Consider the following 288,358-nt stretch of genomic DNA (forward strand, 5'->3'; position numbering starts at 1 on the left):
TTCAAAAAACATAGAGCTTAGGCTCTTAAGGGTATAGCAGTGATTAAAGCTTTCATAGTCATTTCTAAAAAGCAACACTTCATAGTTTTCTCTCTCCAATGGTTCTCTAATATACTTGTAGAAGGAAGGCAATGGAAAACCGAGAATAAAAATAGCTGAGCTCTCCACAATTGAGCTTCCTGCTTACTTTCCCTGTTCAAAGGACAGAGGAGACACCATCTTGCAATAGAGTCTTCATAGACAACTGGGCTTCTCCAGTGACAGTTGGCATTTGATGTCTACAATAGAGACGTCAAAGGCGGGCAACTGTGGGAGGAAGTAGGGGTGGGCTGAAGGTGTGGCAGCCTTTCCTGCTGCATCGATAATTGTTTTGAGAAGCAGACAGTTGCTTGCAAGTTGCCTGCAGGAATGGTCTCCTTTTCATGAAGTCTGCACTTGAGCTGCTGGTGGGTGCTCCCAATGCCAGCTCACTGCTTTGCTGCCTTGGCTCTTCCCACCCCCTCCTCACTCCCCCCTCCCCGCAACCCGTCCCTCCTACACGCCCCACCCCCTCACCCCCCTAAGACCCCTCCCCTGAGGCAGGGCTCACAGCTTCCCAGTTCAGCACTGTGTCCTCTCATCCCAACTCCAGGCCCAGCAAACAGCTGTGCAGGCTCTCCATAAATATTTGTGGAAAGGGCAAAAGTATGCTCAGAAGTATAATTCTACAGTTTGCAAAGGCAACTTCTCAGGGGAAAAATGGCGTTTATGAGCAGAGCTTTCCAGCAAATTGTATTCAGCCATAATACTACAAGCATGCATATAATTATCTCTGTATTTCTTGTTTTTGCATGATACTAATTATTTCTGCAAGATCTGAGAGTTTGCACCAATGTACAAAAATGAGCACTCTTAAACACAACAGTAGATGGCTCCTGTTTAAAAGTTCTGACAGTTACGTTCTAGAATTTAAGGACTTGATTTGGGAACTTCTGTTTTAGAAACAACATATTGTGGAAAGTGAAAAGACATATTTTACTTCCCAAAAATGGAGAATATGAGCATTTTCTAAGCATAAATTCAATGAACACTGTGTTTGGTCTATACATGATAACATTTACAAATAATTTCAAGACAAGTTAAGAAACTGATTTAAAAAGGAAATAGGTAGGTAGACTTAGGGCAAAGTGCCTTTCCTGGCTATAGAATATACGTTTCCCTAAAATACTCATAATTTGTAACTGTAGATGATTTTACTTCAGAAAAGTATATTTTTAAGACAGTGCGTCTGGAATATTACATCCAGTGCATCAACACTGGTTTCTCTTGCTGTGTATTCTGTATTTTTATGATATCAAACATTCTCACGTGGGGAGGCAATAAAGGCATTTTTCTTGCCAAGCTACAGGTCAAGGGTAATGTAAACAAAACTGTCAGCTTTTATATAAGAGGCTTCCTGAAGTTTGCAGAGTTTAAAGTTCCAAGACAAATCCCATGGTGTCTAGGTGAGGGCTTTTGATACAGATAGAAATCTCTAGGAAGACATTATGGAATCCCTCAATTATAATGATTGACCCACCACCACCGCCCAGCTAAGAAGTTGCAAAATGCAATAAAGTTATTCCAGATTATCTCAGCCAGCAATCAGGACTTTCACCTGCATTTAGTGAGACCTTGGAAGACTAGTGGGGCAAGTCTCAACATGGAGGAGGTATGGGCTTGGGTGCTTGAGAATTTTATATAGACGGATTTGCATAGAAACCATCACTAGCAGGGGAGTTTACCTGGAAGTCCAATGGTTAAGACTCTGCGCTGTCAATGCAGGGGGCACGGGTTCGATCCCTGGTCAGGGAACTAAGATCTCCCATTCCATGTGGTGTAGCCAAAAGACTAAAAAAGAAGAAGAAAGAAAGGACAGGAAAGAAATCATCACGAGCAGGACACCTGGGAGAGACCTGGAGGCTGATGGCTGCTTCATTCTTCAGAAAATGGGCACAGGCAGCGAGCCAGCAATATAACCTCCATTCCTCCATGTAAATGTTAATCACACCCCTCAGTCTTGCACTTTATTATTAAAGTCTGACACATACATTCCATACATGTGTCAGACATTTTAGATTTTATATAGACCAAAAGTTTTGCTTTGGGAAGGATTTTTACAAGGTGGGGTACATTTAGTAAATGTGTACTTTAATTTTGACCAAAGTACTCATTTCATACCTCAGGATGGGTTTAAATGTGCCAACAGGATCATTTTTGCTTGGTGCGAGAGGTGGCGTGTTTCTTTGACGTGCCAACCCTGAATTTGTCACCACTTTGTGAGCTGTGAAATGAAGTCAGTCGCTGATGAAAGGAACAAGAGAAGCCAGTTGGAGTCTTGAAAGAAAATCAAGTTTTATCTGCTTGTATCAATCTAAAAGTCCAGTGTCTCATTTCTGAGCTCTTCAGAGCAAGGAGACATTTGGATTTGAAGAATAAAAGGCCCAAAAGAGAGAAAAGGAGGAGGTGGTGACATCAGGGCTGCTTTAACGTCAAGAGAGGAAATCTTAGATCTGTATGGCAGGGCCAGTGGGCCAGGGAGAACACTTGGAATGGAATTGTCTTTGTTTTCTTTGACATGCAATATTATATTAGTTTCAGCTGTACAACATAATGATTGGACGTTTGTAAATATTGCACAAGCGATCACCCCAAAAAGTCTAGTTAACATCTGTCACCGTATATACTTATAAATTTTTTTTTCTTATGATATGTTCCAATCAGACCTCAAATGACGAGTCTACAATCTCAGTCATAACTTCTTGACTTCTTGGGTGTTGTCTTAGAGCCAGGCTACCTCTCTTGGAACCTGCCTCTGCCCTGTTCTCCCTGGTTCCTGCTTCATGTGTGTCCTTCTGCAGCTCATTGGAATTGTCTCACCGAGGGCAGTGTATTGCCAAAGTCTGAAGGTAGGCTTGCAATAAGGAAAATGACTTTGACTTTCATTCAAAGTAAATGAAAAAGTGGAGACAGAGGAACCAAGACCTTGTAGCATTTACTCTGATGAAGCCATTAGGGTGAAGAATCCACCTGTCAATGCAGGAGACACAAGGGATGCAGGTTCGATCCCTGGGTCAGGAAGATCCCCTGGAGGAGGAAGTAATAACCTGCTGCAGTGTTCTTACCTGGAAAATCCCACGGACAGAGGAACCTGATGGGCTACAGTCCATGGGGTCACAAAGAGTTGGGCACAACTGAGTGACTGAGCACACACAGCACTCTAAATAAAACTCATGACTATTTCCTTTTTTATTCTCCATTGTGGGACTGATATCTATATAACAGCATTTATTAGCAAAGGAATGGAAGTGGGTTATTCAGGGTGCAAGAGAGTAAAGGTGGAAATAATCTTCAAAGGTTAAGAAATGGTTTGTAATATTGCCACCTGAACGTCTAGCAGTCCCTATTTAATATTTAATCTACAGCCATTAACCAGTGGAATGGAATGAAAAGTAAATATGCTCACAGTTCAATTGAAAGGCATAAGAGAGCAATGCAAACATTTAGACCATTTTATCACAGGTAATATTTTTAGATTGAAGGCAATCTAAGCAAGGTAAGATTCTGTATTTCTAAAATGGGATGTTTCTTTTGAGTGGTAGTATCTTCATCTGTAGTTTGTGAATTGTGTCTTTTCCCAGGATGATAAGTGAGGGAGAGACCAAAGAAAGAAAAGCAGATGTGTGTTTCAGTTGAGAGTATGCCAAATACAGTGATTCACGGCGTCCTAATCAGACAGGCAAGACATCTCACTAAAAAAAAAAGGTTTACTCCACCCATCCTGGAAACTGTTCTTTGCCCAAGCTCAGCATACTGACAACCACTTTCTAGACATGTCACCATGTTGTTCTGGATTGGCAAGGAAATTATATGAAAATGCTGACCAAGTCAGCTTAAATCATTATATGACTTTACTGCTGGCTCTTGTGATAGATTCAGCTCTGAGTATTGAGTATGGATTTTTTTTTTTAATTCAACAACTAATCTCATTTATGTATGGCTTTTTGATTTGCTCTACATTTTTTTCTACAATTTTATATGACTGGTACACTTTTGAAAAAATTGTAATAAACGCTTCTACTTGCATTTCTTTTTAATGTCTAATTCTGTGGGATTACATAGGTTAAGAAAATTTATGACTTAAAGGTTTAAGAATCACGTCATCTATACCTCTCATTTTATAGATGAGCAAAATAGAGGCCATATTTACTGTTACACAGGATTATCTCCTCTGCTAATACTCTGATTTTTAAGAACAGCATTCTTTTGTGAGTTATATAAAATGAATCCTATTGCAAATTATTACTAATGAAATCTGCAGAAAGATTAGTCATTTGAGTTTACATTTATGGTTTCCCCAAGATGGCAGTGCTTCTGAATCACCTGAGAAATCAGAAAAATAAAGCAAGAAAATAAACAGCTAAAGGATCCAACACAGACCAACTGACTCAGGTTGGTAAGGTTGGACCCAGGCGCTAGTATATGATGAGAAAACTCTCCGGGTGTTGCTAAAGTGATGAATATGGATCCACTGTTTGAGAAATAGAGGATGTTGAATAGGTAACACTTTGCTTTCCAAGGTGGTTCAGCAGAAGGTTGGATAAAACAACTAAAGTATCTGGCTACTTAAGAAATACAGCTGTAAGATTTTAGTCTGGTGAAACTCCAATAATTTTCAGTTTCAGGCTGATTCTTTCCAGGATCCTTGTCACTGTGTCATTTCTAGCTTCGGTAAGAGAACCTCTGAGCTTAATGAATAGGCATGTCCACTTAATTTTCACTGAGGCATTTGCAACTGACTCTATCACCAAAATACATCTTGGAATATTTTAAACTGAGAACTCAGTGTTTGGACTAAATTCTGAATAAATAACCCAATAGGAATTAATGAATGGTGCATTTTTAAAAATAGTAGTATAAGGATGTCTATGGTTGATTGGTGTCTAAGAATAACATTAAAAAAAAAACAAAAAACAGAAACCACAGCATCTTAGGCCAAATAATTGACTTAATGACATTAGGCAAAATCACAGACCAAGCTTGATGTGTAGAACAGTGGTCCCTAACCTTTTTGGTACCAAGAACTGGTTTTGTGGAAGACAATTTTTCCATGGACTGGTTTGGGTTGGGGGTGGGGGTGGGGGGAAATGGTTTCTGGGTGATTCAAGTGCATCACAGTTATTTGTGCACTTTATTTCTATTAATATTACATTGTGATATATAATGAAATAATCATGCAACTCACCATATTACAGAATCAGTGGGAGCCCTTAGCTTGTTTTCCTGCAACTAGATGGTCCCATCCAGGCATAATGGGAGATGGTGACAGTAGGTTTTGTGCTCCTATGAGAATCTCATGCCACCCTTGATCTGACAGGAGAGGGAGCTTAGGTAGTAATGTGAGTGATGGGGAGCAGCTGTAAATACAGACGAAACTTCACTTGCTGGCAGCTGCTCACCTCCTGTTGTGCAACCTGGTTCCTAAAAGTCCATGGATCAACTGGTACCGGTCCATGCCCCGGGGGATAGGGACTGCTAGTGTAGGGGATATATTTCACATAGGATTTTATAAACCCCAGTTTTCTAAGGTCTTTCCCATTTACTTCCTAATTGTGCCCCTGCTCATCACTTCAATGAGCTACATAATTTAAAGACCAAAAAAGATGTTTCTAATGGTGTCACATTTTGATGATTCAAATAGGCTTTCAAAGACAGTCATTAGTTATAGGGGACAACTATAGCCTTCTCCCCTTAACACTTTTCCACTTTCCTGGGAGCAACACTTCTGTTCTTCCAAAAATTCATCTTCCTTTCCTTTTAAGCTATGCGTTCAGAGGATGGTATTAATCATAATATTCTTCTCACTAAGACACAGGGGTTGACACATGGCTTAAGAATATCTGCACAGGGTCTCCTTGGGATTGATTAAAATGGGAGTTAAGAGAAGAAAGCCTTCTCACCTCTGCTGGTGAAGGCACAGGATCATCTTCTGTGGAAGAAAGTGAAGGCAAAGGGAGGGACTGGAAATAGGGTAAGAGGGTTGGCAGGGCTGGAGTCCTTGTCCCGTCATCCCATGAGTCTCCTACCCAGCCTGTCCACCCTGTTCCTTTGTTTTGGTGAATCAATATGTTTTTATTTTTGGTTTCAAAACCAGTTTGGACTCCATGTGTGTAATTCGCAGCCAAAAGAGTTTTAAAACAATAAAAATTCAGAACACCCTTAGGATTTAGGGAAAATTCACCTTATTTGACTTTCTCATAGAATGCACTTGTTGAGAGGATGGCAGAGGCAAATATAGTGGTGGCTGTTCTCACAGAAGTTTTCACTGCTGGCTATTTTCTAGAAAAATAAGAAGCTCAAAACAGCAACAACAAAAGCCAAGAGAGGAACAGTACATATGAGAGTAGATTTCAACAGTTATTACTAAATAATACTTTGTATTTGGCATAAGTGCACTGACATACTTCAATTTCCTATAGACTAAATTTAATGCCATATTGTGTACTATTATTTTTAAAAAATAGTTGGCCATACCTGCAGCATGTGGGATCTTAGTTCCCTGACCAGGAATTGAACCTGCACCCCCTACATTGGAAGTGGGAGCCTTAACTTCTGGGCCAACAGGGAAGTCCCCCCTCCCTTTTTAAGAATTTTTGGTGTATTTTAATTTCAAAATACCAGTGATTTGGGGAAAAGCTTCCCAATTAAATTAAATTTATTATTCATATAGTTATAAATTCCAATAGAATGTTAGGTGTGCTTTTTTTCAATTCAAACGTATTTTATCTATTGGTTAATTATAATATGGATTTCCCTGGTGGTTCATGCTAAATAATCTTCTTGCCGATGAAGGAGACACAGATTTAATCCCTGGTCCGGGAAGATTCCCTGGAGAAGAAAATGGCAACCACACCAATATTCTTGCCTGGAGAACCCCATGAACAGAGGAGCATGCTACAGTCCATGTTGTCACAAAGAGTTGGACATGACTTAGCAACTGACCAACAAAATAATATAGTAATAAATAATATTTTATAAAAATCTTCTAAGTGATTTGAAATGATCCATGTTCTTGCCAGAGTCTGTCACTTTCATCACATTTTTAGCTATAATCTCAGTTCTGACCTCTGTTTGACCTAACATATGAAATATTTTCAGACTTTTTCAAGCAACAAAGTAGCCCAAGATGTCTAATGTTCTGAACAATAATTATAATAGTTTTTAATGCTGTTTTTTATTAGCTTATCAAGCTCCACTTGTCATATTTTCTGTCATGTTTATGTATTTTGTGTTTTTATTCACCATTGCCCTGTTGACCCAGAATTGTAGTCTCTAGAATCAAGAATTTGAGTCATAATCAAAGGTCCAAAGCATTTTTAGAGTTTGCCTAATGCCATGTGTCTTGCCTCATGGGAAGACAGGAAAGATGCTGTAAAGCAGGTGATGCGGACTGCAGTGTCAATGTGTAGTAGAACAGGCGTGGGAAAATCTTGATTGTGGCTGCGTTTCTAGTCAGTAAAATGCCTGCTGAATATTTGAGAGTGCTCAGCATTTGCGATCACAACTGTGGGAGAGTCAAAATGTGTGTCGGGCATGGTCCTTTTGAATAACAACACCCCAAAACAAGACTAAATTGTACTTTTCACTGAAAGGTCAGAAAAGGAAAAATACAGGATAAAACAGTTTGTTGGAAAACACAGGGACTGTACCGTTCCAAAATGTGTAAGAACAGAAAAAAAAAGAAACGGGCCTTCTTAGTACTGAGCTAAGCCCTCTCTGAAGTGGAAGCCTGAATAATACCCCAATCAAATGATTAACCCACCCATATTTGTCCTCAGTGATGGCAAGGAACTCAGTAGCTTGTGGGGACACTCATTCCCTCCTGAATAATGTACCGTAAGTCCCCTACATACAAATGAGTTTCTTTCCGCGAGAGTGCTCATTCCAAGTCCAGCAATGTTAGCCTACATACCCAACTAACACAGTCAGTTATATAGTGCTGTGCTGTAATAGGTTTATAACTACAAATAAAACATTTTTAATCTTGCAGTACCATACCTTGAAAAGTACAGTAATACGGTATAACAGATGGCATACAGGGGCTGGCATTGAGTTAACAGGCAAGAAATAAAAATATTGTGCTGCTGTATTCTATATGACTTCACTTTCACTTTTCACTCTCATGCATTGGAGAAGGAGATGGCAACCCACTCCAGTGTTCTTGTCTGGAGAATCCCAGGGATGGAAGAGCCTGGTGGGCTGCCATCTATGGGGTCTCACAGAGTCTGGACACGACTGATGCGACTTAGCAGCAGCAGCAGCATTCTATACGGTACCGTACAGTTAACAAAAGCACATGCACTCATGTGACAGGGTACACCAGACGTGTGACCTAACTTACATGATTGAACATGCAAACATACATTTGCATCTTTGAAAGTTCGCAACTTGAAGGTTCATATGTAGAAGACTTACTGTAGTTAGAAGGCTCTTTCTTATATTTAATTGAGATTGATCTGAAGTTTTGGCCCCATTGGTAGTTGGGCCCCTGCCCTCTGCAGGCAGATATATCTGAAGCCTTGCTAAGAGTTACTAAGCTCCTGTCTTCTCATCTTTAGTTCAGTTCAGTGGCTCAGTCGTATCCGGCTCTTTGCCACCCCATGGACTGCAGCACGCCAGGCCTCCCTGTCCATCACCAACTCCTGGAGTTTACCCAAACTCATGTCCATTGAGTCAGCGATGCCATCCAACCATCTCATCCTCTGTTGTCCCCTTCTTCTCCCACCTTCTCCTCCCACCTGATAACTTGCCCAGTATCAGGGTCTTTTCCAATGCGTCATTTCATCGCATCAGGTGGCCAAAGTATTGGAGTTTCAGCTTAAGCATCAGTCCTTCCAATGAATATTCAGGACTGATTTCCTTTCGGATGGACTGGTTGGATCTCCTTGCAGTCCAATGTTCCTCCAAAACAGGAGAGTTAGGGACCTTGAGACTTCTTGGAATTGTCAGAAAATCCCTGTGCCACTGAGGACTTGATAAGGTGAAGAAGATGCTTCAACTCTTCAACATTTCTTTAGAATAGAATGGTTCTTAGAAGTTTCTTTTGGTGTGATAAAGGGAAAAGGGAAATGAATAAACTGAGATTAGACCTTCTTGAGATATGCCCGGCGCTTCGCGGAGGGTGTGTAGAGGCGGGGGGGAAGGAGGCACTTTACTTGTATTACTGCATTTAAGCCTCATAACAACACTGTAAAGTAGATGACATTACTCATATTCCTTATGAGAAACTTAAGGCTTAGAAAGGATAAGCAGAGCTGAACATTCTCTCTTTATTCATTGAGGCTGTCTATTTCCTTTCTTCTAAAGTAGGATCTTTACACGTAGAACTATGCACTGAGGTTGAAGTGGTCTTTGTGATCATATATGTTCTTACCTAATCCAGAACACTTTTGAAGTTGATGGAAATTAATGTTATTATGTTGCAATAATGGGTAGAGACTAGGACTGTCTGGGGGTTCTGGAACTTGGGGTCACCATAACATAAACTCACATCTAAGCCACCAAGAAGTCCTAGCCAGGGGCACGGTAGGTTAGGGACTTGATCATAGTAATTTCATCTTTCTTTTCTAACTTTCATGGGACCATCTCCATGCACATTATGAGAAAATATCTTCTTATATCAGCATCCACTCAAGAAGTTAAATGTTTTAATTTGTCCAAGGGATACATTTTCACCTAAATCTGCTTGAGTTGCCAACAAAATTCCAAACAAAAGAGAGCTTCTCTAACTCTCCCCGGACAGTGGTTGGGATGGAACTCAGTTCTGCCTGTCATGGTGCCAGCCCACTTTTGGTTTCTCTTTCACTGGGCTTCCCAAGGGTTGAACACGTTGGAGCCGTTTCCTAGCCCTTTTCTCTCTCCTGTACAATTGCTATCAGTACACATCTCAGGAAAAGGTGAAATTAGTATTTATAGAATCCATTTGAGATTCCTGATGAAAGGTGATTTGTAAGATATTATTATCATCAACCGACCCTGGGATTGTATCTTTAGGGTTATTTGTGACACTCTCTCAACGTGAACACCATCTGAAGCAATGAACCTCAAATATCCACTTGGTGTATCTTCTAATGACTTTCATTATTTTGCATTAGCAAATGCTTAGTCAATTCATAATGACAAATGCTCTGTGTGATCGTTACTTAACAAGAAACTAAAACTTGTTCTGCATGCACAGATAGATTGAATCATATTTTGAATTGGGATAAGCACTAAGAATACAAGTAGAAACTTGTTCAATTATATGGCTTGGAAGACCCAACTCTCAAACAGAAGTAGACTCTGAAGTTGTCAGCATTATCCCAAATGATTCAAGATTGGATAAGCCAAATTAATAGAATCTTGTCCAGTTTTACTTCATGTCTGTGTGTGTGAATGCTAAGTTGCTTCAGTTGGTCCAACTTTGTGCGACCCTATGGACTGTCTGTCTTTCAAAAACTTAACAAGTCTCACAGGGAGCTCAAACCCAGTGCTCTGTGATAACCTAGGGGGTGGGGTGGGGTGGAAGGTGGAAGGGAGGTTCAAGAGAGGGGAGACATATATATGCCTATGGATGATTCATATTGATATATGGCAGAAGCTAACAGTATTGTAAAGCAATCATCCTCCAATTAAAAATAAATAAAATATTTTAAAAGTACATCATAAAAGGAATACTGTCACTTTATGTTAAACTAAGGAATAAGTTGAAAATGATTATAGTCTATCTAGTTATTATGCAAATTAAAGATATAAAATTATAAAATTCAATGTGGAAAAATGATTTGACTATTCAGTTGATCTCTTCCTTAGTTTCCATCAATGTGCAGATTTGGAGTAGCATTCTTTGGCTCAGTTATATTTAGGATGATCTGAAGTGTCCGGGTACTAGATTAAATGGTAGAATTATAATACGGTGCTTAGTGTAGCAACAGACATTTATGTTTATGGACATTTTTTCTTGCTTGGTGTGTGAAAATACATTCTAATCCACAAAATCAACATCAAAATACTTGATCCCAAGGATGTACTGTGAGACACTTAACACAATCATTTCGTACATAAGTGACAAAAGATGCTTTAGAGCACCTAAGTGAGTGTGGTGTGCTCAGACGTGTCCAACTCTTTGTGACCCGATGGACTGTAGCCCGCCAGGCTCCTCTGTCCATGGGATTTCCCAGGCAAGAATACTGGAGTGGATTGCCATTTCCTTCTCCGTTAGAGCAACTACAAATACTAGTAAAAGATATTACAATGGATTTTTTATTTTGTAAAGTTATTTACCTATAGATTTATTAAGGTTAGTTTAGTTATACTAATCTTTTTGAGGTATACCTTTGACTCTCTTTCATAGGAAAAGAGATTTTTTGCAGTTTCCAATCCGTTTATTTGCTACGTCAAAGGAACACTTGAGCCCTAAGGTGAAGAAGCTCATCATTTACATTGGGGTTCTGTACCCAGGAGGGCTTCCCTTAGTGGCTCAGTGGTAAAGAACTCACCTGCCAATGTGAGATGTGGGTTTGATCCCTGGGCCGGAAGGATCCCCTGGAGAAGAGAATGGTACCCACTCCAGTATTCTTGCCTGGAGTATCCCATGGAGAGAGGAGCCTGGCCGGCTACAGTCCATGGGGTCACAAAGAGTTGAACACAACTGAAGTGACTTAGCACACAAGCGCCCAGGACTGTAGAATCTAGGTAAAGAGACCCCTTTGCAGTTATTTCAGTGCTTAGACACTCAGTTGTGTCCAACTCTTTGTGACCCTATGGACTATAGCCTGCCAGGCTCCCCTCTGTCCATGCGTATTCTCCAGGCAAGAATACTGGAGTGGGTTGCCAAGCCCTCCTCTAGGGGATCTTCCTAACTCAGGGATCACACCTAGGTCTCCTGCAATGCAGGCGGATTCTTTACCATCTGGACCACCAGGGAAGCCCCACTGCTAACCAACACGAGAAACTCACCCACAAAAAGCAGTCAAGCGGTGGTTTGCAACCTGTAGTTTGAAATACTGCCTGTGGTTCTTGCTCAAAGTGCATTTTCCTTGATCCCTCCCCTCCCCCACCCCAGGACACAGTCATCTGATCTGGAACCAGATCAGGAATATCAGGTTTACTGAGCACCTGGGTGTTTCCCAAGTTTGTAATCCAGATACCACTCCAGAACACACCTGCAGGTTATCAGTGACTAGAACAGCAGCTGGAAATGTAAGATAGGTGTGGCTAAGGTAGCAACAAAATGTTTCTCATAGCCTGGGCCAGCCAGGGTGGAGATCCACAGAGATAGAACCAAAACTGTAACATTTCATTTTCTGCCATCCCTTCCTTTTCTATCAGCTCCTCCCCCAAATCCACTCTCCACCCCATGGGCCCTTCAGATGAGATCCAATTTCTCTTCATTTTTCTAGGATGATAACTGCTAGGAATTTACAGTAAATCCCTTTCAAAGGAAGTGCTTTCACCATAAGAGGGTACTCCTGAAACATATTCCTCATCAACTGCTCCACTCTTTGTTAGAGAAGTTTTGTGTAACAGTTGGAAGCCAGGATTGCTGGCTTGTTGTTCAGTCGCTAAGTCGTGTCTGACTCTTTGCAGCCCCATGGACTGTAGCACGCCAGGCCTCCCTGTCCATCACCAACTCCTGGAGTTTGCTCAAACTCATGTCCATTGAATCAGTGATGCCATCCAACCATCTCATCCTCTGTCGTCCTCTTCTCCTGCCTTCAATCTTTCCCAGCACCAGGGTCTTTTCCAGTGAGTCAGTTCTTCGCATCAGGTAGCCAAAGTTTAAAATAGCACAGAGAAAATGTTAAAGTTGAATATGTTTTACTTATGATTTGTTATATTTAAGCCAGTGGGCCAGTTTTCTGGGCCTAAACAAGTGAGGCTTTGAGTCTTGGATTTAAGGAAAGAAGTCTTCTTTTTACTAATCTTCAGGAACCATTGGCTCCTCTCTATAAACATAAATAAATCCATACTTAGGCATAATAACCAACTTAAAGAAGGCAGGGGAGAACTGTGAAAATAAGTGAGATATCTGTGAATGAAGCTGAGTGTCTCCTATCAATGTGTAAAACAGTAAGAATTGTTTCAGAAGATACACAGAAAGCCATTTGACAGAATTTGGCAACTATTCCTAATAACCTTACTGTAATTTTTTAATTGAGGAAGATAAATACATTTCCTTAACTTTAGCTAAATCCTCCCAGCTTAACCTGTGAGCTCACATTTGTCTGCTGTATTGCGTCATCTGTGTCCCTACTGGTGGTTGACCATCGTTATGAGGGTATCTTGGCATCTGACACCAGACCTTTGCCTTAGAAGAAAAATGCCCTTGTTCAAGGATATACTTTGATAAGTTTGTTGACATGAAGTGAGGACTTGAAGCAAAGACTGGGAAGAGTTAAGGAAACAAACCCCCAAAATGGGTAAGCCATTCTACATTAGAAGTAAACCTGAATTTAGAGGGGACTAGAGAAGAGATCAGAGCAGAAAATAGAAAAGGAAAGACTAGAAAGCAGAGAAAAGAGAGGGAATTCAGGCATGACCACATGGGTTGGAGCCAAAGAATGACAAAAGCTATCAGGTATTTGAGTAAATCCCAGAATTTTAATAAGAAGCATTTTTAAATTTTGTAATGTTTTGTTTTCTTGTTTTTGCTTCTTAGCTTCTCCTACCCACTCCCTCATCTCTCCAAACCTCCAGCGAACCCTGGTGTGCCTGTGCATTTCTGTCAGGGGTGGCACTGTGGTCAGTAAAAGGCTGGGTCAATGGGGCTGACTGGACAGACTCACGGAAAGCGTGGCCAGGGAGCTCCACATGCTGAGAGCAGAAAAGCACTGGCAGCCTGTGAATCAGCAAGGGGTGTGGAGGCGCAGCTGCAGGGTCGCCCCGACTCGGGAGTGGGCAGTGCCTCCTTCTTCCTTCCCCATTTGATCAATTTTGTAGATCCATAATATTCCAACAAGTATAGTAAGATAATACTCCAACAAGTATAATAAGATCCAAAACAGAAAAAGAGATAGAAAGTTAGAAAAATTGGAAGGGAATAGAGAAAAATTATTGCTGTTTGCACATAACATTTTAATCAACATACTGGTGGTGGTGGTTTAGTCGCTAAGTTGTGTCTGACCCTTGCGATCCCGTGGACTGTAGCCTGCCAGGCTTCTCTGTCCATGGGCTTCTCCAGGCAAGAATACTGGAGTGGGTTGCCATTTTTTTCTCCAGGGGAACTTCCTGACCCAGGAATCAAACCCGGGTCTCCTGCACTGCAGGATCAACATATTACCGTGCGTGAAATTAGTAAACAACCAGTAGAGAGTTGTGTATTGATGCTTCATGGGAACCTCTGTGAAACACATCTTTATAATTTATTTTTTAGAAACATTTATAGTAGGCTGACTACAGTTCTGATATAGAATACAGATTTAGTCATTCTTATAAATTCTTTTGTCTTATTTATAGGGTTTAAGTTTAACCCTCAAGTTATTGTGAACTATAAATACAGGGTCTTGCTAAGTTGAAATGAATGCCCAGAAACTAAGCAACACCACCTAGTATTTCCATCTCAGTGGACAGTGGAAAAAATAATTAAAAATATACTTGTTAAAATGGATGATAAGGAAAAGGAATATGTAAATCAATATATTTTGGATATAAATGATGATTAAAATCTCTCTCTCTCACCCACACACACATATGCACACACACACATGGGGTCCAGGAGGTACCTGTGTGTGAAATAGACAAAGGAGCTCTTCCTTTTGGCAGATACAGCTTCACACCAGGGCACACAGTTGATGTGAGGAGACCACGGCCAGCTTCCACCTCCCGCTTGCCCTTCCCCTGGTCCCCCTACTCAGAGATCAACCCAAACAAACATATACAGCAGATGTGTGGAAAGAGAACTTATTAGTAACCATAAGAATAAAATATAATATGGTTAAGGATGACTTGAATGAGATATATGCATCATCCATATGAAAAAAATTCAAAACTTTACTGATACATATAAAATAATAAATTGAGAGTCATAGCTTGTAACTAAATTGGAAGATTAAAAATTTTAAACACATCAACTGTTCATGCAAATATTGACAGATTTTGGAAACTCCAACTAAAATACTGTGTTCTGCAGCAGAGGCTCTGCGGGATGTAAAGGGTGTTTTTTAGATTAGAAAACTCTTTTTAATTTTTTTTATTGATTTGTTTTTTAGTAGAGGATAATTGATTTTCAATATTCTTTTTTAATTTCTATTTTTATTTTTTTATTATGAGTGAATCTGAACTTTATTTATTAGTTTACTTTAAAATGATTTTCATTGGAGTATAGTTGATTTACAATGCTGTGTTTTAGGTATACAGCAAAGTGAGTCAATTATAAATATGCATATATCCACTGATTTTTAGATTCTTTTCCCATATAGGTTATTATGGAGTACTCAGTGGGCTTCCCTGATGGCTCAAGCGGGTAAAGAATCTGTCTGCAATGCAGGAGACACGGGTTCGATCCCTGGGTTGAGAAGATCCCCTAGAGGAGGAAATGGCAACCCATTCCAGTATTCTTGCCTGAAAAAAGCACATGGACAGGGTCACAAAGAGTCAGTCACGACTGAATGACTAAACAGAACAGACAGAGTACTACATAGAGTTCCCCGTGCTTTACAGTAGGTCCTTACTAATTATCTATTTTATTTTATTCACTATTGACCCTTTATTGACCACAACACAATCCCACAGAAATATTCATCCCCTTCAGCTCTCCAAGTCTCAATAACTGCCTTCGAAATGGAGAAATCTTATAAGCAGTAGGGAAAGGAGAAAAGAGGCTGAAAGGTTGAGTATTTATGACAAATAGATTGACGCTATTCAGATGGTAAGATGGAACAAATGCTAGCAGATGGGTCTAGATGTCATTGCTTACTTTTGCCGCTATTATCACTATTACCATCATCTTTCATTCTGAATTTCTCCAATCTTCTAATCTTGTTTTTGTGACCACGCTGACCAGTTAGCCTAGCCACTCATCCCTGCCCAGGAGTTCATGAATATCCCTAATTCAGGCTCCTCCTTCCTCTATACAAAGTGAAAAACCAGGTACACTGCTCTTGGCCTTGCCCTTTAGGAGGATTTCCCTTCACCAGCGCAGCCACCCCGAGTGGGGCTGTAATGTGGCCACAGTCCTCCTACAACTGGCTCTGACATAGAGTGCTGACTCAGCTGGGAGCCAGGAGCTTTTATTTCTAATCTTGTTTTTGTTTTTCCCCTGCTTCATCTGTGGATCATAATTGATGCCCATGAGGTTATCTGTGTTAATTGGGGAAGAGACAAGAATACAAAGGAAATAGGGGCCACAACAGTCAGGACCACCTAATCATATCATGTACTTGTGTTTTCTGAGCGTTCTTGGGATCCATCCCAAAATTTCAGTTTCCATCAGCTAATAAATTTTTCATGTTCTCACAAGTAAGACCAAGGTCTTATTTCTTGGTGGATTTTATAATACCTAGGTTATTGATGGAAAGACTCAATTGCAGGGTCCTTCCTCAAAGAGACCCAATTTACCCTTCAATGAATGGACTCTGGTTCTATAAGCTTTCTTACATCTGAAAACTGGATGAGGGACCATGAATTTTCTGTCCTGATGACTATCAGTCTTTTGCTCACCATGTTTTGATGAAGCAGTATTTTGACTGATTATCTCCTTCCACTCTGAGAATACCACAAACTGTGGTCCATCACCATAGATACCAGTTTCTCCAGACCTTAATAATTGTCATTCCAGCCTTGCCACTCATTGTAATAACTGTGTCATACTTACCTCTGGCCTCTGCCATTCTGGAATGTCATTACCATAGAGGTAATGGTGGCAGCATCTTTTACAGTAAACACCAGCCAATAGAGGACGAGCACTGTTAGTCTCAAAGATGCCAGTATCCTTGTACCAGTGTAGTCCTACTTCCTTGTTTAAGTAGTGCCATGTGGGCCTTGGGACTTCCCAGATGGCGCTAGTGGTAAAGAATCCACCTGCCAATGCAGGAGACATAAGAGATGCAGGTTTGATCCCTGGGTCAGGAAGATCCCCTGGAGGAGGTCATGGCAGCCCACTCTAGTATTCTTGCTGGAGAATCCTATGGACAGAGGAGCCTGGTGGGCTATAGTCCAAGGGTCTCAAAGAGTCGGACATGACTGAGCATGAGCACCATGTAGGCCTTCTCAAGGACATAATCAGAGAGTGGCTTCTATCATCTCATATAACACATTCATTAAAATATTCCTGCCTCCCAAACCTTCTAACCCTCGAACTTCAACATTGCCACTTCATTTACTGTAGGTCATTTCCATATCCAAATTCCAAGGAATATTTTCAGCAGCATATTAGGAATGGCTCCAACTGTTCTTGCAGACATTAAATCCTGAGCCACAAGGGAATATTCTCATATCAAATAATTCTTCCTTGAGTGAAGTAGCAAAAGTAGCAAAAGTGTTTGTTGCTCAGTCGTGTCTGACCCCATGGACTGTAGCCCACCAAGCTCCTCTGTCAAAGAAAATTTCCAGGCAGCAGTACTGGAGTGGGTAGCCATTCCCTTCTCCAGAGGATCTTCCTGACCCAGGGATTGAACCTTGGGTCTCCAGCATTGCAGGCAGATTCTTTACAGTCTGAGCCTTTCTTAACCAGCTTTATACGCTACCTTCTAAAGCCCAACATCTACTCCTACATGTGATCTCGAAGTTCCTACCTGTATAGATAGACAAGCTTTTTCAGTTCTTTTGGTGTGTAAGCTATTTCTCCCCACAGCAGAGATTGTATTTCTCCATAAAGCCCTGTGAGAACTGTAATACTCAATCTTACATGTCAACTTGGCTAGGCTATGGTGTCAGTTGTTTGGCCAAACACCAGTCTAGATGTTGTTGTGAAGGTATATTTTAGTTGTAAATTGTCAGTAGACTTGAAATAAAGCATATTACCTTCCACAATATGGGCAACCCTCATCCAATCCACTGAAGGATTTAAGGGTGAAGACAAAGTTTCCTTGAAATGAAAGGAATTCTCCTCAAGACTGCAACATAAAAATCCTCGCCTGAGTTTATAGTTTGTTCTTCAGCCAGTTTTGGACTCATGTTGAACACTTTCATAAATTTGCAGCTTGCTGGCCTGCTGTATAGATTTCCAAGTTGGCAGACCTCACAATCATCCAGACCAATTCCTTAAAATAGACCTCTTTTTCTCTTTCAATCTACACACACACACACACACACAGTGTTTGATATATATTTTTTCATTGGTTCTGATTGTTGGTTCTGTTGGTTCTGATTCTCTGAAATCTCTAACCCAAACCCAAACTTGATCATAGGTTTGAAAGCAATGAAAAGAGAATGGGTAGATTTGGAAAGAGAATGCTTATTCCCATGAAGGCCCACTCATCTTAAAGTTTTTTCTTCTAGGGATACTATATTGTCTATTGTCTTGGCTTGGGTTCTCCCAGAAGCGGAGCCTGAGGCAATGTAGACTCTTAAGTGCAAGTCATTTATTTGAGGAAGACAGAGTAAAGGATGGGAGAGAGAAAACTGGGGGAGGAGGAACCAACACACGGGGACATTACTGGGTTGATCACCACTGTAGGTGACAGGCCCTCAATCCCATGTCAGTTTCTGAGAGGCCCTATGAAATATCCCCTAAAACTTTTGAGAATAAAAGGGAGAACTACTTCTTCACCAGTTTGTGTCCTCTGTTGTTTAAGATTGTGCATATTTGGGCATCATGTGTATTTGCTTTTGTTGTTCCGTCACTAAGGCATATCCTAATCTCTGCAACCCCATCGACTGCAGCATGCCAGGCTTCCCTGTCCTTCACTATCTTCCAGAGTTTGCTCAAATTCATGCCCATTGAGTTGGTGATGCTATCTAACCATCTCATCCTCTGCCACCCTCTTCTCCTTTTACCCTCAATCTTTCCTAGCATCAGGGTATTTTACAATGAGTCCACTCTTCACATCAAGTGGCCAAAGTATTGGAGCTTCAGCTTTAGCATCAGTCCTTCCAATGAATATTCAGGGTTGATTTCCTTTAGGATTGACTGGTTTGATCTCCTTGTTGTCCCTGGGACTCTCAAGAGTCTTGTCCAATACCACAATTTGAAAGCATCAATTCTTTGGTGCTCAGCCTGCTCTGGTCCAACTCTCACATCTGTACATGACTACTGCAAAAACTATAGATTTGACTATACGGACCTTTGTCAGCAAAGTGATGTCGGCTTTTTAATTTGCCATGTTTGTCATGGCTTTCCTTCCAAGGAGCAAGTGTCTTTTAATTTTGTGTGTATTTACTAATCCCATAATGAACCTTGGAGCTGGTCACCCAGAGCCACTGGAGGGGTAAGATAGTAACCCAAACATTCTGTTCTCTGACTTTAACCAATCTTCTGGAATTCAATCCACTCTCTTTCTTACTTTTATTTGACCAGTTTTCCAACTTGTAATCTTTTTTCCCCCAATTTCTAATCCTTGATTCTTACAATTTGTCCATTCACAGGGCTCTACTGCTTCCAAGTAGGTTCAAATCTTATCTCCATGACTTGCTGGCTCTCTGACCTTAAACTCTCTAGGCCTTAGTTTTCTTGTCTATAAAAATGGGGTAATAACAGTACCAACTTTATAAAATTGTTATGAGCATGGTTTGAGATAATGCACATAGAGCATTTAGCAAGGTCTGATACATAGAAACTAGTCAATAAATGACAGCTAGTATGACTATGATGATAATTATAATAATGATGGTGGTATTTGTCCAGCTCAGGCACTACAGTTCATCACTTCATTTACTCTCTCACCTTTTGACCCTTGGGTTTCTGCTGGTCCCAACCAATAAATGTCAAATTTGAATTTATGGTCTCTTCATCTTAGTTGGACTTTTCAAGTATAATTACCAAAAAAGGAAGATTAAGGCTCATACTTACTCATCTTCTTAAGCTTTAGCTAGAGTAAGTCTACTTTTTCTATACAGTCATTGTGTGCCTGCTCAGTCATGTCCAACTCCTTGCGACCCCATGGACTGTAACCCACCAGGTTCCTCTGTCCATGGGATTTTCCAGGCAGAATACTGGAGTGGGTTGCCATTTCCTCCTCCAAGAGATCTTCCCAACCCAGGGATCAAACTTGCATCTTCTGCATTGCAGGCAGTTTCTTTACTGCTGAGCCGTCAAGGAAGACCTTTCTACACAGTGGTCACTGCAAAGGCTTGCCCTTTGCAGTTGACTTTCATTATCTCACCTTTTTTTTTGAGTGATGTTCTTACTTATTTTGAGCAGAAACTTGAATCAAGACAAGGACCTCAAAACCATCCTCCATGGCATCTTCATCCATTCTCCCCTCCTTTCCTTGAAGCTCAGAAGGCAGTCTGTATCATTATCTAAATCTAAGAGTTCAACATTTGCTCTTGCTTCCTTGATCAAGGCACCTGTTGCTACCTACACGTGCCAGTCAATGTATGAGACCCTGTCCCAAGAGCACTCTGTAACCCACTGACTGCTGGCTTTCCATTTCTGCTCTGCCACTTTCTACTAGTGTAACATTTGGGGAGTTATTTGGCTACTGGATTTCTCAGCTTAACCTCTATGAAAATGGAAAATAATAATAATCATCACATTGGGTGGTTGTGAGAAGAAGTTAATGTCTGTGAAGTGCTCAGAACAGGACCTAGAACATCATATGAGCTATATTAGCAATAGTTATTATTGGAGCCTCCCTAGCAGTCCAATGGTTAAGGCTTCATCCACACTCCCAATTCAGGGGATGCAGGTTCAATCCCCAGTTGGGCAATTAAGATCCCTCATGCCACACAGTGAGGCCAAAAATTGCAAGCTATTATTTTTCTTGATGCAGAGCATACATCTGTTGAGAGACTTCGTGAGAGGCAATGCAAAGGTGAGGGATCCCCTGTCCCTGCCTTCTGGCATGCGAGCTAGGAGTTTAGACTCCCTCTCCTGGGGATTTGATAGTTGAGCAAGGGAAACAGAGGCTGAGAAGATATTCCTGGCTGTATCAGAGGCTTTGAAAGCCTGTGAGGGTGACAGTGTTGTGTCCTGTCACACTGCGGGTGGCCATCCTAGGCAGAAGCATCTGTAATAGGGTCTTCAGTGCGCTTTCTCAGAGTGATGTCTCCCTGGCTCTTCCCAGTTTTCTGAACCTGGTTCATTAGCTTTTGTGCTGATTCTGTCATGTATGTCTTATTACTTCATCAAATTCCTTTTCTGTAATATTAACTGGTGTTCATTTCTCTTGTCTGAAGCCAGGAATCCTGACAGCTTACAGGGATCACTGCTGAATCTTAAAACTCTCTCTTTCCTTGGGAAGACAGCTCTCCTTTGTCATTGTTCATCACTCATTTGTGTCCGACTCTTTGCGACCTCATGGACTGAAGCACACCAGGCTTCTCTGTCCTTCACTGTCTCCCAGACTTTGCTCAAACTCATGTCCATTGAGTCGGTGATGCCATCCAACCATCTCATCCTCTGTCGTCCCCTTCTTCTCCTGCCCTCAATCTCTCCCAGCATCAGGGTCTTTTCCAATGAGTTGGCTCCTTACATCAAGTGGCCAAAGTATTGGAGTTTCAGCATCAGTCCTTCCAATGAATATTCAGCGTTGATTTCCTTTAGGACTGATAGGTTTGATCTCCTTGCTGTCCAAAGTACTCTCAAGAGTCTTCAGCCCCACAGTTTAAAAGCATCAGGTCTTTGAGAGCCTAAATTCATCTCTGAGAAATGAATGTAATGCATGGGACACATTGTATGTTCCACCCTTGATCTCTTAGCCTTGCCTTCTCTTGTTTCTCTCCCAGATCTGCATGTTTCCTGGCTGACTTAACACAGATATGAAGGGCATCTTGCCTCCTGATCATACAGAGTTTTTTCCCATGTCCCTTCCATATCCCCATCATACAGGTTTGGAGTGACTTTAAGTCCTGAATAAATTATTGCTCAGAAAACGTCATTTTAATTTTATAATATTTAAAACACACTGGCATGGGTTATAAGCAGAATTTAAACATGGATACCTCCATGTTGTACACGGAGGATAATTGGGAGTTTATATCTTATGTTGTTATATTATCTTTAATAGACTTCTAGTTTATAACAGTAGGAGTCATCTTTTTGAAGGAAATTCTCCCAAGAAGCCTAGCAGCTACTTTATTGGAATGATTTCATAAATAAGTTTCCTAAGAATATTGTTTGACTCTATTTATTAATGCAATTCCACTACGTTGCTAAGCTAAAACTAGAGTTTAATATTTAATATCCTCAATAAAATAAAATCAAATGTTTTTTATTAAAATGTTCTCTGTCATACAAATGAAGAGGTCAAAAATGAAAACAAAAACAGAAACTTTGCAACCTTATATCAAGATGCTGTGAAATGTACTTGCCTTTAGATTTATATATGAATATTTGAGGGACTCCCCTGGTGGTCCAGTGGTGAAGACTTTGCTTTCCAATGCAGGAGGTGGGGGCTTGATTCCTGGTCAGGGAGCTGAGATATCACATGCTTCCTGACTCACAAGCCAAATTATAAAAGAGAAACAGTGTTGTAACAAATTCAATATTTAATCCAGGTAACTGCAAGTTTCACCGATTAAGCAATTCATGTGCAGAGAAGTGTTTTAACTCAATGTACACAAGTGTAAGAGGCAAACCTACCCCTTAAATGACTAAATGGCTAAATGTCATTACCTATTATGCTGAATGGGGTTTTCCTGGTGGCTCAGACTGTAAAGAATCCACATGCAATTCAGGAGACTCAGGTTCGATCCCTGGGTCCAAAAGATCCCCTGGATGAGGGCATGGCAACCCACTGCGATATTCTTGCCTGGAGAATTCCAGGGACAGGGGAGTCCAACACGACTGAAATGACTTAGCATGAGCGAATTACGCTAAATGAGAGCGTTATTCCAGGAGCTCAGCCATGTTCCCTATGTCTCTTCTTCCTTTTTCTTCTATATTTATCTCTCTCCTTTTTATGCTTGAAAATAATGTATTTACTTATTTGGCTGTGCCTGCATGTGGGATCTTCAATCTTTGTTGCAGCAGGTGGGATCATTTGAACTCTTAGTTGCAGTGTGTGGGATCTAGTTCTCTGACCAGGGGTGGAACCTGGGCCCCCTGCACTGGGAGCACAGAGGGAACCACCAGGGAAGTCCGCTGCTTGAAAAGAATTTTTAGGACTCTGTAACAGATTTTTCGGCAAGGAATTCCAAACTCAGAATACAAAAGCCTGTTAATTTTTCCTAAAGAGACAAGAGAAATAGTCTATTCATCATATGCTTTTATCCCCCCTCCAGGGAAACCCCAGCACCAGGGGGAGGGACAAAATCTGTGTGCTGAATGCTGCTGGACTCTGTGGATACGATGATCAGCAAGGCTGCTGGGTCCTTGCCCTAATGGAGGGCACACTCTAATGGAGAAGATAGACAAAGAGGCGATAATAAATGAGATACAGTGTGCAATCGTAATAACTGCTAAGAAGGAAACAAAGAAGGGGTTGGCAGAGAAAGCCACTGGGATCTTGGGATCTGCTCTGTTAGTGGCCAGGAGAAGCTCTCTGAGAGGAAGATACAAGCTGATTCATGGCTTCCCAGGTAGTAAGGAATCCACCTGCAAAGCAGGAGACTTGAGTTGGATTCCTGGGTCAGAAGAATCCCCCAGAGAAGGAAATGGCAACACGCTCCAGTTTCTTGCCTGGGAAATCCTATAGACAGAGGAGCCTGGCGGGCTACAGTCCATGGGGTCACAAAAGAGTGCGACAAGATGAGTGACTAAATCACCACCACCATGGAAAGGGGGATGAACCAGGAGTGAACAGCTGCTGAGCAGGAATTACAGACAGAGGGATAGGGAGTGGCCAAGTCAAGGCAAGAACGATGACTTACCTGTGTGGTCTCATGGGGACCAATTAATTTCTCAACACCTTATCCTGTCATTTCTTTTTTATGCAACAAATATTTATTTGTTTCTATGTGGGAGGCATAATTCTAGTCAATGGGATTAAACAGTCCCTGAACAGAAAGAATTTATCGTTCAGGAAGGGAAACTTGTCAGTCAACTGGAAATGACTAATCAGAGTAAAAAGAAGCTTTATATGAGAAGCATGCCTACTACCAATTCACGTGGGGGTAATGAACCAGGAAAGGTTTGCCTACACAGGTAACGTCCAAGCAGGCACCTGGGCATAAGGGGAATTATATTTCATTAACAGGGCATGGAAACACAGGGGGTGTAATCGTCTCCTTTCATTGGACTGGAAGAGTTGAATAAATGGCTTCAACATCTCTATGGTTGAACTATGTTCCCCCCTTGTTCATATGGGCTTCCCCAGTGACTCAGCAGCCAAGAATCCACCTGCAATGCAGGAGCTGCAGGGAACATGGGTTGATCCCTTGGGTCAGGAAGATCCCCTGGAGGAGGACAAGGCAACCCACTCCAGTATTCTTACCTGGAGAATCCATGGACAGAGGAGCCTGGTGGGCTACAGTTCATAGGGTTGCAAAGAGTTGGACACAACAGAAGCGACTTAGCACGCACATGCATATTTATATGCTGAGGTCTGGTACCTCAGAATGTGACCTAATGTGGGACTAGGGTCGTAGCATATGCCCATTAGCTAAAATGAGGCTATTATTATGGGCCCTAATCCAATATGACTGGTATCTTATAAAAAAGGAACATTTGGACACAGGAACACGTAAAAAGGGAAGGTAATGTGAAGGGGCATGTGGAAAAGACAGTCATATCTAAGCCAGGGAGAGAGGACTGGAAGAGATCCTGTCCCCTGGAAAAAACACTTTGCTCACATCTTGCGAACAATGAGATAATAAATTTCTGTTGTTTAAGTCACCCAGTTTGTGATATTTTGTTACAGCAGCCCTACTAAGCTAATATAAACATAAACTAGAAAATACCTACATGACTGTCTTAAATGAAAGGATACAGAAAGTATATGTGTTATGTATAAGCACTCACTTATGTTCAACTCTTTTCAATCCCATGGACTGTAGCCCACCAGACTCCTCTGTCCATGGAATTTTTCAGGCAAGAATATTGGAGTAGGTTGCCTTTTACTTCTCAAGGGGATCTTCCTGACCAAGGAATTGAACCCAAGTCTCTTGAGTTTCCTGCATTGGCAGGCAAATTCTTTACCACTGCACTATCTGGGAAGCCACAGAATGTATATATATTCACCTGTAACTTGGTAATGTATCCTAAAAGTACACACACACAAACAAAAATATTACACCTTTGGGAGAAAATATTTGTGAAAGATGTATCTGATAAAAGACTGGTAGCCAAAAATATACAAAGAATGTTTCAAAATTCAGCAGTAAAAAAACAAGTCAACTAAAAAATGGGCCAAAGAATTCAAATATGATATGTGTGTGTGTGTGTGTGTGTGTGTGTGTGTGTGTACGCGCTAGTCATTCAGTCCTGTCCAACTCTTTGCAACCCCATGGACTGTAGCCCGCCAGACTCCTCTGTCCATGGGATTCTCCAGGCAAGAATACTGGAGTGGGTTGCCAGTTCCTTCTCCAGATGATATACAGATGGCAAATAAGCATATGAAAATATGCTTCACATCTTGCCATCAGGGAAATGCAAACTGAAACAACGAGATACCGCTGCACACCTATTAGAATGGCTAAAATCTGGAACACTGACACCACTAAATGCTGACAAGCGTGTGGAGTAAAAGGAAAACAAAATGATACAGCTGTGTTAAAGGCAGCTTGGCAGTTTCTTTCCCAGGTGGCTCAGCTGTAAAGAACCTGCCTGCCAAAGCAGGAGATACAGGTTTGATCCCTGTGTCAGGAAGATCCCCTGGAGAAGGAAATGGCAACCCGCTCCATTATTCTTGCCTGGAAAATCTCATGGACAGAGGAGCCTGGCAGGCTACAGTCCATAGGATCACACAGAGTCGGACACAACTGAAGTGACTCGGCAAGCATAAATGTTTTTGCCTGGAAAATCCCTTGGACAAAGGAGCCTGGTGGGCTACAGTCCATGGGTTGCAAAGAGTTGGACACGACTGAGTGACTTAAACAACAAGCGTACTCATATGATCCAACAATTGTTCTCTGTGTTTACCTAAGAGAACTGAAAACTTACGTCCACCCAAAAACCTGCACACAGATGTTTATAGCATTTTTATTCACCATTGCCAAAACTTAGAGGAAACCAAGATGTCCTTCAGCAGTCAAATGGATTCTTAGATTGCAATACATTCAGACAATGGAATATTCATTAGTCTAAAAAGAAGTGACCTATCAAGTCATGAAGACAATGAAGAAACTTAAATGTATATTACTAAATGAAAGAAGCCAATTTGAAAAGTTTCCACACTGTATAATTCCAACTATATGACATTCTGGAAAAGGCAAAATTGTGGAGACAGTAAATTGGTCAGTGGTCCGCAAAGGTTGAGGTGGGGAGGAAGGATGAATAGGTGGAACACAGCCTAATTTTAGGGTAGGTAAACTATTCTGTACAATACTATAATGGAGGCTACATTCACCAAACCCATACAGTATATACCACAGAATCAAACTCTACTGTGAACTCTGGACATTGGATAACAGTGATGTATCTGTGTGCCTATAATAAATGTTCCATTATGGTGGGGATATTGCAAATAGGGGAAGTTACAATGTGTGGGGGCAGGAGGCATGTGGGAACTCTCTGTACTTTCCTCTCAATGTTGTTGTGACCCTAAATCTGCTCTAAAAATAAGGTCAGGGCTTCCCTGGCAGTCCAGTGGTTAAGACTGCATGTTTCTAATTCACGGGGTGTAGGTTCAGGCCCTGACTGGGGAACTAGGACCCCACATTTCACACAACCAAAAAAGCTTTTTAAAAAAGATTTACTTTAAAAAATGCTGTATCTTATTTCTTAGAGCCCTTTAATTGGAATATACAAAGTATGCGAAAGCAAGCTTAATCTTCCTAATTTGGTAAATACGAAGCATGACATTTCTCTTGACTGTTCAAAGAAAACCTTTATAGGTAAATCTGCAGCTTTGTATCTTGTTCTTGGTAATTACATTAGTTTTATGTTTTATTGCATAAGTAACTCTTAGGATTCACAACCAGTCCCAGTCAAAACTGGAAATTTTAAAGAAACATAATTTTTTTAAAAGAAAGGTTTCTCCAATAATATTGATCTTAGCCATGAGCCACTTTTTATTTATTTTAATGTTCATTGGACCTTATTAAAATTAAAGAAGAAAATTTTCTCTACAAGACTTGGTAATGAGAATAAAAAGAAAATTCTTAAATAGCAAGCAGATATTTGTGTACATAGGGTAGCATGTGTGTGCGCGTGCACACTCAGTCATGTCTGACTCTGCAACCCCATAATCTGTAGCCTGCCCGTTTCCTCTGTCCATGGAATTTCCCAGACAAGAATACTGGAGTGAGTTGCTATGTATGCTCTGGTTTAAATCGTTTGGGGAAAGAGTGAGATGTCCTTAGAGATTTCAAATACTCAGAATATACATGGAAGTAAATCCACTTTTTTCCCCTCTCTACCTTCCATTTCTCTATTTAAAAATTAATACATGAAATGACAAGAGGAAGAAATAGACTCATTTCTTTGTAGTCATGAAAACACACAGAAGTGCCCCAAATTTGCTACCTTTTATTTTAAATTTCTAAAGATATCCTCAGGTTGGACAAAAGGCATTTCTTGTGAAAAGTTTATTAGTTCTTGTTAGAGGAGGATTCTCTTAGCTTATTTAGCTTGGCCAGTGGTCTTCACTCTTGGCACCACATTAAAATCACCTGGAAGGATATCTTTGGTTTCTTTGTTTATTTAAGTATCTGAGCTCAAATCCCAGAGATTTGGATTTAATTGGCCTGGGGTGGGGCCCAGACATCAATAATTTTTTTTTTTTTTAACTTTATAACTGGTTGAAGTTGAGAACCGCTGACCTAAGCAGTGTTTCTCCTCCTTGGCTAGTCATCAGAATCACCAGGGGCAACTGTTAAAAATGTAGCTTCCTTGGTCACTCCCTCAAGAATCTGATTCCTTAAGTCTGAAGTGGACCAAAGGAATCTGTGCTTTTAACAAGCACCCTGGATGTTTTGATAATGAGCCAAGTTTGAGAAACACAGGAGACGTCCAATAAAAATGCTAAACAAGCTCAACTGGTCTGTTTTTTGTTTGATGACAAAATTCCCTCCAATTCATCTTACTGCTGCCTCTCATTAAAAAAACAAAGTTTTTCTTTTAAAATTTTCTACCTTTTCCTTGCATATGTGTTTGTGCACGTGTATTTGGTTTAACTAACCATCCATCCCTTTCAGAGCATTCAAGGACCAATTCTCAATATTCATTTTATTCATACACAGTCACAGATGCCCATAACATAAAAAAAACTAAATAGTGGCAAAATATTTATGTATTTTTAATCACTCTAAATACTGGAAAGAAGTTTTTAAATGATATTTTTCTTTAGGGAAAATTGCTTTGCAATCAGATGCTACTTTCTTTACTGACTGAATCACCACGTTCTATCCACATGAATTTGGGATTCTTAAATGATGTTCTCAGAGTCTGACACTGAATATAGAATGCATGCGATCAAGCACTTTCCTTCAATTTCCTTCAAGTCCCCCCTGTCAGAACACCTGGTCCTCAACCTCATTTGGCAGGTAACACCTGGTGGCTCAGGTGGTAAAGAATCTGCCTGCAAAACAGGAAACCTGGATTCAGTCTCTGGATTGAGAAGATCCCCTGGAGAAGGGAATGGCAACCCACTCCAGTATTCTGGCCTGGAGAATTCCATGAACAGAGGAGCCTGGCAAGCTGCAGTCCATGGAATCACAAAGAAATCCAATGACTGAGCGACTAACACTTTCATAACTAACTGGGGTTGGGAAGGAAGCTCCATTCTGCTGACTAGACTTTTCAAGTGACTCTGCCCAGTGAGAGTCTGTAAAAGGTGTTTCTTGTTAGACAGGTGCCTTTCAGCCAGGACTCAAATTGCAGCTACCGAGTTTCTGGGGTGGGGTGAGAGGGAAGGAATTCCGTCTATATTTTCATAGTTTAAATGTTATAAGCAGCATTCTAATTTACAGTATCTATTAAGCACATTTGTACTTCTTAAATCAGCATGGAGTTCTAGAAGTATGCATTTCACATAGAAAGACTTCTTTGGAACTTGTATTCAGGAAATAAACCTCAAGTTGCTGCTTCAAGCATACTAGGATTTCCAGATGTAACAAACAAACAAAAATGAATAGAACAGCATCATCACCAAAGAAAATAATGACAAAATAAAGGGGCAAGGACCCACAGAGTTTCTTTCTCTATTTCCCTTTTTTGTTGTACTCTTTGCTTTTACCTGCGGCTGTTTTTCACTTGCATCTTCAGGCCCTCTGTAGTTAGATTTTTTACTTAGACCCCAACATGTTTATTTTGTTTTAATTCTTTACAAGAAAGTGAAACACATTGATATATTTTCTTTCATTTTTTCCCCCCTCACAATCAGAAATAGAGTAAGATTGTCCTAGTCTAAAAACAAAACAAATAGAATAAATAATCAATGTTATCCCTGTTGGTTGTTAAACAACCAATTCTCCAGAAAAAACTATTTTTGAAAATATGTTCTGATTTAAAGCCTATGATGTTTGCCATGGGGTAAATACTCCCACCATTGTTGATTTCAAGCTACCAATGTGATGTCTCTGAGAGCAGATTTTGGAAGAGATGTGCATAGTTGGGTGTAAAGAACCAGGACACGTGCCTTCAGTGCATCCCTGGTGGGAATGTTATGAGCATTTATTCATTTAATTTAATCCATTATAACCTAATAAAGTGGAAGAAGAAACTTAAAATCAATTAAGTTTGGGTTTTGGTCTAGCTACTTACTAGTCATATGAACTCAGGCAAGGAACTTCATTCTCTCTGATCCTGAGTCCTTCTGACTAATGTATTTAAATCTTTCTCTATAACCATCTCCTTTTGAATGTTATCTGCTTCTCAGCATGTTTCAAAACAAGTGTAAACTATGTCAGTTGCTAGCATGTACTTTGATATGATGTAATGAAAATGGCACTTTTGCTGCAATTTAATCATGGGAAAAATATCAGACAAATCCAGTAGGACACATGGTCTCTGACCAGTACTCTTTAAAACTGTCAAGGTAAAAAAAAATAATAACAAAATAAAATAAAACTGTCAAGGTCATTGAAAGCAAGGACAATGTAAGAGACTACTGCAGTCAAGAAGAACCTAAGAAGATGCACTTACTGAATGTTATATGATATCCCTGATAGGAGGCTGGAACAGAAAAAGGAAGCAAAATAAAAGCTAAAGAAAAATCTGAATAAAGTATGGACTTTAGTTAATAATAATGTATCAATCTTGGCTCACCAATTATAAGAAATGTACCACAATAACGTAAGATAATAGTAGGAGAAAGTGAGTGTAGAATGTCTAGGGACTCTGTACTCTTCTTGAAATTTTTCTAGAAGATTGAAACTGTTCTAAAACATAACAAGAACAGCAACAAAAAAATTCAAGTGTAAGATTTTCTCTATGGGATAAACATTTGGAAAAAACTATTATATCACCACTGAATCCTCTCTTCTATAGCATGGAAATTCTCAGTTTCTTTAATGATCCTTTATGTGTTACATCTTCAAGTTCCTCCATCCTGGGAGTTTCTCATCATTTCCTGAATAAGCCTTGTTCTTCACACTGTTTTTGGTTTTGGTTATAAACGTCTCTGAAGATTGTTCTTCCTTTGGATCCCTTGAGTTGCTTAACTTCACTTCATCTTTCAAGAGCCACTCAAACAGCACCTCCTCCTTTGTGACGCACCAAATCTAATACACCGCTTTCCTATCCACCGTGCCGAGTGACTCGCTTCTCTGTACTCTCATGACATTTGTCCATAGCTCCTATTACATCATTCAGTGTTATAATTTTTCTCAACAGACATGTAATCCTGGAAAACCTAGAAAAGCACCAGATACAAAGAAGGGGCATGCTGATTATCAGTTGATAAAGTTGGTCCTACCTGGACTAGCCGGTAATGCTAATCCATTTTGGTCAGTTCTCTGTTCAAATTTACAGTTGTCGCTGGTTATCCAAGGGAGGCTGGTTCCAGGACGCCCCACTCACACCACTGAGGATATGAAAATCTGTGGATGTTCAAGTCCCTTATATAAAATGACATAGGACAGTTAGGTCTTGAAATCCACAGGTTGGAATCCAAGGAGGTAACTGCAACCATGGGTGGGGACACTGTGTCCACGTGCCTCTTTTAGATCAGATGTTCTGCATCCTCTTTTTGCTTATCTAATTCCTATCTACCTTTCAAGTCTCCATTTACAAGATACACTTTCTTTCTGAACCTCCATTTCACTTACAGTTAGTGAGGCACCATTAGCTTGTTTATCCTTGTTTTAATACGCACTTACTTTGATTTCAGGACCATTTTCTTGGTCTATGCTTGAAGTCCTTGGTCTCGGCTTGAAGAACATGTTGGTGTCTATGCTTGGTCATCTAATACTGCCTAAGATGTTCTGATGATCTGGTTTTCTGATTATCCTGCTCTTCTGTGAATGTCCTTCCTCTGAATGCTGGAAAACTAAAATCCTGACCAATATTTAGCATGTGCTCATGTATTTCATGGGGCTTCCCTCGTGGCTCAGACAGTAAAGAATTTGCCTGCAGTGTGGGAGACCCAGGTTTGATCCCTGGGTTGGGAAGATCCCCTGGAGAAGAGAATGGGACCCCACTGCAGTATTCTTGCCTGGAGAATTCCATGAATAGAGAAGCTTCATGGGTTACAGTCCATGAGATTGCAAAGAGTCGAACATGACTGGGAACTAACACTTTCTTTTTTTCATATACTTCTTGGTCTGTTCTCTCTTTGAAACATAGGCATTTTGTCCACTTCACAACATTGTAAGCATTTTTTAGGGCATAAGTGTTTTCCCCTACAAATTTTGTTTTTCTCACATTCCCAGGCAGTGTGATAGACACATAGCAAATCCTTATGAATAAATAGGGGTCTTATTCTAATTCACACTGTCTGACGACCTGGCAAAATATTGGGCCCATTCCAATCTGAATCCAAACTCTGCGAGTTAAGTCTGGGAGTTCCTACAGTCAGCACTTTCTAGACTCACTTTCCCTAAATTATTCCACAGCTGGAGAATTCTATGTTACCAATTGATTGCAGAATCATCTACAATGCAATAATAAGTTGAGTCCAGTGGCTAATTGAGGCTATTTCATAAAGGGAGTATGCTTTAAAGGGTGTAGTTTCTTTTGTTTAATGTTAATCACTCTTAATCCATTTACATAAAGGAATGTGTTTACACAGTTAATACAAACGTAAAGTGTAGATGTGTATTTTTAATGTAACTTAGTCCACAGATATTCATGGGGCACTATCTTCCCTTTCTGCATCAATCACTATTTTATGCATTATGTATTATATGAGTTAAAAATTCTTATATATTCTATTAATGAAAGTAACACCATCAGGGCTTCAGCAAAACAGAGAGTAGAATTCTTTTCTTTCTGAATAAAGGTAAAATAGCAAAAGAGAGCACAATAGTTGAGGGCAAGTTGAGATAAAGCTGAGTTCTTTCACTGTACCTGAGACCTCTGATCAGTCTCAGGAGAAGCACAGTGGGCAGCCAGGTACATCTTTGAAACACAAACATTCTCAGAAACAGTCTAGTTCAAATGTGTATAGGGAAACTTTTACTAAAAGACAAAACACGTTAAAAAGTGTTTCTCTATTCACACAGGAGAACATATTTTGTTTGATCATGCACAGCAGTTTCTATTTCCCATTCTCATTTTTCTAATTATCTTCCTGAATATGACTCAGGATGTAAAGAATCCACCTGCCAATGCAGCAGAATTGGGTTTGATCCCTGGGTCAAGAAGATCCCTTAGAGAAGGAAATGGCAACCTGCCACTATATTCTTGCCTGAGAGATCCCACCGTAGACAGAGGAGCCTACTGAGCAACAATCCATGCAGTTGCGAAGAGTTAGACACTACTAAGCAACTAAACAACAACACTGCATATGAGAAATAGCAGCAGTTCATTGCAACCCTTGTAAGGACCAACAATTTAATCCCTCTTCTTTACTCTTTGAGCCTTAAGCAGCAGCAAGACCACTGATTTGATGATTTGACAGTCTGTTTGTTCAGTTAACCTTAGATAAGAACAAATTCTTAGGGGCATTTCATGAAACACTCTACAAAATCTGATCAATAGAGATTTATTTTTATGACATCCAAAACAAGCTACAAGAACCTTAGGGAATGGGTTTTACTTTTAGTTCAAGAATGAAAGAAATTAGAAATGGTTCCATTGAGTGTGAATCACACTTGCTATAGAAATGACAACACAAATTTCAATCTAGCCAAAAATCAATTTATAAAGCTCTCGGTGAAATTCATGGCTGTTACTTCAGAAAATATCAGTAGTTTCTCGGGGAAGATTAGTGTTTCAATGGACTTATAAGGCAGAAATACTTTTGCAGTCAATGTGTTCTCTTGACTCAATCACAAAGTTACAAAAGGCTAGAAATTAAGTGTAAAAACTTTCTTATCTCTAGAAGCTCCACTGAAGAAAGGCTTTTAATTATTAACTTGTTTGGTGTGTTCTAGAACTATAAGGAAACTGGTGTGCCAGCTGAAACTGGAGTTTCAGCTTCAGCATCAGTCCTTCCAATGAACACCCAGGACTGATCTCCTTTAGGATGGATCTCCTTGCAGTCCAAGGGACTCTCAAGAGTCTTCTCCAATACCACAGTTCAAAAGCATCAATTCTTCGGCTCTCAGCTTTGTTTATAGTCCAACCCTCACATCCATACATGACCACTGGAAAAACCATAGCCTTGACTGGACGGACATTTGTGGGCAAAGAAATGTCTCTGCTTTTTTAATATGCTATCTAGGTTGGTCATAACTTTCCTTTCAAGGAGTAAGCATCTTTTAATTTCATGGCTGCAGTCACCATCTGCAGTGATTTTGGAGCCCCAAAAAATAAAGTCTGACACTGCTTGCACTGTTTCCCCATCTATTTCCCATGAAGTGATGGGACCAGATGCCATGATCTTAGTTTTCTGAATGTTGAGCTTTAAGCCAACTTTTTCACTCTCCTCCCTCACTTTTATCAAGAGGCTTTTTAGTTCCTCTTCACTTTCTGCCATAAGGGTGGTGTCATCTGCATATCTGAGGTTATTGATATTTCTCCCGGCAATCTTGATTCCAGCTTGTGCTTCTTCCAGCCCAGTGTTTCTCATGATGTACTCTGCATATAAGTTAAATAAGCAGGGTGACAATATACAGCCTTGATGTACTCCTTTTCCTATTTGGAACCAATCTGTTGGTCCATGTCCAGTTCTAACTGTTGCTACCTGACCTGCATATAGGTTTCTCAAGAGGTGGGTCAAGTGGTCTGGTATTCCCATCTCTTGAAGAATTTTCCACAGTTTATTGTGATCCACACAGTCAAAGGCTTAAGCAGAAATAGATGTTTTTCTGGAACTCTCTTGCTTTTTCGATGATCCAGCGGATATTGGCAATTTGATCTCTGGTTCCTCTGCCTTTTCTAAAACCTGCTTGAACATCTGGAAGTTCACGGTTCACATATTGCTGAAGCCTGGCTTGGAGAATTTTGAGCTCATTATTAGAGAAATGCAAATCAAAACCACAATGAGGTATTATCTCATGCTGGTCAGAATGGCTGCCATCAAAAAGTCTACAAAAAATAAATGCTGGTGTGGAGAAACAGGAACCTTTTCGGTCTGTCGGTGGGAATGCAAACTGTATAGCCACTATGGAAAACAGTGTGGAGATTCCTTAAAAAACTGGAAATAGAACTGCCATACAACCCAGCAATCCCACTGCTGGGGGATTGCTCCTACACATAGAGGAAACTAGAATTGAAAGACACATGTACCCCAATGCTCATTGTAGCCCTGCTTACAACAGCTAGGACTTGGCAGCAACCTAGATGTCCATTGGCAGGTGAATGGATAAGGAAGCTGTGGCACACATACACAATGGAATATTACTAAGCTATAAAAAAAAAGAATGCATTTGAGTCAGTTCTAAAGAGGTGGATGAAACTGGAGCCTATTACACAGAGTGAAGTAAGTCAGAAAGAGAAACACTGATACAGTATATTAACTCACATGTATGGGATTTAGAAAGATGGTGTTGACTATCCTATATGCAAGGCAGCAGAAGAGACACAGATGTAAAGAACAGACTCTTGGACCCTGTGGGAGAAGGCAAGGGTGGGATGATTTGAGAGAATAGCATCGGAACATGTATATTACTATATGTAAAATAGATGACCAGTGCAAGTTCGATGCATGAAGCAGTGTTCTCAAAGCCGGTGCTCTGGGACAACCCGGACAGATGGGGTGGGGAGGGAGATGGGAAGGGAGTTCAGGATGGGGGACACATGTGCACCCATGGCCGATTCATATCGATGTGTGGCGAAAACCACCACAGTATTGTAAAGTAATTATCCTCCAATTAAAATTAATTAATTAATTAAAAAAAAGAAAATACCCAGGTTGACAAAATTAGAAAACAAAAAAAGAATATACATTGGCACTCTGCTTTTGTGACGCAAGTTGATTTAATATACCAAAAGCTATTAAGTCCCATGAAATATTTTTGACCTAGAACTTTTACTTGTAGGACTCTATCTTGAAAAGATGCTCCTAAGTCTAGAGAGAGCCTTCCCAGATAGTACAAGTGATAAAGAACCTGCTTGCCAATGCAGGAGACAAGAGATGGGCATTTGATCTCTGGGTTGGAAAGATCCCCTGGAGGAAGAAATGGCAATCCACGCCAGTATTCTTGCCTGGAGAATCCCATGAACAGAGAAGCCTGGTGGGATATAGTCCATAGCATTGTACAGAGTCAGACACAACTGAGACAACTTAGCAAACAAATCTAGAGAAGTGTTTATCTATCAAGATGGTCTTTATAACCATAAAAATAAAAAATTGAAAATGACTTAGATATCCAATATTAAGGAGTTGGGTAAATCAATCATAAATCATTTATTTGAAGAAGTTTAATACAGTCACTGGCAAATCTATGTAGGACTTGTGAAATAGGACAAATGTTTGTTTTATTTTAAGTGGACAAGGCATGCTATGTAATTATATTTATAGCACAGTGTAACAATGTTAAAAAATTCTATATACAGAAACTGGACTGGAGTATATACCCTGGGAGATTACCTTTAGATCATAGGTGAAGATTCCCTTCCTCATTTTCTATCTTAACAAAGTTTAGGTAGGGAATATATGTTTTTATGTTTAAAAATCAACATTTAAAAATATGATTTTTCATATGTAATATGAATAATTGACAGTAAAATTCCATCTGTCATTTAAAAATACTTTTTAAAAACTTAATTTTGAAAACCAGCACAGAAAATAATAATTGGAGGAAATATCAGAAAGAGAATAAAAGTCTAAAATATTCATTGTGTTTCTTTCACCAGGTTGAAGTACTTTAATTTTCGAAACTGATAGTTGACTGTAAGCTTCATGTGATGGATAATCCACTGACATTGTTGAAAATAGAATAAAGAAAAGGTCAGTTTACTGGGCATCATATAATTTGTTTTTCCAGACTCCTTTTTCTGTCAATAGCTGACAATTGTCTTGGAGCAAGATCCTCCTCACCACTTCTTGCCCACGTGGTCTGGCCTTCCCTTGAGTTTAGCCTTTGGGGCAAGATTCTCCAGTGGGACTGTGTTTACTCCAACTAGTAAAAGTGAGACATGCTCTTCCAGTTATGGATTACTGAACAACTAACTGTATTCTGAGAGTTTCTGGTTACCGTCTTTGGCTCTGCACGGAGAAAATGGAATGATGGTGAAACCAACAGAAAGTCAGAGCTAAGAGATGGAGAGAATCAATAGCTTTATTTTTTTCACTTATTTTTGGCTGTGCTGGGTCTTTGCTGTGGTGCACAGGCTTTTCACTGTGGTGGCTTCTCTTGTTGAAGAGCACAGACTTCAGGCCCATGGGCTTCAGCAGTTGTGATGTGCGGGCTCAGGTTTGGTAGTCATGACACAAGGCCTTAGTTGCTGTGAAGCACGTGGGATCTTCCTGGACCAGGGATCAAACTGGTGTCCCCTGCAGTGGCAGGCAGATTCTTAACCCCTGGGCCTCCAGGGAAGTCCGAGACAGCCAGTATCTTGGTGACATCATTTGATCACTTGACTTGAACTATGCTTGAATCTAGGACATCCCTGGACTTCACAATTACATGACCTAACAAATGCCTTTATCCTCAACAATTTTGTTTTGTTTTGTTTCTCTTAAGCCAATTTAAGTTGGGTGTGTGTGCTGAATAGAGAGAGTTCTAAATTATACAGATATTTATGCTGATGTTTCTTTTCATAAGTCTGCCAACAATTTTGATGATAATGGGAAGTGGTCATTTTTCATAAAATTAGTCAGTCCTCTATGCAAACAGTCTTAAGAAATCATTCCTTAGTAACTGTCAATAGCTATGAGTTACTTCTAATTTTTAATAACATTTTACCCAGATAAAAGTCCACGAGTTCACTGGAATTATAGGGACTTTCCACGGCACATGAATCTCTGAGAGCCAGATGTCTTCTACAGTTAACTTCTTTTTAACTTCTTTATACTTTTCTAATCTTCCACATGAGGTGCACACACTCTGTTTTACTCCTGTAGTTTCTGTTTTCTTCAGGCCTGTACACTTAACCTAAAAATGCTTTGTGAGGGCTTCATTAACATGTAAAGCATTCCTACTAGTCCACAGTCTTTCAGAACAAACTGGGTAACCTGACATAGATAATATTTTATGAACAAGAGGCTATCCTGAGGCCTAGATTTTATTCATAAGCAGCACTTTCTGCAAGTTAGCTGTGAATAAATATCTTTTATGAAATCTGTCACTGTGCTTCTATAAGAGACATTCTTTGAAATTCATAGGAAGGCATATATTCTTGACATCTCTTAAACTAAAAACTAAAGAACTGCAAAGCTCAGGTGGATCTTTAGACTTAAATCTTTCTCTGTGTGAGAAACAAATAAATCTAAATAAATAAATCTATGGTGGAAAACAAAATATACAATATATACATATTTTAAATTAATTATTTTCTTTTACAGGAGTTTCTCTGTTAAGCATGTAATCCTCATCTATTCTTAATTTCTCTCTAAATTGTTAAGATATTTAATATTTGTTAAAGGGCCTCTTTTTAACCTATGTGCTGTGCTGTGATTTTGAACTAAAAGAGAATACATTTGTGTTTTGCTCCACAAAGTATGCCTTTTTAAATAGTAAGATTTCATCTTCTTTTCTTTCTGTATATGGTGCTAATCGTCTAGCAGGGGTCAGAGCTCAGTATACAAACCTTTAAATATTTCTTCAATGAATCTATCTGCTTACATATCTTTAGATAGCGTTTTCAAGAGACCTTGGATTTGCAATAATTTAGTGTTTATTTCATTTAAAATTCAGTCTCTGATTTTTTATTACCCTCCTGGGCAATTAAATGGTATAAAACATTAGTACTTGCTATGAACCAGACAGTGTTCAAAGTGTTCTATGTAATATCATATTTACCCTCATAACTGCCTATAAATTAGCAGCTATTATTATCCCCATTTTACTATGAAGAGTTTGAGGCACAGAGCGTTAAGTGACTTACCTAATGGCATATTGTGAATAAGTAGTAAAGCCAGGAGTTGAAGCCAGAGACTAAGCTCTTAACCACAGTACAACACTACCAGTCAGTTATGTTGTTAATTCAGACACAGATTAAAAGAAACAAAATACAACAAATGTACACATAAAAATATAATAGAGCTCTTTTTGAAAAACCTGATGGCAGGAAACCCTTTCAGGATGCATTTTATTTTCATTTAACTTGATTTTAAGGTAATTAATTTATTATAATTTTATTTTATTATAAAAATAAATTGTTATCATATAAAGTGCTTAAATTTTTTAAGGAAAATTTTGTGCGTAAGTAGCAAATGCAGGGAAAATAGATGTGGTAAATTTGCAAACCAATGATTCAGAGTTAGCCTTTTTAAAAGTTTTTTAAATTACTTTCAAGAAATAGTTAATTGAAGGAAAAACAAAAACCATGTAGCAGGCCATCTAAAAGAAGTACAAATTAAAAAAAAAAAAAAAAGATTCCAGAACCATGGAGAATATTCTGGATTAACTTGAACTTAGTGATGAATGCCTTGCATCTCTTCTACAGGTCATACATACTAATTTTTTCAGTATCACCAATTTAATTTTTGCAATGCATTCTTCCCCATTTCAGTGGAGAATGTCATAATATAGGAAGATGCAACTGTGACTTCATTAATTGGAAAATATAACCCAACTTTCCAGGATTCAAGAGTTGAAGAACTTTAGTCTTTGAATTCAGGAATACACACACACACATCTATATATATATATATATATATATATATATATAAAGTTAAATATATGTTTATTATTTAAATCTATATTTAGATAATTATGCTTAAACATACACAGACAGAATTTCAGTTGAATTTACACATATACATTTAGGTAATTATTCTTGTTTCTACATTTTCATTCTTTTTTTCCAAAACATCAGATATAAAATTTTCCAATTGAAATGATTTTATTTTCTTGGTGAAAATCAATTGCAACACAGATTCAGAATATGTATTTATTGGTGAGTTTATCTTTGGCAATAACATACTACAAAATATCATTCAGTTCTTTTTCCAGGACCTTTTATTTTCTAGTTATATTATTATTTCCATCTCTACATATTCTGTCAGATTATCAAAAGAAAATCTTTCATTTTTCCTTTCTCTGAAGCATGGAGATTGAACTGTACCTTTTTAAAATCTTTTCAGTTAAACATGAGGTAGAAATGTAAATAACAAGAGCAAGAAGACTAGTTTCTAGTACATGTGCGTGTTAGTGGCTCAGTCATGTCCAACTTGTGATCCCACAGTCACGACCCCATGGACTGTAGCCCACCAGGCTCCTCTGTCCATGGGATTCTCCAGGCAAGAATACTGGAGTGGGTACCCATTCCCTTCTCCAGGGGATCCTCCCAAAACAGGGATTAAATCTGGGTCTCCTGCATTGCAGGCAGATGCTTTACCATCTGAGTCACCAGGGAAGCTCCATTTCAAGTATAAACATTTGTAAAGTAAGTAGTTGAATAGCCATTTTACTTTGCCTGTAGAAAGACCCTCACAAAAGAGGCGAGATGCCCATACTATTCTAGAATAATTGACTGCAATTAAGAGGTGTAGCATATAACTGCTTCTGAATACATTTCACTGGTTTCAAACTGGCTTATCGTTCAACAAGACAGAATTCTCACATTCTTGACCATCATTTTCTGCCCATTTTCAGTATATTGATATACATTTATTGTCAGAAGAGCATGAAAGAGCAAAAGGAGTTGCACTTTGGTGACAGTCAGACCTGAGTTCACATGTTTACTTCTCCATTTTCTCTGGGTTAATGGGCAGAGGTTGGTTACTTCCTTTCACAAGGTTTCCTTACCTAAAAGGAGCCCTCACTGGGCTGTTTGGGAGGATTTAGTGAAATGCCTGTCAGTGGTTTCTGATTCTTGCTGCTGCTGCTAAGTGGCTTCAGTCATGTCCGACTCTGTGTGACCCCATAGACGGCAGCCCACCAGGCTCCTCTGTCCCTGGGATTCTCCAGGCAAGAATACTGGAGTGGGCTGCCAGTTCCTTCTCCAATGCATGCATGCATGCTAAGTCACTTCAGTTGTGTCCGACTCTGTGCGACCCTATGGACAGCAGCCCACCAGACTCCTCTGTCCACAAGATTCTCTAGGTAAGAATACTGCAGTGGGTTGCCATTTCCTTCTCCCTCTGATTCTTAGTAGTGGCTAATTAAACATGAATTTAAGTTTCCTTTTGATGCTTCAAAGTAAACAATTACCATATGAAAATATTTACCCTCTTTTCTAACTTCCATTGCTGCTGTGGGTGTTCAATTGATATTGGTATTGAACTCATTGAGTTATGATGGGAGAAATGATGCTAAAGTTGCCATTGCAGGGGTCATTAGTGTTTAAAAAAACTAAGCTTGATGGGAAAATGTACTTTTAGGCAAGAATGTCCTGCATGTAATGTACAAGTAATTTGGATGAATGGAGTCATTTTTAAAAAGAGTTGGTCTTAGATTATAGGTGTTCTCAAATAAAGATATTCAAAGGACAACATCTCTACATGAGTAATAAAAAGAATGCAATCAGAGAATTGATATTTTATATTCCAATGGTATTTTTCACAGAAAGAGAAAAGCAGTCCTAAAATTTGTATGGAACCACATAAGGCCCCAAAGAGCCAAAGCAGTCTTGAGAAACAATAAAATTAGAGACTTTATGGGACCTGATTTCAAACTATCACAAAGCTATCATAATCAAAATAGTGTGGTATTGCACTCAGAGAGTGGCTGCAGGAGCGGAGTGGAGCAGTGGCAGCAACAGCTGAGCTAAAGACCCAGCATGTCTGGTCAGCTGGATCTGGATCCAGTGGGGCAGTGAGCAAGGCTTGGCATCTCGAGCAGGCAGGTCCATGTGCCCATGGAGTTGCTGATGAAGGGGGCATCTCCCCAGACCCACCTGCCAGGCTTGGAGAGGCCAGAGGCCCAGGCCCACAGGGGTGGGTGTCAGCCTCAGGGTTTCCTGAGTGAACCTTTAGGTAAGGGTGCCAAGGGAGGAGGATGTTGGTCAATGGGTGCGACCTCCTCAAGGAGGGAGAGGAGGACCCCGACCAGGATGCATTCTATAAGTACTGCCTAACATTATTTTTTAGAAAATAGTATGATATTGGCATGAAAACAGACAGATCAATAGAACAGAATAGAGAGCCCAGAAATAAACCTACAGTTAATGTGGTCAATTGATTTACAACAAAGGAGCTAAGCATATACAATGGGGAAAAGAGTTTCCTCAATAAATGGTGCTAGAAAAACTGGAGAGCCAAATGCAAAACAAAAAAAAGAAAAAAAAAAAAAATGAGACTGGACCACGATCTTCCAGCACACACAAAAACTCAGAGTGACTAAGACTTGAACATAAGACCTGGAAGCATAAAGCTCCTAAAAGAAAACAGAGGTGGTAAGCTCCTTGAACTAAATATTGGTCATGATTTTTTTAATCTAATTCAAAAGCAAAAGCAACAAAATCAAATACTAATACAAGCAAGTGGGACTATATAAACTAAAAAGCTTCTTCATGGCAAGGGAAACTATCAACAGAATGAAAAGACAATCTACTAAATGGGAGAAAATAATTGCAAATCATATATTTGATAATGGGCTAATATCAAAACATATAAAGAACTCATGAAACTCAATAGCAGAAAAGCAAACGATCCAATATAAAAATGGACAGAAGATCTGAATAGACATTTCTCCAGAGGAGACATAGAGATTGGTTGGTAGGTACATGCAGAGATGCTCAATATCCCTGATCAACAGGGAAATGCTAATCAAAACAACAATGAGATATCACCTCATTCCTGTTAGAGTGGCTATCATCAAAAAGATAAGAAATAACAAGTGTTAGTGTGGATGTGGAGAAAAGGAACACTTCTGCACTGCTGATGGGAATGTAAATTGGTACCACCACTATGAAAAGCAGTATGGAGGTTCCTCAGAAATTAAAAATAGAACTACCATATCCAGTAATTCCACTTCTGGGTATTTATCCAAGGAAAATGAAAACACTACTTTGAAAAGATATATGCACCCCCATGTTCTTTGAAGCATTGTTTACAATAGACAAGATATGGAATCAACCTGGATTCCATTGCTCAAGTCTCCATCAAGGAACGAGTGGATAAAGAAATTGTGGTGTGTATATATACAATGGAATATTATTCATGCGAACACATGAATGGACCTGGAAGGCATTAATGCGAAATGAAATAAATAGGACAGAGAAAGGCAAATGCCCATGATCTTACTCTCATGTGAAATCTAAGAAAAAAATAAATAGCTGGGAAGCTAAACTCATAGATACAGAGAACAGATTGGTAGTTTAGAAGGAGAAGCAGGAGGTGGGAAATGGTGGAAGAAATGGGTTAACTCAGGGCTTTTTGTTTTTGTTTTTTTTCCAGTTTAAATAAGTGGAATAAAAATAATTGAAGACTACAATAAGAAAATTATATCTCATTCACTTACTTTGATAACATCAATATACACTGTAGTAAATTCCTCTGACAGCTAGAGAATCAAACCAGCGTGCTGTCAATAATAAGGAGCAGACACAATGCCGTCTGCGAAGTTGCTACTGTGGACGGCGGCGCTCTATCTCCGGCAGAGCGGCTTTGCTGTGTGTGACAGACTACACCTAAATGCTTAGATGGGGAGATAACTCCTGATGCATGTGATCGCACATGCCTGTGTATCCCTGATTTGCCAAGGGCGGTTGAGGAGGCATCGCTTCTTTGCGTGGAGTTCGTGCACAATCTATGTTTGTGCCCAGGGGCAAGACAGGTTAATAAGGCCAGGAAGGAGGGGAGGACGTGGGAGTGGGTAATAACTGGGGAGGACTTCAGAGCATCCACCTGGGGGGAAGGGAGGAGAGCTGAGGATGGAGGGTGTTCCCTGTTGCTTCTGCCGATGTGTCAAGTGGCAGGAGAAATTTTGAAAGCTGTGAGGAGGAGCCAGTGGCTGCGTTTGGGGGTGTTTTGTACCCCACCCTTCCCATTTGTAGGTAAACCTCTTTCCATTCCGAGGTAATTGAACTGAAGGACGAAGACTGACCCGGGAATAGGAGGAAAGCAATTGTCCCGCTGCTCCCTCTCCTGTCATTTCACCCATTTGCCTCCTGACTTTTTCTCCAAACCAAGTTCATCCGCGCCAAGGTGGCAACAGGTTACCCTGCCCCGGTGCCAGCCGTGGGGAATCTGCCGAAGCCGCCCCGTGTATCCCAAGCTGCCCTGTTATCCAGTCACCATCCCTGAGCATCAGGACCACTTCTGATGGCTGTGGCCTCTGCCGCCCCAGGGAGCATCTTCTGGAAGCAGCTCCTATTCTCTCTCCTGGTGAGTAACAAGCAAAGGATTAGGGAGTCCAAGCATGCTGCCTTCCTTCAGGTTGGGCTTGAAAGAGAGGAGGGCGGGAGTGGAAGGCAGAGAAGGGAGACTGGAAGAACAGGAGCAGAGCTGAGTAAAATTCAAGGGAGCACAAAGAGACTTGTGACCCAGGACTGCCGGTGTTTGGTTTGCTTTTCAAGCTTCCACCACCAAGCTGTTCATTTTTCAAGGGAATCCCCTGTTCAATCTTGCTGGGGTGTTTTTCTAAGGAGCAATGGGATGAATTCACTCCTCAGGCATTTGGCCCAGAAGGTTCTGAGGTTTGCTTTTGCTACTAGTCACTAAATAAGCTGTACTTGTTTCACCTGTTTAGTTCCTCTGAGCTTCCAGAAGAGGAAAAGGAGTCTGGTTGAAGATGTGAAATATCTAAGACTCGCCTCATTTTAGCCAGAAAGGGCTGAGAGAAGGGTGTAACTCTTAGTTCAAGGAAGGCATTTAACTGGGAAAAAAATAATAATAAAGAAAAATGTGACATTCATTGATAAAATACATGAACTTGACTTCCACTTATGTTTTTTGTAACTGTGTATTTAGGTGCTAATTTTTTCTTTGGTGGTGGTTAGGAAGAGGGGAGTTGTTCCGTATCTATATCTGGCATTTCTGAGCACTGAATTTCTTTCTTGTTCTCATTTTAATAAAATATTTTAGCTTCAAATTATATTTTCAGTATTTAAAGATTTTATTGTATAAGGGTAAATATTTTCTCTGTATAAATAGTACACTAGGGGACTTCCCTGGTGGCCCAGTGGCTAAGGCTGGATGCTCCCAATGCAGGTCCCAGGTTCAAGTCCTATATCAGGGAACTAGATCCCACATGCCACAGCTAAGAGTTCTCATGCCTCAACTAAGATCCTGTGACTAAGATCCAGAGCAGCCATATAAATAAATTAAAAAAAATACACTAAGTGGGGTTGATGGTCATATACTCAACCTATAATTGTCTGGGGGTAGTGTGGGGGGAGAACAGAGATCTTTATTTAGTATTATTAGTTAGGTAAAATGAAGGGAAAGCTTTCCAAGATATTTACCCAGATTTCTTTAACTTTTGGTCTCTGCTCTGCCCAGTACCCTTTGGTTTGTCCACTGCCCATTCATTCCTTATGCCCATGATGCCTAAAAATGCCTCTGACCACAGCTTCCTCCAAATAACTAAGCTGCTTGTTTAACTTGAAGACTGGGATATAGTATGTCTTAGAGACCTGCACTGGCTCTGTCTGTGAGGCAGAACCAATGAAGTGGGGACCCTAGGGCAGGAAGGAAAAATGATGGAGGTATGAGAGGATATGTAAATGTATCCTCTGAGAATAATGTGTGACTATATAGTATAGATGTATAGATCTATGAATCTATGTATGTTTATGTGTGTATATACACATATCTATTTCTAATTACAAATGCTCTTCCATGTTATATACCTAGACCATTATTAATATAATTTTTTATATACAGAAAGCTCTTTAGGTATATTTTTGTATATTCCCTGACACTAGAAATGAAAATATTACAAAGTCAAGTAAGTAGTAAAAAGACCCATTTTTTAAAAAGAGGTTATTTAATTTAAAGCCAGAATACAAATACAACTTTTTAAATTCCAGTTTTTGGTGTTATCTAACAGAGTTACTGTAAAATTACAGACTATTTAAATGGACTTAAATGATATATCCAATAGACTTGGGTTGAGTTAGAAAAGAAATGTACATCCATAGTATAGCTGATGGTTTTCTTTCTTTCTCTCAAATAATGGGTCCCCTAACTCTAGAAGGCCTTCCCTTGTGGCTCAACTGGCAAAGAATCAGTATGCAATGCGGGAGATGTGGGTTTGATCCCTGGATTGGGAATATCCCCTGGAGAAGGGAAAGGCTACGCTCCAGTATTCTGGTCTGGAGAATTCCATGGACTGTATAGTCCATGTGGTTGCAAAGAGTTGGACACAACTGAGCAACTTTCACTTAACTCTAGAAATATGTCCTCAGAGAAATATTGGTTATAAAATTCACCTTCCTGTTAAAGCTCTACTTTATATTTAAGCAATAGCAAAACAGTCATTTTGAAAAACAGTAGAGGAAGCAAATAAACAGAAAATGCCCAGAAAAATAGGTTCTGAACTTACTACAGAGACTTTAAAACTGATAGTGCTTCTTTTATTTTTCAGATAGTCTCGGTTTTTTCTTGAGTTAGGTATATGGCTTTGTAAAGCAATATTTGTGTCTTGAATTGAACTAAAAATCTTTACCCTGTTGAAATCTACTCTCCATATTTTGAAATACATTTCTTTTTAGGCTAATTTTGTGAATGAGATTCAGACTTTGAAGTTTATGAACCAAGCCTTTCCGAGGAGTAATTTGAGATCAGGGAATACTGGTGGGTGTTGATCTTGAGGAAGTTAAAAACATCCTGAAGTATTTTTTGACTTAATCAACTATACTTCAGTTTGCTTGGGGCTGTGAAAATGATGATTTGTATACAAATACATAATTACTGAATTCCAAAGTTAAGTACTTTCTTCATGCTGAGAAATCAGAATGACGTTTACAAATGACCTTAGAGATGATAAACTCTACATGAAGTCAATAGTTTGTAACATATTTTCTTGAAATGATGCAATACAATTCAGGTTCTAAGAACTCTGTTCATTTAAATTTTTTCATTGCTACTAAATGACTGTTCATTTTAATTTTTTCTTTGCAACTAAATGACTGTTGTGTTCCTAAAGCCACTTTCTTTGCTGTTTGCTTTTAAAATGAATATGAAAAATATTGAAAGATTAGAAGATTAATTTGTTGTTGAAATTCACAATATTTTTATCAATAAGACAAAACTGTAATGTGAAAGCTTCTGATCAAATGTAACTCTTGATTTTTTTCTTTCTTTTGAGGTTTTAATATTATTTTGCGATGCTTGTCAGAAAATTTCCCTTCAAGTTCCTTCTCATCTTCGGGCTGAAGCACTTGTAGGCAAAGGTGAGAAAGGATGTTAAGAATTTCATAGTTTTAGCTGCTACATTTAGCTTTCAGCTGCTCAAGCCATACGGTAGTCATTTGGCGTTAAAATTCGACTTGAAAGATAAACAACTTGATTTTTGCTTGTGGTTAGAAACAATTAAAGAACCAAGTTAGTTGTGTACTTTTCTTGCCAGGAAAATTAGCAAACATCAAAAGGCTAAATTATCTTAGTTTAGTACAAACAAAGCACCAAAATGAAAAACATATTTTAATTTTCTATGACTAATCTGCTGCCAAAATCGCCAAACCAACATTCTTTAATTGATTAGATAGAAAATAGACACGTCAAAATTGAAATGCCCCAAAATAAAATTTATGCTGGAGGTTGATGACAAAGACCAGGTGCCCAGCAAGAATTTATGTGATCTATTTTACAGAAAAGCTTCTGAAAGTCAAATAAAATTTTAAGTAGTTTTACTGTCACAGCCAGGCTTCCCTGGTGGCTCAGTGGTAAAGAATCTGCCTGCCAATGCAGGAGACGCAAGAAACGTAGGTTCAGTCCCTGAATTGGGACGATCTCCTGGAGAAGGAAATGACAACCCATTCCAGCATTGTCGCCTGGGAAATCCCATGGACAGAGGAGCCTGGTGGGCTACAGTCCATGGGGTTGCAAAGAGTCAGACATACTGAATGACTGAGGATGCATACACACACTGTCACAGCTACACCTGAGGCATGAGTTGTTCTAAGTCCAGGAATGATATCCCTTTCATCAGTATTTTTCACTAACCTTAAGTTTACCACTAGAAAAACACATCTCATATACAGAAGTGGTATTCTTTCCAAGACAGACAATGTTTTGCCCAGTGTTTGGAGGTTTTAAATTAATCCCTTTTTCTTTCAAAAGTACTGAAAGGACTTTCAGTGGGACATGGCCTACACTCCAAAGACATATAGTAAATATGTTAAATATTGGGTTAGCCACACAGTTCATTGGGGTTTCTTCTGTAACATCCTATGGAAAAATCTGAATGAACTTTTTAGCCAATCCAATATGTTAAATATGAATCTGCAAAGGAAATATTTTGATTCAACCACTAAGCATTATTAAGCATGGAGTTTATTAAGCTTCCAAAAGATTTTATAGAAGTAGTACTTGCAATATTACTGAGAAATATTATTTAAGTATGGAACAATTTTCTAACTTTTTTGCAAGACAGTTTTATTAATAATTATCACAGATGATTACAAAGAAGTTCAAAATGTGACATCATGCAGTTAGTTATACTACATGTAAGAGAGAATGATGCATTTGTGCATAATAATGAGTTAGAGTGAAAACAATAAATCCAGTGACATCAAAAATATTTTATATCTATTCATAAATTAATTGCTAATGAAATCAGTGGAGACAGTGACTCCATCAATTTAATTATTTAATTTTTATGGCCTATAAGAATAGTATACTTACTATTAGAATAGTAAGTACTCCACACATCCCTAGCGCAACCTCCCTCTTTTTGCTTCTTGCACACCAACTAGAGGTTGTCATTCCTGTAAAACCTGTTCTATCCTTGTTTCACTTTACAAATTACTGTGAAATTTCTTCCCTGCAGTGAATCTGAAGGAGTGTCTCCAGTCGGCCAGCCTAATCCAGTCAAATGATCCTGACTTCAGGATTCTAGAAGATGGCTCCATTTACACAACACATGACCTTGTTTTGTCTTCTGAAAAGAAGAGTTTTTCCATTTTGCTCACAGACAGTCAGGGACAGGGGCAGAAGGAGATAGAAATCATACTGGAAGCAGGAGGAAAGAAGGTATATTAGACAAGACTTAAGCACAATAATCTGCTCACCAGAGCCCTTCATCTCATTTATTTTCATGCTTGCTAAAATTCTTGTTCTTGAATACTCACTTTTTTTCTATTCCATTTATAACAAACATATATAAAGACTAGATTGCTTTAATGAGTAATAGAGTGATTTATAAGTGGTGTAAAAATGAACAGCTCCGTAGCCAGGGAACGAAGGCAGAATATCAAAGGTTTCAAATAATGTTCTCAGGTGTGGCAACAAGAGTGATCTACCTGCAGAACAAGGCGGGGCAGGTCTAAGACTCACTGCAGATTGGTTCTGGCTGGAGAAGTGGCACTCCACCCTGCATGGCTTTCCCTCAAGTGACTGTGCGTTTGAGTCTCTCTTTAAAGAAAAGATGAGAAGGCCTCTGGTTTATCCCCATCTTAACAGAACGTTTTACAAGGTCCTTCTTTTCAGAGAATGCTGTATGGCCAGTCCACAGGATTGGTTCGAGTGTTCTGACTCTAAGCTAGTCTTCTGGCAGGGAGTGGTGATGCTTAGGAAGTGAGAAGGGAGAAGGTTCCTGGAATTCATATAAATCTCACTTTAAACAAATTGTGCACAGTGAATTTGGTCTTATAAGATAACTTATTCATAAGCAATTTGATTTATAAGGAAAATTTTCAGCTCAGTTCCTTTTGATTATAAGAATCTTCATCAAATTTAGAATATGCTTACATTTTACATATACTTTACATTTGTTTAAAATTTAGACTTAATGTTATATAATTACATAACATTAATGTAAGCCTTAATGTAACATAAGGCTATACAATATTATTTTATATCCAAATTGTAAAGAGTCTCCACATGAAATAAAATATGCTGACACTGTGTGTCTTTATATAGGTATACAAATGCTTTTAAGGTAGCTAATATTTTAGCAAATTTTGGTTGTACCACTCTTAGTGGAATAAAATCAATTCTTTATTAATGGGTTATTTCTTTTTAGTGACTCAGTATTTCTTCAGATAGTATCTTTCATCAAAACCCTAAAAGTTCTGGTTGGTTAGGTGATAAATGATTAAAACAGGAAATAGGTGAAACTGGTTCTTTGTGTGTGTGTGTTACTAACAAAAAAACAGAATTTGGGCATTATCCATAACATTGTTATGTGCAACTGTTACCTATTTTCTTCATGTTACTGTTTATGTGAAAAATCATTGTATCTAGAATGATAAACAATGCTGTATTTTCTCACTTCTCATCAAATGCAGATTCCTAAGAGACATATGAAAGACACAGTCCTCAGGCGAAGCAAGAGGCGATGGGCGCCTATTCCGTGCTCACTGATGGAGAACTCACTAGGGCCATTTCCACAGCACGTGCAGCAGGTCCATTTCCTCTCATTTGATGTTATATGTTAGCTTTGTTTCTTTGTTTTTGAAACTTTCCATTTGAGTTGAATCAGGGTTTTAACCTATTGGTACTAATAAGGACCATCTATTTATGAGAACTGGGGTCCTGTAGAAGAGAGCTTGAATTTTATCACTTTCCTCCAAAAGTCACATTTTAGCATTAGAAACAAGTGGAATATTTTGAGTGTCTGATTCTTTTAGGTCTGCACCCAGATTCTCCCAAATATCTTGCCAGAATTTAGCATTCACATACAGAGGACATGCCTACAGATTTTGCATAATTCAATTCTCCCTTTCATTAGCAATTACCCTCACAAAAAAAAGGCCAATATATTTGATTTCCAAAAAGTGGTGTTACTGCCACTTAACTGAATCTAAGCATAGGCCAATTTTCAGTTCAGTTCAGTTCAGTTGTTCAGTTTTGTCCAACTCTTTGTGACCCCATGGACTGCAGCATGCCAGGCTTCCCTGTCCATCACCAACTCCCAGAACTTGCTCAAATTCATGTCCATCGAGTCAGTGATGACATCCAACCATCTCATCCTCTGTCGTCCCCTTCTCCTGCTGCCTTCAATCTTTCCCAGCATCAGGGTCTTTTCCAATGAGTCAGTTCTTTGCATCCAGGTGGTCAAAGTATTGGAGCTTCAGCTTCATCATCAGTCCCTTCCAATGAAGATTCAGGACTGATTTCCTTTAGAATTGACTGGTTTGATCTCCTTGCCAGTCCAAGGATTTCTCAAGAGTCTTCTTCAACACCACAGTTCAAAGGCATCAATTCTTCGGCACTCAGCTTTCTTTATAGTCCAATTCTCACATCCGTACATGACTACTGGAAAAGCCATAGCTTTGACTAGATGGCAAAGTAATGTCTCTGCTTTTTAATATGCTGTCTAGGTTGGTCATAGCTTTTCTTCCAAGGAGCAAGTGTCTTTTCATTTCATGGCTGTAGTCACCATCTGTAGTGATTTGGAGCCCAAGAAAATCAAGTCTGTCACTAATTCCATTGTTTTCCCATCTATTTGCCATGAAGTGATAGGACCGGATGCCATGATCTTTGGTTGAAATTGTGCAATTCATGATGCATTAACTATGGGAGGAAAGTTGTGTTATTTCCAGTTTTTTAGTCACAAAAGTTTCCATTCCAAATAATTAAAAACCACTGATATCATGGCTGTATACAGGAATAAGAATAGAAAAAGAATATTGAATGCCATGATTTTTCCATACATATGCAGATAACTTCAAAGAGTTTAGTATCCAATAAGTGACAGAGTTTGTGGCTTCGCACAATGCAGGATATAATTGAGAATTTAAAAATATGGGAGACACTGGGAAAGAAAGGATAGATATGTGGGAAAGAGAGCAAGAAATCAAAAATAAGGGCTTCCCTTGTGGCTCAGTGGTAAAGAATCTGCTTGCCAGTGCAGGAGACCTGGGTTTAATCCCTGGGTTGGGAAGATCCTCTGGAGAAGGAAAAGACAACCCACTCCAGTATTCTTGCCTGAGAAATTCCATGGACAGGGAAGCCTGTCTGGCTACAGTCTATGGGGTCACACAAGAGTCAGACATGACTTAGTGACTAAACAACAACAATAAAAAATAAACTATCACAAGAGATTAGGTTGAAAGTATTTATCATGATATATTTGCTCTTTTCCTAAACTGTCAATTATTGTTACAGGTTCAATCTGATGCTGCACAAAACTACACCATCTTTTACTCCATAAGTGGACCAGGGGTCGACAAAGAGCCTTTCAATCTGTTCTTCATAGATAAAGATACAGGGGATATATTTTGTACAAGAAGCATAGACCGTGAGCAATATCAAGAGTTTCCGGTAAGATGATTGCATCATTCATTCAGATTTATGTTTTTTATTACTGGTTTGGTATTTTCCAGCTATTTATATATATCAGAAGAATCAATGATTTGTCTTAATATTTTAAATATTGTTCATGTGTCATACAAACTTTAAATTTCTATTGGTACGATTGATGAAAAAGGATGACTATTACAAGGGAAAAAAAGGGAGGGGGAAGGGAAAATATAACAACAATTTTAAAGGACAGGTTTTGATGTATATAATCCTGGGACAATAGCAGTGAATTTTATTGAATTTAAAGTTCTCTATAATAACTTAGCTCTGATCACATGATAATTTTTTACAAATGTGATGATTGGGCCAGTTCCCAGAAATTCTGATTTAATTGTTTCAGGATGAAAGTAAAAGTGTTAGCTGCTCAGTCTTGTCCGACTCTTTACAACACCATGGACTGTAGCCCACCAGGCTCCTCTGTCCATGGGATTCTTCAGGCAAGAATACTAGAGTGGGTTGCCATTCCCTCCCCCAGGGGATCTTCCCAACCCAGGGATAGAACTGAGTCTCCTGCAATGTAGGTCGATTCTTTACCGTCTGAGTCACCAGTTGAAAATTTGTAGTCGATTGTATAACATTTAAATAATAGTCTTCTAACTCAGCTAAAAATATGACTAATTATAAAATAAAATATTCTATTTATACTTAATGTAGCAATATTTAAATATATTTTTATTGCTTTCAATATAGCATAATGGGAACTAGCCTACAAAGTCATTAGTTTCATTGAGCTTTTTGAAACTGTTCTGTAGTAACTAATTATGAAAATATTTATAGTTTCTTTATTATAAGAAGTGAGCATAAGTGAATTATCCTAGGGATCCAGGCTATAGTTTAAAGTTAGCTGAATTTCCAGTTTAAATCATCTTTTTATTTATTTTGAGATGCTCAGCACGTGAATAGTAAAAAATAAAACTAGAACCAGAAACAAAATCACTACATCTGAAAAATCAGTGGAATGTGAAATAATGATATTTATTTTAAACATTGGGATGTATAGTTTTAAACTACAAGTGGTTCTACAGTAAGAAGTAGATGATCATTGCCGTTGAGGAGAAAAACTAGCTAAAACTAATGTAAATTACAGCAGGATAGACTTAGGTTAGATGGGGAGATGTTTTACTGCCAATGTGATGAGGTAAAGAAATTCATTACAAGTGATCCTGTAAGGCAGTTTTTATAGAGGGCAAACTTTTGGGGGTAGTTTGTTCTCCTAAAAAAGAAAGATGGATGGAATTACATGTAAAAAGCTATTTATTGAAGAATTATCCCATGTAAGGCACTATGTTAGGTGCTTTAGTCACACAAATATCCTTGGTCTCAGGCTTCAACTCTGAGAAAAATTGGAAACCAATAGGGACATAAAACAATTATAGAGTTTCCTCTAGCCAAAAGTTTCAAAATGACAGCAGTCTAAAGAGAGAAAAATTACATCAAATATGAGGGGAGAGGGAGGGTTTGATAGGAAGGCTGAAAGTGTGGTGGTGATAATACACTGCTGTATCCCTTAGTATGGAATTTATTAAGATACAGGGATCAGGCTGATGGAAACCGAAGTATAAGTTTTATTACTGAAAAAGCCCAGCTGGAGGTTGTTTGGGGAAAAATGTAAAAGGGAACAGAGGGAACATGCATGGTTATTTCAAAACCTTCCCTCCTAGAGATTAGAAGTGGAAATGTCTTCCCCATCAGGTTAGCATGTGAAGATGAAATATGGCCTTTCAACACAGCAATGAGGATTTTCTGTTACTTTGGTAGATAATGGTGAGATCACAGAAGAGCCTGATTCAGGAATATCATGATTAAAATTGTGCTTTATGGAAATGCGTCTGAATCCTGAGGGCTACATAGTTTGGAGAAGGTCAGTTAGAACAATTATAGGAAAGTTTGTCAGACGTTGGTTGGAAAATTGGTCGGCCAATACTTTGGCCACCTGATGCGAAGAACTAACTCCTTGGAAAAGACCCTGATGCTGGGAAAGATTGAAGGCAGGAGGAGAAGGGGACGACAGAGGATGAGATGGTTGGATGGCATCACCATCTCAATGGACATGAGTTTGAGCAAGCTCTGGGAGTTGGTGATGGACAGGGAAGCCTGGCGTGCTGCAGTCCATGGGGTTGCAAAGAGTCAGACACGACTGAGCGAATGAACTGAACTGGTCGGACATGTGTGTAGGATACAAGAGGAAAGTTGACAGGATGCATTTGGGGTCACATGAGGATGGTGGCTTTGGAAATAGAAAGATGAGATGACTAATAAATAGACACAGAAATGCTGTAATCTCAAGAACCTAGTGCACAGAAACTTCACTCTCTTGAGTCTGGCAATTGACTAATATAAGGCTAAAGAGGGAGGGGTTAGATACCTGGGATTTTAATCTTGGTTCATTCTAGAAAATGGTTACAGTAGGGAAATCAAGAAAGTTAGCTATGGTGAAGAACTGAATTCACACAGAGTTCACTCTGGGCAGCTTTAGCTGTTCCTGTCAGTGGAGAAAATCTGTTTAACTCAACAACCATTTACCAAAGACTCACTGTGCATATACCACATAAGAAGAATTCAAAAGTAATCTGATGGTATTTAAAGGAAAAGGGCATTAAATCATTGCATTTGGGGCCAAGATATATCCTTTTGAGATAGAGTTTGGAATGTATATATGATTTTGCTAACACTTTTACTACACAAGAAATACATCTTAAGGGTAGAAAAATGAGAAAATACAGGTAAATAGAGAAAAGAGCATAATTGAATCACCCAGAAATAGTTGATATATATTGTTTATTTCTTATGTCATTCAATCATATCCAACTCTTTGCAAACCTATGGACTATAGCCCACCAGTCTCCTCTGTCCATGTGATTTCCCAGGAAGAATCCTGGAGTGGATTGCTATTTCCTTCTTCATATATGTGTATCAGTTTAGTTCATTTGCTCAGTTGTGTCTGAATCTTTGCAACCCCATGGACTGCAGCATGCCAGGCTTCCCTGTCCATCACCAACTCCTGGAGCTTGCTCAGACTCACATCCATCGAGTTGGTGATACTGTCCAACCATCTCATCCTCTGTTGTCCATATACAAGTCTACAAATAACTAGAATCATATTTTGTATAAACTTTAGAAAAAAAACCAATAACTTGTCAGTAGCATGACCTAGGAAAGTCTAACAAGGAAAACAGTACACAGTTAATTCAGGGCCCAGAGAAGCCTCATTGAGCTGGAGTGTGTGGGCTTTGATGGGAAAACAATGAGAAAGGATCAAAGCTGGAGGGCAGGCATAGACTGTGCGGCTGTGTTGTCTCTCTGTTGCATACATTCTTAGATAGACCTTTGCCAATGATTTTTTTTAGTATTATGACTTTCCCCAACTGCTAAGTTCAATTTTGTGCCTAATTTGTTATTTAAGAATCAACTGATGGTGTTCATTTACCTTTCAGATCTATGCCTATGCGACCACTGCAGATGGTTATGCACCTGAGTACCCACTTCCCCTGGTATTCAAAGTTGAAGATGACAATGATAATGCCCCATATTTTGAAAGCAAAGTGACTGTCTTTACTGTGCCTGAGAATTGCCGAACTGGTAAGTCCATGTTTTAGGAAAACACGAGATTTTTTGCTTCAATTGAATTCTTTATTACTGTTTTAAGCATGGTTAGGCAAAATATTTTTAAATGTTTGACTTTCAAGGTATTTTACACATGGACTTCCCTGGCAGTCCAGTGGCTAAAACTACATGCTCCCACTGCAGGGGGTCCAGGTTCCATCCCTGATCAGGGAACTAGATCCCACATGCCACAACTAAAACCCAGTGCGGCCAAATGGATAAATATTTAAAAAAATATTCTACATAAAACTTTGTAATCTTATAAGATCATAGGCTCTTCAAAGTCTTTGTACTAATTTTCTAGGCACATGTAGAAGGCTGCTAACTGATCCACAAAGTTTCTAACTTTGTTAGATTAATCCACAATGACAGACAAATGCTGTTTATATTTTCTATTTTGATCATGTGCTAGGTATCCATGATGTATTTATAAAGCAATAGATCTTTTGAATCTTTACAAAGTCACAATAACCTTTTCAAGGACTCAAACATAGATTATGGTATGGAAATGCTGAGCAGGCTTATAACATATGTATTCCTTTACTTTGCTTATTTTCCAAACAAATTGAAAAAAAAATTTTTTTAAACTAGTCTGATGCTCTTAGCAGCCAAGATTGTGACCTCATCAAACCAAAGGGTGTAACAAGTCTAATTTATTCTTAAAAATCACAAGATATGTTCTTAGTGTCGAAGCCTTTTCCATTCTGTTGTCACTTTGTGTGCATATTTAATGTCACTCTCCGCAAGAAATGGTTTGTTAAGGTAACTTTACTAATACTCTGATTTCTGAGCCATAAAGCTTGCCCAAATGACACTCAGACTGTTGCATAATGTTTGTCTTGTATGTATTAGCAATTCAGCACATTTATTAAAGTATAAAAGCATGAAACCTTTGTTATCATATGCAAAGCTATTCTTTTCCTTTAACATTATCAAGCTGAATATAAAAGAAACAAGATATATAGAGAAGGTCTCATCAAAAAATGGTCATGGACTAGATTAGGAGGAAGAATTTGAGCACCCCTGTTCTCAAGGGTGGGGTGGATAGTCTCACCTATGTAGAATACAAATCATATTGTCAGTGGTAGCCACCTAATTGAAGTTTCCAGATAAGGGGAGCTTGAAGCTGTGGGAGAGCATTTAGACACTTCCCAGCTGGCTCAGTGATAAGAAAGATTCGCCTGTGTGCAAGAGCTGCAGGAGATGTGGGTTCAATCCCTGGGTTGGGAAGATCCCATGGAGGAAAAAATGGCAACCCACTCCAGTACTCCTGTCTGAGAAATGGACAGCGGAGCCTGGAGGGCTACAGCCCATGGGGTTGCAGAGTCGGACATGACTGAGCATGCATGCATGCTTCAGTTTAGTCACTCAGCCACGTCCAACTCTTTGTGACCCCATGGACTGCAGCATACCAGGCTTCCCTGTCCATCACCAACTCACGGAGCTTACTCAAACTCATGTCCATCAAGTTGGTGATGCCATCCAACCATCTCATCCTCTGTCGTCCCCTTCTCCTCCTACCTTCACTCTTTCCCAGCCTCAGGGTCTTTTCTAATGAGTCGGTTCTTCTCATCAGGTGGCATGCTTATTTATTGATAAATTAATCAACCTGGGGGTTTTAGGGGAGAAAATGCCACAGCAATGCCTTGATTTTATTTTTGTTTGTAATTCAATTAGATCACTACTTTAAGTTGTTGACAACATTGGATTTATCTAAACAGGAACTTCAGTGGGAAAAGTGACTGCAATAGACCTCGATGAACCTGACACTCTACATACTCGTCTGAGATACAAAATCTTGCAGCAAATTCCAAACAATCCAAGACATTTCACCGTACATCCAGACACAGGTGTCATCACCACAACTACACCTTTACTGGATAGAGAAGTAATGAATTGCTTAATTTCTCAGTCACTAAACTATATTTAAACTGATCATGATTTCCCAGAGAAGTTACAATAAGGTGCTTGGTGGCCACCTCTCCAAGAATGTTTCTGTATAGACTGTGTGTAAGTCTTCTCAGGTCTATTCCTTTGTCCCTACAGAAATAGTGGGAATATACAGGGTCTCAGAGATCGTTGACCTGGTTTGATGTGTGGATATTAAAATAGCTTTACTTTTTAAAATATTATATCAGAAACATCAGCTTTTCATTGTACTGACTGACATATCTTTTCTTTATTTGCATTTATGGTGGCTTCTTTTTTTTTAATCAAAAAAGAACGTTTGTGAAAGAATCAGAGTCTGAGAAATGGCTATGAGACGCACAAGTTATGAGAAATATGTGTTCATCATTTTCCTTTCTTTCAGAAATGTGATACGTACAAGTTAATAATGGAAGTTCGAGACATGGGGGGCCAACCTTTTGGTTTATTTAATACAGGAACAATTACTATTTCTCTTGAGGATGAAAATGATAATGCACCATATTTTACAGAAACTTCTGTGAGTATATATGTGTATTCATTTATCTAGGTTCATTTACTTCTTCAAAAAACAAATCTGGAGTCTGGTAGCTCCATGAGATTTTGGTTTTAATAGCTACCATTTACAAATAACATCCACAAAAAAATATGATTTCTGTAAAAATAATCACAGTGCTAGGATGCAAGGAAAATCAGGATACAAGGAATATAAGTACTCTTGGTCATCCACAAGTCTTTCAGCTCAGTTCATTCGCTCAGTTGTGTCCAATATTTGCGACCCCATGGACTGCAGCATGCCAGTCTTCCCTGTCCATCACCAGCTCCCAGAACTTGCTCAAATTCATGTCCATCGAGTCGGTGATGACATCCAACCATCTCATCCTCTGTCATCCCCTTCTCCTCCTGCCTTCAATCTTTCCCAGCATCAGGGTCTTTTCCAAGGAGTCAGTTCTTCGCATCAGGTGGCCAAAGTATTGGAGCTTCAGCTTCAGCATTAGTCCTTCCAATGAATATTCAGTACTGAGTTCCTTTAGGATGGACTGGTTGGATCTCCTTGCAGTCCAAGGGACTCTCAAGAGTCTTCTCCAGCACCACAGTTCAAAAGCATCAATTCTTCAGCACTCAGCTTTCTTTATAGTCCAACTCTCACATCCATACATGACCACTGGAAAAACCACAGCTTTGACTAGCCGGACCTTTGTTGGTCAGGAAGTTGAAAAGTTAAGGCATGAAGAATGGACATGATTTGAAACAGCATTATTAGTTTATTGAGGAAAGAAGTGAGTTTATGCATTAAATGTGTACATCCTTCCCACTGTGTTTGCACATTTCCATATCACTTTGCTTTCTTTTTCTTTAAATGTAACTTTGAGTAGAAAATTACATTAAAACTATGAATTTATAGTAACAATGAACAATTGTTTCAGTATACTGTAGAAGTAGAAGAAAACAGAATTGACGTTGAGATTTTACGAATGGCGGTACATGACCATGATTTGCCAAACACGCCTCACTCAAGGGCTGTGTACCAGATCCTACAGGGAAATGAAAACGGAACCTTCAAAATTAGTACAGACCCAAACACAAATGAAGCAGTCCTGTGTGTTGTCAAGGTAAAAAATATTTATATATATATATGTATGCATGTAGTAATTCCTGTATGTATATAACTAGAGTTGTTGCAATGCAATGCTGAAATGATTTACATTGTTTCGTGCATGAGCTTTATTATTATTACTTTATACTCATTTTCTCTTAGGTGAAAGACATGGTTGGTACAAAACTTATTGTTCTATATATGAGGAAAACCAAGGCAGAGAAATATTAAACTAATAAATAGATATTAACCTTAGAAGGTGTCTTGGACACCCACTTATCTAATTCCTTATGAATATAAGACAGAGAGAAATGGAAAAATCAATATTTGAAATTAACCTCTTGACTTTTCGATTCTCTTCACACTCACATTATAGTTTTACTGCTCTACAATATGTTTTATAAGACAGACTATTTACTAAACATTTAGCATCTATTCCCATTAATTCTCCTATATTTGAGGTAACAAGTGTGTTGGGATTGAGCATTTGCTGGCTCAGAGAATGTTCACTTTAACTGAACTTGGTTTCTTTCTGAGACCTTCTAACTGCAGTCTTCACTAACTTCTCACAACTTTCCATATTAATTTCTTAGAGACAGTGTATTTTCTTAGAAGGGATATGCATAAATTTTGCCTTCCTCATGAAATTTTTAGAAAATGTCCTTTAATTATAATATTACCAATTCTATCTTTTTTTTTTCTCTATTTCTTTCTTTTTAAAATTTTTGGACTTTTTTTCTAGGTTTAGTTCTCTCTTTTTGTTATTTTGGTAGATTTTAGTCTCTAATTGTTCATTGTTTGGAGATTCTTTCTAGTTATTCACTTCGGGAACAAACAAATCCAAATATATTGTACTTTGAAAAGGTGCTGCTAGATAATACGACTGTATCTTTTGATTTAGATACTCACAGTAACTGCTCCATTATAGCCAAATCTGATGTCCTAGTAGTCTCATTACGGAGCCAAACTTGGGTCCGCTCACTCCTGCATGGTAAAGGCAATCTACTGACACTCAGTTGTGGTGAAGTGCAGCTTTCTTGTAAAAGTTCCAATACAAGGAGAGTGACTGACTTGTGCTTGAAAACCCCAGACTCCCCTATCGTGTGTGTGTGTTGTGTTAGGTCCTCAGTCGTGTCCGACTCTTTGTGACCCCATGGCCTGTAGCCCACCACGCTCCTCTGTCCGTGGGATTCTCCAGGCAAGAATACTGGAGTGGGTTGCCATTCCCTTCTCCAGGGGATCTTCCCAACCCAGGGATCAAACCCCAGGTCTGCATTGCAGGCAGATTCTTTACTGTCTGAGGCACCAGGGAAGCCCCTAAGGGTTTCAACAAGCCATTTACAAAGGCAAGGTGAGGAAGGGACCTCCCAGGTATGTGGTCAGCTTGTACACAGTGCTCTGATTGGCTGATGGTGAGGGAGCAGGGTGGTGTCACGGGAGTTCACAGTATCCATCTTTAGGTCTGGGGGCTATGTGCTCATGGTCATCAAGGAGTTAACATCTTCCATTTGGTGGGTTGGGGGGCGAGGTTTCACATCTTTAAAAGTGTGCACCAGGTGCCATTATCTAGGTACTTCAGAAAGGAGCTAAAACAGAGGATATGTGGGACAAGGCTGCCCTGGGAAGGCCCCATAGGGTCCTGTTTGGTTACAGTCTGTCTAATTATTTTATATACTTAGCTTAGAGGGACTTTTGCTGATTTAGTTATCACTGCTACCCCATTTGATAAATAATAAAATAGTGAGAAATAGCCCATTGAAATTCATTCAAGTATTCTGTATTTCTATTCATATTCAAACTTGTAAAAAAAGAAAAAAAAAAATGGAGGCAGGAACTTCCCAAAGGAAAGCAAGAAGAAAAATTGGCTGAATCTTAAAAATAAACAATTTTGCACTTGGTAGTGTTTGTCGCTTATAGGAAGCTGATTATTCATTGTTAATACATGAGCTGCAACTTTTGGTAACATTTTATACATAAAAATGTTTCTCCCTTTGGTGCTAAAACTTAGAATCATACTTTTGTCTTCTGTATATGGTGTTAAATATTGACTCATTCAGGTATGTTTACTGAACAGCCACTGAACTATGAAGTCAATCGCCAAGTTGTTTTGAAAATTGGTGTACTAAACGAAGCACAATTCGCTAAAGCAGTAAACTCAAAAACTACTACAACTATGTGTACTACAACTGTCACTGTTAAAGTTATAAACATTCATGAGGGCCCTGAATGCCAGCCACCAGTGAAAGTTGTTCAGAGTGAAGATTGCCTCCCCTCGGGCACAGAACTCCTTGGATACAAAGCAGTGGACCCAGAAGGGGGCACTGGCGAGAACTTCAGGTAAGGTATTTTCAAATTTTTCCTCTTTTAATTGTGATGTTCATCTCTGTGCTCAGTTGCTCCGTAGTGTCTGATTCTTTGTGACCCCATTGACTGTGTAGAGTCTGACTCTTTGTGACCCCATGGACTGTAGCCCACTAGGCTCCTTTGTCCATGGAATTTTTCAGACAAGAGTACTGGATAAGGGTGCCATTTCCTCCTCCCTGGGATCTTCCCACCCAGGGATGGAACTCACTTCTCCTGCACTGGCAGGCAGATTCTTTACCATTGAGCCACCTGGGAAGCCCCAGTTATGATGATAATTGATTTCGAATTTGGGAACATTCTATGTGTTTTTCAGAATGACAGCTTTTGAGCTTATATCCACTCCTTGGTTTGAACTTTTACATTTGATTTCTGAAAACTAGGTATAAGAAGATAAGAGATGAAGATAACTGGTTTGAAATTAATGAATATACTGGTGACTTGAAAACCGTAAAAGTGCTAGATAGAGAATCAACATTTGTAAAAAACAACCAATACAATGTTTCTGTGATTGCATTCGATGCAGGTGAGTGCAAATTTCTAGAAATAAAATATAAACATAGGACATATTTTTAAGGAAATCTTGGAGTTAAATTTGTTTGTTTCCACATCAAAATTTAATGCAAACAATGATTGCTTAATTGCAAACAATGGTTGCATCATGATCCCTTAATTTCTTGGCAACCACCCAGTTGAGGTCTCAGTGTATGACTAATTCAAAACTTGGAGGTTTCAGTTTCAAGGTTCATATTATTTGAAGTCTGCCATGGACCTAGTGGCATCATCAAGGATCTCTATTGTTTTCAGGATTTTAGGTTTAGATTATTTGGATTTGAGCTTGCTGGAGGGGTTCAACTCCCTAAAACAGATGGGTTCAGATAGGTTTGTTCTGAGTCTTTCTTACTGGGGAATAAAACATTTATCCTATTTCCTAAATAAATGTCCGAACAATGGTTTTTGAAGTCTTTTTTACTAAGATTCGCAATCATTCTCCAAGGTTAATTCTAGAACCTATCTTGTGAAGAAATGTCCTAAAAATAGTGATTTCAAAACCCTTTGAACATACCCTCCAAGCAGTAAATCATTTTTTAATATGAACCTTTGCGGTGTATGCTCTGTCCATTGGTTTCTCTTTTTGCAATGCAAGTGCTTGACTTAAGCTTTGATTGCCATCTCAAATAAACACATTCTGAACCACAGAGCTAGATCCAAAATCATGTCAACCCCTATGCCATCTCCCCAAGCTCTTTTGTTTTGGAGATCTTGGTTGATTTCAATAACTCACTATTTGAGCTGCTTGTTTTTCTCTTCCTGTGCTTTAAATTCTTGCTCTTGTGTTTTAAATTCATCAATAAAGAGTGAGCCTGTGAAACCCAAGGCTCCAGCCTCCACCTCAATACAAACAGAATCTCAGGTGTCACTCCCCTTGTCCCACACCGCCCCCCCCCCAAACTTACTCTGGCTATGTGATGTATGATTTACAAGGCTGGTAAATAATAAATCTTCCCCAGCCCCCAAAGCTTCCTGATGGTTTTTACTTAGGGCATCTTGCAATCATTATGATCACAAGGGTCAGTTCAGCTGCAACCTTGATTATTGATAGGCTGAGACCTGCCAAACAACTACCCCAGTAAACTTATTGGTGTGTTTATTTATATACATATAATACTATGCTAACATCATAACATACTACTATGTATACATTATAAAAATAGACTTTAAGAGAAGATTATAAAAAAATAAGTAAAAGTTACAATATGGCATTTCATCTCATCAATTATACACTCACTCATTTGAGGTAAATTTCCATAAATGATAAAGAAGAATGAACTTGGGTTTTTATGATACAGCCTATGTTTTTGACTATCTGTTTAATCCAAGATGGTTGTCATGGTTTATACCTGGGTTGGAAAAGAATTTCCAGTCGTGAGGCAGAATGAGAGATAAATAAAGTTTATTAGAGTGGGAGAGGCTGTTAGAACAGTGGGCCAGCTCAAGGGAGAACCAACCCTTTTCTTGGACTGCTGCTGCTGCTGCTAAGTCACTTCAGTTGTGTCCGACTCTGTGCGACCCCATGGACAGCAGCCCACCAGGCTCCGCCACCCCTGGGATTCTCCAGGCAAGAGTACTGGAGTGGGTTTCTTGGGCTAGTAGCTGATTTTTATGGCCTCAAGACAGAGGAAATTCCTGCTGAAAATGGTGGCATTAGGTGATTGGTTAGGATGCTATAGGGTGGGTATTTTACCTAATATGGGGTCAAGGAACTGGCCAATTTAGGTCTAGAGGCTCATGGCAACAGTTGCTATGGGGCTTGGTCAGCTCCAGAGATGTTTGTCCTGTGACGTTGGTGTAGGGTTCCACACCTGTGATCTTGGTATAGAGCTCTACAATGGTGCTCACTATTTTTATGGTTAGCATATTTTTATACACTGGATGTTCAAAACAAGCTGGTACAGCAATGCTATGGTCTTTTTCCATAGAATCATTGAATTTCTTTAGTAGGAATGGGCAAGTGCATTAATAAACATGTCAAATCCCATGGAAATAAACAAAAGCTGAAATGGTCCAAAGTCATGAATTGACTTGTTCTTTTTATGAACAATGACTTGTTCATGCTTGTTCATTTTACCCGTTAATAGTTTGATAGTAAGAAAAGACAAATATTTTCTCACATATCATACTTCTACTTTTTTCTATAGCTTCACAATAAAAGCCACATCTACTTAGAAAAATAGATTCTCTGTTGAGAGACAAAGGTTAAACTAATAAAGATGCTGCTGCTTATGGTGTTCATGGTGAGGGCAAGCCAGTACATTAACATTTGTCCCATTTAGGTTTTTTCCTTACTTTCTCTCTCAGCCTTGGTGCATTCTTTTTGCCTGGGAATGGGAATGGTCTGTTGCACGTCATAATCAGTGAGTAAACCAAGCAGCCTGAAAAAAGCATGTCCATGAGCCAAAAATATTTCGGTTTCAAAGTCTGAAAGAGAACCACAGTTTGAATATTGTTGCCTAATCATGTGCATATGATCTTCCTGTAATCTTTTTTTTAAACTTTATTCACTTATTATTTATTTTTGGCTGTGTTGGGTCTTCATTGCTACATGGGCTCTTTTCTAGTTGCAGTGAGTGGGGGCTACTCTCTAATTAACAACATGTGAGGGCTTCTTAGGCGGGGGGCTTCTCTTGTTGCAGATCATGTGCTCTAGAGCTTGCAGGCTTCAGTAGTTGTGGCTCTGGGGGCTCTAGAGTGCAGGTTCAATAGTTGTGGTGTGTGGGGTTAACTGCATGTGAAATCTTCCCAGACCAGAGATCGAACCTGTGTCCCCAGCGCTGACAGGCAGATTCTTAACCACTGGACCACTAGAGAAGTCCTTCCTCTCCTCTTGGCACCTCTCACAGAATCTTTTATTATAATTCTTTCAGTATAAGTAGGAAAAGAAAATACCCTACTAAACAGTGGGGTGGGGGGGACATTAACTGAGAAATACAGTTAATACTGCCACTACTTTATAATCATGGAGATTTGCTGCTTATAAAAAAGCAAAGGTGAAATCTGATTGGTTCAGGAACACAAGTTTGATGAGAAACAAGGATTTATATTTACTCACTTATTACACTAATGCTGATTGTCTTTTAAGTCCTAAGTTCTAAGCCAAGAAAACTAGGATTCATAAGACGAAATCAAATTTTTCACATAATATCAATTGAAGGATGATTATATTCTCATAAAATATTCTCTGGTATAAAAACTTTCCCCATCAAAGAATGTATGACTATCATAAGAAGTGGAAAGCAGTTAAAATGTTAACCAAGCTGAAAGGATAAAGGGAGGTGATTTCACAGAAATGCAAAAGCTTGGTGATAAAAAAGGAAATACTCTTGGGGGATAAGAAAAATATGGAAAACAGAGGTGTAAGATGTTAACTTTGTCTTTTGGTGATAAAAGAATGTCTGTAAGTATAGTGATCATGGTACAAAGAAATGAAATGTCATATCTATGTCCCAAGCTCATGGATAACCTGGGTGTGCTCAAGAAGGAAAGATAGGGTGTTGGAAATTTTAATGGAAGATCATATGGTGAAGGATTTTGTTTATTTAAACTTTAATCCATTTTAATATATGCTTCCAAGGGTCAGATATATAAGTAATTACTTATATTTCTACATGAATATTTAGTTTTGATGCTCATATATAGTTCATGATGATGATCTAGGTATCCAATTAATATCCTTGTATTTTTTGTGTCAGTTCTTTTTTGTCAACCAGGTTGCTTCCCTGCTTTCAGTCTAAAAGCACTGTTTTGTACCCCCTCTACCTACAATGGCTCTTCGCTGGTGACTCAGACGGTAAAAGCGTCTGCCTACAATGCGGGAGACCCGGGTTCGATCCCTGGGTCAGGAAGATCCCCTGGAGAAGGAAATGGCAACCCACTCCAGTACTCTTGCCTGGAAAATCCCATGGACAGAGGAGCCTGATAGGCTACAGTCCACGGGGTCGCAAAGAGTTGGACACGACTGAGCGACTTCACTCACTCACTCACTCTGCCCACAATAAGACTGCCCCTTCTGTTTGAAATTCAGGTCCCTTTGCTTCTTCAAATGGATGGCAGTGATGACTTTTGTGATAACTCTCACTAATCTTTGTTTAGTTCCTCTCTGAATACCTTTTAAACCCTCCTTCCCTGGGAATAATACTGTAATTATCACAGAATAAGTATATATACTTATATATAATTAAGTATAAGACACATATGGGTGGTGTGTCTTCTCTATAAAATGGAGCTCTCATTGTTTCTCATGTATAGTCTTTCCCTCTAGCTAGGCTGACTATGAACTCATTTTCATATAAAGACCCTTATCTTTGTTAAATATCTGTTTACCAAGGATCTGGCAGAGATCTTGGCGTGTTTGCTTCGTGTAGGTACTGGTATTTCCCATTTCTCTGCTGTTCTGTGAGTCTCCAGGTCCAGGTTGTGAATTTTACTGCTTAAGATCTTTGCAAATTCAGGTGCATAACAGGCACTTGGAACACTTAGCTTTAATGTAGAAACTTGAGTTCCAAAGTTTACAAATGCTTTGATATACTTGAGTGTAAAAAGAATTTTCTTAAAATGAATATTTCAGGGTTGTCATGTGGAAGAGGTAAACTTTTTGTGTGTATAGTCCAAGAAAAGAAAAAATTAGAAATGATTAGGAGGTGTATTACAGCCTGGTAAGAAAGACTCTGAAAACTTTCCAATCATTCATTAAAGAATTCTGTATATGGAGTAGGCCGATTTATAACCCTGTGAACTTTCTTTTCCTAGAAACATTTAAATAACAGTGGGGAACTCTTGCTTTTCAGAGTTCTTATTGTTGTAAATTTAGATTTTAGTTAACCCAAGATGTACTTTTTAGCCTGGAGATTATGACATTCCTTACTCACTGATTCTCGGCATTTGCTTATGTGTTTAACTTAAAATAAGGTTTGCTCTTATTTAGTTCCTTAGTTGTGTCTGACTCTTTTGCGACCTCACAGACTGTTGCCTGCCAGACTCCTCTGTCCATGGGATTTCCCAAGAAAGAACTGAAATAGGTTGCCATTTCTTTCTTCAGGGGATCTTCCTGACCCAGGGACTGAACTAGTCTTCTGTACTGCAGGCAGATTCTTTACCACTGAGCCGCCTGGAAAGCCCAAAATAAGGTTTGGAAGCAGGCAAACATACATACTTAATTACCTTTTCACAGTTCTTCAACTATTATCAGGAATTACTTGAAAAACATTTTTTTTTGCTCTGTTTCCCAAAAGGAAAAAATCTGCAATCAGCCTTTTGTAGTTTTAGAAGACATCTAGGATTTTGTTTTCAACTGTGGCTTTGCCTACCATCCATTTTAACAGTTTTGAGTTTTTCTTTTTTAACAATATGCTTAAAACAGAGACTGTGATGGAAAATAATCATTTCTGTGATAAATGTTGGTTGAATATGGAATTAAATGAGTCTTTATTTGCTTCTGGATGGCTGCCCTATTTCTTTATTTCACTTTTTAAAGTGTGATTTCTATTGTACCTTAAAGAGAAATAGCTTTCTTCTTATATTTTAATAGTTAAAATCCTAACACACGTGTTGATTCACCTTAGTATCTGTAACTATTTTTTACATTAAAACAGCTTATTTTTCCAACTTCTCACTTCTTTTTTAGGTGTTGAAGTTGTCATTTGTATTCAAATTTATTTACAAATTTATGGCAATCTCAAAACGTTTATATGCTATTGTGAAAGTGAAATCTTTCAGTCGTGTCCGACTTTTTGTGACCCCATGGACTGTGGCCTACCAGGCTCTTCTGTCCATGGGATTTTCCAGGCAAGGGTACTGGAGTGGGTTGCCATTTCCTTCTCCAGGGGATCTTCCCAATTCAGGGATCAAACCCGAGTCTCCCACATTGCAGGAAGATGCTTTACCATCTGAATCACCAGGGAGATATCTATGCTATTATAGATTTTTTTTTTAAACAAAAGTGGTTATTTCTCTTTAATTTCTAGATGTTGTTAAATTTGTTTAGACTGAATAGTTTTTAAATAGGTATATACTGCTGTTACCTTGTAAGTAACTAATTTAAAAGTCACTTTGAATAAATTCTTATTCAACAGAAAAAAATTTCGCTGAAATACACTACTTGATATGGCTTAATTGTTATTTCAATCTAAAAAGAAAAAACATTAAATTTTCACATGATTTATGGTAGTCTAGATGATAAATTCAATGTTTATGCACCAAAATTTAGACCAGCATTCAAAGCAATAAAAGTGAGGAATTTCATCAGTTATTTTTCTGTTTATTTCAATTTTGAAATCTTACTATTTAGAGTAGTTTTATCACAAGCTTTAAAATTTGAACATGTTCTCTAAACTTCATTATCTCTTAAATACCAATAATGGGCATTATGCTAATTTAAGATATTTATTTAGATTTATGTGTTGAAGCATTAGGCCATTAATAGTGGAGTTCTGGAGGTAAGAGTTCTTATTCTCAAAAGCATATTAATTAGATTACAGTGGGGGGTGCAACTTTTTTTACAGTTTGTTCAATTGATTTTTTTTAAGTATAAAAATTAATGCTATGACAAACCTAGACAGCAAAAAGCAGAGACATCCCTTTGCCGACAAAGGTCTGAATAGTCAAAGCTGTGGTTTTTCCAGTAGTCATGTAAGGATGTGAGAGTTGAACCATAAAGAAGGCTAAGCACCAAAGAACTAATGCCTTCAAATTATGGACAGCAAGGAGATCAAACCAGTTGATTCTAAAGGAAATCAACCCCAAATATTCATTGGAAGGACTGATGCTGAAGCTGAAGTTCCCATAGTCTGGCCACATGATGTGAAGAGCTGACTCATTAGAAAAGACCCTGATGCTAGGAAAGATCAAAGGCAAAACGAGAAGAAGGTGGCAGAGGATGAGACGGCTGGATGGCATCACCAATTCAATGGACATGAGTTTGAGCAAACTCGGAAACAATGAAGGACAGGGAAGCCTGGAATGCTACAGTTCATGGCGTTGCAAAGAGTTCGAAAAAATTTAGCAACTGAACTACAAATGTTCAGTGTGTTAATATTAAGTTAGCCAGGAAATACTGGGCAGATCACTGGGCTGTCAAGATGAATACAAAGTAGCCCTTAGGATGAAAAGTTAAGTGTATGAGCTAAAGATGAAGGAGGGTTTTGAGAAACTGGAGGAGAATGTGCAAGCATTGTCCATAGAAGTCAAGGCAAGTTTCAGGCAGAGGTGACATTTGAATGGATGCTTAAAGGATAATGAGGCTTTATCAGCAAAGGAGAGGAGGAGTATTCCCAGCATGGCAATAGCACATGCCAAAGCTGCACGCAGGATGGAGCTCAGTTTCTGGGTTTGATAATCAGGTTTACAGAGTTTGGGCTTCCCTGGTGGCTCAGATGGTAAAGAATCCGCCTGCAATGCGGGAGACCTGGGTTTGATTCCCGGGTTGGGAAGATCCCCTGGAGGAGGGCATGGCAACCCACTCCAGTATTCTTGCCTGGAGAATCCCCATGGACAGAGGAGTCTGGCGGGCTACAGTCCATGGGGTCGCAAAGAGTCAGACATGACTGAGTGGCTAAGCACACATGAGACAAAGCTTGAACAATGAGTATATGAGGAAAAGGGTCAGGAGAGGAAGTCAGGAAGTGATTGTGACCTAATGTAAAGTCTTTATAGTTTAAGCATGAATGCACTTTCAAAAAAGGATGTAAGAATCAATTGTCTTCTAAATCGGTCATTCTGTAGTGGCATTACTCATAATCTGATACCTTTTAATTTTAAAAACCACTTCACGATGTCATCCAATACAGCTCCCAATCTCCAGGGAAGAGCAATGTCACTATTTTGTACTGATAGTAGTGGTATTTGTGGTTTGGAAAGTGTGTGGAATTCAAGTTCAGACAACTAGTAGAAAGCAGATGTCAACTGTACATCATAGAGATTGTTGAAAATAAGTGTTTAAGTGGAGAAACATCTTATTTTTTTTTATTATTCTTAGATGGCAGATCTTGCACCGGAACGTTAGTAGTTCTTTTGGAAGATAAAAATGACCACCCACCGCAGATAAAAGAAAAAGAACTGACAATTTGCCGGCATGATAAGGATTTTGCTGTTCTCGAACCTATAGATCAAGACGGACCTGACAATGGACCACCTTTTCAATTCATTCTCGATAATTCTGCCAGCAAACTTTGGACAGTAGAGACAAGGGATGGTGTGTAATTATGCTAAACCTTCTAATCAATAGGAACTTACAATGTTTGGTGGCCTAGACTGTTACCTTAGTTACTTACACTAAATAAATCTTAATTTTAGTAAATTATTTTATTGATCTCAGATAAAGGATAATACCTTGTTTCTTAAAACAATGAGTAATATGATTAGATTCTTATGCTGAATATCTTTAAGAAAACAGACAAATCCATTTAAATAAAATATTTGAATAACAGTAAATATAGAATAGTAAAGATAAGTATAAAGCAATATCAATTACTTTTCCTGTCTTTTCAAGAAATCAAGATCTCTTTTTTTTTTTTGCATAGGTAAAACTGCCATTCTTCGGGGGCAGCAAGATCTTGATTATAACTATTACACTGTTCCTATCCAAATAAAAGACAGACATGGAGCTTCTGCAACAGAAATGTTATCAGTGAGAGTATGTGATTGTACAATTCCATCTGAATGTAGAATGCCTACTAAACTTCCGAGAGATGCGACACTAGCAAATGTATTCCTTGGAAAATGGGCTATTCTTGCCATGGTGTTGGGTTCTGTATTGTTGTTATGTAAGTATAATTATACAGAATGTGTTAGCTGAAACGTTATCTAATATTTTCAAAAATATATGACAATTCTTTACATTAATGACATTGATAGCCTTTGAGAAATGTGTCCTTTTAAAATTCTTGTGCAAACTCTATGGCTTGGAGTTGTGAGTCACGGAAGAAAAGGAATTTTCAGAACTATGGCCTCAGTTCTTCCAATAATTAGCTGTGAGACACTGGATAAATCATTTCCTCTTCTTTAAGCTCTTTTTTTTTTTAATGGTGCAATGAAGAGTTTGGGTAAAATTAATATTAAGTTTCCCTCCCATACAAAGTATGATTATCTTTCAACCAGCCTCATTCATGGAGTGGATGCACAAAAAGAGTTAGTGAAAAGAGTAGTTTAAAAATTTACTTAGATGTTTGTGCTCAAAGATATTAATGAGTATTAATAACATCATTTAGCATACATCTTAATTAGACTCCAGAGTGTGAGGGAAATGGCCATATGAAGAGCTGCTGAGGAAAGCAATGGAAGATTTTGCATTCTGCAAACTGGTTTCTGGAGATGCAAAAGTGATGGAAATCTTTGCTCAGGCTTCTTCCCTCCCTTCCTCTCCCTTTATTCCTTCCTTTGCTTCTTTTCCCTTCCCTCCTTCCTTCTTTTTTTTTCAAAAATCTGTTTGACTACGCACGCAGTCTATTTGCATTTACAGACTTTTCCCATAGCCTTTACTGTGTCTGTGTTCAGTGATTTGTGTTTCACGTTAAACTGGATATTCCTCTTAGCACTTGATGGACGCTTTCAAAACTGAGCACTGGTTTTATGTAATGGCTTTTCCTGTTTGATTTATGTCTAATGTTCCTTGTTTTGTGATTCTAAGATCTTTGAGTTGTTCCGTATGACCTTTAATACCAATAATACTAGCTTAAAGTCCAATCAAATGAAGTTACTATATCAATGTGGAGAAAAGAAGGAAAACATTGAATTCTGAAACTGGAAGAGAGCTATTCACAAACTGTGTTCACTTCCTCTTTCTTTCTATTGATTTCTTATTTAGCCTAATAACATAACCTCACTAAGACAGAGATAGTCTACATATATTTGTTAATAATCTCTTTTAAATTGTATGACCCAAAGAAATTTCAATGTATGGAACCAATTTTTTTTTAAAGTTCTGTGAAGAAACTAAAAAAAAAATTGATTCAAATGATTTACTATATAATTCAAATGATTATAATCATTTACTATAAATCAAATGATTTGTACCAGCATGAAAAAAATGTGATTTTACTTATATAATTTTATTTTTTAGGTATTTTGTTCACATGTTTCTGTGTTACTGTTAAGAAAACAGTAAAGAAGTGTTTTCCAGAAGATGTAGCACAGCAAAATTTAATTGTATCAAATACTGAAGGACCTGGAGAAGAAGTGATGGTAAATCAGATTTCACCTTTTTTGGTATGGTAGTTCAATGAGGCTGTGATGTGCTTAGTCACTCAGTCTAGTCCGACTCTTTGCAACCCCATGGACTGTAGCCCCACAGGATCCTCTGTCCATGGGATTCTCCAGGCAAGAATACTGGAGTGGGTTGCTATTCTCTTCTCCGTCAAACCCAGGTCTCCCGCAATGCAGGCAGATTCTTTACCATCTAAGCCACCAGGGAAGCCCAAGTTCAGTGTTAATAGTTGATTATTATGTAAAATAGTAATAATGATACCCTGCGTGTGAGCTAAGTCACCTCAGTCATGTCCAACTCTGTGTGGCCCTATGGACTGCAGCCTGCCAGGCTCCTCTGTCCATGGGATTCTCCAGGCAAGAATACTAAAGTGGGTTGCCTGTCCTCCTCCAGGGGACTTTCCTGATCCAGGGATCAAACCTGAGTCTCTTAAACCCACCTGCCTTGGAAATGGGTTCTTTAGCACTGGCGCTACCTGAGAAGCCCAAATAATGATAACAGCTAATGCTCCTGAGAAATCTGTATGCAGGTCAAGAAGCAACAGTTAGAACTGGACATGGAACAATGGACTAGTTCTAAATTGGGAAAGGAGTACAAAAAGTCTGTATATTGTCACCCTGCTTATTTAGCTTATATGCAGAATACATCATGAGAAATGCCAGGCTGGATGAAGCACAAGCTGGAATCAGGATTGCCAGGAAAAATATAAATAACCTCAGATAGGCAGATGGTATCACTCTTATGGCAGAAAATGAAGAGGAACTAAAGAGTCTCTTGATAAAAATGAAAGAGAAGGTGAAAAGCTGACTTAAAACTCAACATTCAAAAAACTAAGATCATGGCATCTGGTCCCATCGCTTCATGGCAAATAGATGGAGAAACAATGGAAACTGTGACAAACTTTATTTTCTTGGGCTCCAAAATCACTGCAGATGGTGACTGCAGTCATGAAATTAAAAGATGCTTGCTTCTTGGAAGAAAAGCTATGACCAACTTAAGCAGCATATTAAAAAGCAGAGACATTACTTTGCCAACAAAGGTCCATCTAGTCAAGGCTATGGTTTTTCCAATAGTCATGTATGGATGTGAGAGTTGGACTATAAAGAAAGCTGAGCGCCAAAGAATTGATGCTTTTGAACTGTGGTGTTGGAGAAGACTCTTGAGAGTCCCTTGGACTGCAAGAAGATCCAATCAGTCCATCCTAAAGGAGATCAGTCCTGGATGTTCATTGGAAGGACTGATGTTGAAGCTGAAGCTCCAGTACTTTGGCCACCTGATGTGAAGAACTGACTTTTGGAAAAGACCCTGATGCTGGGAAAGATTGAAGGCAGGAGGAGAAGGGGATGACAGAGGATGAGATGATTGAATGGCATCACCAGCTTGATGGACATGAGTTTGAGCAAGCTCCAGGAGTTGGTGATGGACAGGAAAGCCTGGTGTGCTGCCGTCCATGCGGTAATAAAGAGTCGGACACAACTGAGTGACTAAAATGAACTGAATACTTATTGAGCACTTACTATGCCAAACAGGGGCTTCCCTGGTAGCTCTGCTGGTAAAGAATCCATCTGCAACGCGGGAGACCTGGGTTTGATGCCTGGGTTGGGAAGATCCCCTGGAGGAGGGCATGGCAACATGATAACAAAGCATGACGAACTGAATGTAACTGAACTGAAATTTGTCCCACAGTTCAGAAGGCTAGAAATGAGAGATTAGGTGTTAACAGAATCCTACTCCATCTGAAGGTGCTAGGATTCTATTACAATTCTCCCTCCCAGCTTTTGGTAATTCTTTGACTTATGACATCATTGATTGAGTCTTCATATCGCATTGTGTGTGTGTGTCTGAGTCCAACTTTCCACTTTTTGATTAGAGACCCATCTTACTTGGTTAGGACCTTGTCTTAATTTAACTAATTGCATCTAAAAATGACTCTATCTTCAAATAAGATCGTATTCTGAGGCACTTGAAGGTTAGGACTTTAACAATTGAATTGGGGTGGGGGATGTGATTTAACCTATAGCACCTATGATATGAGTATTATTATTATCCTGATTTTACATATGGGGAAATAGAGAGGCACAGCAGTTAAGTGATTTGCCCATGTGAAAGTGAAAGTTGCTCAGTCATGTCTGACTCTTTGTGACCCCATGAACTATGCAGTCCATGGGATGCTCCAGGCCAGAATACTGGAGTGGGTTGCCTTTCCCTTCTCCAGGGGATCTTCGCAACTCAAGGATCAAATCCAGGTCTCCCACATTACAGGTGGATTCTTTATCAGCTGAGCCACAAGGGAAGCCCAAGAATACTGAAGTGGGTAACCTACCCCTTCTTCAGGGATCTTCCCCACCCGGGAATTGAACTGGGGTCTCTTACACTGCAGGCAGATTCTTAACCAACTGAGCTTTCAGGGAAGCCCTCAGATTTGCCCTATCAGATATGCCCATGGTGGGAAATAAATGAAAGAAAATGGTTAGTTTCAATTTGATTTATTTATTTTAGGATGCAAATATTAGACTCGCCACACAGACATCCAACGTTTGTGACACAAACATGTCTGTTGGCACCCTTGGCGGCCAGGGAGTCAAAACACAGCAAAGTTTTGAGATGGTCAAAGGTGGTTACACTTTGGATGCCAACAAAGGAGGTGGACATCAGACCCTGGAATCTGTTAAGGGAGTGACGGACACTGGCAGATACACATACAGTGACTGGCACAACTTCACCCAACCTCGGCTTGGCGAAGTAAGTGCCAGTGTCTTCATGTTCACTTTATATGAAAGTTAAACTCTGTTTATAAATCAGGATTTTCCCAAAGTTTTACTCCTTATACATCTGAAGCTCATCACATTTTTCATGTTGAATTATAGATATATGAATATTAGATCCAAACCCAAAGAGAAAAATGACTTCGTAAAGTTCAGTTTTTAAAATAAGGTTTCCAAAACTTGACCTAGGAGTGGCATGTGTAGGCATTTCTATATTTTAGGAAGTATAAAAATACTCAGCTTCCTTCCTAAAAATTGCCAGGAAAATCACCTAGAGTGAAATGTTACAGGGTACTATGTGGATCACAAATTATAAATATTCTTAGTATGCTGAATCATCACATTTCATGTGATTATGAAATCTTAATGATCGCCATCAACTGGACAGATCATTAAGCTTTTATTTTGGGTTTTAGTTCCTCATTATATGATCAGATCAATGTAGATTAATATTATCCAGATAAATATATTATTATAAGTATGTAATAATGTATAAACATAAGGGTCATAACTTATATTAGTTTCCCCTAAATATGTAAAAAAGTTGTAGACATATTTCAATGATACAAATCTCATGTTTAAATGAGAGATTGTAAGCTAGTTGTGTGATGCATGTGGAGCTTCAGTTTTTATCAATGTGTTCAGTAGGAGCATTTATATATTTGCTATATTTTAAGAATGAATATAATACAGACCAATCATGTGCATTTTTTATATGTAGGAATCCATTAGAGGACACACTCTGGTTAAAAATTAAACAGTAAAAGGTAAATCAAAGCCATTATTTTTAAGCTAATACATTTAGGTGTTTTTTAAAAAAAATAATAAAATGTGCTCTTTCTCGACACAGAAGGTGTATCTGTGCGGACAAGAAGAGGAACACAAGCTCTGCGAAGACTACGTTCGCTCCTATAACTATGAAGGGAAAGGGTCTGTGGCCGGCTCCGTGGGCTGCTGCAGCGATCGGCAGGAAGAAGAGGGGCTTGACTTCCTAGATCATCTGGAACCCAAATTTAGGACGCTAGCGAAGACATGTGTAAAGAAATAAATGTGCCTTTTAATAGCATAACATCTACGAGCGCATATGTAGGAGGTTATTGAATGTAAAACAATAGCAGTATCTGGCAAAATACTTGTTTATGGAGGTAAACTTCCAGTCGTATATAGATACGGATCCTATGAACATGAAGCTACCTTAAATTCTCCTTGTCTGAGATAACTTTTGTCTTCTCTAGAAATCAGTGTTTCATTTGTTATTTTCCTTTTCTATGCATGTACATTTTCTTGCCCTTTCCAGGACTGCACTGTGCGCTTTCTTGCACCTTCTGTTTGAAAACTTATGTTACTTGGTATGCTCTGAAAGAGTATGTGAGGGAGTTAGGGATTGTGGAGATTAAAGAAAAATGCATTGTTATTTTAGATGAAAATGAAATATTCTCTTCAGAATCTTGGGGACAATTATGCTTTTAGAAGTATTGTCTTTGGTGCTGCAGAATTGCTTCCTTTATCTGAATGGCTCTGTGCTGAAGAATTTTTTAATGCATTCTCTGATGCAGTCTTCGATTTGGTGAATAAGAGCTCATCTTTCATTGTGTTTTCACCCTGTGGAGGTGCTCCCAGCTTGCTCCTGGGATCTCTGTTGATGTGGATGCATGATCAGGTTCCTACAGGTTCTAGAATTGTTGGAAAGATGTGGACCAGAAGAGGCTCACAGCAATTTGAGTCACTGAGATTTTTTAAAAATAGCATTTCCATGAAAGAATTGCAGCCTTAATGCCCATGGGTTGACTGAAAAACCCAAATCTGTTTTGTTAGTCCACCATGATGTATTATTACCTTTTAAAAATGTAAATACCTTGGTAAGGACATGTTCTTTCTAGTTTGACACCATCCCACTATCCTCAAGCATTTGAGTAACTAGACCAGTAGGCATTAGGCTTACAACCTTGATAGCCCTTTGAATATGCTAAACACTGAATGACTATCCATGCTGGAATGGATACTCAGGCTACATAGGTAATCACTTTCAGAAAATGTTAAATAAGAAAAAGTGTCTGGCATATATATGTTAAAAAACTGAAATGTGTTAACTCAATTCTTACCAAACATTTGTTGAGTGATGCTGGATAAAAGAATGAAAACATGAGTTAATGAGCTATTTTGAATACAGAGCATTTTAGTAAGATATTCTATTTTATTAATTTAGAAAAAACCCACATATTTAAATAATATTTTAATAGTTTTTTGTGCCAAATGCTGTAGATTCGTAAAACATTAACAGTATATATCACAAGGAAATTTTTCATTCAGACAAAAAAGTTTTTTTCATCTTTTAGCTACTTAACCTTCAAAAAAAATGAGTGACTAATTTTCTTAAATTTTGTGAATTCCTCTTCTTAGTCACAGGATCTAAATAAAGATGTTTCTTGAAATTGAACAATAGAGCAGAATAAATAAATAGCTTTAGTAAGTAAAATTTTTATTTTATAAGGTGTCCTCTATGTATTATTTTTATGGCCATTGTCAGTAAAATAATTTTGGAGAGTAATGCAGCTTCTGAATATCTGTTATCTGATGTACATGTTATTCTGACAATGATGCTAGTTTTGAAATTTTCTAATATTAAAATTTTGGAAATATATCATAATAATGTTCTAAGTCATATTTTTGAACATAGATGCAGAATGTTTGCTGAGCAATTAAAAATCATTAGTTGAACACTAGCTTACATGTTTGCTTATGTCTTTGTATTTCTTAAATTAAGTGTGAAAGAGAAAATTTGAATCTGAACATAAAGTACAAATAAAGGCCAAAGGCTGATTTCTCAAATCAACAAGAGAAGATACTTTACAACTATGACCAGAATTATTAGAAAGTATAGGAAATGAATTCGTATTAAGAAATTTTGACTATTTTAAGATGTTTCAAAATATCATTAAAATTTATCTCATAGAAGAACTATGATGTCTTTTGATTTACTTAGGAATTTCGAAGTCATTCTCTATTTACACTCAAAATTAAATGTTAATTGTATGATTAATGAAATTTATGAAACTCTGCTGGACTGTTTATGAATTTAGTTAATAGAATATTGTATATTATGAATTATATCATGTATGTTAATTTTCACTTAATTGTTGGTAAGTTAATCATTCTGAATTGTTTTCAATAATGAAATCTATAGTTATGGAAAACATACAATTAAAACTTTCCTATCTTATCAAGATCTCAAACTAGTTCAGGTGAAAAATTTGATGGAAACTCCAAGAGAGAAGAAAATTGAAATAATTGCTATAAATGAACTTTTGTTAAATACTTCCTTAACTTTGTTGAACTTTTAATTCCTCCTAGGTTTTTTAAAAATATTTTATAAAACTTGATATCTATGCATATGTTTATTTTTAGAGAATGGAATATGCTGTTATTTGGAAAATATTCACAATAGTTATTCTAGAGTTGAGGACTTTCATTATCATAGAGAAGAAAAGCTAACTTTTTTTGTTGTGTGCTAGTTATACAAGTCCTGTACTACTTGAAATTCCTCAATTAGATTAATGAAACAAACTGTATATTGCTGCATATTTTTGGTCTCTTTTATCTGCTTTTCTAATAAATCTGAAGGAACATTTTTCATTTGGCCAGATATTGCATTTGTCTTACTACATGGTTAGATTAAAGAAAAGAGGACTATTTATAGCAGCAGAAAGCATTACTAAGAATGGATAGAACTTTGCATACTTTATAGGGCCTAATAAAATTTTTTTTTTTTTTAGGGCCTAGTAAATTTGAGCGAGCATAGTTTAAAAAAAATTCTTTGAAGGGATAGTGTTGCATGAGAAGTAAAATCCACAGTTGATCTCATATCCTTGCCACTGCAAATGAAATGATAACCATTTTCTAATATATAAGTAGAATAATTCTTTAAGAAATGTTATGTGCCAAGTATATTTATAATATGCATTTCATGCAGGTAGATCAAATTATTTTAAAATCTTTACTTCTTAAAGTAAGTGTTTTGAACAATAGGAATAAAATGCATTCTATAAAATCAATCTGTAGAGAAGATGTTTATTTACTAACGTTAGAGAAAAAGCAATTAAAAAATAAGTGTGACCGTCCTCTGTATTTGGCCTGAGAATACATGAGATTTCAAAATGTTTAAAGTTTAGTTGTCAGAGTGCAACAGTGAATACCTATATTGGTGGAGTGTTTTTATTTGTTCGTATTTAGGGACCATTAAATTCTAAAACATGGAATTATTATTAAAAAGAAACTTCAATGCTTCCTTTGAGATACCTGAGTTTTTACCTAGAATTCATACCAAAAATTCAAATAGAATTATTTTCTGCCAGGTATAGTTCAAGGAAAACTAAAAGGAACCCTCTGATCCAGTGTGGAAATGAAAGAATTGTTTTGATTTTGTCTTTCTTAAAATATGTAGAAAACTTAGAAATTAAGAGTGAATGACATTTATATAATTCATTTACACAAAATTTAAAATCCAACTTCACAAAGACCTTTTGTCCATACTTGGCATTCCACAAGAGGGACTGTTGTGGAATTACTGTTCTACATTCACCATATTTCTCACCTCTTGGAGATCCATAATGAAATTCTAAACCGGTGGTTCTTGAAGTGTGATTCCTGAACTGGCAGCATCAGCATCGCCTGGGAATGTGCCAGAATTGCTAATTCTTGGGTTCCTCCTCAGATTCACTAAATAAAACTCTCAGGGGAGGCCCTCCACGTGTTTGCGGTATTCAAGCTCACCTCTGTACCGGGTCTTTGCTCCTGAGTGCTGTTCACAGCACCTGAGAGCAAGTGCAGAAAGTGGACTCAGGCCCCACCCCAGACCTATTGAATCAGAATCTGCACTTCAGCAAGATCCTCCAGGAAATCCCTCTGTACATGAAATTTTGACATGCTCTGTGTAGATGATCCCTTGATTGGAACCTGAAAAAACTAGTAGATGAACAACACGATTAGCCAGTTAAAGTGAGCGCACAGATAGTCTCAGACAGCAGGTCTGTGGCTGTCAAAGGGTAGGGGAATTTGTCCTGGCTCACCTCGCGACCCCAATTCAAGACCAGCTGTCTTCTGTCTTCTGTCCACTCGCACAGCAGAACCCCCACCCCATTCTGTGTTATTCTGTACTTGGATAATTGACTCTCTGTGAATTTTGTACCTTATGGTGCCATATGTCGGAGAATATACTATGGTAGACTTTGACATTATTTCTGATCATGTCTAGGCAACAGATTTACCAAATTATGTTTAAAAACCAACTTGAATAACTTGGATAGTTTAAGCAATGCATGCAGTGCCCTGAGATCATTTTAGCAAATAGATGTCTTGACATATTCTTTTCTTACTAAGCCAGCTCATCACTACATACCTTTTTAACCTTTTGTTTTTCTGGGTGTAGCTGACTTAGAGTATCATAGGTGTGGCTAGGAAGCTGTCAGAACCAGTTGTATTTTACTGAGTAAACATATTCTTTCATTATTATTTCTTTTAGTTTCAAACTGGAAAATCAAGCAGAAGAAAATGAAAACAAATTTTCAGTTATTTTCATTTTAATAATTTAATATTTATACATGATTAATTAATATTAAATATATAACAAATAGACTTCCTGGTGACTCAGAGGTAAGGAATCCATCTGCCAATGCAGGCGACACAGGTTTGATCCCTGGATTAGGAAGATCTTTTGGAGAAGGAAATGGCAACCCATTCCAGTATTAGTGCCTGGGAAGTCCTATGGACCAAGGAGCCTGGAGGGATACAGTCCATTGGGTTGCGAAGAGTCAGATATGACTTATCTACTAAACAACAACAAATATGACAAATACTTATTAAAACTTAAATGTTAATTTGGTACTGATGTTTTAATATTAAATGTATTTAAAGCTAAATATTAAGGACTTCCCTGGTGTCTAGTGGTTAAGACTTCACTCCCCAGTGCAGGGAGTGTGGGTTCGATCCTTGATCAGGGATCTAAGGCCCCACGTGCCTCACAGCCAAAGCACCAGAACTTAAACAACAGAAATAACATGGTAACAAATTCAATGAAGACTTCAAAAATGGTCCACATCAAAAAAAATCTTAAAGAAAATAAAGTTAAATGTTAAGAAGACGTTTGACACTGACAAACATATATCCCTTGATAGTTCATGCAAGTCCACTGGGGGACACTGCTGATTGTCTACCAGCTATCCCCTCACCTAGCTGTTTCTTACAGATGGAGCTTAATTTCATTCGAGATGGCTATCGGAGACCATTATGTCCCAATCCCTTGAACTAAATTCTGGTCAGTGAGAAGTAAGTGGATTGTTGTGTCTGAAATTTTTGAGTAGGTGTTTTAAAGGAGCTGATTTAGCTGAAAGATGTCTGTAGTTTTTGTGTTTGTTTTGTTTCCCTCAGTCGCATTTCATGATTGCTGGAACACAGATGTGATATCTGGTGCTCAAGCAGCTGTCTTATGACGCTGCAAATTGGAAACCAGGAGCCACTTGTTGAGAGTGGTAGAGCACAAAGACCGAAGAAGCCCAGATCCCTAGCGGCTTTGCGGGGCCTGGACTTCATGCCTCTAGATTGTCCATTTGAGTGAATAAAGCTTTCTGCGTTTAAGCAATGCAATTTTAGATTTTCTGTTAAAAGTAGCTAGTTTAATCTGATGTAGGGAGAATAGAGTTTGGATAGAAATAATTGTTTTACTTAAGTCATGATACAATAAAATTAAAATTAATCTGCTTTGGGAACTCATTTTCTTTAGGCTAAGATGTCAAAAATGGTTGATTTTGAAGATAGTTCAGTGTTCTCTGAACATTCCTGAGACAAAATAAAGTATTAATTATTTGTTGTTGTTTTGTTGCTTAATTGTGTCTGACTCTTTTGTGACTCCGTGAACTATAGCTTGCCAGAGTCCCCTATCACTGGGGTTTCCCAGGCAAGAATAATGGAGTGGGTTGCCATGTCCTTCTCCAGGGATCTTCCTGACCCAGGGATCAAACCTATATCTCCTGCTTGGCAGGTGGATTCTTTACCACTGAGCCTTACCTGGGAAGCTGGAAGTCCAGAAGGTGTACCTTTTCTGGGTTATTTGAACATACTCTTTTTTTTTTTTTTTTTTTTAACTCTTTCTAAAGTTGGAAGTCATGTTTCTAGCAGTAAAGGATCTGGATTATTCTATTAATCTGGTGTATGATCTTTAACAAGTCATCGAATCTCATTTACTTCAACTCCTCAACTATAAAAAGGATTTTACTGTTGATTTTATCAGCCAAACAGATGTGCTTCAATGCAAGGATGATGTTTCAGCCATCATTGTGTTCTCCCTTACACCTGTGCTTGACAAGAGTTTTTATTTGTTTGCTTGTGTGTATGTTTATAGTATACATACATGACATTTTAATATTTAATTGATGCATTGTTAAAATCTTTAAAGAAAATATCTTCCCTAATTTTAAAACACACTTTTAAAGATTTAGCATTCTATTTCTACTGCTTCAGTCTCTGTCCCTGTAAATTGTGTGATCAAATGGATGTGCTCCCTTAAGTCTGAGGGAGTCAATGGTTGCATTCTAATATCCCGAGGCATTGTTTTTTAGTTAATTACTATTGGTGTATGCTAAGTCGCTTCAGTCATGTCCAACTCTTTGTGACACCATGGACTGTAGCCTACCAGGCTCTTCTGTCCACAGGATTCACCAGGCAAGAATGCTGGAGTGGGTTGCCATACCTTCCTCCAGGGGATCTTCTTGACCCAGCGATCAAACCCGCATCTCTTATGTCTCCTGCATTGGCAAGTGGGTTCTTCACCATTAGTGTCACCGGGGAAGCCCCAGTTACTATACAGATAAATAAAAATAAATACAATTTATTTTCCTATTAATTAATACAACGAATTACATCACAATCTAAAATGCTTCTTTATGCCAACTCAACTAGACTTCGCAATGAGTAAAGGTGAGTTTAACATACACAGGAAGTTGAAGAGGTTTCAACAGGTGACAAAGAAGACAACTTTATGGTTTTGCTGTATGACAAATGGTGATTCCATATGCTGATTGACTTAGATGGAATTCTATTCTTTCATATTAGAGACTATACAAAAAGATATTTTTTTAAATGACCTCAGTGAATTAGCTAGGACTTGCATTAGACTACTTGATGACAGAGAAGTGGTTTATTTATTTATATTTAAGTCATGCACCATCTGATCCTGCCAGCTCAGGGCATAGTGTCTCCCAGTAGTCCAAGCCAGAACCATGGGCATCACCCTTGACTCCTTCCCCCACCCCAGTTTCCCACATAGAACTACAGGCAGTTCACTCTACCTCCTAATTATCTCTTAATCAATTACCTATAAAGTGGTTTAAGAAAATCAACAGGTAAAAGTTGATTTTCACTAACGTAAAACAAGTTTAGAGAGTCTTGGACTTGTATGAAGGCTTCTTAATGTCATCTGTGTTCCAGGAGCCTTCCGTTTTTCTGCTCAACCATCCTCTGTACAAATTGCTTCACAATCACAAAATGATTAATGCAATGCCAGCCATCACATCTGAGTCTGGAGTAGAAAAACAAGGAAGGAGGAAGACTTTCTTTTTAGGGAGCATTTCCAGAGACTTCCTCCAACAAATTCTGCCTACATATACTTTGTAGAACTTAATCACTTGTTTATCCCTGTCTGCAAGAGAGAGTGAGAAATGTGGTATTTCAGCTGACCAAAGTCAGGGCACTGTAACTAAGGAAGATGTCTAATAATGATAGGAGGTAATCTGTGGGTGAATACAATGGAAAAATATGGTTTCTTAGTCTTTTAAAAAAAAATCTAATTTTAATTTTTCTGGCTGTGCTGCACTGCATGTGGGACAGAACCTGCAACCCCTGCAGTGGAAACATGGAGCCCTAACCACTGGACTACCAGGGAAGCCCATGGTTTCTTATTCTTAACCAGTATTATCCTGCTCCAGGCAAATAAGGGGCTTCTCTGGTGGCTTAGACAGTGAAGAATATACTTGCAATGCAGGAGACCTGGAGTCGATCCCTGGGTTAGGAAGATCCCTTGGAGGAGAGCATGGCAACCCACTCCAGTGTTCTTGCCTGGAGAACCCCATGGACCGAGGAGTCTGGTGGGCTACAGTCCATGGGGTCGCAAAAAGTGGGACATGACTGAGCGACTAATACTTTCACTTTTTTTAAGCAAGTAAGATTCTTAGCAAAATATTTATCCCTTATTTGATAGTTAAGGGCCTACAGAGTAATTAGGCGGAAGGCTCATGCTCTTTCACTTGTCAAGTTTTAAAAAATATTGCAAAACAGAAGTTTTAAAAGTCAGGTAAATAAAACCTCATTTTTTTCAGAGATTAAAACCTGTTTGCATCCTTAAGCCAGATGTGACTTGCAAATTTTGTTGGGGGGTGGTGGGGAGGAGTTGAGGCTGAGGAGAAGAGAAGCTCTTTTTTTTTTTTTTTTTTTTTGATGTCTGATCTTATTTATTTGTTACTCTTAGAACATCTCATTTTTGACTGGACTCAGAAGTAGAAGCTCTCAGAGAGGACAGCCTCCGTCTCTTGGCAAACTGTTCCTGCCGTTTTTCTTTGACCTCCTTCATTCTCTTGGCCAAAAGTTTAGCATATTCTGCAGCCTCTTCTTTGTTTTTCTTAGTACGCTGTTTCTTCAGAGCAATACGCCGGCATTTGTGTTGCAGAACTCGTGGAGTCACGAGACGCTGAATCTTGGGTGCTTTAGTCCTAGGTTTCTTACCTTCTTTGTTTAGGGGCTTTCGCACAACATACTGGCGGACATCATCTTCTTTAGAGAGACTGAAAAGTTTGCGGATTCTGCTAGCTCTTTTGGGACCCAGGCGACGAGGCACTGTAGTATCAGTGAGTCCAGGAATATCCTTCTCCCCTTTTTTCACGATGACCAAGTTGAGAACACGCAGATTGGCATCCACAATGCAACCCCGTGCGCTTTCTCTCTCCAGTCCTCCTTGGTCTGTAACAGGAATGCCCCTTACTCAGTAGCAGGCAAACTCAGCCATGGGTCAAGACACCCAGCTTCATGCGGAAACCCTGCTTATCGTTCCCGCCACTGATTCGGACCACATAACCCTTCCATTCTTCACCCAGAGCGTCAGCAGCAACTTCTGTGGCCATACACTTCTCGTAGAAGGTACGAAGTTTTCGTTCATCGTCCACTTCAATGAGCTTCTGGCAGCCAGTGGCCGGGAAAGAGATGTTCAGCTTCATTCTGAAGTGGCCGACAGCCTCTGAGGCGCCACGAAAAAGAGCAGAAGAGAAGCTCTTACAGTGGAAAATATTACGAATAAACGGCTATGTTAAAAAATCAGGACATTTCACTCCACGTGCAAATTTGTGGCTTCCCTTGAAAAACTGGCAGGTGTGGCAACACTGAATCCATATTCCCAAAGGCCACCAATTGCTTAGAAGTGATAGGTGACTTCTTGAGGGCCCCTGCCAGCTCTAGTGCCCTCTGAGGCTTGCCATTTCTGTCTCAGATAAGAAGCCTGTCAACTGCCGTTTATCATGACACTTGTACTATTGTTCTCTCAAGGTAAATGTAGTGAAGAAAAGAGACATATTTTCTGTGCTTTTATCTTCTCAAAAGCAGAATAATGAAAAAGGACTACTTTTTTCAACCAACCTAATATGTTTATTTTAATTACTTCCCTGGACCCTACAGGTCTTAAAGGTTATGACTGCTTGCATTCCATGACTTTTCAATATAAAATAGATTATGTTGCCATTTGTTGTACAATGGAATTTGCTTCTTCATTATGGTCGTTGTTATTGTCTTCACTCCCATCTTCACATTTGAGTGGAAGCTCTATGAGGGCAGAGATCTTAGTGTCTAAAACAGTGCCTGAAACATGGAAGGAACTCAATAAATATTTGTTGAAGACATTTATTGAGCTCCTACTATGTGAAAGCATTATAGGATACATATACAAATGTTATCTCATTGAAAAAAACTATTAACACACTTCCAAGTTTAGATGTTTACTCTTCCTTTGACCAATAAGAAAACTGAGGCTGGGAGAGGTTAACTCACTTAAGATCAGACTGCTAGGCTTCCGTAGAGCAAAGATTTAAATCCAGGTCTGAGCAAAGATGACCCCGTGAGCATTGTTCCTGAAATGACCATCTCGGGTCCATAATACAGTGGGAAAAGCATTTTTAGCTTATCAATCCTGAAAGAAAATATGCTTCCTATGAATCTGTGTTAAATATTAATATTTTACATACTCACAACCTCCTATAATGTAAATTTTGATCTTCACCTGGGATGTTTCTGTGGTAAAGAGGAAGACACATAATCTTCCTCACTTCAGAGCCATTCTCTCCACCCCAGAATCAATTGGTTAAATAGATGGCTTCCATTTGGAGTTGCTCTTAACTCTTCATATCCTGATAGTAAGCAAATTTGCATTTCCTAAGCAGATGTCTCTTGAATTCCATATCCATACTGTTTATTCCAGGCTTCCCTGGTGACTCAGATGGTAAAGAATCCACCTGCCAATGCAGGCGGAGAAGCCAATGGCAACCCACTCCAGTACTCTGGCCTGAAAAATCCCATGGAGGGAGGAGCCTGGTAGGCTGCAGTCCATGGGGCCTGGAGGACCAGTGAAGATGGTCCAGATAAGAGATGAGGGGTTAAACACAGCAATGAATCTGGAGACTGATAGTATGTGAGGGTGTGAGGATGAGGCCCTAGTTACTTTCTTGAGTAAGTGGGAGGATCATGAAACCATTAACCGCAAGGAGAGAAGCAAAGCTGTTTTGTTAGTGGCTGCTATTTGGAATATTCTGAACTTGAGGTATTTATGGGAGTCTCGGGAAGGTACTTCCTGTCCAATGAACAGATTTGATGCTCTGCACCCCCACCTTCCATTCCTTATTACTTAATATCCATGTAATCCTTCTCCAAACACTGGATGCTAACTTAGGGCAGGGAGCACTTTTTATTAATATTTAGTTTTCTATCTAGTTGATAATAGTATAAATATTTTTTTCTGCATGAATATTCAAAGCATCTTTTCTTTCCTCTGCTGAGGACTGACTAGGCATTCCCCTTATTTTGTCCTGTCCTCTTTCATTCTCTGACCCCCAAAACTCCCCTACTCCTCATCCCCACTCTAAGCTAGAGGGTTTTGTTATGAAAATCAAGTTGTCAATGACATGTCAGTGAGGATTACTATTGGGTGAAGTAAAATCAATGTGAGAAAGGATGTGGATTATATCTGGATAAATCTTCTATCAAAAAATGAAAGAAAAGAGATGGAAAAAAAAACAAGAAGACCAGAGAGTGAGGAGGGGGTTCATTTTATTTATGTGGTGATGATTGTTATTGCTGAGGCTGAGAAAGGAAAAAGTAGAAAGAAAGTACATTTAAATTTTCAGGAACCAGCAGCAAACTGCACAAAGGGCACTCAGAAGGTTAGCCACGGGAAGAAAATATTTTTTTAAAAATATATTTATTTGGCTGTGTCAAGCCTTGGTTCCTGCTCACGGGAGCTTCGTTGCTTCATATGGGATCTTTCCTTGTGGCCCAAAGACTCTCCATTTGTGGAGCAAGGGCTCAGTTGCTTCTCAGCACATGGGATCTTAGTTCTACAACCAGGAATCAAATCCTGCACTGCAAGGCAGATTCTTAACCACTGGACTACCAGGAAAGTCCCCAAGAAGACAATTTAAAGGCGATTGCTGTGTATCGAGAATACCCCTGAAAAAGCTAGTTAGTGTCAGGGAGGAGGAAATTTCCCTTCTACCCTCTTGAGTTCTTGTGCCCAGACTAATAATAAAATCTACAGGAAATGGATTAATGGGAGAAAAATAAACATATTTTAATTTGCAAGCACAAAAGTGTCATAGAAATGAATCTAGAGTGGCAAAAGCAGGCAATTTTCATACTTTTTAGACAAAGGAACAAGAAGTTTGCCAGGAACTGACAGGACAAAGCAGCTTAGGTTTTCGTGCTTAATTGGTAAAGAATCTAAACAGAGTTTGGGCTTGGGGTAGTCAATTAAAGAAATAAAAGGTTTGTTTATACAGGTTTCTCAGCCCAAATTCCTTGTCTCCGTGATAAGGATGACCTTTTACCTCCATATTCAGGAGGGCATGGAGAGATTTATTTCCCACTTTCAGAGAGACGGAGAGGAGGGTCAGAGTGTCCTTCTTGCATTGGCCATTTCTTAAATAGCTTTAACTCAAAATAATCACTATGCCATGGAGGCATGTTTTGAGATGGCCCGCCCTGAGCCTTAGTAATAGAAAAGATTTGAAATACTTGAACAGCTTTTCAAAATTAAAAACAATTTTTAGATTAGTGACTATGACTCCTAGAAAACCCACTCTGCTGGGACTGAACTCTGTGTGGGGGTAGGCTAAAAATACTAATATGGTAGCTGGCCAGGTAAATGTTTGGAGACTGATTGGATTGTTTTTGTTTTCAACTTTATTGAGGTACAATAGACCAAATTGATATGCTTAAAGTATACAATGTGATGATTTCATATCTGTATACTTTATGACATGATTATTGGAATCAAGTTAACACATTCATCAACTCACATACTTTAAATTTTTTGTGTGTATCACAGAGTCAGACACGACTGAGAGACTGAACAATCGTAATTTATTAACTACAGTCATCATGCTGTACATTACATCCGCAGAGCTTATTCATCTTGTATTGAAGGCTTGTACCTATTTCCCTATTTCCCTACAACCCAAATATCTATTTATATATATATATAGCTCTAAGTATCTATTTACCGGTGTATCTCTCCATATTTTAAGCTGGCTTCCCCAAAACTGATCAGATGAAAAACATTTAACCTCAGTTTAGTAAATTAATCCCTCCTATCAGTTTCTTTGGAGGGAGTTACATAGAATTGTCTTTATGACAATTACATTTCTATGCTTGTAATTACAAATCAATGATGTAACTAGAAGTTCATTTTGTATATATATATACACTTGTGGGACATAGTGCATGCTAAGCCGCTTCAGTCGTGTCTGATTCTTTGTGATGCTATAGACTATAGCCCACCAAGCTTCTCTGTCCATGGGATTCTCCAGGCAAGAATCCTGGAGTGGGTTGCCATGACTTCCTCCAGGGGATCTTCCTGACCCAGGGATCAAACCCGCATCTCTTGGGTCTCCTGCATTGCAGGCGGGTTCTTTCACCACTAGTGCCATCTGGGAAGCCCAGGGGAGATAGAGATGGAATAAATTGAAGACACAGGAAAGAAGGAGAAGAATTGCTAGAGCAATATTCTTGAGTAGGTGGGCGGAGATGGGAATGGAATCCCAAGTGGAAAAGGTGACATTAGCCATGAACAGAGGCAGTTCCTCTATATATAGAAGAAAAGACCATGTATATGGTACAGATACGGACAGCTGGGTCAGTGTGGGGAAGCTTGATCGTTTTCCTTAATCATTTCTATTTTCTCTATGAAATAGAAAGCTAAGTCAGTAACAGAAACTGAGGGTGAAGGAGTGTCTTTGGTAAGCTTGAGCAGAAGTAAGGAAGTACAAAAATACTGCCAAGGAGAGTGAGGAAGTGAAAGGACTAGACATAGACTAAGACTGCTGGGCAGTTCTAAAGCCTGCTTAAGATACTGCTCATGACCTTAAAGTGAAACTCCTGAACTTGGATATGAGTTTATCTCTAACTGAGGTTAAGTAGAAAATTAGTTTTGTTTTTCTCTAATAATGAATCAGTTTTCCTAACACGAACACTAAATAATTTTCTTTTCCAGTGGCGTGTACTGTCCATACTTTCATCACATATAAGTTCCTGTTTCTGCACTGGTGTCTTTCTGAATTTTAATTTAAAGCTCTTTAGCCTATTTGTCTGTTTTTGTGCAAAAACCATGCTAGTAATTCTTGGTTGGCCCTGCTTACATTTTGCCAAATATACCAATACATGTCCATCATGTTTGAGATCAGATTAGGAATGCCCACCCTGCTGAATTTGACTCAAGACACGATTTATTTTAATAGGCCAATAAGCATTAAAATCAGGAAAACAAAGAGACTGTCAGGAACCATTCATTCATTTACTCACTCATTCAATAAATATTTATTAGGCATCTATTATGTGCCAGGACTCATGATGATTAATGCTGGTGAGATGGGCAGAATCAAAAAAAGTCAACTGCAGTCATGAAAATGTAGTCTTTGGTGACTGTGTGTGCGCGCTCAGTCACTCAGTTGTGTCCAACTCTTTGCAACTCTATGGACTATAACCTTCCAGGCTCCTCTGTCCATGGGATTTCCCAGGCAAGAATACTGGAGTGGGTTGCCATTTTCTTCTCCAGGGGATCTTCCCAACTCTGGGATGGAACCCACATCTCTGGTGTCTCCTGCAAATATTAATTAAAAAATGACTCGAATTTAACATTGTAATTGTGACAGGTGTTCTAAAGAAGAGGCAGCTGTTTGGTAAGAAAGATTTGACTCTATCAGAGAGGGTTTGACCTTGTGGGGAAGGAAATAAAAGTTGCTATTTATAGGATGAGTGGGAGGAGAGACAGGAGAGAGATAGAAGAGAGTTCCAGGGGAGGGAAGAGCAGATACAAAGCACCCAGCAGATGGTAGGAGCCGCCTGAGTCCAAAGATATGAAAAGATGCGGATGTGTTTGTGTGCAGTATTTAGAGATCGGACCGTGCAGAGGAAGCCAGGCAATGAGAGTGCATAGACACAGCCAGCAGAGAAAGAGGAAAACAGGAGACTTGGCTGTCAGAGAAGCCAAGAGCAAATACGTTCTAGGTGAAGTGATCTCACAAAACTGTGAGTTTCCTGTCCCTAGGTCCACTTCAGAAGAAGGTTGTTGTTTAGTTGCTAAGCCATGTCCGATTCTTTGCAACCCCATGGACTGTAGCACGCCAGATCTCTTCGTCCGTGGGATTTGTGTTGCCCTTTCCTTCTCCAAGGGATTTTCCTGACCAGGGATCAAACACGTGTCTCCTGCAATGGCAGGCAGATTCCTTACCACTGAGCAACCAGAAGGTCCTCAAAAGCTGGTAACAGTTTGCAATTCATGAGCAGATTTAACAAATGATTTTTTAAAAAGTAAATTCAATTGGAGGATAATTGCTTTACCATATTGTTGTGTTAGTTTCTGCCACACATCAACATGAATCAACCATAGGTATACACATGTCCCCTCCTTCATCCTCCGTCCCACCTTCCACCCCATCCCACCCCTCTAGGTTGTCACAGAGTACTGGGTTGAGCTCCCTGCAAATTACAGCAAATTCCCACTGGTTATCTATTTTTCAGGGCAGCAGTGGCGAGACATAGACATAGATAACAGACTTGTGGACACAATGGGGGAAGGAGAGGGAAGGACAAATTGAGAGATTAACATGGCAACAAATGATTTTTATGCAAGGTGGTTTTCCATCCTTATAGAATGCTGTTTATGTATCATTTTGCACTTAACTTGAGATTGGTCTTTTCTTTTATAAAAGCATCAGCATGAGATGAATTGCAGATGAAGACGGCTCCCTTAGGTGTTTGCCTGGAGCACAAGCCCTTTCTGTTTTAGGCACCACAGCAATCTCAGTGCTGGCAGCATGCCTGAGACAGAGTAGATACTGAGTAATACTTGTCAAAGTAGTCAATTAGTAAAGCAAATAATTCAAAATTCTGTGGTTCTAAGGATATATTTGTTCACAGCACTCCACGGTGGCACATGTCAATGGCATCTATTAAAGGTAAGAGCTGACAGGGTCAGGTTCACCACGACCGCCTGGGAATTCATTCATTGGCTTCTTTTTATTGCTGTGCTATGCTTAGTTGCTCAGTCATGTCCAACTCTTTGCAAACCCCCGGACCACAGCCCGCCAACCCTCTGTCCATGGGGGTTCTTCAGGCAAGAATACTAGAGTGGGTTGCCTTGCCCTCCTCCAGGGGATCTTCCCAACCCAGGGATCAAACCCAAGTCTCCCATATTGCAGGCGGATTCTTTACCGTCTGAGCTACCAGGGAAGCAAGTTCATAACAAAAATTGACTCATTGTTTGTTTCACTTATTTATTTTAAAAATACATTTTGAAAGGTAATCAAAATTGAAGGGTACACTCTCACTGAGCACAACTTGGAAGAAAACTTCAAAGAAATAAGGACAGCATTAAAAAAAATTATTTATTGGATAATGCAGCATTAGAAAGAAAAAAACAACTTTTTTTCCTGTCGTAAAAGGACTTGGATGGTCCTCGCCCTAAGAAGCTCACAGTGTAGTGGACAAACAGGAAAAATGAACAGAATTTCTATTGAATATGTCAATCACAATACTAGGAATGCATGCCAAGAGGGCTATGGAAATACATGGAAGACATTCAGTAAATGCTTGTTAAATGTTGAAAAAAATTGATCCAAATTTTCAGTAGGTAGGAACTAGCACAAGCTGTAGCATCTCATCTTAGGGTTGCATCGTTTAGTCCTTTTGAATCAGACAAGGTCTGAGGGTCTCGTCAACAGGAAGGAGGCTGAAGGATCTGGGATCGGTGAGTGCCTTGACACTGGGTTTCAGCCCTTGACCAGGACCTGAGGAGAGATACTGGAAAAGTCGGAACTAAGGAGCTGTCGCAGGGATGAGGTGGGTTGTAAAGGTACGGGGCTGTGGGGTAAAGAGGGATACCCATGTTAACCAACACTTACGGAGTTCTTAGAATGTGCTAGGTTTCATGAAGCTTATTTAATCCTGTAACAATTCTGAGAGGTATAAATAGTCTAATTGTGCTCTGTTTACCATGGCCATCAGATATTTTCCTCTCTACTCTCACCTGTGAATAACTAGACAATGTCCTTCAATCTTGATTTTGTCTTCTCCCTTCGGTCTGTTTCCTTTGCTTTGGGGTTCCATTCTGGTCATTGGCCATGCCAAGAGAGATGCACCCTAAACATCACGTGTCCACACAGACCCTTCTCTTCAGGCTCCAACAGTGGCCTTGTGCAGCTCAAAGAGAGCTGTTGCTGTGTGCACATCCGTGATGAAGTGGCATTTGTTGTTCTTGCCATTTATATTCAGTTTCCACTTTCTGAAATTAGAGAATTGTGAAGCTTGGTTGCAGAGATGTGCCCAAAGGGCCTGGGGTTGCTAATTGTTCATCTTTTTAAGAACAACTCTGGTTCTGACTTTCTCTTTGAAAAGGAACACCCATCTCCAGCCAACTTTCTCAAAAATCAGCCACAAGGAGTCTGAATAGTTTAATTTTAGATGTGGAAGCTGCCATAGACAGCATCCAGTATTATTTTAATTATCTTCCTTAATGAATGAGAGTGCTGAGGGCTGAGGTTACATGAGCAGCCCAAAACACAAAGGAACTTGGTCCTGACTGTTGGTCTGGTGCATCCTTTACTTATAGCCCAACGGAAAATTATTTCAAATCAGCAAAATCATGTTCACAGCCAAAAGACATTCTTAAAAAAAATTCCTTTTCTCACATTTCATTGTCTCTTTAAATTATATCTGCTATTTCAAGATTGTATTATACAAGAAACTATTTCAGAAACCATATAGTCTAATCTAAAACTATTAAATAAATCCGGTCCCTTGTTTAGAGTTTATATTTCATTTCTTTAAGAAATTCACACACACACACAAAAGAAATTCACGAAGAAACAAACAAACAAATTACCATCTTAATAGCTTCAGTCAGTTACCTAGTGTGAAAGATGAAAATAAGGATCTAAGGCAAGTTCTTTTCAAATTGCCCTCTTTCCTCTTCTGGAATGTGGGGAAACATGAGTCACCCTTAGGTGTTTCAGGTTAAAGGGTAAGCAAGAGTTTGAAAATGTTCTATTATCCAAGACCATACAGCCTGAGTACATTTGTCGAACATGAAACTGGCATGATATCATCATTAACAGGACGAGGAGTGTTAATGAAATCACTGCTGGAAAAACATGAGGGTTAAAAAATGTGGAAACAGAAGGAAGTCAACCAGAGTCTCATGCCGATGACCCAGGCTGCTTTTACAAGCAAAGTTTCAGTGATAACTTTATAAACATGGAGACAACAGAACAGCTCACTATGTGTCATTCAATAATAAAGTAGAGCATGGGACTAATGCTTAGAATGTAAGACAGGTACTGTTTGACAATACTCTTGAATTTAAGTATATGCTCAATATTATAATAATTTTGGCTGTATGTATAATGGTATTGGGACCACACATATTTTTAAGAGCTGAAATCTAAGTGTTTTGGCTGGTTTTTCAAATAGGTTTCTCCACACACCCCTGTGCAGACAAACCAAATGAAATGGGACAGGTTTCTTCTTTGTGGTCAGACTTCTCTCTTTAAGCCAGTAATTGAAAAGAGGTACAGCATAATGAGTCAGAATGCCCCGTCATTGCTTTCTGAAGAGCTGCAAGAATACCGCTTTTATATTTTAATCTTCCAGGTTAAGTACTCCTATAATTCACCTGGTTTAAGTATACTTCAAACCTAAACGTACATTTTATCTTATTATTTTTCTTTTCTTACCACGAACTCTGGTTTGGATGGTGGGAAAGGAAGAAATCTCAGTGAGACGTCCAGGAGTGCAACTTAGGAGATAAGTGAAGGTCAGTGGTTGGCTTTAATTGTGACCAAGGAGGGTCTTGGAGAAAATCAGGAGGCCACATTTAGCCAACGTCTAGGATCTCAGAGAGATTCCGTAGTTAACTCACCCCTGATGCCTGGATTCCCTTATTTTAATTAATTATTTTAATTTCCTTGTATCTTTTTATTCTGGCCATGACATTTATTTACAAAAAAAAAAAAAAAAAGACACCCCCGCCCCGGAAACCAACGATCAAACAAGATCCCAAGAAAGGTGTGCGTACTGGTCGTCCGCAGGAAATTAACTCCAGGAGAGTGTGGAAAACAGTATCCTTGGGTGCTTGATCGCTCAGGCGTGTCCGACTCTTTGTGGTCCCAGGGGCTGCAGCGCCCCAGGCTCCTCTGTCCATGAGGATTCTCCAGGCCAGAATACTGGAGTGGGTTGCCCTGCTCTCCTCCAGGGGAATCTCCCCAACCCAGGGATCGAACCCAAGTCTCCCGCATTGCAGGCGCATTCTTTACCGCCTGAGCCCACAGGGAAGCCCAGTCTCCCTGGGGCTAACCCTCTACTAGGTGGGCCTTAGGCAGCCGTGACACCAAAGTGCGACCTCTCCACCTCCCTCCCGGCCGGCCTTTGCGGGTCTGCAACTGACCACAGCGCGCGGGGCGGAGTCGGGCCGGGAGCGCGCCCGGGTCCTCGCCCCCTCCCGCGGCCGGGCGCGCTCGGGGAGTGAGTCTTTGTATAGTCAGGGCTTCTGCTGGGCAGGGCCAGCTGTTAATCCTCCAGGCGGACACCGGGGCGTGGGGGGGGAGATGGGGCATATAGGTGGCGTCCGCTGGTGAGAAACACCTAGCGCAGGTAAAAGGGTGGCGGCGAGAGGGAGTTCCCACCTGTTGCGTTCTTCCAGAAATGAAGACTTAAGAAAATACCTAGGAGGGGCCGATCGCTGTCTTTCGGACGCGCCTGGAAACCCCACCCTCGGTCAGAGGAAAAGCCCTTGGGCTGAGAGGCAGGAGCTTCAGAAAAACCGAGAAGAAAAGCAGCTCCTCCGCGCGCCGGGTCCTCGGCCTCGCACTCCTGCGCCCCGGCCGCGGCCCTTCGCCCCGCCGCGCCCTCCCTCCCCGGCCTCCGGGTGCCTCGGCCGGCGACCTGCCCCGGAGTCCTCCCATGGCGCCAGCCCGAGCCCCAGGCTCCCCGAGCGGGGCCCTCTGCCGGCAACTCCTGCTGACCCTCGCGGTGAGTGGCCGCCTGGACACCGGGCCCGGGAGGGCGCACGGACAGATGCGGGAGAGAGGGGCACCTTTGGGAGCAGAGATCTGTGGGTGGCGAGCCAGGCGGGGGCTCCTGGCGCCTGGGGCTGGCTGCAAAAGTGCAGTCGCTTGGGGTGGGGGAGGGCGGACAGAGGACGGCGACCTGGGCGCTGAGATCCCGCAAGGGGACGAGGAGGAGGGTGTCTCCGGTAGCGGCTGCAAACGCCCATGGAAATCCGTGGCCCCTGGGTACGAGCCGCCGAGCGCCGCCCGCCTGCGCACCTCGCGGGGGAGGGCAGTCCAGGCCGGCTCAGGGCCGGGTTCCGGCCGCGGACGGGGTGAGCCGCTGGGCGGGCACGACCAAACGCACCGATCCTGGGGTGAAAGAGAGGTCTAGGCGCCTTTTGGGGAATTGATCTTAGGCTGTGGGTGAAGGGGAGGGAAGCGCGGGGACCGGGCTGTCTGGACCCTCTGCACGTGAAAATGGTAGAGGGCTCCCAGATGGTCCTCCGTTAAGGTTTCCATTGTTGGTCCACACGTGAGGTTTCATTCCCTTTAAACTTTGGGGAAATGGTCGCCTCGGAGGCATCCGGATTCTTCCTCCCTCCGCCTGCCCCTCCCCGCCCTCCAGTTCCAGTTTCTTTTTCCGCTTTACGAAACACAATAGCTACCAGCCCACCTCCCCAAAGCTCTGAGAGAAAGTGGGGGTGGCCTTATTTGGAAAGGACAACGCCACCACCCTCACCCCACCACCCCCGGGCTGAAAAGCCCGGGATCTCTTTAGGGGAGGGGGCTGCAGGCACGGAATCTAGAGCGGCGGAGCAGCGCCTGAGAGACTGTGGGACCAGGGGCTCCCCAGACAGAGCTCCTGGGGTACCCTGGAAGAAGAATAGTCAGAGACGATGAGCGAGGGGGCTAAGCCCGTAGTGTCCTTTTCAAGCTGAGCCGCAGGCGTTAGGGCTCCGGGCAAACCTGAAGGACACGGGGACGAACCTGGAGAACAGACAGTTGGGGAATTCCTTCTGGGACTGGTGGAACTGGCGGCGTGAAATATCCAGTCAATTTCCCTTACTCTACCGCGCTCCTGTTTCACGGAATTCCTGAAATTTTTAATGAATGAAGTTGTAGTCGTCGATATCATTAGAATGGCTTTCCTTATGGACTTCAAACCTTAACTCATTTCTTGGGGCAAGTTAATAACATACAAAGGGCCAGGTGCACGGCAATTAACAGTTCACTGTCGAGGAAATCGAGAATGGAATATGTAAATAACGGTCATAAAATGTCTCTTGATTTTGATTAGATTCTCAGTAAAGTTGACCCCCCCCCCCCCCACCCCTTTTTGGACTCTTCTTTCTGAACCGTTGCCCTTGAAGGAAAAAAGCATGATTAGGCTCGGGTAATGAAATGCACAGGCCATAAATATTCCCAGGCGGCTCAGATGGTAAAGAATCTGCCTCCAATGCGGGAGACCCAGGTTTGATCCCTGGGTCGGGAAGATCCCCTGGAGAAGGGAATGGCAACCCACTCCAGTATTCATGCCGGAAGAATTCCATGGACCGAGGAGACTGGCAGGCTACATGTAGTCAACCTGGTCGCAAAGAGTAGGACACGACTGAGCAGCTAACACTGATACACTAACAGAAGTTTCTGTGTGTCTTCTCAGGCCCTTTTAGAAAAAGCAGATATGGGGAATAAACTAAAGTTGAATAATCCTCTTTCCTTGACCTTCCTTAGCTTCAAAGCTGCATCGGCCAGAAGTGGGGTGACTCCGGCTGCACCCCTCATCCTGCTGCATTTTTGCTGGTCGGGTTGGTGTGTCTTAAGCTCTTCTGAGGCTCCCGTGCACGTCTGCAGAGCCCTGCCAGCCTCAGATGGTTGTTGTGGTTGTGAGCCTCATGTGTGATAGACGTTTAGAGAAGAGAAGCATTACTGAATAAAAATGGCTTGTGGGACATAATCACCTCCTCCCCATGCACCCAAGTAATCCTTCATCATTCCATGAACCAGTTCCCAACTTCCTCGTCCTGCCTCACCTCACACATTTGCACTCTGCCTCCACCTCAGTGTACTTCCACTATGGCTCAGATGTAAAGAATCTGCCTGCAATGCAGGAGACCCAGGGTTGATCCCTGGGTGGAGAAGTTTCCCTGAAGGAGGGCATGACAACCCACTCCAGCATTCTTGCCTGGAGAATCCTCACGAACAGAGGAGCCTGGTGGGCTTCAGTCCAGGGGGTCTCAAAGAATCAGACATGACTGACTTCCTGCCTAAACACCTAATGAAGCTTCTGTCTCTAAGGTCCGTCAGGGATCTCCTTTGTTAAATTCAAATCATTCCTTATGCAATTTCATCTTGTGATTGGAGCCTTTATGAAAAATCTAATCTACCAATACATAAAGAATTCTTATAAATCAAGTCCAGCGTTAACATGAAAAACCATAAAGTAATAAAAATGTCTCTTAAAATATTTCAGCCTCACTCATAATAGGGAAAGGTGAATTTAAAACCACCTTGAAATGTCATTTCTCATTTGGCAAATGTCCAAAAGTTTGAGAGTAGGCTCTATAGGCAAGAATGTGGAGAAATAGAAGCTCTTAGATGGTTGGTGAGTGTAACAAAAAATTACAACCTTTATGATCTATATGGGTTGTAACAAATGCAAATAGAAACTTTTTTACTTCTTCCTTTCTAATTTGTATGCACTTCCTTCTGTTGATATACCAAATGCTGCATTGTTTTCATTACTGAGACTTCCTAAGACCTTTCACAGTCAGCTAAAGCTAATATCCTTTCACGGCTTTTCTTTTTCATAATTTTTCTATTTTTAATTGTTTGTTTTTTCCTTATGACCTCTTTAAAAACATATCAATTATCCCTTCATTTGTAAAAAACCTTTTTATTTTGTATTGGGGTATAACTGACTGACAGTGTTGTGATAGATTCAGGAGAACAGTAAAAGGACTTAGTGATACATATACCTGTATCCATTCTTCCCCAAACTCCCCTCCCATCCAGGCTACCACATAATATTGAACAGAGTTCCCTGTGCAATTTAGTAGGTCCTCAGTTATCCATCTTATTATTATTTTTTTAAGCCTGAATTCTTTTTTTGTTTTTTTTAAATTTATTTATTTTTGGCTGCACTGGGTCTTCCTGCTGTGCGTGGTGGGCTTTTTCTCTAGTTGTGGTGAGCAGGGACTGCTCTTCGTTGTTGTGAGTGGCTTTCTCATTGCAGTGGCTTCTCTTGTTGCTGGGCCGGGGTTTCGGTCGTTGCAGCATGGCATGTGGAATTTTCCTGATCAGGGATCGAACCAGTGTCCCCCCGAATTGGCAGCAGATTCTTATCTACTGTACCACCAGGGAAGTCTGGTTATCCATTTTAGATACAGCAGTGTGTACATGTCCATCCCAGACTCCCTAACTATCCTTCCCACCCAGTTTATGCAACCATAAGTTTGTTCTCTTAAGTCTGTGAGTCTATTTCTGTTTTCTGAGTAAGTTCATTTGTATCATTTCTTTTTAGATTCTGTGTATAAGGGATGTCTTATGTCTTATAGACACTCTTTCTCCTGTCTGACTTAAGTTTGTTTGCTCATTATGACAATCTTTGGGTTTCCTTATGCTCTTTTAAGTTAGCTTGTCTAGTTCTGGAAAAAGAGTACTGTTGGGATTTATTAGAGTCATAAACTTCATAATTTAACTTTGTGTAAATTGATATACTTACATTGTTGATTTTTTTTTCTATTCAAAATAATGATACATATTTATTTTTGTGCAAGTCTTCTTTTGTGTCCTTCGAAATATTTTCAGATTTTTCTCAGATAAGCTTAAGTTTACTTTTTGGTATTCTAACTTTTTTTCTTTTACCACTTTTGAAAATGATTTCTTTTTTTCCAATATATTGCTTAACTGACTTTATGTGGATGAAGACCAATGATTTGTGTATTTTAGCAGTTATTTCTGCACCCATAGTGAAATTCTCTTACTGTTTTATGGTTAATTTGCTTGGGTTTTCCAGATAAATAGTCGTATCAAATGCAAATAGTTATTTTTATTTTTACCTCCTTCTTTTCATTCATATATCTAATATACTTTAATGTAATGTTAACTATAGGTGATGACTCTTGGGAAGTCCATCTTGTTTCTAAGTTTAGTGAGGCTATCCTAGTGCTTTTCTATTGGTGATGTGATTATAATATAAAATAAAACTCATACTGAAATAGCACTTATCAAATCCTATTGGGGGCTCTTTTTTTTAAAGAAAAGTTTAAGAATGGTTATTGAATTTGGCCAAATGGTTTTCAGCAGCCATGGTGCGCATCACATGCTAGGTCTACTTACTTAGTGGCTTGAGTTTCCTGGAACATCCAAAAAACAAGAGTGTGGCTCACAAGTCCGTGTGAGGCTAGTTCACTTCTAACTCATACCCACAATGAAGGTTTTGCATTTGGGAATCCAGATTAACATGAGTGGCTCTTCTCTTAGGTCTTAGGCAGGTCCATGCTTTGATTTTACTCCCTTCAATTTGAGGACAAAAAAACGGAATCTAATCTTTTCAGATTAGAAGTTGTTTCTGGTTACTCCGGTGTTCCATCTTTATCAGTTTTTGCCTAGCGCTTCCTTGCAAGATGTTTTAGGATGGTTTAAAAACACGTATTCGGCATTTTTAGTTTTGGCCTGGGGATTTGACTGAACGCCCTGGGTCCCTTTTTGGCAAAGAAAATTGTTCCCTGAGTTCATTTGTCACACTGGTCAGAGTGACCTTATTCCAGTAGAAAGTTGCTTATGTCATTTGTGTGTGTGTGTGTGTGTGTGTGTGTGTGTGTGTGTGTGTGTGTGTGTGCGCGTGCGTGCTAAGTTACTTCAGTCTGGTCCAACTCTATGCAACCCTATGGACTGTAGCCCACCAGACTCCTCTGTCCATGAGATTCTCCAGGCAAGAATACTGGAGTGTGTTGCCTCGCCCTCCTCCAGGGGATCTTCCCGACCCAGGGCTTGAACCCACATCTCCCATGGTCCTGCTTTGCAGGCGAATTCTTTACAGCTGAGCTACCTGGAAAGCTTGCTTATGTCATTTATCTGCTTAAAACAAATCTTTGGTTTCTTATTATCTTTAAGAAAAAAAAGATCTATGTGTGTACTGTGTTAAGGCTGTTCAGACTCTCTCCCACACCTGCTTCTCTGAATCCATTTTCAGTTCCTCTCCCTCTTGTGCTATATACATCAACCATGGCAAATGGCGTTTAAGGTCTGTGGCCCCTCGGGGTCTGTGCGCATGCTGTTCCTGTGTTGGGAACATACAGTCTGCCTCCCCGGACATGACTAACATGTCTCCCCTCTTCACCTGTGCCTTAGAAGGGGCTGGCTCCCAGTGATCTCCCAAAGCACCCTGAACTTCCCTGTCATAGCTTTTATCCTCCTTTATTGAAATTGCAAATATCTTACCTTTGACTTGAATGTTTCATGAGAACCCTGTTTGCTGCTCATGTCTGGTACATAGTAGACATTTAATATATATTTGTTGAATGAATGAATGAGTGGATGTCCAGGACACTGTTATCTGAGATGCTGTCTTAATTTGGCCATCCTCACCTTTTCCATCATTTTTACCTTAGTCCAAGTCACCACCCCTCCTCTCTTAGATTCCTCCCAGTGGATCTCCTTGCTTCCACTCTGGTCCCCTATAGTATGTTCTCTGCTGGCTCAGAAGATAATCTGCCTTCAACGCAGGAGACCCGGGTTCGATCCCTGGGTTGGGAAGGTCCCCTGGAGAAGGGAATGGCTTCTCACTCCAGGATTCTTGCCTGGAGAATTCCATGGACAGAGGAGCCAGGCTACTGGTGAAGAATCAGATGGCAAAGAATGCTAAAAATCAGATGGGAAAGAATCCGCCTGCAACGCAGGAGATCCAGCTTTTATTCTTGGGTGGGACGATCCCCTGGAGGAGGAAATGGCAACCCACTCCAGTATTCTTGCCTGGAGAATTCCATGTACAGAGAAGCCTGGCAGGCTGCAGTCCATGGGGTCGCAAAGAGTCGGACACGACTGAGTGATGAACACTTTCACTTTTCAGTCTGTTTTCCTGTGGCCACCGGAATGAGTCTGTGTAAATGCTCACAACGTGATGCCATAGTCTCTAACCATACGGTTGCTTCTCTTTGCCCTCAGAATAAAACTGTACTCGTTCCTGTGGTCTTTTAGACCTTATCTAATATGCCCATGACTGTCTTTTCAATGTCATGTCCTGTCACTCTTCCCTCTCTGTTTAATGCTGTTGTGTTTGTTGATTTAGTTGCTCAGCTGTGTCCACCTCTGTGACCCCATGGACTTTCACCTGCCAAGCTTCTCTGCCCGTGGGATTTGTCAGGCAAGAATACTGGAGTGGGTAGCCGTTCCCTTCTCCAGGGGATCTTCCTGACCCAGGGATCAAGCCCATGTTTCCTGCTTGGCAGGCAGATTCTTTACCACCGAACCACCTGGGAACCCTGTGTTTACCGCTGCAAGCTCCTTTGTGTTCCTCTGACACACCAGGTGAAGTCGCCTCTCAGGGCCTTTGGTGCGGCTTTTGTTTCACTTGGAAGGCTCTCCCCTAGTTAATGAATTGGTTTGCTTCCTTGTTTCATTCTGTTCTTTTCCTTTATCCCCCTCTCTCCCTGTTTTACTTTTCTTATAACACTTAGTCATGGTGTTATGTGATCTTTGTGCATTTGTGTATTGACTTTTTGTCTCTTATTATAAGATAATCTCAGTGAAGTCAAGAAATTCTCTTTGTTCACTGTGGTAGTCTTTGAACACTGCCCGGCACCCAGGCAGCAACCAAGAAACGTGGGTTGAATTGAATCAGTGGGAGTGTGCTTTCTGTCCCCTTGAGCTGGGCTGTTCTCATGTCTGCCCCTGTTTGCTCTAGACTAGGCAACCAGTGAGAATTCTTCTCATCTTTTTATTTCCAATTCAAGTGTAGTCTCTTGGTTGTGTCCTTGCTTAGTTCCAAATGAAATGTAATCTCTGTCATGCTTAGTTCTTCATACACAATTTAAATTGGGTAATTAAAAGGGTCTTTAATGTGTTTTGGAGACAAAAATTTTCATCCCAATTTTGATGATTTTAATTTATGTTTATAGATTTTTAAATAACAATGTAAATACTGGTTAGCTATTTTGCTTTCAGTCAAAAACCTTTGCAAAAATATAGAAAAGATAAAAACAACCAGCAATCTTTCAGAAGCATCTGTTATACAGAATTTATTTTCAATGTGCTCAGATATGTATTGTATTGTAACTGGTTCACCATAAATCACGAAATCATTTACATTTTTAAGTGAAATATTTTTAACACTGACCTTAATTCTCATTAATGAGAAGTTCAAAATAAGTTCATATTTCAAAACCATGTGCTTGTATGCATGGGGTCACATGTAAATAATTTTTAAGTCACTCCATGGCAGTGAGTCAGGGATTGTCTTTAAAAGTGTTGGGCTTTTCTTGATTGGGATATTTTTGATTTGGTACCATGACTCATAGGCAGTTGACAGATAATTGAAACGATTTGCTGACTCATTAAATTGGTTTTTATTTTGTTCTTTTTACATATCTCTGCTGCCTTCCTAATAGTTTCCAGTATTTTCCCACAAAAGGGTGTTATTGGCTTCCCAATATACCCAGTAAGTTAGTGAAGTTATTATTAACTCCATTTTCAGACTAGGAAACAAAGTCCAAGAGGATAAGGAATTCTCTTGGTTCACATGCCTTGTGAGGGAGGGAACCATGGCTCTCTATTGGATTTGTTCTTCTCTTCTATGCAATTTTTTTCCTGAATTCTTAATCCCATTATATGCTTGGTATTATTTTGATAATTTTATAAACAGACTTATAATTATACAGATGTGTGCAAACTGTGTACACATGAAAAGGCTCTTTTTCATGCATAATATTGATTTATTTTTAGATCTTAACGTTTGCCTGTGATGCCTGCAAAACAGTGACACTACATGTTCCCTCTAAACTAGATGCTGAAAAATTAATTGGTAGAGGTAAGAAACTGCCAAAATATGTAATAAATCCTAATTTGCTGTGATCTTGTAAAATTAGTGTAATCCTTAGAAGGGTGACTGTATTGGAACTAATAGTTAAAACTAACACAGTACACCGTAATACAATATTTTTTAATATATATGGTGTCAATCCAATGAACAAAATATTGTTCTTTATTGAAAGATGTGATTATATAACATAAAATTGTTTTAATTTGATTAATGAAGTAATTACTAATATTTACATTAGATGTAGGCTATGGTATGTGTCAAAACATGTCTTTGAAATTGAGAAATAGTATTGAAACTATTTCTTGAGTTTAAGGGTGTTGTTTTTGGATTTTTATCCTAAACTATTTTGGCATCTTCCTGAGGTTTATTTCCACATTTTTTTTTTTTTTAATGGGCTTCTCTGGTGGGGAAGAATGGTAAAGATGATGAAGAATCATATGGCAAAGAATGGTAAAAATCAGATGGTAAAGAATTCACATGCAATACAGGAGATCTGGGGCTTGATTTTGGGTGGGAATGATCCCTTGGAGGAGGAAATGGCAACCCACTCCAGTATACTTGCCTGGAGAATTCCATGGACAGAGGAGCCTGGTGGGCTACAGTCCATGGGGTCACAAAGAGTCAGGCACGACTGAGCGACTAACACTTTCATTGCTTTTTTATCAATTAACTTTTTTCATTTAACTCAAATGTGTCACAAAAGATCAGATCAATGTAGAGACAGAATATGATGACTATTTAACAACAGATGCAAAGAGTTCAGTAATAATTCAATAACTTCCAGTTCTAATTTCTAGGTTCTCTTTAACTTACTTTATGTGTTTTCATGTGTTGCTCTGTGGCTGGTTTCAGTTAATAAAAACTTCTTTTGGTGTGAGTTTTATATTCAGACTGTGGAGTTTACATGTCTTTATTTCATAACAAATGTCTCTTTTTTTAAAAGGATGTGAAGTAGGTAAAAGCCGTGGTAGATATGTTTAATTAAGAACAACTTAATTAACCATGTAGTTTCATATGTCCTTTTAAAAAATGCAAAACTTAATTACAGTGTAATTAAAGTTTTTGATTGTACCACCTCAAATGCATAGCTTACGGTTAAAACTATATATTGCTTTGTTTACCTTACAAATGACTGCTCTGTGCATTTTCTACAGTTAACCTGAGGGAGTGCTTTAAATCTGCAACTCTCATTCACTCAAGTGACCCTGATTTCCAAATCTTAGAAGATGGTTCAGTCTATACAACACACGCCATTCTTTCGTCCTCAGAGAAGCGCTCTTTTACCATATTGCTTTCCAACACAGAGACCCAAGAAGAGAAGGAGATACCTGTCCTTTTAGAGCATCAAACAGAGGTATGCCCAAGTAAAAAAATGAAGTATAATGAATTGTTTTCTTCAGGTGTAACTCACATGACCAGAGAAGATGTGAATCAGAAGAGATAGAGGTTAGTTTAGCTTGAAGAAGGAAAACCATGACTCAGGTTAACAGTGTTGAAATGGAAAAGAGTGGTTCAACCTAGGTTATCCCAGGTTATAATTTCCTTTTATTTGGGACATAAAAGAAGTTGGCATATGGGACAGAATGAGAACTTGAGATTAGACATGGAGCAGCTTTTCTTGATCTTTACTGTGAAGTAGGTTTCCAAAACAATAAACATTATTGCTTAAGATTTTCGTATGTAATTTGGAGTATGTAGTTTTTAAAGATTCAGGAACTCGTAGGACATGTTAATGACTTACTGTGATGTCCTATTCAGGCAGCAGTACTAGGGTTTCATGTATCTTAGCATAATTTTTACTCTTAGAAAATGGAGGACTATTTTAGGGTACGATTTGGATCTCATGCACACATTTGACTTTGTGACACTCAAGATCAAAATGACTTCTGGTCAACCCCTGGCCATTATTCATGACAGCCGTTTGAGAGTTGTCACCATGTTTCTCTCCTCCTTCTGACACAGATCTCTCTGTTGGCCCCCTGGCTCTTCCTTAGTTGCTGGTGAGTGCAAGATGCTTATGCTGAATTTAGAAGGGCACCTATCCACTTAACGTTCTTTGCATATCTCTCCTCCTGTGTTTTTGCATGGCAGTGTGGCAACAGTAATTTTTTTTTCCAGTTTTGCTCCTAGGCTTCCGATTCCATCTCTCTCTCTCTTCCGTGTTCCCACCAAGTTATTTTCTCGAGAGGATTGCTGAGATAACAGTTAGGGCAGGGTTTTCTTCATTTTTTTTTTAATGGTATTGACATTTCGTTTGGTTTTCAAGCACTACCATGGTCCTACGCCTCCCCAGCTAATCCTCATGAGAACGAGAGAAGAAAGATGTATCAGTTTTCAAGTTTAAAAATAAAGTAGTAATTGACTTTATTGTTTTTTGTCGTTGTTTTCCAAATTGAGGTACTAAAGAAACAGCATTCTCAGGAGAAAGTTTTGAGACGTGCCAAAAGAAGATGGGCTCCTATTCCTTGCTCAGTGCCTGAGAATTCCTTGGGTCCATTCCCACTTTTTCTTCAACAGGTACAATTTACTTTCTTTTCACTGTGAGAGTCTATGGTTTCCATCTTTTTTAAAAATATGGACAATGAGTTTGCAATTATTTTTAAAAATGTGTATGTATGAATATATGAGTGAATGAGTGTGTCTATCATATGCTTAATATATGGTATAAATATATCTCTCTATACCTGTATATACTTTTTTGCAGTTGTAGTCATGCAAAAGCCATTTATAAAACAGTAAAGCCCGTCTAGCACTCTCAAACACATGCTTCTTCAATGGATTTTCATATCATCAAGTGTATCTCAGAGCCTGGATGTAGTCTAGAAAACCCCCAAACATCTTCCATAATAAAAGATGAAATTGTCGATAAAAAATCAAATGCCATGAAAGGGAAAGATGGTATACCTTTCCATGGTTTCTTTCCAAGTTCACTATTTAAATTGCACTGGGTCCACATATTCTCTCTCTCTTTTAACTTTCAGTGGAAACCTCAGCAAATTTTGTGCTTTTCTCCACTATCAGTGGTCACTACCATTCAGTCTATCTCTTAGGTTTCTTTCCCACCAATTCTTGAATTGGTGAGAGAGAAACATTGTTTAGAGCCCACCAATAAATTCAGTGCAACTGAGAGAAGAGCATTTTAAAGTTGAGAAAAATTTTTTTTGAAAATAATTGTGAGTCATCCTGATAGGTAGTCAAAGATCCTACTTAAGAGGATGAAAACACTTTGGAAAAAATTCTTTTTGATGTAGGATCTTAGTTCCCTGACCAGGGATCAAACACGTGCCCCCTGCATTGGAAGGCAAAGTCTTAATCTTTGGATTGCTGGGGAAATCCCAGAGAAAATTTTCCTTTTGAATCAAATATCAAAGTAGCACATTCACCAGGATATTCTGTCATTTCCATTTTCACTCTTTTTCATCCTCCTGTTGAACCCCTATGATAAAGACAATGCTGAGAAATAAAAACTAATTAAGGAAACCACTTTCCAAATGTTTGCCCTGCAGACAGTATACTTTAAATTCAGTGTCTCAAATATTGTTATATATAATAAAACTTCAGATGTTAAAAAAATTGACGAAAGGATAACTTTTCATACTCAGAATACTTTGTTTTCTAAGACAAGAAAAGTCCAAAATGCTTGATCCATATAAGTACATGTAGCCTTTGAAAGTATTTGTTAGTTATCCTGGAAAACTAACTTCGTTATTTTCCTCATGCCTTACTCTTGAATTTCTCAATTATTAGGCTTCCTTATTCTATTGCTGTCTTTTATTCATACATAATAGTAAGTTAAAGAGTGTAATTACTTATTGTAATAAAAATGTCAATGTGATTGCAAAATGTGTAGATGAGAGTTTTGCTGAAATACAAATTTGCCTTTTATGTATATACTGTCTACTTTCTAGATTCAATCTGATACAGCCCAAAACTACACTATTTACTATTCCATAAGTGGGCCTGGAGTTGACAAAGAACCTCGCAATTTATTTTATGTAGAGAGAGATACTGGAAACCTGTTTTGTACTCGTTCTATAGATCGTGAAACATATCCATCATTTGAGGTAAAGTCTAACGTTTACATATTGTATTAGTAAAATTAAGCTTGGCTATTTCGCTTCTCTTCCTCAATTCAGTTACTCTTTCTGTTTCCTGAGTTTTTCATCTGTGCTCTGATAGTGTTGTACAGACCTGATAGTTGCCTGGAAGCAAAAAGAATTTTATAAAATAAATAGCCTTCAATTTTATTAGATTGTTCCGGGAATTACAGTTTTACTATTTCTATTTTCAAAAGAAAAAGAGTACCACTTTTAAGGTAATTATTTATTTGGTGGAAAAGATCTGTGAACCTCTTTATTGTACTGAGAGTGATGCCATAGGAGATAAGTCAAGTTCAGAAGTTAAGCCTCAGAGCCTTTGCAATGAGAGAAAATTAATTTGTGAGCAAGTAAGGAGGAGATAAAATGGAATTTAAATTCATATTGTATAATCAAAAGAATAAATTGCATTCTAGACACAATTTATGGCCATTCACTTGGTCCATTTCTGACTCCTTTTTAAATTAAAAAATTCTTATGAAGACAGTTATCTAAATATAGCCATCAATATGACTAAAATTCTAATTAGAAAATAAAATAATATCTCAGTTGACTGCACCTGGGGAGTTTGGAATCCTAAGAATTCAGTTATAAAAGATCCAGAAAATTGTATTTAAAACACTTGCACTTGAAACTTGCAAGCAAAACAAAATAGTTCTCAGGACCCTTTCAAGAAAATAATAATAAAAACTGTTACATTCATGAACAACAATACAGCAATGATGAGGAAACCAAGTTTGTCTGTGTTACTATATTAGATATAAAATGCCATAGTACACAATGAAATTAGCCATCTCTTGTGGCATTAAGATTATGCTCACATTCAAAAGTAGTATCAAATGGTAAAACCCAAACTGTGATGCTCAACAGTCTCCAGTTGAAAGGCAAAGCATAAGCAAGTTTGAACCATATTTTATTTTCGCTTTTTTTTTTCAATGTTACTCTCTTCACAGCTAGTTGCCTTTGCAACAACTCCGGATGGATATACTCCAGAATATCCATTGACCCTGGTCATCAGAATTGAGGATGAAAATGATAACTACCCAATTTTTACAGAAACAAGTTACGTTTTTAAAGTTTTTGAAAACTGCAAAATTGGTGAGTCGCCACCTGGGCAATGTACGGCAGCGTAGTGTTGCAGTTCATTAGTTGAGTTTCATCCTGGCCACTGGGAGGTAGCACAGTCTGCTGCCGAGAGCAAGGGACTTGCCAGACAGCTGGCTGTGGGAGGCATTTTACTCTGCTTTTTGCTAGCTGTGTGCCGTGACCTTGGGTAAGTTTCCTAATCTTGACAAGCTTTGGTTTCTCCATCTGTAACATGAGATGCTAACATACAAAGTTAAATGAAGCGCAGTATGCCTTGAATGCCAAGCATAGTGCCTGAAAAATAGGAGTTACTCAATGTTATTTTGCCTTTCTGTGTGAGATAAAAGAAATACTTTTAAGAGACCATGTTTTCTAAATAATCCAAGAATATGTTTAGAATATTCTTTTTGGAAAAGAAGTTCTTGAGCAGTGGAAGTCTTAACCTTGAAGAGATCTGCTGATGTTCTGTAGTGATTAAATGACAGACTGTATTCTGGACATCGTTGGGCTTCTCAGGTGACCCTAGTGGTAAAGAACCTGCCTACCAAGGTAGGAGATGTAAGATATGTGGGTTCAATCCCTGAATCGGGAAGATCCCCTGGAGAAGGCCATGTCAACCCACTCCAGTATTCTTGCCTAGAGAATCCCGTGGACAGAGGAGCCTGGTGGGCTACAGCCCATAGGGTCGCAAAGAGTTGTACACGACTGATGTGACTTAGCACGCACACACACATGCATTCTGGGCATTGTTATAAAGGTCTTAGAGAATGATTTATTTTCTCAATCTCTTAAAAAATGGACCATTTCAACTAGGAGTTAGAATTAGATTTTTAGTCATCCTCTAGAAAGATCTAAGAAAGCTAAGAATTTTCAGAGCAAACTGACCCATATGATCAATTTAAGTGCAGGCTTATAAATAGAAAAAGCTTAAAGAATAATTGGAATTCTTTAGTTAAGAAATACAAAGGCCATGGGGGGATATTATCAACATTTATAAAATTATACAATAAATGTAGTAAATATGGATATGGTCACCAAATTTCAAAATGTTGGAATATTGGGATATTTGAAAGGAAGTGATACTTTATATGGAATCCTGAAAATGTACAAATGCTATTCCTGTTATTCGTCGTGCAAAACTTTTTTATGGTAGATAGAGAGGAGTCAAAGGGAAAGTTGGAACTGTAAAGGTTTTGGAAATTAAAGAGGATTTTTGTGTATGTAGGTACTACCGTGGGACAGGTTTGTGCAACAGACAAAGATGAGCCTGACACCCTGCACACGCGTCTAAGGTACTCCATCATCGAGCAGTTTCCAGCATCACCTACCCTCTTTTCTATGCATCCAACCACAGGCGTGATCACCACATCGTCATCTCAGCTAGACAGAGAGGTAACAAATGCTAACAAATAAAACCTGATTTGTTGTTGTTCAGTCACTTAGCCGTGTCTGACTCTTTGTGATCCCATGGACTGCAGCATGCCAATGCCAGGCTTCCCTGTCCACCACCTCCTGGAGCTTGCTCAGACTCATGTCCATTGAGTCAGTGATGCCATCCAACCGTCTCATCCTCTGTTGACCCCTTCTCCTCCTGCCCTCAATCTTTCTCAGCATCAGGGTCTTTTCTAATGAGTCGGCTCTTTTGGTAGTACCTATGTTTCTCTGTATGTTATCTGCAGATAAGCTTTTGAAAAGCATATTGTGAATCTAACAAAAATTATTTTAGGTAGGTTGGTGGAGGTCGTTAACCTTGCAGCATGCTGATTTTGAACTGCTAATTCATTCTCTCCTGGATTATATGATTTATAAAATCAAATTTCCTAATATAAACATATTTATAATTGGAAAAAAACAAGAAATGTAATTGTAAAGTAAAACTTGGAATTTGTGGAGTTTTCTTATCTACATATAACAGTGCTCCTCTTTCTATCTGTGTAACTTCATTAACAATCTCATCTACATTTTCCCCTTACATAGATTAAATGAAAGTTTATCTCTTGCTGATCTCTGATTCAATATTTTCAGTTGACTGACAGGAATCCTTATTTGAACATTTCACAGCTACCTAAGATGCAGTGCATCTAGAATTCTTCTTTCCTTCTGAACATGTTCTCTTTCCCATGCTTTTAGTTAAAATGACATTAGAGTATTCTTTTCCTTTAATGATTTTTCTATTTTCACCTTGGCTTTATGTTCTCAAGTGGAGAAGGAAATGGCAACCCACTCCAGTACTCTTGCCTGGAAAATCCTATGAACGAAGGGTGTAGGCTACATTCCATGGGGTTGCAGAGTCGGACACGACTTCACTTTCTTTTCACTTTTTGTTCTCAAAATTGTATTTGATGTGTCCTCTTGCAAGTCAAATTACTTTCCAAAGCAAGTTGATATTAACTCCACAATGATGTTACATTCATATCTATCCATTGTCCCTGCAGCTATCCTAGTTTAGTAATTATTCATTTTGTTATTCAACTGTTACTCAACAGTTAGCATTTATTTATCTGAATTCTTATAGTAGCTTATCTGACCTACTTCCTACTTTTATAATCCTTAATTTTAAAATATAGTAATATGTATTTGTCAGGTTTTCCCTTTGATTCCTAAAACTCGTATTAATTCATTTCCTCTCCCATGGATTAGGGAAGTGGTCTGCAAGTTTTCTGGTCTCAGGAGCCCTTTATAGTCTTAAATTTTATTGACAATTCCAGGCTTTTGTTTATGTGGGTTATATTTATCACTGTTTAATCCAAAAATGTTTAAAACTGATAGAAGTTAAAAAATATATATTTACTTAACCATTTAAGGTATTACATGTTAATATAAACAATATTTTTATAAAAATAACCACAGTTCCAAAACAAACAATTGAATGAGGATTAGCATTATTATACATTTTCCAAATCTGATTAATACCTGACTTAATGTAAGAGTGATTAGATTTCATATCTCCTGCGTTCAGTCTGTTATATAGTTTTAGTCAAGGTATATAAAGAAAATCCAAGATGACCTGAAGTTAGAATAGAGAGGAGTATTTTAATAGTAATTCCAAAAAAAAAAAAAATAGTAATTCCAGATATTGTGGATAGTCTTCTTTGATATACTACACCAAAGCTTGACAGGTGGTAGTTTGATAAATGCGTTTTACAGTGTGCACTCTTAAGAAGCCTTGTCTGTGAACTTTCATACTTTGTCATATCAAAATCCATTGTCTTGTACTATAAGCGACTAGTTTATTTACCATGTGTGGTTTTGTAACATCACGCACTAGTCATATGGGAAATACTGGTTCACTGAGTTATGCAGATCCCCCAAATATTGACACATTTAATTAAAGAATATTAAAACAATCCCCTACTCATCTCCATTAATACCACAATAGTTCATAAAAGTTTTCTAGAATCCTTATTTTTGCTTGAAAGCTCCAATCGATCATTTGCATCAGGTAGCCTTTTCTTTAAGTGACAGATTTGCCTTATGTATGCCAAAATGTCTTCCACATACCAAACTGAATAACCTTAGGTGTCTTTTATGTAAAAACAGTTTAGCTTCTAAATCAAACAATCCTGAAAGTACTTTTGCTTGGAAGAACATCATATTATATTATGCAGAAGGGCTTTATACATATCTCCCATTTCTTCACGTGGACTGAAGGTTGAGATTTAATAACAGTGGTTAAAGTTAATCATTTTTACTGCATTTACAAGGATATTCCTAAATAAAATTTCTATTTTTAAATTCAATTTTGTTACTTATAATTTATATATTCTTAAAATAAGTCCGTGCCAGTGAAGGGCTTCCTGGGTGGCTCAGGGGTGAAGAATCCACCTGTAATGCAGAGTGCGTTCAATCCCTGGGTCAGGAAGATTGCCTGGAGTAGGAACTGGCAACCCACTCCAGAGTTCTTGCCAGGAGAATCCCATGGACAGAGGAGCCTGGTGGGCTATGGTCCCTAGGGTCACAAAGAGTCAGACACGACTGAAGCGACTGAGCAAGCATGCATGCACGCACATGCCAGTGAAGAATGGGGTATCATTTGCTAAATGAATGGATTGCTGTCACAGGTCTACAGATTAGAGATTCTTCATGGAATTTGTATGCTCAGGAAGAGCAGGTTATAAACCAAGTTTTCTTTTATCGAGTCTTAAATAGATTCTTCTGATAAAACACTTGAGAACATTTGACTAATGAAGGAGTCTTGGAGTTCTTTTACCCAAGAAAGCTCTGGACTCACTTTCTGATCCCAGGTTTCTGATTTTTTTTCTGTTGGCCTTCCACACTTTAATCTCTTTAAGCATCAGAATTTTTCTTCCATCTGAAGATAATCATAGGTTGATATTTAAGTCCCAACCTTTATTTCTGTCTTTGTGTTATCTGCCAGTTGATCATTCCCAATAAGTCATAGTTTGCTACAAATAAAATGCATATTTCCTCCTAGAAGTATACTAGTCTGAGCTTTTAAAAATTTTGAATAAAATAAGACCATTAATTGTTTCAGCTCTACATATGTGATTGATTATGAGAGAGGAGTAAATCAGGAAAAATCAGGAGTGTAAAAAGTATAGCCATTGAGAGAAATAGTGTGAATAGTTTTATTTTAGGTAATATTGAGTCCAGTGCATGAGGACTAGAAAGTTTAAGAAGTCTAAGGGGAGGAAAGGACTTCCCTGATAGCTCAGTTGGTAAAGAATCTGCCTGCAATGCAGGAGACCCCGGTTCAATTTGGTTTTTTAAGAGAAGGGCAACTATTCTAGGTGGAAGGCTAGGAAGTATTTTATATATTTTTTGTCTCATGATAAAAGGTCAATTACTTAGCAGAGGTGTTATTATCATCATTTTATAGAAGAGGAAAACTAAGGAAAAAGACTTTTCCAACTGTCCAAGATTACATTTGCTATTTTTGAAGTTGGGAATAGAACCCAAGCTTCCTAATGTTCAGTCTAGGTGGCATTATTATTAGAGTTGCTGTTAATCCTTCCATATCTCAATACTTGTGACAGATGAGACCATTATGAGGGGAAACACACTTTCTTAAACTAGTGATGAGTCTGCAATCTCTGAAGAATAGAAAATCCTTAAAAAACAGACACTATTTTCCATGAGGAGAAAAAAAATGTTTACAAAGCTCCAGAACTTTCTTCTCATGCTAATTTAATCTTTTAATGTCAAGTAAATATTTAAAATCCACCACTTTTACAAAAGTATATGTTATTGCTTTATTATAAGACTGGTATAGAGTCACTGTTAATGTATTTTTGAATGTAAGAATGTACTTTGAATAGGAGATAAAGATTTTGATTAATTACTAGGCAATTTTAAGTATGTTATGACAGTATTTTTTCTTTCTGTTAAATACAAAAACCAAGTTGATTCTATGAGTAGCACTTTAAATTTGAGAAACTACTATATTTTCATAAATTAATTGAAAATTAGTATGAAGAAATTATTCCTCTGCAAGTATGTGATAATATAAAGTCTAATAGTGTACTTCTTAAATTTTCAATGCAAGGAAAATTATAGAATAAGTTATGATTTCATTTATAAAGTTGCTTTCACTTTGTAATTAAATTCTTACTTTCTTTTCAGCTAATTGATAAATACCAGCTGAAAATTAAAGTACAAGACATGGATGGTCAGTATTTTGGTTTGCAGACAACTGCAGCTTGCATCATTAATATTGAAGATGTGAATGACAACTTGCCAACATTCACCCGTTCTTCTGTAAGTGTGTGATTTTAATATGAGAAAATGTAAAAGGCAGAGTTAACTGCTAAATATGCACATCTCCCTTCATGCCCCGTGATTTCAAATGAAGTATTCCCAGCCATATGTCAGTAGTTTGGACTTGGGGTTTAAAATCATGTAAACATAGTTTTGGGCTTCCCTGATAGCTCAGTTGGTAAACAATTCACCTGCAGTGCAGGAGACCTTGGTTTGATTCCTGGGTCAGGAAGATCCCCTGGAGAAGGGATGGGCTACCCACTCCAGTATTCTTGGGTTTTCCTTGTGGCTCAGCTGGTAAAGAATCCGCTTGTAATGTGGGAGGCCTGGGTTTGATCCGTGGGTTGGGAAGATCCCCTGGAGAAGGGATAAGGCTACCCACTCCAAGTATTCTGGTCTAGAGAATTCCAGGCCAGGACTGTATATATAGTCCATGGGGTCTCAGAGTTGGACACGAGTGAGCAACTTTCACTTTTACTTTTTAAACATAATTTTTGGAAATTAGAAGAACCAGGCTTACTTTACATGATGTTCTGCTTTTGTGAGAATTACTAATTAAACTTCTTTTGTCATTTTTGTTATTTTAGTATGTGGCATCCGTGGAGGAGAATAGAATTGATGTGGAAATCTTACGTGTTGCTGTTCAGGATAAGGATTTAATTAATACTGCTAATTGGAGGGCTAATTATACCATTTTAAAGGGTAACGAAGATGGAAATTTTAAAATTGTAACAGATTCCAAAACCAATGAAGGAGTTCTATGTGTGGTTAAGGTAAGAATAAATCAGCAAATTAGTTATGTGCAGCTTATAATATGATAGATTAGTATACTAGAGCTTAATGAAAATAAAGGAATTCTAGTAAATGTAGATCTAAAATAGACAGTTAAGTAAATGTAAATACTGTGTTCTTCATGTATATAGTGGGATGATTGTACTCATTTTGGAGAACATTTTGTAAAGGTATGATAGTTTAGAATTATTATATATATGTATGTTCAATTAATATGATATAGTACCCACTTTGTAACGAATATCTCTGGGTTTTTTTTTTTTTTCCTTTTTTTGTTTTAACCAGTATCTCTTAACAATTAAAAAGCTAGCACAGCTTTGGCACCTGTGGGACACTGCCAGGCTTTCCTAGTCCATTCTTTCTATCACTGTGTCAAGGAGCTTCTCCTTCATTACTGAATTTCCCAAATAATGAGTTATTCTTGGTCAGACTCATAGGGAAGCTGTTTATAGATCTGTTCTTTTGAATACAGTGTACATTAGGTTCTTAACTTCCTGGTTCAGAACGGGAGTCCTCAATCATTCAAAGATGTAAATACTTCCAAAACCTCTTTCTAATAATCTCTAATTGTCTCAGGAGACATCACTGCTAATTCAGGTGGCAGAGTTAACCCATAAAGTCACCTGAGCTCTGGCTTTGGACAAAACCATAGAAGCCTATGGTTCTGCTGCCTCTTTTACTAAAACATAATTCTATCCTGGGTCTCTGTGGTTTCCGTTTTCTACATTCACAAAGAGAATGGATTAAAAATGATGATTGGGTTTTCTTACTGTGATGAAAATTAGCTGCAGTCTGTGGGTTAATATTTGCTTCAAACAGCAAAGGGATTGTCCCTTAAATCTTGTTTCTTTCTTCCTCCAACCCTGCCCTAATCCTTGGCATTATAGAAAGGAAATTTATCTCTGTGAGATCTTTGACATCACAGGGAGCCCAGCCTGGTATACTCTGTGATGACCTTGGGTGGGGTGGAGGGAGGGAAGGGAGGCTCAAGAGAGAGGGGATGTATGTATAGTTATGACTGATTCGAGTTGTAGTGCAGAAACCAACACAACATTGTAAAGCAATTTTCCTCCAATTAAAAGATAAAGGAAAAAAAATTCTGTCTTCTGGGAAATGGTTTCACCCATTTTCAATACAGCTACGAATCAGGCAACATAAAATTAACACCTTCCATTAAACTTGGTACTACCCACTTTTTAAAGAGTAATTGGGGTAAAAAAGGTAGAAAAGGAAAGTGCAAAGCCCATAATCTTTCTATTTTCTTGTCTCTTATCTTAAAAACATCTTATAAAATTTGACCCACCTTTTCTACCCTAAAGGAGGTACAGATATTTGTATTTATCTCAGGAGGATAGGATAGGATAGGATAGGATAGGAGGATGCCCAAATTGATGAAATAGTAAGTTACTGTTGATTAGAGCGTGAAGTCCCAAAAGTAATATTTCAAATAATAATAGTTCATTAAATACTATCTGAAATTGCTGTTAGAACCTGTGATGTTGTGTTAAATTTGCAGTTGAAGGATTTTTTTTTTGCTGGTTCTACCCAAATACTGTATCAGCACATTTGTGGGTATATGTTTAGTATTTTCATGACCCTTCTTGAGCCAGCACTTAGTACGTATTTCTGAAGCTAACTAGGTATACACTAGTTCACATGGCCAAGTACTGCCTCTTGATCTGATTTTCAACTTGCTTGCTTTTGTAGCCACTGAATTATGAAGAAAAACAGCAGGTGACCCTGCAAATTGGTGTAGTTAATGAAGCTCCATATACTGGTAGTAGTTCAAGATCAACCATGAACACAGCAACAATCACTGTTAATGTGCTAAATCAGGATGAGGGCCCTGAGTGTGACCCTCGGGTACAAACTGTTCTAATGAAAGAAAATGTACCAGTGGGAACAAAGAACATTGGCTATAAAGCATATGACCCGGAAACAAGAAGTAGCAGTGGCATAAGGTACTTGTAATTCTATTTTAGTGAACGTCAAGTTGACCATGTTTTTTTTTTCCTTATAAAAGGAAAAAAAAGTTTCTGTGTACACTGGGCTTCCCAGGTGGCTCAGCTGGTAAAGAATCCGCCTGCAATGTGGAAGACCTGGATTTGATCCCCGGGTTGGAAGATCCCCTGGAGAAGGGAAAGGCTACCCACTCCAGTATTCTGGCCTGGAGAAGTCCATGGACTGTATAGTCCATGGGGTCGCAAAGAGTTAGACACGCCTGAGTGACTTTCACTTTTTAAAATGTGTAATTTATTTTGATATTAGGATTGTTATTTGACTTATGATCTGTTTTGTTATTTTAACTCATCATTTTTCACAGATATATGAAGTCAAGTGATCCAGAAGGGTGGGTCGATGTGGATGAAAACTCAGGAGTAATCACCATTTTGAAAAGACTCGATAGAGAAGCCAGAAGTGGTGTATATAATATTTCAATCATTGCCTCAGACAAAGGTAAGGACTTTGTGTTTAAGCCAGCTATGTAGACTGTCAATCATGTACATCCTCCATTTTTAAATTAACAATGTATATTCAGAGTTTTTTCCTCCCCAGGTGACAAGTATTGAGGAGTTTGTTATTATTTATTAACTCAAGTTTGCTTTCCAGTAGCACCCTCAATTTTGTATGTAAGTATAAAATAATTTAGTCATGGAAAATATACGACTGTAATTTATTAAAATTAAATAATCATTCATTTTAGTTGAGAAAATTAGTAAAATCAGCTTCAATTTATTTATTCATATCTCTTAAAAAAGACTTCAGTAGGAAAATTCATTAGAGAGATAATATACTTAATTTCCTCATAGGCAGTCCTAAGAGGGCTTCCCCGGTGGTGCTAGTATTAGAGAACTCGCCTGCCAATGCCAGAGACATAAGAGATTCTGGTTCAGTCCTCGGGTCGGGAAGATCCCCTTGAGGAGGACATGGTAACCCTCTCCAGTATCTTGCCTGGAGAATCCCATGGACAGAGGGGCCTGGCAGGCTATAGTCCATGGTGTGCAAAGAGTCAGACATAACTGAAGCTACTTAGCACACACCATCCTAAAAACGTTGTATCTTTCTACAGGAAACTAGCAATATACTTGGGGGTTAGTATACTGATACCATAAAATTAGAAAAACAAATACTGTGAATCCACAAAATCATGTAAAATGTAAAATCATTTTCCATGAGCCCTGTAAAGTTGGAATGTGAGCACAATGATCAGGAATGGGATCCTCTTAGTACATAAAATATAATTTTTACTGTAACATACATTTGAACTTTGTGTCTCTGTAAAATAAATGTTAATTACAGTAAACATAAATTATTATACTGTAGCTTGCAAAATAAGATTTTAGAAGTGACCTTGGAGGATGTTTTAGCTACTTCAGCTTTTTCTAAATTAATGAGAAATGGCTCATATCCATTGATTGATTTGGTAAAGTTGAAATCATTGTTAATTTAACTTCATCCAATTAAAGACTACCCTTAAAGACCTCAGCTTCCTTTGTCCCTTTGTCAAGACATATTTTTTGGTCAAAGGCAAGTGAAAAGAGAAATAATATGAATATCAAGTCCATTATTTTTACATTTTATATTGCAGTTGGCAAATGGTTTGTTCATTGATGAGATAAAAATTAGTCTGGAATGAGAGATTTTGGATATGATTTTTATTCCACATTTTCCTCTGTTGCAGAGGAGATAAAAATAAGCGAGAGAGCAAATGTTTCATGGCATTTAGATGAGAGGCACTGTATCATCTTTGTGGTCGAAAATAAATGTGTAATGGGGCCTTTTCCATTCATTTCTTTTGAAGCTGGTCGGGGATAAGTAACTCGACGTATTTTGCTTTATATGAACTGAGATTGTACTAAAGTATGATTTTTATTTGTTTTTGTTCTTTACCTTTTAAAAGATCTATATCAACTCATTCCCTTTGGACCTTCCCCACCCTACCTGCTTCCATATGAGAAATGCTGTCTTCTGTGAGCATTGACCTCTGGGCTTACCTCTGGGCTAACCCTAACCCTAACCCTAACCCTAACCCTAACCCTAACCCTCTATGCTAAATTCCTCTCTCCGGCTTCCCTACATACAGCACTTACTTCCTCTTTTAAAAATTCTCCCTCAAGTCTTCACTGTCTCAGCTTTACCACACATTCCTCTCATATCTCTGTACTTTCTGGTTTTACTGCCTTCCCCTCTCCTAAACATAGGTCTTTTTTAAGCTTTGAGTTCAATTTTTCTTCTTGATCTAACCTCAGTTGGCAGTTTCACCCAGGTGTCTCCTCTGTGTAGTTGAGTTTTACGCTTCTTCTCTTGTAAGATTCAAACTTTTGGGAGGAGGAGTGTGCTTTCAGATTTGTAAAAACATTTAGCAGAAGAGTGTCAGGCATATAAATTGTGGACCACTTTCCAGGACTTTTTTGAAATTGAATTGGGAACTAGGACTTCCCAAGTGGCGCTAGTGGTGAAGAACCTGCCTGCCAATGCAGGAGACATAAGAGATGCGGGTTTGATCCCTGGGTTGGGAAAATCCCCTGGAGAAGGGCATGGCAATCCACTCCAGTATTCTTGCCTAGAGAATCGCACAGACGGAGGAGCTATAGTCCATAGGGTTTCAAAGCGTTGGACACAACTTAAGTGACTTAGCGTGCACACATGCATATAGAATTATATTAATATTAGAAGGTGAGCATTGCATGCATATAATCCAGTAAATAAAAGAATATGATTTATTACTAACACATGAGGAACAGAGCTGTGAAATACCGAGTTAGATGTCTAAAATCTTTGGTTGAAATATTCTATACCAATGCTGATCACAGTGTGCAAAAAAAATGTTTATTGAACAGCTCTACACATTTCGTGAAAAGGAAACTCAAGCATTTATTACAGTGGTAGAACAGCAAACACTGTAGAGGTCAATTTTTAAAGCCATTACAATTAATCAGATTCAGTCGGTAAGACATGTACTTGTAACTCTGTGTGGGCCCAAATAGAAAGAAATATTCAAGACATCCTGCAATCCTTATTTTCAGAGAGAGCAAGAAAACACTATGTAGCTTGAGAACCAGAAAAATCTGAAGGAAGAGAATATTCTGTCCTAATAGAAAAGTTTGTCAGGCAGGTAAAATACATGTTTGCATATATTTCTGCTACCTTTCTGTCTTTTTTTTTTTCAAGTTGTCCAAAGTGAGAGATAGTTCCCTTGTTTCTTGTATCTCATTTCTTCTCTTCTAGTTATCTTTTCTTCTTGCTGAACTACATCCTTTACTAGTTCTTTCAGTGGTGCGATGTGGGTGATAAACCCTGTCAGTTTTATTGTTCTGAAAAATATTCCAATATTGTCCTTATGTTTGATTTTGTCATTTGACTTAGTTTAAAATTTTGAGTTAACTCTCTTTCCCTCATTACCCTGCAAGTGGTACTCCATCATCCTTTGGCATTTCTTGCTTATTTTGCTGTCTATTTATTGTCTTTTTGTAGGTAATATATCCAGATAACTTTTGTAGTTCCCTAGGTTGTATTCAATATATAGTTTTAATTCAGTGTTTATGCTGAGAATTTAGCTTTATTCACCCAGCACTGCAGTCAGATCAGAACATTTAAAAAAAAAAAAAAATCCATGTTTTTCTTTAATTCTGGGATATTCTCAGCCAGTATTTCTTTAAGTATTGCTTCCCTCCCATTCTATTTATCCTTTTCTTCTAGAGTCCCTATTAGATGATTATTAGATTATTTCTACTGGAATTTCAGCTGTCATTTGCATTCTTATTTAAACAGTTAACTTTATGTTTTTGAAGATAGTAAATATACATGATTTGAAGCTATCTTGCATAGAGTGAGTTAATCTTCTGATGAGTGATTTTGTTGGCTTTCCTTTAAGCATTAACCTTGCTCATTCTGGAATTTTAATTTGCAGGATATTAAATAGGAGGTATTGACTTGCCTTCAACTTCAGACTTTTCCTCTCTTCCACTTTACCCCTGAGCAATTTTGTAGTTGCTTCCACCATGTCCTTCTCTGTGGCCCCCAGTTCAGAACCAGTTTCTTAACTTGATGGGCTGTGGCTCCTGGCCCATGATGACCCTTGAAATGCAACTGGTCCTGTTGTTGGGTTGAGGTGGTGGCTTCAGGGCTCTGCCTGGTCTCCTAGCTCTCCTTAGGAGAGCAGCTTCGTATAAGACACAGCCCCGGGTCGCAGATGGCACGAATTTTTTCATCCTTTTTTCCACCTATCATAACCATGGCCTCCTTATTAATAAGCAGAAAGAAAAGATAGTTTAGACACACAAGTCCTGGATTTATGTTTACTTTTAAGCTTCACAACTGTGTTACTCATTTGTAGCCAGGACCTGCCCACTTCATCTTCAGATCTCCCAGATTTTCCACTGCAGTGCTCTGTACAAAGTAATTACTCAGTAAGTTTATTGTCTGGGTTGATAGATGAATTCCTTAGGCTACCTCAGAGTGATTATTCAGGTTTGCAAGTGATTTTCCACTTCTGGGGTCTTTTGTGTGTTAAATGTTTCTGTGTACTAATTTTGTTCTAATGTTCCAAATGCATATCTTATGCCTTTTATCTTTTATTTTTCCTGCCCCCAAACCTTAAGTGCTTTCCACATGCCTTCCCTTTCATTATGTCCAGAACATTGGTCTGTGTATGTGTTTTCCCACCTCATTAAATCTCCTTGTGTTTTGTCTATACCAGAAATGCCCTTTTTGGTCCTCTCTTCCTTCCTCTTTTTAAAAATCTGTCAAAACTCACCTCTACAAAAATTCCATGTCTATGGCAGCTTTTTAGTGAATGGATGACAAAGCTAAAGAGCAGTTATTTTCTGTACAACATATTTGAAATGGATTTTGTCTTTCTTTTTTTTTTTTTTTGCCTTTCTTTTAATGTACCTTAATGATATAACCTAGGACTGTGCTTGTTCCTGTCATTTCTATTGTACAAGTGCCTAATAATGTGTAATTTTCAATGTGTAATTGCCTAATAGAAACTCAAAAATCAAGAAATTATATTTTCATATCCAATTTTCTAGATGGGAGAACATGTAATGGAGTACTGGGGATTATTCTTGAGGACAGGAATGATAACGGCCCAGTCATACCTCAGCGGACGGTGATAATCTGTAAACCTGTCATGTCGTCGGCCGAGATTGTTGCTACAGATCCAGATGAACCCATACACGGCCCACCCTTTGACTTCAGTCTGGAAGGTGCTTCTGATTCAGAGGTACTTAGAATGTGGAGACTGATGAAGGTTAACGGTATGTATTTCTAAATGTTACTCTGTCGTTTTCAGCATCAAAATGTCTAAAATATAGAAGAATAATTCACTGTGTGGTAACCACCACCAACAAATGAGCGCGAATTTCGCAGTGTTGGTGCCGTGGGAAGAGCCTGTTTCTGGTCAGTCCTGTGCCAAGATTCCCTACGGTTTGTGTGAATTCTCATTCCCGTGCTACACGCTATCCCCCCCGCCCCAACCCCACCAGACTAGGTCTGCTAGAACCACTGCCAGGCTTGTGTGCCTCCCACCCACATAGATTTTTCACACGACGGTGGTTTCCTTGGTCAGAAGGGAATCCCCATCCTTTGCAGGTGTGTTCCCAGGGAAGCGGGCGCTGAGATCGTGTTTCTAGGCTGAAAGTTTATCAAGGCGTTTCCTTGGCATCAGTAGACGTGAATGGAAAGGAAACTCAAGCTGCAGCTCAGGCCGAAGGACAGCCTTGACTAACGCATGAGTCATCCCCATTCCCGAGTGGCCATTCCGTTCTGTGCTCTTCCGTGACTCCGCCAGTGGGTTGGGCTGCCCGAGGGGGCATGACCTTTGGCAGGAAGGCCCAGTCCCTGGTGTTGCTGATAGCCTCCCAAGCAGCTAGGACAATACCTCCCTGATTGCGGGGGATCTGGGAGTGCATCACGGTGTCCACTGTATGATCCCTTCTCTGTGCTGCACTGACTTCTGACCGTTTCTTATCTAATGTTTTTCATGTGGGATTCTTCCCCCACTTGGTCCCAGTGTGTATTTCCGACTTTACCTTTGTTAAAATCTCTGGTGGCAAGAATGGCAAAAGCAAAAGGAGCTTCTCTCCATGCCCCCGTTGCCTCACTCCCTACATCAGCTCATAACTTTCCAGCACATTCTGTGTCTCCTGACTGCACAATCTGTGTATCATGTCCTGTCAGTCCAGCTTTCCCGACCCTAACGCTAACCTTCATCTACTGGAAACTGAATGGGAGTTGCCTTTAAAATGCCCTTGAATGGTTTTCATCCCCATGCTTTCAGTGAATCTTTCTTGATTCCCTATTATAAGTTGCTGTGTGAACTGACATAATTTTCAGTGTTTTTAATAGCATTCCAATGAGTCCCAGGTGGAGCTAGTGGTAAAGAGTGTGCCTGCCAATGCAGGAGACATAAGAACTACGGGTTTGATCCCTGGGGGAAGATCCCCTGAAGAAGGGAATGGCAACCCACTCCAGTGTTCTTGCCTGGAGAATCCCACAGACAGAGGAACTTGGAGGGCTATAGTCCATGGAGTCGCAAAAGTTGGACACAACTGAAGTGACTTAGCATACCAATGAGTGTGTATGTGAGAAGCAACCTTATATTTAGATGACCTTGCTACTTCTTTGATGTCATAATATCACATCTTTTTATATGTTAAAAGAGGCGGTAATTAAAAAAAAAATCCCTACTCAGTACAGTGAAATACTAACAGGATTATGTTGGTCAAAGCTGTATTAGTTTAAAGTTTTGCTGGGCTGTGAAATAGTCCAAAAGCCTGGGAAACACTAAGTTGAGAAGACTGTGTCTTAAAGAGGCTTTAGGTTTCATTATACTATTTATTCTTCTTGGGTATTCATTTATTCATGTGTAAAATGGGTTTATAGAGGGGAGTAAATAAGACAGACAATGCAATAGACCATGGTATGTTTTGAATCATGTATTTTGGTTTTGTTAGTCTTATTATTATTTCTTATGCATTCATGGACACTGAGTTAGTCATACTTTCTTTTAAAGTTGACTCAATTCAATGATTTATTTTTTTACCCAAGTATTGAAGTTTACATTTAGAGCGTCAAATACGAAATAATAAAAATGTCAAGCCGGGTCGGCTAACTGGGGAGGACTATTCTTGGGCATGGGCATGTGTAATCTATGTGTAAAGTAGTATATTTTTGGCTCTGTCCCCAAGACTGTTGGATTTTGATCTGGATATTTTCCACTCTTGACTTAAAGAAAAAAACATCAAAAGGAAAAAATAGAAGGTTGGTCCCAGTGTTTTATAGGATCATGAGAAGAAGTTCCAGCATCATGACTGATGCCTTGATAGTAAGTTCATGGTTTGGCATAATATATGAAAATAAAGTAAGGAGAAACATCCAGAATTCAGACTATGAAATTCTCTGATGAATCATGCATAAAAGAAGATACATGAAAATTAAAATTTTGGTCATATTAAAACTTTTAAAGATATGATAAAAGTCAATCTCTTAACAAATCTGTTATTTGTGATAAGAAGGGTTTGTGTATGGACAGATAAAATATATCACTACAAAAGCCAAAAGACCTTTATACAAAGAGGCAGCATAGACAACCTTGTATATGATCAGAAAGATTTCGTCCATGCACACTTGCAATCATGTAGCACTTGTGCCGTTCCCATTTGGAATATCCATTGTATGGAAATAATAGTGAATATCCTGTCACTAGTTATTTATGCCCAGGAGAAATCAATGACATTCTATAAGTCATGGTTTTATTTCCTTTCAGATATATCAGCACGTCTCTCCTATGTGAATGACCTCCAGTTTGGAAAATATACAGTCCCTGTCAGAGTTACAGATAGACTCGGCCTGTCACTTGTCACTCCCTTAAACGTGATATTATGTGACTGTGTTACCCCAAATGACTGCATCACTTACTCAGGTCTGAGTGGTGACACCGGAGAAGTGATACTTGGAAAGTGGGCCATCCTTGCAATATTGTTGGGCATAGCACTGCTATTTTGTAAGTCCTTTCATGAATTTAAACGATAACCTTTATAGTAACTTTCAGGACACATTCTTAGAATCAACACTGTTATCTATGGCTGCTCATTTGTATATAGCTACATTTCTATTTAATACACACATATTTAATTCTTATATTGAAACTGCATGTAGGTATCATATCAGCGCTGTCGTAATTGCTGCAGACATAAAATTCAACACAAATACAGCATTGAGTGTGTCCTTGTTTGTGGCATTATCCATTTAAGGCAGGCTTTTCTAATGGATGCTGCTTTGACTCAAGCAATAGTATTTATGTTTTCCAGAAAGTTGTTTTTGTATTTGTCATCATAAATTCATAACAGTCTTTTATGATAAACCAAAGTCATCCCTCTCATCCTGCAGGTGTCCTATTCACCTTGGTCTGTGGGGCTACTACTGGGGCAGCCAAAAAGCCAAAAGTATTTCCTGATGATTTAGCTCAGCAGAACCTCATCGTGTCAAACACTGAAGCTCCCGGCGATGACAAAGTGGTAAATTGTTTGTCTTTTCAAAACAGGTACAGACGATAGGAATTTCCCTGGTGGTCAGTGGTTAAGACTCTGCACTTCCACTGTAGGGGGCGCTGGTTCAGTCCTTGGTCAGGGAGTTAAGATCCCTCCTGCCACGTGGCTCAGCCAAATATTAGTATACATTCAAACAATAAATTTGCCTAAACAACTGTAGTGATCTTTTCTGGGAAAAGTTCTGTTGAAATCAGATAGCTTACAATATATAACATGTCATCAGTTGCAGGGGACAAATCAAATGACATTGATCCCATGGTGATATGTGGCATTTCAATTTGGCCATGTAATGTTACTTAATAGTAAAAATCCTTTGGCATATCGTTATTTTTTTTTTCCTATTTCAAATGTGTCACGGCTTCAACTTTAAATCCTGTCTTTTTTATATATTGAAGCTGCTGGTTGTGCTGTAAAAGGGTTTCATTTAGTTATTCACCGATCATCAGCATAATGGTTTTAATTTTTTTTCTGGCAGCAGCCATAAAATGGCTACAGGCTTTGATCATCGTGGGAAGAACTTTAATGGAGGCTTTCAGGCTCTACTATAGGTTAGAAAGGAGCCTGCGATCAAATATATGCAGCAATCATGCTAACAGGTGATTGCACTGCTTCAGCTTTGAGTTCCAGCCTAGTATGTGGATGAAGGAAAGAAGTGAAGTGAAAGTCGCTCAGGCGTGTCTGACTCTTCGCAACCCCAGGACCGTACAGTCCATGGAATTCTCCAGGCCAGAATGCTGGAGTGGGTAGCCTATCCCTTCTCTAGCGGATCTTTCTGACCCAGGAATCGAACCAGAGTCTCTTGTATTGCAGGCGGATTCTTCACCAACTGAGCTATGAAGGAAACTTTAGTTATGTGGATGAGGAACAAATAAATTCCCTACCAAAATGTAATTGATGATTAGAGCAGAAAGGATCTAGAAAACAAAAGGATGTTGGCATCTAGGAAGGTATTAGAAAAAATGAAACTTAGAGTTTCCTATAAAAACATAACATGGAAAGTTAGTGTCCAGAGCTTTGGTGTCCTTACTTTCTCTGCTGATTTGTTTTTATTTAATTAGATGACAAGTATTTAATATTGCTGCTTTTTACGGCAACTTGTTATTTCTATTAATTTTGTTTCAGTTGAAGGGAACTCAGTTAGTCACTGAATAAAAATACCGATTATTATTTCTGTTTCTGTTCTAGTCAGGTGAAGGGACTGAATTTAAGCAGTATCAATCTGTGTGAGACAGTGTGGAATCCTGAGATGTGAGATGCTGGAAGGATTTCACAAATGAAGTTGTACAGTAGTCTAAGAAGTTACTAAAGAAGGAGTACACATTAATTTTCTGACTTAACCCAAGGCTCAGACCACTTGACATCTTGCAGTTGGCTTCCTGTATTGGAAGCTACCTAGTGAAGTAGTAGAATTAAGGTAGTTAGGTACTCAGGGTTGCCAAGACAGATTGAATTCCAGCCCTTGGAATGCTTACCTCCTAGCACGAAAATTCATGGTTTGCTCTTTTTCTCATTTTTTTGGTTTTCTCTGTAATTCCCCATTGCCAACTGTTTTGTTTCAGTATTCCACAAATGGTTTCACAACCCATGCTGTGGGTGGCTCTGCTCAGGGAATTTGTGGCACCCTGGGATCAAGAGTGAAAAATGGAGGGCAAGAGACCATCGAGATGGTAAAAGGAGGGCACCAGACCATGGAGTCCTGCCAGGAAACTGGGCATCATCACACCCTGGAACGGTGTAAGGAAGGTGGACAGCACACTCTGGATTCCTGTAGAGGAGGACCAGTAGCAACCGACAACTGCAAATACACGTACTCCGAGTGGTACTCTTACACCCAGCCCCGTCTCGGTGAAGTGAGTTTCCCATAAATCTGCTTTGCTTTCTTTTCAACTTTCTAAATGATTATGATTTTGATTTTTCACCTAATGATTAATCTACTCATTAGAAATTTGATTTTCCTCAATTTTGATTGAATTGCAATCAGAGGTTAAATGGGTATTGACTTTTCTTCCTGTTTTGTTTGGCTGTTCATTCTTTCTGAAAGAATGAGATGATACTTAAATTCTTTTTCTCATGGCCTTGTGTTGCCATTTTCCATCAGACAAATCACCAACAGTGGAATCTGAGGGAATTCCAACCTGCAGTCACTGCCTATCTGGAAAGCTTTGAGCCACATGCATTCGGGTTCAGTTGTATGAATGCATTTCACATTAGCCATAATCTGGAAAGGGAAAGCAATGATAACTTAAAACAAACGCTTGCGTACTTGCTGCCACATGTGTGACTTTTAGAAACCTGCTATGTAGTGAATTAATTGATGGTGTGATTTATGATACAGACCAATCATGTGCATTTTTTATACATAGGAATCCATTAGAGGACACACTCTGGTTAAAAATTAAACAATGAAAGGTAAATCAAAGCAATTATTTTTATGCTAGTAAGTCTTGGTGTTTAAAATAATAATAATAAAGTATGTTGTGTTTTTCCTCTTGGCAGAAGGTCCTGCAGTGTGATCAGGATAACACCCATATGCAAGCTCAAGACTATGTCCTGACCTATAACTACGAAGGAAGAGGATCAGCAGCTGGATCTGTGGGCTGTTGCAGCGAACGACAAGAAGAAGATGGACTTGAGTTTTTGGATCATCTGGGACCCAAATTTAGGACACTTGCGGAAACATGCATGAAGAGATGAATGCCTTCTAAATGGTCTACAAAAGTCAATGGTTTATCGTTGTTGTTGTTTTTTTTTTATAAGCTAAGATTTTTTTAAAACATAGAAGATGCTATATTTGGGGCTTTTCCCCTTAATTTTGTTGGGATCTCTTTAGCCAAATGCACATTCACTGAGGGATGCTGTAAATAACTACACAGATTTCCTGGCTTTTTCATAGTGTTTAGTTACTTATCTTCCACCTAAGGACACCTGCAGATAGACAAGAAAGTCTGCGTTATTGTTTACATTTGGGTATAATGACAGCAGCCAATGTATAGTGCAATACAATGTAATGAATTCACGTGTATATCATAGATTACTTGAAGTAGAACCAAATGGAAAATTATAGAGACCTTGCTCTAATTTAATCTTCAGTTACCTAATTCATTGATCATTTGTATGGTACTTAAAGACTGCTGTTCTCCTAAACATTCTGAAGTGTTTATACTGCATTCTTGATGTTGTTTTAGTCTTGTAACATGACCTGTCTTCATAAAGCAAGTGTTGACTGTTATTATAATTCCATTTTGGTGGAGTTTAGTTTCTGCCTTGTATTCTTTGTGAAATCTGGCACTGAATTACACTTGCTCTGTTACTCACCTTCTCCGAACATTTACATTTTAAAAAATGTTGTAAGAGTGTATTTTTATTTCTGTGAGGTTTTGGTCTTTGGTCTCCTAGTCCCCGCTCTCCACCGCCCCCTCCGTCTCTGTCTCTCACCTTCTCTCTCCTCCCTTCGTCCCCTTCACTTCCTTCTCCCTCTCTCTCTCTCTGTCTCTATCTTGTTTGTGTTCTTAAAGTTTGTATTTGGGTTGGAGAACCTAAATATAGTTAAAAGCCATCTCTCTTTCCTCTCTTATAAAGTTCTGTGTTTCTGTTTTATATAAGCACCTGTATTCTTGGCTTTTCTTAAAAGTCAATGTAATGTTGATTTTATGGTTTGAACTATTTTGGTGCTTGCTTCATTATCTTCCCTACAGAGACCCTTTAATTTTGCCACTGAATTGTAGAAATATATCATGCTTTTATTAGATGCAGTGTTTTATGTTAACAAAAGGAATACTGTAATTAAAATTGGGATGTGGACATTTAGTATATAAGAGTATATTTGTTTGGTTCTCAGTTGCCCAGTGGTGTCTGACTCTTTGTGACTGCATGGACTGTAGATGCCAGGCTCCTCTGTCCTTGGGGTTTCCCAGGCAGGATTACTGGAGTGGGTAGCCATTCCCTTCTGCAGGGGATCTTCCCCACCCAGAGATCGATCCCATGTGTCCTGCATCTCTTGCGTTGGCAGGCGGATTCTTTACCACTGCACCACCTGGGAAGCCCAGTAGTATATTTATAGTTCACTATTGCAAAGATCCAGTTTATAAATGCGAAATAGTGATGGTTTTTGAAATAAGCTTTGAAATGCAGGGATCTTGAAAGCAGTCTAGGAATAACATAGCTTTTTAGATGAGATGGCTAGTTACATCTATGTGTTTGTAAAGTTTTTTTTTTTTTTTTTAATATTATAAGATTAAAGTTTTTAATGAATGTAGAAGTGGTCCAAACTATTTAAATTTTGAATTAAGAAGACAAAATGAAGCTTAATAGCCAACCAAATCCCAGGCTAGGTTTCACAGCTGATTTCAGTCAATGAATTTTCTATCTATACTAACCATTGGACATTTAAAAAGTATTTCTGATATTTAGAATTGTTAATGATATACCTGCTTTTGGATTCACAAGATTGGCTTATACCAATTATTTTTAAGAATTAACATTGGGTAGTTTATTGAATACTCTGTTTATCTTTTCAGTAGTTTTATTGCTGCTCAGTCAAAAATACAGTTTCTCAATGTTATTTATAAAATTCTTGTACATGACTAGTTATGATAAAGTAAATCAGGTAGTTTTAAAAATCAGTGTGTTTGTTAATCATGTGTCTGATATGAGCTTATGGGATGGTGCTTTTCTTACTTAAAGAAGTGAGGTTCTTTTAGAATCCTGTTCTACACATTTTAGACTTTTAGAGTTTGATTTGGAGAGGTCTTTGGTTGTTACCATCACATTTATCTAATTTTACTGTTCTAAAGACTGTGATGCTATGGAATGTTGGTTAAATTGTATAATTTTTCCATGTCTGATTTTCTTCATCTAAAATGGGGGATAATAATAGAACTCCTTTTCTAGGGTTCTCTTGGGTTGGCTGTAAGACATTTGAATAAAAAATGGTTTTTAAGCATGAAAGTCATGCAGAGTGGTCCACCCAAAAGGCACTCCTAATAAAACTAAACAATTTTAAATAAGTTGCATGAACAACCCATTTCATGTTAACAAAAATCAATAAGATAATGGAAAGATTGTCTTTGTTGTTGTTTTGTTTTTGACTTTTGAATATCTGTTAGTTGAACGTATGTTTCTTTGTAATGATCATCCAGTGACTGAGTCTTCTATTTCCAGTGTTTCAGAACATACATTGCAAAGATGGCTGAAGTATCTGCAAAGGATTGCTTTGTTGCAAGTAATATGAAACTACTTTGTTCAGATTGGATGGAAAGAACATCTACTTCTTAAAATGGGCACTAATTCTGGACCCCTATGAAAATTACATGTGCTTAAGATGATTCCTTCAAGCTTATTCTTAGCTGTTCTTCTAGCTTCTTCTGCTAAGGAATGGTTTTCCTCAGAGGCAAGCAATTGCTTGCCTGGGAGTTTAAGACTCTTTGGCATTCACCGTGGTGTAACCTAAATGCAACACTCCAGAGAGACCACCTTGATGCAAATGCCCAGCCCTGCCCTTATTGGCTGTGGGATTGGAGAAGTCAATCAGACTTTGAGTCTAGTTTCCTCACTTGTATGACCTGTACTGAGGGTGTTGGAAGAGTCTGCATGCATGCTAAGTTGCTTCAGTTGTGTCTGACTCTTTGCAACCCCATGGACTGTAGCCTGCCAGGCTCCTCTGTCTGTGGGATTCTCCAGGCAAGAACTCTGAAGTGGGTTGCCAGGCCCTCCCCTCCTCCAGGGACTAGAAGAATCTGCTTCATAACTGTCAGAATTAAAAGAGTTAATTCATGAAAGGACTTGGCACCGAGATAGCTCTCAATATATGTATTGGGCTTCCCTGGTGGCTCAGATGGTAAAGAATCCACCTGCAATACTGGAGACCTGAGTTTTGATTCCTGGGTTGGGAAGATCCCCTAGAGGAGGAAATGGCAACCGACTCCAGTATTCTTGCCTGGAGAATCCCCATAGACAGAGGAGCCTGGCGGGCTACAGTCCATGGGGTCTCAAAGAGTTGGACACGACTGAGTGACTAAGCACACATGTATGTTACCTGCCGCTGTTATCATAGGAAAGGAAGGTGCCATAGTTGGAAATAATCATAGATCCAGGCTCCACTTTCTCTTTAACTGACATCTTGCCACGATGTTCCCATTTATTTTCCCCAGAAGCTTGATCAGTGTTTTACCTGTGATAGTCTTTGAGAACTTCATGGCTAGTAATGTGTCCAGGTCTCTCATTCTTGGTAGTCAAGAAGCTAAATCATATCCATAGCCCACGAATCCATGTGATCAATTTTCAGACTTAAACGAAAAGCAGATAAAATTCCTCATAAGCCATACACTGGTGTGGGAAGCAAAAAAGGAAGCAAAATTTTAGAGATTTCCTTATAAAATACTGCTTCAACAGGGGAAACCTACAGGGAATTGCCATTAGTTCAGTGCAGTCTGCATTTGGGGGTCTCCGTGTAATCATTTTCTGCTTTTCGGGACCCCCCATTTTGATACTGGCTTTATCTTGGTTCGCCCCCCCCCCTTTTTTTTTAGTGGAAAATCTGACTTTGACAACAAGCTTTCCTTTAATCTCCATCTCCAGCCTTTTCCTGGGCTCCTGATGGAAATCTCAAGCCCAGATTTTGCCCTGGTCATCCCCTTAGGCAGTAATGTCCTGAGGACAAAACGCTTCCTTCTATGGACCTAGAACCATCATTTTTTTCTGCCTCCATGCATAACGAAGCTCTAAGAGGTTGCATGATATCTGTGTAGGTCTACACCTCTCATTCCCGTTCTTCTGTGAGACCCATGTTACTCTGGTAACTTTTAACTCATTATGAGTAAAGACAAACAGTATGTTACCACATCGAGTCAGGCCTTCCTGAGTGTCCTGTGTTGTCTCCTTGTAAATTACATGAAACTCGAGAATTCTCAGTTTCTCTTTTATGCCTGCATGGCACATCGTTTTGTTGCCCCAAACTGCCAAACTTTCTGTGAATTTTAATCACAGTTTCATTTGTTCATTTTTTTGGCATACAGTTATTTAATGTCTTCCCAGTACCGCCATGGAAGGCCTTCCTGATACAGACTGTGCTCACATGTCAGAAGGAGCAAGCTGAATCGGCTGTGCTCGGGGTCCACATTGGCACGGACCAAGGCATGGTCCCCTGTGCTCCTGCGGAAAATCTGTGCAAAGCTAAGAGGTTAGAGCTTTCGCGTTTCTGCTGGTTGCCTGCCTACTCTTAGTTACGTTAGAATGCAGGAATGAGGATGGAGCAAAATGCTGATTCTGTCACACTTGACAAAGAGTAGCAAATTTCAGCAAATTGCTGAAATATTTGCTGGCACTGTCTTTTAGAATGTGGGTTCATAGATCATTTGCTTTGGAATCACCCATGGTGTTTGTTAAAATAAAGATCTTGTATTGAATCAATCACAGGGTTGACAGGCTATTGAGAAGAAGCATGGAAGGCTGCGCTTTTTTATAAATTTCCTAGGTCACTTTTACAACCTCTAAAGTCTGAGAACCATGGAGAGGGATTGGTAACTGGATTTAAGTAATTATTTGGAAGCTTATGAAACAAGTATTTTAAGTTTGCGTCTTCAGATCAGCTGCTTTGTGCAAAATGCTGGAAATGTATCAAAGTTGACACACGTGAATTCATAAAATCCCATAATTTCGGTTAACTAGCCGTTTCTGAATGAATTTTCTACTCTGTGATTCCTGCCAACCACATGGAGGGGAACTAGAGGCAAAGTCTTATGGTAGGATCGTGGGATGAAGGTACTAAGTAAAAACACTCAATAACAATGAACTAATTTTGCTGCATAAATGCTGCTAGCCAATAAAATACATACAAATTATGTTGTATATATTCCCAGAACAAACCAGGGTTTTCAGATCTCCAGAGACAAATGGGATAAGGAGGTCAGCATCAGGTGCCACAGGTGACTCTGTCTATCAAGTGGCAGATACTTGGCTATCACGTGGACGCTGGGACAGGTAGGGTGACAAGCACTGATCACTGGATAACCATGATGGCTAGGAGCTTCAGAGGGCCTTATGAAATAGGACAGGAACTTGGGGAAGAGTTAAGACTTTGGCTTAAAGAATGTTTCCTGTGGGAAGTGGGCCAGCTGGAAAATAGCTGAGAACCAAGGACATGAGGTGAAGCTATGGGGAATGAGATGTGAAAGCTGGAGTTGAAAGGAGAGTGATGGGGTCAACCTACAGAACTTTGGTGCAGAATTACCAGTCAAAACAGGTAAAAAGAATTTATCCTGACAAGGTGAGATAATGGTGCAAAGACTCTACACACACGCAAGGATGTTTAGCTCACTGGCGTGAGATATGTGGATAATTGGAAGTAAGCTCAATGTCCCACGATGGGAAAATAAATGATTTGTAATACATTATTGTGATACAAGGTACTATAATTGAGGATAATGAATGTGGTGACCATGCATCCTAACTCTGTAGTCTGAAAGACATGAATCCAGATACCAACTTTGTTTTCACTAACTGAGGAACCTTGGTAAGTAATGGGAGCCTCAGAATTCTTATGTATAACATGGGGACAAAATAGGAAGAAATGAAGTAATACATGTAAAGATTTTTTCTTAGTGCTTGATTCATCAATGTATTAATAAATGTAGCTATTATAGTTGTGATGATGATAATGGAATAGAAGACTATAGTCCATGGAGTCGCCAAAGAGTTGAACATGACTTGGCAGCTAAACAGCAACAGCAAAATTTTATTTTGAAGGCTATTTAAATAAGAAAAGGTATAAAATATAGTTTTCATGAAAAAGTAGAACTATTCTCTAGATCAGTATAATTCCAAATTCATAAATGTAAAACTATGTAATATACTAAAATATTGAGTGGTAATCTCAGATGAAATATTTCTTCATTATGTTTCTGTGTTTCCATTTTACAGTGAGTCTTTATTTTAAAATCAGGGGAAATTAATAAATAACAAAAGTTCATGGACTTTAGCCTTTTGGAGATTTATAGACATCCGAGAAAAAGAAAAAAATAACTTTAAATTTTAGCCTTACAACATCAAGGCTACAATGAACATACTACATATTCATAGTAAATGATTGAGTTGAAGCAAAAAGAAATTTTATCGTTTCATGATAATTGAGTGCACTCATGTTTTTGGTCTAAAATTTTTATTTTGTGTGTGTGTGTACTCAGTTAAGTCCAATTACTTGCAACCCCGTGAACTGTAGCCCACCAGGCTCCTCTGTCCAAGAGATTATTCAGGCAAGAATACTGGCGTGTGTTGCCATTTCCTCCAGAGGATCCAACTGTTGTCTCCCAAGACTCTTGCATTGCAGGCTGATTCTTTACCACTGTGCCACATGTGAAGTCCTTTAACACACAAATTTTATTATTATTAAATTTTCACATGCTGGCTAGACCAAGAAAAAGTAATCAATTTTCTAGACATGCCAAATGAACTATTTCAAATATTTGCATGAGTGCAACTGTGAACCCAGTAAATTGTTCATTTGTAGTAAGCCAAGCTTTACCACTTCTTCCTACCACGGACACAAAGTTAAGACTTTAAAAGAAAAAAAAAGACTTTCAGAAGACTGCTGAAAAAGTCATTTTCTAATTATTTTAATATCTCCTTTACACAACATTTCCATATAAGCTTCAGTAATTTGAATTCCTTCTTTCTGCATGACGCATATAGAAATGTTTTAGAGTATAAATATCATTTTAAAACTTCTAATTAATAAAATTATTTCCAAAACTCTTTATATGGTTCATTGACTGTTCACAATAAAAGAATTTGGATAGTTTCCTAGAACGGGATTTAACTTGCAGATAGAGTTTAATTTTTTAATGGTTATAATTGGGTGCTGTTTCTTACAAGAATAATAATAATTTAAAACCTGCCAGTGCATCTTTACATTTAAGCGGGAAAGAAAAAAAGCAACACAATGAGTTTCAACCATTTTTGTTTTTAACGGATTATCTCCATAAATTTTATTTTTAAGAAAAAGGAATATGGGTCCAAATTCTGAATTTTTATCTCCACCATTTTGGAACTCATCTGCACCTTTAGCTAAATCACATAATTTCTTCTTTGGGTGTATGTTTCTTCAGTAAAATTAGAAGTTAGACTAGAGTAACTTTCTTGGTAGCTCAGATGGTTAAGAATCTGCCTGCAATGCAGGAGACCCAGGTTCAATCCCTGGGTCAGGGAAGATCCTCTGGAGAAGGGAATGGCTTACCCACTCCAATATTCTTGCCTGGGAAATCCCATGGACAAAGGAGACTGGCAGGCTACAGTCCATGGGGTTGCAAAGAGTCGAACATGACTGAGTGACTTAACACACTGCTGCTGCTAAGTCGCTTCAGTCGTGTCCAACTCTGTGCGACCCCACAGACAACAGCCCACCAGGCTCCCCTGTCCCTGGGATTCTCCAGGCAAGAACACTGGAGTGGGTTGCCATTTCCTTCTCCGATGCATGAAAGTGAAAAGTGAAAGTGAAGTCGCTCAGTCGTGTCCGACTCTTAGCGACCCCATGGACTGCAGCCCACCAGGCTCCTCCTTCCATTGGATTTTCTAGGCAAGTACTGGAGTGGGTTGCCATTGCCTTCCCTGACTTAACACTCTAGACCAGATTAAATATCTAGTTGCTTTGTTATAATTTTCTATTATCCTGTTAATTAAATATGAGTGAAGTGGTAATTCAGTCTTGGTTTGTCACTGATTTCCAAACATCCTCCAAGTCAAAGAGGTTGCACTGCAGTATCTGTGGTGTGGGGGAAAGTACGTCGAGGACTGGGAAGGGTAGTTGGATTAGTCTGGTGTTGGTTCCAGGATAACATGAAGCTGATAAGTGTCCCTGATAAAATGTCTTTAACAGACAAAATGCACAAGTCTATCCAAAAACTCTACTGATGCTTAGATTTATATAGTTGTCTGGATATGTGCCTAAAACTCAATTACTTAAAAAGTTCTCTTTTGCCTTTTTTGGGCCTGAATTCCTTTAGGAATTCTTCCAATAACATTTTGGCAATTTTCAGTCTCTTGCAAAACTCTTCTACTTTTTCATTCTTTTTTTGTTCTCACCATTTCCTTCCTTTGTCTACTTCAGTTTACTTATTCGTTACTATATTCCATTATAACCTCAACTTTCCTTTTCCGTCTTTGTAATTACTCAGTAAAACCCTATCACTGGATAAACCCCATTTGCCAACTATTTCATGAATTTTACTTGAACACGGCTCAAGAAGAAAGAAAAAAAAAAAAACCAGTTAACCCTGCTGACTCTCACAATTCTGCCCTGTTACCCAAGTTCAGGGTTTTTCAAACAGTGAGACACAGACAACTGGCTGAAACACAGCCAGTTAACTTGAGAAATGATCACCTGCATTATTAATGAATTAGAAGGCAATGAACAGAAATGGTCACTGTCTGTTACACATGGGGATATTAGGTATTATTTATGAAATTTAGGTTCCAGATTACATGTATGAAATGTGTACCAGTTTCACAACATTAAAAATACTTCTTGTCTAGTAGAGTCAATAATTCAAAAGACTGGTCTGGTCAATTTGCTATTTTACACCTACTCTTTGCATAAGTCTCAATTGACCTTCCTCACTTGGCAGATAACTTTGTATCTGCTTGTAATGGCAAAATAAAAACAGAAGAGAACTCCCTTATCTTTCCACCACCAACTCTACCAGACTCCAACTATACCATGTAATTTGACCTCCATCCTTTATAATAGTTGAATTTCTCTCCTTCCCTTTAAGGCAACCTCTCCAATAATACACTGGTTCCTATGCCCTTTTGCTTCCTCAAGATCTTTGTTCAAGAAATTAAACCTCTCCACTGTGTGTGTGCGCTTAGTCTCTATCATTTCTGACTCTTCGGGACCCCACAGACTGTAGCCTGCCAGGCTCCTCTGTCCATGGGATTTCCCAGCAAGAATACTGGAGTGGCTTGCTATTTCCTCCTCCAGGGGATCTTCCTGACCCAAGGATAGAACCCGAGTCTCCTGTGTCTCCTGCATTGCAAGAGGATTCTTTACCTGTTGAGTCACTGGGGAAGCCCAAACCTCTCCTACATTATCTATAATCTGTTCTGGCCTGGATCATTTCCTGGATCATTTTCTTTCCTGGATCATAAATAAAAATGCTTAATGGAAGTAATAGCTAGCATGGATATAGTAGTTTTTATGTGCTATACTGTAAAGACTTTACATATGTTAATTATTTTTATGCCCATTCAAATTAGGAACTATTATTATCCCCATTTTATGGATGAGAAAAGTGAGACAGAAATGTTAAATGACTACTCAGGATAGTGGTACTAGGATGTGATAGAACCTGAATCCATGTGATAGCAATCTGACTCCAGAATCTACGTTCTTAACCACTCTGCAATTTGCGTCTTTGTGAATACAACTTTTTTACCTCAAGTTGCTCTTCGGCTATTTCCTCATTTTTTCTGTCCCCCTCCATAGAAAAACCTACATAACAGAGACCTGAATGATGTTGTTGCAGAAGACTTTGAGTCCCATAGAACATTTTAGAACCCAATTTCAAATTGCTTAGGCTGACAGCTCCACATACCTGCCTCAAACTTTATACATCCAAATAAAACCCTTCGTATCTTAAGCCAAATTCTGTCCCATTTCCTTCACTCGTTTATTCATTGTGTTCATACTGCTGCTTAGTCCAAAGCCCTTGTCTGACACTCTTGAATCTTCTCTTTCTCTCACATCCCATCTCCAATCTATAGATGACTCCTATGAGGTCTAATTTCAAGTTATATCACAAATCTAAATTTCATCACCAGTTTCTTACAGCAGCCATAATTGATTTATAAAATATATAAATCAGATCATGCCTCCCTCCCTCACCACTACCCAAAAATCATTCTATACCTTTTATTTCCCCAAGAGGTTTCTGTACATTTTTATGAGCAGATGAGATTTAAAATAAAGCCTAAACTCTTTAACAGGGCCTATGAGGGTTTTTTTTTTTCCCCTTTGTTGCTTCTTTTTTGCCACGTTATGTGCTAGCAGCCTTCATTCCACCCCGGCACCTGTACGCGTCTCTGTATGTGTTCTCGGAACAGACAAGCTTGTTCTTGATATCCAGAGCTTTTGCACTCGCTATTCTCTCAGGCTAGGATGCTTTTCTTCCAGATTACTGGTCCCCTCTATCATTCAGATCTCCAAGCTCGCATCTCGGTAAATCTCTCTAGATGGCTCTACTGTATAAAATACCCATTTCCCAGGATATTTAAACTAGCTTGGGTATCAGGGCTGTTTGGTCTTGCTAAAAGAGGAGTGGCAGAAAGCTTATGGTTTCAGGAAGCATGCCTTCACTGCTGTCAGTTACTTGTGCCTTGAGAACATTTTTATTTTTGTTGTCCCACTTGAAACTGTGGAATGGAAAAGCAAAAAAGTAGGCAAGCCATGAGCCAAAGTAAAAGATTTTTTAAAATACAAAACTCAAGGGGAGGGTTTTGTACATCTATGGCTATATACACCTATGGCTAATTCATATTGATGTATGACAGGAATCAAACTAATATAATAAAAAAATTATCAATCAATTAAAAATAAATATAATTAATAAAAGAGAAAAATAATCCCAAAATGTTAAAAAAAAAAACAAAAAACAAAAAGACTTTCCTGGTGGTTCAGTGGATATGAATCAGCCTTCCAAGGCATGGGATGCCAGTTTGATCCCTGGTCAGGGGTTAAGATCCCACATGCCACAGGGCAACTAAGTCTACACACCACAACTGCTGAGCCTGCTGGTCACAACTGAGACTAGATATAGCCAAATATAAATAAGTAAACACATAAATATTAAAACAAACAAACAAAAAAACAAAACCCCAACATCCAGGCAGAAATGAGCAGACATATGTCAAAGGGACCTGTGATTTTTTTCAAACCACAGGTTTGAAAGTTATATCCTGATACTGCCTTGCAGTACTTAGTGGGAAGGCAATGGAAACACCGATCTTTGTCCTGTGTTTACTGCGTTACAGTGTTAAAAAGTCTTATATGATAGCTTTGGTTGTCTAAGTGGAATGAATACCAAAACAATACCTGACATGTTTTGTTCTTTTTCCCAATTGCTGCAGGCATCAAAGTAAATGGTGAGAATTGTGTCAATTGCAAGCAAAGTCTTAATAAACTGAATAAACTGGAAATCATTTAAAACACCAAGCCCCAAGAGTTAGAATAAATATTCTTGCCTTGAAATAGGAAAACGGAGCCATGAGAATCTTTCTAGCCATGAATATTTCACCAAAGATAGGAAATTCTAGACCTAAATGAGTCTGTGTAGGAAATACTTCCTTGATATAGATTTCTTCCATAAGTGACTGCAATCCAGGGAGAGACTTTGAAAATAAGAATTAAAAAATATAGGTAACAATAGTTTAGGTAATAAATGAACCAGAAACCACAATATATTTCACCATGCTCACCATGAAAAAAACTTGATGAATTATTCAAAAGCAGACCTAAGTCTTTCTTGTAAAGTACTGATTAAATAGAATATATAAGTGCTAAAAAAGAGGGCTAAAAAATGGGGAAATGATTTACTTGTAGATGAAAAGAGGTTAGGAATTTGCATCTTAGGAAAACCCAAAGACCTGAATTCTTGCAACATCAGTCTCATCATTTCCTAGGTTTTGTATCTGTCATCATATTTCAGAGTGAGTCAAGAGCTTCTACATTCCCGACTTCCCCAGTGGTCCAGTGGTAAAGAATCCGCCTGCCATTGCAGGGGACATGGGTTTGATCCCTGGTTGGGGAAGATCCCACATGCCACAACTATTGAGCCCACTTGCTGCCACTGCTGAAGTCCTTGTACTTGTGAGCCTGTGCTCAGAAGCAGGAGAAGCCACGGCAAGAACTACTGATCCTGGTGATGACGTTGCTAAATTTGTAGGTAGTCTACTTGAGGCTCCGCTGGATTTAAGTTCATGTACGTGACTTTTGGCATGTACAAATTTCATAACATCATGATGCCTTTTGTCCTAGGTAATCTACTACTGGGGACATAAGGGAAAGAAATGAAACTCTATGCCTACAAAAGACTTGCACATGTTCACAGCAGCTTTATTCATAAATGATAGTATTAATAACACATTTACACACATATATACATGGTCAAGTTTCTATCCCTGGTTTGGGAAGATCCTCTAGAGGAGGGTATGGCAACCCACTCCAGTTTCTTGCCTTGGAGAACCCCCTTGGACAGAGGAGCCTGGCAGGCTACGGTCCATGGGGTCACAGAGTCGACACGACTGAGTGACTAGGCACAGCATACCCGGTCAAAACTTGTACACTTATATTTGTCAGAACTTACTGAAGTGAATGCTTAAGGTCTATGAATTTTATCCTATGTAACTCAGATGTAAAAGGAAAAGTCTTTTCTAAAAATTTACACGTTCACAAGATGCAGAGATCAGAGACTTAAGAACTATCTACCCCAGGGCAATTATGTCAAACAAATTAACAAGCAATTTAAAATTTAAAATCTCTAAACAGATGGGGTTAGAGTGCCTAGATCAGGCTGACTTGAATCCCTGTTATTTTTGGAGGAAATTTCTTCATTTTACTAATACTATGCTGTTGCTAAAAAGATCTCTTTGATTTTGCCTCAACAATGGCCAAGCACAAAGATTCACTATGAACTAAAGAACATTGATCCCACTTGTTCAAAATTAAAAGAAATGATTGCTGCTGCTGCTGCTAAGTCGCTTCACTCGTGTCCCCACAGATGGCAGCCCACCAGGCTCCTCTGTCCCTGGGATTCTCCAGGCAAGAATACTAGAGGGGGTTGCCATTTTCTTCTCCAAAAGAAAGGATTAGGGGGAAGAATAAGCTAGAGGGCCATGGACAAACTTAGGGAAGAGAAAAAAAAAAAAAAAAACAAAACTGGCATATTCCTGGCCAATTGCCATTACACAGTATCTCCTACTTCTTTGAATAGAAAAGTTTGGAAAATTCTTTCTGAGAGAGTCTAGTAGAGCAAGGCTCAAACCATCTGTTCTCAGGGAACACTTTATGATAAAGGAATGTGGCTGAAAATAAGATGTCTTTGTCTTACATTATGTCATAAGAACATGTGTGTACTTAACACTTTCTAATATCTCTCTGGAGACAGAAAACCTTATTCCCAGTGTGCCAAATGAAAAGGAAAAGTTGATATCGGATGACATTAGTGTCAGATATCTTGGGAATATTGTTATTTATTCAATAAGTAGTGTTCAGCTCTTTTGTGACCCCATGGACTGTAGCCTGCCAGGCTCCTCTGTCCATGGGATTTCTCAGGTAAGAATAGTAGAGTGGGTAACAATTTTCTTCTCCAGGGGATCTTCCTGGCCCAAGGATCAAACCTTGTCTCCTGCTAAGCCATCTGGGAAGCCCTGAAAGTTGAAACTAGAACCTGTCAATTAGGAAATTATGTAGCTTATCAGAACACTGAAAGGCAAATTCAAGTATGATCCTTGAAAGCAATGCAAGAAAAGAACCTTGGCTTTGGCCTGTTTAGTGAATACTAAGTAGCTAATAGGTGGAAAGCTGCTGCTCATCTAGATACAGAAGGGCTTGGGAAACTGAGCAGCCTGAAAAGAGAAAGAAAAAATCAAGAAGAATAAATCTTGGGTAAATGACATTAAAGAGCAGATAATGAATAATCAATAAAATAAATGACTAATAGCAATAAATAATAATTGCTGAAGTAAATCATTGACTGCCCATAGAGAATTGGTGGGAAAAGCTGCTTCTCCCTTCCTGAGTGAGCTTCCGGAGCTGCGGGTCCGCCCCTTCCCCCAGCCGATTTTGAGGGATGGTCCTCCTAAACTTCTGGGAAGAAAGAAGGCTGACAGGGCAATGAATCAGATGAATGACACATGGGATCTGGAAGGTGGCCTGTTCACACCTGTAGCCTTGGAGCTCAAGTAACACCCTCTGAACAACGGAAGCACACAGGGAGCTCTCGGCATCATGAGAACATACGGGAGAAACAGCCTCACCCAGTGGGAGGAGAGCTTCACGCTGAGTGCAGCAAAGGACCATGGGAAAGTTCTAAGCTGAGAGGATCTAAGTTCACCCTGTAACAGGGCTTTGTTACACTGGGTTCCTCCAGCTACTGTAAGAAGTCATCACTCACACAATGGAGTTGCTGTCTGTGTGGAAATTCCTAGTCCTTCCAGCCTGGCGTGAAGTCATCAGGAGACCACTCCTCTTCTCTACTTGAAAGGCCTGTTTGCAGAAGACAGGCTGTTGGTCAAGGCCTCTGAAGAGTTCCGTGGAGGAAGAGTGAAACCATTGTCACAGTGGCTTGAATCATTTCTTAAGTAAGGAGAGACTGAAAGGGAGCATTTCTGAACCTGGCATGCCCTATCTGGATGGAACTATTGACAAGGTTGTTACTTAAATGGAATATTTCTGAATGTGAAAGATGTACCAGTGTTCAAACTGTGTGTGTTTGATGCAAAGTTTGAGCAAAAGGCCACACCTTTGTGGAGGGGAGTGTTTTCTCTGAGAAGAAATGGATAGTCCTGTCAATCACTCTCTGTAAAGATTAATCCTCAGGATTAAGAACCAAGCGCGAAAGATGAGAAAGGGTAAACTGCTACTCCCTGGAAGGCCAGGGCTCACTGTGGTCTTGTTTGGAGGTTCTCTTTGCTTCCTGGAGCATTTCCGTAGGGGTGAAAGGAGAGCTTGGAGGAGTGGCTGGACATGGGGAAGACAGGAGGGGAAGGAGGCAGATGGAGACCCTGGGATGGCTCTTATCCTGAGCAGCAGTGAAATATTATAGCTTACTCTTGACCTCAACTGTCTCCAGTAGTCTTTTTAAAAGACCGCCAGAGTCAAGCTCTTCTTAGTGATGTTCTGGGAATTTAGTGGAGGAACTTCACACTTTGGGAAATGCGGTAACAGGAAAGCAGAGTCCTCTCCTGGAGGCTGGCATGGCAGTGGCAGAGCTTATTACTCTTGGAGGAAAGGGGTAGCGGGGATGAGAGAATCCGACTGTCCAGCTCCCAAGCACCAGGGAGGAGCCTTCTCCAAAACAGCAAGTGTACACATTAAGGGGTGCATTCCTGCGTGCTCAGTCATGTCCGACTCTTTGCAACCCCATGGACCATAGCCTGCCAGGCTCCTCCATCCATGGGATTCTCCAGGCAAGAATACTAGAGTGGGTTGCCATGCCCTCCTCCAGAGGATCTGTCTGACACAGGGATCGAACCCATGTCTCCTATGTGTCCTATATTGGCAGATGGGTTCTTTACCACTGAACCCCTTGGGAAGCCCACATTAATGGGAGATAATCCTGGGGAGCTAATTTCTAAAAATAAAGTCTGGAAAGGCTCCTGGCATTTGAATACATATTTGTACAGTATTCCTCACTGTTGCTCCAATACGCAATTTGTTTGGATGCTCTTTATCATGGTGACTATTTATCCTAAACAATATTCTACAAATGCCTCAGAACTAATGTTTCAGGGCAGAGCTCATTTGTGTCACTAGCAGGACTATTAAATGTGAAACTTTCACTCAGTTTTAATGTCTGCTTTTCATAAATGTTTCTACCCTTACCAGCAAATTTCTGCCAACCATCATACAGTTGTTCTGGTTGTGTTTTACAGGGATATGTGAGGAGACCCACATTTGGGATGTCACTGCCTGTTTAAACCCCTGAGATGAGTGGGTGTGTGAAACCAGCACGTGTGGGCATGGAGTTGTGCAAGGCAGCCTTCTCAGTGGGCCAGGTGTCAGCTCCCAGCTTCTAGGGTCATTATCCCTTCTGTGGCTAGAGAGTTCCCTTAGCTATGGAGAACTCTTCCTAATGATCTTAAATTTGCTTTCTCCTGAAAATTTGACAGCTCACCTGGATCTCTGATGTTTTACACATTAGTATAAGCTCACCTTCCATTTTTTATCTATTTAATTATTGCTCTCCCTCTTCAAACTAAGAAGATAACAAGGAAAACTAATATTTCTTTTTCAATTTTTGCACATTATTCTTTTAGTAGTGACTTCCAACTGACTCTGCAATTTGGGGTAGGATATTGAAATAAAGATATTTCAGAATAACTCTTTATGGTTTACAATGTCTCGTGATGATTTTAAATTACTGGTTCTAATGATACTCAAACCAAAGCTCATATTTTAAATACATTTTCAATAATCTCATTTACAATTATTTTTCATAGGAACAATAAAAGCAGTTTCAATTTATCTTCAAGTCATAGTTATGTTATAATCATAACTGCCCATGAAGATTCACTTCTAAATTATAAAAATGCATTGCTTTTTATTGGGACTAGGCTAATATACACATGATGGACAGATATATGCCTTAGCAAAACAGAAAATTCCAAGATAGTTACTAATACTCCATATAGAAATTATTCAGTAATCATATTGCATATTGCACCTAGAATTTTATAATACAAATAGAAAATATCACCCATATGCTTTCTTTCAGCATTTCTAGAATAAATCCCTATAACTTTTATTTTGTAGAAGCTAGGCATGGAAGCTCAGAGTAGCTGTCATATAATCAGTAGGTTTAACAATCGGCTTAATTATACAGTATATGTTGGTTATCTTATGGTTTTAGTCACATAGAAGAGAGTGGGAATCAGGTCAGACTCCAGTGGACAAACCTGAAAGCACTGAAAGACCCTGATGCTGGGAAAGATGGAGGGCAGAAGGAGAAGTGGGTGACAGAGGATGAGATGGTTGGATGGCATCACTGACTCAATGGACATGAGTTTGAGCAAACTGCAGGAGATGGTGAAGGACAGGGAAGCCTGGGGCGCTGCAGTCCATGGAGTCACAAAGACCTGGACATGACTTAGCAACCGAACAACTACAACAACAAGGAAAACCCATATAATGGCAGAAAGAGGTTCATTAATGAAGTTAGTGAGCTCATTTAACTCACCCAAAGTGATCATTTTACAGACTGAGTGGCTGGCTCTCCTCTTACAGGATGAAATTCAACTCCTCAGCCTGGTTTGTTAGGAGACAAACCTTTTTAACCTAATTCCCAGCTCAGGAGTTCTTCCATCATGGTTCTGAAGAGACTTCTTTCTGTTTCCTTGATGTGGGAAGCCCTCATAAGGTTCTCCAGAGTTCCGCTAGGGTTATTTCTACAGCCTTAACCCCAAACATGCTCCTACCCTCCCCCTTTTCTCTATTGGTTCTTATCTCAAGCATTATTCAGCCCTGGAGGCTGAGGGTTAAAAATCAAGGGGCTAGTAGATTTCCTTTGTGATGAGAGCTATGGTCCTGGCTTATGTTTTAAAGTTTACCTGAGGCCAGAAAACACTTTGAGAGCCTCGTTCTTGAGGTCATGGTCAGGGTGAAGGTCCGGAGGATGGGGGATGAAAATTGTTGGAGTGAAGTGTGGAGAACTTTCTCTGAGACTGGAAGAGCTCCTTCATACAGTGGCCTCCAGAGGTGAGATAAAGTCTCTGTTGAGTGCATGGGAGCCTTGGATGCCTCAGAGACAGGACTAGGAAACTGAGCTTACTGTCTGCGTCCTGAGAGCTTAGGCCTAGTAGTTCAGGAAAACCCGAGACTTTAGGAAAACCCACAACTTACACAAGTAGCCTATTGGGGGTGCCTAGCATGGGATGAATGAAGGTCATAGTGCCTTCTCTGATTAATCTGCACTGCCTGAGAATCCTGACCTTGGACTTTGTGCACAGACTTTGAGAAGCAATAACACATGTCCAAGAGGGAATTCATACTGAGTCTAGTAGATGGAGGCTTAGAGAACACAATACGCAGTCTAGAGAGAAATAAAGGAACATGCCCTAATGTTAGGGGGCTTCTCAGGTGGCATTAGTGGTAAACAACCTGATTGCCAATGCAGGAGACAGAAGAGACTCAGTACAATCCCTGGGTTGGGAAGATCCCCAAGAAGGGAGAAGGGAATGGCTCCCCACTCCAGTATTCTTGCCTGGAGAATTCCATGGACTGAGAAGTCTGGCAGACCACAATCCACAGGGTTGAAAAGAATTGGATACACTGAAGCACTTGGCAGGCACACCCTAATGTTATAAGCTACCTCTTTATTTAAAGGTTTAGCATACTGGGCAATGATCATTACCTTTAATCCCTTTTAGACTTTGCATTTCTTTGGGTAGGATCTGGGTTATTTTCTTTCCTCCAGTGCCTGTGCAACTCTTGGCCCTGATGAACCTTGTTAAATGATACTGAATCTGGAAGCCACATTTTAGACTAGAAGCTTCTGTGTGGTGAATTTTTCTTTGACCACGAACTGAAAAACTGCATCTTAGTACAATTACCAGGTAATTCCTCAAATCAACAGTTTCATATAAGAAGAACAAATTCTTTCTTACAAATAAGGCCACACCATAGGCCGGACATGAACGCCCTGAGCTTAATCCCTCACATTTGGGGTGCGTGAAAATGGCGAGATGTCAGCATTTCCTTTATTTGCTTTCAATTTCTGATAAGACCCAGTGTCAGCTTATTCGTGCCACTGGAGATAATTTCTCCTCCGTCCTTTATCTTGTCGAGGGAGTCAAGTTTGGGAAGAATACAAATACTTTGCATTAACTAGGAGACTTCGCTCAGCGTTTGATCAGAAGCTGGAGGGAGGATTCGCCGGTCCAGTGACAACGGTGTTCCTGGCACCCGGGAGCGCCCGTGTTGGGGCAGGGATCCCTGAAGGCGGTTTGGGGTTCTGCAGTGGGAGTGCGCCGAGCGGCGTCTGCGAGGAGGACGCCCCAGGAGTAGGGGCGGAAGGCGGGGCAGCCGCGGGGTGCGGGGCGTGGGAGAGCAGGCCGAGAGGGGGTGGCCTGGACCGCTTTCCAGAGAGCGAGCACACAGCCGGGCCGCTGAGAAGCAGAGGGGCAGGCTCGGGCAGCTCCCCCGGCGGCTCTCGCGGTGATAAAACTGGAGAAATAACAAGGAGGGGCGGCTCGACGCCTCCAGAGTCCAATCCCGTCTCAGGAGCGAACACGCTCTCGGGCAAGACAAGCCTGAAAGAGGCCCGGGCGATTTAACGAGCAGCCGAGAGCAGCGCACCCGCGGCGCCCCAGCATCTCGGCGGCCTCTGGTCTCCTGCATCCCGCCGGGTGTCCGCACCCTCCCGTCCCCGGCCCCGCGCCCCGATGGCTGCGCCCGGGCCCCGGAGCTCCCTGCGCGGAGCCCTCTGCAGGCAGCTGCTCCTGATCCTTGCGGTGAGTGGAGCCTGGGTGGGCTGGGACCTACCCAGAGTCGGGATGGAGCAGGGGGTGGTGGTGGATGGGCCGTGGTCCTGCGCGGGGACCGATGCGGGCGAAGCCGACCGAAGGGGGACGTCCGCGCCTCTGCTCAATCTTGCAGGGCAATGTGAGCCAAATTGGGGCTCGGAGGGATGAGTGGAGGAAACGCGTCCTAGCGGGACGCACCCGGACCGAGGTTTTTGTTTGGGACTTGTTCGATTATTTCAACACGGGTTGGGCTCTGGCTTCGCTGAGCTCCCTTTTGCTCCAGCAATGCAGGGGACCCGGGATCAATCCCGGGGTCGGGAAAATCCCCTGGAGAAGGCAACGGCAACCCACTCCAGGATTCTTGCCTGGAGAATTCCATGGACAGAGGAGCCTTGTGGGCTACAGTCCGTGGTGTTTGTTGCAAAGAATAGGACACGGAGTGAGTTACAGGGGTTGCCCCTCACTCCGGGATCCCCGGGATGGGGACATTGGTGGGTGGAGGGGTTGGAGCGGTGTCCCTGGTTCCCGGGATGAGTTATCCTTGAAAAGCGGCTTCCAGGTTTTGCCTCGTTTAATGGCTATTCAACAGCTCACGGGAGTGGTCTATCTCCGCGAGCCGCCAGGCCGGAGTCAGAGTGTACCTGGGGCGCCATGGGCTGGACGGCTGAGGTAGGGTTGGATGTTGGGGTTCGGTGGTGGGATGGGGGAGTGGGGTAGGGTGAGGCAGAGCGGATAGAATCAGGCTGAGAGGAGTGTCGGGGTAGGAGTGTGGGGTTGGGTCGTACCTGGTCCGGGTCCAGGGGTGACTGCACAAGCCTAGAGACCAGCCTGGGGTCTTTTGTGCCCGGGATACCTGAGACCCGAGATGAGATTCACCCGGAGAGGAAGTTTGGGACGATTCTCGAACTCGGGAGACACAAAGCAAAAAGTGGGGAACCCTGATGTTGAGATCCCGCTGAGCTGCGTTCTAGGCATGCTCTGGAAAGGAGCCTCGGACCCTCGACTTCCCCGCGCTGGCGGTCGGTGGCTGGAGGGACCAGCCTGGCTCGGGAGCAGGTCGACTCTGGCTAGGTGGATTCTTGGTGCTTGTCTGCCCCCAAGCAGGGCGAGTGGGTGCAAGCTTTGTGCTCTGTTTGAATCATCGAGTTGTGAATCAAGAATTAGTAGCTATGATCTAAGATGTATTTATGGACAAAGCATCGTATAAATGGGCACGTCGATCTGCCTGGCAGCTATTGCAAAAAAAAAAAAAATTAGCTGATGACAGGACTCTTCATACATGAGAACTGCTCTCAGAGTGTGTTCTGATATATTTCAAAGCGTTTCCAGATAATCTGTTTAAAAGCATGAATTTAGTCTTCTGTGCTTTCTCTGAGAAAGGAGTTCGGGAACGGAGAGAAGAAACTGTGGAGGTGCTGGGTTCCCAAGATTTCCCGTGTATTCGCTGGAGGGGAGGGCGTGGAATTGGAGGAACTGTCTGGGTGGCAGGGGGTGTTGGGTGTGGCAAGACAAGAAGGTGCCTGTATATCTAAATAGAGATGACACCAGCTTTAGTAAATGATTTTCTTGTTTAGGATTATTTTTTAAAAGAATTTTCCAAAGATTAGATTAAATGGTATTTTGGCTCCCCTGACCAGGGATGAAGCCCACACTGGCTGTAGTGGAAGAGGAGTCTTAACCACTGGACCACCAGGGAAGTCCCAAGACTTCTTGTTGACCATCTTATGTCTCTATTTTCTTTTGACTCCTCGGACCTCTCCACTTTTCAGTTTAATATTCAGAGCATAGCATTTTGGAAACGCAATTTTCATTTTATGGAACCCTTAATGGAGCTCTCAAAGACAATCCCTTGTTTGAAGTGAGAACCCTTCAAAGCAGGTCTTTAACACAGAACTGAAACTTTTGATGTGTTCACTTTCTCAGGCAACCACCCCATAGTTTGTGGGATCTACCCTTTTTCACTTTTCTGCTTCTGAATCTGCATCCCTGTCCCACCCTTCTAGCCTCAGTATAGTTTGTGTGTACTCCAAACTGCTATTTAATGTGCTTAGTCGCTCAGTCGTGTCCGTCTCTGCCACCCCATGAACTGTAGCCCACCAGGCTTCCCTGTCCATGGGGATTCTCCAGGCAAGAATACTGGAGTGGGTTGCCTTGCCCTTCTCCAGGGGATCTTCCCAACCCAGGGATGGAACCCAGGTCCCCTGCATTGCAGACAGATTCTTTACCTTCTGAGCCACCAGGGAAGCCCCTAAACTGCTACAATTAACTGCAAATTCTAATCATGTTTCCTTACACATACAAAGAAAGGGGCGGGTGTGGGGGGGTGCCGGGGCGGGGGGTGGGGGGCGGGGAAAAAGGAGAGGGAGACTCTAGAAAAGAACCATGTCAGATCATCCTATTACTACTGAAAGAATTGAGTGTCTCTTAAAATGTTTCTCCTTTTAATGTAACACAATTTGTTAGAAATGGTGAAAACTAATTCATATTAGCTCAGTTGCTCAGATGTCTTCTCTATTATAAATAATGAGATCCTTTTAAGTGTGTATTTAATGTTGTTTGCCATATCAAATCCACTTTGGGAATTACTTTATCTATTCTATATTATAAATGGTATGTACTTGGACATGGTTAATCTATCATTTGCTAAAAGGGCTTTTCAAAAGGAATTAAAAATAGCATTTTCCTTTATAACATACTTTTCCCCTTGAAGTGTGTGGAATTCTACTTGCAACCGATGTTGACAACCTATGTGTGTTGTGTCTTTTCCCAGAATTCATAGCATTAAATAATGAAAATAATATGACTCCTTTCCCAGAGTTTTTGGTTATTGTTGTTCTTGATAACATTTGACATATTCACCTTTTTAAGATAAAAGTGAGTATAATACTTTCTATTATCTTTTGCATTGGTGAGAAAAAAAAGCTTAGGACAAAAAAAGGAGGAGAACTAGCTTATTTCTAAACTGTGTGCTTAGGAAGTCAGAGTTGTATTTATTTACATCAGTGCATCTTTATTTACCTTATTCAAAGAAGGTTATTGTTATTGGTGTTCATACTGAGATACAGCTATATTCTGTTGCACTTTCTGAGTCACTAAATATGTGTAAACCGTGCACATTTTTTGGTCCTGTTGTAATCCTTGTGACAGTTGCCATGCCATATATGGTATCTCTAGTGACCTGTGGCTAATTATACTTCCCATTTAACTAGGATCCCATCTTATGGAGTTTGGATATAAAGAAATTTAGTAGACTCATCAAAGCATTGAGAATATAGAAAGGTAAATCTTACAATTCAAGGTGATAAGAGTTTGAAAGGTAAGATTTCTCTCTTGGAGACAGCCAGTGTCTACAGGAGAAATGATGAATTGAAAATTCTGTGATCTTTATGCTCAAGAAGATATCCTTTATTTTCAGATATTCTGTAAACTCCTGTTCTTTGGCTTCTTTTTCCTCTGTTGAGAAAGGTGTCATTTTAGAAAGCCTACCTTGTGCATTCACTCTAAAATTGAGCAATAGTACAGAAGTGAAACACTGGCAGGTATACCTTTAGTTTTCATTCTCTCTTGGCATTAGGCAGTTCCGTGAGGACCTGATGATTTGTATGATAAGCTTTCTATGATATGATTAATTAAATTTGGACCGTACTGTGAAATGAAACAAAGCAATTTATTTTTCCCAAACTAGCACAGACAATACTTTATATTATCATTTTTTAAAAAAAAACATAATTTGTTACATTTTAATTAAAAGTTGCTTACAACTCTAGGTTCTATCAGTCAGATATTTAAAGTTGTTCTAGAGGATTCCTCATTAAAAGAAATTCTTTTATAACTCACTCAATCCAGAATTCATTAATATTAAAAAAATTTTTTGTATCTTGTATTTTTCGTTGGGCAGTCATCAGTTAGTCTTAAAATACCTCTAAAAGTTTGTCATCTAATGGTGGTTTTATTTTTTTTTCAACTTTATTTTCAGTAATATATCCAAGTCTCACTAACATAGCATTACATTTCTTTATATTTCAGGAAAAATGGCATAACTGAAATTTATATGTGAATATCATCCTGTGCAACATCCCTCCCTTATATTAGGGCATCCCTGATTGCTCAGATGGTAAAAAGAATCTGCCTGCAATACAGGAAACCCTGGTTGGATTCCTGGGTCGGGAAGATCCCCTGGAAAGGGGATAGGCTACCCACTCCAGTATTCTTGGGCTTCGCTTGTGGCTCAGCTGGTAAAGAATCTGCCTATAATGCAGGAGACCTGGGTTCCATCCCTGGGTTGGGAAGATCCCCTGGAGAAGGGAAAGGCTACCCACTCCAGTATTCTGGCCTGGAGGATTCCAAGGGGGGGTCACAGAGTCAGACACGACTGAGCCACTTTCACTCACTCTCTCCCTGTAAGTCCGATTTGTACCATAATTTCAACCACTGTCCAGCTACTGCTGACTCCCAGATTTGTATTTCTGGCCTTGAGTTGCCCTAAAGTTTAAGTCTATCTATCCAGCTGTCTTCTGGACCTTTCCCCTTAGATTTCCTTTATGCGGGTGTGCGCTTAAGTCATGCCAGACTCTTTGTGATCCTTTGGGCTGTAGCCCACCAGACTCCTGTGTCCGTTGGATTCTCCAGGCGAGAATACTGGAGTGGGTTGCCATTTCCTCTAGGGGGAATCTTCCTGACCCAGGGATTGAACCTGCATCTCCTCAGTCTCCAGCATTACAGGTGAAGTCTTTACCACTGAGCCATCAGGGAAGCCACTCTGCTTCCACTAGATTTCCCACAGGATTATAAAATTCAATATATGCCAGGCAAAACTCATTTTTTTCACCTCTCTTGCCAACCTTGCCAGTATTCTGCTCCTCAAGGAACTGCTCTCGGTGGTATTGGTTGGTGATACTTCTGTCTGCCCACCTACTTTATCTATTCTGTATTATAAATGGTATGTACTTGGACATGGTTAATCTATAATTTGCTAAAAGGACTCATCAAAAGGAATTAAAATAGCATTTTCCTTTATAGCATACTTTTCCCTTTGAATTAATTGTACATCATTTCCAGTGGTGTTTATTATACAGAGACAAAGATGAATGACCTGCTGCTATATATTCAGCATGGATAAATTACCCAACATAATTCGTGCAAAGAAATCAAGTTGCTTACAATTATCTATGACTATCTACATGTAAAGCTTAAAACTGATAAAATGAACCAGTCTTCTTTAGGGGTATATACATGTGGATACAATTAAGTGGAAATGGGGAAGTAAATGATTTACCAAGAAAAAAATAATCCGTTAGAGTTTACTTGAATTTGGAGAGGTCCCTCCTTCAGGGAAGAAAATGCAATTGGGGAGAGTTAAATAGGAACTTTGAAAATAATAGTAATATTTTATTTCTAAAACTTTATAACTTTAAGGCAAGTGCCTCAGTGTTCCTTTTATTTTTTATTAAAATATATGTGTAGTTAGAATATATCTTAAGAGGAACAGTTTTTTAAAAAATGAAACAAAATAGAGGATTAACAAAACCAAACACTATTATTTGAAAGTACAGACCAACCTGCTACAATTGCGCAAGTGAAAAATAGAAAAAGTATAGATAAAACAATATTAGGAATAAAAACAGACATATTTATGGAGAGGACAGATGTTTTAAAAACTATATAATAATATTTATATATTATTCCAGTTAATCTGAAAAGAGACAAATAGGCAATTTTCTACAAGGTACAAATTGCCAACTTTGACTTGAGAAAGTGTACAAATTCCAAATAGACTTATAAAGACACTGAATTAGAAGCCAAATGTCTCCATTTACAGACACCCTCATATCCATCAAGCCTAGACCCGTGTGATAGGTGAATTCTTCCATAAATATATGGAACAGATAATCTCTACCTTTTACAAATTGTTTCAAAGAATAGGGGAAAAAAAAACAAACAAACTGGAACTCTCTAACTCATTTTAGGAAGATGGTATGAAGAAAAAGTAGAAGCCTGATCTCTCTTACGGTCATGTATTTTAAATATTAAAATAAATGGCAGCCAACCAGACCAGTAATGTATTTTTAAAACATAAAGACCTGTTTATGGAATTTCAGTTCTATTCCATTCATCTGTATGTTTATCCTTATGCTAGTACCACTTGGCCTTGATTATTGTATTTTTGTAATAAGTTTTGAAATTGGGAAAATTTTCAACTTTGTTCTTTTTCAAGTAAATTTGGGTATTTCAGTGCCCTGCATTTTCTCAAGGATTGATTTTCAATTTCTGCAAAAAAACTATTTGGGATTTTGACAGGGAGTGCCTTGAATCTGCCAGATGAATTTTGGGAATATGTGTTTTGATCTATGAAGATGGATTTTCTATTGTAAATGAAATTGTTTGCTTACTTTTGTTTCAGATTCTTTTCATTGCTAGTGGGCAGGAATGCAATCAGTTTTTGTATGTTAACCTTGTATTCTGCAACCTTGCTGAAACCATTTATTATTTCTGATAGTCTTTTAGTGGATTCCTTAGGATTTTCTATGTGTAATACAAGATCATATTATTTGAAAATAGAAAATATTTTGCTTCTTCTTTCCCAATCTGGATGCCTTTTATTGTGTGTGTGTGTGTGTGTGTGTGTGTGTGTGTGTGTGGCGTGTGCATAACTGCCCTGGCTGAAAGCTAGAAACTCCAGTACAATGTTGAATAGAAGTGGTAAGAGCAGGCATCACTGTCTTGCTCCTTAAGTCAGAGGAAAGCTTTCAGTCTTATTCTGTTAATCATGATGCTTTTCTTAGATGCTCTTTATCATGTCGAGCAACTTCTCTTCTATTCCTAGTTTGTTGAAAATTTTTAATTGTAAATCAGTGTTGGATTTTGTCAATTGCTTGCACCTATTGAGATGATCATATGGCTTTGTTCTTAATTCTTTAAAAAAAAATTCTTTACTGAGGTGAAATGGACACACAAAAAGCTGTGCATATTCAAAGCACACCACTCAATGAGCTTGGAGATAGGTATGTAGCTGCAAGATCATCACGCTCTATGCCATAAGCATATCCATTACCTCCAAGTTTTCTCTAGCCTTCTTCACTTATTGTTATTATTTTATTTTGGTAAGAACACTTAAGTTTTATCCTCTTAGCAAAAATTTTAGTATACAATACAGTGTTATTAACTGTAGGCACTATGTTATACGGTAAATTTCTAGGACTTATTTTGCATATCTAAAACTTTGTTCTCTATTCTATACTGTATTAATGTGACCATTTTTTCTCTTAGGTTTTCAGTTTTGCTTGTGAAGCCTGCAAAAAGGAGATATTTAATATACCTTCCAAACTAGAGGCAGACAAATTGATTGGCAGAGGTGAGCACTTTCCAAACAATGTTTTAAAAAGAGAAATGTAATTTACTTATGCTGGAAAGGGCATATTATCCAATCTTTGCCTTTGGAATTAGCCTGAATGTATATATAATTAGATATAATTCAAGATATGTTAAAATATATGTTCTGTTCTTTATAACTCTATAGAATTCTGTCATAGATTCTAAGGCAAGTGTTCTAATCCACACTTTTGTAGTCATTTATGTTTTAACAGTAAAAATTATGTAAATAATTATATGTAGAATGTAGCCCTTTCATTACTCTAGGATTCCAAGCATTTGAGAGACATAGGTAAGGAGCTCAGGAAGTAGGAGCAGAATTTTTATCAATGCTATGGCTGCAGTGGGAAATATTACATGGTGAGCTGTTCCTTTCAAAATTGGGTTTGATCAGTCATTTGTCCATTGAGAAGTTGGGGAACCTCAAACTTTCCCAACAGCTGGGCAGCTCTGTTCAGGTGGAATTTCTCCATGGTACCGGGAATACTGGAGGAAATTATCATGATTTTGTTGAGAGATAAAGCTTGTCCCAGAGATACCAAATTCACTTTTTCAAAAAGTGTCCATTCCTGGGAAGGAAGTAAAGAAAGGATGTAAAGAAAAGTCAGGGGTGTTCCTCCAGGGAAATGGACCAGAGGTTATCACTCTGGTAAAAATGTGAACAGAAGGGAAATATGTCATCACGTCTAAAGATATTTAGTTTTCTTTTTTTTTTTTTTTGACTTAACATTTCCATCTGTGACAGATTTGAATTAAAGTGAAAACACTGCACATGGGTAACATATGAATTCTTTGAGAGGATATTACTTAAGTGGGTATTAGCCTATCAGTGTGGTTTCTGTTAAGGCAGATAGTGGAAGAATGGGATGCATTTGATACTTTTAGATATAATACTGAAACACTGGTATGAGACTTGTATTTTATAACTTTGCACTTGGGAAAATTCCCATGAGAGAAGAATTTCAGAGTTTCAGTAGGAAGCCCCGCAAAGAGCAACAACACAAAGAGAACCATGGTCCCCAAGGGGAGTTGGTGAGGTTGGGGTGAAGCAGGAAGAATTTAAAGATTTTTCTTATTTGACTATTTGCCAAACTCATATACTCTGTCATTCTTTGGGTTCATGTGTATCATTTCTGGCTGGAGAGAGGTGTATCTTAGAAGACTTACTATATTGTTAAGAAAAACTCTTCTGTTTGTTTATCCAGGTGTGTGTGGGAGTGTGTAGTTCAGCTTTGTCATGATTGCAACATGCATGTGTCTTCAATAGGAAGATCATTTTCATAAGCCTTTTAGAAGAATATAAAAGTTTTAAGTATCTTATTTAAACAAATATGCAATCCAGAATTATAATTTTTAACAGAAAAAGAATGATCACTTAAAAAAAATACGTGTAAAGAGGCTGGTTAAGATATTTGCTAAATGCAGACTGATTGGTTCATTTCATTCCACTTCCGGGTTTTGAGAAGATTGTATACATTATTAGAACATTTTTTCCCCCTTTTCTGCATGTGTTTCATACTTTACAATTTGAAAATTCTTACTTGCAGTTAATCTGAAAGAATGCCTCAGGTCTGTAGACCACATCCAGTCCGGTGATCCTGATTTCAGAGTTCTAGAAGATGGGTCAGTATACACAGCCCACGCTGTTGTATTGTCTGATGAGAAAAGATCTTTCACCATACGGCTCTCTGACACAAAGAAACAGACACAGAAAGAGATTCTTGTGCTCCTGGAATATCAGAAGAAGGTATTCAAAGTCCATTGATATTTTTAGGCGTGTTTTTCTTCTCATTTAAATGCTCTCATTAAAAATTGCAAAGAAGACAAAGGATAAATAAGATTTATTTTCCTCTACTTTTCTTCCCCCGTTTGCTTTTCTTTCCTCCCGTTTGCCTTTTCTCCCTCCTCTTCTCTTCTTGACATTGGTTAGAGTGCTCAGGGCTGGTGCACTGGGAAGACCCAAAGGGATGGGATAGAGAGGGAAGCGGGAGGGGGGATCGGGAAGGGGAACACATGTAAATCCATGGCTGATTCATGTCAATGTATGGCAAAAACCACTACAATATTGTAAAGTAATTAGCCTCCAACTAATAAAAATAAATGGGAAAAAAAATTTAAAGACATTGGTTAGACATTGACTTTGGATCTGGCTTTATTAAATCTAATGGCACCTCTCTGTGAAGGCTTCTTTCAGCTCCAAAGTCTACTTGCTTTTGCCTGCCTGTGTCAGTTTGGTAATCCCTCTATTGTAGCATTGGTAATTTTTTATTAGTGCAAACAACCTATCCAAAGTTGCTTAAGGGTATGAGTCAATCCCTTTTGTTACCTCTGTTACTGCTCAGTTACCCCTGACCCAGAGTCAAAAGGTGCATGTTAAATTAAGACCAAGTGCAGTAGTTCCCGGTGAATAAGGGGTTGATTTCAAGTGCCACCGTCATTCTGATGTTAAAATAAGATGGAAATCCTGTAGTATGTATGTGTCTGAATGGTATCAGCCATCACCCAGTGATTAGTCACTATAGTTCTAGATTCTACAGCAAGAGGAAGGCCATAATGAATTACAACTAATCAGTGTGAAGTGTATTATATTAATGAAAAAGTCATTTAAGTTATTAAATGCCTGCTTAGCACTTTAATAATTGCCTAATGTATTATTAATTAATTCTCAGGAAATACTGCATCTTCGTTACTATACCATGAAATGAAATGGAAATCATTAAAAACTCCAATAGGACTTTCAACAATGATGGAAATGTTCTATAATCTGTACTGTGTGATATGGTCACCCAGCATTAATTAATTAATGACTACTAATAATTATCATGTGACTAGTGCAACTGAAGGATGGAATATGTATTTTACTTAATTCTAATTAACTTAAAATGGTCACATGTGGCTTGTAGCTTCCATATTGGACAGTGCAGTTAGAGTGTTCAGGCAGTGAAGAAAATGCATGATCTCACTCTGGTTCACCTGAGAGTATGAGTTTTTAGCAGAAAGAACAAGTAAGAGCTGTCTATAGATTGTTAGAAAGAGGATGCGTTCTCTGTTTCATTTTGAGACAGAACAGAAAGAACTGAGAGTACAGTGATGATTTTCCTAATCTGAAAGTTTGGTCAGGATTAACATAGAAATATATGCAAAGTGAAATTCTTTGGTTCATGAAAGCTTTCAAGTCTGGTTACATTTTTTTTAACCTAATTCAGAGAAGATTGTATTATCTAGTCTTTAGGTTCAGCATGGACATTCTGGAGACTGGTCCATCTACTGTTTTACAATGAAGTAGGCTGTGATGCTTTTTGTTTAAAATTGCTAATTGTCTTTCTCTCGATTCAGGTATTGAGGAAAAGACACACTAAAGAAATTGTTCTCAGGCGTTCCAAAAGGAGATGGGCGCCTATTCCCTGCTCAATGCAGGAGAATTCCCTGGGACCTTTCCCCTTGTTCCTTCAACAGGTAGGTTTTCCATTCTTTCTGACTGGGATTGCTTTGGCTCCAAGAGTCTGTTTTGTTCAGGTTTTAATAACTCTTGAAATGTTTAAAAATCAACAGATTTGAAGATATTCATGGAGAGTAAAATCACTAAAAAGCTAATAATAAGAAAAACTAGAAAATCACTAAAAATTGATAATTATAATATGATAAAGAGTCTATAGCCATTAAATGATCTTTATTAGTTTATTCTTTCATTTAGTAGCTGGCTACTGAGCACCTACTCTGTCCTGTGGAAGACACCACTCTAAGTACTGAAGCTAGAAATAACATTTAGTCATCTGGGCTTCTTAGGTATTGCTAGTGGTAAAGAAACTGCCTGCCAATGCAGGAGAGTTAAGAGATGTGGGTTTGATCCTTGGGTTGGGAAGATCTCCTTCTTCAGGAGATGGGCATGGCAACCCATTCCAGTATTCTTGCCTGGAGAATTCCATGGACAGAGGAGCCTGGTGGGCTATAGTCCATAGGGTCGCACAGAGTTGGACGTGACTGAAGTGACCTAGCATAGCATGGCCTTTGCTCTCATGACCTTTCCTGGTGGCTCAGACAGTAAAGAATCTGTCTGCAGTGTAGGAGACATGGGTTTGATCCATGGGTCAGGGAGATGAATTGGAGAATGGAATGGCTACCTACTCCAGTATCCTTGCTTGGAGAATCCCATGGACAGAGGAACTTGGAGGGCTACAGTGCATGGGGTTGCAAAGAGTTGTATATGACCAAGTGACTAACACTTGCTCTCATGTAGTATATTAATCTAGTGGGGAAGATAGAAGTGGGCAGATGATTGTAACATTGAGTGATGAGTGCTGAGATGGGAATGGATTGGAGTGATCTGAGAATTCATGAGGTGAGCACCATGCCCTGAGATGACATGTGGTAAAAAACAAAAAAAGACTTAGAAGGGAAGCAACTAAGCTCAGTGCTGAAGGATGGGAGAGTGTCATGCAGGTTAATTGTTGCAGAAGAAGAAAGAGGGACAGAGGTGAAAGTAAGCATGGTTCCTCATAGGAGCTCTCAAGAGCTTAGTCTTCCTGTGTATGATGGGAGTGGAACAGGGAGATGGGGCAGAAAGGCGGGTAGGGTCCAACCGGAATGGACCACGTGTGCTCTGCTGGGTAGTTTAACTTTTCCCTAAAAACAAGTCTTTTTAAAGCAGGTTCAGATTTACTTTACATAAATGAAAATAAATAATAAATATGCAATGAAAATAATGACTGAGGCAGAGCTATGGTGTGGAGCTTACCTTTTTCCTTTAAATTTCTATTACTCTGGTCAGTGTTGAATGCTAATGGTGCCACCTTTGTCCTACTATTTACGTTTTTAACTATGCTTCCAGTGTCTTTCCTGCTTGTAGAAAACTCTATGCATGCTATCCCTTTGTTTCTTCTTTTAGGTAATTGTACTTTAAGCACTGATGAGGCCTATTAAGAAATTGATTTCTGATTACCAAAGTTATACTGATCAGAGGTAATCATGGCCTTAGTACTGTTAAACCAGTCACCAGTCCTCATTTCCTTGATGGGTGTGTCCATTTGACTTAGCCGACCTCTCCCTCTCCTCTTTCAGGACAACATTCACACAGTTTTCCAGTTACTTTGCTGGCCACTCCCTCTTAGTATATCTTGCTGGTTCATCCTCACTCCCACTTCCCCCTATTCCCCACCAGCCCAATCCCTCAGTCTTAAACTTTGGAGAGCTCACCTATGAACCTTGTCTCATGTTTATTTATATTCATGTTCTCAGTGATGTCATTGCTTTAAGCTTCTCATTGCTCCAGCTTCATTGCTTTAAGTACTTTTTATACACTGGAAACTTAAAACGTCGTATCTCTAGCCCAAAATGCCTAATTAAGATTTCCACCTGGACGTTAAGTAGACATGTCAAACTTCACATATAAAAATCAAGCATTTGGATTTTCTTATAAAAAATGTCCTCCCATCTCAATTAATGGCAGCTCCATCCTTTCAGTTGTTACCACAGTAGAGTCTGTTTGGTAAGGTTTTATTGTAGAGAGCATACTTCTCTTTAAGAAATTAATACACTGGAATTTACTGCGTTCATGCCAAGTCGCTTCAGTTGTGTCCCACTCTGTGTGACCCAATGGACTGTAGCCTGCCAGGCTCCTCTGTCCATGGGATTCTCAGGCAAGAATACTGGAGTGGGTTGCCATTTCCTTCTCCAGATGAAATAGATGTTGAGCCCCAATTTACCATATCCAACCATTCTTTATAATTAAAAATCTAATTATTAAATTTATTACTTAATTATTATGTTTATTATTTAATTCCTTTATTATTATAGGATAATAATGTGAAGACTTCAGTCTTCAGCTAATCCATTGCCAAAACCTGCTGGCTGTATCTTCAAATTCTATCCAGAATCTAACTGCTTTTCACAACTGCTGCTGCTGCCATGCTAGTCTAACAAGCAATTCTCTCTCCTGAATTCTTAGAGTAACTTTTTTTTTAGCAGTAACTTTTAAATGGCCTTCTTGTTTCTTCCCTTTCTTCTCACCCAAGCCTAATCTTAACAGAACAGCAAGAATTAGCTTTCTAAAATATAAATTGGATATTGTTTAGTCGCTCAGTCGTGTCTGACTGACTCTGTGAGATGCTGTGGACTATCACCCTCCAAGCTCCTCTGTCCATGAGATTTCCCAGGCAAGAATACTAGAGTGGGTTGCCGTTTTCTTCTCCAGGGAATCTTCCTGTCCCAGGGGTGGAACTTGCATCTCCTGCATTGGCAGGGGGTTTCTTTGCCACTGAGCCACCAGAACTCCATAAATTGGATATTACTCTTATCTGAATTCTCCAATGGCTCTCAGTCTGATTCCAAGAAAAAGCCAACATCCTTGGACTCTCTTATATGCAATGGCCCTGTTACTGCCTTCATCGTCATCTATGACTTTCTTTTCCTTTAATCCTCTTTACTTCAATCACAATGCCCTCCTTGAACACTCCAGACATAACCCTGGTCTGATCACTTTGCACTTCCTGTTTCCTCTGCCAGAAAGAGTCTTCTCTGTTTATTGTCATTCTTTTCAGTTTTGTTAATTCATCTCCCTAAGAAACATTCCAATTGACATTCCTTTCATCAGGATATGAGAATCCCTGTTTGCCTCATCCCTGCCTACAATGGGTAGTATTGTTTTTTTTTCTACCTTTGCCAAATCACTAGATGGGAAACTATGCCTTTTTGTTTTCAATTAGGTTTTCTTTGGTTACTATTTATGTTGAACATTGTTGTTATTAAATTTGGGAGCTTTTAAAAAATCTTTGCCAAATTATCATAGTTTGTTACCATTTGGCATGTTGATGAAGTGACAAAGGTGATTATTCTTAAAATAATCTTTTTAAAATTAAAAATGTAAACATATAAGTTGTATGTAAAAAAACAGCATTTTAATGAAAATTTTTTTACATATGTTTTTTCCTTTTAGGTTCAATCTGATGCTGCACAGAACTATACCATCTTCTACTCCATAAGTGGGCGTGGAGTTGACAAAGAGCCTTTAAATTTGTTTTTCATAGAAAGAGACACTGGAAATCTGTATTGTACCCGGCCTGTGGATCGTGAAGAATATGATGTTTTTGATGTAGGAGCTTTACTGATATACATGACTTTTAAGTGTTTAAACTATGTTTCTTCTGTTACTCCATCTACTCTTTCCTGTCTTCTGCACTCTCTTTTTAGAGGGCATCTTAAAGACAAAGGAAATAGATTGTATAATATTTTGGAATGCTTGGTCTGCTCTTTATCTCAACTTCTGTTAGATAAGCCTAAAATGAAGCCAAGAAATTTAATTGCATTTGGATGTAATTTCCAGCAAATTTCCAGAAGTTAGTTTTGCTTCTGAGGTTTTCCTTCTCTCTCTGGTCATGGTCCTTTCTCCTCTCTTTAGGACATGGCCACAATTGATTGGAAGAGTCTTCTTCCAATGTCCCTCTTTTGCTCCTTTTTTTTTTTCTTTCTTGGTCTTCAGCATGTATGATTATCTGATGATATCTGAGAACTACATAATGTAGCAAAAGTGGGAAGCCCAAACAAGGCACAATAAATCAGTATACTGATAAGGATGCGCTTACATCAAAGGGGAATAAGTCACTTAATTTTCAGTGTAATAATTCAGACAATTTTCAGCATGATGTGATAAATGCTCTGGGGTTATGTAATTATTCCTGTGGTTCAGGGGAGCTGATTCTCCATAGAAAAGAGGGCTTCTCTTCCTAAAAGAAAAAGGAAGAGATGCTGGGTAAGTAAAACATGACTGATGGTCCCCACGGGACACTTTACTTTTGGCTGGAAATTTTTCACCTCAGTGTTGTAATCACACGCTGAAGAGAAATATATTCTATTTGACTTTGCACTGCTTTTGGTTAACCAGGAACACAGAAGTAAATGTAGAGGTTTTGTGAGAAAACCTCTTACAAATATGTGATCTATGAGGTATAATAATAAAGGGGCTTAATAGTGACAAAATTTGATAATCTTTACTTTATTTAGATGACGTAGTTGGGATTTTCCCCACTGCAGTGAAGTGGCTTGTTTCTCCCTATATGATTTTATGATTATGGAGAGAATAAGGACTATAATCCACCCTGCTACATTCACATTTAATTCCTTAGTCCAGTGGCCTGAGTATTCTCTGACACGCTGTATTCTGACCTAGGTTTTATTTGAAGTGTAGCCACTTCTATCAAACATGGAATACTTTGAACTATATTATTAATAGTTAAAGTCTTTCTACCTTCAATGCTTTGATAACTAAAGAAGTATTAAATAGAAATTTTTGGAATGACTTATTACTGAAAAGATTTTCAGAGAAGGTAGTAGATAAAGTGTAGTATTCTTGCTGGAATCTTTCAAAATGGACTGTTGAGTTTGTTTTTCACTGTTTTACAGCTGATTGCCTATGCATCAACTGCAGACGGATATTCAGCAGACTTCCCTCTTCCACTGCCCATCAGAGTGGAGGATGAAAATGACAACCATCCTATTTTCACAGAAGCAATTTATAATTTTGAAGTTCCAGAAAGCAGTAGAATTGGTAAGACGACATTGAAGAGCACAATATGCTCTGTTAAATGTTTATATACATCGTTTGAGATATTGAGTTTTTACTCAATGCCAGATCATTGGGCTCATATCTACTTAGTTGGATACATATGATCCCATCAGATTCAATCAATGTGTAATTTACAAGGTGTTATAGGAATTTGATATTATAGGCTTCCTAGGTTGCTCAGTGGTAACGAATTCACCTGCCAAGCAGAAGATATGAGTTCGATCCCTGGGTCAGGAAGATGCCCTAGAGAAGGAAATGGTATCCCATTCCAAGATTCTTGCCAGGAAATTCTCATTGACAGAGAGCCATGGGATTGCAAAAAAGTCGGAAATGACTTAGGGACTAAACAACAACAACAACATAGGAATTTGTGGGGTTGCTGGTATACCAATGAATTATAAAGGCAGATAACAGTTATTCAAGCTTTGTACCATATTTCGCTTTTATACTTTATTTCATTTTATTATTATGTGGGTTTATCATTATCCTCAGCTCCAAAGGAAGATATGCAGTGTAGACTATAATAAAACTAAAATCAGTATAGATATTTTTATTAGGTTTTATGTAGGAAGGTGTTGAATGACATCCACTGAGTATACAATTTTTTAAGCTCTTATTTATCTCTTATCTTTAAAGTACTGTTTTACTACTCCCAATTTAGAGTGAATACTGAAATAACTTTAAAGAAACTTGCATTACATGTTCTCCATCCTAAACACTTGCTCTCACTTGAGGAAAAACCAGTGTTTCACTTTAGTTGGCCCTTAAATGTGGCATTCTTGATGTCTTCTAGACTTGAAATATGGAAAATTGTTGTTTGTGTATTTGTTGTTGCTTGATTGTGTTCGATTCTGTGATTCTTTGGACTGTAGCCTGCAAGGCTCCTCTGTTCATGGGATTCCCCAGGCAAAAATACTGGAATGGGTTGCCATTTCCTCCTCCTGGGGATCTTCCTGACTCAGGGATCGAACCCACATCTCCTGTGTCTCCTGCATTGCAGGCAGATTCCTTATTGCTGAGCCAGCAGAGAATTACCTCTTGCAATAAAGTTGAAAGGAAGTGAGCTGAACCATAAAGGATGACTTTGCTAACTTGCTTATTAAAGTTTCTAGTATAGTTATTTACATTTTCACTGGCTTCTTATAGCTGCTCTTTCTTTTTATATTTTGCTTTGATAATTTGGTGTTATAGATGTTAACCTCCTTAGTACTCACATGGTACAATTAAAAATATTAAAATTAGTTGGTTTGGAGTTTAAGAAGCCTAGTTTTTGAATCCGGGTCAGTTATTGTTTCACTATGAGAACTCATTGAAGTTCCTTTGAGTCCTCTGATCTATAAAATGAGTTTAATTATGTTAGATGACTTAAAATGTTTTTAACCTCATAAGTCTATGATTTTGTTACATTTTTCTATTTTCAAAGAGGGATGATTGGTCTTAGATTCTTCCTTGGACATTCTCTCTCTTTGGTAGTAACAGAGAAAAGTCAAGGACAAACATTTTGATGCCCAGATTAACCCAGGGTGCTTTAAGTATCTCACACCAGTAGGTTCAGACCCGTTAAAACTGTGATAGTCTGAAGGTGTTTCTTGAATTTAGCTCACACACAGATGCTTTGGGCAAAGGATGCTCCACTAATAGTGAAGTATAGCACTTGTGGAAAAGAATTTCCAAGTCAATATTTTAGGATGATTTTATATAATAAGTAAAGGTGTTCTATATCCAGAGAATTAAAATAGTGTTTATGTCTTCCTGTCAGTGAAATTGCAGAAAGAAAATGTATGTCTTATAAAGCTTATAAATAGTTTTCTATGAGAAGATAATTTATTTTCTTATAATAAGATTATTACTTCATGTCTTCATATTGATCCACTGCAAAAATCTTTTTGTTAGTTATAAGTATGTATTTGGATCTTCTCTATAAATTTATATCTATATATATATATAATACGTACTGGAGAAGGAAATGTCAACCCACTTCAGTATTCTTGCCTGGAGAATTCCATGGACAGAAGAGCCTGGCAGGCTACATATATATGTATGCACATATGTATATTTAAGCACACATACATACACATATATAAGGTTTAAAAATATAATGAAAAAATTATTTAAAATTAATACTTCCTTGCACTAATACTTTTACTTGGCCTTTATTTCCTCAAATATAAAGTTTCACTGAATATATGTATATGTGTATATGATTGTATGTGTCTATATATTGTTCCTCAGGTCAGCCTCACATACAGGGCTATAGGCAGAGTGGATCTATGCATTATAATTTCATGGAAACACTCTTCTTACATTTTAAAATGCCACATGTATGTCCTCTTTGATACTTGAAATCCTTTACCAGAGCAATAGTCTTACATTCCATACTGATGAAAAATACCGGTAGCTCCAACTGAAGCAACAGTTGACTTAAATTCTCCCTGAATAGTAAATAGCATGAAATAAGATTAAGTAGGGCTGGCAGCAATGGGGTTTGGATACTAATCTGGTGAAAGAATGAGTCAAGTCAAGAATTAGCAAAAAGAAAATCATAGAAAGGAGAGACTGAGATGTGAAAGGTCAACATGATCATCTATCCAATTATATTCCAAGTCAGCCTTGATTAATTATTAATTGAAACTTTGATTTTGAAAAATCTGATTTACTTTAGAGATATGGTTTATCTCTCCATATTGCAATATGTGGGAATATGTGTTGATTATTCTTGGATGCTATTTATATGTATTTTTAGTAAATTTACTTTCAAATAGTTTATAGACAAAGTAAATCTTGATTCTCAGCATTAAAATATTTCATGTTATAAATTTGAAGTCATCTTCACCAGTACTATGTAAAGATGGAATATTGCAGATAAGAAATACAACTTAAATGAGGTTTCCACTATTAATGTTAAACTTTGAGAAGTGCAGATATGCCTAAACATATTTTGCAGTTCTGGAAAGTAAAGACTCCTTTTTTTTTTTTTTTAAATAAAACCAAACATTTAGGTACTACAGTGGGAGTGGTTTGTGCCACGGACAGAGATGAACCGGACACGATGCACACTCGCCTGAAGTACAGCATTTTGGAGCAGACGCCAAGATCACCTGGGCTGTTTTCTGTGCATCCCAGCACAGGTGTGATCACCACAGTCTCTCATTATTTGGACAGAGAGGTAACTTCCACAATCTACAGATTTATTATTTTACTGGGGTTGAACCCACCACCTCCAATTTACTATAATTTGCTATCCTATGGATTAGGCATGTGTGCATGCTCAGTCATGTCTGACTCTTTGTGACCCCATGGACTGTAGCCCACCAGGCTCCTCAGTCCATGGGATTTTCTAGGCAAGAATACTGGAGTGGGTTGCCATTTCCTACTCCAGGGGATCTTCCCAACCCAGGGATCAAACCTTCATCCCCTGTGTATCCTACATTGGCAGATGGATTCTTTACCACTGAGCCACCTGAGAAGCTGATGGATTAAGAGTTTCTCATTTTATTTTACTTAGGCATATGAAAATAAGAATTCCTGGCTATATTATTAAGACTTGTTATAATATGATTTCTATTTCCTTATATAAGAGAAACCATGAGAGATAGAAGTAAAAATCAACTGGTATTCAGAAGGGGTGAGAAAAAAGATATTACTTGTGAAAGTTATTATTGAATATTATTTTAGTTCTTGTGTATGACTAGTTGGTTCTAGCTCAGTGTTCCAGCTCAGTTCTCATGTAGGACAATTGGTTTTGCTTGTTCCCTGAGTATAGATTATACCCTGATCCCTATCCTGTTATTATAGATATATACTTGGAGAAGGAAATGGCAACCCAGTCCATTGTTCTTCCTGAACAGAGTAGCCTGGCAGGCTATAGTCCATGGGGTTGCAAAGAGTCAGACACGACTTAATGACTAAACAACAACAGAAAAAAAACAACTTTTAATTAGGAAAGGATTAGTTAAGATAAAGTAGGTGGATTGTTAAAAATTTGCAGCACTATTTGGATGATATTAGCATACTGTTATGTGTATAGCACTTGATGCTCAAATTCTTTATGCATAATTTTAATTCATCTTGATAATTTCCTTGTTGGATTAGATAGGGATTACATCCACTCTATGGAGGAGAAAGGTGACAGTCAGAAGGATTGATTGACTTGCCCTGGTCAAATTACTGCACTGTATTTTCTGATCTTTCACTGTAGCTCTTATAGATTTCATCAGCCCATATTTAAGCCAGAGTCTTACATTATTGACTGAAGCAGATCAATCAGTTTCACATGTAAAAAGTAGCTTTATTAGAACACTTCAGTGGTGCCTGGTAAAACTAGAAAAACATAAATGGAAGGATCGATATGACTGGGAGAGATATTAAAGAAGAAATCAATGGTATTTGACCCCAGAGCAAAAGGGAGGGATGGTGAGAACCTATCAAAAAGAATAAACAAAATACAAAGGTTTTATTTATTATTACTTTATTTTTGTGGGATCGTGGCTTTCTATGTGATAAAACACACAGTGGTCATAACAAATGGGAAAGTTTGAAGGGAATTATATAAATATATTTCTGTATCTGTGGGATGTGGTAATCAAGTGAAAACAAGGATTTTTCCTAATTTTTCAATATTGACAAATGAGACTTAGAGAAATTAAATAAACTATGGTTACACAGCTTGTAAGATACAGATTTGGGATCAAACCCCAGATTTGCTCAGTTGATAAAAAAAATCGAATGGAATTTTGTGGGTAACAACCATGAAATGTGTTGTAGGGGACAATGCAGGAAGTAAAGAAATGAAAAAGGGAGATGAAGAGACTTCATTTAGAGGAGGATCTCAGAGAGTGCCAGAGCCTTTGGGAGGAATATTTTGGGATGGGAATGTTAGTTTCCACTGTAAAAGAAGGATGAATAAAATAAAGACCAAGGAAGGCATAGAGGGAAATAGAAAGTGATGAAAAATAAAAGGACAAAAGGAGTGGCTAAAGAAGAGTAAAATGAAGAGAAGGCCAGAGAGGTGATTATGTCACAAACCAGTGAGTCCATTTCAGCATCAGCATACTATCTGAAAACTCCACTCTCAAAGGTCAACTACGATCACCTAACTGCCTAATCCAGTGGTTAATTATTAAAGTTCTATTGCTGGCAATTATGAAAACTCTCTCTTCTCTTGGATTTCTGGTTCTCCTCCTGCTTCCTTGATCTTTTGTTTTGAGCATCTGTCCTTTGCTTAGTCTTCTTACTTCTAAGCATGAAATTCTAGTGTTCCTTACATCCTCTGCTTTTCTTATCCTTTATTCTCTCCAACTTTACTCAGTTGGTAAAGAATCTGCCTGCAATGCTGGAGACCCTGGTTCAATTCCTGGGGCGGGAAGATCCTCTGGAGAAGAGATAGGTTACCCACTTCAGTATTCTTGGGCTTCCCTTGTGGCTCAGCTGGTAAAGAATCCACCTGCAATGTGGGAGACCTGGGTTTGACCCCTGGGTTGGGAAGATCCCCTGGAGAAGGGAAAGGCTACCCACTCCAGTATTCTGGCCTGGAGAATTCCACAGACTGTACAGCCCATGGGGTTGCAATGAGTCTGACACAACTGAGGGATTTTCACTCACTCTCTCCCTGGAAATTTGATTCTTGCCATAATTTCAACCACTGTCCAGCTACTGCTGACCCCTAGATTGGTATTTCGGTCCTTGAGCTGCCCTTAAGTATAGGTCTATCTATTCAGCTGTCTTCTGAACCTTTCTCCTTAGATTTCCCGTGTGTGTGTGTGTGTGTGTGTGTGTGTGTGTGTGTGTGTGTGCTCAGTCATGTCAGACTCTTTGTGATCCTTTGGACTGTAGCCCACCAGACTCCTCTGTCTATGTGATTCTCCAGGCAAGAATACTGGAGTGGGTTGCCATTTCCTCTAGGGGATCTTCCAGACCCAGGGATCAAACCTGCATCTCCCGAGTCTCTTGCATTACAGGCGTATTCTTTACCACTGAGCCATCAGGGAAGCCACTCTGCTTCCACTAGATTTCCCACAGGAATATAGAATTCAATATACACCAGGGAAAACTCATTTTTTTTCACTCCTCCTTGCCAACCTTGCCAGTACGTTCCTCCTCAAGGAACCACTGTCTTCCTGTATTGGTTGGTGATACCTCTCTGTCTGCCCATCTATCTAAATAGGACCCCCGAGCAGCATCCTCAACTGCTCTTTCTTTTGTAACTATGCATACAATCTATTCTCAAGTCAAACTGCATTTTGACTTATAAATAACTTTCCTATCACCCTCGCTTTTTGTCCTCATTGCTAATGCCCCAGCTTTGCAGGAGCCTTCAACAGGTTCCTTTGAATCCCAGCTCAGTTCACTCCCAATTATGCTCAACCTTCTTTAAAAACATTCTTTCTAAAACTCAAATATTCCTATTTTGTACTCCCCATATGACTCCCATAAAACCTTCTTCTGTTACCTGCAACTTAAAACGTAAGTCTACTTTCTTACTATGGATCTTTGTCATTGAAGCTTTGCCCACTTTCAGCTTTCTTCCTGTCTACCATACTTTTGTGTATATACAAATAGGGAAATCAAATAAAAGCATGGATATACATTAATAGAAGTGTGTGCCACTGTGGTTTTCAAAACTAATTATGTATTTCCTTTGTTTTCAGGTTGTAGACAAATACTCATTGATAATGAAAGTACAAGATATGGATGGCCAATTTTTTGGATTGATGAGTACCGCAACTTGCATCATAACAGTAAAAGATTCAAATGACAATTTGCCCACTTTCAAACAAAATGCTGTAAGTAGATAATATAAAAATTGATCTCTATTGCTGTTTTTAATTTAATCTGAATTAACAAAGTATTTATCATACTTTGAAGTATCTATGCTTATTTTATCAATAAAATGAAACATATGGCATATAAATCTCTTTTATGTATTCGTATTGGTATTTAGATTATCTTTCTTTTGTTAAAGGCTATAGTATTAGTCTTCATTTCTATCAAAGTTCTTTGTTCACTTAAAAGATAACCCTTAATAAAACAATGCTTTTGTGATTCATGTTTTGAAATAATCTAGGCAAAAGCTTTAAGAACAAGTACTTTTGGAGTGAGAGACATATTTTACTTTCTTTGTAGAAGTTTCCCTTATAAAATAAGGTTTTAATGAGTTCTTTCTGTTTCAGTATGAAGCATCAGTCGAGGAAAACACAGTCAATGTGGAAATCCTAAGAATACCTATAGAAGATAAGGATTTGATTAACAGTGCCAATTGGAGAGCCAATTTTACTATTTTAAAGGGCAATGAAAATGGACATTTCAAAATCAGTACAGACAAAGCAACTAATGAAGGTGTTTTGTCTGTCATAAAGGTACAGTAAATAATGAGTGATTGATAGTTTGGCGAGTTAAGTTTTTTTTTTGCTTTTATTTTATTTTTTAAAATTTATTTTAATTGGAGGTTAATTACCTTACAATATTGTGGTGGTTTTTGCCATACATTCACATGAATCAGTCATGGGTGTACATGTGTTCCCCATCCTGACCCTCCCTCTCACCTCCCTCCCCATCCCATCCCTCAGGGTCATCCCAGTGCACCAGCCCTGACCACCCTGTCTCATGCATCAAACCTGGACTGGCAATTTATTTCACATATGATAATATACATGTTTCAATGCTATTCTCTGAAATCATCCCACCCTTGCCTTCTCCCACAGAGTCCAAAAGTCTGTTCTTTACATCTGTGTCTCTTTTGCTGTCTCGCATATAGGGTCATTGTTACCATCTTTCTAAATTCCATATATATGCATTAATATACTGTATTGGTATTTTTCTTTCTGACTTACTTCGCTGTATATAATAAGCTCCAGTTTCATCCATCTCATTATAGCTGATTCAAATGCATTCTTTTTAATGGCTGAGTAATGTTCCACTTTGTATATGTACCACAGCTTTCTTATCCATTTGTCTGCTGATGGACATTTAGGTTGCTTCCATGTCTTGGCTATTGTAAACAGTGCTGCGATGAACATTGGGGTACACATGTTTCTTTCAATTCTGGTTTCCTTGGTGTGTATGCCCAGAAGTGGGATTGCTGGGTCATATGGCAGTTCTATTTCCAGTTTTTTAAGGAATCTCCACACTCTTCTCCATAGTGGCTGTACTAGTTTGCATTCCCACCAACAGTGTAAGAGGGCTCCTTTTTCTCCACACCCTCTCCAGCATTTATTGTTTGTAGACTTTTTGATAGCAGCCATTCTGACTGGCATGAGATGGTACCTCATTGTGGTTTTGATTTGCATTTCTCTGATAATGAGTGATGTTGAGCATCTTTTCATGTGTTTGTTAGTCATCTGTATGTCTTCTTTGGAGAAGGTTCTGTTTAGTCCTTTGGCCCATTTTTTGGATTGGGTTGCTTATTTTTCTGGAATTGAGCTGCAGGAGTTGCTTGTGTATTTTTGAGATTAATTCTTTCTCAGTTGCTTCATTTGCTATTATTTTCTCCCATTCTGAAGGCTGTCTTTTCACCTTGTTTATAGTTTCCTTTGTTGTGCAAAAGCTTTAAAGTTTAGTTAGGGCACATTTGTTTATTTTTGCTTTTAATTCCATTACTCTGGGAGGTGGGCCATAGAGGATCCTGCTATGATTTACGTCAGAGAGTGTATTGCCTATGTTTTCCTCTAGCAGTTTTATAGTTTCTGGTCTTACATTTAGATCTTTGACCCATTTTGAGTTTATTTTTGTGTATGGTGCTAGAAAGTGTTCTAGTTTCATTCTTTTACAAGTGGTTGACCAGTTTTTCCAGCACCACTTGTTAAAGAGGTTGTCTTTTTTCCATTGTATATCCTTGCCTCCTTTGTCGAAGATAAGGTGTCCATAGGTTCGTGGATTTATCTCTGGGCTTTCAATTTTGTTCCACTGATCTGTATTTCTGTCTTTGTGCCAGTACCATACAGTGTTGATGACTGTAGCTTTGTAGTATAGCCTGAAGTCAGGCAGGTTGATTCCTTCAGTTCCATTCTTCTTTCTCAAGATTGCTTTGGCTATTCGAAGTTTTTTGTATTTGCATACAAATTGTGAAATTATTTGTTCTAGTTCTGTGAAAAATACCGTTGGTAGCTTGATAGGGATTGCATTGAATCTATAGATTGCTTTGAATAGTATGCTCATTTTCATTATATTGATTCTTCTGATCCATGAACATAGTATACTTCTCCATCTATTTGTGTTATCTTTGATTTTTTTCATCAGTGTTTTATAGTTTTCTATATATAGGTCTTCTGTTTCTTTAGGTAGCTTTATTCCTAAGCATTTTATTCTTTTCATTGCAATGGTGAATGGAATTGTTTCCTTAATTTCTCTCTCTATTTTCTCATTGTTAGTGTATAGGAATGCAAGGGATTTCTGTGTGTTAATTTTATATCCTGCAACTTTACTATATTCATTGATTAGCTCTAGTAATTTTCTGGTGTTGTCTTTAGGGTTTTCTATGTAGAGGATCATGTCATCTGCAAACAGTGAGAGTTTTACTTCTTCTTTTTCAGTCTGGATTCCTTTTATTTCTTTTTCTTCTTGATTGCTGTGTCTAAAACTTCTAAAACTGTTGAATAGTAGTGGTGAGAGTGGGCATCCTTGTCTTGTTCCTGACTTTAGGGGAAATGCTTTCAATTTTTCACCATTGAGGATAATGTTTGCTATGGGTTTATCATATATGGCTTTTATTGTGTTGAGGTATGTTCCTTCTATGCCTGCTTTCTGAGGGTTTTTTTAAAAATCATAAATGGATGTTGAATTTTGTCAAAGGTTTTCTCTGCATCTATTGAGGTAATCATATGGTTTTTATCTTTCAATTTGTTAATGTGGTATATCACATTGATTGATTTGTGAATATTGAAGAGACAAGTTAAGTTTTAATCAATTAATGGTTTAATCAATTAAATGGTTTCAGATTATACACTTTACAAGTTGTAAAATAATTTAATCTATTTAGTCCAGCAGTTCTGCTTTAATGCTGTCTTTCTTCTATAATTTTGTTGCCAGTTATTAGGCACCTACTTATGCTTGAACATTCTAGATTATTAAGGATCTCCATATCTCCATTGGCAGCTTACTTGGTGTCTGGAGAGCTCTGATCCTCAGAAGGTCTTATTTATACTGTGTCTAAATTATTCTCTCTGTAACACATGTCTTGGACCAGGTTTTATATCTAATGCTTTACAGAACAGGTATAATATTTTGAAAAGGCTTTTATGTCCTTTGACACTTACCTTGTCTAGGATAAATATTTCCAATTCCTTTACCAACAGTTAAATGATATAATCTAGCAGCTCATACTGTTCTCACTCTTTCTTTTTTGAATATAAGCCTGGGTGTTAAAAGGTGATATTGAGGATGAGATATAGTATTACCTCAAACAGCACTGAATAAACATATTCTTTGTTCTATATATTGTACTGTTGGTTGCACTACTACATTCTAGGTCTTTCAGGAAAGACCCTTTGTTTTGTGTTCCTAACCCAGAACAAGAAAGAAAATTGTCTTGTAGTGCAAAGCACTTACTGTGTGCACTAATGTTAAATATCATTCTGAGAACTGTACAGAAGAGAAAACTTAGTCTCAGATACATTAAGACACCTACACAAAGTGACACTGCTTGGATGTTGTAGAGACAGAATCTGAGTCTATGTTTCTTTGACTCCAACTTGTTGTTGTTCATTGGCGAAGTCGTGTCTGACTCTTTGTGACACCATGAACTGCATGCCAGGCTTCCCTGTGTTTCACTGTCTCCTGGAGTTGACTCAAACTCATGCCCATTGAGTCAGTGATGCCATCCAACCATCTCATCCTCTGTCACCCCCTTCTACTGCTTGGTCATATTTTCCCCAGCTGAATTATAGTTGTTTTAATAATATATTTAATACTAATATTCACTGTTATTCTTTCAACTTTGTGACTTTTTTTCCCTTGGTCATTTTAGCACAGAGCATCTTTAGTTCCATCTTCACAACATTATATTTTCTAGGGAGTTGTTAGCATCTTAGTGCAGGTAAGGGATATTATGGAATATTTTTGGACAAATTTTTTCAATTGATGAAACAAGAAGATACCCTGTGGTTGAGGAGAATTCATAATTCTTCATTAATCATTGTTTCATCTCACCAGATTTCTAATTTTGGAGACTTTAAGCTACTTAGGCAATATCTAGCTTGGGCCTTAAAAATTATGTAAAGAAAAAAAAATTACCTAAAGAAACTCTAGGGCTTATAGCAAGTAACTCTAGATCAAACAACTGCACCTCCTCCAGGGCAGCAGTTGTTTTCTAAATTTCTATCCATTTCTCATTGTCAGCAGATGCTCTAACTCTCAGCATGACCATAGCAATGCATGCAATTTGTGAGATAGTGTTCACTAGCCACAAATAAACAGATATCAATCCTTTCTCTCTCGGTGATACATTTTCTGGGCTTTTAATAAGAGAGTCAAAAGAGTTTCACATGCATTTTGCAGATTCTAAGATTCAGAAATTTTTTTGACTTCTTATTGGAATAGTATTAGTATGCTTCCCAGGTGGTGCTAGGGGTAAAGAACCCGCCTGCCAATCCAGGAGATGTAAAAGACAGAGAAGCCTGGTGGGCTATGGTCCATAGGGTCGCAAAGAGTCGGACGTGACTGAAGCACAACACATTAGTATCTCAACTTGATAATACTCAGGTGTGGAGATGTGGAGAAAGGTTTAAACCAAAAATTTTGCTCTTCAGTTTTGATTTTGCTTAATGTTTAGCCAGTGATTATTTAATAAGCGGAAAAAGAATCAAAGAAAAATTGTTCTAACATAGAGAACAAACAAACGCAATTGCAAGGGGGAGGAGGAAAGGAGGAAGGATGGACTCGGCGTTTGAGGTTAGTAGATGCAAACTATTATGTATAGAATGGATAAACAACAAGGACTTACTGTATAAAACAGGGAATAATATTCAACATTCTGAGATAAACCACTATGGAAAAGAATATAAAAAACCATGTGTACATATAACTGAATCACTTTGCTGTATAGCAGAAATTAATACAACACTATAAATCAGTTATACTTCAATTTTAAAAAAGAGAAATGCTTTATTTTTACAGTACAGTAAAATAGTGTTTTCTAGATTTAGCTTGATTTGCTGTATATAAATCAGCTGTAATGAAAGAATTGGCTCAAAAGATTTCACAGGCTGGCGAATCAATTAAACAGAATTATACAGAACAGAATTTTGGACTCTGTGGGAGAAGGCGAGGGTGGGATATTTCGAGAGAACAACATTGAAACATGTATATTATCTAGGGTGAAACAGATCACCAGCCCAGGCTGGATGCATGAGACAAGTGCTCGGGCCTGGTGCACTGGGAAGACCCAGAGGAATCCGGTGGAGAGGGAGGTGGGAGGGGGGATCGGGATGGGGAATACATGTAAATCCATGGCTGATTCATGTCAATGTATGACAAAAACCACTACAATATTGTAAAGTAATTAGCCTCCACTAATAAAAATAAGTGAAAAAAAATGCAAAAAAAAGAAGACATAGATATTAAAAAAAACAAAAACAGAATTATAGTGGGGTGGTTAGGAATATGGACTCAAACCAGACTACATGGCTTCAAACTCTAGTGCAAATGAGTTTCTTTTGGCCATGGGAAAATCAATTTATTTACTCTTCTCCATTTTCCTGCTTTGTAAAATGGGGATGATGATAATAATAGTACCAATTAGCACATATATTTTTCTTGGGTGTGTGCATACTAAGTCGCTTCAGTTGCATCTGACTGTTTGCCACCCTTTGGAACATAGCCCGCCAGACTCCTCTGTCCATGTGATTCTCCACGCAAGAATACTAAAGTGGGTTGCCATGCCTTCTTCCAGGGGATCTTTCCAACACAGGGATCAAACCTGTGTCCCTTACATCTCCTGCATTGGCAGTGAGTTCTTTACTGCTAGCACCACCTCCTGCGCATTTTCACTGTGATAATTTCTTTGGATAAACTACAGGTGATACCAAAGTATAATTCTCAAATTGTCAAAAATAAAATTTTCATGCAAATAGCTGATGAACAGGGGTAAAAATCTTACTCAACAAAGAGGGAATTGGCAAAAAGCCAAAGCAGATTTCTAAAAAGAAATGAGAACCTGTGTGAATTTTGTTACAAGAAAAAGCTGAAATAAATATTGCTCAGTTGCATACCTTGTAGGACAATTCAAACATGTATTTGAAATATGGTTTATATCAGAGATAAAATCACTGCACCATCTCAGTTGCAAGTCAGCGTCTAATTTTATAAGAGCCCTTGTCAGAAGAAAATATTAATAGTAAGTTGAACATTGTCCACGAGTCAGATGACCCTTAAGTTCATCTTCTAAACAAGGCCAGAATTCTGTCCTGGTTTTGTATTATCTTCAGGTTCAGAATATTTTCCCTTAGTAAGAATGAGCTATAGAAATATTTTAGGAATTGGATTCCACAACTTTCAGGCCTCTTTTGCTAAAAGCATAGTGAAAAATCACCTCTCTCTTTAGTGAAGGATGAAAGTCAATATTGGCTAAATGGGAGCACAGAATTTATGCAGCACTGTTTATAGTGACAAAAGTTCACTTGTTATTTGAAATATCAAATGTATTTTCCACTGATGTTGATATACTTTTCCTTTTTTTTTGAAAGCCACTGAATTATGAAGAAAACCATCAAATGGTCCTGGAAATTGGAGTGACCAATGAAGCTCCATTTACTAGAGATGTTGCACTCAGGATGACAACCATGAACAGAGCCATGGTCACAGTTCATGTGAAGGATCAGGATGAAGGGCCTGAATGCAGCCCTGAAGTCCAGTATATACGGATTAAAGAAAACTCTGCAGTGGGTTCAAAGATCAATGGCTATAAGGCATATGACCCTGAAACTAAAAGTGCCAGTGGTTTAAGGTACAAAGAAATCTATAACCACATACTTATAATGTATTTGTAATAATTGGACACTAATATACCAATACATTTTGTAGTGCTAAAATCATTTTTATTTTTATTAACAGGTACAAAATATTGCATGATCCTAAAGAGTGGATCACCATTAATGAACGTTCAGGCTCAGTAGAGACTTCCAAAATCTTGGACAGGGAGGTTATAACTCCCAGAAATGAGTTGTATAATATTACAGTCATGGCACTAGATCAAGGTAAAACACGAGTTTATAACATCTGGGATATTATAGAAGAGTTAGAGTATAAACTGCAGTTATTTTTGAGCAGAATCACTTTTGTGCTATATGTGTGTGTTTGTGCTCAGTTTTATCCTACTCTTGGGACCCCATGGACTGTAGCTCACTAGGCTTCTCTGCCCATGGGATTTTCCAGGCAAGAATACTGGAGTGGGTTGCCATTTCGTTCTCCAGGGGATCTTCCTGACCCAGGGATCAAACCCGAGTCTCTTGTGTCTCCTGCACTGGCAAGTGGATTCTTTACCTCTGCACCACCTGAGAAGCCCATAATCTTGTGCTGAAAGTGAAGTCTTAGTCACTCAGTCATGTCCTATTCTTTGTGACCCCATGGACTGTAGCCTGCTAGGCTCCTCTATCCATGGGATTCTCCAGGCAAGAATACTGGAGGGGGTAGCCATTTCCTTCTCCAGGGGATCTCTCAACCCAGGTATCAAACCCAGGTCTCTTTCATTGCAAGCAGATTCTTTACCATCAGAGCCACCAAGTATATAGAGTTCTTAGAAATTACTTTAAAGATTGTTTCTATTTACCTTAACCATAAAACAAGGTGAAACTGCTTGGTGACATGAAACGATGCCTTCTTTATCTTTGTATCCCAAAGTTTATGGGCAGTTACGTCTGATACTATCAGCAGCACAGTAGTCATTTTAGATGCTCTACAGGTTTCATTTATCCATTTACCTTCCTACTTGCCATTTTCTCTAATTATCAGTTTATTTATTAAAAAAAGCCCAGAGGCTTCCCTGGTGGCTCAGTAGTTAAAAAAACAATCTTCCTGCCAATGCAGGGGACTGGTCTGAGAAGATCCCACATGTTGTGGGACAACTAAGTCTGTGTGCCACAACTAATGAGCCCACGTACCCCAGAGTCCATGCTCTGCAGCCAGAGAATCTGCTGCAATGAGAAGCCCGTGCACTGTAATTAGAGAGTGGCCTTGGCTTGTCACAACTAGAGAAAGCCCATGTGCAAGCAATGAAGACCCAGCACGGCCGTAAATAAATAAATAAAATTAAAAAAATTAAAAAACCCACCCATATTTAGAATCTAGCTTATTATTTTTTTTTCTTAAAAAACTGCGAACTACACTCAACTTTTTTTCTTTCTTCCTAGATGGTAGATCATGTACTGGAACCCTCGCAGTGAGCATTGAAGATGTGAATGATAATCCACCAGAAATACTTCAAGATTATCTAGTCATTTGCAAAACAAACATGGAGTATGTTGACATTTCAGCTATTGATCATGACGATTCCAGCAACGGTGCTCCATTTTACTTCAGCTTGGCAAACACTTCTCCAGAAGTCAACAGACTATGGACGATCACAAGAGTTAATGGTATTTTATGAAAAATAATGATTTGTGTGCTCTGAAATAACTGAAGATGGACTTACTGTTTTATTCACATGAAGCATAATGTAAAATGGGTTCTCATGAGCAGATTTTAGAAGGCTAACTTTAACTTTTGCAAATATTGTATGGGGCCTGTGTTATATATTGTATTAATACATAAAATGAAAAAAACTCATAATTTCTATGAAGGCAAAATTTGCATTTACAACAAAGATAAAAATCCTTGTTAAACTTTGGGGCAACTTATTATTAAAACAAGTTGCTTTTGCTGTGTTTTTGAAGTAACTACAGTAAGATGAAGAAAAAACAGAAGATGGGCACCTTAAACTTTAGTGTAAGAAAACTCTGGAGATGAGCTATCTGGGCATATGGGATAAGCACTCTGTGATGTTCTGGAAGGAAACATGGTAGGCTATGGACAGAGGCCAGCCATTGAAGCCTGTAGCACAACTTCGTACAATGATAGTTTCTAGAGGGTGCAGTTTTCTGTGTTACGGTCATAGGTCACTACTGTTTGGTTACTATACTATGCTCTTTCATGCAATTTGACTGTTGCATATGCTGTTCCTTCTGCCTAGAATACCTCCTTCCTACTTCTTTGTTGTTGTTGTTGATTAGTCGCTGAGTCATGTCTGATTCTTTTGTGACCCCATGGACTGCAGCTTGCCAGGATCCTCTGTCCATGGAATTTCCCAAGCAAGAATACTGGTGTGGTTGCCATTTCCTTCTCCAGGGGATCTGAGAAGGATCCCTGAGAAGGAAGGATTGAATCTGCATCTGCTGCTTTGGCAGGTGGATTCTTTACCACTGAGCCATCAGGGAAGCCCTCCCACTTCTTAGCTTGGTATTAATTCATAATATTTATGGAGAACCTACTATCCACCTATTCTGTCTACATATAATCTTCATGTTGTATTATTATCTGTTTACCTTTCTGCTCTAATACATGACTTCCTCAGAACATTCGTAACCCATCTGTGTATTTCCAGCACCTAGTCCTGTGCTTAGTAGATACTAACTGCTTAATAAATGTTTGTTTAATCAATTATCAATAAATATGCATAAAAAAGGAAATACCAGGACAATAAGTAAGCATTGGCATTGTCAGAGTTTAGAAGGTTTTAGTAGGAATGCCGAGAGCTTGGCAGGAAGAAGGATGGAATCTGGTGGTGAAGGGCCTTCTGTACCAGCCAGACTGACCTTTGTATGGCTGGTGACAGCAGGTATGCATTGAGAGTATGCATGCAAGGCAATGCTGTATTGGATTTATGTCTTTAAAGAAGTGACAGGGATAACAATTAGGGGGGTAATCTGAAGAGGACAGAGTTGAATGGCAAGGAAAGTCAGAGGCTGCTGCACTAATATGAATGAATGAGACATGGATATGGCTCAGCTTATGGTCTTGAGGGACAAGAGGGATTTGAAAGGTTTTACTTACGACACAATATAATCCTGCAAAAGTTCCAAATAACCCTCAGTGGTAATTCACATTCCTCTGGGGAGCTTTGGGTCTGAGGTACAGCCAGAAATCTTTGAAGTTCTTAATAGCTCTAACAGTGCATTTAAGAAACGCTTAAACATTACAGATCACTTCCAGGAGGTACATTGCAGTATTTTGTCATTTCATTTATTACAAACCCCGAAAGATTGTCATTGCCATTGAAAGTGTGTGGAGCTTTTGGTCAGTTGATAATATGGATCATTGAAATAAGGTAACAAGATCATGGGGGAAATATCACAGTTGATAGAAATTTATGTTGTTAGGATATAACTATATCCCTGCTGATGTGAGCCTTATACCTAGTCTGGGGGGTGTTCATTAGCTTTCTGGTATTGAGATTACTTCCAGAGGGAAGGCGCTATTAACGAAGGGTCTGTTGTGTTTTGAAAAATTGTCTTATACCTAAAGACAGTGGACAGGTACCAGGAGGTAAATGAATAAGAGAATATGAACATAGGGCATCTGTTATGTGTACCTATTGGTGTTAATTTTTTATGAGTACCGTAACCTGCTACTTTACAGAAATGCTTAGAGTATATGTCAAGAGCCAATCTAGTGTCATTAGCTTGTTGATTAGGGAAGAGATAAGGGGATATTAAATATTGCTGAAATGCTACTGGGTCACTGCATGCCAAGTTATTTCTTTATGCCTCTCTTCTAAAAAGTTACAGTGGGTGACATATATAGGGTGATATTAGTGCTTGAAAAGGTTGAAGATCATCATCTTTTTTTATCCATTTTCACGTGGCAGGTGGTTCCCTGAGAATGATATCTTTAAAAAATAGAGGTGGTAGAACAGATTTTAAAGGAGGAACCAATGTTCATTAAAAATATAATTCCTAATTCCTTTATTTTCTTTCAGATACAGCTGCCCGTCTTGCATATCAGAAAAATGCCCAATTTCAAGAATATTTCATTCCTGTTGCCGTAAAAGACAGAGCAGGGCTATCTGCAACAAAAACCTTGAGAGTGAACCTCTGTGATTGTACTAACCCCGTTCAATGCCGGGCTGCTGCGCGGAGTGCGGACGTGATACTTGGCAAATGGGCGATCCTTGCCATACTTCTGGGCATAGCACTACTTTTCTGTAAGTCCCTTTATTTACCCAGTGTTAACCTAAAAGATAAATATGAGTGCAAGAAAAGGTCTTTAAAAAGAAATCTTGTCCAACCATCCATCAGACATGAGTCCCCTTTACAAATTCTTTTTGTGTTATTTTCTGAGTTCTGATTGCCTCTTTTCTGTGAGAGGTAGCAAGATCCTGTTTGAGATCAGAGACTTCATACTGGGACAGAACCGTTGAAAATTCCTTAGATCGTGCCAAACGCGTCATTGTGTAGCTTTTATTTCTTGGACCTCGTACTACCCCTTTTAAGGTCAAATCAAACAATCTGAAAACTTCTGCCACATGCGAGTCCACCAAAAGCCACTTGCATTTTACATCATTTCGTTTCAGTTGCAGATTTGTGGGAGATGTTCAAATCACAGCAATATTTCTTCTTAGGTGTACCCTGCCATGTTCATTAAATTCTGTTAACCTCCTTCTCACCAGTTGTGTAGTTCCCAATGGTGCCATGTTTTTCCTTGTCTTTTCATTTCCATTCAGTCCTTTAGTCTATTTTAGCTGTTGTTCCTTTATTCTGTAATAGGACTAGTGGTTAAGAGTAAGACTCTGGAACCAGACTGTCTGGTTTTGGACCCCGGCTGTATTATTTTTAAGCCATGTTATGTGGGGCAAGTTCTTTTTTACTGTGCTTCAGTTTCCTCCTCTGTAAAGGGGATGATTGTAGTAGCTTATTTTCTTATTCATTTTTTAAAAAGTTTTATTTATCTTTATTTATGGCTGTGCTGGGTGTTTGTTGCCGCATGCCTGGGGGTTTTTCTCTAGTTGCAGTGAGTGGGGGCTACTCTCTATTCAGTGCCCAGGTTCCTCATTGCGTGTATTCTCTTGTTGTGGAGCATGGGCTCTAGGGCATGGGCTTCAGTAATTGTGGCATGTGGACTCAGTAGTTGCCACTCACGGGCTGTAGAACATGGGTTCAGTAATTGTGGCTCATGGGCTTAGTTGTCCCACAGCATGTGGGATCTTCCTGAACCAGGGTTTGAACCCATGTCTCCTGCATTGGCAGGTGGATTCTTTACCACTGAGCCACCAGGAAAGCCCTATAATAGCTATTTTATGGGGTAACACTGAAGATTCACTGAGTTAATGCATATGAAGAGCTTAAAGCAATGCATGGTACATTTTTAATGTGTTCATTGTTTTTCATCAACTCAACAAAATAAATATTAATATATGTTGAAAAAGAGAAAGTGAAAGTCACTCAGTTGTGTCCAACTCTTTGTGATTCCATGGATTATACAGTCCATGGAATTCTCCAAGCCAGAATACTGGAGTGGGTAGCCTTTCCTTTCTTACCAGCTGAGCCACAAGGGAAGCCCAAGAATACTGGAGTGTGTAGCCTATCCCTTCTCCAGAGGATCTTCCTGACCCAGGAATCAAACCAGGGTCTCCTGCATTGCAGGTGGATTCTTTACCAACTGAGCTATCAGGGATGCCCAATATATATTGAGCACCTATTATATATTGGAAGTGTCTAGGTGCTTGGGTTTCATCAGTGAACAAAGCAGATGAAAATTAACAAACCAAAACAAAGTCTTCCTTGTGACAGTAAAGTGATAAATAAATTAAACACCCTGGAGGGAAAAATAGAGCCAAATAATTAGGGTCTGTAGTGCGGTAGAGTGTGTATGGGTGAGGGTGGGGTTGGATGTTAGTGATGGTCATTTTCAATAGATGGTTGGGCCAGCCTAAGTGAGAAGGTTATTCTTGATGATTTTTGAAAGAGGTGAAAGAATCAGCCAAGAGGGTAAAGTCAGTTCAGAGGCCCTAAGGTGAGGGAATGCTTGGAGAAATCAAGGAAAGCGAGGAGCTTGAAGTGGCTTGAGATGAGGGGATGAGGGAAGAGGAGTGAGAAATGGAGCTGGAAAAGTAGCAAGGGGCCACAGGTAACTGGAGTTGGTCCACTTCCCATTTCCTCCTCCAGGGGATCTTCCAGACCCAGGGATTGAACCTGGGTCTCCTGCATTTCAGGTGGATTCTTTACCATCTAAGCCACCAGGGGAAGCCCCTGTAAAGGGCCAGATCGTATGGTTTCAGTTGTAACCAATCACATCTGCTCTTGTAGCAAGAGAGCAGCCATAGAAAATATTTAAACCACTGGCGTAACTGTGTTCCATTAGAACTTGATTTATGGACATTAAAATTTGAATTTCATATAGTGTTCACATGTAATAAACTATTATTCTTTTGAATTTTTTCAGTCATTTAAAAATATAAAAACCACAGCTCATGAGTGATACACAGCATGGTGGGCTGAATTCAGAGCTGTAGGTTGGCAGTCCTTGGTATGAGGGCTTATTGAATCTTGTAAAGAATTGTTGTTGTTGTTGCTATTAGTTTTATTATCACATATTCCAGCTTCATACAATTATGAGGTAGAATGAGAATTCTGAATAGGCAAATTACAAAGTAAGTTTAATTAAGATACCTGGGGAGATAACTCTATTTTGAAGCGGGTGGTGATGGGAGGAGAAGTCTGTTTTGTTATATTTTCACATTGGCAAACCATTCTTTTGTGAGTCAGTAAATCTCTTTAAAGTCTTTGTCTAAATAAAAGTCATTAATTTTTAAAAAATTCATTTTTTGAAATACTTAAATGGTGGGTGGAATTCAAACTCTTAAAGACGGCTGTAATCAATATATAAATATAATTACTTTAAATTTTAAAAGTAAGCTAAATCAAGGCCTATTTCTTTAGAAAGGCCAAGGTCATCTGTGGGACACCATGTTCAGTGTCTTATTTTCTTCTTGTGTATCTTAGCTAATAAGAAATAAAAGATGAGCATTTTATTCTATGCATGTTAAACTTTTTTTTTTGTTTTTGTTTTTAACTCAGCTATATTGCTAACTTTAGTATGTGGAGTTATTAGTGCCAGAAATAAAAAAGGTTTTCCTGAAGATTTGGCCCAGCAAAATCTAATTATATCAAACACAGAAGCACCTGGAGATGATAAGGTGGTAAGTAATTTTTTAAAAAAATGGATATTTATATCTGAATATTTTGTATAATTTCTTTAACTCATCCTTATGAAGTTACTACAAAATTTAGGAGTTAATTTATTTTCTTAATTTGGTCAGATTTTGTAGGCATAAATATTTTATCTGCCAATATTCTAATACTTATGTAGTGGCATTTATTTAACATCTTACACCAGATATATTGTTTTAGTTATCTTTTTTCCACTCTCTCGTGTTATGATTTACTATGACTTCTTTGATGTTGTGAATTTACTATAAGAGCAATCTTTTGGACTGCTCTTTATAATGTGTTTCAGATATTATCTGTTTATCTCACTCTTTGACCATTTATAATAGGAAAAGCTTGCTGAGAACTCAAGATAAAGTAAGAAAATACAAAAAAGATACATGTGTTTTAATAAATGTATGTGTGTGGGTACGGGTTTAGATCAGAAGATAACTGCCACTGTTTTTTCTTACATATCTCTACGGTGCTTGGTGCTACGCTTCTCTTTTGGGGGTAATATATGAAAGAGTTCTTATAAGGCATATTCTCCCCTCAAAAAGATTGCACTTTATGAAAAATTGAATCTACTCATGTGGGAAAACTAAATAGGAACAGGACAATAAACAGCACCAATTTGTTAGGGTACAGGTGGAGTTTAAAGATACGCATGCTGCGTAAGTATATTCATGATGTCTGGATCAAACAGAAAGGCCTGGTGGAAGATTCACAGGTTAGTCTGTAACTTAAAGAATAGAAAGGGCTTGAAAGTGAAGATATGAACAACAGCCTAATGAATGAAAAAAGGAAATGGCAAAGTTTAGGGATTATTCAACAAATAGGACATAAATTGATTTAAAATGGAAGAAATGATGTTCTGGAATACAGATTTTACACTTGAATTACATTCTGGAGGAAGAAGATGTAATAAAAAAGCAGTGGGATATGAGACTTTTATATACTGCACTAAGGGTTTTGGATTTATTCTCTTGATAAGGGAGAGCTAGTCACGGCTTTTCTGCATGAAAGTGGCATAATGTAAGCAGTGTGATGCTGAACTGGTATGCTGACCAACAAGATCGGGAAGACATAGGACTGGGGAGGATAAATAATTGGGATCTTTTGGTAGTTTCCGCATGAGCTAGATAGCTCTTCTAGAATAATGATTATGGGAAAATTAAATATGGATGAATAAGAAATATTTTAAATGTATGAATAAGACTGTTGACCACCAACCATGGTGCAGTGGTAAAACAATCCACCTGCCAAAGCAGGAGATGCAGGAGACGTGGGTTTGATCCCTGGGTCAGGATGATCCCTAGAGGAGGAAATGGCAATCCACACCAGTATTCTTGCCTGGAAAATCCCATGGACAGAGGAGCCTGGCAGGCTAGAGTCGATGGGGTTGCAATTGCTTAGTCGTGTCTGACCCTTGTGACCCCATGGACTTTACAGTCCTTGAAATTCTCCAGGTCAGGATATTGGAATGGGTAGCCTTTCCCATCTCCAGTGGATCTTTCCAACCCAGGGATCGAACCCAGTTCTCCCACATTGCAGGCAGATTCTTTACCAACTGAGCCACCAAGGAAGCCCAAGAATACTGGAGTGGGTAGCCTATCTCTTCTCCAGGGGATCTTCCCAACCCAGGAATTGAACTGGGGTCTCCTGCATTGCAGGCAGATTCTTTACCAGCTGAGCTACCAGGGAAGCCCAGAGAGTATGAGTCGAGGACTAGGGACTAAATCTATTTTATGAATGGAGAAATAATTACAGGGTTCCTCGTGCAGGCAAGTCAAACATAGATGAGTTATGATTTTGTCTGATAGTGGGAAGGAAGTGAAAGAAAAACAGTTGATAAGAAATATCTATATTCACCCTGAGATGTAGAAAAGGCATGATAGAAAGTCATTGTCCCTGGCTTATAGCTTCTGTCACACTGACTCTACTTTTTATTTGGTTATTTAAAAGTAAACCATCTTGAGTGCTCAGTCATGTCCAACTCCTTGTGACCCTATCAACTCTAGCCTGCTATGCTATTCTGTCCATGGGATTTTCCAGGCAAGAATACTGGAGTGGGTTGCCAGTTCCTTCTCTAGGGATCTTCCCGACCCAGGGATCAAACCCACATCTCCTGCATCTCCTGCGTTGGCCTATGGATTCTTTTACCACTGCACCATGGTTGGTGGTAAACAATCTTATTTATATATTTAAAATATTTCTTATCCCTATTTTACTCATAGTAACTTCTTATTTTATGTCTAGGAATGGAATGACTGAGTTGTACTCACTGTTTTTTCTTTGCCATTTGATGCTGGAGTCAGTGACTTTGATCAGCCGCTTCGCTATAACATACTCACACCTATTTACCTGATCTCTGTTACCAGCACTCCTCAAAAGGACTTGAAATTATTAATTTTATACCAGTATATAATTTTAGGCATATTTTTACAAAATGCAACAATATTTCACAGTTTATCTGTAAACTTATTTTAATGCAATGAGTAAAGGTGGTAACTTTAGATCTGAGTTTAAGTCAAAGGCATTCACATGGGGTTACGAGCTGGGTAAAATATCAAAACTGGAAAGGTAAATCTGAAAATCCTTGATGTGGAGAAGGAGTTGTTGATACCCCGTGAGAAAAAACTTGAGGGAGGTCCTTGGAGGTGGGTAGGAAGGAGCCGAGATTAGAGAGCATGTGAAATGGCAGTGTGGGTTCAGGTTTGATTTTAGTTTATTTCCAATTCCCCTTTCATTAGCTTCACAATAGGATCTCTGAGCATGTACCTATAATGACTAACTCATGCCATCAAGAGGATTTGATAATAAGAATTTTTTTTTTTTTTTTGGTAATAGGATTTTACTGTAGCAACGACCTAAACAAAAAATGTAGGGTAGCAGTGCCACCAAATGGCTACTTTTCAGTTCTCTTTACTTGTATTTTTTTTCCCAAGGCAGTGAAATAGTATATATGACTTTTATGGATATGTTTCAGATTCAGTAAATCATCTGAAGTTGAAAATTTTTGCTTTGATAGAGACCCTGCCTATTCAATATAAAAAATAAATTGGTAAGAAGATGACATAACGGTGCCTATTTATACTGGGGGTGTTGTCATGAAAGTGAAGGTTTACAATTTGAATGGATACACCAAGGTTGTAATTTGCTATAACTCAGGTTCTCCTCTATGGCCTGGCGGGTTGATGTGCAGTTCCACCATTAAGTTAATGTTTAATTAAATCTTTTCCATTTTTAAACATTCTCTTGACTCTGTCCTCCCCTAGATCTCTCCGTATTTCTTTTTCTTTGAAACTGATTTTTTTGAGAGAAAGATTTTTACTTAGTTTCTCTGACTGTAGTCCTGTTCACTCAGCACTCAGGGAATTTTCCTGCCAAGGATCACCACTGACCACCTTTTTACTTGACTCTCACAGGTGCTTACTTTATTTGAGCCAGTTCTTACCCTACATGGATTTTTTCTGCACCACTGACCTTACCCTAATCCTCTCTTAGCTTCAGAGTCGCACCTTTTTGGTTCTATATTATCTCAGTGGCTGTTCCAGATCAGTTCTATCACAGCTCTAATTCCTTTATCCACCCCCTAAAACATGATTTTTCTTGCCATTCTATTCTTAGCTTGTTTTCTTTCAGTCTGCAGTTTTCTCTGGATGAGATCATTTACTCCCATGGTTTCAGCTCCCTGCTACATGGAAGTGACTCCCAGAATTACACTTCAGCTCAGGTCTCTCACCTGAGCTCCAGACCACATTCTCATATACTCATCTTGGATATCCACAGGTGTCTCAAGTTTACCATGTCCAAAATTGACTTGCTCACCCTCCTCTCACCCACAAGTGCATCCTTCATTTCTGTGAATTATGCCGTCTATCTAGTTGCACAAGCAGGACACCTAAGAGTAACTCCTGACCCTTCCCTGTGCTGCCTCAGCCATCTAACCACCAGTAAGCTCTCTGTGGTGTCCATCCTCTTCTTTTAATCATCACTGTTTCTACTTTGGTTTATATCCTTGCTATTTTTCACCTAGAATTATTCGTGACTTCTCTGATATCCATGACACTAAACTTGTCTCCTTTGTATTGCCTTTCACATTGTTGTCTAATATTAGCTAGAAAAAATATGTCACTTGGGACTTCCAAGTGGTCTAGTGGCTAAGACTCCACACTCCCAATGCAGGGAGTCCAGGTTAGATCCCTGGTTAGGTAGCTAGATCCTGCATGCTGCAAGGAGTTCACATGCTGCAACTAAAGTTCCTGCATGCCAAAACAAAGATTCCTCTTGCCGCAACTAAGACCTAGTGCTGCAAAACAAAAACAAAAAAGGCCCCTGCCTGTTATTAAAACCCTATTTTGAGTTCCCATAGTCTTCAAGTTCTAACAAAACGTGGTCCACTGGGGAAGGGAATGGTAAACCACTTGAGTATTCTTGCCTTGAGAACCCCATGAGCAGTATGAAAAGGCAAAAATACAGGACATTGAAAGATGAACTCCCCATGTTGGTAGGTACCCAATATGCTACTGGAGATCAGTGGAGGGCTAACTCCAGAAAGAATGAAGAAACAGGGCCAAAGCAAAAGTAACACCCAGTTGTGGATATGACTGGTGATGGAAGTAAAGTCCGATGCTGTAAAGAGCAATATTGCATAGGAACCTGGAATGTTAGGTCTATGAATCAAGGCAAATTGGAAGTGGTCAAACAGGAGATGGCAAGAGTGAACATCGACATTTTAGGAATCAGTGAACTAAAATGGATTGAAATGGGTGAATTTAACTCAGATGACCATTATATCTACTACTGTGGGCAGGAATCCCTTAGAAGAAATGGAGTAGCCATCATGGTCAACAAAAGAGTATGAAATGCAGTACTTGGATGCAATCTCAAAAGCGACAGAACTGTTTCTCTTTGTTTTCAAGGCAAACCATTCAATATCACAGTAATCCAAGTCTATGCCCTGACCAGTAATGCTGAGGAAGCTGAAGTTGAATGGTTCTATGAAGACCTACAAGACCTTCCAGAACTAACACCCCCAAAAGATGTCCTTTTCATCATAGGGGACTGGAATGCAAAAGTAGGAAGTCAAGAGATACCTGGCTGCTTCTGCTGCTAAGTCACTTCAGTTGTGTCCGACTCTGTGTGACCCCATAGATGGCAGCCCACCAGGCTCCCCCATCCCTGGGGTTCTCCAGGCAAGAACAATGGAGTGGGTTGCCATTTCCTCTCCAAGGCATGAAAGTGAAAAGTGAAAGTGAAGTCGCTCAGTCGTGTCTGACTCTTAGTGACTCCATGAATTGCAGCCCACCAGGCTCCTCCATCCATGGGATTCTCCAGGCAAGAATACTGGAGTGGGTTGCCATTGCCTTCTCTGAAACACTTGGAGTAATGGGCAAATTTGGCTTTGAAGTCCAGAATGAAGAAGGGCAAAGGCTAACTGAGTCTTGCCAAGAGAATGCACTGGTCATAGCAAACACCCTCTTCCAACAACACAAGAGAAAACTCTACACATGGACATCACCAGATGGTCAATACCAAAATCAGACTGATTATATTCTTTGCAGCCAAAGATGGAGAAGCTCTATACAATCAGCAAAAACAAGACCAGGAGCTGACTGAGGTTCAGATCATGAACTCTTTATTGCCAAATTCAGACTTAAATTGAAGAAAGTAGGGAAAACCACTAGATCATACAGGTATGACCTAAATCAAATCCCTTACAACTATACAGTGGGAGTGACAAATAAATTCAAGGGTTAGATCTGATAGACAGACTGCCTGAAGAACTATGAATGGAGGTTCATGACATTGTACAAGAGGCAGTGATCAAGACCATCCCCAAGAAAAAGAACTGCTAAAAGGCAAAATGGTTGTCTGAGGAGGCTTTACAAACAGCTATGAAAAGAAGAGACTCAAAAGGCTAAGGAGAAAAGGAAAGAGATACCCATTTGAATGCAGAGTTCCAAGGAACAGCAAGGAGAGATAAGAAAGTCTTCCTCAGTGATCAATGCAAAGAAATAGAGAAAAACAATAGAATAGGAAAGATTAGAGATCGCTTCAAGAAAATTAGAGATACCAAGGGAACATTTTATGCAAAGATGGGCACAATAAAGAACAGAAATGGTATGGACCTAACAGAAGCAGAAGATATTAAGAAGAGGTGGCAAGAATACATGGAAGAACTATACAAGAAAGATCTTCAAGACCCAGAAATCATGATGGTGTGATCACTCACCTAGAGCCAGACATTCTGGAATGCAAAGTCAAGTGGGCCTTAGGAAGCATCACTGTCAACAAAACTAGTGGAGGTGATGGAATTCCAATTGAGCTGTTTCAAATCCTAAAAGATGATGCTGTGAAAGTGCTGCACTTGATATGTCAGCAAATTTGGAAAACTCAGCAGTGGCCACAGGACTGGAAAAGTTCCGTTTTCATACCAATCCCAGAGAAAGGCAATGCCAAAGAATGCTCAAACTACTGCACAATTGTACTCATCTCTAGCAAAGTAATGCTCAAAATTCTCCAAGCCAGGCTTCAATAATACGTGAACCATGAACCTCCAGATGTTCAAACTGGATTTAGAAAAGGCAGAGGAACCACAGATCAAATTGCCAACATCCATTGGATCATCGAAAAAGCAAGAGAGTTCCAGAAAAACATCTACTTCTCCTTTATTGACTATGCCAAAGCCTTTGACTGTGTGAATCACAAAAAACTGTGGAAAATTCTTAAAGAGATGGGAATAACATACCACCTGATCTGCCTCCTGAGAAGTCTGTATGCAGGTCAGGAAGCAATTGTTAGAACTGCACATGGAACAACAGACTGATTCCAAATAGGAAAAGGAGTACGTCAAGGCTGCATATTGTCACCCTGCTTATTTAACTTCTATGTAGAGTACATCATGAGAAATGCTGGACTGGATCAAGCCCAAGCTGGAATCAAGATTGCTGGGAGAAATATCAATAATCTCAGATACGCAGATGACACCACCCTTATGGCAGAAAGCGAAGAACTAAAAGCCTCTTGATGAAAGTGAAAGAGGAGAGTGAAAAAGTTGACTTAAACCTGAACATTCAGAAAACTAAGATCATGGCATCTGGGTCCATCACTTCATTGCAAATAGATGGGGAAACACTGGAAGCAGTGACAGACTATTTTTTGGGGCTCCAAAATCACTGCAGATGGTGACTGCAGTCATGCAATTAAAAGACGCTTGCTCATTTGCAGAAAAGTTATGTCCAACCTAGAAAGCTTATAAAAAAGCAGAGACATTACTTTGCCAACAAAGGTCTGTCTAGTCAAAGCTATGGTTTTTCCAGTAGTCATGTATGGATGTGAGAGCTGAACTATAAGGAAAGTTGAGTACTGAAGAATTGATGCTTTTGAACTGTGGTGTTGGAGAAGACTCTTGAGAGTCCCTTGGACTGCAAGGAGATCCAACCAGTCCATCCTAAAAGAAATCACTCCTGAATATTCATTGTAAGAATTGATGTTGAAGCTGAAACTCCAGTACTTTGGCCACCTGTTGAGAAGAACTGACTCATTTGAAAAGACCCTGATGCTGGGAAAGATTGAGGGCAGGAGGAGAAGGGGATGACAGAGGATGAGATGGTTGGATAGCATCACGGACTCAATGGATATGAGTTCGAGTAAACTCTGGGAGTTGGTGATGGACAGGGAGGCCTGGTGTGCTGCAGTCCATTGGGTCACAGAGAGTCAGACACGACTGAGTGATTGAACTGAACTGAACTGAACTGATAGTCTTCAAGATTTTCTGAAAAATTTTAGCGTAGCCTTTTCTGACCTCTCCAGCTTCTCTTTCTCTCTGAACCATCAGTGTAGCCATTCTCAACAGGCTATAATTGAGAACCCTGAAGGAACTCTGTTTGCCTTTGCATCTAGATCTCTTTGTAGATAATGTATTTTTCTCCCATTTCAATAGGAGTCCCTCAGCCTGGAGTTTCCCCAGTATGTCCCACTTAGTTTCTCTGAGTTTGAATTTTCATACTCTTCCTCTGTGTCCCTCTAGCATTCTGTGTTCACCTATGTGGTGGTGTAGTCACTAAATCGTGTCTGACTCATGCGACCCCATGGACTGTAGCCCACCAGGCTCCTCTGTCCATGAGATTTCCTAGGCAGGAATACTATTGTGGGTTGCCATTTCCTTCTCCAGGGAATATCCTCAACCGAGGGATGGAACCTGGGTCTCCTGCATTGTGGGTGGTCTCTTGATTGCACGCAGATTCTTTACCAACCGAGCCACTAGGGAAGCCCTCTGATGTGTTCACCTATACATCATGGTAATCATTCCTAGAGTAATTGTCTGTTTTTCTGCCTCATTGGAGTAAGAGCTCATTGGGGCCACTGAGGGACCATGTCTCTATTTTTGCATTGTGTGCCCTAGACTGGGCACACAATTGAAAATGATGAATGTCTGTTGAATGAATGAATGAATAAAACATTTAGGAGTAAACGAGTTCTCTCCTTTGCCTTCTTGTGACTTTACTTTGATTCCATTTCCAACTGACATGAATTGTCTTCTTTTATTTCATTTCAGTGTTCTGCCAATGGGTTTATGACCCAGACAGTCAACAACGCTAACCAGGGTTTTTGTGGTACTATGGGATCTGGAGTCAAAAATGGAGGGCAGGAAACCATTGAAATGGTAAAAGGAGGACACCAGACCTTGGAGTCATGCCGCGGGGCCGGGCATCATCACACCCTGGGCTCCTGCAGAGGAGGCACTGTTGAGATGGAGAACTCCAGATACACTTACTCCGAGTGGCAAAATTTCACTCAACCCCGTCTTGGTGAAGTGAGTTTCCCTGAGCATTCTGTCTCTACAATTTAAATGTCCCAGTGGAGAACTTTAGGAAATTGAGATTAACATCTATTTTCAGAAACTTCTTTTTCATATTCTCCAATGTATCCTTTCTCTCACTCTCTGACTATTTTTGCCCCTGCTCTTTGATTTTGTTCCATTACTTAAGTTAAAAGATTTTATTTCATCTGTCACATTTCTCTTAATTTCTAAAATCTCATGAAAATTGGAGGAGTCTACTCTTCCTCACTAAAGTTACATTTCACTTTAAGGTGTGTGTTTATCTCACAAACTCTTTTAATATAGAAAAATAGAGGGAAAAATCTCATTCTTCAGAATTACAAAAATCCCCAAGTCAAATCTGCATCTCACTGTGAAAGCGAAGCATCTGTACAGAATTCTAGAATGAACATGAGATAATATGATCTGTATGAACTGTTTTTTTTCATGTAAAAGCACCATGCAAATTAGCCAGGATCCTCTGTCCATGGGATTCCCCAGGCAAGAATATTGGAGTGGGTTGCCATTCCCTTCTCCACGGTATCTTCCCGACCCAGGGATCAAACCCTGGTCTCCTACATTGCAGGCAGATTCTTTACCATCTGAGCTACCAGAGAAGCCCATAATGAGCTATGCACCATGCAAAAGTATAGTGGCTGCTAATCAGAGGAAAGCAAGGATGTAAAAGATGTGAGGTGTTCAGTAAGGGATTTTCAGTCATGGCAGCACCTCAGAATTCACTGGGAGCTTTTAAACAGTGCTAATGCTGTGCTTCACCTTGAATGATTCTGATTTAATTGGTTTGGCTTTCCTTTCTTTCTTTTTTTTAATCTCCTCTATGATTCAAATGTGCAACCTGAGTAGAGAGCCATTGGATTAAGTATTCTTTCTGGTACTGAGTTAATCTCGTTTCTGTTTCTAGACAGCCAGTAGCTGTCTATGAGATGAGGTGGACTGAGGTGGAGCAAAGCTTAAGAAGCACTCTTAGGGGTCTTCTCCAATGTATATGTCTAGTAATGGGGTGTGATGCTAAAATGGTCATGAAGAGAGACGCTTGCTAACATAAGCCAAGGAAGTATGCGCTGGGTTTAAGAAGGGATAGGTTAGAAAGGGAGGGAGCTCAGGAGTCTGACAAATTCACAGACAGGCCAGTGACAGCCAGCCAGGGTGAATGTGGCTGATCACTTGGCCTCTGGCCTAGTTTTTACACTGTAGGTTATCTTGATTATCTTTAAATTTCACTGAAAGTTTGTGCATCTTTCTATCTTGCTGTGTTTTGGCTCTCTTGGAAACTTGATTCTGAAGACAATGTGGTAATAATCCTTACCCACATTATTTCTGCATATAATAGCAATTTTAGTTGATGTTGATTGAACATTTACTGTGTGCTGACTGTTTAATAAGAGTGCTTTTCATGCATTATTATTTTGTCATTTAATTATGATCCTGTGAGATAGTCATTGTCTGATTTTTATTTTAGAAATCAGGAAACTGAGGCTTAAAGATGTTCAGTAACTTGCTCAAATTCATATAGCTAGTTGACAAACTAAGTTATGACTCCAGATCAGAACTGTTTAACTATCCAAGCTCAAATTCCAAATAACTATGCACGTTATCACCATTTTGTGGTGATAGAAAATTTAGGGATAAGAATTTAATCTTATACTTTTAAGATTTAACATTTGTTAAATTAAACCTTAATTTAATACTAATTTAATTGTACTTACTAATTAAATGAAATATTAATATTTAAAATATTACATTTAGTAATTTAAATGTACTTAAATATAATGTGTATACATTTTTTTATTTGTATGGGTTACTAGAAGTTTAAAATGTACTGACTTTGTGGTATGGCTGTGATATAGACCAACCATGTGCATTTTTTGTATGTAGGAATCCATTAGAGGACACACTGGTTAAAAATTAAACATAAAAGGTAAATAAAAATAAATTTTATGTTTATTGGTTTCAGTGTGTTTAAAACAATAATACTACCCCTGTTTTTGTTTGTTTTACAGAAATTGCATCTGTGTAATCAGGATGAAGAGCATATGCCATCACAAGATTACGTCCTTACGTACAACTATGAAGGAAGAGGGTCTCCAGCCGGTTCTGTGGGCTGCTGCAGTGAAAAGCAGGAAGAAGATGGTCTTGACTTTTTAAATAATTTGGAAGCCAAATTTACTGCCTTAGCAGAAACATGCACAAAGAGATAATGTTACAGTGCTACAATTAGACATGTCTTTGTCAGACTCATCTTTCTAAAAGAGATATTGTACAATTCAATTTATTTCTATATATCTAGCAATATATAGATATTATGAATATGTATGAATTTTTCTAAATTTTTAAAATTATGCTATCTATCAATTTGTACTTTCAAGCAATTTGCTACTTATTTTTTTAGGAAGTTAAAAATGTTAGAACAGATTTTCTCTTTTATTACTGAGTAAATAGTCAACCAGGAAATCTCATGCTATAGCGTTGGATTTAAGGTCTATAAAGGACCTTATGACCATCTCTCATTTACAAATATGTTTTCAGTAAATGCATTGGCTAAATATTAGTCCAACAATAGAAACTTGTACTTGATTGAATATAGTAGAACAGCTTTCTGGACTAGAAATTCCATTCTTACCCCACAGTTAGTTAAAAGTGGAATATTAAGCAGTATAGTAACTTATGTTGGATTTTTTTTAGCTCTAAAAAATCTGTAGCACCTGATCATTTGCCCTGCAGGCAACTAGAATTTTGTTTTCCTTTTAGGTAGCATTTAGGTCATGAAGAGCAGTTCTAGCTACCCAGTTGCCCTAATGAGGTCTCAAAAATACAGAGTCACAATGTGAAAACTACACTAGGAAATTGTAAAAAAAAAAAAAGAAAAGAAAGAAAGAAAAATGTTGTTTTTATACTTTAATGTTTAGTGGTTAAGTGGTGTCCAACTCTTTGCAACCCCATGGACTATAGGCCGCCAAGATCCTCTGTCCATGGGATTCTGCAGGCAAGAATACTGGAGTGGGTTGCCATGCCTTTCTCCAGGGGATCTTCCCAATCCAGGGACTGAACAGGTTTCCTGCTTGACAGGTGGATTCTTTACTGCTGAACCTCCAGGGAAGCCCTATGTGTTTTATGGTTGACGAAAGGATTGTTATGAGGAATATATCTGTTTCCTTTTGAGCAAAACTATACTCACCACACAGAGAGTTATTGCCAGTATTTTAATGAAAAAAAAAATTAAAGATCTTCTATTGAGATTGTAATCATAAGACCTTTCCCTGAGATTCAGGACTACTCTTGGTAACTTGTCAGTAATGAAAATTATACTGAGGAAAATTTGCTTTTCTCCTCTCGACAATTGTACTTTCATATTTTCATTTGCATGTTTAGCACGTGTGGCTCTTTATTTTTCTACTGACTGTAGTCATTTGCAATTAGAATATCTTATTTTTAGATGGACTGTGATTATGCCATAGAGTCAATCTGAAGAAACAGACTCCCTTCATAGTTATGGTAGCAATGAGTATTAACATGCATTTCTATTCACTACCATTTTCAAATAAAATACATTGTTCCTTATTAAAGCAGGTATTTCCTTTAATACCTTTCTACACCATGCTAGAAAGAATCAAACAAATATAGGGAAGGAAACTTAAACCTTAGGTGCAGTTTAACATCTTCCAAGATGTTGGTTAAATTTAGTGTTTCTCAAGTTGGTTCATGTGCTAGAACCTCTGGAAAGCCTTTTAAAATTTCCCAAGGCAAGGATGTTTAAATAATTAGCATCTACTCTTATGATAAACTTAATATCACATTATTGTATACTTACTTCAAATGATTAAAAAAATAGGCAACAAATAATAGGTATCACTAGTTGAAAAAACTTTGAAAGAAAATACTTGAGGTTAAATTAATTTAAAAATTTTGCAACTATGCAGAACTAGGACCTACTCCCCACCCTTGACTCTTGCCAAAAAAAAGAAAACATTCTTTATTTGACTTTGGAGGCAGAATTTGTTGAGTTTTCCCAAGAGGTAGCAATGTTCTATAGTGGCACTGTTCTGCACGTATATATCATTTATTGATTAATAGTTGTATAACCATTAATCAATGCAACAATTAAAACAAAGTGAAAAAGCAAAGGAGGAGATATTACTTTTAAGTGTGGCTGGGGTGTGGTGTGTCCTCTGATAGGAATACAGGGTTTAAAAAATAGAACTTATATTTGGTTCTTAGGTGCTGCATGATAACTAAGCATATCGAGATAGTTCATGTACATTTATGTAATGTTTAAAATAGTATACAGCTAATTAAACTTTTTTGGTTTCAGTGGAAAGAGGGGATTAGGTAGAACTATAGATTTGCTTTTTGGTCTCTTTCCTTATCCACAAACTGGGAGCAAACATGTGACTGGCTATCTAGCTAAGGCTCTCTGACTTGCGGTGGTAGGTTTCCAGAGATAAAATGTTTTTTTGTGGTGCTAATATTAAAAACTTCTTTTAACCTAATTCTGGTAAAAATAAATCTTCTACCACCATTTTCTTTCTCTCTCCCACCGATCAATGCTTTGAAAAATTTAGAGCCAAATAACCATGTTCTCTCAGTCAGATTTTAACAGATAAAGGGAGCTAGGGGTTAGGAGTAGGGCATGAAAATTTTACATAAGTGAGTCGTGACTGTCCTAAGATACCAAATCTGTCACTTTTGCAGTGGGTTCTAATCTGGAAACTATAAAATGTCATTTTCCTAATCACTACCTTGTTTTATTTATTTTTAAAATTTTTTAAAGATTTTTTTTTTTTTTTTTTTTTTTGTGGATCACTTTTAAAGTCTTTATTGAATTTGTTACAATATCACTTCAGTTTTATGTTTTGATTTGTTTGGCCACAAGGCATATGAGATCCTAATTCCCCTACCAGGCTTTGAACCTGCACCCCCCTGCGTTGGAAGGTAAAGTCTTAACCACTGGATCGCCAGGGAAGTCCCTCACTGCCATGTTTTAAAGAGACATAGATGTGATTCAAGGAAATCAGCCAGCAGGCCCACTTTCTTTCATCTCTCTCCCAACCTTGTCAGTAACACTTACCTAGCAAATACCTCAGGCTGTCAATCACCCTTTAGTATGAATTACATTTTTTTATGAGTTTGCTTTCTTATTAAAAATTTTAAAATAATAGAATTAAGAATTTTGAATTCATAAAAGAAAAAGATCACGTGGTCATTTAGGAATGCAGGGAACTCCAGGAGAGAGCATGCCTGAGTGGGTATTTGCACATAGAGGAACATGAAAAAACCCAGGCCTTCAAGGGCAAGGAGAGAGGCCATGAAAAGGACGTGAGTGGGAGTAAAAGCAACATTGTTTGCTTCTTAAATTGTCCTAGGCCAGGCCCCTTTCCCCCCTTTTTTCCTCAGGCCAGTGGCAGCTGCCATTTGGTTTTGGTGAAGTGTCACTGAAGTTGTCATCAACCCTTTCTCTGAGTTATATAGAGTGTGGAAACAAGAAGAGAGCTGACTGCCTGCTGAGTCTGAAGGCATTTTCAGGACGGGCCGAACTGGTTGTGCAGGGCAAACACAGTGTTCATGGGGGTCTCGGGATTTCTTACAGCTCCCTGGGCAGGTCTCTCTAAGGTAGCAGGTCTTCCATTAAACGGGTGTCTGTGAATTTGATGCTCCATTTTCTATTTTCTAATTTGCTCCTGAAATCTCGCTTCTTAGACTTAGACTTGCTAAAGAGAAATTTTCCTTTTAAAGCCTTATTTTTAATGTAAACATTTTTAACGAAGAGTATTCTTCTTTCCTTTTATATGTAAGGTGAAAATTAGGCTACTTTAGTGTGAAAGGAAAAATCTTTTTGAAGCTTTCACTTTTCTTCCAGTGAAAGTTCTTGAGTTTTTGTGGCAATGTACAGATCATTTTTTCTTATTTTTGTAAGGAAGCAGCTAACTATCTGTCTGAAAATGCAGTGAGGTTTTGCAACCTTTTTTAACAGAGCTTTAATTTTGTTCTTAAAAGAAGTTACTTTGCTTTTAGAGAAGCACAGCAGGTTAAAATAAGCAAACATTTAATGTATAAAGCAATATTTACAGAAATGAGGTGTGTAATAAAGTAATGTTAACTTGATTTCTTGTCTTTGCTGTTTTTAGAGATTAAATTATTCCAAGGTGGTCATATTGCAAAATTGTACTTTAGACCAGCATGGAAACAGATCCTCAGTAATAGCTTCATTTTAGTTACAGGGAAATACTTTAGAGAAGGGATCATTACCAAATTGTCAGCATTGTTATACTATTTGGGAGGAGATTGCTATTTAGGGAACAGCTTTCCAAATATCTAGCTGTCTGCTCACTGTCTATGTATCTATCTATCAGCTGATTTTGACTGAGTGAAGTATTATAAGGTTGTGATTGCAGAATGTTCCAGAGTTAATACAGTGATACAGTATTCTTACTTGGAGGAGCAGTGTAGTCAAGGAAAAATGAGTTAAAAAAACGTGATATTTCTTTCTTGGTCGGTCACTTATAGGGTGCATACCCTCCCAGCTTTAACCACAACTGGATTATGTGGTTATGTGCACTTCATGGCAAATCTTTCCCCTGGTGAGTGTATGTGTGTGTGTGTGTGTGTGTGTGCATGTGCACACACTTATGCTTCCCCACAAATATAAGACTGCCCATTTAAAAAATGTGTGGATTATAGCAAAATCTTTCAATTTTAATCTAATTTGAATGATTTCAATTTTAAGAACTTTTATTGTGATCATTATTTTTGTGCGTAAATATTTAACTTTAACAAGGTTCCTTGAATTTTGTTTGTGATAGCAAAATATTGGATAAATTCCAAGTGTTTGGCAGACTTGGTTTGGTTAGATTTTGGGTCACAGTGGCTGAGAAGCATGGAATCTAGAGTCAGAAGGTAGATTGTTTGAATCTGAATCCTGGCTCTGCCACTTGCTAGCTGTGTGACTTTAGGAAAGCTACTTATCTCCTCTCGAAGCCTTACTTTTCTTATCTCTAAAATAAAAAAAAAGCAATACCAACTTTATGGAGTCATGGGGATGATTAAATGAGTTAATATATTTAAAGCATGTAGAACATTGTGTGTGCTACATCAGTTCAGTCGTGTCCGACTCTTTGTGACCTCACGGACTATATAGTCCACCAGGCTCTTCTGTCCATGGGACTCTCCAGGCAAGAATACTACGTGATGGGTTTCCATGCCCTTCTCCAGAACACTGTACCTAGTAAAAAATTTGTGAATGTTAGGTATACAGGAAGTAAAATTATGCAGTTGAAGTTAATACAATACAAAAGTTCATGGTTATACAGGAGAAAAGGAAAATGGGGGAAAAGACACTTATTTCCCCTCTGTAATTTGTGCTCATAATACACAATTCTATAGAAAGCTTTTCTTTCTGATAGTATTTTTTATTCCCCAACCACCATCCCATGTAAGGAACTAAGTCCTTCTGTGTTTATTAGACACTCATTATCTAACATTAACAGAACATTATCAGAACACTAACACCTAAAGACTCCAGTCTAAGGCACCCAGGTGACCATGATCAGAGTAGGCGTTACCTTAGTGACCACTGGAGTGAGTTGATGACCAACCACCAGACTCTCTTCCTTCTCAGTGCCACTTAATACTCTACAGGAGTGATGAGACTTAACCCCAGAAAAGAGAGCTGAAGGTAAAATCCCAAATGACTGACGCTTATTTTCTGCCACCTTGACTCAATAATGACTTGAAAAAGAAATTGAAAATAGAAAAGTAACATGTTTTCCTGGAACTTCTGGAGACGTTGTGAGGTTTTTTGGTACTATTTGAACAAGGAGCTGGTAATTGTTGAAAGACAGGGAAGTTAAGTATACACCATATTCTCTTTACCCATTCCATCCATGGACTTCAGGTGTTTCCACCTCTTGGCTCTTGTGAATAGTGCTGCAGTGAACATGACAGCTGAGGTATCTCTTCAAGATCATGATTTTAGGTATTTTTTGGGCTCATATAGTAGTTCTGTTTTTAACTTCTGAGGAACCACCATATGTTTCTCACAGCAGCTACACCATTCAGCCTTAAAAAAGAAGGAACCCGTGCCATGTGCTACAACATGGATGAACCTTGAAAACATCATGCTAAGTGAAATAAGCCAGACACAGCAGGACAAGTACTGCACAATCATACATATGTAATGTATGAAAGTGAAACTGAAGTCACTCAGTCACGTCCGACTCTTTGTGACCCCACCGACTGTAGCCTACCAGGCTCCTCTGTCCATGGGATTTTCCAGGCAAGAATACTGGAGTGGGTTGCCATTTCCTTCTCCAGGGGATCTTCCCCACCCAGGGATTGAACCTGGGTCTCCCGCATTGTAGGCAGATGCTTTTACTGTCCGAGCCACGAGGGAAGTCAATGTATGAAAAGTAGCAACAATGATAAAAGCAGAAAGTAGAATAGTGTTTGCTGGGGGCTGGGGCAGAGGGGGAAAGGGGCCATTGCTGTTCGATGGATGTAGAGTTTCCATCATGGAGGAAGAATGTTCTAGAGGTCTGCTCTACAACACTGGGCTCACACTTAGCCGTACCACACTGCACACCCAAACGCAGGTTGACGGCACATCTCAAGTCATCGGTTTCCCACCACATCGGAAAAAAGACCCCGTATACTTCTCTTCAAGAAAAACTGGTTTCAGGTGTAATTTCCATGAGTCTTCAAGGTAGGAGAGGCTTGATGTTCTGCACTTGCCTTTGCTTCCCAGAATCCGGGGCCTCTTTCAAGTGTCTATAAAATGGAGGGCACACCCTTCAGTTACTCAGACATCTGCTGTGTTTGAGCAAAACCTGAAGACACCTGGGGCTGCACAAACACATGTGCTGTGCCAGAGAAACACACTGTTGTTCTAACATGTAACTTCAAAAGCAGAAGGCTCTTTGGAGCCCATTAGAAACAAGATAAACATTGGCAGAAATACCTGCAACCTATGTCTTATATAATCATCTGTCTCCTGTGCCCAGCAGAACCATAATAGGAGGGAAACATATACATGTGCAATATTATAAGCTAGTATTTTATGTAAGGGAAAGATAATAGATGTAATATTCGAGAAGAAACCTGAATATTTGTTACTAAGTTCCCACATATTTTAAAATTGATTTTATTGTTATCTTTTAAAAACACATAAAGTAAATACAAGCTGTGTGATATGTGTCTACACAATTTTTTTTTTTTTTTGGGTTGGAAAGTATTAGTTTTATTTTCATTTTAATATTTTGACATTTTCTTTTAACTGCAATTAGACAAAAATGAAATTTTCTTCATGTTGTTTTAATAATTGTACATATTTTATTTTTAAAATCTATGAACTAGTGAGTGGACAGTATTTTAATCTGGTATACTAAACTTTCAAGTTTAACATTTAGCAAAATTTTGCTTTACAAAGTCACTTTGTAGAATGACAGGGAATATATACAACTTTGAATCCATATTCAGACAAATGTCCCTTTCCTTTCCTCAAAATAAATGCTGTTAAAAAGTGTAGTATAAAAGTTTTAGTTAGGAAGGAACTACATAACTCTGTATTATATGGCTAATGTCTTGATTAGCAGCAAGAGTGATGAGAATATTCTACATTTAATTTATTAGAGCATAAGAAACTTTTTTAGGAAGGGCTTAGTTCTCATCAAAGAAAAAGAACCTTTTGGCCGATTTAGCTAATGCATTCCTTTTCAAGATTGCTTTTAAAAAACCTCATCTGAAAAAGCTATCTAGAATATGTCTACCACAAGTAGTGTCTACACATTTTTAAAATAATTAATAAAAGACAGATTTTCATGTTACCTTACTAGATTCACTTCCTGTATAGAGATAAATTGCCTGTGGGGGGTGAATTGTATTACTGGTTGCAGCCCCAGCGTTCTGCTTATAGACTATGTGAGTTTCTCTGATGTGATGCGACAGGTTTCAAGCAAAAGTGCAATTTCACAAAGATTCCTGATACATTGAAATTTTTTTGTGTTTTTTTTTTTTTCTTAATCATCATAGTAAATTAAAGTGGATAGAGAATAATAGTTTATTTGGGGAAATGCGAGAAAACTGCTTAAATATATTAGGCATAGAAAGAAAAAACAAAGCAGAGAGGAAAAAACAAGGTGATCTGAATTTTATTAGAAGCACATTGGTTTAGTCACATTTTTTGTTCTGTACTTTTAACTTGATGATACTGGAAGTATCTTTATCCCTATGGGAATAGTCCTTAGAATTAAACATGAATACTTTCTTCAGTCCAATTCTCAAAACACTGTACTCTTCAAAAGAAAGCGTTATTCCCCTCACCCCCTTGATTCAGAAAAATCCTACATGATTTTGAAGGAATTCTATGTTATATATGTATAAACCTAAGATACAACTAATATGCATGATCACAAATCCAGATGTAGAAAATGTCAACTTCTTTCATAACTAATTAATAACTTGTCTTTATCTTGACACTTTCCACACAGTTTAGTTAGCTGGTTGACTATAATAAAATTAAAATGTACTATTTTTTCAGACTAAAGTGAGGGTTCTCTTTCACTCATCTGTTCACGGATTGTGTCTGAGTTTCAGAGAGTTTACGCTGTTTCAAGCAATTGAGGATCAGAAGGAAGGGTTTCTTTTCCTGAGATCTTCAGATCCAGGATACACCCTAATTTTTTCAAGCTATTTCGCTCATCCTTGAAAAAGTTGTAAGTGCCTCTAGCCTGTTTTCTGACCAGATTTGTGAAAGTGAAAAAATGAAAGTGTTACTTGTTCAGTCGTGCCCAATTCTTTTCAACCCCATGGACTGCAGGCTCCTCTGTCCATGGGATTCTGCAGGCAAGAGTACTGGAGTGTGTTGCCTTTCCTTTCTCCAGGGGATCTTTCTGACCCATGGATCGAACCAGGGTCTCCCACATTGCAGGCCTACACTTTATTGTCTGAGCCACCTGGGAAGCCCAGATTTGTAGGTAATTTAATTAAGCATATCATTTCAGGCCTTTGATTAGACTAATTTTCTATCTCCCATCTATCTACCAACACTTACACCAAAGATGTAGTGATGGAATAAGATTACTATCTTGATAGATGAGCCAAAGGGAAGCACAAGAAAATAAAACAGGAACACACGTGTATACACAAGGAAAACATCAGCTTTAAATTTGATGCAATGTATGTTCTAAATTTCTACAAAGATTTATTGGCTCATTATAGGAAAATTTTTTAACTTGCCATGTAACCCAAATAAACTATTTAATTTCACTGTGCTTCAGTTTATTGTCTAAAGTAAGTCCCTTCCTTCCTTCCCCACTTCCCTCCCTCCCTTCCTTCCTTGTCAATCACTAAATCACTCACAATGATTTCCTGATCAACTACTGCATGCCAAGCACAATTCTAGGCACTAAAAGATACAGCAGTGAATAAAATGGCCAGTTTGTGCTCTTATGACAAATCCCAAGAAGAGAGTGGAGATAGATAAAGAATATGTGTAGAAATACATGCCACACAGCAATGAATGATGTAAAGAAAAAAGAAAAGCAGGAAAATAGCATACAGGACTATGGGAGATTTTTATTTTATTAAACAGTGGTTAGAGATGGTCTTTATGGTTAGGTGATATTAGAGCAACAACCTGGAGGAAGTGAATGAGGAAAGCCCTGTTGAGAGGGCAGGGGAGGGCAGAGAATGTTTTGGAGAAAGGAGACAGCTAACACAGATGCTCTGAGGCAGGATTTTGCTTGATGATGTGCTCCATACAGCTGGTGCTGCTGAGATTGAGTGCAAGAGAGGAAGGGTGGGAAGGTTGAAGAGCGGGTGTCACTTTTGGCTCTGTACCTATGAGGATGGTTTGGGGTCTTCCTTTGAATAAGGGAAGAGCCTATTGGGGGGCTCTCAGAAGAGGGGAGATGTGAATTAGAACAATAGTTCCTACTCCGCCGGTGAGATGAACTCATAGAAAGGGTTTTCTTCTTCCTCTTCTCTTCCTTCTCCTCTTCCTCTTCCTTCTTCACTTTCTTCTCTTTTTTAAAGTTCTCTTCTCAGCTTTTCCCTCTTTCTCATTTCTTCCTCTCCTCCCTGCCCCCCTCCTCTCCTGCCAGCTCCTCTTTCTCCTTCTTGTCTTTAAAGTCTTCCTGAATTAGACTTGAGTGGCCCCCTAGCTTTGCCAGACACCCTCCTTCACATGTCACCATGGAGGCACCCACGTGAGTGACTTTGGAATATCACAAGGAATATACAAAAAGGCATGACCCGGCAAGTGGTTTGGGGAGCCGAAGTTGCCAGTGTCAGCATTTGGCATCTTGCTTCTCTTCTAACAATGGAAATCTAAATCTTGTCTTCTAACATGTCTTTACAGCCATGAGCCTGGTTTGATTTCAAATTTGATGTTTGCCCTCCAGCCTGTTTACCTCACCTTTGAATGTTTTGTCTCCTCCCCAAGTGGATCCATTTTTGCTACAATGCTTGAAAAATATTCCTCTTAAACAGAGCTCATGTGTCCTTCCTAATCCAATGTCATGATTTGGGCTCTCCATATTCCACAGTAGGTTTTCTATTTATCTATACATCAACAGTCCTACAAGTTTCCATGCTAGTAAGAAAGGTAAAGGACGTATATATGTATGATCCAAGGAGCCTATCAGATAAACAAACATACAGAGCCATCTTCTTGATGATTCAGCAGGTTAAAGCCAGGATCTCAAGGAGATTAGATTTGGCAATTTATCTAACTTTTATTATAAATTAAAAATCACCTTAATTGTGTTTACTGATATTCACTATAAAAAGAGATCAGGCATTCATCCAGTTGCTTTACTACAGAGCTAATTTTATCTTTGAGTTCATTATGTGCCCAAATAATGTTTAGATAATTTTAGAAAGGCATCCAACATGACTAGTGTATAATAGAGTGATTATTAATCCACTTTATTCTTAATTATGTCAGCTCTACCTGAACTCGCAGTTAACTTACTGTTTTCTTTTTTTCCCCCCTTTCCTCTTCTCTGTTTTAAACCAAATGCTTTATTTCACACACCATAAAAACTCAGAGCAGTTCATGTGTGGTAGATAGCTATTTAGCATTAAGTGCCTTCTTCCTACTGCTGCTGCTGCTTATACCAAACATGAATCAAACAAATGTACTGGAGATGATTTCTATGAGAAAATTAATTTATTTTTCATACCTTGTCAACATTAGGTGAAAATACCAGTTCTGGGCTCTGGTCTATATTTCTGAAATTCTATTTTAAAATTAACAAGGTTAAGATTTCAGAGTAGAGACCAACATAAGCGGTGCTTTGCCCTGTTCCTTTATTTTCTTAAAATTTGCATGCATGAGTGCTAAGTCGCTTCAGTCGTGTCTGACTCTTTGTGACCCTCTGGACTGTAGCCTGCCAGGCTCCTCTGCGGGATTCTCCAGGCAAGAATGCTGGAGTGGGTTGCCATGCCCTCCTCCAGGGGAACTTCACGACCCAGGGATCAAATCCACATCTTTCTGAGGCTCCTGCATTGCAGGTGGACTCTTTACTGCTGAGTCACCGGGGAAGCCCTTCTTCCTAAAATAAGATTAGCTAAACATGTAGATATTGACCACATTCATTTCATACCTCTGTTGATGAGGTGACTTTTCCCCTTCCCCTTCAAATTTAGGCAGTTTCAGAATCCCTGCATTTTGGACAGTGGGGATTTTTTTCCAAGTAAAGTGGTGTATTTCACTATGACATTTGAGGCAGAAATAATGGACAGTTATTAGTGATACCAAGTATGTTACGTTATTTGAGGCAATTTTAATGGGAAGCTTTCTTTTCTATTCCTTAACAATAACATTACATGGCAAGCTGGTGTAATTTCTTGATCTGGAAATTTTTCAGATGAATTTTGCAGTGTTCTTTTGGAAGTGATATACAGTTCTTGTAAATTTCTTGTGGGAGATTTTACTCTGAAGGAAGTGAAAACCCATGGGTGGCCTTTAATCAAGGGAGACATATGAGACATGCCTACCTCACTGGACTGCTCTGAGCTTGAACCGAGAGAGTGTTCAGTGAATGTCAGCATTTGTCTGATTATTTAATATGACCACATCTAGAGTGAGATTTCGGTTTGAATTCCCAGTTTCATCACTTTCTGGAATCCCTCAACTTATGATACTGGAGAGGCCCTGACAGTGAGTTGAGTGACCTTAGTATCCGGACTCTGACCAGTACACCAAGGGGCATCGATTAGCACGGTCCATTTGGATCCCTAACTTTTATCACTGTGTGTGTGCGCTCAGTGGCTCAGTTGTATCTGACTCTTTTGCAATCCCATAGGTTGTAGCCTGCCAGGTTCTTCAGACCATGGAATTTTTCAGGCAAGAATAGTGGAGAGGGTTGCCTTTTCCTACTCCAGGGGATCTTCCTGATCCATGGGTTGAACCCATGTCTCTCTTATCTCCTGCGTTGTCAGGAAGAGTCTTTACCACTGCACCACCTGACAATTTGGCATCTATCCCTAGTTGTCCCAGGATCTAAACAAACAAAAAAACTATTTAATGATTAATCACTTGAGTGGCACAGCACGCGGGTGAAGATGCTCTGTTTTAAGGAATGTCATGTATAGTTTATGCCCTAAAGTGACGGGTGATTAGTTTTCTTTTATTAGGCTAAAATATCCCTGACTCTTTCCATGCAGCTAATGATGTTTCTGTTCTTTAAGAAGAATACATTCCATTAACATTAAACAAAAGGGAATGTATTAAGTCAGCTAGATGAGGAGGTCCCTGAGGATGGGAGGGAGAAAACAATCACCTTCGCAACTGAAGATGCCCTTCAGCTTCTTCCTACAGTGCAGCCATGCTGTGCCTTTGATAATCCTGTCTTCCTTGCATCTGTGAACTAACCTGGTTCCTTGAAGGTAACTGTTGATGCCAGAGCCTATACAACTTTTTAAACAAGTTCTAAAGCTTTTGTACTTTAGGATGAACTTTCAAGGAATGTGCTGTTGCTGGTATATTCTTAGATTTTCCCTTACTGACACTTTCAATTCGCTGCTTCTTTCTTCCTGGGGATGTTTCTGCTTGACTTCTGCTGCTCTTTAGTAACTGTGGCATGTATTTTGTTGCCTGAGAATTAGATCTGTGGATTCACTTTCTATCATTGTGTAACAAGTTATCACAAACTTAGAGGCTTAAAACAACCCACCTCTGTCATCTCAGTTGCATGGGGCAGGAGTGTGCGCACAGCTTAGAGAGGTTACCTGCTTGGGGTCTCACAAGGTTGCTCTCAGGATGTCAGCTGGGCTGTGCTTGATTGGGAAGCATAACCTCCACACTCTTTTGTGTTGTTGGCAGACTTCATTACATAATGATTTACTGAGGGACACATTTCTTTCAAGGCTTCCCTAGTGGCTCAATGGTAAAGAATCCACCTGCCAATGCAGGAGACGCAGGTTCGATCCCTGGGTCAGGAAGATCCCCTGGAGAAGGAAATGGCAACTCACTCCAGTTTTCTTGCCTGGAGAATCCAACGGACAAAGGAGCCTTGTGGGCTGTAGTCCATAGGGTTGCAAAAGAGTCAGACATGACTCAGCGACTAAACAACAACATCTCTTTCTTTTTTCATTGATGCGTACTTTTTCATATGTAACATCTTACATCTGTATGGGAAACACATCACATAGATGTAACTACCTAGATGAAATTTAAGATTATAACTGGAATCTGTATTGTTTTAGATGATTGGGAAGAAGAAAGGAAGAAAGAAAACCAACATTACTGAATACATGTTGGATGGTTTAGAATTCTCTTCTGACATGTTATTATTATTATTTTGTAGATTAAGTAGCCCAAGGTCAGAAATTCAGGAACTGGCACAGAGCTGTAGAGATATGAGGGAGCAAAGAGATGGAGAAGCTTAAATTCATATATCAATTTGTTTCCTTTAGAATGCTTATTCAATTTCTACTATGTTTTTTTGTTCCTAAGTAGTTATAATGCTGAAAAGCACATAGAAAACTTCTTACACAATACATTTTGTTATTTGAAATTGGTCTAAAAAATGGGGTATTCTACTTCACTGCTTTTCAAAATGTAAAAGAATATGTTTTTTGAAGTTGCTGCAGGTAATGTTTTATATATGTTGGTTAGGTCAATCATTTCCCATTTTTCCAATGGGGGGAAAAATTGGAAAAGACTCTGATGCTGGGAAAGATTGAGGCAGGAAGAGAAGGGGTTGACAGAGAATGAGATAGTTGGATGGCATCACTGATTTGATGGACGTGAGTTTGAGCAGGCTCTGGGAGTTGGTGATGCACAGGAAAGCCTGGCATGCTGCGGTCCATGGGGTCGCAAAGAGTCAGACATGGCTGAGTGACTGAACTGAACTAGGTCAATTTGGTTGATAAGGCTCTTCAAATATTATTATTATTTTTTTTACTACAAATTTGGTTTGCTCATGCTATCACACATCTGTACTGAGAGAGGTATGTTAAAACTTCCAACTATGATTATTTGCTTTTCAATTTTTTTGACAATTTTATATATATTTGGAATTTTCATATCTTTCTGTTTAATTGATTTATCATTATGAAGTGTTTCTTTGTATCACTTACAATATTTTTAGCCTTAAATTCTGATTTGTTTAATAGTGATACAGCTATACAAGCTTTCTTTTGCTAGATAGTTTGCTAAGAGTATACCATGGGCTTCCCTGGTGGTTCAGATGGTGAAGGATCTGCCTGCAATGAAGAAGACCTTGGTTCAGTCCCTGGGTGGAGAAATTCCCTGGAGAAGGAAATGGCAACCCACTCTACTATTCTTACCTGGAGAATTCCATAGACAGAGGAGCCTGGTTTTCTTTTGGTATCATCTGTTTTTTGTTATTTTATTCCTCTTTCTTGCTATATTTGCATCAATTCAGTTAAAAAAAATTCATTATATCTCTACTATGAATGTGAGAGTTGGACCATAAAGAAAGCTGAGCACCGAAGAATTGATGCTTTTGAACCGTGATTTTGGAGAAGTCTCTTGAGAGTCCTTTGGACTGCAAGGAGAGCAAACCAGTCCATTCTAAAGGAAATCAGTCCTGAATATTCATTGGAAGTACTGATGATGAAGCTGAAATTCCAATACTTTGGCCAGCTGATGCGAAGAACTGACTCATTGGAAAAGACCCTGATGTTGGGAAAGATTAAAGGTGGGAGGAGAAGGGGACAACAGAGGATGAGATGGTTGGATGGCATCATTGACTCAATGGACATGAGTTTGGGCAAGCTCTGGGAGTTGGCAATGGACAGGGAAGCCTGGCGTGCTGCAGTCCATGGGGTCGCAAAGAGTTGGACATGACTGAGTGACTGAACTGAACCAGTTTTCCGCATTTACTTATTTATTGATCTGCTCATCAATTAGCTTACTTATTTTAACAGTTTTATTGAGATGTAATTCGCATACCATACAATTCATCTACTTTAAATGTATAATTAATTGAATGGTTTTCATTATAGTCAAAGTTGTGTAACCACCACCACAATCAATTTAAGTACATTTTCATCACTCCCCAAAAGAAATCCTATACTCATCTCCTTGTACCCTTGTATCCTCAACCATATGTAACCACTACTTGATGTTTCTACAGATTTGTCTGTTCTGGATGTTTTATTTCAATAGAACCATATAATATGTGGTCTTTTGTGAAACTGGTTTCTTTCACCTAAGATCATATTTTCAAGGTTTAGCAATATTGTAGCATGTGTATTATTTCATTCATTTTATGGCTGAAAAATACTCCATTGTATGGCTATACACATTTTGTTTATCATTGATGAACATTTGGGTTGCTTTCACTTTTTAGCTATTATGAATAATGCTTCTATGAACATTCATGTACACATTTTCGAGTGGACATATGCTTTCATTTTGTTTGGCTATATAGCTAGGAGTGAAATTGCCGGATCATGTGGTAATTCTACGTCTAAATGTTTGAGGAACGGTTAAAGTGTTTTTCAAAGCAGCTGTACCATTTTACATGACCACAAATGGTGTATGAAGGTTCTGCTTTCATCACATCTTTGCCAATACTTATTATCTTATGCTTTTTGACTGTAGCCATTTCAGCAGATGTAGTCATATCTCAATGACAAACAAAAATACACCAAAAAGAAAAAATGAAGAAAACCCAACAACTATCTCTCCTTTTTTTCAGACTAGCTTTTGTTGAGATAGTCCTTCATGGATCAGCACAAAGTGAAAGCATAAGCTCTCCTCATGGCTCTTCTGAGCCTGCTCCTTGCCATCTGGCGTGTACATGATGTGCTGGAATCTCCCCTATAAGCAGCTGCTTCTGAGCGTCCTGACTTCCCAGAGCCTCACTCCAGATTCTCCTCTAGGCCTCTGATGGTCTATTGCATGTCTGTCTGTAACTTCTGAACTCCAGGTGTCTGTAAGCTTGTAGCGCCTTGTGGGGCTTCACTGGTATCTCAGCTGCTAAAGCCCCCTTGTAGCTCTTTTGAGGAGTCTGGCACTTGACCCTGCCTGAATTCCAAGTTCTGTGAGACAGAGGCTGGTGATTCTGCCATTCAAATATCCTCTGATCAGATTAGAACATATACAATAACTTGGGACTTCCCAGGTGGCTCAGCAGTAAAGAATCCATCTACCAATGCAGGAGCTGCAGGAGACACGGTTTGATCCCTGGGCCAGGAAGATGCCATGGAGGAGGAAGTGATAGTTCACTCCAGTATTCTTGCCAGGAAAATCCCATGGACAGAGAAGCCTGGCCGGCTGCAGTCCATGGGGTTGCAAAGTCAGACACGACTTGAGCGACTGAGCAGCATTTACATAGTAACTTACAAATAAAGTCTATTTTGCTCCCTCCAGTCCAAAGATGTGGGAACTGGACTGCTGCTGCTTAAGACCAAGTCTGCCACTGCGCCAGGCAGGAGGTGAGGGTAGATGGAAAACACCACACTGCTCGCTTCAGCAGCACGTATACTAAAAAATTGAAATGATACAGAGAAGATTACCATGATGAAGAAAAAAAAAATAGGTCATTTCTCATTCTATGCTCAGCAAAAATGCATTTTGAAGTTCAAGGCAAAATAAAAACTTTCCCAGATATACAAAAGCTGAAAGAATTCGCTACCAATAGATATTTGCTACCAGAATTGTTAGTGGTAGAAATCCAAAGTCATTGACAATAGCACTAAAAAAAAAAAAAATTAAGGATAAAGTTGACTAAGTACATGAATGTCCTGTACACGGATAACTGAAAACCACTGCACAAAAATTTTAAAGAAAAATAAAAGGACAGATCTATTGTGTTAACGGGTCAGAAGGCTAAATATTGTTTAGATGTCAATTATCCCCAAACTGATCTATAAACTAAATGTCATTATAATCCACATCCCAATGGACACTTGAAAAATTATATCTGATTTTAAAATTCATGTGGAAGTGAAAAGAAAATTGAATAGTTCAAGCAACTTTGAAAAAAGAAAGCAAGTTCGGAGGATGTACACAGCTTGATTTACTATAAAGCTACTCTAAAAAAAAAGGAGGATATGCGTATGCTTGTAAATTAATATGCTAAAGTCAAGACATGCAGAAAGTAGGCTGTATTAGTGGTTATTTCTGAGAAGAAGAATATGACTATATGAGGATTCAACAGAACTTTCACTTTATTTAGAAGGTTTGACTTTTTTTTTTTTTACTAGAACTCCATCTGTGTATATTATTTGAATAATTACAAATACACTTGAAATAAAATGGAAAATTTTAAATGACCAGCCCCTGCCCACTCCTCCGTCCCCCCACCAAAAAAACCCAAAAAACTTTCCTGCCACTTTGGAGATGGCGTTTTCATGGTTGAGTGTTTGCCATATCACAAACCTTTGTTTCCAGAACTTGCAAAGCTGGTGCAGATAGCTTCTGGTTGTTTTCTTGATGTTTTTAGGTAGGAAGGAGAGTTGGGATCTTCTTAGTCTGTCTCTGATTTTAGATTCTATAGAGTTTGTAACTACCCAAATGATGCCAATTTTCCCCATGTTTCTCCCTGCTTTCTGGCATTTCATTTGCCAGACAGGCTAAGGAATGAGAAAAAATTAAACGATGCATTGTTTATTGTCTGAAAGTTGAGCTTTATTCCCCATTGTGTTATAAGTAACATACTAAATCCTAATAGTTCAGGCTCAGTGAGAGAGCTTGCACATAAAAATATTTATAAAATTTTTCTGACTTGGGTAATGCTTATATAGAATATCTTATGGTGCTATGTTTGATTTCCCTGTACAGTGGGTAAATATCTTTATATTTTTACATACTTCAAGTATTACATTTGATTTCAAGTCATAAAATTGTTTGCTATCAATTTAAAACAAGGAATAGTGGTTTCTGCTTTTTAAAGTACAATTTAAAATATCTAGTATCATTGCTTTCATGTTTAAAATCCTTTTTTGGAAATTTCTTATGGTTTTCATTGTCAAAGAATGATCTTTCTCTTCTGATAAAATGTAATATTTGGGCACAGGAATTGTCTTTGTGAAGGTAATTTTCAAAATCGTGTTGATTTAATCAACCCAATTAACATTTTAATTATGAGATATCCTCCCAAGTAGGTTTCAAAGTTGGTTTTTACCTTCAATTACCTTTTCAATTAACTAAGAAGTGCTTCATGGCTGAAAATTTGTTCAAATAAGACCTTTGAGAATAAAGGGGTCATTTTGAGAGAATGACCAGCCAAGCACTTTTAAGGAAGAAAGAGTAAACATTCAAGAGATAAGGTGTTTTAAGTTTCTGACAGCCTGTAAGAACATGCCAAGAGCTATATTTAAAATAGATAATCAACAAGGACCTACAGTATAGCACAGGGAACTTGGCTTAATATTCTTCAATAACCTAAATAAGAAAATAATTTGAAAAAGAAAGGATACTGGTATGGTGATAACAGTAGCCCTCTGCTATATACCTGTGACTAACACACCATTGTTAATCAACTATACTCCAAAATAAAATAGAAATGAAAAAATCATGCCAAAATAACAACCACATGAGATGATAACTGCTAATATCATGATAAAACTTCTAGTGCTTGTGTTTTGTGAATATTTTTGATTATTCCATTATACGTTTTATATTTATGGCTTCTTAAAAAAATAAGTATTGAATAATAAAAATGATGCAAACTCATTATTCAAGAATATAAACATTTACATGAAAGTACAAATAACAAAATACATATCCTCCCCAAATTATATCAGTCTGAACTATCACAGTTAGATGTTGCTTCTGTTCTTATGATAGCAAAATTTCATCATCCACTCAGCTTCTTGTCCCAAAAGATAAAAGCTGCGTTTGATCTTTCTATCAAAGCTGAGGTCTCAAGGTGAACCCCAAGAACTTCTACTCACAGTGGCTTTTCATTTCTAATTTCTAGGTCTGCTCACTCAAATTATCAGCCCCCATATATCAGAATTGAAGGCTTTTAGTAGGAATATTCGGGCTTCCCCAACAGCTCGGCAGGTAAAGAATGTGCCTGCAGTGCAGGAGACACAAGAGATGTGGATTCAATCCCTGGGTCAGGAAGATCCCCTGGAGAAGGAGATGGCAACCCACTCCAGTATTTCTGCATGGAGAATCCTATGGACAGAGGAGCCTGGCAGGCTACAGTCCACAGGGTCACAAATAGTTGGACCCGACTGAAGGGACTTAGCACACACGCAATTTCCCCCCTCTCATTTGATGTTCGATGCGTCTATTTCCCCAGGTACTTCTGAACTTGTTTCCAAGTGAACCAGCTGTAAAAACTCTACAGAAATCTCTTTCTCTCTCCACTCCCTACTACTCTGGCTACAATGAAGAAAGATATTCAGTCTGTCTTTGAAGGGAGGGTAACACTCTTAGATATAATAAATAAAGTTATCCGTACTTGGTCAGCATCATTTTGAGTGTTACCATTGTCACCCAAGAGCTGACCTCCGCCCTTCAGTATTTGTGTGGGGAGACTCCCAGGGGTTAGTTGTGAGTAGTTTGAGCAGAAGATCACACAATTATATCCAGAGCGCTCAACTGAAAAAAAAAAAAAAAAAATACAGGGCTTCCCTGGTAGCTCAGAAGGTAAAGAATCTGCCTGCAATGAGGGAGATCCGGGGTTCGATCTCCGGGTTGGGAAGACACCCTGGAGAAGGAAATGACAACCCACTCCAATATTCTTGCCTGGGAAAATCCCATGGACAGAGGAGCCTGGTGGGCTACAGTCCATGGGGTCGCAAAGAGTCAGACATGAGTGAGTGACTAACACTCACTTACTCAAACTGATAACTATTTTGTTCCCATGAAAATGCCCCAAACAACTTGCATTCCACATTCAAATGAGAATGGGATCAACAACCAATCCACATCTTAAGGACATACCACAATCATTGTCTCATGAAAATCTCTGTTCCATAATTCCCCAACACCTGAGTCTCCAAGCTGACTCCTGCACGCTTATTGTAGTGGGCATGTGGCTGGGAGTGGACTTACATTTCTGTACGTTTGGGGTTGAACTGGCTAGTTTAGTGTGCTCAGTCTGGGGAAAATGAGGAGCAGATATCACTGGAATATAACCAAGCCTGAGTTTCATTAACATAAAGAGATATAACATGTTAACAGCATTCACTGGAAGAAATACATATCCTAAAAACATTTGGGTCCAAGAAGTTATAAAAGACTGTGAAGGGATGATGACATACAGATATTAGTGATTCTTAAGAGGTTAAGTTCCTTTCTACACTGAGGCTTTTAAGTATACTTTTTTCTTCTGTTTGGAGTCGTGTTGGACTCTTTGCAACCCCATGGAATGTAGCCTTTTTCCAGGCTCCTCTGTCCGAGGGGATTCTCCAGGCAAGAATACTGGAGTGGGTTGCCATGCCCTCCTCCAGGGGATCTTCCCAACCCAGGGATCGAACCCAGGTCTCCCTCACTGCAGGCGGATTCTTCACAGTCTGAGTCACCAGGGAAGTTTAGTGATAATCTGTTTCTGAATATAATTACTGTGTATGACAGCTTCCAGCCAAATGGCCACTTCTTTTTGAGTTCAAACTGTGATTTAACACATGGCCACTAGATGGCAATATATATCGCTAAATTAGATGATTTTCACAGGTCACGTCAGAGTTCCACAGGGCACAATTTTCATACAGAAGGTTTATTTTAAGCTAACTGAGTGATTTACATCATTTAAGATACACGAGAAACTTATAAAATAAGCCAAAACTGTTGTTTCAGGAATTTGATGGTATTTTCAATGTTAACAAATATTCTGTATTGATAACTAATTGAATTGGAATCTCAGTATTTGTGGGGTCAAATGCCAGTTTTGCATGTAAAAGATATTATGGATCTTGAAATGTAATCTTAATGTTTTTGTTCATATGCTCTAAGTCAGCTTTTCTTAATGCAAGTGAATAGCAGGGTTTAAAAAGCTGGATTTATAAATGGTGAAATAATTATTTTTTGCGTGGCTTTTCAGAGACTTCATGTGTTAATATGTATTCTTTCTTTTCAAAAGAAATCTTGTACATTATGCCTCAAATAGACTTCCTTTTGAGAAACATTTTCTTAAGAAGTAGTACTCCACAATATTCCAACGAAAATGCTCTTATGTAGGCATGTAAGAAAATAGAAAATAACATGTAAAGCAAGGAAATATAGAATGTGGGGATTCTAAATTTAATTTTTTAAAATTTTGCAATTTTTAAGCTTTAAAGAATTGCCTAAGAGTACCTTAAAAGTTCTCATCACCAGAGGGGAAAAAAAAAAAAGTAACTCTGTGTGTTGATGGATGTTGACTTTCTGTGGAGAGCATTTTGCTATATACACAAATTTTGAATCATTTTGTTGTATATCTGAAGCTCTTATAATGCTATATGTCAGTTATATCTCCATTCATTAAAAAAAAAATAATAATAAGGTGTAAACTCTCAAAGAACAGCTTGGCAGCAAGAAAAAACATGGCCAGTCAAGACCGTCTCAAGTGGTCCAACTCCTGGGGGTGGGGGTGGAGCGGCGGGGCAGTCAGAGGTAAGACCCTAGGGAGAGCTGACCCAAAGCATCTTTGATAAACAAAGGCATCCAAATGGAGGGAGAAGAGCCTAGATAATGAGGAAAATGGCTCCCAAACAGAAGAGAAATAGAATTAGTGGAGGAATGAGCAACTCACCCTCTGAGGCATCCTGAGACTTAGGGGAAAAAAAAAAAAAAAAACCAGTCCCTAAAACTCACTGGCTGGTTCATCCAGTCTGAAGATAAATTATATCCAGTTCTGCAGAAGATAATGGGGCTATTAAAAAGCCTGTGTTAACGAGCCCAAATCACTAGATATACTTCCAAAGGATTTTTGAACTTTTTACTTCCCTCTTCATGAGCGAGAGACATGGAGCTACAAACAGGAAACCTGGAATGGGTTTTTAAAAAGCAAATTCTCAGGCCGTTATGGACTTTTCACATTTTCTTGCGAAACTTGCCTATTTCTCACTACAAATTCATGTTCCCGTTGGTAACACCCTATGAGACTACGGTATGAAAGACAGATTCAGCTATGGTTTCTGCTGTACTAAATTGAGAAATTACTTGGTAAAGTGTGACTGCAACCACATACGGTGGGACTAAATATCACACACATTTTCGCCTCGAATAAATTTGTTACCAGTTCCATGTGTTAGGCACGAAAGAAGTCACGCCTGATTAATAACCTCTGGTGGGTGCTTCTGAATTAGGAATCAATTTTGATTTATCGTCCTATGCTGCCATCCGGTGGTTACTTGAGAAATGAATAAAGTGGAGAAATCTAATGTTTAAATAAATGATTTGAGCTATCTGCTTCTGTGAAATAAGAGAAATAAGAGCTGCAAGCACGCATGTGCTTTCTGTCTCCAGGAAGAATTATATTGGTGGCATTCCTTCATTTATTTTCTCTATCTTTCACCCCTCAGAGATAGGCTGAGTTTAAAATAGTCACTGCATAATGTATGAAGGAGACAAATCCTGAGAGGACTTAACAGTTCTGAAAAATAATTGTCTCTTCTTCTTAAATATTTCCAGGGGGAGGGGGAGGGAAAAGGGACATCAATTTTCACCTTAATTTTGGTTTGATCAGGAGAACTCATTTCTTTTTGAGCAGTTTGTCTAAACCAGGTTTTGAAAAATATCCATCATATCCATATGGTAATGAAAAAGCTGAAGCCCATCAGCTGAGAGCTGGGCTGATTTATTTTGGAACGTGAATCCTGCAGCTTTTATCTTTTTTTATCTTAATGAAACATGGTGCTATTATGCAAGTGGCCTGGCCATTACCTGCAAAATAATCTACCCTGTAATGGAATGAAAGTCTGTCTGAGGCAATTCAATGTAGAAACACTTTCATTTATTCACAGTGGATAATGAGTTATCTTCTAAAAGAAGGGTAGCTTTTGATCACTTGTTTATAAATTTAAAACAAATTACTTGCTCTTTCAGAGTTGCAGCTAATGAAAAGATAATTTAATGAACATTCTATTAAGGATCATCTTAATAATCATCTTACCACTGTATTAATTGTCAAACCAATTAAAGTCATTAGCCAGTAAACCCTAATCAAGAATTTTTCTGTTAATGTTTCTGTTTTACATAAATAGATATGATGAGGTTTAGTATGTAGATCAAAGTCACAGGAGAAAACAGAAGTTGAAAGAAAATGATAATTCTAAACTATTGATTCAGGTTTATGTTGAATTATTCATTCATATAGCCATTGATACTGCATTTTAGAAAATATTAAATTTTCTTATTAAATATTTATATCTGGCACCTCTGTGTTAAAACAGTTAGAAATCATGACTTTGCCTAGTGAAAAAGAAAGCCAAGATGCTAACTTGCTGAAGTTTATTTTATCCCATTTCTGCCTTCTAGTTACCTACTAAATAAGAACATTATCTGTCACATATTGTGCTAAAAATCTAATTGTGTAGGATATTACCACCAAATAATCCTTTTATCTTTGTATTGCATGTTGAATTTAGTAAACATCATATTAAAATGTAGCTACCTTATCAATTATAAGTACATACTTACAGTCATCCATTCAAATTAATTTCCTTCTGTAGGAGAAAAAAACTATATGCATAACAAATCAATGTAAAATGAAAAAGGTAAACAACAGCTTGCTAAATAAATAACATAAAACAATTCTCCATCAAAGCCTCAGTAATTACTTTTTGGAACAGGCTGCCCTTAATACAACAATTAATTAATTTTTCCAAGTGAATTATGCAAGCCAATATATTTTCTTCATTAATGTTTTGTTGAAGTCATTAAGTTTCATTAATGAATAACAAAGGAGCAATTGGGTCTTTATTCTAACTGATATATATTAATGTGCTTAACTTGAACTAAATGTGTTTCCAGTACGTAATCAAATTTGAATCAATCAAGTCAATTTACCAGTCAAATGTCCTTTTGAAGTTCCAGCTGCTTCATATGAAAGGCTCATCCCAAAGAACAAGCAGAAGGTGACCCAGAAGGTTCCATGGTTCTGCCAAATATCTCAACAATTCCTAATTACAATCTGTTTGATTTTCTAAAGGACCTATTGGTGCTTCACAAAGAACTCTATTATCTCATCCTATTGATGAGGGCTTCCCAGGTGCATTAGTGATAAAGAACCTGGCTGCCTATGCAGGAGATGTAAGAGATGCCGGTTTGATCCTGGGTTGGGAAGATCCCCTGGAGGAGGGTATGGCAACCCACACCAGTATTCTTGCCTGGAGAATCCCACGGACAGAGGGGCCTGGCGGGCTACAGTCCATGGGGTCACAAAAAGTCAGACACGACTGAGTGACTAAGCGCAGCACAATGATGATGCATGTGACTAAAATCTTAATCAGTATAAAATGAATGTTTATTAGCGAAAATGAAAGTTCCTACTCCGAAGAAGTAAGAGAATAGATTTTTTTCTGCTGATGGTAGCTCTTTAAGGGTATCAACATGGGCAGGTATTATTATTCCATTTTCATGTGAGATGTGGCCCATAAATACTAAATGTGTCTGAAGAGCAATAAAGTTCATCTCGTTTACATTTCATGCTGTTTATATGAAAACAAGCCCACTCCAGTATTCTTGCCTGGAGAATCCCAGGGACGGCGGAGCCTGGTGGGCTGTTGTCTGTGGGGTCGCACAGAGTCAGACACGACTGAAGCGACTTAGCAGCAGCAGCAGCAGCATATGAAAACAAAAAAAAATTATTGGCTACTATCTGATATAATGACATCGTAACCTATGGTCTCACTGCTGGGAGAAAGCTGGACCCTAAACCCTTGTATAATTGGGGGAATATCTGAATAGAAACACTAAGACACTAAAACATTCAAGTGCTTGTATTGCCCATCAGTTCCTCAGTCCCCAGAGGGAACTGCAACACCAGTGGTATTTCTCCATTTTCTAGATTCTTCAGGAAGCAGTAAACTTCAGACATCTCATCTCAACTTTCTATTTCCTCGTTTCATATCTTTGTAATGAGACCGTTTTCATTTAATTATAGGACATCACACAAAAGATGGTAGTGTATCAAAGTCACCGTTACACTTCTGAAAGAGTGATGAGTGCTTCGAGGTCCATTTAGACAAGCTCGAGTAGTTCAAGTTTTGCTGTGTTTATGTTGTAACATTCATAATGACAAGCCATCTGGATGAAAAGTAAAAGTTCTGTGAATTAACCAGATGTGTCCAAGTACCTAAATTTTCAGCATCAAAAGACTGAGTGAATTTTTAATCTTACGATAATTAGCTTTCTTGCTTGACTGCAAGATGGAAGATTATCAATGCCACTGGTGGAGAGCATCAATCAGATGCCGTTTGGCCAGTATCCCTCGACTGTTGTTGTTGTTGTTTAGTCTCTAAGTCATGTCTGACTCTTTGTGATCCCACAAGCTGCAGCATGCCAGGCTTCCCTGTCCTCCTCTATCTCCTGAAGTTTGCTCAAGTTCATGTCCATTGAGTCAGTGATGCTATCTAACCATCTCATTCTCTGCTGCCCTTTTCTCCTTTTGCCTTCAGTCTTTCCCAGCATTAGGGGATTTCCCAATGAGTTGGCTTTTCGTATCAGGTGGCTAAAGTATTAGAGCTTCAGCTTTAGCATCAGTCCTTCCAATGAACATTCAGGGTTGATTTCCTTGAGGATAGGCTAGCTCACAGAATTTTGCCAAGGAAATGCACTGGTCATAGCAAACACCCTTTTCCAACACAAGAGATGACTCTACATGTGGACATCATCAAATGGTCAATATCAAAATCAGATTGATTATATTCTTTGCAGCTGAAAATAGATAAGCTCTATACAGTCACAAAAACAAGACCTGGAGCTGACTGCAACTCAGATCCTCAACTCCTTACTGCAAAATTCAGGCTTAAATTGAAGAAAGTAGAGAAAATCCCTAGGCCATTCAGGTATGACCTAAATCAAATCCCATATGATTATATGGTGGAGGTGATGAAGAGATTCAAGGGATTAAATCCGGTAGACAGAGTGCCTGCAGAACTATGGACAGAGGTTTGTAATATTGTATAGGAGGTAGTGACCAAAACTGGCCTGAAGAAAAAGAAATGCAAGAAGGCAAAGTTCTTGTTTGAGGAGGTTTTACAAATAGCTGAGGAAAAAAGAGAAGCAAAAAGCAAGGGAGAAAGGGAAAGATATACCCAACTGAATTCAGAGTTTCAGAGAATAGCAAGGACAGACAAGAAGACCTTTTTCAGTAAACAATGCAAAGAAATAGAGTAAAACAATAGAATGGGAAAGACTAGAGATCTCTTGAAGAAAATTGGAGATATCAAGGGAACATTTCATGCAAGGATGGGCATGATAAAGGACAGAAATAGTAAGGACCTAACAGAGGCAGAAGAGATTAAGAAGAGGTGGCAAGAATACACAGAACTATGCAGAAAAGGTCTTAATGACCCAGATACCATGATGGTGTGATCATTCACCTAGAGCCAGACATCCTGGAGTGTGAAGTCAAGTGGGCCTTAGGAAACATTACAATGAGCAAAGCTTGTGGAGGTAATGGAATTCCAGCTGAGTTATTGAAAATCCTAAAACAGGATGCTGTTAAAGTGCTGTATTCAATATGTCAGGAAATTTGAAAAACTCAGCCTGTGGCCACAGGCTGGAAAATGTCAGTTTTCATTCCAGTCCTAAAGAAGGGCGATGCCAAAGAATGTTCATACTACCATTCAGTTGCGCTCATTTCACATGCAAGTAAGGTTATGTTCAACATCCTTCAAGCTAAGCTTCAGCAGTACACGAACTGAGAACTTCCACATGTACAAGCTAGGTCTAGAAAAGTCAGAGGAATGAGAGATCAAATTGCCAACATTTGTTGGATCGTGAGAAAGCAAGGAGATCAAACCACTCAAACCTTTGATTGTAAAGAATTATTAACATTATAATTATGAGATTTTCCAGGCAAGAATACTGGAATGGGTTGCCATTTCTTTCTCCAGGGGATCTTCCCGACGCAGGGATCGAAGCCACATCTCTTGTGTCTCTTGCATCAGCAGGCAGATTCTTTTCCTCTGCACCACCTGGGAAGCCTGTCATGAGTGTTTGAATATGTCCAAATTCATCAAATTGTGCAGATTAAATATTTACAGTCCTTTGTATATCAACTATATCTCAATATAGCTGTGAAAAGAGCAGAAACAACTACAAACACCATGGTTCATTTGGCGAACTGCAGACAATTCAGCCTGACTGTGATGCAGAAGAGCCCAAGGGGAGGAGAGGTTATAGTGAGACATGAAAAGTGGAAGTGAAAGTCGCTCAGTCGTGTCCAACTCTTTGTAACCCCAGGGACTATACAGTCCATGAAATTCTCCAGGCCAGAATACTGGAGTGGGTAGCCTTTCCCTTCTTCAGGGGATCTTCCCAATCCAGGGATCAAACCCAGGTCTCCCGCATTGCAGGTGGATTCTTTACCAGTTTAGCCACCAGAGAGGCCCTAGTGAGATGACTTTGGCTGAATGAGTTGGGAACAGATACTGCAGGGTGTGACTGTCATGCTTCAGGATATGGGCTTATCTCTGGAGTCAACATTAACCACTGAAACACAGCTTCTAAGAAAGATGACTTTATTGTGAATAAGAAGAATTGGAAAAACAGAAGACTGAGAGACGAATTAGGAGATTATCATGTTCTTAATAATCTGTTTAAAGGGCTTCCCTGGTCACCCAGAAGGTAAAGAATCTGCTTGCAGTGCAGGAGACCTGGGTTTGATCTCTGGGTTGGGAAGAGCCCCTGGAGAAGGGAGTGGCAATCCACTCCAGTATTCTGGCATGGAGAATTCCATGGACAGAGGATCCTGGTGGGTTATAGTCCATGGGGTCGCAAAGAGTCAGACAAAACTGAGTGACTAACACACTAATGCTTTCACTTTAAAAAGTCTGTTTGAAGGGAGATGATAATTTAAATAAGTAGCTGTCAGTGTTGGCCATTTAGTAAAACAACTTGGGGAGTTTTTCAAAATTACTGATTCCTGGATTTCACTCTAGTGAATTATATCAGAATCTCCAGGAGTAGAAATTGGTATGGGTATTTAAAAACAAATTTCCAAAGTGTTGTGATATGCAGCTAATTTTATTTAGGTCCTGGAGTATGATTGTGGGGGTAGAGGTGAAGAGCAGGAGCTGGGTTAGAGTTTTTAAGGTGTGAATTGTGGAGCAATGTTACTAAAACTTTACATAAGAATAAACGGAGGATCTGGCAAAAACTTCAGATTCTGTTTTGGTAGGTCTAGGGTGAGGACTGAAATTCTGTACCTCTAACAAGCTCTCAGATGTCTGCAGACCATATTTTGTGGAATAAAATGGTGTGTTTTTTGGGCACAAGAGGAAAAAAGTGAAGGATGGGTTCTTATTTCTGACTACAGTATCTAAAGGAATCTGGTAATAAGAGTTTAAAAGTTGAGATAAAGATCATGAATTCAGTTTTGAGCATATTGCATATAATGTACCTGGGAAAACCATGAAAGAACATGCAGGTTTTAGAGCTTGAACTAGCTATCTGGGCAGGAGACAAAGATGTTTACATCATCAGCCTCTTGAGAGTAGCTGAAACCATGAGTTGACAGAAATACCTGGGTAAAGTGTGATTTGTGGTTGTAGCCAAAGATAGAGTCTGAGCACTGTAAGAATGGGATGGTGAGGGACAGGTTAACCACTAAAGGAAAATAATAGTAAGATGTTCTAAGATATGGGAGGCTAGTCCATGTAAGACAGTGTCACAAAAACCAAGGAAAGAGGAATTTGAGAGAATGGTTTGTCATTGTTTTTCGTGTCTGACTCTGCGACCCCATGGACTGCAGCATGCCAGATTTCCCTGTCCTTCACCATGTCCCGGAGCTTGCTCAAATTCATGTCCATCGAGTCAGTGATGCCATCCAACCATCTCATCCTCTGTCGTCCCCTTCTCCTCTTGCCTTCAGTCTTTCCCACCCTCATGGCCTCTTCCAGTGAGTCGCCTCTTTGCATCAGGTGGTCAGAGTACTGGAGCTTCAGCTTCCGCATCAGTCCTTCCAGTGAATATTCAGAGAATGGTTAACTGTCAAAACCTGCTTGAGTCCCTGCGAGATGACTGAAGGCAGCCCATGGGATTTACCAATAAAGGGTCACTATTGATCGGGTTGAAGGTGGCTTCAGAGTGCCAGTGAGCGGAAGAGACTACACCTACCTATTCAGATAGATGTAGTCACAGGGTCCAGAGAAGGGATTATTTATTTATTAATTTTTATTAGAGTATAGTTGCTCTACAATACCGTGCTAGTTTCTGCTGCATAGCACAGTGAGTTAGCCATACATATACATATATCCTTTCTTTCTCGGATACAGAGAAGAGCTTTTAAAACATTAACTTGTTTGCATGTTAATTCTGACCATGTGTCTTTTTAAGAGTTGGTTTATTACCTCTGTTTAATGTATAAAAAGTGAATTTTGACTGATTTTGGCCTGATCCACTTTTTTGATTTATACTTTGCTGCTAGTTTCTTAAAAAAAAAAATTATTTACTTTGGCCGTGCTGGGCCTTATTTATTTTGGCCGTGCTGGGCCTCTGTTGCTGCGTGAGGCCTTTCCCTAGCTGCAGTGAGTGGGGAGCTGCCCTTTGTTTGCTCAGGTTTCTCATTGCAGTGGCTTTTCTTGTTGCAGAGCACGCGCTCTAGGCGCACAGGCTTCAGTAGTTGCGGCTCATAGACTCTAGAGTCCGGGTTCAGTAGCTGTGGCACACGGGTCGCTCTTCAGTATGTGGAATCTTCCTGGACCAGGGATGGAAACCTCATCCCCTGCATTGGCAGGCAGATTCTTATCCACTGCACCACCAGGGAAGTTCCACTGCTAGCTTGTCACTAAATACCCACTTTGTGTCTTTATGTTTCTAATTCTCTTTTAAATCCTTAGTATAAATTGCTAGCAAAGGGCCTTTGAGCTCTAACACAGACAGCCTTCCCCATTCTCTGGTTCCCAGCCTGCCTGGCTGTTCTCAGGTCCTTCCTCCTGGGCAAGACCACTTCACAACATCTCTTCTCAGCACTTCCTTTCCATGGTGCCTGAACTGGTAGTAATTTCCTTACTCAAGTCTTCTCAGACACTTAAGGGTGGATTTTTAGGCTTGAATGTACATTAGAATTACTTTTAGAAATACAGATGCTTGGGTCTCCTCTGAGGCCATTTAAATCAGAATCTCTGAGGTCTGACCCGAGTCCCTCCATGTGATTCTTCTGCAAATGGGGTTGAGAAGTACTGCTTTGTAGACACTGGAATTTTTATTTCTTCCTCACAATGTGAAGAAAACCAAGATACCTGTTTTAACAAGTTAACAAGTGCATTCACGTGTATCTGGATGAACATATTGATCTTGGGAATGTTATTTTTATAATGTCACAAAAACCTATTGAAAGGAGAAAGAATGATCATAGGCAGAAATTTAGGACTGAGATAATTCCTGGGAAGGAAGTAGGAATTAAGATAGGAGACAGAAATGGAGAAGGATCTAGAAATATAATTTGAAGATCTAAAAGGCTGAACAAAAGCTTGACAAGATATTAGAATCAAACCAGAAATACCTAGAAGAGTGACAATGAAACTGTATCTAGGACAAGACCACAAGGGAAAGATAACTTCATCAGATTGTGTATTTATAATGAAGGGAAAGAGCACTAGCAGCCAGGAGTGTCAGGTGGCTTTTAGGAAAACAGTCTCTACTTGAAATGTGAAGTTACACCTGAATTACAGACAAAGATAACCTTGTTTAATCGAGAACTCAAGACACAGCTTAACCAGGCTGGAGCTAAAACATGTTAAGCGATGAGAAAGCAAGGTTTACCAAACTTTTAAAACCTGGCTTTTTTTTTAGTAACTTGCCAACAACAGCTCCTCATTTCAGAAAACAATGATTCATGTTAATTCTGCATTGAGATATAGTGTAAGTGGAATTATACTTAAAGTCCTCTTTCTGGCTGTGCCTGTGACCACTGATTAATTTGAAGAGATGTTTCTGCTATGAGAATAGATAACCCATCAGTCAGTTGCTACATGATTATGGCAATTTAGACCTTGGCATTCAGGATTTTATTTAGTAAGTCCAAATGACTATTTAAAAACATTGAATTTAAATGGTCTTCCATGACTGAACAATGGCCTGGTTCTCAGTAATATAAAAGCCTAAAAGGTATAATCAACCAAACAACAAGATAATTTAGGGCAGAATTAATTGTGTGTAGTTTTGCTCACATTGCAATCAATTTTTGTAGCTTTCTGTCTTTTTAAATTATTGACAATAAAAATTAGAAAATGTTTAAATCCATTTTAAATCCCTTTAATAGCTGTTATACTATTTAAAGAATAGATGTTATTAGCGCCTACAATTATTCCACATTTATCACAGTAATTATGAACTTGCTGCTGTGTTTACTGTTGCATTAATTTGATTATAAATGCCAAAAATGGTTTTCATGAAATATTTCTTGGTAAAGACACATTCAGTATGTGATACTTGTATTGAAACTTCATAATTTGTTACATTATTATGTAATCATTATAAAGCATAAAGACAATACTCATCAAAGGAACAGCTATTAAATCTAAGATATTAGAATTTATTAAAATGCTAAGAGTAATTTATATTAACATAAAATACTTAACCTAGAAATGAATATGTAACAATTTGGAGGAAAGATTTTACTTGATTTTTTTTCTGATTCTAGAAAAATATTTTCTAGTTTGTGAAGGAACTATTTATTTAGTGACCTATGTTTCTCATCATTTGATACTTTCATCGATATTAATGGATTAATTTTCTAGAATTATGACTTCCGCATAAACATTACATGTGCTGTTGATGGCTAGACATGTGACCGATGTGAATGGAGAAGTGCTGATTCAGATTTTGATAATTTAATATGACCAAAGATGTATGAAATAGCTTATGGTCATATTGGCTACATATTGAAATAATTATGTGTGGATATGTTGATGTAAATAAAGACGTGAGCAGTAGTCAAAACAACAGTACTTTGAGGCTCAGAGTAAGGACATTTTTTTTCATAACTGCCCAAGAAGACATCAACAGGTTTTGAGACCACAGTAACACAACTAGCTTTTGAAGAGCTCATTTGACTTCTGTGAGAAGAATGGAACTAGGGTGGGGGAATGAGATTGATGTAGAAATATTGGGATTCTTGTATTAATCCAAGTGGTTTAGGTGTGAGTGCAGAGGGTGGAGAGGGACAGACTGATGGCCTTATTTTGAAGGTAGAATAAAATAAACAGATAACAGAAGCAGTATTCTGGAATGTGTTTGTAAAAAGACATATGGAAGAGAAACTCCAGTGTTTGGCACACAATGTCTAAATTTGTTCTCTTTATTAACCTAACTTATCAATCTCTTAAAATTCTGTGTCTCTGGGAATAGAGCTCTATAAAATATCAGAATCCCATTTAGTTGGGTTTTGGCATAACAAAGGATCTCTCAGAAGGGCCTGTACTCTATGTGTCTTCTGATAGCAGTAGATCATCACAAAGCCTCACTGATTCTTCTTATTTGCAGTCATAGAGAGAAAGGCAGTTTACAGGAGGGAAGGTGATTTTGTGCGCTATGTTATTAATCTTTATGAGCCTAATAGCTACCAAAATTCAACAAGAGGGTAAAAGTAATTATCCAGAGATGTGGGGAGAAAGAACCTGTGCCTTCCATGACTTTTATATATTCTGCCTACTTGGAGCCTTTAAATCGAGCCTGCATCTCACTCAGCGAGATGGTTTAAAAAATGAACACAACTCAGACATTTTTGCCTTGAATGTCTCACTCACTATTTAACATTCCATCTTCATATACTGTCTACATTGTTAAATTGCCTGAAACTGCAGAGCAGTCAAGCAGTACACAAATTAAGCCACAAAGTAATCGGATTTCAATCACTAAATATTCACAGCTCAATTAAGTTATTTACTGAGATGTTTGTCTTAGCTGTTGAAATCTTTGCATATTTATAGGCACTTCACACTAACCTTTTAAAAATATCCTGATGTGAAAATAAAAAGCCACATTTGTTTTATAAGGTAGGTTAAAGTTATGACTTCAGGTATTTAAAAATGAATAAAAAGTCAATTACCTTCAAGCTTTCCAAGACTATGATTTGGTATCTATAATAGAAAGCTGACTACAAATTGCCTGATTATGCTTTTGTTTCAGGAAAGGAATATTTTAAAAAAATGTGATCCAAGTCACAATTTAATCTGTTCTTCCCTCCATTTTGTGATGTTATAGATGGATCATATTTCTCAGAATCAGCTCTTCTATCTTCTGTTTCATATTTAACCATAAAATTGTGAGAACGGCTCAGGATAACTTGGTTCAATTCAACTTCTGAAGTCTCATTTCCTTCACAGCAATGAAGGGATAATAGTAGTTACCCGGACAAGGTGGTTCCAATACCCACCTGAAAATAGTAAAAAAAACAAAACAAAACAAATAAACAAACCTCTCTTGAATGCCTGGTAAAAATTTTGTGCTAATATATTTACAATACGTGATCACAGTGGCTAATGCTAGAAGCAAGGCCTTGCTAAAGACTTAGACACTATTTAAAGTGCTTTATAAATACCTCCTGTAATCTTTACAAAAGCCCTACTTCAATATCCATTTTATAAACAAGGAACATTTAGGCTGGACGATGTTAACTGCCTGGCCCAGGGTGTGTGTGCGTGTGTGCTAAGTTGCTTCAGTTGTGTCCAACTCTTTGTGACCTTATGGACTGTAGCCCTCCAGGCTCCTCTGTCCATGGGATTCTCCCTGCCAAAATACTGGAGTGGGTTGCCATGCCCTTCTCCAGGGGATCTTCCCAATCCAGGGATTGAACCTGTGTCTCCTCTGGCTCTTGCAATCCTCCTCAGTGGCTTCTTTACTGCTGAGCCAGTTGGGAAGCCCAAGAACACTGTAGTGGGTAGCCATTCCTTTCTCCAGGGGATCTTCCCAACCCATAGAAGGAACCTGGTCTCCTGCATTGTTGAAAGATTCTTTACATGACAAAAGGCAGAGAAACAAATTCTAACTCCATCTGTCTGAATTCAGAGCCTGAGCTCTCAATATTATATTTGATTTACTCTCTTACATCAAATAATATAACACATTGTATTAGTCTCTTATTGCTACAACAGCAAGCTATTGCAAATTTAGTAGATTAAAACAATACAAACTCATTATTTTATAGTCTGAAAGTCCTAAGTCTGAAATGGGTCTACAGGATTAAAATCAAAGGCTGAGTTCCTGCTCGGGGCTGGAGGAGAGAGCTCAGTTCTTGGCTTTTCCAGCTTCTAGAGGTTTCTTGCTTTCATGTCCTTTCTCCTTCTGTAACCCTCCTGCCTCCATCTTATAAGGACCCCAAGGTTACAGTGGATCCCCCTGGATAATCTAGTAAATCTCTCCAACTCGAGACCATTAATTTTATCTCACCTGCAAAATCCTTTTTACCATGTAAAGTACCATGTTCACAGGTTGTGAGGATCAGGAGATCATTGTCTTACCTGCCACATTCATATTGAAATAAAAAATACTTTTTAGAACATGTCTTGGAAAATGGCTGTAAACTCTATGTATTGCCATAAAGCATCTTATTAGTAGAGTGATACAATTCAATAAACTTGATCAACCAGACTCATTTTGCATCTATAGGTTGCAAATTGTGTTCAGTGGGAATGTCAAAAATTACTATGCAAGGCTCCTGCTAGGAGATAAATTCTTTAATGCAAGCACCGTCTGCAGAGGGCATCTCTTTATCAGTTAGCATTCATATTAACCGGCTTGGAGAATTTGTTTTATAATCATATGTGATAATTATATCATGTTATTTACAAATTTCTACATAAAATATTCTTGTTGTAGAGATCATTTACTTCTATACTGAATTATAGTGAATTAGAAAAAATGTATTTAAGATAACAGGGTAAGAGAGAATTTAGACAATATCTATTTTTAAAAAGCATTTCTTATAATTAGAAACTATTTATGAGATAGTGAAGCACAGGGAAGACTGGCGTGTTGCAGTTCATGGGGTCACAAAGAGTTGGACATTACTTAGTGACAACAATTTATGATATTATGAAGCCATTTAGGGTATTAGAAGATTTTATGGGATTGAAAAAATTGTTAATTTAAGGGTTTTTTCTTACCTAAAAATAATTCTAATATATCCTATATTAGTGTTGAAAGTGAAACATATAAACTTTTCCATGAATGACTCAAAGAAGAAAAATTATCTGTATTAGTTACAACTCTTAATGTCATGGTAGAAATTTCTGTCCTTCATTTCAGCCTTCAAAATGTTAGCACATATAAGGAACACTCTTTTGTTACATTCTGAGAGAATAGCTCTTGTTTTCTGTACTTTCTTCTCTCTCCCTCCTGCCTTTCTTTCTTTCTCTTTCTTCCTTATCACTCTCTTTTCCCCTCTCTCGTTTACTTCCTTTCCTTCTTTCTTTCACAGTCCTTCTTCCTGTGACACATAAAAGAGATGATTATACCATAAAAGGACTTGGTTAGAACTTCATGTCTTCTGGCCCAAGTTTTATATAAGATTAAGTTTTTCCTCAAGATGAAATATCTGAATTTTTTTTCTCCCTCTCTCCCTGTAGCTGGAGCATGTCCTTGTCGTTCGGTCACTAAGCCACGTTCGACTCTTTTACCCCATGGACTGCAGTGTGCCAGGCTTCCCTGTCTTCCACTATCTCTGGGAGTTTGCTCAAACTCATGTCCATTGAGTTGGTGATGTTAGCTTACCATTGCCTCCTCTGCCACTTGCTTCTACTCCCGACCTCAATCTTTCCCATCAGGATCTTTTCCAATGAGGTGGCTCTTCACATCAGGTGGTATTGGAACAGCTTCAACGTTAGCCCTTTCAATGAATATTCAGGATTGGTATTCTTTAGGATTGATTGGCTTAAACTCCTTGCAGTCCAAGGGACTCTCAAGAGTCTTCTCTAGCACTACAACTTGAAAGCATCAGTTCTTTGGTGCTCAGCCTTCTTCATGGTCAAACTTTCACATCTGTACATGACTACTGGAAAAACCATAGCTTTGACTGTACAGACCTTTGTCAGCAAAGTGATGTCTCTGCTTTTGAATACACTGTCTAGCTTTATCATAACTTTCCTTCCAAGGAGCAAGCATCTTTTAATTTCCCCTGTAGCTGGAGCACACCCTTGGCCAATTTCAATTTTGGAACCAGCTATTCCCCAGGTCAAGGGATGAGAGGACTTCCCCTGCCCATTGCTTTCCCACCTCAATGCAATTTAAGACAAAGAAAGAGATGGGTATTTTTAGCTTAATGCACAAAATAAATGCTTCTAGGTGCATGGATTTGAAGTTTTCAGCATAGAGAAGGTAAGATTGCTGGAAAGAAGCAATGGGGCCCCTGACGTCCAATCCCTGTTGGAAGCTGAGCAGAAGGGAACTTTAGGTGGGGGAGGGGGCAGTGGGAAGCAGAGATAAATGATCTAAGAGTCTCAGAGATTAGCTCGGAGGGTATGGGAGAGAGTCTGGGATTCCCTAAAAGATGAGAACTGAGAAGCTCACTAATTGAGGGCGAGTGAGTGACTTGGAAAGATTCCCTGTCTGTGAAGGGCTCTGTACATTGCAAACCCAAGGGCCCAGCCTGAATTTAAGAGCTTTTCTGAGAACCTTTCTGGACTTTGCTCATCTGTGCTGCTTAGGAGCAACATTAAATTTTATTTGTTATTGTTATTTATTATATATAATATAATATACTTATTTATAAATATAATACAATTATTATATTATTATTTATTATTGCTCTTGTTTCTTGTTTTTCTTTATAGGAAATGTATGTGCTGCCCTTTTTGATGTTAAGTGCATAGGAAAAAAGAGTTACACAAGCATTAAATGTATTAGAAATTATATTTCAAAGGAAAATGCTTTCTTGGTGATGGGCTTGGGATATGATTTGATCTGTTAGTGAAAATGAGAATGCTATTCTCGTGTTTTCTTCTGTGAGGCTGACAATACTGATTACTTCCTAGAACACAAGATATGTGGGAGCTGGGAAAAAAAAAAATGGATGTTAGCTTTTTTTTTTTGCTTCCAAAATTACTTTCAAAATTGCTGAATCATCTTACTCTGCTATTAGTCTTACTTTCTCTGAGATAAGACATTAAAAAGTTTTACTTTCTCTTCAGGAGAAATAAAAGTTCTCAATGAGAGCTTAGAGCATTTTAGAATTCAGGGCAATGTGTGGAATTTTTTTATCTTTAATTTTCAATAAAATAGTAACACAGTCTGTTATAATTATTTTCATCTCTCAAATTTTATGCTTCACCATAATGAGGCACATGCTTCCATTAGCTCAGCAGCTTCACAGTATTTACTTGTTTATATGTTTGCCTTGTCATTAGACTAACAGCTCATTGAGAACAAGGACTGAGATTTTAGTTCTGTTACATTAAAAAAACTCAAAAAACTATCCCTTAATCAATAAATTAAAAATCAGGAGCTCTTCTGGCAGTCCAGTGGGTAAGACTTCACCTTCCAATGTGGAGGTTCAATCCCTGTGGAGAAGCTAAGATCACAAATGCCTCATGGCCAAAAAACCAAAACAGAAAAAACAAGCAATATTTTAACAAATGCAATGAAAGGCTTTAAAAAAATCAGCTATCTTTTGGGATCTGGAATTCTCAAATAGGCAAGATCAAAAATAGACTTGGTTATGGGTTGAATTGTCTCCCTTCTCTGCCTCCCCATCCCCCCAACAAAGACATGAAATCCTAGGTACCAGTACCTCAGGTTGTGATTTTTCTTCTTTTTTAAAGAAATAAGGTCATCATAGATGTCATTGGCTAAGTTTGGATGAGGTTATTCTGGATGAGGGTGAGTTCTTACTTCAGTGTGACTGGTGTTTTTGCAGGAAGACAGCTACGTGGAGAGAAAGACACCCAGGGAGAAGTCGTGGTATGACAGAGGACTTGAATGGTGCATCTGCAAGTCAAGGATTGCCCACAAGCCACTAGAAGGCAGGGAGAGGCCTGGAAGGATTCCCAACAGGTTTAAGAGAGTCAACATCTTGTTTCTGGACTTCTAGCTCCCAGACCCATGAGACAGTAACATTCTATTTTTTAAGCCATCCAGGTTGTTGTACTTTATTACAGCAGCCCTAAGAAAATAACTCAGACCTTCCTCATGAAATATTTCTTAATTAAAAGTCTGCAAGTCTTAAGGAATGTGCCTTTATATTATATTAAAGTAGTTTATTTTACAGATGAGATGCTGTGGACTTACCTAAGCCACTTGGGTGCCTTTCACTTATTATATTTTCTTCTGATGGTATTGCTGTTTTTAATTAGTGGGAGTAGGTGATGGCTATAGGCTTCCCACACAACCTCTGTACACGGCTGTATTTTCTTTTTTTAATCTTATTTTTTTTATCATCAAGGGATAATATTTAATATAAAGAAAGTTAGTTTAGTTATCATTCAAGCCCAAATTAATAGTTAACAAAAATACTAGAAGTTTCAAATATGCAAAATAAATTTTCAGGATTTGAAATTCCAGAAATATTTATTTCAAATGTGCATAGTTTTCAAATTCATCTTTTTAAATTAATTAATTTATTTTAATTGGAGGCTAATTACTTTACAATACTGTAGTGGTTTCTGTCATACATTGATATGAATCAGCCACATGGCTGTATTTTAAAAGAAAGCAAGTTGCAAACCAAATTCTGCATACTTCAAAGCAGATACTAGATAAGAAGCACAGAACAATCATTCATGCCGTGCTTGTAAGCCCCATGTGGTCCCAGTCCTCTGTCTTCTTAGGCACTCCACTTAGCATCACCTCTAAAATGTTCACTTGAGGCAGATGCAACAATAATCTAGAGCAGTTCCTTCCAAACTTTTTTTCCTTTTCTTATATGGACTTTTTATTTGTTTTATTTTTGGCTGTGTGGGCTCTTTGTGGAGGCGTGCAGGCTTTCTCTAGTTGTGGTACAAGGGCTTCTCTTGTTGCAGAGGGCAGGCTATAAAGTGCACAGTCTCAGTAGTTGTGGCATACGCCATATGGCATCTTAGTTTCCCGACCAGGGATCGAACCCACGTCTTCTGCATTAGAAGGCATATTCTTAACCACTGGACCACCAGGGAAGTCCCCGGCCTTTTCTATATCAGGATGTTATTGACCTCTGATACAACTGTGGGGAAAGAATGAGTTCAATCAAAGTCACATTTTGCTATGTAGGGCTGTACACCAGAGCCCTGATGCTCAGACTCCTCTGAACTTTTCCGAGGAGGAGGCTGAACAGAGCCCCAAATTATAAACATTACGGGCTACAAGATTTGTTAGATTCTTAGATTATGTCCCTGCCAGGGCTGAGGGACCTATGATGTGTTTCTAGTCAATCCACATATGGGGGACAAAACACATTCTACCAGCAAATTACCACTTTCTGATCCGTTTTGCCAATTCATACCCTATAAATGTTTATGATACATAAAGATAATTAGAGCTTTCGTAGAAACTTCCTCTAGAATGAGAACTTCTGATAAGAGTCTTTAAAATGTTAACCAACCACTTTGGAGGGTATAATCCTGGTGAAAGTATTGCACATTTTATCTAATTGCCCTGAGGGCAAACTATTATGCCAGCTATTACATCATTTATGCTCAAGTATTCTAAAATGAATTTTATAGTATAGTAGAGTTAATGGATTCATTTATTCAGTAAACATTTATTGATCGTTCACTATGTGCCAGATGCCATAGTAGAATCTGGAAATACCAAGGCCTATAAAATATATTTCTTGTCCTCAGGTTATTCAAAGTCTAGTGCTAATAAATAGGGACATTAAATCCACAATTATTTGTGTTTCTGGGTGCTCTTGGGAGTTGAGTGGATAATGCAAACCTAGATATGGTGCATGTAATAATTCAGATATATGTCTTTATCATATCTGTGCAAATTCCTTGCATCACACATTGGTAAACTTCCTCAAATCATACAAATCCCTTTGCAATAAATAATCTGACTCCATGTTTTTGATGCTTGGCTGATGACAGCTTTTAAGATCCATCCCTCCCCTTTCCTCTCTACATTTGTGCAAACTAAGAAAGCCTGGATTCTCCCTCTTTTGGTGGAATATTCAAACCACACAAGCTCCTACCTACATGTGGGATCCCTCAACCTGTCCTTACCTCATAACCACAATAAAAACCAGAAGCCAGTATATTTTCCTTCTTCCCTGAAGCCATTGCAGATGATCTTGGGAGATGTGCCTTTTCTCACTCAGAGTCTCATAATGTCACTGAGAAACTTTTTTTTTTTTCTGGTATTCTCTTGATATTTCTGTAGCATCACTGATATTCACTGAAGGAGAAAATGTTTTCTAAGGCATGGTCATGGTGTTACTGTTGTAAGGGGATCAGATCAGATAAACCACAATCAGACTTTACATGAAGGAAAGTTTACCTGTTTCAGTAGAGATACTGAGAGTAGCAGATGGCAGGGAGCTGGGTTGGGCAAAGGGGGTTTGCTTTAGTTATAGAAATCCGTCTCTTCGTTTAAAGTGTTTTAAATAACTTTGGCAATTATAATGGAAATTTGATTTTCAGTTATGTTTATTTTGAATATGGGCATACACTTCTGATTTTTCAAGTTAGAATTCAAAGTAAATGATGGGTCAGTTAATGGAAGGATAAGTATGTAGTAGCATTTAATATCAAAAGGGGGAAATACTGAGCCGATTTTCAGTGTCATTTTTAGTATGGCCAAGATGGGTGTTTCAAGTATAAAAATTTATTTCAAATTTTGCATATGGGCAATTATTTGCTTACACAAAGGGGTTCCTATTTTGAAGAAATAGCTTTGAATTATCTTCAGTTTAATTTGAATGTAAATGTGTTCCTGGCGTTAGGACCCTGCTGAATCTAACACCTGCTGTCTCAAAAGGCGAATCATTTGAAGCTGTTGCAGCTTGAAATGGCCCATTTTCATAGCTCCTGCTTCTGAAATGGCCGTTTTTCAAGCTCTTATGTCTGAAATTCTAGGTTTTCTGAAAATTTTTTTAAAAAAGATATTTTAAAATAAAAGCTACTTAACATCACCAACAAAATGTGGAGGAAGGTATTTCATTGAAAGACTAGTTTTAAAAGTAGAAAAAATTTCTGGCCCTCTGCTAAATGCTAATGAGATATACATGGCCTCCGAGTTGATGAGGAGATAAATAAGGTTTAAGTTTCTCCCTAGTTACTAAGGAGGCTATTACAGCTGAAAGCACACTTAATCGCATATGAGAAAAGCATAATTTGTTTGTTAACATGATGTTAACCTACAACTTGTACATCATCAATCTTGCCACTGTTGGGTTAAAGTGAAAGTGAAAGTCACTCAGTTGTATCCGACTCTGCGATCCCATGGACTCTACAGTCCATGGACTTCTCCAGGCCAGAATAGTGGAGTGGGTAGCCTTTCCCTTCTCCAGAGGATCTTTCCAAGATGTTAATTCCTTCAGAAGCCTGGCTTAAGTCATGACTAACAGTGAATAGTTTTGTTTTAGCCATTTAGGATGCACAGCATTAGGCTCCAGTGAGGATATTTCTGATTCCAAATCCCTCTTCTAACTGGAAGGGATGAGTGTTAACATCTAGCCACAAAATAATATATGTATTTACTTGTTCTCACATTGTAAGAATTTCTATTTTACGGCCTTAAACATTTTCTCATTAAGTAGTATTTTTCCTTTGGTGTTAAATCAACATCATTATCATATTTGCTATTTACATAGCATTTGCTTTGTGTCAGCCATTGTTGTAAATGCTTTATATGTATTCATTCCTTTGCTAGTCATTTAAAATGAAACTACACTTAGAAAAATAAAATCTTTTACAGGTGAGTAAGTTTGCACAACAGCTTATTGCTATCTTTTCAATTAATGTATACTAACTCGTTATCTATGTATACTAATGTATACTAACTGGTTATCTATGGCTGCATAACATTGCTACAAAACAGCAGCTTAAGGTAACAAAAATTTTTATCTCACACAGTTTTTGAGAGTCAAGCATCTAGGAGTGGCTTAACTGTGATTCTAGCTCAGTGTCTCTCCTGAGGTTGCAGTTAAATATCAGCTGGGGCTATAGTCATCATGGCTGGGGCTGGAGGTATCTGCCTCCAAGGTCACTCACTCACATGGCCTCAGTTCCTTGATAAATGGACTTGTCCTTTGTACTGCCCACGTTGTGGCAGCTGGCTTTTCCTAGAGCAAGTAATGTGAGAGAGAAAGAAAGATTTGGGGAAACACACACACACAAAGAAGGACCAAGGCAGAAGCCACAGTGACTTTCACAACTTAGTCTTGGAAGTGATGTATCATTATTTCTGCCATATTCTATTGTTTGTATGTACCAATGCTGGTTGGAAAGCATTGATTCTTCAGACAGCAAGGAGATCAAACCAGTCAATCTTAAAGGAAATCAAGACTGAATACTCATTGGAAGGTCTGATGCTGAAGCTCCAATACTTTGGCCACCTGATACGAAGAGCCAACTCATTGGAAAAGACCCTGATGCTGGAAAAGATTGGGGGCAGAAGGAGAAGGGGATGACAGAGGATGAGATGGTTGGATGGCATCACTGATTCAATGGACATGAGTTTGAGCAGACTCTGGGAGACTGTGAACAGGGAAGCCTGGATTTCTGCATTCCATGGGGTCACAAAGAGTTGGACATGACTGAATGACTAAACAAAAACAGCAAACAACTCTGATAACAGTGTGTGAGGGGACTGCAAAAGGAAGTGAATACTGGAAGATGGGAATCTTGAAGGGTCATCTGGGAAGCTGGCTACCGTACCGTAACTGGCAAAAGATTTGAAAATAACTGATAGAAACTTCACCTGAAAATTTTATGGTAAGATAATGAACATTACATTTCGTAGAATGTACTTCTTTCAGTATTGTTCTTAACTTTATTCTCTCTTGATGTTTTATCAATGGTTAAATGTTAAAATGCATATTTTATAATAAAGTATATGCATTTTGAAATACTTTACTTCAATATATTTATAATGAATAAAATTACAAATATTTTCAAGGGTGTGTGGAAACAAGGGGAGTAAGGCTCTTTGGGAGATACACACACACAGGCTAATTTCTCCTGTTTGTATCAGTCATCATATGAGAACAATGAAAGTTGCTACAGTGAAATAAAGCTGTCCCAAATTTAGGGCACCACTTACACAGTGGGGAATATAACCTTGAGTTTTAATTAGACGGTTTTCCAAACTTGAAGCTAAGATCTATTTTTTCCTCTTTACTGGTTTGCTTTTGCAACTATAATAAAATGGACTATTCTAAATTGCTGACTTCCTGTATTATGCTGTTAGAGCAAGTAAGAAAATGAAAACAATACAGAGAAAAGCAGTAAATGAAGGTAAGGCAATAAATGGATTAATATCAGACTTTGTTTCATTTAATTATGTCCATGAATATAAACTATTCTAGCCTTAAAGATTTTTTTTCTTATTACCAGAAAAATTTTTTGAAGTTCAGGTGACTAATAGCCACTTCTCCTTGACACTTCTGGTTGGATTTATTGTTTTTTTGTTGCTGTTTTTTAGTTGCTCAGTCATGTCCGACTCTTTTGCAACCCTATGGATTGTAGTCCACCAGACTCCTCTGTCCATGGGATTTCCCAGACAAGATACTGGAGTGGGTTGCCATTTCCTTCTCCAGGGGATCTTCCTGACCCAGGGATCAAACCCGTGTCTCCTGTGTTGCAGGCAGGTTCTTTACCATTGAGCCACCAGGGATTTGAATGATCTTAAATGACTTTTTACCATTGGGCAGGGCATATCTGACCTTTTGTATAAGGGCCACTGGGTAGATTTAATCTATTTCCAAATGTTATTACTCAGAACCTTATTATTTAAAAATATATTTAATATTTTATTGATTAAAATAGTAACCACTGTGACATAATTAACAAATTCTTTAGTCTATACAATATAAACAACTGCTTCCCTCCTCATTCATCTGTTGTTTATGTATCTAGAGAATATATCAGTCTCCAGAATTCTTTTGCATACATAAATGCAAGCAGGAATGAGAGACACTATGGAGAAATCAGATCTAGATTCACTCACCAGCCCCTTCCCGCTGTTTCCATGCTGGCTGAAAACCACTGAAGACCACTTGAATGAGAACATGCAAGAGCTATTTATTGAGGGCTTGCTATGGAAAGAGAATCAGCCAGGATCACCTGTGGTTGGCGGAAACTCAAAGGCAGGTAGAGAAGTGGGAAAGCTTTATAGAGGAATAAACGAAGGCTTCAGGCAAATGTTCTGATTAGATAGAAAAAAGAATAGAAAAGCTGGCAATGACCAAGTGCTCACTGTTTTGAGCTGGTTGCCACAGAAGTTGCGGCTCAGAATTTGGTCTGCCATTGTCCTTTTGTATATTGTTCCTCACTGGAATCTTAGAGTTGGGACAACGAAGACCCATTTATCCATCAGATACTTAGGCACAAATCTTAAGCCTCAGAGAATTCAGGAGTCACTGAAAATATCTTGGATTACAAAGAAAATGGTGGGTGCAAAACACAAAGAGAGAATCTAAACAAATCAAATAATGTGTAAGTGTCTACAAAATGAGAATTGGAGGGTTAAATTTTTCTCTATTGGTGACAATTGCACACAAAATTGTAGTCAATTATAATTAAATGATGGCCTCAGGAAATTTTTATTTTTTAGGCAAACAATTTTGAAAGCAAATTTGTAACACTTTGTAAAAACTTTTAAAGAGAACAATGTGGTTCATAGGGGCATCTGGTGGGCTTAATATGATGAGGTGAGGCCAGAGTGTATGTGGGGAAACCCACCAGCGCCATCTCTTGGCCTCAGCGAGACGTTGCAGTGGGGGTTCAGTTTATCATAAGAATAATGGTAAAGGTAGGGCTTCCCTGGTGGCTCAGAAGGTAAAGAATCTGCCTGCAATGTAGGACACCTGGGTTTGATCCCTGGGTCAGGAAGAGCCCCTGGAGAGGGAAATGGCTACCTCTCCAGTATGCTTTCCAGGAGAACCCCATGGACAGAGGAGCCTGGCGGGCAACAGTCCATTGGGTCCCAAAGAATTGGACACAACTGAGTGACTAACACTTTCACTTTCGACGGTGAAGGTGTGCCTCTATGCTGCTCAGACTCATTTCCCTCCAGTTAAACTGAAAATTCTATTGTCATCAGACATCATTATAATTTAGATTGTGGAGGAGGAGTCTTCTGGGAAGCTTCCGATGCATCAGAGTGGCAAAGACATATCATGCAGTTAATTAACCTCACGGAAAGATGAAAGAAAACTGCTCAGCAGCAGCAACTTGACTTATATTTTTATTTTTGTATTTGTGCTTTTGTCCTTATTTGGCTTCTTCTCCCCAACCCACTACCATATGCTGTTGGGCCTCAGCTGTAATTATCCTACCCAGAGATGAAACACAAGTGAGACAAAGCAAACAGAAACTACACCACTGCAGTTTGGGCGCTGCTTGAAGGAATGTGCCTGCATTTAACATGAGCCAGAACAACTTATTTCACATGGAACACTGATACTGAGATTTCATGCGTCTTTAGTGTGACCACAACTAATCTGTGACCCATAAGTCTGAGCCTGTCTTGAAACAGGCTTGATTTTGATCCATTTTTATTTTGATAAATAAAAAAAAAAAATTCTAACCACTACAACTGCACATTAGAAATACCTGGAGTACTTAAAAGTCCATTCCTCAGCTCCATCAGAATCAAATAAATCAGAAATTCTTAGGATATTTTTTTTTTTCATCTCTGTTCTCGTCTCCATCTCTGCTATCTATGCAAGTGATTCTAAAAATATGCTACCATACTGAAGGCCACTGAGTTATACTGTCTCTGTATTTGAGGTAATAATATAACTGTGTATTTTCTATGCATGTTCTCATTTGGGATAGTTTTGATGATGAGTCATTAATTAGCAATCATTCTCATGTGGAATAGTTAGTGAAGGCAAATTATCCAGTTGATTTCAAGATCTAAACAACCTAGAGCTGCAGAATTTAAGCACTATTAGGTGAAATTTCAGTACCTTTTTCTTTTTATATTTGTGTTGGTACAAGAGACTCCTGAAAGTTGTACTTAATTGTTCTGACTAAAAAGAAGTATTTGGACAGAGGAATTCCTTTCATACTTTCAGTAGAGTGATTGATGTGGTATTTCTACAGGTTACTCTACTTTAAAATAAGCCAGTAGAAGTTATTTAGCAAATAGATTAGAAGGTGGTAATTCATAACTACTCAAAGATCCAATTTGGAAGCCAATCACCAGGAATTCCATTTTTTCTCAAGTCTTGATGACAAATAATAATCTATGTTTAATACCCCAATTTTCACTTACTTATTTCAGATCCAGAGAAACTGTACCAAAATTTGTTGTATAGTAAACAGAGAATGATTATACTAAATTTTGATTAAATATAGCCAGTGACTGTTATGAAGAGTGGAAGGTCACATCTTGAAGAAAATTTCTTCCTCACAAAGATGAGGTACAGAGGGCAAATAGGCACATGAAAATATTTAACACCTCACATATCATTTAGCTCAGTTGGTAAAGAATCTGCCTGCAATGCACGAGACCCTGGTTCAATTCCTGGGTCAGGAAGATCTTCTGGAGAAGGGGTAAGCTACCCACTCCAGTATTCTTGGGCTTCCCTTGTGGCTCAGCTGGTAAAGAATCCACCTGCGATGTGGAAGACCTGGGTTCGATTCCTGGGTTGGGAAGATCACCTGAAGAAGGCAAAGGCTACCCACTCCAGTATTCTGGCCTAGAGAATTCAATGGACTGTATAGTCAGACTGAGCGACTTTCACTCATATATATCATTAGGAAAATGCAAATAAAAACAGCAGTGAGATGTCACTACATACCCACTAGAATGGCCATAATCTGGAACACTGATGGCAGCAAATGTTGATGAGGCTGTGGAGCAACAGGAACTCTCATACATTGCTGATGGGAACGCAAAACAGTACAGCCACATTGTAAGACAGTTTGGTGGTTTCCTACAAACCTAAACTTGCTCTTTATTTACAATCCAACAATTGTTCTCCTTGGTATTAAGCCAAAAACAGTTGAAAAGATGTTGTTGTTCAGTCGCACAGTTGTGTCCAACTCTTTGCAACCCCATGGACTGCAGCACACCAGGCTTCCCTGTCCCTCACCATCTCCTGAAGTATGCCTAAGTTCATATCCTTTGCAACGGTGATGCCAACCAACCATCTCATTCTCTGATGCGCTCTTCTCCTTCTGCCCTCAGTCTTTGCCAGCATCAGGGTCTTTTCCAATGAGTGGACTGTTTGCATCAGATGACCAAAATATGGGAGCTTCAGCTTCATCATCAGTCCTTCCAATGAGTATTCAGGGTTGACTTCTCTTAAGCTTGACTGGTTTGATCTCCTTGCTGTCCAGGAGACTTTCAGGAGTCTCTCCAGCACCACAGTTCTAAGGTATCAATTCTTTGTCATTCTGCCTTCTTTATGGTCCAGTTCTCACAACCATATGTGACTACTGGGAAGGCCATAGTCTGGACTACACAGATCTTTTTCAGAAGAGTAATGTCTCTGCTTTTCAACACACTGCTGCCAATGTTAATATTAGCAACACATTTGTGGTAGGTTCTAAAAATGGCCACAAATTCTTCTCCTGCCTTTACCTAGGTTTGTCATAGCTTTCCTGCAAAGAAACAACAGTCTTCTCATTTCATGGCTGCAGTCACCATCCACAGTGATTTTAGAGCCCAGGAGGAGGAAATCTGTCAGTACTTCCACCTTTCCCCCTTCTATTTGCCATGAAGTAATGGGGCTGGATGCCAACTTCTTTATCCTCATCAAGAGGCTCTTTATTTCCTCTTCACTTTCTACCATGAGAGTGGTATCATCTGCATATCTGAGGTTGTTGATGTTTCTCCTGCCTATATTGATTCCAGCTTTTAACTCATCCAGCCCGGCATTTCTTTTTTTTTTTAATTTAAATTTTATTCATTTATTTATTTTTTGTTGTGCGGGGTCTTTGCTTTATGAGGGCTTTTTCTCCAGTTGTGGCGAGTGGGGGCTTCTCTCTAGTTGTGATGCAAGGGCTTCTCTTTGTGGTGGCTTCTCTTGTTGCAGAGCACGGGCTTTTGAGCTTGCAGGCTTCAGTAGCGCTTGGGCTCTGTAGTTGTGGCACACAGGCTTAGTTGCACTGCAGCATATGGAATCTTCCCAGACCAGGGATTGAACCCATGTCCTGTGCATTGGCAGGCAGATTCTTAACCACTGGACCACCAGGGAAGTCCCCAGCATTTCTCATGAAAACTTATGTCCACACAAAAACCTGAGCACAGCTGTTATAACAGCTTTATTCATTATTGCCCCAGTTTAAAAGCAATCAAGATATCATTTAGTAAGTGAAAGAATAAATAAGTGGTGATATATTCAGACAATGGATTATTATTCATGTCTAAAAGGAATTGAGCTATCAAGCCATGAAAAGACATAAAGGAAACTTAAATGCACATTAATAATTGAAAGAAGTCAATCTGAAAAGGCCGTATACGGTATGATTCCAACCATATGACATTCCAAAAAAGGCAAAACTATGGAAATGATTTAAAAAAATTATTCAGTGGTTTCCAGGGGAAGGGGAGGAAAAATGACTAGGTAGAGCACAAAGGATTTTTAATACTGAAATATTATGTATAATATTATAATGATATTACTATTTTGTTGTATTGATTGCTCAGTCATATTTGACTCTTTGTGACTGCCAGGCTCATCTGTTCAAAGAATTCTCCAGGCAAGAATACTGGAGTGGGTAGCTATTCCCTTCTCCAGAGGATCTTACTGACCCAGGGATCAATATCAGGTCTCCTGCATTGCAGGCAGATTCTTAACCATCTGAATCATCAGCGAAGCCCATATATCATTATACATTTGTCCAAACTCAGAGAATGTACTGTACCAAGACCAGACTCTAAGGTCAACTATAGACTCTGGGTACTGATGATATCTCAATGTAGGTTCCTTTTTGGTGACAAATGTTGAATGATGTTGATAATGGATAATGCATGTGTGGGGGCAAAGGGTAGATGAGAAATCTCTGTACCTTTCTCTCAGATTGGTTGTGAATCTAAAACTACTCTAAAAAAATAATCTTTAAAAAAACTAGTCTTTGCTAATGGTGAATAGGAAATAAGGCTGCTAACTTCTGATATTTCTTCAAGTTCTTGATAAGAACTGTCTTGTTTTGGGCTTCCCAAGTGGCACTAGTGGTAAAGAACCCTCTTGCCAATGCAGGTAGATGTAACAGATCCAGGTTCAATCCCTGGCTGGGAAGATCCCTTGCAGAAGAGAATGACAACCCACTCCAGTATTCTTGCCTGGAGAATCCCATAGACAGAGGAGCCTGGTGGGCTACAATCCATTTTGTTGCAAAGCGTTGGACAGGACTGAAGTGACATAGCATGCACACATGGCATGCATGCACACTTTTGTTTTAGACAAGAAAAACTGAATTTTAATTTTTGTGTACCTAAAATCTCCCCAAATGCAAACAATGTAACTTGTTTTAAAAATGGGCTTGCTCCACTGTTTGCTCTAACATTGTGAGCAGTAGTCAAATGAAATATATTAGACCTTAAAATGCAGGTCTAAAGCCTTCTTTTAAACAATTTCTTGTGGAGTTCTACCTCTTTGCAGTGAGATTTCAATTTATAGCGATGAAAGGATGTATCTAAATTTATAAAACTTCAATTCACATACACTTGCTTTGGAGCGTGACACTTCTCAGAAAGTGAAGTACATCTCTACAACTGGGCCAAAATTGAGGGCTAAAGCTAAAAGGTATTATCTGCTTTTTAGGACAGAAAAGAAACTTATAGGCAAGACATTTTTCCCACTTAGAGAATGTATGCTTCCCTCCTCCCTTTTTTTTTTCTTTTTTTGCCTGAGGGGCCTTAGCATCATCAAGGTATATATTTGATCAAAACCTCTACTGTGAGAGCCTTTGTTCTAAGCTAGAGTACTTTTTAAAAGCAAATGCCCAAAGCCTCGGTATCTCAAAGTCAAAAATAAAGTTGCTAAACTATTTAAGGTTATATGTCATCTTGGGCTGTGAACTAAAAATAAAATAATGATGAGTATCTTGACTTCTCTGGAAGAATAAAGATGGAAACTGAACTCAGAATGAAAACTTGGTAAGCATTAATATCATAAAAAGGATATAAAGAAACTAGGTAGTCTGAAACATGGAAGGCAAGTGCTTTGCGATCTTAACAAAAGCAGATGAGATGCAAAAGTGTGTGCTGTATTGGATGGAGTTAGACACTAAAACTCAACTTTCACAGACAGAAAGTGAAAAGTGAAAGTATTGGTCCTCAGTCATATCTAACTTTTTGTGAGCCCAAGGACTGTAGCCTGCCAGGCTTCCTCTCTCCATGGAAATCTCCAGGCAAGAATACTAGGGTGGGTTGCCATTCCCTTCTCCAGGGCATTTTTCCAACCCAGGCATCCAACCCAAATCTCCTGCATTGGAGGCAGACTCTTTACTGTCTGAGCTACTGGGGACTAGCTGTAAAATTTGCAGGGTCTACTGCAAATTGAAAATGTGGAGCCTCTTGTTAAAATATTATTAAAATTTCAAGGTGGTGACAAGATAACCCAGAAGTAAGTGCAAGGGTGTCTTACATGTGCTTCCCTGTGTGACTACACAGTGGCAGGTTGATGAAGCCAGCCCTGCCTGCAGAAGAGGTAACCAGGCTAGGCATAAACAGTTTTGGTTGAACTAGGGAGTTTCTGTTGCAGAATGCTATAAGCTGTTGGGAAACAGATATCCAATTTTGCTGGTCTGTGTCTTTAGGGATTTTCAGAATGAGCCATTAGCAGTTTATCTTCAAATGGTAAGTAACTGCTGGGACTTTTGTGGTATAGGACAGTGATATTTGCTTAGTATTGTTTAGGATGAAACTGATACTGATGGTATTGTGGGATGAATTGAAATAGATGAAAGACTGAGGACAGAATAGTAAATAGTGAGGCTATTTCAATAGTCTAGGAATAATGTGAGAAAGATTTGAACTAGTACCCACTATGTCAGAAAAAACAAAAGTTATACATATGATGAGGAAAAATTGGGACCATCATACATTGCTGCTGAGAATGTAAAATAGTGCAGCTGCATTTCTGAAAATGTTAAATACTGAGTTACCACATGATCCAGCAATTCCACTCCTAGGAGTAGGTCTAAGAGAAGTGAAACATACATCCACATGTAAATATCACATATGTGAATGTGCATAAAAGCACTATTCAAATATAATAGCCAAAAAGTAGAAACAGCACAGAAATCCATCACTGTTGAATAGCAAAGCAAAATGTGGTATATCGTACAATGGAATATTATTCTGCATGAAAAGGAATGAAATGCTGATACCTGCTACATGGAGAATGAACTTTGAAAACACTGTCCTAAGTGATAAAAACCAAACACAAAACGGCATATATTGTATGATTTTATTTGTATGAAATGCTCAGAATAGGCAAATTCATAGAGACAGAAAGGAAACTGGTGTTTCCTAGGGGCTGGGAGGAGTGGGGAATGGAGATTAGCTAAGGATATACACTTTCTTCTTGTGGTGATCTAATTGTGACATTAGATAGTGGTGATAGTTGCAGAATTCTGAACATACTAAACATCACTGAATTGTTTGCTTTAAAAAGGTGACTCCTATGATATGTGAATTGTGTCTCAGGAAAGTTGTTATTTAAAATTTTGAATATATAAGTAAAAATATATTGTACACTTTAAATATATGTAACTTATTATATATTTTATCTCAATAAAGCTGTTTGAAAAGCCTTTAAAAATAAAGTCAATATAGGAAATGCCTAGTTAAAAAAAAAGATTAAATTTGGAAATACAAAGTATTTCAACTATTTATAAATATAACCATTTATATATGGATATTGAGAGAACTTGAAATGATATAAAGCTGAAATTAACATCTATAAGATTTTTTCCCCAATATAAACTGTTTTGTTTGATGATGTGAAGACCTGGGATAAAGAAGGACCAAAGTGGTTGTTGACTGAGTGGATTATAGAAAGTAATAGGGAATAAACTTGACACAGGTTGCTGTATAAACAGAGAATGTCACTATCAGCAGACATATGAGAAGTTCTTTTAAAATTTTAGATTATTGAGGGCAAGGAGGATAGCATGTTGATACCTGATCTAGAAGAAAGTTAACACATACTCGGTATTCATAGATCATTTGTTGGGAGAGAACAAGATGGCGGAGGTGTTGGTGGACATGGAGTACATCTCTCTCCACAGATACATCAGGAATACACCTTCAGACACAGAAGTGCGTGAAGAACCCCAGCTGAGAGCAGACAGGAGTACCTGGCTAGCAGAAAATAATATATAGAAGCATACAAAACTTGGTGGGATGAAGGAACTAGGGGGAAAAACAGGAGTGTTAGTAGGACTGGACCTGCCCTTGGCAGGTGGGGAAATTGAAGCAGGAGTCTGATCCCCACATTGGGGCAGTTGTCTGAGTCAGAGGAGAAAACATTTAAGGCTGAGAGTGAAACAGCTGATCTGTGCCAGCCTAAATGGACTGAGAATCAGACAGTCCTTGCTGCAGCCATACATACCCAGGACAGGGACACAGGTCCCCTGGAAATGCAGCGGCTGGGAGCTGGAGTTTAGGGATTGTGGAGAAATCCCAGGGCGAGGGCTGCTGTTGACTGAGGAGAGACAGAGGAGGTGGTGTGATGGAGGAGACTGTGGTGGGAAATACCTGTGGAGGAAAGCCAGCAGCCATGGAAGCAAGGGGATACTGCTGAGTCACACGGAGGGGGTGGAGCCATCATGATAGCCTCTCTCTCCCCACAGGCCAGCATCACTTGCTGAACAATAAAGAGGATGGCCCATCTGACGCACTGAACTACAGTGTAGGACCCCACCCAGGGTGCCCCTTTAAGTGCCTGATGCGCCGACCTACAGAGTAGGACCCCAGCCAGGGGGGGCCCCTCTGTTTCCCTGATGCACCACCAACAGAGAAGGACCCCAGGCAAGGGTGCCCTCTAAGTGCCTGAATAGGTGGAGACATGGAGAAAGACTGAAGAGGCCTTCTGATCACCAGCTACAAGAGGCTTGAAAAAAGACTCTGATAGGACTGTAACTTCTGTGGCAGAGGCAGTCCGTGTCCCTGCACACTTGGCACCACCAGGGACCCCGCAAGACAAAGCTATGCCACCTTCCTGCTCAACTCTCTCTGGGGCAGAGCTGTCACAGGCAAAAAAAGTCTTGCTTCTATGTGTGCAGGGTTACTTTGGTAACATCTGACTCTTTCCAATCCTGTAGACTGTGGACCTGCCAGGCTTCTCTCTCAGGGAGGGAGGGGGGTTCTCCAGGCAAGAATACTAGAATGTATTGACCAGTACTGGTTGCCATACCCTTCTCGAGTACTATTTTTCCTGCTGCCCTAGCCGCCAACTCCCCTGAGTACCTGATGCTGCCAGAACCCCTGCAACCCAAGCAGCTGCACCAACTCCACACCTGGCCCTCACAGGGGCAAACCCAAGTCCTCCAGGGCAGCCTCAGGAGAAAACCCCAGTGGACCACCCACATGCAGAGGTGGAAATAAAACCATAATTGAAGCACAGGGGCAGTGTGGCTAAGGAAGAAGACTCAAAACCTCCCCCCCCCCCCAACTGTCCAAGCTGCAGATTAAATCCACATTATCAATTAGGCAGACTCTGTGTCTATGGAATATATGAAAGGTCATTGAGAGCTCCCACAAAAGAAAATGCATTAGTTCTGATAGCTGTGGACATTGGAGGAAAGAACACACAGGAGAAGGACCAAATTAGAATCTGAGCTGCCCTCACAGCAGGTCCAGAGATCAGCACAGTGTTAGAGGGCATCCTGGGGAGGTGAGGTGGACTGTGACTCCCAGCGAGGGAAAGGACTCTGACAGCAGTGACTCAAGGAAAACACTTATTATACTTATGTTTGACTTGTTCTGTATATTCTTTTGGATTTCTTTCTTTCTTTTTTCCTTCTCTCCACCCCCCACCCCCACCCCGGTTGTACTTGTTGATTTTATTGGCACTATGAAATCTATGTAAGATTTTGAACCCCCCCCCCCTTTGTTTTTCTTTCTCAGTCACATTTTTTATTGCTGTTATAAACCACTGCCTGTATATTGGGCTTTTGCAGTTCTGTGGAGTTTTCCTTTTTCTTTTCTATCTCTCTTTAAAACCAATTATTATTTTTTCTACATTTATTCCCTTGTTTGCTTTTTCTACTGTTGTTTTCCCCTTGCAGTTAATCTTTAATGTATATAAATCTTCTTTATCTACCTCTATTGCACATCTATTATTTCTTTCTTTTCTTTCTTTCCTTTCCTCTCAACATATTTTTTAGTTTTATTTTCATTGCTTTATTCTCCAATTGGCACCTTGCTTTAATTTTGTTTTCCAGTTTGTACTTTAGTTAGTTTTGTCCTGGTAGATATAATTTTTGGTTTCCTTTGTTTGCTAGGTCAATCTATTTTACTTTAATTTTGTTGGGCTATTTTGATTTTGCCTATGGGTGTTTATGTATATGTGTATATTCAGTCACACTTTTTATTGTTGTTATAAACCTCTGCCTCTATGTTGGATTTTAGCAGTTTTGTGGAGTTTTCCTTTTTTTCCCCTTTTTTCTTTCTTCTTCCATTTTTTCTTTTTCTTTTCTCTTTTATATAATTTAATATTTTAAACTTATTATATTTTTTTCTACATTTATTCTTTTGTTTGCCTTTCCTACTGTTCTTTTCCCTTTGCAGTTAAACTTTAATGTATATAAATCTTCATCTACCTCTATTTAACTTTACATATCTATTCTTTCTTTTCTTTCTCTCCTTTTCACACGACATATTTGTTAGCTTTGTTTTCATTGCTTTATTCCCCACTTGGCACCTTGCTTTAGTTTTGTTTTCTAGTTTGTGCCTTAGTTAGTTTTATTCTTAACTGGTAAATATAATTTTTGATTTTCTTTGTTTGCTGGGTCAATCAAAAAGAGAAGAATCAAACCAACAAAATTAGAAATGAAAAAGGAAAGGTTACAACAGACAATGCAGAAATACAAAAAGATTATAAGAGACTATTATGAACAACTATATGGCAATAAAATGGATAACTTAGAAGAAGTGGACAGATTCTTAGAAAAGTTCAATCTTCTAAGACTGAACCAGGAGGAAATAGAAATTATGAACAACCCAATTACAAGCACTGAAATTGAAGTTATGATAAAAAAAAAAATCTCCCAAAAATCAAAGGCCCAGGACCAGATGGCTTCACAGAATTCTATGAAACATTTAGAGAAGAGCTAATGCCTATTCTAAAACTCTTTCAAAAAATTGCAGAGGAAGGAACACTTCCAAACTCATTCTATGAGGCCACCATCACCCTGATACCAAAACCAGACAAAGACAACACAAAAAAAGAAAACAGCAGGCCAATATCACTGATGAACATAAATGCAAAAATCCTCAACAAAATTTTAGCAAACAGAATTCAGCAACATTTCAAAAAGCTCATACACTGTGATCAATTTGGGTTTATTCCAGGGATGCAAGGATTCTTCAATATATGCAAATCAATCAATGTGATACACCATATTAACAAATTGAAAGATAAAAACCATATGATAATCTCAATGGATGCACAAAAAGCCTTTGACAAAATTCAGCACCCATTTATGATTAAAACTCTTTAAAAAATGGGCATAGAAGGAACCTACCTGAACATAGTAAAGGCTATACATGATAAGCCTACAGCAAACATTATCCTCAATGGTGGAAAACTGAAAGCACTCCCCCTACTATCAGGAACAAGACAAGGGTGTCCACTTTCACCACTATTATTCAACATAGTTCTGGAAGTCCTAGCTACAGCAATCAGAGAAGAAAAATAAAAGGAATCCGGATCAGAAAAGAAGAAGTTAAGCTCTCACTATTTGTAGATGACATGATACTGTACATAGAAAACCCTAAAGAGAGTATCAGAAAATTACTAGAGCTAATCAGTGAATTTAGCAAAGTTTCAGGATACAAAATCAATACACAGAAATCACACACATTTCTATATACTAACAATGAAAAATCAGAAAGAGAAATTAAGGAATCAATCCCATTCACCACTGCAACAAAAAGAATTAAATATCTTGGAATAAACTTACCAAAGGAGACAAAAGAACTGTACACAGAAAATTATGAGACACTAATGAAAGAAATCAAAGACAGCATAAACAGATGGAGAGATATTCCATGTTCCTATGTAGGAAGAATCAATATTGTGAAAATGACTATGCTACCAAATGCAATCAACAGATTCAATGTGATCCCTATCAAATTACCAATGGCAATTTTCACAGAACTAGAACAAAAAAATTTCATAATTCATATATATATATACATATATATATAAAGTCACTCAGTCATATTCAACCCTTTGCGACCCCATAGACTATATAGTCCATGGAATTCTCTAGGCCAGAATACTGGAGTGGGTAGCCTTTCCCTTCTCCAGGGGATCTTCCCAACCCAATGATCAAACCCAGGTCTCCATAATTCATATGGAAACACAAAAGATCCAGATTAGCCAAAGCAGTCTTGTGAAAGAAGAATGGAGCTGGAAGAATTAACCTTCCTGACTTCAGATTACACTACAAAGCTACAGTCATCAAGACAGTGTGGTACTGGCACAAAAAAAAATATAGACCAATGGAACAAGATAGAAAGCCCAGACATAAACCCATGCACCTTGAGTACTTATTTTGGACAAAGGAGGCAAGAATATACAGTGGGGCAAAGACAGCCTCTTCAATAAATGGTGCTGGGAAAATTGGACAGCTACAAGTGAAAGAATGAAATTAGAACATTTCCTAACACCATACACAAAGATAAACCCAAAATGGATTAAAGACCTCAAGGTAAGACCAGAAACTATAAAACTCTTAGAGGAATACATAGGCAGAACAGTCAAAGACATAAATCAAAGCAAGATCCTTTATGACTCATCTCCTAGAGTAACAGAAATAAAAACAAGAATAAACAAGTGGAACCTGATTAAACTTAAAAGCTTTTGCACAGCAAAGGAAACTATAAACAAGGTGAAAAGATGACCCTCAGAATGGGAGAAAATAATAGCAAGTGAAACAACTGACAAAGGATTAATTTCCAAAATACACAAGCAGCTCATACAACTCAATGCCAGAAAAACAAACAACCCAATCAAAAAGTGGGGAAAAGATGTAAACAGACATTTCTCCAAGGAGGCCATACTGATGGCTAACAAACACAAGAAAAGATGCTCAACATTGCTCATTATTAGAGAAATGCAAATCAAAACCACAATGAGATATCACCTCACACTGGCCAGAATGGCCATCATCAAAGAGTCTACAAAGAATAAATGCTGCAGAGAGTGTGAAGAAAAGGGAACACTCTTGCACTGTTTGTGGGAATATAAATTGATACAGCCACTATGGAAGATGGTATGGAGATTCCTTAAAAAACTAGGAATAAAACCACCATATGACCCAGCAATCCCACTCCTAGGCATATACCCTTAGGAAACCAAATAGAAAAAGACACATGTATCCCATTGTTCATCAAAGCACTATTTATAATACCTAGAACATGGAAGCAACCTAGATGTCCATTGGTGGATGAATGGATAAAGAAGTTGTTGTACATATACACAATGGAATATTACTCAGCCATAAAAAGATCACATTTGAGTCAGTTTTGATGAGGTGGATTGTCAGGAAGTATTTAACAAAAGGCTTCCTGTGTGCTGTTTTGGATCTGTCAGGAACCCTCTGGCCCTTATTGATTCCTGAATATTCAGGAATTAAGAGGAGAGGCAGCCTTTCCCGGGGCTGAGGAATCTAGGCATTCCTCATTACAGTGATAAGTACCCTCTTCCTTTTTATGAGTCAAATGGTAAAAGGTGATTGTTTGCAAATCTCTCTCTTTGATAGGGATCATCTTATGTTTTGTAAGTCTGGAATTTTAATCTTTGTCTTTGCTGAGAATAACCACCTTGTAAGACAGTATATATGCCCACTCCATGTTGATTAAAACACCTTTGCTCCATCAGAGCTTTGGTCCCCATGTCTTTCTTTCTTTCTATTCCTTCTTTCTGTCTTTCTCTTTCTCTCTATTTCTGGCTAATTCCTTGGAGCGCGGAGGCCCGCTGAGCTCACTTTCTTGCCCTGGCTTCTAAGACCCTCTTGAGAAGGCGCACTGTGTCTTCACCCACTCGAGAGGGTGCCTGGTGCCTCCATGCAGCAGCACGAGCCCTAAGAACAGGACTTTATTGGCTTTCTGTGTAAACCAGGGGATATCAGCCTCTTTCTCTCTCTTACTTTCTTATCATTGACTCCAGACCACCAGGTTCCGGTCCATTAAAGGACCAACAGTGGATGAACCTAGAACCTATTATACAAAGTGAAGTGAGTTAGAAAGAGAAAGATAAATATTGTATTCTAAAGCATATATACAGAATCTAGAAAAATGGTACTGAAGAATTTATTTACAGGGCAGCAATGGAGAAACAGACATAGAGAATAGACTTATGGGGAGAGGGGAGGAGAGGGTGAGATATATGGAAAGAGTAACATGGAAACTTACATTACCATGTGTAAAACAGATAGCCAATGGGAGTTTGCTGTGTGGCTCAGGAAACTCAAACAGGGGTGCTGTATCAACCTAGACGGTTGGGATGGGAAGGGCGATGGTAGGGAGATTCAAAAGGGAGGGGATATATGTATACCTATGGCTGATTCATGTTGAGATTTGACAGAAAACAGCAAAATTCTGTAAAGCAATTATCCTTCAATAAAAAATATAAATTAAAAACAAACAAACAAAGATTATTTGTTGAATGAAGGAATAAAAGGTGAGGGATCTGGACCAAGGAAGGGTAATACACTTTTTTTTTTTTTTGGCTAGTTAGAGGTTCCAGTGGATCATCTGTTGACATGTATCAATCAAGCACTGGCAGATGGAACACTGAAGGAGGGTGTTGGGATAGAGACCGCAGTTTCAGGGTCATTCCCCGATACTGCAATGTATCACACTACCAAGAAAAATAATCTAAAGAAAAGAAAGAGTACAGAGGTAGAGGACTGGAATTCGGGGAGAACCACATGTTATGGAATGTTGGGAAAAAGAGAAGTGGGATAAAAGATAAAAATGGATCTGTTAGGTAAGGGGAGATGCTTGACAAAAATAGTCACCCAGAAACTCAGAGAGGGAAAGACATATTTCAGGAGGCTCGATTTTGCTTCATGTCAATACTCAGATCATGAAGTTATTAGTCACCTGCAGAATAAAATTGTTTTACAGAGGAGGAGGCGGCTGTGATGTGTGGACAAATAACTAATCAACTGATTTTTACTAAACATTATATTGGCTAAAGCATTGAGAGCTAAAAACCCTTTTTCAAATAGTTATTATACAGGAAGTTCTGAAACAGAAATCATGCTGTGTTCAGTCTGTCAGGATGTTTTGATCACCCAAGCACAGAGACACTCAGGAGAGCAATGCATCATCAAAAAAATGTCAAATTAATTTCTTCATGGCTTAGGCCAAGAAATCCAACACAAAATATTTGACTACCTGCTTTTTTTTTTTTTGAGTTCAGAATAGCAGAAAAAAATGTATATATCTTACGCATTCTTGAAAGGAAAAAGATAAATACTTTAATTCAAACAACAGACATTTTCCCCACTTAATCTTTGTTGTTATTTTTTGATTTACAATAAGTGGCTCAATAAAAATGAAATATGATTTTTCGCCATCATGCTGTGGTTTTCTTCTGATGTTCAGGAAGCCTTGTGTTGCATACAAGTCATTTAACTGTCCCCTAAGGTCTATTGGCATTAGGTAGATATCTTGATTGATAACTGTTTCTATGCAACACTAAGCCTTCTTGTGTTTTGCTTATTTCTAGTAAATGAAAGCAAGTCCCTCCAGACCTTGAGGCAAAATTTAAATCAGTATTTTACCTCATGCTGTACCATCTCTCCTCTCAGAGATCTAATCCTGTGACAGCAAATGCTCTTTTTCTTTCACAGTCAAAGTGATCAAGCAAGTTTAATTGCTTCAAAATAATGCAATTGAATTTATGCTTTTATTGTCTAATTTCCAGTTTTGGCAGTGGATGGACAAAACTGGTAGTTGAAGCACTTGTTATATGTGTCACCTTCATCTGAGGGCTTATATGTGGTTTTATAGTTTTGTTCTTTAAACTACAATACACCAGCATGTTCTGTCACAGTGCCATTAAATAAAAGATGTAAGAATGGGCATTCTTTAAAGGCTCTTTCGTTTACTCTGATTATATTCTATCCTCCATTATTTCATTTCAGACCCATTAGGGGCAGTAGGACACAATTCACAAGACTGCATTATAAAAATACTGCCTTTTTCATAGGACCATATAGTTCAACATGATTTGTCTGAAAGATGAATATTTTAGAAAGAGAGTTCAATAGAAATCAATGTGTGTCAAATATAATGTGTAGGAAAGAAAATAGCATTTGTCAAAAAGAATACTTACAAAGCAGAATGTAAAGAATTAATGTCTTCCCTGGTAGCTCATATGGTAAAGAATCTGCCTGCAATGCAGGAGACCCAAGTTTGATTCCTGGGTCAGGAAGATCCCCTGGAGAAGGAAATGGCAACCCACTCCAGTATTCTTGCCTGAAGAATCCCAGAGTTAATATGTTTACTTACTAGTAATATAAGATAATCTATTTTTAAAATTAATAGCACTGATTTTTATTTACATTTTGTCAACTGCTCTTTCTTTTGAGTGTCATATGGAGTTACCACTATTACTTTAGTATGACATTATTACTTGATTTCTGTAAGGGAATGTACTTGACTTGCTGGTTCAAGCTGAGATTTGACAGTTCAGTTTCTAAAATCTAAAATGGCAGGAATCTGTAAAGCAACCAGCAAAAAGGGAATTCACTTTAATTTGCTATTTCCCTAGATCTGAACATTTATTTCCAGCCATATTGTTGGTAGATGTTTCCTTCACAACTACTGAGGAAAGGAAAGGGAAAGGGAAGTCGCTCAGTCCTGCCCAACTCTTTGCGGCCCCATGGACAGTAGCCTGCACCAAGCTCCTCCATCCATGGGATTTTCTAGGCAAGAATACTGGAGTGGGTTGCCATTTCCTTCTCCAGGGAATCTCCCCGACCCAGGGACCGAACCCAGGTCTCCCGCATTGTAGACAGACACTTTACCGTCTGAGCCACCAGGGAAATCCTAGGGACGTGCAAGATACTTTGAGTTAGAGCTGTGACTAAAACCTGGCCTTGAGAGTTTTGAAACCACAAGAGGTTGGACTTTGGGTTAAAAAATATGCAAAACATTCTTATTGTAAAGCTACTAGCAGTTTTCTATCTTTGAAGCAGTGCTCTGAACACACCTTTCTTGCTAATGGTTTTTGCAATGGAAAGACCAAAGCAATGGACTATATCTTTCAGCAGCTGCTGCTGCTGAGTTGCTTCAGTCGTGTCCGACTCTGTGCGACCCCATAGACGGCAGCCCATCAGGCTCCACCGTCCCTGGGATTCTCCAGGCAAGAACACTGGAGTGGGTTGCCATTTCCTTCTCCAATGCATGAAAGTGAAAAGTGAAAGTGAAGTCGCTCAGTTGTGTCCAACTCTTAGCGATCCCATGGACTGCAGTCTACAAGGTTCCTCCATTCATAGGATTTTTCCAGGCAAGAGTACTGGAGTGGGTTGCCATTGCTTTCTCCGCAGAGATATATTTAAAAGTCCATAAGCAATGTGAGTTAAAAGGTTAACTCAGCAGACCTAGGTTGTCCAAACTCTGAACATTTCAAAGGTTGTCAGGCTAGCCCTTGTCTAGTTCCTGGAAGATAACTTTAGAGCGCTTGGAATATCCAGTCTAATAAAAGTTTGGACCAGATAGTTTATGATGATAATTGGTTTATGGTGAATGCCTGTTTTCTTTGCCTGTGATCCAAGGTTGTGCTATATCAGTTTGACTTCTGGGGATGCTGGGGACTAAAAGTCAAGGTCAGTCATGCAGAAGCTCCACATCTCTGTGACTGAGCCTCAGTTAGGAAAAAAAAAAAAAAAATCTGCACCCAAGGCTTGATGAGCTTCCCTGTTATGTAACACTTTGAATGTCTTGTCATACATGGCACTGGGAGAATTAAGTTCTGCCTGTGTGATTACACTGAGAGAAGACAACTGGAATCTTGAGTCTGGCTTCTGGATCCCACTATGTATCTTTTCCTTTCCAAGATTCTAATCTGTATCTTTTGGTGCAATGAACTCTAACCTTGAGTAAAACAGCTTTTCTGAGTTCTGTGAAGCCCAGCATGTTATCAGACCTAATGGTGGTCTTGGGGTCCCCCATCATAAGCAGAAATTGAGATGTGGGAGAAGTTGCAACTCTAAGTAAATTACCCTGGGTAACAATGCATAACATTTTTGTGTTGTAAGCAGAATTGCATCTCTATATTGTGTTTCCTCTTGAGAAAAGTGTCTTTTTCAAAATAGATTTTAATTATGGTGTGATTGCAAATTGTTGCTTGTTTTTTTTGAGATATATATATATATATATATATATATATATATATATTAAGATGCAGCTTGGAAGAGCTTGGAAGTGAGATTTACAAACTGCAGGAAGGATATGAGTTATGTTCTTTATTTTTAGGGAGAAACCCCAACTCTCTGTGAGACTCTAGGAGGACTGTAGTGTTGATGAGGACATCTGTAGTCATTTAAAGTTAAATAATCCATATATTGAGACATGTAAGAGGAAAAATTTGTCTTTTGATGTTTCAGAAGGGTGAAATGTGATAAAATCACCCCTCTGCTATTGCTTCCCCTTTACAGATACTGGGCTGTTTCAAATGTATAATATTATTCTCCCAAGGTCATAGATAAAAGTCATAGGTGGAGGATGAAAATTGTTAGTTGCTCAGTCATGATCGACTCTTTGCAACCCCATGGACTGTAGTCTGCCAGGCTCCTCTGTCCATAGAATTCTCCAGGCAAGAATACTAGAGTGGGTAGCCATTCCCTTCTTCAGGGGCTCTTCCTGACCTAGGGATTGACCCCAGGTTTTCCACTTGCAGGCAGATTCTTAACTGTCTGAGCCACCAAGGAAGTGTACCATTTCAATTTCAACCATGGTGGAAAAAGGCAAGTCCTATGACAGTAAGTAAGCCTTGGAACCACAAATTTTTCTTTTTTTGGTCTAGATTCTAGAGAGTCTAGATAAACTTGGAATGTCCTGGGTGCAGAGGAAAGATAGTGTAGAAGGAAGCCAATAGGAGGAGAACCTGTGTGAGGTAGAGAAGCACGGGTACAGACAACATTTGAGAACTGTCAACAATCTTCAGCTCTGGCAACAATGTTTCTAAGATCCAGTTGTAAAAGATTCTAAGGGTAATTTTCTTTGCTGCTCTCCTCAAGTTCTTTGTAATATATTAAAAATAATATAATCTGCTTTTCTTGGTGCTGTGGGAAATTAAAGATCTGTGTTGAGTATTTTCTATTTATCCCTCCAGATTTCCTTTCCATTCTTCCTCTCTATTCTGTGCTGCATGAAGCAGAACTATGAACAGTGATGCCTACTTGCTGTTTTCCATTTGTCTATATCCATGAGAGACACTACTGGGAGATCAGAAGATGAGAAGTTAAGGTTAAAAATTTTATTGCCCTGGCTCCTTCCCTGCTTGAGGGCAACAGGTTGGTGGCATCTCTCTGGCTCTTTTCAGAGCCTTTCAGAGCCAGTTTTTCCCAGGTTCAGGTAACTATTCCTTCTCATTGTTCCTTTATACCCAAGGGTTGTTGCAGCTCCCCCTTTTGCTAGTCCTGGTACTCATCATTGATGGTCAGTTTTCCTTAATTCCACCTATGGTCAATTACCCTCTTTGAGTGTGTGTGCTATGTCTACACCAAGTACCTGAAAGTCTTTGTAATGACCTGTGCAATTTTGGGTATTCTATGGAAAAAAGTATTAATATAAACACAGTGGAAGCATATTTTCACTATTATTTCTGCTCAGAATGCTTTCATTACAGCTTCCTAGTGAGGAGTGAGAGTTGGACCATAAAGAAGGCTGAGTACCAAAGAATTGATGCTTTTGAATTGTGCTGGAGAATACTCTTGACAGTCCCTTAGACAGCAAGGCAATCAAGCCAGTCAATCCTAAAGGAAATCAACCCTGTGTATTTACTGGAATGACTGATGCTGAAGCTGAAGCTCTAATACTTTGGCCACTGGATGCAAAGAGCTCATTGGAAAAGAGCTGGGAACCTGATGCTGGGAAAGATTTAACACAAATGGAGAAGGGAGTGGTAGAGGATGAGATGGTAAGATAGCATCATTGACTTTATGGACTTGAATTTGAGCAAACTCTGGGAGATAGTGGAATACAGAGGAGCCTGGTGTGCTGCAGTCCATAGGGTCACAAAGTGTTGGATACGACTTAAAGAATGAACAACATTCTTCCTAGTGCTGATCTAGTAAGTCCTCCAGACTCAGCCTGAGCACCTTGTCTTGGGAAAGCATTTCTAATGCATTTCTCCATTTTCTTTCTGTTGTCCACCTATTTTCCCCCATTATTTAATTTTGCTATGTTGTTTTGTCTAAATACATATTTTGTCATACCTGTATTGTAATTATTTATTTGCCTGTTTTTAAATAAACAGATTGTAAGCTCTTCGAGTACTTATGTCTTCATATTTCTTAATTGCTTGAACTTTGGATAGTCTTTGTTTTTTAGCATTCATTTTTTCTCTTGTTAATGAGGCAAACCATTGTTTCATAAAGAGTCAAATATTATCCTGAAATAAAATGATGAGGGACTATATTAGACTGGTAATTATGCAAATGTACAATGAAGAATCAGTATAAAAGGTATTGTAAATGAAAACATGAAAAATGTGGTAAATTTATGAAAATACATGGTAAGTTAATGGGAATAAAATAGGAATAATGAGAATAAAAAAACAGTTAAAGATATAGGTAAAATGATGATGTTCTAGTATATTTTTTCAAATACAATACTAGCAAGGTATCATTGTACACGTGAACAGAAAACATGTCCAAATTATAGTCAGTCTTTAATTGTTGATTTTAATAAGAAATATATTATTTAATAGTATATTAAGTACAGTTACTACATTAATAAATTAAGTTAATAGTATTTATTCTGCTTCATTGACTACACTAAAGACTTTGACTGTGTGGATCACAATAAACTGTGGAAAATTCCTCAAGAAATGGTAATACCAGACCACCTAACCTGTCTCCTGAGAAACCCATATGCAGGTCAAGAAGCAACAGTTAGAACTGGACATGGAATGGACTGGTGCAAAATTAGGAAATGAGTACATCAAGGCTGTATATTGTCACACTGCTTATTTAACTTGTATGCACTGTACATCTTGCAAAATGTCAGGATGGATGAATCACAAATGGGAATCAAGATGGCCAGGAGAAATATCAACAACCTCAGATATGCAGATGATGCCACCCTAATGGCAGAAAGCAGAGAGGAATTAAAGAGCCCCTTAATGAGGATGAAAGAAGAGAGTGAAAGAGCTGAGTTAAAACCCAACATTCAGAAAACAAAGATTATGGCATCCAGTCCTGTCACTTCGCAGCAAATAGATAGAGAAAAAATGGAAACAGCAACAGACTTTATTTTCTTGGGCTCCAAAATCACTGCAGATGGTGACTGCAGTCATGAAATTAAAAGACATGTACACCTTGGAAGAAAAGCTATGACAAACCTAGACAACATATTAAAAAGCAGAGACATCACTTTGCCGACAGAGGTCCATATAGTCAAAGCTATGGTTTTTCCAATAGTCATGTATGGATGTGAGAGTTGGGACCATAAAGAAGGCTGAGTGCAGAAGGATTGATGCTTTTGAACTGTGGGGCTGGAGAACTCTCTTGAAAGTCCCTTGGTCTGCAAGGAGATCAAACCAGCCATTCCTAAAGGAAATTAACCCTGAATATTCATTGGAAAGACTGATGCTGAAACTCCAATACTTCAGCCACCTGATGTGAAGAGTCGATTCATTGGAAAAGACCCTGCAGGGAAAGATTGATGGCAGGAGGAGAAGGAGACAACAGAGGATAAGATGGTTGATGGCATCAACGATTCAACGGACATGAGTTTGAGCAAACTCCAGGAGATAGTGACAGACAGGAGAGTGTGGCAGGCTGTATTTCTCGGGGTTGCAAAAAGTTGGACATGACTGAGTGACTGAACAACAGCCACTGCTGGGCTCTCTGTTATCATGGCTGCACCTTAAGTTCTTGACATCCTGGCACATGATAAGTTCTCAATGAATAACAGTTGTGAATGAACAAATGAGTGAATGGATAGTAGGTATAACTGTATTCATTGCTCTCATTTGTTATTATACATGAAGGAATTTGGTGATAGTTTGGAATACATGGTTGGCAAGGAAAAATATATTTTCAAAGTGAAGAACAAGATTTTTAAAGTCATGTTCATCTATCTGTGATCTCTGTGAATGGCTTTAAGATTTAGTTCAGAAACTTCCAAAACAATCTCAAAATATGCACAAGAATGGAGCCTATGGAAGTGCTGATCCCTCTAGGTGAGTACATTTTCTGTTGGTTTTCCATCCCTATATTGCTGCTAAACTTCCCTCCAGGGCACAATAAAAGTGTAAGTGATTTTGAGACTACGTGCATTGGAAACAGATTTTATTCCTTTTCCACTCTAATACTTACTAGCTATGTGACCTAAGGCAAGACATTTGAACCTTGATTTCATTAACTGATAAAACTAGATCACTATAATCTATATATCACAAGTGGTAAATATACTGTGAAAATATGTATTTCATAAAAATATTAACATATAAATAAATTATGATCATAATGATCATTATGATCATTATGATGAACTTGGGGATAATATAAATATTATTCTAAGTGGGAGAGGTAAATTGCATCAGAATAATTATGTTTAAATGAGTAAAAGAACATAACATATAGTTATACAAGATCATGGTATGTCATGAGTGGCTCAGATGGTAAAAGAATCTGCCTGCAAAACAGGAAACCTGAATTGGATCCCTGGGTTGGAAAGGTCCCCTGGAGAAGGAAATGGCAATCCATTCCAGTATTGCCTGGGAAATCCCAGGGACAGTGGAGCCTGGTGGGCTATAGTCCATGAGGTTGCAGAAAGTCAGACTCGACTGAGTAACTAATGCTTTCACTATACAAGATCAAGTACTAACTTGAAGAACTGGAAGTGACTTAAATTGCAATCACCAGGTAATATTTTTGGTATTTTTTCCCTCAGAAGGGTTTTTAACCTTGAGGTTTAATTGAAATTATTGTTTCTCCTGGTTTTCTATATGATACAATCAGTCTATGTCATATGGATGATATTGAGTAATCTAGAAATTATTTAGTACTCTTCTTGATACAAATGATTGCTAATGTTATACACGAGGTGTTTCATTATGAGACAAGTCCTCAGTGTATAAGTAAGGATTTCCAGAGAAAATAAACATTCAACATCAGTGCTCTCTGTCAGAAACTCTTGACTCAATGTGCTAAAGCTATTAGTATGTCAAGTAATCCTTTAATTAGATTACAAAATGCAGCTATTATATGTCAAATATCTATTGATCAAGGGAGAAAATGGCTTGAGGTTTCTGAAGTATACAACACCAAAATTCATTTGCCATGCTATTAACTCCAAATTACTTCCCTGAGAGATTAATTTTAGAAGGAATGTTTAGGTATGTAAAATGTATAATTGACATTTATCCAAAATCTTAGTGATACACGTTAAACATTAAAACATGTATTGCCAATGTATACACAACTGAGTATTCTGCTAATATGAATTTACCTAAGAATTTGCATGTTGGAATGCAAGTGTAAAGTTGCTTGAACTCTGGGAAGAAGATGATTTTTCTTCTAGCTCTATAAGCCAGAGCACAACCTTTGAGCATCAGCTCTAGTTGACTACGTAAAGAATCTGCTTGCAATGCAGGAGGCCAGGGTTCAATCCCTGGGTTGGGAAGATCCTTTGGAGAAGGGAACAGCAATCCACTCCAGTATTCTTGCCCAGAGAATCCCATGGACAGAGAAGCCTGGTGGGCTACAGTCTGTGGGGTCACAAAGAGTCAGACATGATTGAGTGACTAGTATATGCATACTATTTGACTCATGATTCATGATTCTGGTCACATTATACTTATTGCAGGGCCATGTGGGGCAATGTCTTGGGAGGAGGGGTAAGGTACAGATGTTTGTACAGTGATACGGAGGGGTAAGGTACTTAGGATTGGGGAGTGGGGTAAGCCCAAAGGAGAAGGACTATATACAGGCTGGATCTCTTCTGGATAAATCCCTCTCCTCTTGATGGTTTTGACAATTTGTTTTAAGAGCTGGACTTTATTGCAGGTGACAGATGGACCAGTTGCTGAAAACAGAACTGCCTGCTGAGGAAAGATGAGGAAGCACTGGTTTCCTTGGAATGATTAAGACCAGCCTTGGAGACAAAAGGAGGCAAAGACTCCAAAGTTGACTAAATCTGCAGAGAATATTTGTGAGTAGGTGACAAGATTCTGGGAATCACCACTTCACCTACCTTAACTTCCAGGAAGCAGAACTGCAGGCATCAAAGCAGAGAAGCAAGTCCCTGGGTTTACAATAGGAGGCTGGGGCTGAGGGTATTCCATTCTTGCATTTAGTATGAGATTTAGAAGTCAAGAAACCTATTTTAGTTACATAGATTTTTTCCTCTGGAGCTTATCATTAATATCAAGAAATACTTATTACATGACACTTTGTGTTCTTTACATCTAACAGCTATTTCTTAATTTGATGTTGACCCTATCTTTGAGTAACATCTTCCACACTGTGTAAATTTAGTAGCGTGGGATGTATCCGATTTCCCAGCAGACTTATTATCTAAGTTTTTGGGTGGAGGTTAGAGTGACGTTCCAAAAGATAATCCTTCTTACTTCTATTTTTGGTTGCTAATGAATTAATTAAACATATTTACACAGTCATCTGCAAATATATGTGACATATCTCACAAAATCCATATAATTGCCTTAAGATAAAGGAGAAAATAAATATATTTTATGCTACCTGCAAATGCAAATAAGGTCACCAAATTTCTTGAGAGACTTTGTAAGCCTGAATCTTAGACAGTCTGAGCAACAGTATTTAAATGTTATGAAAGCCAAATACCCCAAGGAGATAAAGGAAGGGAAAATTGGTGTAAGAGAAACTAGAAGATGAATAAAAAATTAACACGAAACAAAGGAGAGGATGGAAAAATAGAAGTTGTTCTTGGCAGTAGTTTGTATGTATTATCCTTGCTGAGTCACTTCCCAGAGATCTGATCAGTTTACTTATAACGTTTAGGAAGTGATGGTGGAAGAAGAAAAAAGAGAGTAAACACAGAACTCAAACATGTATGCATTTCTCAGGTTGTTTGGAATATGTTTGGGACATCCATGCAATACATAAACAATGTTAATTTTTTAAAGAAAAGAAAGCAAGAAAAAAGAGTACAAACTGAGGAAGAGGAAAGGGGAGAAAGAAGGAAGACATTGAAAATAGTGTTACACACTACCATTGACAACTCTGCATGGAGCTGGTTCAATTTCTGTTAACTGTTAATCAAGGGCACGCACCTGGAGACCAGCAATGCTGAAAATTAAAAGCTTCAGAACTGCGGTGAGGGAGGTGATTCATGGCAATATTTTGCTTCCCTCTCCAGGCAAATCTCTTATTTATCTCCTACAGAGTTAAATAGTTTGGGGTTGACTTCTAAGACAGGCTGTGTTTCCCAATAGCTGTCTAATCTTTTCAAGAATCTAGTGCACAGAGTTTTAAAAAGACAGTGTTTACATTTGGGTGTGGGATTTATATTAGGCACTTGATAGTTCTAGGAGGTGTTTTTTAAGTGGAAACTTTCTTCTCATATTTGTAGTATATGATTATGTCATTATAGCTCTTGACAGAGGTCTAAAAATCCTGGTTAAAAATCTGTAAGAACAAATGAACTTTGAATTAGAGTTTTGCAATATTCATTAAAATTATTTCTTGAACTTTAAAATAGATGGTAAGTCAGAGGATTCTGAAGCAAATTTAAAGTTACGTGTTAAAGAGTGACATGTGACTACCTTATGAAATTTACATTTTAAAACATGTATTTGGTGCAACTATTGTGGTTTATTATTGATGTCTGCTGGAAGTGGGCTCTGAAGTTGGATGGTTTAGTTTGCTTCCCGTCCGCTTTCCTAGCCATGTAACTCTTTCTGCAAAAACTATCAGGTTACTCCTTTGCAAAGTAGACTAATAATAGTATCCACCTCAGAAAAGTATTGGGTTGGCTAAAAATATTTGAGGATTGACTTAAATCTTCCTGCACAGGGCTTGGAAATGATATCCACTAATAGTATCTGATTATCTACTTTGTATCTATATTTCCATCTATGTAAATATGTACATAACATGGCACCACTTAGAAAATGCTCTATTTTCTAAATTTACATCATATTATTTATTATTTACATTTACATTATTGCTTTTCAAAAGGTGTTATTTGAGAATTAAAGAGACAAAACAAAAGATAATTAATATTTATTCCAAATGGCTATGATGTGTTATAAATAGCTCTGTTTATGAAAATTATATTGTCTCATTTCATTCTCAAAGCAATCTTCTATTCTCTGCATTGTGCCTCTGATATCAAGACGGGTCACCATCAGCTCTCCCAGAACCACCTATGAAAATGCCGCCAAGTTCCCACTCTTTCCAAGTCTGCTTAGATAACGCGGTCCAGTCTTGAAGGTACAGCCTCAATAATTGCTCCCAAACCGAATCAATTTCTCCACAAAGGATACAGGCTTCATTAGGTTGGACTGATCCACCTTTCTTGAATCCTAGACAATGTATGTTCTTTGGATAGAACATGTGAAAAAATCTTCAATTTAAAAGGAAAATAAACCCCTCAGTCTTCTGAAGTAGATGTATTTTATTTATGTGGCGCTAGTGGTAAGGAACCTGCCTGCCAAAGCAGAAGACATAAGAGATGCAGGTTTGATCTCTGTGTCGGGAAGATCCCCTGGAGGAGTGCATGGCAATCCACTCCAGTATTCTTGCCTGGAGAATCTTATGGACAGAGGAGCCTGGTGGGCTTCATGGGATTGCAGAGTCGGACACAACCGAAGTGACTTAACATGCATGAGATAGTAAGCAAAGAAAGTAAGTAATTCACCAAAAGGAAGGGTTGGAAAAACAACATTGGAAGTTGAACCAATCTTTTCAACCTGTTCAGTCCATTGTTCGTTTCATATCATCACCCTGCATCTCCTGTTCAGAGTTGAGGGTGCTTTTGTGTTTACAGATTGGCTTACTATTAGAAATAGATGCAGTCAAAATACACACATTATTACTACCTTAGTTACTCCTTCTGAGCACCTAATGTGATCAAACATCTGCTCTTTTGTTCTTATGAAGAAAATGGGTGATAAGATTAATATAAATAGAATGGTAAATTAATAATATAGTGGGAAAATTTCTTGCATTTTTTTCTGTTTTCTTTTTGAAAAGCAATGAATAGAAATTAAATTCAAAAATAATGTGAAATCATTGTTATACAACAGTACACATTAAACTTAAAAGCATTTGAACTCAGTTTAAATACAAAAAAAAATTCATGTGGTTCAGGATTAAGGGGCTCAGAAAGTAATATCCTTGAGCTATCTATGAGAGAGATGCATTTCAAGCTATTCAGATGACAGTAATTCTTCATTTGAACCAAACACAGAAACAAGATTTAAATGTGGATCTAACATTGTGGATCTTTATAAGAGGATTTAGATATTAAATTCAAAAGAACCATAATTTAGTTATTCTTATGAAATCATGCTATTCATTGTCTTTTTTTTTTTTGAGCTTTTCTTACTTCTAGCTACAGCTAGTAACAGATGCTATTATAAGTACCCATAGGAAAACCTGAAAATGTGTTGAATTTTCTGTATACTAACGCTGAAGCTTAAGACATGTTACACTTAAAAAAAAAATACAGCATGTGGTGGAATTAAAATCCGTAGCTCAGGGGCATTGCAGAAGTTGCTAAGGAAACACTGTGGGATCTAGTACAACGTCTCTAAGAACAGCTTTTAAAAATAAAGGTAGTATAGAAAGTGTATAGTAGAAAATAGATAAGATCAAGATTTTGTTTAGGTCAATTCACAGGCTTACTTTCAGCTCTTAGAATTAATCATAGAAACTTTGCTGTAAGAAAAGATTATTCTGGCTGGGAATGTTAACAATCTAAGGAAAGGTTATGAAAAACTAAGGTACCTTCACCAAAACATGATGAATAGGTGAGACAATTAGATCGATAATACAGGTGATACAACAGTGGGTTTTAAGCTTTATCTCAAAGCATTTTTTTAATGTTTGCCTTGAGTGTGTGTGGGCTTCCCTTGCGGCTCAGCTGGTAAAGAATTCGCCTGCAAAGAGGGAGACCTAGGTTCAGTCCCTGGTTTGGGAAGATCCCCTGGGGAAGGGAAAGGCTCCCCATTCCAGTATTCTGGCCTGGAGAATTTCATGGCTTGTATAGTCCATGGGGTTGCAAAGAGTCGGACACGACTGAACACCTTTCACTTTCAATTTGTGTGTGTGTGCTCAGTCGCTCAGTTGTGTCTGACTCTTGGTGGCCCTGTGGACCATAGTCCAACAGGCTCCTCTGTCCATGGAATTTTCCAGGCAAGACTACTGGAGTGGGTTGCCACTTCTTACTCCAGGAGATCTTCCTGATCCAGGATAGAACCCACATCTCTTGCATCTCCTGCATTGGCAGGTGGATTCTTTACCACTGCGCCACCTGGCCTTACTATCCAAATAGAATACATTAGACTGAGATTTTAAAGTACTTCCCCTGTTTGTCTCTTTCTCCGTCCCCCCATCTCTTCCTCCAGAATGAAGACAATTTCTACGGTTCTGCCTTGGATGTGGTGTTCAGATGCCTAGGGCCTAAGATCAAAGCAGTCTTATTGTGATATTCATTATGAGCTTACAGTAAGTGCCAAAGTCACATCATAATTTTATGTCATTATAGGATGTTTAGTCACCTTAATTTAAATGAACATTGAAATGAACTGAGAAACGGTTGGCTGTTTTTATATGTTTATCATGGCACTCTGCCATCTAGGATATGCATCACTTTTTATACAGCACCTAATGTAAAACCATAAACAAACAACAGATCCAAATAATGGCACACAGCGCCGAACTATAAATACTGTTTATGGATGATGAAGCTTTATCAAGCTTCATTTGGATGAACCTGTGATTAATAGCTGGATGCTGAAGTTAATATTGCAAACATGTATCTTAACTTTAAGTAGGTATTATACTTAATGATGTAAACACAGATATATGTAACTTTACATGAAGTTTAATAGGTAATTGTGATTTTTATCTGATCTTGCTTTCATTTTGAGAAAATCTGTAGTGAATAATACAGAAATCTGTGAGAAAGTGATGAAAGAAAAATGTTATATTCAAAAATTGTTATCCTAGGATCACAATTTGTAAAGCAACTATTTATCTTATTCTCAGCATTAAATGTAAAGCAGAAGCCATTAAAGTGCCTGATCCTTAGCATTTTGTTTTTAAAAGAACATTTGGTATTTAAATGTAGATTACTTCTATTAAAATGTTATTTTCATTTACATTTCCCTGTTGTAAAGGTAACTTATTATATTTGCACATCAATTTTGTAGCCAGATGTGCAGTATTTCTTCAGACTTATGTCTTTGCTTCCTTTGTTTCAGAGCTAATCCTGAATGCCCTGCATATCCTATTCTTGAGAGTTTAACTTTGCTTCATTTTTTTGTTTGATACTATCTTTATTTTTTAAAATAGTGTATTTTTACAACTCTGTTCTTGTTTTTTTCACATGTGGCAAATACTTTTGCTTAGTATGAAATATGCAGATTGTAAACTTTTTCTCTTTATTTTTAAAATTAAACTTTATATTTTGAAATTATTATAGACTCAGAAGCACTTGTGAGAATTAAGACAGAGAGATAGCCTGCGTGGCATCTTTTCACTCCCTATAATATCCCTGATGGGATAAAGAATTTGCCTGTAATGCAGGACACCCAGGTTTGATCCCAGGGTTGGGAAGATACCCTGGAGCAGGGAATGGCTGCCTACTCCAGTATTCTTGCCTGGAGAACTCCATAGACAGAGGAGCCTGGGAGCAACAGTCCATGGGGTCGCAAAGAGTCAGACATGACTGAGGGGCTAGCACATTCACTCTCTAATAGCTTATGAAACTACAGTGTAACATCACAACAAGGGTGCCAGTGTTGATACAGTTAAGGTACAGAATTCTTTCAACAGCACAAGGATCCTTCCTCTTACCCTTTTGTGGCCATTTCTACCTTCCTTCTGCCCCTGCACCGGGAAGCACTCAGCTAATCTCCATTTCTATCATTTTTTCAGTTCAAGAAATGAAGTGAAGTCACTCAGTTGTGTCCGACTCTTTGCGACCCCATGGACTATAGCCTACCAGGCTCCTCCCTCCATAGGATTTTCTAGGCAAGAGTACTGGAGTAGGTTGCCATTTCCTTCTTTCAGTTCAAGAAGGTTATAGTAAATGGAATCATAATGCATGTAACCTTTTTCGGATTTTTTTTTTTTTTCCACTTAGTATCATTCTCTGGAGATTCCTCAAGGATGTTGCGTATCAGTGGTTTGAGTGTATCAGTGGTGCATTGTTTGGATGGGCCACAGTTTAACTACTCACCTGTTGAAGGACATCTATGTGGTTTTTGTGTGCTCTGTCACTCACAGTCATGTCCAGCTCTTTGCAACCCCATAGCCTGTCAGGCTCCTCTGTCCATGGCATTTCCCAGGCAAGAATACTTGAGTGGGTTGTCATTTCCTAGCTTTGTTGATTATGACTAAAGCTTCTCTAAAGATTCTTGTAGCGATTTTTGTGTGAATATAAGCTTGAATGTCTGATATAAATGCCAAAGAGTGCACTTGCTGGGTCGTGTGGTAATGCTATGGTTACTTTTACAAGAAATTGGCAAGCTATTTTACAGCATCTATATCATTTTTCATTCCTACCAGTAACATATTAGGGATTCAGTTTCTCTGAATCCTTGTCAGTTTTTTATGTCACTATTTTTGATGTTAGCTATTCTGAAGGTAACTAGTGATATTTCATTATGGTTTAATTTACATTTCCCTAAAGGCTAATGTTGAATAATTTTTTGAAGTTTTTTAAAAATTTTTATTTTAAGATGAATTTTTATTGAAATATAGTTGCTTTACAATGTTGTGTTAATTTTTATTGACACATATACACTACTGATAACCATGTATAAAATAGATAACTAATGAGAACATTTTTTCTGTGCTTATTTGTCATTTGTATATTTTTATTGTTGAACTGTCTTTTCACATATTTGCATATTTTCCAGTTGGATTGTTTGTTTTATTGCTGTTGAGTTTTGAGAATTCTTTATTCCAGGGCTTAGTTCTTTGTCAGATACGTGGTTTGCAAATATTTTCTCTAAGTCTGCAATTTGTATTTTTATTCATTTAATATGGACTTTGACAAAATAAAAATTTTCCTTTTATTGATTGTGCTTTTATTATCAAGTCTAAGAATTCTTTGTCTAGTCCTAGATCTCAAAGATTTTCTTATTTAAAATATTTTTATACTTTTACATTTTATACTAAGTTCATTATTCATTTTGAGTTTAGGTTGGGGTTCATCTGTTGTCTATAGATATCCATTTGCTCCAGCATAATTTATTGAAAAGGCCATCCTTTCTTGATTGAATTGATTTTGCACCTTTGTCAAAAGTCGGTTAAAAAGGTGCTATATATATAAACCTTAATATATCAAGTGAACTCAAGAAGGTAATCTAAGCAAATCAAACTGTGTAAGATACATGGGTAATAATGAAGCAGAAGGGAAGAAGGCAAGGCATCGCCTTTAAAAAACAACAGAGCCATAGGATATGACAAAGACTGCTTATAACCAACATGGTCTGAGATGGCAGAATATTTGGATTCCAATGAACTTGAACCTCTTCATATGCTCACTGTAATACACGAGTACGCTAAATGTCACATCCTCCAGCACCTTGACAGCTCTGAGGCCAACCATAAAAGTTCAAAAGCTGGGTGGTGGCCCAATTCCTGGAAATCCCCACCCCTTTCCTGAAATAATTGAAATAATACTCCCATTCATTAGCCTATGAAACTACCCAACCCACAAAAACTAACCATGCCATGTTTTGGGGCTCCCTCACCTTCTGAGGAGGCTCACACTCTGTCTGGGGAGTGTAAAAGTGAAAATCGCTCAGTCATGTCTGACTCTTTGCGGCCCCATGGACTGGTCCATGGAATTCTCTAGGCCAGAATACTGGAGTGGGTAGCCTTTCCCTTCTCCAGGGGATCTTCCCAACCCAGGGATTAAACCTAGCTCTCCCACATTGCAGGTGGATTTTTTTTTACCAGCTGAGCCACAAGGGAAGCCAAAGAAATCCACTTGTATTATGTTGTTTAGTCGCTCAGTTGTATCTGACTCTTTGCAACCCTATGGACTGCAGCATGCCAGGCTTCCCTGTCCTTCACCATCTCCTGGAGTTTTCTCAGACTCATGTCCGTTGAGCTGGTGATATCATCCAATTACCTCATTTATCATTGGATTCTTTCTGTGAAGAGACATTGAGAACCTCAAATTCACCGGAAACAATGGTGGACTCTGTGATTTTCAAACTTATGTGCAAACATACCTCCTAGCTCAATTCTGCCTGCAAATAGTATCCAATCCTTGGTAATTGATTCCCAGAATTGTAGTCAGATTCTAACATCAGGGAATGTCAGCATGTGAGGCTGTGGCTGGGCTATGGTTATGGTTAGCGCAAGTGTGTGAATGAGCACATAAAGCCCTTCTCTATATATCACAGTCTTGTTTCCACATTGTTTCTTCTGCTGTCTTTCATCATCATCATAAAAAATGATGCATAATATATTACTCTGAAAAATTCTGTTAAATATTACTTCTTTTAGAGAAAGTGTTCCTTTCTCCACTGAGATGATACAGGATATAATGTCTCAAAGACACATTCAGTTAGACAAGTCAATCAGGGAAGTGTCGACTATAAAAGATGCACAATTTGAGAGTTTTGAGTTAAGTTTTATTTGGGGCAAAATGAGGGATGGAGCCTGGGAGACAGTACCTTAGATAGTTCTGAGAGACTGCTCCAAAGAGGCAGTCGGGGAAGGTCAATAAATAAGATTTTGGTGAAGAGGGAGTTCTGTGCAATCAAGTACTTACTTTACAAAAGGTTTTCCGTTAGTCTTGAGGAGCTGATGTCACCATGAAGGGATGCAGTGCTTTTCTGGAGATGAAGAGATGCAAGGATTGGGATAATGAAATCAGTTCCTGAAAATATCTGACTATCTAAAGACCTGTTCCACCAGATTCCTGGAGCACAGAGTGCCTCACTCCACCCTGAACTCAGAGGGTGTTGAAGGTCAATAACTGTAGCAGCCCAGGGTTCAGTAACTGCAGAGTGCTCAGTGTTAGTTGCTCAGTTGTGTCCAGCTCTTTGCGACCCCAAGGGCTGTAGTCCACCAGGCTCCTCTGTCCATGGGATTTCCCAGGTAAGAATATTGGAGTGGGTTGCCAGTTCCTTCTCCAGGGGATCTTCCTGACCCAGAGTTCGAACCTGGGTCTCCTGCCTTGCAGGCAGATTATTTGCAGTCTGAGTCACTAGGGAAGCCCATAACTTCCCTTTAACTACAAAGGCAGATGGTAAATGCCCTTGTTCAGTTGCTGGCAATGCTCTTGGCAGATGCCAATTTGTAGCTGACACAAGGAAGACTTTATTCAAGGCCACTGTAATGGGGAGAGAGATTGAACTCAAGTTCGCTGAAACAAAAAGCAGAAAGAATTTTTAAGTACTGGTGTAAGCTAGTGGAAAAGTACTGGAGGAAGTTACAGGAGAGATTGGTCAATATGATTATGCTTTAAGGGATTGCTAAGTGTCACCTATCCGTCGGAGCCTGGGAGATAAAGGCACTGTCTTTCTAAACAATTATATTTCAAAGGAATGACTCTCAGGTCCTTGAGAAAGATGTTCCGGGGTTGTAAAACTGACAAAGAAGCTGGGGGAATATCTATATCTCAAAGAGAGAGAAAGAATTTAGGATAGCAAGCTTTCTAAAGTAAATGCTCTAAACAAAGGGAGGCTAGTGGGCCAGTCAGAAACAACCTGCTTGCTATTTAATCTAGTTGAAATAGAACATTAGGCCATCTTAGTCAAATGGAAGGATGAGGTGATATTTAAATTATTGTTATTGTTTAGTAGAGACTCTTTTGTGACCCCATGGACTAAACACCCCCAGGCTCCTCTCTCTATGGGATTTCCCAGGCAAGGGTACTAGAGTGGGTTGTCATTTCCTTCTCCAGGGGATCTTTCCCACCCAGGAACTGAACCCATGTCTCCTGCATTTGCAGGCAAATTCTTTACCACTAAGCCACTTAGGAAGCACAATATTTAAATTAATTATATAGTTTTTTCAGGGTCATTCTAGAATATTTTAAATGAGCATAAATTATATTTCTTACAGAAAGTCATTAAAATTTATAAGTAAAATTATTATAAAATGTATATCAGTGGTAAAAAGGTCATTCTTATCACCATAAGTGTACATAATGAAGTATGATAGAGTACTTCAGAAAATATTTAGGAAAAAACAAGGCATATCTCGCAATTTCTTAATAGTTTCAGAAGATATGACCTCTTCTGGAGTGTTCAACCAGCTAACAGAGAGATGCAGTGGTTGAATTCATGTGTAGGGACAGTTGATTTCCAACCATAGCATTAAAATTAGATCAGAACCACCCCCCCCCAATTTTAAATCAGATTATTTTAAGTAGAAACACTTATAAAAAAACAAACCAACAAAAAAAACCCTGCAATGCAAAATGCTTGAAATGTGTAGTTAAATGCACTAGCATACAATCTTGACATTTATACAAACATAATTTTCTGTTTGGTTTTGCTTTAATCTCTGCTACTGTTTGATCACAGTTGATGATTACAATTAGAAAACAAAAGAATTATACCAGGTATTTTGGACTTTTAAATTTAAGAATAGACTCTGAGGTTGTTTGTTGTTTAGTTGCTGAGTCTTGTCCGACTCTTTTGCAACCCCATGGACTACTATATAGCCTGCCAGGCTTCCCTGTCCGTGGAATTCTCCAGGCAAGAATACTGGAGTGGGTTGCCATTCCCTTCTCCAAGGGATCTTCCCAATTCAGGGATCAAATCCATATCTCCTTCATTGCAGACAGATTCTTTACCATCTGAGCCACCAGGGAAACCCATACAAGCTTCTTAGCGCAGAGAAATAAAAGTGAACGGGAAGAACTCTCCATCTGGGAGAAGTGGATGCAGGTTTTACCTGATATGTGCTTCTTCTGCCTATAATTTCTCTGATTCTCATGGTCTTATTCTCATACTGTTCCTTCTAATGACTCTTTGTCACAGTTCTAACCATCATGTCAATACATTATCTTTAAAATTTGGTTGATATATTGTCAGTTTTGCAATGTGGGAGACCTGCATTCGATCTCTGGGTTGGGAGGATCCTCTGGAGAAGGGAAAGGCTACCCACTCCGGTATTCTGGCCTGGGGAATTCCATGGACTGCATAGTCCATGGGGTTGCAAAGAGTTGGACATGACTGAGCGATTTTCATTTTCACTTTCACTGTCTGTTTTGAAGAATCTTCTCAGAGGAGCACCTTGTGGCCAGCTAGAGTCCTGGAAAAGCCAGACCCCTATTCAGTAGTGATTTCAATGGAGTGACCCTTTTATACAAAACACAATCAATGTGTCTAAAACTTTCCTGCTTTAGCCTTGCCTTCATCTTATAATTCTCATTTCCTATTCCCAGGATGCAAACTCTTTGAAAGATATTTAAGAATCATTTCTGCCCAACTATGCATCCTATTTTTAACTTTCCTTTGTTGTAGGACCTTGTAGGATTTAGATTAAATGTTAATGGTTAAGCTTGCTTCAACTGTTACTTATTCATCTAATTGGATTTTCTTTGCTTTTAATTTTTAGTAACTCTTGACACCACTTTTAATCAATTTTGTACTCTCTCCAACTTCATTCTAGTCCTTGTCCTGATTGATATATTATCATAAGCACAATAATTAACTTATTGCTGCTTTAATCAAGTGTTAACATTTGCCATTATAACTTAATAATGCAATTAGCCCTATTAAAATACTAAAACAGTTTGCCTTTCAACATTCAGTTTCTGAGTATGGTTCATTGTTTCTTCTACCAATGAATCTTGTTTCAATTGTTGGAACTTCCTTTTTTTCCTAACATCTCAAGAACACAAAAAGTTCTAAAAGCTTTGGGAAGAATCTTCTTATGTCCCATGAAAATATTTTGTTTGTATCAATCCTCCTGAGTCTCTCTTTTCTCCATGTCTTTGAAAAAAACCTACATATGCCCCTTACTGTTCTTATTTTTTCTTATTTTTTGTCTTATTTATGTCTCTTTGTAACTCTCCTGATATCAGGAGATTCTGATATCAGAGATTTGTAACTCTCCTGATATCAGGGCTTCCCTGATAGCTCAGTTGGTAAAGAATCCACCTGCAATGCAGGAGATCATGGTTTGATTCCTGGGTCGGGAAGATCTGCTGGAGAAGGGATAGGCTACCCACTCCAGTATTCTTGGACTTCCCTTGTGGCTCAGCTGGTAAAGAATCTGCCTGCAATGTAAGAGACCTGGGTTCAATGCTTGGGTTGGGAAGATCCCCTGGAGAAGGGAAAGGCTACCCACTCCAGTATTCTGGCCTGGAGAATTCCATGGGATTGCAAAGAGTCTGACATGACTGAGCGACTTTTCACTTTCACTTGTAACTCTCCAGTAACTGAATAATTAAATAAACTATTGAATTTTTAATAAAGTTTTAAGTCATATATTATTTGTTTTAATTAGGGTATTTCTTTTTTCAAAAACAAACCTCAATTCAAATAGTGTTAAAGGCTAGATTAGGCTCTGCTTTCTGTGTGTGGTCCACGATTGATTTTTTTTCTCCTGTGCGTCAGGGGACCTATTCTTTAGTCCCTACAGTACCAAAGCTCTTTACTTTGCTCTCAGTTCATTATTGATGACTGGTAAACCTCTGCTGGGTCTCTTTGATGCCAAAAGATGGCTAGAGTTGCCAAGAAATGACAAGTGTGGTTAGGAAGGGGGCTCTTCAAAGCACGGAGAGTTGTTAAATATAACACTAACTTATGCATGGGCAGAATTATTGCAAACAAGTTGTTATGAAGTCTGACATTTTGGCAACATGAATGTATGTTATGGGGCTAAGGAAAGAATACAACTTTATATTTTCAATTCATTTTAGGGAAATATTTGTCAGGTGACGTCATAAGCAATTTTCTATGCTAGCAAGAAAATTGACTTGGACAGGCATCTCTAAGTGAATTCACATAATTAATATGATTTTATTAACATAACCAAAATGTTTTCCTCTTGGGAAATTTGACAGCAGTCCTTGGCCACTGGCAAAGTAGAGCTGTGTTCTCTCTCCCTGACAAGCCACACCCCTGTCACATCCTATGGGTATTGGTCCTATGAGTTTTCATAGGCAGAACTCTTGAAGATCCTAGGAATGACCTTAAGTGACTGCAACAATTAATAACTTTTATTGTGTCTAACTGTTCAGAATCCTGGACACTGTGGGTAATTAAAAAGAGACAGAAGGAAACAAATGATCTCTTTTTGCCTCTTTGGGCTGTATGAATGCTCAAGACAAACAGAGGGCATCCATTGGGACCGCAGCACAGGAGGTAGGCACCAGTGATGCTAGTGGCGAAGAACCTGCCTGCCAGCGCTAGAGGCGAAAGAGATGCTGGTTTGATCGCTGGGTCAGGAAGATCCCCTGTGGGAGGAAATGGCAACCCACTCCAGTATTCTTGTCTAGAGAATCCCATGGACAGAAGAGCCTGGCGGGCTACAGTCTATGTAGAGTCACAAAGAGTTGCCCACGACTGAAGCGACTTAGCAAGCATGCGCGCACGTTGTATGTAGATTGCAATGAGAGTCATGGAACGAGAATGGAATTGCCGCTGGATAAATATTGCAAAGTTTGTATATTTCTAAGAAGCACAGTGACTCACCTTTCTTGTGGCATCCTAACCTTTTGTGACTCGTAAGTCCTGGCCCTATTAAATTTAACTCAGTGAACATTTAAAAATATATGCTGCCACATATAATATATCTTGCTGTAATATTAGTTTTACTTTTGTTTTCAAAAATGAAGACTCTGTCCCTCCCTTTTTACCTGCGTGTCTCTCTCTGTCTCTTTCTCTCTATATATACACACATTGACACACACATATGTTTAAGTATATACATGTAATAGATACACATAAGCGCACACACATATGATGCAGATGTTCGCAAGAATGATACTTATAATTACAAGAAGAGATTATGGTACCATAGACAAAGGAGTATGTACTTTTTGATGAGAGTATTAAATTTATATTGTGAATCTCTGTATTGATGTCATTGTTTAGACACAACTCATATAAATGCTAATTATGATGGGCAGATATTACTATAAATTTAAAAGCAATAAATGATCAGCAGAATAATGAATCAAAATGTATCTACTAAAAGCACATGAGCTTTTAAGTCACAGACGAGAAAGGATGATGCGGGTTGTAGACAGCAGGTAAATAAGAAAAGGTGAGTAACAGAATAACTGTAGGAGCTCCTTTTGTTTTTTTCTGCCAGCTGAGCATAGTGCAGTGCTAGCTAGCATTTTATGTATCCTATTCAATGTGATTTTTCTAACAACTCTATGATCTAGGAATTGTTTTTCCTATTTATAGAGGAAGAGACAGCTTTGAGTGATTTTCTTGTCTAGAAATACCTGTAATATTATAGAGAAGTTTTAATGAATGAGAAGCCAGGAGACTACTTATAACATTGAAGGGGGAAAAAAAATTATGTACATAGATTCCTGGAGGAAAAGGGAAATGTTTAGTACTACTAATAGGAGTAGATTAACCCTATACCCAGAGTGTAACATGAGTAATTAAGCAGACACAGATCTAGACTAGGAAGAAGTGTCATTGGGGAGTAGAATGGAAGGAATTTGAAGAAATATGAACATAATCTGTATTCCTCTTCTGTATTCTGCAGAGATAAATTCTGGGCTCTCCACTTGTAGTTTATATACTGCTTCTTCACACTGTGGTGAAATAGTATTTTCATATGCTGAGTGGTTGAACTAACGATTTGATTGGTGACCAAATTATTATGAAAAGGATTGGAAAGAACTAAAGGGCAAAGCTGTGCTAGGAACAGTGTCAATAAATGAAAGATCTTTTTTCTTCCTCCAAACTTAGAAAACAGTATCAGAATTTTCACACGAGGACAAGCAAGTTGCCTCCTCTTTGTACATTGTCATTTCATCTAGATTCAGTGCAGAAACTAGTTCATATAGTATTTCTTTGAACTTCTTGTGACTCATATGGGACAAAATTGTGTCCCGAGGAGCAGTTTTCAATTGCACCAATAACCAAAAATAATAAATTGCAGAAATGTCAAAATTCTCAGCTTGACTTGAAAAGCTCCAGATTTGGTTCTTTTGATGTATATCAGTTGTAAAGTTTCAAGGATTTCATGTGATTTGGAAAAGTGGCTAAGCATTCAGACCTCTCAATTATTTATACAGATCTGTTTGAAATAGTCAAACTCTTCAGTTTTTACTATTAGCCCAGCAATTTTAATGACAGAAGAGAAGATTCTTTCCATGGTGGATATAAGCAAAAAACAAAGAGTTTAGCATTTTTCTTACTTGGCCAAGATCAATTCTCTAAGATATAGCACTGTAATAAAAAGCAAGTGGTAAAGCAAATGATATTCTTATTTTTAGAAACTGGTAAGAGAAAAGAGTTAAAAGTAATCTGAGCACATTTGGTTGAACTGTATATATTTACTTAGATCATCTTCAAAGAGAACAACTTTCCTTGACACTCTAAGACTCTTCATGAATTTGGAATTAGAATACAAATTACTTTATTCCCCCATAGGCTTCAAGAATTCACTATTAGTGAGGCAGTCTGTACGTGTACTCTGTGAGGTCTCCTGGTTTATTTAGGCATGAATTTTTTTCTGTACTTCCTCACATATTGGGAAGAAAATCAAACAAATAGAAGGTAAATAAAATCACTCTCATGTTTGATAACGTGATTTCTGAGGGATAAATTGACAACAAAAGGATTTTTACCTGTTATATTCACTGCTTCATCCCCAGTGTTAATATTAATAATAATATTGCTTTTAGCACATAGAAGTGTTCCATACATATTTGTTGTATAAATGAATAGTTGAATGGATCTGTGTTAGTCACAGGTCCCTAGTGAGTGCTTCTTAGGAAGGCATCAATCCAAATAAGTAATGAATACATTTCTTAACAATACAACGTAAAAAATTTTTGAAACGTATCTGTTGAGAGAAAGAATGCACTACTTTTCTTAATTTTCCTATTCATTTTTGTTAGCCTATTTGTTTTAAGTTTTCTTCATTGGAAAATCTCTGAATATCAAAATATCTAAATTTTGAAGCCATCTGAAAGACAAAACTAGCTCTAGTGTTGGGAGTACCAGAAAGGAAGATTTTTGACTTAAAAAAAGGCTAGAGATCTTTATCAATTAGGAAATAAGAGATGACCTAAAAGGGCTCCACTCTGGTGGATATTTAAAATGATAATTCTAAGATTTCTCCTGATTACAACATTTTCTGATGTTGTGATTCTTTTCCTGGTTTCTTTGACCACTGTTTAATCTGAACCACAGATTTTATCTACTCAAAGCATACTTTAGCTGTATATTTCTTAACTATCTTTTCTGTAAGCCCCTTATAGGCAGAAGTTATGTCATATAGTTTTGTGACTTTCTTTATAGAAGCCAGCAGTGTTTACAAAGTATGCTGTAACTCTGTATTGATTGTCAAGTAATTGAATAGAAAATCAGATAGCCTTATTACTTGCAGCAATAGGCTCTAGGAACTTCACCTATTTGGCTTCCCAGGTAGCTCAGTGGGTAAAGAATCTGCCTGCAGTGCAAGAGATGCAGGAGACACAGGTTCAATCCCTGGGTCAGGAAGATCCTCTGGAGGAGAGTATTGCAACCCACTCCAGTGTTCTTGCCTGGAAAATCCCAGGGACAGAGGAACCTGACGGGCTATGGTTCATGGGGTGACATAAGAGTTGAACATGACTAAAGCGACTGAGCATGCATGCATGCACTACACCTACATTACCTAATCAAATCCTGACTACAATTGTGTGAGTAAATAGTAGAATTAAATTCAGAATCTAGGCTTCTCTGCATAATCCATACAAACCTAAATGATTATCAGTCAGTATTTCTGATCTTAAATCTTGAATAAATGCTCTGCTTTTTTATGGTAATGCAGTCTTCTTGGATTCTGTGGTTTGGCAAGTGGTATATAGAGCTTTTGATGTATATTCTCTCTTGGGCATTTCTTAGGCCTTGGCAAAGTAATATCTTTTGTTATATATCGGATGTTTGGCTGGAGGAAAAATTATAGACAGAGGATACATACAAACTATGAATTTTGCTTCATAATTGTTAAGAAAGCCAAGAGTTGTCATGGTTAAATGTTTTCATCTTGTTTTATTCCTTGAATTAAATACTGCTATGATTTAGCTTGGAATAAGTAAAGAAATGTACTGTTTTAAAATCTATCAGTCACTATCACTTATTTTTTTTTCTGTTAATTGCCAAGCAACATTAAACAATTTAAAACTTACTAAGTACTTTTAGTATATTTAATAAAAATACTTGGTGTTTTTATTTTCTTTTCAAATCACATGCATTTTTTTTATTACTTGTAGAGTCTATTAATTTTTAGTTTTAGTAATTATTATAAAAACAAGTTTACACAGAGAAATGAGGTTAGCTGTTTTTTACAGGAGGATAACAGACTGACTTATCTTCTGCCTGGCTTGGTGCTGGTATAGACTCTTGTTTATCATTTTACCATTTTTCAATGTGACCCTGAGTTTTCACTAGCCGTGTTTAGAAACTCTTGTCAGTCTTCATTTTGCAAATGGTCATTTATGTTATTATGCTAATGAGTTGAATAAGTTTAACACTGGCCTAGGAGTGGATTTGAGTAAGCTTCTGGGAAACCTCTACAAATTCACAAAGTTAATGGCTTGACCTCCCAATTCTCCAATGTAAAATAAGCTATAATGATTTTTTCAGGCTCTTAGCTCCCCTGCATTTTAAAAAAAAGTGAGCTCCCGTTTACTTCAAATGACTTGTCTTTCTTTATAATCTAATTGTTTATGAATAATCCCTTATTTATCTTCTAAAACGATTTACGTCTGTCTTTGTTTCAGACCCTTCTTCATGACAGAGAAGGAAAATTTCTTAGCAGATGTTCTGAATGGTGAATTCTTCAGAATTTCAAAGTGGCAGCTCATATATTCCAGCAAATATATTCCTCATATATTTGAGGAAGAAATATGAAAAATACTTTCAACATGTATTTGCTTAATTTAGCATAAGGTTAGTAAAGTAGGAAGGAATGTATGCAATATGTAAAGATTTGGCATGTATTCATTTAAGAATTTAGAAAGGAACAGTTGAATTTTAATTTCTTTAATATCACTAAATTCTAATTTCTTTTTTTACATTAAGCTTTGCACACCACATTACATACATAGCTCTGTCCTTTATGAATGGTTTACTCATTCACAACTAATATTTGAGTAGACTGGTGCTGGCCTAAAGGGACTTAAATTCTTTCTATTTTTCTGTAGTTGAAATTAATGCAAAGTGGGAAAAATAGCAGGGTGACTTTAGAGCTATTGTAATGTTGGTGTAAATGTATATTTTTGCTATACAAACAGAGAAGATTATTACTAATGGTAGAGGCTAATACTGTAGTTTTTTAAAAGTTGATCACAACATGGATGGACCTAGAGAGTATCATACTGAGTGAAGTAAGTCAGACAGAGAAGGAGAAATATTGTATGACATCCCTTATATGTGGATTCTAAAATGAAATGATACAAATGAACATATTTACAAAACAGAAATAGACTCACAAACATAGGGAATGAATTTATGGTTCATCCAGGAGGAAGGATGGCTGGAAAGGATAATTAGAGAATTTGGGATTAACATGTATACACTGCTGTATTTAAAATGGATAACTAACAAAAACCTACTGTATAGCACAGGGCACTTTGCTCAATGTTAAGTGGCAGCTTGGATGGGAGGGGAGTTTGAGGGACAACGGATACATGTATATGTATGGCTGAGTTCCTCTGCTGTCTACCTGAATGTTAATCAGATATACTCCAATATGAAATAAAAAGTTTATTTTTTAAAAAATAAAAGTTAAATAATTATCCAATGTGGGAAATAATGCTCAAAATTCTCCAAGCAAGGCTTCAACAATATGTGAACCGTGAACTTCCAGATGTTCAAGGTAGTTTTAGAAAAGGCAGAGGAACCAGAGATCAAATTGTCAACATCCGCTGGATCATTGAAAAAGCAAGAGAGTTCCAGAAAACATCTATTTCTGCTTTATTGACTATGCCAAAGCCTTTGACTGTGTGTATTACAATAAACTGGAAAATTCTGAAAGAGATGGGAATACCAGACCACCTGACCTGCCTCTTGAGAAATCCGTATGCAAGTCAGGAAGCAACAGTTAGAACTGGACATGGAACAACAGACTGATTCCAAATAGGAAAAGGAGTCCATCAAGGTTGTATATTGTCACCCTGCTTAAATAACTTATATGCAGAGTACATCATGAGAAACGCTGGGCTGGATGAAGCACAAGCTGGAATCAATAACCTCAGATATGAAGACGACACCACCCTAATGGCAGAAAGTGAAGAAGAACTAAAGAGCCTCTTGAAAGTGAAAGAGGAGAATGAAAAAGTTGGCTTAAACCTCAACATTCAGGAAAGTAAGATCATGGCATCCAGTCCCATCACTTCATGGCAAATAGATGGGGAAACAGTGGAAACAGTGGCAGACTTTATTTTTTGGGGCTCCAAAATCACTGCAGATGATGACTGCAGCCATGAAATTAAAAGATGCTTATACCTTGGAAGGAAAGTTATGACCAACGTAGAAATCATATTAAAAAGCAGAGATTACTTTGCCAACAAAGGTCTGTCTAGTTAAGGCTATGGTTTTTCCAGTAGTCATGTATGGATGAGAGTTGGACTATAAAGAGAGCTGAGCCCTGAAGAATTGATGCTTTTGAACTGTGGTATTGGAGAAGACTCTTGAGAATCCCTTGGATGCAAGGAGATCCACCCTAAAGGAGATCAGTCCTGGGTGTTCATTGGAAGGACTGATGTTCAAACTGAAACTCCAATACTTTGGCCACCTGATGAGAAGAACTGACTCATTTGAAAAGACCCTGATGTTGGGAAAGATTGAAGGTTGGAGGAGAAGGGGACGACAGAGAATGAGATGGTTGGATGGCATCATTGACTCAATGGACGTGAGTTTGAGTAAACTCTGGGAGTTGGTGATGGACAGGGAGGCCAGACGTGCTACAATCTATGGGGTCACAAGGAGTGGGATGCAACTGAGTGATAGAATTGAACTGAACTGGTTTCAATCAAGTCAGTGATATTATTTTTATTTATTTATAAGGTAATAGCAAAGCTTCTTATTTATGGCTCTTTGGTTTCAAAACCAGCTTATTTCTGGAACAGTCACAGTGCAGGATATATTTTGATAGAATTTTACTCTTGAGCTTTTTACCCTCTCTTGATCTAGGAATTTACAAAGCAAAAAACAGAATATTATATTAAAAGAGTCAGTGGATATCAACATTCCCTGATATGAGGGGGGAAAGGGAAGGCCAATTTTTTGTTTCTTTTGGACAAGAGTCCTTCTCTTTCATGGATTCCTTGAAGATGTTCACTTGGAGCTTTCTCATTAGCATCTTGATTAGTGCCGAGTTTTAGGAGGGAAGTACTGAGGGGCTGGTTTTATAACACCAGCTTCCCTAGCATAAGATTATTCAGAACTGACTTTAGTGTTTTTAATCCTTAGGATCCTATTCTGAGGAGAAATAATTCACATACTTAATTTTTTTTTTTAAATTTTGTAATAACTGAATAAGGCACTGGTACAGTTAAGTAAAGTAGGAACAAAGCCTGGATGATTTTTCCTGGATACTATTTCACATTAAGAATATGATTAAAATCCATGGGAGAAGAAGGGGCAGCAACTTTGAATGAAAAGCTGAATCCCAATATGAAATGACTTGCTTTTTCTGGATTAACTTTGGCAGGGAACTCAGGGCAAAGGGAGACACTAGAGGTAGCTAGCTGCCTAATGCCTGGGTAACAAAGCAGATGGTGCTTTTACAGACTGAACGGCTGTGGCTGTGCTATCTCAAAAGGTCACTTTGGATTTGCTGAAAGACTCATATTAAGTCTGCAACACGGGCAACTGTGTTGAAAGGTACTTATTCAGAGATCAGCTGTAAAAACAAACAAACAAAACTATCCAAGTTGTAATGTATGTTGCTGATAGCTTGAAAATGATATACTCTTAGGGAAACTTAAGGAATATTCCCTTAAAATAACACTCTCATCTCTTGTTAATAGCATCTTCGAAAAGCCAGTATCTTTAAAGTATTATTTACAATGTAAATGACTTGCTCAGTGACAGGGTTCTTTTGGGGCTTCCCAGGTGGTGCTAGTCATAAAGAATCCGCCTGCCCATGCAGGAGATGTAAGATATGCAGCAGGTTCGATCCCTGGGTCAGGAAGATCCCCTGGAGGAGGGCGTGGCTATCCACTCCAGTATTCTTGCCTGGAGAATTCCATGAACAGAGGAGCCTGGTGGGCTACAGTTCATGGAGTTGCAAAGCTGAAGTGACTTAGCTCATACACACACTCAGGGTTCTTCTAAGAAGGAAACTAAGAAAATATAGTACCATGAGTTTTGGTTCTGAGAACTTTTTAATGATGTTTTAATGCAGACTGTGAAAGATTAAAGAGAAGTATGAATTATGAAAAACTAAAGAATATTTCTACCCGATGGTTAATTTATATACTTTTTATAGCAACCTATTATTCTGCTTGTATTTTTGCATTGATCAGTGGGTTCCTGCAGCAAGTGATTTTTAAAAACTGAATTGTGATGGAAACAGTTCTGTTCTAGAAGAAAAGTCACTTGTTTGCCATTGAGATGACATTTGGGACACCTATATTTCTATATTTGGTACAATTTTGGTTTCTGTATTGCACACAGAAATACTGACACTATGGCTTAATCCTTGGGAATCAGTGACTTTGGGTCTTGGGTGGGGTTTTGCCATGAAACTTTTGGCTCTACCTGGAACTTCTTTCTGTAGGAAGTTTTAAACAAGGTAACAAACAGAATCACAGAACATAAGGGACTTCAAAAGATCATTTATTCCTTCTATGTCTCCAGGCAATGGAAAAAATAACTCTTAATAATGTCAAAGTCCACCTATCTAACCAACACTAAATGGAGAGTTGTGTAATATGCCAGTGAATTTTGGTTGACTTCACAAGCAATGTGTAATAGGTATCTTTTAAGGGGAAAAATTCCATTTCTGCCTGAAGGATCCATCTTAAATTAACTCATAACTTTCTGTAATACTTTGACTATGTAGAGGTAATTCAAAAAGGGTAGATACAGTCCTTTGAGAAATCTAGCATACCATGATATGTATTGTTTTCTGCAGTTTTTCCAGAGTTGAGTCTTCCTGTGTTCACACTTGGATTCTATAATCTTATAAGTGGAAATGGAGGACTTAAAAAGAATGCTAACTGCCCTTGCCTTCTGTCTGCCTGTCTGTCTCTAACAATGAGCCTATCTCCTGCAAATCCTTCCTCCTCATGAATCCCTCCTGCTCATTTTGGTTGCCACCTGTTCTCAGAAGTCCCACTATGATATTTTTCAAATGGATTCACCAAGTATCTTCTG

The 288,358-nt window shown here is 38.7% G+C and overlaps 3 protein-coding genes and 1 pseudogene across 7 annotated transcripts; 3 read left to right on the top strand and 1 right to left on the bottom strand.

Annotated features, from left to right (window-relative positions):
* Window positions 1-43,923: 43,923 nt before the first annotated feature.
* On the top strand, window positions 43,924-78,332 carry DSC1 (desmocollin 1). Its single transcript, XM_061131391.1, has 16 exons — window positions 43,924-44,180; window positions 47,107-47,191; window positions 48,790-48,992; window positions 50,249-50,365; window positions 52,071-52,226; window positions 55,700-55,844; window positions 57,590-57,756; window positions 58,180-58,314; window positions 59,222-59,407; window positions 61,466-61,728; window positions 62,136-62,278; window positions 70,283-70,498; window positions 70,827-71,069; window positions 72,365-72,486; window positions 75,008-75,250; window positions 76,124-78,332. The coding sequence occupies exons 1-16, from the start codon at window positions 44,118-44,120 to the stop codon at window positions 76,319-76,321; spliced, it is 2,685 nt and encodes an 894-aa protein (XP_060987374.1). The 5' UTR covers window positions 43,924-44,117; the 3' UTR covers window positions 76,322-78,332.
* A 6,461-nt stretch (window positions 78,333-84,793) lies between these two features.
* LOC133047426 (small ribosomal subunit protein eS6-like) lies at window positions 84,794-85,570 on the bottom strand (annotated as a pseudogene).
* Window positions 85,571-95,596: 10,026 nt separating this feature from the next.
* Window positions 95,597-131,648, top strand: LOC133047770 (desmocollin-2). 4 transcript variants are annotated; one of them, XM_061131262.1, is made up of 17 exons: window positions 95,598-96,096; window positions 104,058-104,142; window positions 105,309-105,508; window positions 106,552-106,671; window positions 108,063-108,218; window positions 109,205-109,349; window positions 110,563-110,729; window positions 114,921-115,055; window positions 115,643-115,828; window positions 117,555-117,808; window positions 118,171-118,304; window positions 122,882-123,109; window positions 125,620-125,856; window positions 126,243-126,370; window positions 127,963-128,253; window positions 128,767-128,812; window positions 128,900-129,036. In XM_061131262.1, the coding sequence occupies exons 1-16, from the start codon at window positions 96,028-96,030 to the stop codon at window positions 128,800-128,802; spliced, it is 2,571 nt and encodes an 856-aa protein (XP_060987245.1). In that variant the 5' UTR covers window positions 95,598-96,027; the 3' UTR covers window positions 128,803-128,812; window positions 128,900-129,036. The 4 variants fall into 4 exon arrangements, with proteins under 4 accessions (XP_060987246.1, XP_060987245.1, XP_060987243.1 ...); XM_061131260.1 differs by lacking the exon at window positions 128,767-128,812 and having other exon boundaries at window positions 95,599-96,096; window positions 128,900-130,210; XM_061131261.1 differs by lacking the exon at window positions 128,767-128,812 and having other exon boundaries at window positions 95,599-96,096; window positions 106,561-106,671; window positions 128,900-130,210.
* A 16,638-nt stretch (window positions 131,649-148,286) lies between these two features.
* Window positions 148,287-201,568, top strand: DSC3 (desmocollin 3). Of its 2 annotated transcripts, XM_061130843.1 has the most exons (17): window positions 148,287-148,618; window positions 155,897-155,981; window positions 157,546-157,745; window positions 159,335-159,454; window positions 162,930-163,085; window positions 164,393-164,537; window positions 167,555-167,721; window positions 171,203-171,337; window positions 171,725-171,910; window positions 178,232-178,491; window positions 178,599-178,741; window positions 179,894-180,118; window positions 182,497-182,721; window positions 185,594-185,715; window positions 194,286-194,543; window positions 196,446-196,488; window positions 196,571-196,706. In XM_061130843.1, the coding sequence occupies exons 1-16, from the start codon at window positions 148,550-148,552 to the stop codon at window positions 196,470-196,472; spliced, it is 2,523 nt and encodes an 840-aa protein (XP_060986826.1). In that variant the 5' UTR covers window positions 148,287-148,549; the 3' UTR covers window positions 196,473-196,488; window positions 196,571-196,706. The 2 variants fall into 2 exon arrangements, with proteins under 2 accessions (XP_060986826.1, XP_060986825.1); XM_061130842.1 differs by lacking the exon at window positions 196,446-196,488 and having other exon boundaries at window positions 196,571-201,568.
* Window positions 201,569-288,358: the final 86,790 nt, after the last annotated feature.

The sequence above is a fragment of the Dama dama genome, chromosome 27 (assembly GCF_033118175.1).
Source record: "Dama dama isolate Ldn47 chromosome 27, ASM3311817v1, whole genome shotgun sequence".
NCBI classification, from domain to species: Eukaryota; Metazoa; Chordata; class Mammalia; order Artiodactyla; family Cervidae; genus Dama; species Dama dama.

Bases quoted from the DNA above. Each gene is read 5' to 3' on its own strand.
- DSC1 (XM_061131391.1), top strand. From the start codon at position 44,118: ATGGCTGTGGCCTCTGCCGCCCCAGGGAGCATCTTCTGGAAGCAGCTC. The intron at 55,845-57,589 runs GTAAGTCCATGT...TTATCTAAACAG, and splicing joins GCCTGAGAATTGCCGAACTG to GAACTTCAGTGGGAAAAGTG. The intron at 57,757-58,179 runs GTAATGAATTGC...CCTTTCTTTCAG, and splicing joins CACCTTTACTGGATAGAGAA to AAATGTGATACGTACAAGTT.
- LOC133047770 (XM_061131260.1), top strand. From the start codon at position 96,028: ATGGCGCCAGCCCGAGCCCCAGGCTCCCCGAGCGGGGCCCTCTGCCGG. The intron at 123,110-125,619 runs GTATGTATTTCT...ATTTCCTTTCAG, and splicing joins GAGACTGATGAAGGTTAACG to ATATATCAGCACGTCTCTCC. The intron at 125,857-126,242 runs GTAAGTCCTTTC...CTCATCCTGCAG, and splicing joins GGGCATAGCACTGCTATTTT to GTGTCCTATTCACCTTGGTC.
- DSC3 (XM_061130842.1), top strand. From the start codon at position 148,550: ATGGCTGCGCCCGGGCCCCGGAGCTCCCTGCGCGGAGCCCTCTGCAGG. The intron at 167,722-171,202 runs GTAACTTCCACA...CTTTGTTTTCAG, and splicing joins CTCATTATTTGGACAGAGAG to GTTGTAGACAAATACTCATT. The intron at 171,338-171,724 runs GTAAGTAGATAA...TTTCTGTTTCAG, and splicing joins CCACTTTCAAACAAAATGCT to TATGAAGCATCAGTCGAGGA.